The 214,807-nt window shown below is 42.5% G+C and overlaps 5 protein-coding genes and 2 long non-coding RNA genes across 16 annotated transcripts in view; 4 read left to right on the top strand and 3 right to left on the bottom strand.

Annotated features, from left to right (window-relative positions):
- Nucleotides 1-10,654: 10,654 nt before the first annotated feature.
- IL17F (interleukin 17F) lies at nt 10,655-23,855 on the bottom strand. The gene is made up of 4 exons (XM_025890788.2): nt 23,745-23,855; nt 16,972-17,074; nt 12,418-12,623; nt 10,655-11,224 (listed from the first exon to the last, which is right to left on the bottom strand). The coding sequence occupies exons 1-4, from the start codon at nt 23,786-23,788 to the stop codon at nt 10,984-10,986; spliced, it is 594 nt and encodes a 197-aa protein (XP_025746573.2). The 5' UTR covers nt 23,789-23,855; the 3' UTR covers nt 10,655-10,983.
- Nucleotides 23,856-38,420: 14,565 nt separating this feature from the next.
- On the bottom strand, nt 38,421-56,067 carry MCM3 (minichromosome maintenance complex component 3). Its single transcript, XM_025890336.2, has 17 exons — nt 55,774-56,067; nt 54,561-54,673; nt 53,751-53,959; nt 53,102-53,232; nt 50,899-51,137; nt 50,320-50,428; nt 49,111-49,264; nt 48,634-48,765; nt 47,850-48,058; nt 45,824-45,998; nt 45,349-45,475; nt 44,433-44,583; nt 42,111-42,251; nt 40,681-40,784; nt 39,838-39,923; nt 39,330-39,399; nt 38,421-39,161 (listed from the first exon to the last, which is right to left on the bottom strand). Exons 1-17 carry the CDS (start codon nt 55,849-55,851, stop codon nt 38,963-38,965), a joined length of 2,427 nt encoding a protein of 808 aa, XP_025746121.1. The 5' UTR covers nt 55,852-56,067; the 3' UTR covers nt 38,421-38,962.
- Nucleotides 56,068-56,264: 197 nt separating this feature from the next.
- PAQR8 (progestin and adipoQ receptor family member 8) lies at nt 56,265-170,249 on the top strand. Of its 9 annotated transcripts, XM_073905087.1 has the most exons (5): nt 56,265-56,716; nt 60,400-60,471; nt 134,410-134,579; nt 134,743-134,830; nt 168,953-170,249. In XM_073905087.1, exon 5 carries the CDS (start codon nt 168,983-168,985, stop codon nt 170,045-170,047), a length of 1,065 nt encoding a protein of 354 aa, XP_073761188.1. In that variant the 5' UTR covers nt 56,265-56,716; nt 60,400-60,471; nt 134,410-134,579; nt 134,743-134,830; nt 168,953-168,982; the 3' UTR covers nt 170,048-170,249. The 9 variants fall into 9 exon arrangements, 6 of the variants coding, with proteins under 6 accessions (XP_073761188.1, XP_073761189.1, XP_073761190.1 ...); XM_073905088.1 differs by lacking the exon at nt 134,743-134,830; XM_073905090.1 differs by lacking the exons at nt 56,265-56,716; nt 60,400-60,471 and adding an exon at nt 79,923-80,061.
- LOC141374805 (uncharacterized) lies at nt 64,477-80,386 on the bottom strand. Its single transcript, XR_012381934.1, has 4 exons — nt 80,061-80,386; nt 79,764-79,930; nt 73,187-73,290; nt 64,477-64,691 (listed from the first exon to the last, which is right to left on the bottom strand). It is a non-coding gene; the product is annotated as an uncharacterized lncRNA (long non-coding RNA).
- Nucleotides 142,409-145,512, top strand: LOC141374837 (uncharacterized). The gene is made up of 2 exons (XR_012381978.1): nt 142,409-142,748; nt 143,182-145,512. It is a non-coding gene; the product is annotated as an uncharacterized lncRNA (long non-coding RNA).
- A 4,387-nt stretch (nt 170,250-174,636) lies between the features above and the next one.
- On the top strand, nt 174,637-176,513 carry LOC112837838 (aldehyde dehydrogenase, mitochondrial-like). Its single transcript, XM_025890407.2, has one exon. The coding sequence runs from the start codon at nt 174,637-174,639 to the stop codon at nt 176,200-176,202; it is 1,566 nt and encodes a 521-aa protein (XP_025746192.2). The 3' UTR covers nt 176,203-176,513.
- Nucleotides 176,514-184,694: 8,181 nt separating this feature from the next.
- EFHC1 (EF-hand domain containing 1) overlaps nt 184,695-214,807 on the top strand; it is a 77,069-nt gene continuing 46,956 nt past the window's right edge. For both annotated transcript variants that reach the window (XM_025890351.2, XM_025890350.2), the window contains exons 1-5: nt 184,695-184,855; nt 194,274-194,495; nt 197,766-198,053; nt 202,878-203,027; nt 206,014-206,206. In XM_025890351.2, coding sequence (XP_025746136.1) covers nt 184,793-184,855; nt 194,274-194,495; nt 197,766-198,053; nt 202,878-203,027; nt 206,014-206,206 — 916 coding nt within the window. In that variant the 5' untranslated portion in view covers nt 184,695-184,792. The remainder of the gene's footprint in view (nt 184,856-194,273; nt 194,496-197,765; nt 198,054-202,877; nt 203,028-206,013; nt 206,207-214,807) is intronic.

Here is a 214,807-nt window from a genome sequence, read left to right on the forward strand (position 1 = left end):
GAAGGAAGGAAGGAAGGAAGGAAGGAAGGAAGGAAGGAAGGAAGGAAAGGAAGAACCCATACCCTTTCATACCTTTCCTTATCCAAAAAAAGCTCACATCTATTTTCCTTACCTACTGATCATATATAGTCATTTTCTTTCACCCTTATTATTTCTAGTAGTTTGTTAGAAAAAACAAAAACAAACAAAAACGACTTTAGATCTCTTATGAACCAATTTTGGCAATACCTCTGGAGGTAGGGAAATATCACCAGATGTGACTTACTGATCTTTGATTCCCCAGTAGCTGGCACAATGCTGGACTTTTAAGAGGAGAGTTTGGGGAGTCACAGAAATTTAACCTGCCTTAGCAGCCCAATGTGTCAACCTCCTGGAGGTGTGTATTTAAAAAAAAAAAAAAAAGCCCTCAAAAGCGATGTTTCAAAGAGAGGATTTAAGCAAAACACAAAGATCTATTTTGGAAGCAGAATCCCTTCTCAGTGCCCCCACAAACCACAGCACCTAGAAAATAGTCTGTTTTGCTCAGCCTGAGACCCAGCCATAGCTGACAATCCCACATGAGGACGGAAACAAAGAATGAGAGGTTCTGGAAGTGGAGAAGGCAGGTTTTCCTAAAAAACATCACATCCATAAAGACAAATAGTGACCCACTCAAACTCTTTGGCCCTATCGCCCTTTAATATAACAAATTCAAAGAGTTTGAGAAGCCAAAGAATTTCAAATAATCTTTATATCAAACATGATTGCCATGCAGTGTTTACTTTTCTGTGTTTAACCTTGCTCGGCCACAGTAGAGGAAGGTCATTTTGGAGGATGGAAATGTAGGTCAGACATCTGGGCTTAAGTTCGTGGAAGGAGCACTCCACCGACACTGACTTCCTTCCCCTGAGCTTACTGTAAGAAGTTGCTCGTTTCGGTCAGATGGTGAGAAGCCAACTTTGGGTCCCAGAATGCTCTTCGTGTGTCTCCCACACGGGGTACACAGCAGTCAACCTGAAACAGCATCCTTCTGCCTCCTTTCCAACCCACCACAGGGGTGAGTCAGAGCATTTCCCAGCCTGCAGCTACTGCAGTCACCGAAGACGCTGTTCATCTGGGTTGGCCACGAGATAAAGCAAATTCTCCATAAAAAGCAGTGCAAACGCAATGAAGCTCAATTACTGCTCTGTGGCAAGGACAGTGGCCCAGCGATCACCAATGGGTAAATCATGCCTAATAATTCCTAATGCGTGCCCTTGCAGCCCAGAGATACAATGCTTAGGCTCATCAAACAACCAAGCTGATGAAGAGTTTCCCATGCAAGAACGATTTTCAAACAAGAAATAAACAATCAGATATGCACTCTTATTAGTTTATTACCAGTGCTACAACAAATTACCACTAATTTGGTGGCTTAAAACAGCACATATTTATTCCCTTACAGTTCACTGCACTAAAATCAAGTTGTCAGCAGGGCTGTGCTCCTTCCAGAGGCTTCAGGGAATTTGCCATTTCCAGCTTCCAGAACTACATTCCTTGACCTGTGGCTCCTTCCTCTATCCATCACATTACACTCTTCTGTTGTCAAATAACCCTCTGCTCCCCACCCCCCCCTTATAAAGACATTCATGATTATATTTAGGGTCTACCATAAAAATCTAGGATAATCTCCCCACCTCAAAAGCCTTCATCTGCACAGACCCTTTTGCCATGTAAGGTAACAATCACAGGTTCCAGGGATTCGGACATGGATATCTTTGGGGGTCAATATTTAGCCAACTACCCCACAAAAGATTTTCAAAGAAGAAAATAATCAGAGACACTCTACAGCACCCTAACACAATGGAACATAACAATCTCTTGATTATTTAGAAAACATCACCTAAGAAAGAAAGAAAGCAACACCTAAGATTGTTCTCGTTATGAATATCAATTTACCAGATTCTAAGATCACAAAAGTGCTTGTTAATACAGAATTCTGGCAAATAAATGAAACCAGAGATTCAGCTCTATTTGATTTCAGAATCAACGATGAGGTATGTTTTCCTCCAGTACAAGTCCCCTAAAATCTTTGAAAGCTTAGTGCAAATAGTAGAATTAGGAAATCTGCATTTCCAGGTGGCAAGCAATTTTTTTTTGTCTTGCACAAATATGTCTTGAAACTCCCTATTTTTTTCTAAGAAATGCACACAATTAGGCCTTTTAATTATGCATATATAAAGTGGAACAACTTGAGGAAGCTGTGGTTCCTAGGGATTAAATTGCTCTTTGTAAAAGGTGATTTTGAAGGTCATTGATATTGTCGGCAGAGTTTTACCTCTGCAGACTGTGTCCTTTGTAGAAAAAGTGCCTTTTGAACTATCAATATCCTATGCTGTTGTGCACTCTTGCTTGTTATTATACAAGTGGGCATTTTTAATTAGCATTGTTGAAATAGTAAAAAATGCAGCAAAGATACCAAGGCACAATTTTCAACTCCCGCTGGAGGACAGAACAATAAATAGAATTGGACTATAGGTATAGCCCAGCTCACCTAGATTCACAAATTCAAGGTTAAATGAACTTTTAGAAAGTGTAACAATGCTGGGCTATTAGAGCCTGAAGTAATTGTCCTTAGGGCTGATACGATTACTGTGGCCCCATAATAAATCACCCTGGATTTTCTGGTGTAAAACAACCATTTTATTTTGATTGCAAAACTTTGGGAAGGGCTCTGCGGCGCAGTTCTCGGGTGATCTTGAGAGCAGGCTGGCTTCGTGCATGTACAACCTGTGAAGTTGCATAGGGACGCTGCTCCAAAATAGGCCCCACACTTGGTTTAATGCTCTGCTTAACAGTCTTGGAATTGTGTGCTTTAATTTTTCACTGGGACCCACACATTATGTAGCTCGTCCTACTTAGGCGGTTGGATTCCGATATTGGCTGGGGCTGCAGTGACTTGAAGTCTCGGCTAGGCCGAGTGTCCCCGATGGCTCTTTCACATGCCTGGGAGTTGATGCTGGCTGTCGGCTGGGAGCTCGTCGAGAATTGTCGACCAGAGCATCTATGCATGGCCCTTCCAGCATAGCATTCTCAGGGCAGCTGGACTTCCTGCATGACGATTGGCTTCCACCATAATTAGCATGTTAAGAGAACCAGATGGAAGCTGCATGACCTTTGATAACCTAGCCTTGGAAATTCATAAAGCCTGATAGATTTATGTCAGGCGGTGGGGAGAGGCAGGGATTGGTTCTCCAAAGCCAGCCAGTTGACCAAGGTAGTAACCAACCCTGGAAACATTAGAGGGAAATGAGGGTGTTGCTCAGAGATTCCCAGAAAGCTCTGAGGAAGAAGGCCAGGTAAAGGACTGGAATCTTTATGCACAAAGAAGATGAAGGCCATTACAACTTAAGGTATTTCTGGAAGCTGGTGAAGTCGAGGATCTATTGATTCCATTTCCAGTGAGCATCCCATAAAATTCTATAATTGTATGAGTACACAAATACTGTAATTCACCTGCTCCCACTGAGAAGGACCTCGCAGAGGAGGATCCTCAGAGAAGATTCCATGGTTGAGGCATTTCAGGACAGGCAATTGTTTCCTGGCGGATCTCTCACATAGAGGCAAGGTAGCTTAGGGACAACAGGCAACAGTCTACCACCAGATGACTATTGTAACCTCAAGGAAGGGATGCACTCAGTCTGTGCCTCAGTTTTCTCCTCTGGACAATGACACTAATTAATAGTTTCTATTAATTATAATAACGACGTTATTATAATTGAATAAGCAAATGTATGTAAGTTAGAAGAGAGTCTATTCTATAGTAATAATTCAAGAAGTCTTAGCTTTCATTATAAAGGGTTCTGCTACTAATAAGAACAATTGGGAAGCCCTTGGTATTCACGTTCTGTACAGAAGTAATTCAACCATTTCTTCACCCAGTAAAGTCATTCTCATGTGCCAACTTCAATTCATCTAAATTCTTAAGCCCAAATTATAGTCGTAGATTTCAAAAGCAAAGCAGCATAGATCCAAAGGATGTGTTTTCTTTTATATACTTCATTCTATTTTCTACATGTTTTCAAATACAGGAACCAGAAGTTTGGCATCCCCTATGCAGACACAGTCCAAAGCAAGTGGCAGAAGCAAACCTCGTTTTCTTAATGGATCTCACTTGGGCTTTGGGGTGAGCACCGAAGGCAGTCAGGCATTTGACAAGTGATCGGTGGGAAATCTGTATCTTTTTTTCTCCTAGCTGTTGAAAAGCCCAGGAGTGCGGAATAGGCAGATGCCTGGGACCCCAGGAAAGTTGGAACTTTCCATGAGCAAGGTGTCCCCTCTGAGGGAGCCAGGTGCACTCAGATCCTACTTCACCATCCAGCACACGGGGCCCATCCAGAGCGGTGCCTCCCAGCTCTGGTCTCTGTCAAAGTCACAAGAATGTGGTTGTGGGAAATGGTTACATGGCTTCTGGTGCTGTCACCACTATAAACAAGGTCTGGTCCTTGCCTTCAGGCCATGCAAAGGGCTGTGGTGTATCACCTACAGACAGCATGTAAGGAAACCACAGAGGTAAGCCAGTGGAGTAGGAAGTCTGTACGTTTTGTGACAGCCACAACCCAGAACAAGTCATAAATCCATATTTGTCAAATGCATTGATTTACTTGGCTTTGAAAACAAGAACGAAAAGGTGGGAGTGTGTATGCAGAGGCCCTACGTAAGGTGGTGTGTGAAACCGGTAAGACTAGTAACAGCTAGTTCAAACTCAGAACTGCTATAATGATTTATATTTATTATTTTTTAGTCCACACCACAACTGTAGGAGGCAACTTTTATTGTCATCCTCATTCTATAGTTGAAGAAACCAAGGCTCAAAAAGATCAAGTAACTGGCCCAAGGTAACCTGTAGATAATGAAAACGCACACACATAGAAGTTTAACACGGAAGGCAACTGTACATATATAAAGATATATACTCCTCTGTCCACATTATATAGTTCATAATAAAAAAAAACAACACTAGAACAGCGACAAGCATTATCTAATTTTTGTAAGTGGAAATAAAGGTTTATTTTTTTTTAAGATTTATTTATTTATTCATGAGAGACAGAGAGAGAGAGAGAAGCAGAGGGAGAAGCAGGCTCCCAAGGAGCAGGGAGCCCGATGCGGGACTCGATCCCAGGACCCTGGGATCATGACCCGAGCCGAAGGCAGACACTCAACCATCTGAGTCACCCAGGCGCCCAAAGGTTTAAAAAAAGGAATAACTAAGGGTGCCTGGGTGGCTCAGTTGTTTCAGCGCCTGCCTTTGGTGAGCCAAAGAAAATGTGTGTTCTTTTGTACCCTGAGGGAAGTCCAGGGTCCTGGGATCAAGCCCCGCGTCGGGCTTCGGGCTCCCTGCTCCGCGGGAAGCCTGCTTCTCCCTCTGCCTGCCACTCTGCCTACCTGTGTGCTTGCTCGCTCCCTTTCTCTCTGTCAAATAAATAAATAAATAAAATTTTAAAAAGGAATAACTAAATAAATTCTGGCTTATCAACCTGAAAGTATAGAATGTAGCCACTAAAAATTATTGGGAACATTATATAGAAACATAGAAAATGTGCAAAATGTAACGTGACGTAAAAAATTACCAAATACAGATTGCATCTATATTATGGTTACAGCTATAGAAGGCAGGTGAGACAAGGGAACAGAACAGAAAGCAAAATATGAAAATTCACATGTAATCGGGGTATGCTACTGGATGACTTTTCTCTTTTTTAATAACGTACTGGACAATACATGTCCCACGCCAGGTACTAGTCTTAGCATCTTACTTGTATTATCTTATTCTAGCCTCTCAACAACCCTCTGAAGTAGGGGGTGCTATCATCCCCAGTTTACAGCAGAGAAAAGGGAGGCACAGAGAGGTTAGGTGATTTGCCCAAGATCACGAGTGATGGCACAGCTAGGAGGTGCCGAAGCTGGCATTTTCACCTGGCGTCTGGCCCCGCTGTCCATGTTCTCGGTCATTACTCTGTGATCGCTGATACTGCTACGATGTTTGTACATTTTAAGAGAAGAGATGGCCATTTTGCCGGCAAGAACGTCTTCGTGCTCAAATTGGAGGCTTTCTTTTTAAAACCTTAATCTTCGTTTCAACGTATGTTCTTTTCACTGCTGAGCAAAACTCTCAAAATCAGCACCACTAAGTACTGTGAGACAGCAGCACATCACAGTTTTTAAATTTTTTTTTAGGGTCAGAAGGAGCAGAGGGAGAGAGGGAATCTTAAGCAGGCTCCATACCCTGCGCGGATCTCACAACCCTGAGATTATGAGTCAGAAATCAAGAGTCTGACGTTTAACCCGCTGAGCCACCCAGGCGCCCCAGTACATCACAGTTTTTAAAGCACACACTTCACATAGTCCCTATTATAAAATTACAAGACCAAGTTCATGCATCTGGTACTAGTAAACAGATATGGGTTTCTGGAAAGGCAGTGAGTAGTGGATCTCCAATGTTCTTCGTAAATCAAGAGTTAATCTTGAGCACCTCCAGTGACTTATGTAAGAAACGTAATCATTCTTAATTTTTGACAGAAAAAATCCAGTGAAGAAGTACGTACTTTGTAACTTATCCAACTTTACACAGATGGACCGATGAGATGACCAGGCAATAGGGGGCCTTCAGTCCAAGAGATGGAAGTTTAAACCTTGAGGCTAATATTTACTAGCTCTTGTGACCTTGGGCAAGTAATTAATTCCTCAGTTGCCTCATCTGTAAAATGGGAATAATAATCTTTCCAAATTCATGCTATGTGAAGACTAAGATGCATATAAAATAGCACATTGTCTGACACACATAGCCAACACTCAGTATATATGAACTGCTACTATTATGTTTAATAACCCTCAATGGAACTTTTACTGAGTTTAGCCCCCAGGATCACATTAGTACTCCAGACATGAAAAGGAAGGTTCTGTCAGGGCCCCTAGGTGGCTCAGTCTGTTGAGCATCCAACTCTTGGTTTCAGCTCAGGTCATGATTTCAGGGTCATGAAATCAAGCCTTACATCTGGCTCCATGCTCAGCAGGGAGTCTGCTTGAGATTCTCTTCCCGCTCTCCTTCTGCCCCTCCCCCTGCTCGCACATGTGTGCACGCACTCCCTCTAAATCTTTAAAAAAAAAAAAGAAAACTAAGGTTCTGTTGCGAATGCAATTTAATCCTACGGCGAACATAAGAAGATGCAGAGTTATGACTTGGTAAGTGCAACCTCCCTGATTGCCCTATTCACAAACATAAGAAACAAATGAAGGAAAATCTTCCAGACATAAATGTTTCTCCTCGCTACCATCGGACCAACACCCCACTTCTGATTTCTCTCACTAACTGAAGGAATTCTCTTTTCTTGGGTACTCTGTAAGGAGGAAGGATTGGGTTTTTCTAGTCTTTTATGACACTTAGGTACAAACAAGGTTCAGAAGCTACCACTTTTTCTGCGATTCTCTTGGCACCAAACAGGGTGCCAAAAAGAACATCTCAGTGTTGGAGAAAATGTGTGTTCTTTTGTACCCTGAGGGAAGTCCAGCTGAACCTGTACAACTCCTGGGGCTTACTGGACCAAAAAAAATGCTTTTCTTCCGATTTATATCAGTGGAGTAGACTACAGTGAACATTTGGGGACCCAGGGGAATTTTTTTTAATGTCTTAAATCTATAGCTTCCTCTATTCCTGTCAAATTAATTTAAAATGGATTAAACAAAAGATCTATATAATAATATTAACAATGTATAGATCTTTTGTTTAAACCACCTTGAATTACCTATGTGTGTATATAGAGATTAAATGGAGACCATAAACTTAATAACCATGAGGAACTAATATAGCTGTGGTATTTAAGCAGAAAAGTTGGTTGTGAGTTTCCCGGGGCCAAGCAAACAGGAAATGTAAATCTGTACTTCCTGGGATAAGGACTACCAGGTACTAAGTACCTATCATTTCCTGGGTACTGTACTAAGTCTTTTATGTTTTTTTTTTATTTCGATTACACTCTACTCTTTAAAATAGAGATCATTCCCTATTTAACATATGAAGAAGCTGAGTCTCAGAAGGACTAAACTGCCTAAATTCATATAACCAGAAAATGGTAGAACCAGGATTTGAAGCCAAAAGCTAAGTACTAAATGCATTTTTTCTACCACTTCTTCTATTAGAAAAGAAAAAAAAAAGAAAATTAAAGGAAAACTAATTTTGTAACCATTTTCCTCACTGTAAATTACAAGTGAAATTTCTCCCGTGGAGCATTACAAACATAGACGATTTTTATCTGGATGTGGGAGTAACGGGGGGAGGGGGAGAAAGAGAGGGAAGGAGAGACAGAGAGAGAGAATATCTATTTCCCCTCAGCCAAGCTGTCATATATAAGAACTGGGTATCAAAAGTAAAGACTATATGCTTCAAGTTCCATGTGGAAAGAGAAGTCCGTCTCTCTACACATTATGATGGCAATGCAGTATTTGGAAATCTGGACTGCTCAACATAGGCCGTTTCTCCTGCATTCAAAACAAAGGACCTCTGAGTCCCAGGAAGCCAGGCTCAGCGCTGAAGAACACAGGCTGCTCATTCCGCCTCAGCAGTGTCTCCAGTGGCTGCCAAAGACAGACTCCCCCCTAAGGGAGCCATTGACCCATGGGCGCAGTGTGCCACCTTGTGAGCCAGAGACAGTGTGCAATTTCCTGAATGACAGCCAGCCCTCAGAGGAAGCTGTAACTCAGGCCCCAGGCCCCAGGGGGCACCATGTGCAATGTAGTCGGAGGTGTGCGAGGTGCAGGTACTTCTGTACCTGCTCCCAGGCTGCACAGAGAAATGACTGATACGGGTATTTGCTGGAAACATTATCGAGTGCTGCAAACCCAACAGAAAAAATTATGAACTTGGAGTCACTGAGCCCCTTTCTGCCACTAACTACTTCACGCGACCTTGAGCAAGTCACCTAATTCCTCTGGGCCTCATCTGCCAATGCGAAAGGTTGACCAGGTGATCTGCAGGGGCCCATCCAGCTCTAACAATATGAACCTACCACGGGAGAGGGCGATTATTGCCAACATGAACGGAAAGGATTCACTGTACAAATCTGAGCACCAAAATGAACTTGTGAGATTCATAGCAAACTTACGAAGCTGATAGCTATGACAGAAAATGTTTTCTAGATTTCAAGAGCCTGAATATTTAAATATCAATATTTATACCATAAACAAAAGATTCTGCAGCCAAGAGATGAAGAGCCAGCCTACCCAGCTATTCCATTCCCACTCCCACCTAGGCTAGAAAAAAGTTGCCCACACTAGAGTTAAAAATGGGTGTCAGGCTTCTGCCACCTGCCTATCCTCAAGCCAAGTTTCAGGTGGGAGTGAGAACTTATGCTCCACTTCCTCTCTTGGACCTAGAAAGCAGCGGCAATGCAGAGGTATACTAAGCCTGTGGTAGCATTAAGGAGAAAATGTGCTGTGCCATACAGAAACAAGAGAGTGGCATGAAGACCAGAATCTGGAAGCTCCTGAGCCCCCAAGAAGCATAACAATATTGATAAAACACAACCAGTAACCCTAAAAGTCCCAGGAGTCAGAACAAGGCCAATGCAAAGGGATTGCATGGCCCCAGTGACCAGGGGCTCGTGGATGGCCAGTCCCAACACTGTGGTCCTTCCATATGCATTTCTTACTTGTCTCTGTATCTCTGCTGACAAGCACAGTGGCCAGTAAATGTTCACTTTGTAATATAATGTAGCCAGGGCCATGGAGCAATGAAGAGTTACCAGAGAAACTGAGGTCTGTCGACACCATTTTCCTTAATTCTCCATGTAACCCCCAAGTACCATTAATAATAAAATCACTCTCTACCTCATAGAAACAGAGAGAACAGTAGTTGCCAGAAGCTGTGGGGTGGGGGTGGAGAAATGGGGAGATGTTGGTCAAAGGGTACAAAGTTATTTGTAAGATGAATAAGTCCTGGGGATTTAATGTATAGCATGGTGCTATAGTTACCAATACTGTATTGTATACTTGAAATTTGCTGAGAGTAGATCTTAAATGTTCTCACTACACACACACACACACACACACACACACACACACAGGTAAAAATGTGATGCAAGTGTTAACTACCTTATTGTGGTGATCATTTCACTATATATAGAAAGACAGTCCTCATGCTGTATGCTATAAACTTACATAATATTATTTGCCAATTTATCTCAACAAAGCTGAGGAAACAAGTCCCCAAGATCATACACATACACACACACACACACACACACACACACACAGAGTAATGATGATAATAATAATTGTAAAATAACACTAACAGTAGTCCTCTAATGAGGAGCTTATGAGAAAATATGAAAAACAAATGACAAGTATTTAGAATTTCACAATCTTGAGGGCTCCAAGCTCTGTGAATACAAGCCAAGACTGGAAACAAACACCTGAAGTATTTTTCAATCATTAATACTTTATTATATTAATACTTGATATATTAATTTTTCTCCTAAAAATTTATATAACAATACATCATAAACAGATGGACAGTTTCCTTAAAAATAGGAGCATCAGGCCAACCTCTCTATTGAGTGAATCTTAATAAGGATGTGTACTAGAGCCTTACCCCATCCCTCCCACCCCACCCCACCCCACCTCACCCTTCACCCCCTCCCACACACTCATACTGTGGTTACATTTTCTGCATCTTCATCCACAGGGAACAGAATTTGCAACAGAATTTCCCGGGAATGGCCCCGAATCACAGCGACGGCAGGGCTATGCGCGCCTTCCTTCTCCTCCATCCATTTTCAAGGGTTTGGGACAGTGGAACAGCTCTATGGTCTGGAAGCGCCCCCAGAAAGTTGACACTCTATCTAATACAGAGCTCTGAGAATTCCGCCCAGGTCTTATCAAGAGGCCGATGAAGTGGAGAGAATCAGGACCACAGAGGACTTGCTGCAGAGCGCTGGGAGTGGTATTTCAGGGCTTCTTCAGCCAAGCTGACGTTCAGGCACGCACATAGCGCACGATGGGGGTGACACAGGTGCAGCCCACCGTCACCAGCACTTTCTCCAGCCGGAAGGAGCGAGTGCAGCTCTGGGGCTCCCTCCGCAGGACCAGGAACTCCTGCTGGATGGGAACCGAATTCATGGAGCTGTCTTCCTGCCCCTCGGCATTGATGCAGCCCGAGTACCTGCACTGGGCCTCCGCGATCTCCGAGGGGAACCGGTGGGGGTCCCGGGTGATGCTGCAGGGGGAGCGGACAAAAGCAGATGGTGAGACAAGGGAGAGGGCGGTGGACAAATGTGAGCGCCCCGCGCCACTGGGCACTCACCTGCAGGGAGGCGTTTCCGAGCAACCCAGGGCTGCAGCCAGATGGCCTGGATTCATCCACGGCCCCCCAGGCAGGTGCTTAACTGCCTAAGCCTGTTTCCTCCACTCTAAAATGGGGATTCTCACAGGGCTCTCTCATCGGACTTCTGAGGATATTCAGTGATACAAATGCACACGAAAGGCTACATGTTGGCATTCAATAAATGTCAGCTCTTTTATTTTTCCTTACACAATAAATGTCAGCTCTTTTATTTTTCCTTACACTGTTGTTATTATCATAATTATTATTCATCCTTTGCCTAGATATATGGAATACCACTAGTAGGTCTCCTAAGATAAAATCTACAAAGCCTGTTGCTTGGAAAGGAAAGCCAAAGCCCCAGCAGTCTGTGAATCCAGCACATTTCCTCAGTTTCTCCCTTCAAAGCCCCCTCTGCCAGGAGGTACAAAGGCAGCAAAATCATGCCAGCCAACATGCCACCATACATACTCCCTTCCTCTAGGAAGCCATGCAGGAGCCCCAGAAGCACTTCTAATTGTCCCTGGAATCTGTTCTCAGGCTTCAATCTGGAGCATATAGATGAGTACTTAGTATTCCAAGATCCCACACATCAGACAATATCACAGGACAGTACTCTGAACATCCCATCCCCATCTTGCATCCCCTTTCCCAAACTGGCCTTTCTTGTCTACTCTGTCTACCTCCTCATTCCTTGAAGACTGATGTCTAATCTGAGTGGATCACTCCACACTGACTTTTCTGGTTCCCACTTAACCCCATGCAGAGATCATTATATGGGCTGCTTTAAAGGGCCCTCTCTTCCAACACAGAAAGCTTGTCAATTCCAACCTAGGGCTTCATGAAGCAGGAAAAGGCAGAGAATCAATGAGAAGTTGGAAGCAAAATAGCAGGACCTCTGACCACACAGGAGGACCTAGCCCAAAACAGCAGGAAAAAATGTGAGCTCCTGGGCAAAGTTGGGATTTCTGTTTTTAAGAGTAAATATCAGGGCTTTTATTTTTTTCTGTATTTTCTAAATTTTTTACATTAAAATAAATTAACATATTTTTCAAAAGAATGTGAAGATCATTCTCATTTACACTTACTTATAATCCCAGGGGGAGCTGGAGCGGTTCTGGAAATCATTTGAGATGGAAATACCCTGGTTTTGCCTGAGGATGCGGATGTCAACCCTCACACTGTTACCCTCCAGAGGAGGGCACAAGGCAGCATCCCCTGCTTTTGGGTTTTTTCGAGCTGCCACCTCCCTCAGGAAGGTGAGCCCCAACACCACCAGGAGCAGGGTCTTGACCTGGAAAATAGAGAAGGTTGAGTTGGGTTAGGGACTCTGATGTCATTTGCTGGCAAGAAGCAACCCAGGCTCTAGCTGAACTCAGGATCCCCAGTGTTTTATGGGACCACGGCTTCATTCTGAACCTCAGGTCCTCACCTGGAAATGGGAACAGTCACACATGAAGATATCAGGGTGCCAAAATGCGTAGTAAACTCATTAGCTTGGTGATTGAGCCTCCCACAGTCTGAGAGCTCCTCAACAGTGGGACAGAAAGGTATCAGGATCTGGGACTGGATTTAAATCTTGATGTGGCCTCATCACTGAACCTCTGGTTTCTCTTCTTTCCAGCTGGATTATAATACTTGCTTTATAATAATATTCTCAAGATTAAATGTAATATTCTATTATAAAGCATCCATAAATTTATCTAATAAAAAAGATTAATAAATGATAATTCTTGTTTTTATTTCCAACCTCATATTTCATGAATTCTCCACAAAATCCTTCCTCCCAGCCATCCCTCCACCTAGAATACACTACCTCACCTCTACCTTCATGGAAGCCTACCCTTCCATCAAGGTCCCACCCAGAGGTGGTCTTCTCCAGGAACTGTCTCTAAAGTCATTCAATTAGAAATATGTTCATTTTCCTTAAGTCATAAAGCACTTGCCATCTAGCATTGAAGCCATAGCATTCAAGTGCTATGTCTTTACTGTCTGGAAATGTATTATTTTTGTTCAGGTCAGACACCTATTGGATTATAAGTTCCTGCAGGAGAACGTACCACAGAATAGGTGTTCCACAAATACTTTCTGGATGAATGGAAGTGCAGGTGAGTGAATGAATGAACAAAACAATACAGTTAAATTCAAAGCATTAAGAAAAACACTGTGTAAAACCAACTACAGCAAAGTTCCAATTATCCATGTTCACTGAAAGAAGCAGGGCCACTAATGATGCACAACAACAGAGAATATGAAAACTATTTGTCTTTAGCTCTGGAACATATATTCTTTATACTTACACCGAAATAATCGGTCTATCTGGTGTTACAGGAATGCACAAAGAAAGTGCTCTGTGCAGACCTCCCTAAAAGAAGAGCTAAAAATCTCTCCAGCTTCCCTTTGTCGCAACCACATGCTGCTCACCCCACCATCACCACCGAAACTTACTGGGGATGGACAAGGCCCATCACCAACTCTCAACATAATGTAGAACAAGAGCTGAAGCTGAGTTGCTTTCATTCTCTGGGTTCAGTGTTGTTCAGGCTCACACCTTCCACAGGCTAAGGTAGGGGGGGTGAGTAGACATGTCTGCTTAAAGGACCCCCTTTTTATATTTTGCAGATGCTGGAGGCAAGAAATGACAAGAGTATGCAGAAAGGTCAAGGTGTCAATTTCCTGTATTAAGGTAGCGGATACTAAAAAGAAGTCAAAGCCAGATTGACTCTGATAAGCCTAAAGTAGGCTGATTTGCCTTCAGATAATCAGCACTTGTCTACTTTCATCTACTACAATCATTCATTCATTCAACTCTTTCTTGACTGTGTGGTGACTCGGGACACATGCTCTAGAGTCAAATGTCCTGAGTCCATAACTCAGTTTCAGGACTCTGACCAGCTGTGATTCAATTTCTTCTGCTAGAAAATGTAAAGATTAAATAATCTGATCCACATAAGGCAGGAAAAGCACTGCCAGCACGTGGTAAGGATTCAATACAGGCAGCTAATAGGTCGACCTTGTCTGATGATGCACAGTGGCCAGGAAAGATGTGGAATTTGCCCTCATGCATCTTCTGTCTAGACAAAGTGCTGTGAAATAAGTCCGAAAAAGGTAAAAGATGCCTTCTTAGACCAGAGGGTTCTTAGCTTCCCAAGCCTACGAATCACTTCCTTTGGTTTCTTAAGGAAATTCCTCCTGGGTGTTTCCTCTTTCCTCTTTGGTGTCAAATTCACTGAGTCACTTCTAGTTTTCATTATCAAAGCTTTAAAGTCACTGTATTTTTGGGTTCTATGATTCAGTAATCATTTCCATGCTTCTAACAAATCCTTATATTTGCTTATATTCTTAGAGTATGTTAGAAGACACCTTCACATCTCTTTGAATACTGGATTCTCACAACTCCCTCACAAGGTAGGCAGAGCTAGTACGAATTATCCCAATGAGGCTGGTGAAAGAGTCATGCCTGGAAAGTAACAAAACAACGTGGGTGGGCTCACCAGCCTGTTACTGCCAGTCTGGGGACTCAAACCTAGGTGTCAGTGGTCAGTACTGTTGCTATTGAAGTCCATTATTATTATCAATATATAGCCACTCGTGGTGTTTAATCTTAGCTTTGTCCCACAGGAGGAGCCAAGCATTGTAAGCAATGTGGTAGCTGTGTCAGAATTGCATGAGCATTGGAGGTCACAGAGCTCTTTATCAGGAAATCAGATGATGCCAGCAAATCACTCTAGTTTGCCCCACAAAGCTTTTGATCTGAAACTGTAGATTTTAGTGGTTATGCGCCAGAGGCTTTGATATGGCTCTTGCTGATTCTTAAGAATGACATACACAGCACTTCTTCTCTGAGAGGTTCAGAGCATCTTATAGATTTGAATTCTTATAGGCCACCTCTGAGGCAGATAAACAGATATCACTCCTACTCTGTACAACAGGAAACAGAGGCAGGAGAACACATCAGTGAAGGTGGGCACTGTCAGGATATCGACAGCCCAACTCTACTGCAAGCTCACCTGAGACCATCTGAGTATTTGTCTCCTGAACTTCTCTGTGACGTGTGCTCACCCCTGGGTAGGAATGTGCTCCAGAGCCTGGCCAGTTCCTAGGCCCACAAGAATTTGTCTCAACTGCTTACCGAATGTGTCTTACCTGCCTGTACCTCCCAGTTTCTAATCCTATTCTAATGCCCCTCACACCACCATGTTTCTAGCAGATGGCCCGACAGATTACTTCAAACAAACCAAAAATAGAAATGGCTTTAGAGCATAAAGCTATCCGACAGATTTGTTTAGACACAATGGCTTCAAATTCAGAAATCCTGCCTCTGAACCACTCAAGGAGAACCATACTGTACTTGAGGTTGGTAAACCTAGATTCATATCCCAGTTCTTACGTGTTCAGTACCCAGTGATGTTAAATCACTTGGCTTAATTGAGCTGTTTTTCATATGTATGATGGCGAAAGTAGTCCCAATCTACTTCCCTGGACTGACAAGAGTTTCAGAGGTAAAAATAATAATATTACTAATATTAATATTTAACACATTGAATGCTTTCTCTATCCTTATTGGCTAACATATTAAAATGACCAATTTAAAAACTAAGCCATTTCAGAGGACAGATTTAGTCATTCTCAATGATATCAATTAATCCCCCAAGAAAACCTGTGAGGGAAATGCCACTATTATTCCCCTATACAGTTAAGGGAATAATTCTGCACAGAGCAGCTAAGTAATTTACCCCAAATCCCACATTTAGTAAGTAGTGAAGCCAGGTCTGTCTGACTCCAAAGCTTATACTCCCTAACTACTGCACTTTGCTGCATTTCTGGTATTCTCTAAAACAATACAGAAATATAACATAGTATTATCATCACCATATGCCATGACCTTTTATGAAATCCAAGCTCTTTTAAGTTACATGACTTGTAAATGGAGAAAAAAAAGAGGGCTTATTTAAGCCAATAATATGGCGTATAATTTCCCAAGCCCTGTTTTCAAGCTCCTCTACATTGTATCCTTCCCAGGCTTTACCTGACTAATGCCAGGCAAGATTCTAGACCCAGGAGAGGTAGATTTCCATCATAGTAACATCTCTCTCTCCTCCATGAGGAATGAGACAATGCAAAAATAATCAACTATCTGAGACCTAGCAAATTTCCCCCCTCTGGGAGCTATCCAAAGTTCAATACTGAGTGGGTTCACTTCCTTCACCCTGGGCACTCTTTGTCGACTTGTAGTCTTAAGGGAATCATTAAAGCTTTTGAGGACCCACTTTCCTTGGTGAAAGTACATGTGTACTATCTAAAAGGCTGGAAGTCCCCATGATGAGATGGGAGTTTTAGACCGATCTAACTCTGTAATGGTGGCCACAGGGGAGATCATGTCCAGCTGTCTGTGACACCAGAGTGGAGCAAGCTATCAACCACCTATGCGAAAGCCACCATATGAGGAGCTATATTTTGCACCCCATTATAACTTCTAGTTATTTGTTCTTTTTCTCCACCAGACAGGGGTCAAAATTAAAGTCAGTCTGTCCTTAAGAAATATTCCCAGTAAAGACGCCAATCAGGCCTAATTCCTTAGAAATCTGCTCTCCTGAAATCCTAGGGATGACGGCTACGAAACAGGAATTATTTTTACTCACCATGGCCGTGTTGCGCAGGATGGTCATTGTCATTTTGCTCTGGTTGCCTGCTTTGTGTAGTAAATTCTTCCTGTGTGTGTGCGTCACCCTGTATACGCCTGTGCTGTGTCAATGAGAGTACCTGTTGGTTTTATAGCAATCACTGTCCTTATTTCAACTGACCTCCTTACTGTCTTAGTTGTGGTTACCCCAGAGTTACTGACGAATGCAGGTTTTTTTTTCTATTCCACTTCCTGAAGGGGAATCAGAGAGGGACCCTAGAAGGGGATGACGGAAAAAGGACCAAATCTTCCTTTTCTTCCACCCCCCCTTGCCCTCAAATTACAGCAAAATTCTTAACTAATTTACTACAGAGATGAACCAAATTACAAATTGCTGTCATGATCTTTTATGTTCTTCCCCAAATGGCTAACGACTCTTGTCACGCACCATATGTTCTACTTTCCAGTCATGCGATATGAACCATGATTTAAGTGGGAGATATGTTATCTTTACAGGGTCCTTGGTGTTAAATGACAGGACTATCTTTAGCTCCATTTTATGAATGGGAAAACAAAACCAAAGAAATTAATGACATCAGTAAGAGATTCAGAATTATATCCCCAGGTAGTTTCATAGACTCCCTGAACAAATTCTATTTTAACCCCATGCTTAAAATCCTATTGATGCTTAATAAATAATCATTTTCATAAAGCACATAATTGACCATTATCCTGGCCATCTCTGGCAAGTTTACAAACAAAATGAAAGAGAACAAAGAGTCCAGAAACTCAAAGCCTTAAAAAAAACAACTCTTTCTAGCCTCCAAAAACCAAAGATAGATTGAAAAAGGCTTTGAGGGAGAAATGCCCAGTAAAACCTTTCAACCAAATAAACTTCCTACAGGCAAGAATCAAAATGAAGCATCTAGTAAATGCTTTTAATCAGGTAAAAGGACTCAGAATAAAGACTGTAAGGGTATAGTTCCAGTAATCTACCCCTAAATCAAGAGAGGGAGAGAGACTTACAGGAATGAAAAAGCAAAGAAATAGAGAGTTCTGGGAATTATACCACGAAAAGAACCAACTTAGATAAAAGTTCACTAAGTTTTTGAGAGTTCTAAGTTAGTCACAAACCAGGTCTCAGTCCTATGCCCATCTAGGAGCAGGAAGTAAGGTCCCAAGGAAGGTATATTCGCCAACACTACTTCAGATGCGGCCAGCGATTATGGGGGGGGGGGTGCGTGGAGGGGAGAAAACTCCCGGGAGGTGGAGCCAGGGACCACATGAGTACTTAGGAGGTGGACCCCTCTCAAAAAACAGAATCCGGGTCTAATCAAAGAATATCCCACATGCCCTGGCTATGGGATCCCCACAGGGCCAACCACGTCAATCCTTTTCAAGGTTGCTACAGACCAAAACTTTTATGCACCTCCCGTTCTTTCACTTTCCAAATTGAAGTGTTTTATCCCAGTCTAAACTGACTGATAGAAACATTAAGTAATTTTATAGGCTTTTCTGTTTATTTTCATTTTCTTTATCAGAGCTCTGACTCCTTATCAAAATAGCCAGTTAAATGATATTACCATATACTAGGTCTAAAGAATATTTATAAGGGATTAAATGCAAAAAATAAACTGAGATTATCATTCACTAAACACAAGCTATTAGTATATAATTTATTTTAACCTCAGTCTTATCTCCAAATGTTATTAAAACACTGCTTTCTAATTTCCCTAAGGTACTTATTTATGTTCGTCAGATCTTCCTGAATACAAGTTAAGAACATCAGGTCAGGGGCGCCTGGGTGGCTCAGTCGTTAAGTGTCTGCCTTTGGCTCAGGTCATGATCCCAGGGTCCTGGGATCGAGCCCCGCATCGGGTTCCCTGCTCATTGGGGAGCCTGCTTCTCCCTCTCCCACTCCCCCTGCTTGCATTCCCTCTCTTGCTGTGTCTCTCTCTGTCAAATAAATAAATTAAATTAAAAAAAAAAGAACATTGGGTCAGAATGGCCTCAAAGTAAAAGCCATAATTAATGCCCATCTTCAAGCTTCTTACGGCTCTTCTCCTCCTCAGTCATAAAAATTCTTCCTCTGCCTAGGCTATTCAAACTAATCATATACATGGCTTATTTGCCATTTTAGCCCCTAGATCATTTAGAAAGTCCACGTCCCATTCCCTTTTATAACCTTACCTTTCTGTCCCCTGTTGAAGAAAACCATGTGGTAACATGACCGCATTTCTTACAGATTTAAAGCTACAGACCCTACAAACTCCACATAATCCTTTTTCCTCCTTTTAATGCAAAAGATCATTTCCAGTTCCAGAATTCTTTGTGCCTGTGAATTCGGTTTTACCTATTTTGTTTGAAGCTAAATTCAAACTCATTGTGTGCTTTCCAGAATCTCCAGAAAAATCACACTCCATAGCAACCAACACCCCCTCCCTTTTCTTAAGTTGAACACATTTTCACCGTGAAAAGATTTTCAAGAACAAAACAACTTTACTTTTGATTTAACCACGAGAAAGAGCTTATTATAATGATCATTTGTCAATGAAAATATTGTGTCAGGATTCTCAAATGCTGATGTTTGTGGGCATAAGAATTACATGGGGCTTAGCTCAACAGGGATAAAAAACACAGAAAACCCCTCCTTTCCTTTCTCTCTATAAGTGTCTCAATATCTGTGTGTGTTCCGTCTGTCTGTCTAAAACAGAGTACAATTCCTGATCATCTGACGAGAAAATGAATCTGTGTGAAGAGTTGCAGTGAAGAGATATGAAGGAAGAAGACTGAAGACAAAAGCTGACAAAGAAGAAATGTAAAGGGGAAGATAAAGACTTAGCTAAGGTGTTTCCCCAGGGTGCCATGTGAGAATCCTGGGTGAGACAGGGTTAAGGTCACTGCAGAAAGTTCCAGATCAAATGAGGGACCCCTCAATTCTGAATCTGTTCTCTGAACTGTGGAAACCTTTTGCACCAGAGCTTTATCTCCTTGTTAACAAAAACACCATTTATTAAATGCCCACTCTGTGCCAGTCACTGTGCTGGGCACCTAAACTAACAGGGGTAAGAAGAAAAATAAAAGTACTGTCCAAAAAAAGAAGGAAATCACCAGGACAGTTTCCTCCACGCAGGAGTGCCACGAATCTTATGTCAGACCAGATGGTACCTCTGTTTTGGAGAGAACTTACTGCGGGCCTTTTGGGAAGTGCAATGATAAGAGCCTTTCTCTATCCATGGTAAATACAGAGAGGAAAATGCTGTTCTTCCAGGGTAGAAACTAAGAGGAAGGCGCTACACATACAAATAACAGGAATCTGAGTTATCCCCGGAGGGAAGAGAAATGAGGGATGCCAGTGAGAAAGTGTGGTAGCTGACAGAGCAGGGGAACTTTAAAGAGTCATGAGCCTAGTCTTTAAAGAGTCTCTATGCTGACATTGTGCTTTCATTCTCTTCCATCGATTCCAGGTCTAAAATTGTTTACACACAGAGTCCCAGGATGTCGACATAGCTGCAAAGTGAGGTGGAGGGAGGACACAGCAGCCTCAGAAAGAGAGGCAGCAGGAGTGGAACCAACAAACATTTGCAGTGAGAAAGTAAGCACCGCCCCCACGCCCACACCATCCAGGGGGCCTTGCTGTTCAGTTTGATCCTGGGAACTTGTTGGCTCCATCGGTTGTGCTTCTGACTCTTGGTTTTGGCTCACGTCAGGATCTCAGGATCAAGCTCTGCATCAGGCTCCGCAGTCAGCAGGGAGTCTGCTTGAGATTCTTTCTCTCCCTCTGCCGCTCATCCCTGCGTGCTCTTTCTCTCCCAAATAATAAATAAATCTTAAAAAAAAAAAAAGGTAGACTCTCGGTTGACAGATATTAACTAGACTTACTGTGGTAATCATTTTGCAATGTATAAAAATATCAGATCGTACACTTGAATATAATGTCATCTATCAGTTATACCTCAGTTAAAAAGAAAAAGGAAACAGTGGCTACCAAAAGAAATTAAAATAGAAAATATATGAAAAAACAGTTTAACCTCAAGGGTAATCAAAGTAATACAATTTAAACTAAGATAGCATATTTAGCCTATCAAATTGGCATAGATTTTTTTAAAGATTTATTTATTTATTTATTTATTTATCAATCAGAGGGAGCACACAAGCAGGGGGAGCGGCAGGCAGAGGGAGAAGCAGGCTCCCCACTGAGCAGGGAGCCCGACGCAGGGCTCGATCCCAGGACCCTGGGATCATGACCTGAGCCGAAGGCAGACGCTTAACCGACTGAGCCACCCAGGCATCCCAAATAGGCACAGATTTTTAAGCATGCAATATGAATAGGAGAATGGGGAAAGGGGGCACTTTCAGGTATTACAGCTAGGGGTGGTTTGGGTAGAATTTTGTGTAGATCATTTAATAATATGGAACAAAAACCTAAAAAAAAGGTCCACCCCTGGGAATTGTTCTAAAGAAATAGAGATGCACTCAAATATCCATATACAAGGATATTTAGGTGGGAAAATTGAAAATGCCCTAGATTTCCAACAACAGAGTAATGGTTAAGTAAATGGCGGCATACAGAATGATAGAATTTTTATAGCCGTTAGAAATTGTTTTCCAAGAAAATTCAACAACTTTAAAAATACCTCTGTTGTAACACTTGTTGAAAATATCAAGGAACAGTTCATATAATGCATGACCTTACTCTGTATGTATAGATACACACATACTCCGTACACGCACATGGGTATGTACGTGTGTGCGTGTAGATGTGCACTCACAGAAAGTGCCTGAAGATATATGCAAAAATAAATGTAGAATCTCTGGCCCCACCCCAAACCTACTGAATCGGACTCTGCATTTTCACGAGTGTCCCATCACATGAAAGTCTGGGATGCCCTGCTTTACGGAACGTTTAAGACGTACGAGACTTCCTGTAAAATCACAGTGGGGCCCGCTCGGTGCGTTACATTCTCTGAAACAGAAATGGAGAGTCAGGTGCTCTGGAAAAGTGACTGGGACAAGAAAACCTGAGCCTTAAATCTCAACCGTGTCCGCCTCATAGCTAAGAACCGTAAGGTCCCCTGGTGAGGGCAGAGAGAATAGGACAGTCAGTGGGGCTGCTCCGTGTCATAACCCAGCGACAGCCGCTCGGGGAGGCCTAACCAAGCTACCCACAAGCTAGCTGAAGGCAACTCAGGTTTCGTGCAGACTTTCACTTACTCAGCAGCCAAGCTGATTTCCTGCATCAAGGTGGATTGAATTAGTCAACCTAAGACCCGAGTGCCGGTGCCCGGGGAAAGCCCAAGTGAATGTCTTGTCAAATGCTGTCGAATTTTCCTGGCTTCCTCCCACTAAAATTTCTCCTCAGCTTGTTTCTACCGGGGTCATACAGGAACCAGGGATCAGTAACGTCTGCTCCTGGGCTTCCCCCGCTGTTGTCGTACTGACAATCAGCAACGTTCTGGTGACTTGGGATGGCAAGTCTAGCCCCAGAAAGATGACCTTGCACTCCACTCTTGCCTCTAGGTTAAACTGCCAATTCCCTGGACACTGGCCCGAGTCTGATGCATGGCCCCAGCCCACTTCATTAAAGAAAGTCACTTTCCCAAACTTGCCATGTGAGGGAAACTCATTTCTCAGCTTCTGCTCCACAAAATGTTTTATATTTCTGAGCCCTGGCTCTCTCTAGGCCAGTTCCTTTTCCCTGGACTGGCCTTTTCGGTTGTTTCTGCTCATTTAGGTTCACCACAGATTCTTAGCCTCTTGCCTCAAAATCTGTCTCCTCTGACTGGCAACCCACTTACAAGTGGGTTACAAGTCTTTCCCTTTTCTGATCTCTCAACTTACTCTCATGGCATTTCACTCAGCATTTACTTAGAGACAACTTTTCTACTGTCCATTTGAACAGCTATTTGTACGTGCTTTGGCTTTTTAAGTTTTCAAGCGTTTATTCCTAATGTGTTCTCTGGATCTTACACTCTTTAAAGGAGACAACTGTGACTTCTGCTTTATGTTCCCACCATTCCCACACCCCTAGCAAAATATCCTATTCATAGCTAGTACTCTATGAATATTTATCCACTTGATTTAATTTGTTGTTGACACTAGTTTATTGTTTCTTCCACCAAGTTTCTTGCTGATGAAGGGGATCAGAGTATGCCACCATAAAATATGCAGGAAAAGCTCTCTGGCCCCCACCCCGATCTTTCTGTCTAAAAGCATGACATAAATTTCCCTATTTCCCTTTGTAAAGTTGTCTCCCTCTACCACTATTCGGAAGAGGAGGATAACTCTTAATCATGGCAGGCAGCTCTTATCAATGGTGAAGTCCCAACTGGAGTCTGCATAGCAAATCCTACTAAATATCCTTATCTTTTATTAGTTTCCCCATATATCTACCTTCCCACAATTTACTTCCCCCAGAAGTCCAACCCTTTGTCTAGTTACTTCTCCATAGTTTATCACTCTTTGTTAAAATAGAATATGAATCCCCGTGTCTAACTACTTCTTTGGTCCTTCATCTCTCTCCTATGAAGGCCTCCATATGCATACATAACAAACCCTTTCTCCCGTTAATCTTTTTGTCAGTTTAATTTACAGGGCCTGGGTACAGAACCTAAAAGGGTGCAGGAGAAAGTTTTTCCTCCCCTACATTACTTTCAATTCCTAAGAGATCAGATGGGCTGCCCAAAAAATTATTAGAGAGGGTTATTTTGAACAAGAGAAAACTTATAGACACATAATATTGTTTTCAAGTATTTGGAAGTTTTGTAAAATGGAGAGAGATTAGACTGTCACCAGAAGGTCACACCAAGATGTTGGGGAATATCAGGTAGTGACATCCCAGAAGGCAATCATGTATCAGGGGGCTCTTTAGACCGGACCTCCTTCAAGGTCTCTTCAACTTTGGGATCCTATGAAAAACAAACAAACAAACAAAAGTATTGATATTTTAATTAAACATACCCGCAATCTCAGTCTTGGGAGTAGGGGTATTTATGAGTGTGCACATGTGGGTGGATACAGTTATGTATCTTCTGCCCTTTTCTTCAGTTTTTTCCTCTTTCTACGGAAAACAATTACATGACTCCAAATGCTAAAAATTCTAAGTATGTTTCCCACAAAGATCCAGGCTAAGAAGAGAATAACTTGGGGGTGGGGGGAAGGCCAGAGAAAGAGCACCAGAACAACCACCCTTCTGAGAAATGTGTTACTTTCACTCCTGCCATGGGACTGATTCACAATGATGACTCTCGGGGCTCCCCTCATTTGCGTAGCAACACTGTAGAGTAGCAGGATGAAATGGGTTTCCTGCAAGGGGTGGTTCATCGTTGCAGAGAGGAGGGACTGCAGGGGACACAAGGGAGAAGGTTGGAGGAGGAGGAAAGCAGAGGGGAAGAGACGTGGGAACGAAAAGCAGAGCCCGTGGGAGCAGAGAGCAAGTGCTCCCCAGTTAGCAGGCTTGTTCTGCCGCTTCCTCTGCTGCATCTGACCCGAGAGGAGATCAGAAGATAGTGGATGGGGAAAGATATCAGGGAAAAAACATAGACGCTGAGAAGGTTCTTGGACATGCAGACAGGTGTACTTATTTAAGCTGGAGAGAAAGCTTCCAGTAGATTGCATGTTTATGTCCATTACCCAGGTTTTATGCTAAGCAAATAACGCAGAGAACACCACTGCTGACTTTCTTACTCCATGACACCTCTCATACCTTACAAATGCATCTGTCCAGAGCACCCCTTCACCTGCCCCCCCCCAACTCACAATAGCCATTAAGGCAGGGAGGCTCCTCTTTACCTTTGCCGTTGGCCTCCATCACAGATTTCAGGAGCTGCACAGGTCTTCAGAAGTAACCCACTAGCTGATGATGGAGGTTGGATGGCTTTCCCACAGACCACCTCTGGGGGAGGAGCCCGGCTTGGACCGAGGCCTCCTACTCCCTCCAATATCCATCTTCAAATAAAGGGGCCCTTCTCTCCAACTCTTCCAGGGCCATTTTTCTCTTTAACAAAGTGCTATCAAGGAAGGAAAGTGATTCTAATATTAATAGCCTTACATGGTAGGGAAAGCCATACAGCTTACAAAGCATTTTCATATACTTGATTTTGCCTCTCAAGACAATTGCATGAGAAAGATGATAAATCTCTCCGTTTCACAAGTTGAGAAATTGAGACCTAAAAAGTATGTGGCAACTGTCCAAAGCCACGCAGCTACCAAATAATAGAGTTTGCAGTTCAAAACAGGGCTTCTGACCCCAAGCCCAGAGAGGTAATGCAGATGCAAGCTGGAGAAAAATTTACAACAAAGATACCCAGGGCATGGTGGAAAGGAGAGCAGTTGTCGGAGGATCAGACTTGAAGAGTGAGCAGCATTTTCTCAGTGATGTCTGGACTGGGGTCAGGACACCTGAGTGACTCTGCCTGTTCTCTGAAGATGAGGAGAAATAAAACCAGCCTTGACTTGTTTTACTCTGAACCCTTTCTAGGCTTTACATATTGTCTTACACACATTTATCTGGCTGTGAACCAGATAAATGGAAACAAGAGCAGGCCAGATGGTTTCAGTGACAGCTCTTAAGATGCCTTGCTCTACTGACTTTTCATCTCCAGTTCTCAAAGATTATATAGCTGTGGGAAGTTGCCTTCTCCACACTTGGTGTTTGTAATGATAGAATTTTTAAAGCAATTCCGTAAGTCTGAATTGCAACTACTACGGAAGGTATTATATGGGAAGTACATAGTATGAGATCAAAAAATTAATTTCTAGGGCGCCTGGGTGGCTCAGATGGTTAAGCGTCTGCCTTCAGCTCAGGTCATGATCCCAGGGTCCTGGGATCGAGTCCCGCATCGGGCTCCCTGCTCCTTGGGAGCCTGCTTCTCCCTCTGCCTCTCTCTCTCTCTCTCATGAATAAATAAATAAAATCTTTAAAAAAATTAATTTCAAATCCAAACCAGAGTAAATTTGGCAATTTAAAAAAGGTGTGGGTGGGGCTGAGCAAGACATCCAATGTCAGCAAGGATGTCAGACAGAGGGCATCCCTCATACATATGTGTGGGGACATAAATTGGTAACTTAGTGAAACATATCTAAAACTTTAATAATGTTCATATTTTGACCCAACAATTACACTTCTAGGAAATCATCCTAAGGAAGTAAATAAGTATGGACATAAAAATTTGGCAACAGGGCTGCTCAACATAGTATTATTTATAATCATGAAAAATTAATAACAATAAATGCCCAACTATATAGGGATATATAGAGACTTACCTGGAAAAAAAGAAATCCAAGGTATATTTTCTCTGGGTGACTAGATTACAGGTGCTCCTATTTACTTCTTATGGCTATTTTCTAGGGTTTCTCTCATGAAAAGATTCTGTTTTTATACTAAGAAAAAATTATACTTGTTTTAGTTAAAAAAATTTTAAACAGGTTCCAGAATGGTAGTTTCCTGGTAACCGTAGGGCCCACCCTAGCACAAACTTTGTGAGATGGTATGAAATAGCAAATACCAGTCATTGCCAAACTGGTCCGAGGGCAAATTGCCGAGAGCATCACTGATGGTGGAAGGTCTTCAATTTCATCTCTGCACCCTGGTGCCCAGGCTGTCACACCAGCTCCACTCAGACATAGTTGTGACCGACTCCAGCTCCCTAGAGCAGTCTCGGCCCTTTGAAGGCAGCAACATGAAATCATGGTTAGACTATAGTAGTTAAGAACCAAGATGGCCCTGAGTTTGAATCTGGACTCTACTGGCTACGAGCTAGGAGGCCCTGAGCTAATTCTCTGACCTCTCCAAGCCTACTCCCTCTTCAGAAAAATTGTGAGAGTAAAACGCATTTCAGAGGACGGTAGGGAAGATTTAATGAGATGATTTACATGGCACTTAGTATATATATATATATTATAAGCTCTTAAGAAATGATCACTATTAGTAGGGCCAGCTCTTCTCCCCTGCCCCAGTCACTAAGTACATGGAGTCACTGTCTCTGGGAGTTAGTTTGCTTGGGAGCTTGGAACCTGTATACAGCATCCCTCTGTTAATTCTAATTTGTTAAGTGTTTTATTATCCATTCGAGTTAAATGTGACATGTAATTTCACTACTTCTGCAGGATTTTCAGAACTCTGACTTTCAATTCAAAGTTTCAAAACATTCTTACTCCCTAAATCCCTACAATTATTTGTTAATCTCACTCTCAAGTGCCTCATCTGTAACTTGCTGGTACCACTGGGTATATTGTGAGGTGTCACTTTCAAAACTGGTTTTAAAGTTCATCAAGAATAAATTATAATAGGGAGCAAGATGGCGGAGGAGCAGGAGACCTGGATTTCGTCTGGTCTCAGGAATTCAGCTAAATAGGGATCAAACCATTCCGAACACCTACGAACTCAACAGGAGACCGAAGAAGAGAGTAGCAACAACTCTCTGAACAGAGAAGCGACCACTTACTGGAAGGTAGGACGTGCGGAGAAGTGAATCCGAGGCGATATTCGGGAGGATAGACGGCGGGGGAGGGGGCCTCCGTCGGCTGCTTCTGGCAAGTGATAGAGCCACGGAGCACAGAATCGGACCTTTTACAAGTCGGCTCCGCTGAGGGACGTCGCTGCAGTGGCTAAGCTGGGGGTGGAACCCTCACAGGACAGTGTGGTCTCAGGACCCTTGGGGTCACAGAAAGACCGGGGGTGCCTGAGTGCAGCAGAGCTCCCAGGTATCGGAGCGGGGAAGCCGGCTGCAGAGACAGAGCCGAGGCGCGGGCTCTCAGCTCGGGGTTGCCATAAACTGTGATCCGCGGCCCAGTCGGGCCACTGCGCCTCCAGCAGGGACCCAACAAGCGGCAGATCCGGGGAGACTGCCCTCCCTCCCCCAGGAGGAGTGGCGCGGGAGCGCACCGCAGGGATCTGCTGGGTTTGGAGACTCCACACGGGGTCGGGAGCTAGAGACAGAAACACTCGGTCACAGGCCAGGTGAGCATGGAGTGCGGCCGGAGACCGGGGAGACGGGAGTGACTGCTTTTCTCTGGGGGCGCACTGAGGAGCGGGGCCCTGAGTTCTCGGCTCCTCCGGGTGGAGATTGGGAGGCCACCATTTTCACTCTGGTCCTCCAAGGCTGTACCGAGAGCTTGCAGGGAACAAAAGCTCCCGAGAGCAAACCCGAACAGATTGCTTAGCCTGGACCGACAAGGGTGGGGCAATTCTGCCTCCGGCAAAGACATTTGGGAACCACGGCAACAGTCCCCTCCCCCAGAAGATCAGCACGAACAGCCAGCAAGCCAAGACCAGGTTTACCGGTCAAGGAGAACGGGAGAACTCCAGCGCTAGGGGAATACTGCACATAGAATTCATGGCTTTTTTACCATGATTCATTAGTTTTTCAAAGTTAATTTTTTTAACTGTTTTTTTTTTTGAATTTTTCTTTTTCCCTTTTTCAACCAACATCGTATCAATCCCTTTTTAAAAAAACATTTTTATTTTTCATTTTTAGAGTCATATTTTATCCCTTCATAGTAGTTACCCTTATTTTTGGCATATATATATAAGTTGTTCTCTCTTTAAAATTTTGAGATACAGTTTCTTCTAACAGATCAAAATATACCCTAAATCACTAGTGTATGGCTTTGTTCTAGTCTCCTGCCTGATCACATTCTCTCCCTCTTTTTTTTTTAATCTTCTTCTTTCTTTTTTCAAACAACTTATCAATGCCTTTTATAAAATCTTTTATAATTTTCATCTTTACAGTCATCTTCCATCCCTTCATTGTATCAACCCTTATATTGTACATACATAAATCTTTCTTCCTTTAAAATTTTAGGAGGCACTTTCTTCTAACAGACCAAAATATGCCCAAAATCTAGTGTGTGGCACTGATCTATGCACTAGCCTGATCATAATTGATCATATTGGTTTTTTGTTTTGTTCTGTTTTTGTTTGTTTTTATCTTTTTCTCTTTTTTTTTCTCCTCTTTCTTTTTTCTTTCCTTCCCTTTCTTTTACCCTGATTTCAGGCCTTTTCTGATTTGTATAGAGTACATTTGCTGGGGACGTTGTTAACCTGTTAGCATTTTGTTTTCTCATTCATCTATTCTCCTCTGGACAAAATGACAAGACGAAAAAAATCACCTCAGCAAAAAGAACAAGAGGTAGTACTGTCTGCCAGGGACCTACTCAATATGGATATTAGTACGATGTCGGACCTCGAGTTCAGAATCATGACTTTAAAGATACTAGCTGGGCTTGAAAAAAGCGTGGAAGTTATTAGAGAAACGCTTTCTGGAGAAATAAAAGAACTAAAATCTAACCAAGTCGAAATCAAAAAGGCTATTAATGAGGTGCAATCAAAAATGGGGGCACTAACTGCTAGGATAAATGAGGCAGAAGAGAGAATCAGTGATATAGAAGACCAAATGGTGGAAAATAAAGAGGCTGAGAAAAAGAGGGAGAAACAACTACAGGATCACGAGGGCAGAATTCGAGAGATAAGTGATACGATAAGACGAAACAACATTAGAATAATTGGGATCCCAGAAGAAGAAGAAAGAGAGAGAGGGGCAGAAGGTATATTGGAGCAAATTATAGCAGAGAACTTCCCTAATGTGGGGAAGGAAACAGGCATCAAAATCCAGGAGGCACAGAGAACCCCTCTCAAAATCAATAAAAATAGGTCAACACCCCGACATCTAATAGTAAAACTTATGAGTCTCAGAGACAAAGAGAAAATCCTGAAAGCAGCTCAGGAGAAGAGATATGTAACCTACAATGGAAGAAATATTAGATTGGCAACAGACCTATCCACAGAGACCTGGCAGGCCAGAAAGGACTGGCATGGTATCTTCAGAGCACTAAACAAGAAAAATGTGCAGCCAAGAATACTAAATCCAGCTAGGCTGTCATTGAAAATAGGAGAGATAAAAAGCTTCTAGGACAAACAAAAACTAAAGGAATTTACAAACACGAAACCGGCCCTACAAGAAATATTGAAAGGGGTCCTCTAAGCAAAGAGAGAGCCTAAAAGCAGCATAGATCAGAAAGGAACACAGACGATATACAGTAACAGTCACCTTACAAGCAATACAATGGCACTAAATTCATATCTTTCCATAGTTACCCTGAATGTAAATGGGCTCAATGCCCCAATCAAAAGACACAGGCTATCAGATTGGATTAAAAAGCAAGACCCATCAATATGCTGTCTGCAAGAGACTCATTTTAGACCCAAAGACACCCCCAGATTGAAAGTGAGGGGGTGGAAAACCATTTACCATGCTAATGGACACCAAAAGAAAGCTGGGGTGGCAATCCTTATATCAGACAAATTAGACTTTAAAACAAAGACTGTAATAACGGATGAAGAAGGACACTATATCCTACTTAAAGGGTCTATCCAACAAGAAGATCTAACAACTGCAAATATCTATGCCCCTAACATGGGAGCAGCCAATTATATAAGGCAATTAATAACAAAAGCAAAGAAACACATTGACAACAATACAATAATAGTGGGGAACTTTAACACCCCCCTGACTGAAATGGACAGATCATCAAAGCAAAAGATCAACAAGGAAATAAAGACTTTAAATGAAACATTGGACCAAATGGACTTCACAGACACATTCAGAACATTCCATCCCAAAGCAACGGAATACACATTCTTCTCTAGTGCCCATGGAACATTCTGCAGAATTGATCACATCCTAGGTCACAAATCAGGTCTCAACCGGTACCAAAAGATTGGGATCATTCCCTGCATATTTTCGGACCACAATGCCTTGAAACTAGAACTCAATCACAAGAGGAAAGTCGAAAAGAACTCAAATACATGGAGGCTAAAGAGCATCCTACTAAAGAATGAATGGGTCAACCAGGAAATTAAAGAAGAATTTAAAAAATTCATGGAAACCAATGAAAATGAAAACACAACTGTTCAAAATCTTTGGGATACAGCAAAGGCAGTCCTAAGAGGAAAGTATATAGCAATACAAGCCTTTCTCAAGAAACAAGAAAGGTCTCAAATACACAACCGAAACCTACACCTAAAGGAGCTAGAGAAAAAACAGCAAATAAAGCCTAAACCCAGCAGGAGAAGATAAATAAGAAAGATCAGAGCAGAAATCAATGAAATAGAAACCAAAAGAACAGTAGAACAGATCAACGAAACTAGGAGCTGGTTCTTTGAAAGAATTAACAAGATTGATAAACCCCTGGCCAGACTTATCAAAAAGAAAAGAGAAATGACTCAAATCAACAAAATTATGAATGAAAGAGGAGCAATCACAACCAACACCAAAGAAATACAAACAATTATAAGAACACATTATGAGCAACTCTATGCCAGCAAATTAGATAACCTGGAAGAAATGGATGCATTCCTAGAAATGTATCAACTACCAAAACTGAACCAGGAAGAAATAGAAAACCTGAACAGACCTATAACCACTAAGGAAATTGAAGCAGTCATCAAAAATCTCCCAAGAAACAAAAGCCCGGGGCCAGATGGCTTCCCAGGGGAATTCTATCAAACATTTAAAGAAGAATTAATACCTATTCTCCTGAAACTGTTCCAAAAAATAGAAATGGAAGAAAAACTTCCAAACTCATTTTATGAGGCCACCATTACTTTGATCCCAAAACCAGACAAAGACCCCATCAAAAAGGAGAATTACAGACCAATATCCTTGATGAACATGGATGCAAAAATTCTCACCAAAATACTAGCCAATAGGATCCAACAGTACATTAAAAGGATTATTCACCATGACCAAGTGGGATTTATCCCTGGGCTGCAAGGTTGGTTCAACATCCGCAAGTAAATCAACGTGACACAATACATTAACAAAAAAAAGAACAAGAATCATATGATCCTCTCAATAGATGCAGAAAAAGCATTTGACAAAGTACAGCATCCTTTCTTGATCAAAACTCTTCAGAGTATGGGGATAGAGGGTACATACCTCAATATCATAAAAGCCATCTATGAAAAACCTACAGCGAATATCATTCTCAATGGGGAAAAGCTGAGAGCTTTTCCCCTAAGGTCAGGAACGTGGCAGGGATGTCCACTATCACCACTGCTATTCGACATAGTATTAGAAGTCCTAGCCACAGCAATCAGACAACAAAAAGAAATCAAAGGCATCCAAATCGGCAAAGAGGAAGTCAAACCCTCACTCTTTGCAGATGATATGATACTGTATGTGGAAAACCCAAAAGACTCCACCCCAAAACTGCTAGAACTCATATAGGAATTCAGTAAAGTAGCAGGATATAAAATCAATGCACAGAAATCAGTGGCATTCCTATACACCAACAACAAGACAGAAGAGAGACAAATCAAGGAGTTGATCCCATTTACAATTGCACCCAGAACCATAAGATACCTAGGAATAAATTTAACTAAAGAGGCAAAGGATCTGTACTCAAAAAATTATAAAATACTCATGAAAGAAATTGAAGAAGACACAAAGAAATGGAAAAACGTTCCATGCTCATGGATTGGAAGAACAAACATTGTGAAGATGTCAATGCTACCTAGAGCAATCTACACATTCAGTGCAATCCCCAACAAAATACCATCCACTTTTTTCAAAGAAATGGAACAAATAATCCTAAAATTTGTATGGAACCAGAAGAGACCCCGAATAGCCAGAGGAATGTTGAAAAAGAAAAGCAAAGCTGGCGGCATCACAATTCCGGACTTCCAGCTCTATTACAAAGCTGTCATCATCAAGACAGTATGGTACTGGCACAAAAACAGACACATAGATCAATGGAACAGAATCGAGAGCCCAGAAATGGACCCTCAACTCTATGGTCAACTAATCTTTGACAAAGCAGGAAAGAATGTCCAATGGCAAAAAGACAGTCTCTTCAACAAATGGTGTTGGGAAAATTGGACAGCCACATGCAGAAGAATGAAACTGGACCATTTCCTTACACCACACACAAAAATAGACTCCAAATGGTTGAAAGACCTAAACGTGAGACAGGAGTCCATCAAAATCCTAAAGGAGAACACAGGTAGCAACCTCTTCGACCTCAGCCGCAGCAACTTCTTCCTAGAAACATCGCCAAAGGCAAGGGAAGCAAGGGCAAAAATGAACTATTGGGATTTCATCAAGATAAAAACTTTTGCACAGCAAAAGAAACAGTCCACAAAACCAAAAGACAACCGACAGAATGGGAGAAAATATTTGCAAATGACATATCAGATAAAGGGCTAGTATCCAAAATCTATAAAGAACTCATCAAACTCAACACCCAAAGAACAAATAATCCAATCAAGAAATGGGCAGAAGACATGAACAGACATTTTTCCAAAGAAGACATCCAAATGGCCAACAGACACATGAAAAAGTGCTCAACATCGCTCGGCATCAGGGTAATCCAAATCAAAACCTCAATGAGATACCACCTCACACCAGTCAGAATGGCTAAAATTAACAAGTCAGGAAACGACAGATGTTGGCAGGGATGCGGAGAAAGGGGAACCCTCCTACACTGTTGGTGGGAATGCAAGCTGGTGCAGCCACTCTGGAAAACAGTATGGAGGTTCCTCAACCAGTTGAAAATAGAGCTACCATACGATGCAGCAATTGCACTACTGGGTATTTACCCCAAAGATACAAATGTAGGGATCTGAAGGGGTACGTGCACCCCAATGTTTATAGCAGCAATGTCCACAATAGCCAAACTGTGGAAAGAGCCAAGATGTCCATCGACAGATGAGTGGATAAAGAAGATGTGGTATATATACACAATGGAATATTATGCAGCCATCAAAAAGAACGAGATCTTGCCATTTGCAATGACGTGGATGGAACTGGAGGGTGTTATGCTGAGTGAAATAAGTCAATCAGAGAAAGACATGTATTATATGACCTCACTGATATCAGGAATTCTTAATCTCAGGAAACAAACTGAGGGTTGCTTGAGTGGTGGGGGGTGGGAGGGAGGGGGTGGCTGGATGATAGACATTGGGGAGGGTATGTGCTATGGTGAGCAGTGTGAATTGTGCAAGACTGTTGAATCACAGATCTGTACCTCTGAAACAAATAATGCAATATATGTTAAGAAAAAAAAAAAGAAGATAGCAGGAGGGGAAGAATGAAGGGGAGTAAGTCGGAGGGGGAGACGAACCATGAGAGACGATGGACTCTGAGAAACAAACTGAGGGTTCTAGAGGGGAGGGGGGTGGGGGGTGGGTTAGCCTGGTGATGGGTATTAAAGAGGGCACATTCTGCATGGAGCACTGGGTGTTACGCACAAACAATGAATCATGGAACACTACATCAAAAGCTAATGATGTAATGTATGGTGATTAACATAACAATAAAAAAATTTTTAAAAAAGGATAAATTATAAGTTATAGTAAGGTGGTAAAATAATTTTTGTTCTCTATTTTGTCCATTATGTTTTATTAGTCACAGTAACATTTAAAAAAAAATAGAACTACGGGGTCACCTGGGTGGCTCAGTCGTTAAGTGTCTGCCTTCGGCTCGCGTCATGATCCCTGGGTCCTGGGATCGAGTCCCACATTGGGCTCCCTGCTCAGCGGGAAGTCTGCTTCTCCCTCCCCACTCCCCCTGCTTGTGTTCCCTCTCTCACTGTCTCTGTCAAATAAATCAAATCTTTAAAAAAAAAAAATAGAAATATGCACATAGTTCAACTCCAACTTTAGGCTACATTTTGGAGATCTTATCAAACTTTATTATAGCTCTCATTCAGGACTCCATTCACTTATATTAATAGAATAGTAGCACACATACGTAAGATGGCATGAGCCGACCTTTCTATATCAAGGTTAAATGTTGGTACTTAAAGGTAGGAAGGCTTAGCTTGCTAGCAAAAGTACCTGCTGGGAGAACGATTATCAGAACAGTAGATCTCAGCAGAGGTTAATATCCTCCTACAGGCTGTGGGAACATACTCAGGGTTTAATAGTAAAAATATTTCAAAAAAGAATTTAGAATCTTAATTGTCTCCCTTGAGGAAAGACTGAAGAGAATGAGCTAGGATTACATGCTGGTTAATAACGGACCAGAGAGAAACCAGCATTCAATCCTGAGGCATCAGACCTGACAAAGAAAGTGAACTAGGTTTATATTTCAGCAAACTAAAATGAAGTTAAACAAAAACACATTTTATTCTAAAATTTTTCTAGGGATTAAATAAAACCCCTTGAGATAAATGGAAACATCCCAGAGTTCTACCCACAAAATACAGAAGCCCCAAAATCACTACCCTCAAAAAGGATATTTAACAAGATGCTGGGAGACTCATTCCAACCTGCCTCCAAGTGGTGCCAGGGCCTATAACGTGTCTTGTGGGTAGAACTGACACTGGGTGCTAAGAGTCATATGCATTACCAGAAGGGACCTCAGATCACCTATTTCAACCACCTCCCTTCCCAGATAAAGAAACCAAGTTATGGGCGCCTGGGTGGCTCAGATGGTTAAGCGTCTGCCTTCGGCTCAGGTCATGATCCCAGGGTCCTGGGATCGAGTCCCGCATCGGGCTCCCTGCTCCTTGGGAGCCTGCTTCTCCCTCTGCTTCTCCCTCTCTCTCTCTCTCCTCCTCTGTCTCTCATGAATAAATAAATAAAATCTTAAAAAAAAAACAAAACAAAAAAAAAGAAACCAAGTTATTTCCCTCTAAGGAAGTGACTTGCCCAGTTTGGCTCACTAACTCAGCCACAGTATGTCAGAAAAGGAGCTCGAAGGCAGCACCCTTGCTTCCCAGTGCAGGGCTCATTTCCTCTGCCAACTCTGGGCTCTCTGCAGAGATTTCCTGTGCGACCCGTGCGCAGCACTCCACCTCCCTTCTTCCCTACTCTGAAGCTCAAGCAGTGAGACCTGGCTCCTGGGAGAGGGGAGCAACCATGGCAGGGGAGGCAGAGAACTCCCACAGAGCTCAGGTGGCCAGCACACAGGTGACTCACACCTGCCTCATTCCACTGAGCAAACCCTTTGGGGAACCCTGACCTCGGGAAGTCTGGAAACATTAAGACCAGTTTGAAAACTCAGGAAAAATGAGAAGGGCATAACCTATTTGGTTTCTATGAGGCTTTCTCCTCGTGACCTTCGTCCTGTTTTCCTAATGATCATACCTCACAGGGCTGTTGTGAGGACAGAGGTAACACTGCCCACGCCGGGCAGGTCCCAGTCCCTGGAAGAAGGCTGAGGAACCCAGTGCCACGAGCTAGAGTAAGGGTCATCCCTGTGAGAAGCACTTGAGTCAGAGCCACACTGACCAGAAGACAGGAACCATCAGGAAGTGGAAAGGCAGGGAAAAGAACAAAATTCAGGAACTCAGCAAGGGGGAAATTGTTTTAAATGGCTTTGACCAAAGGATGTTTTTTGTAACACATCAAAATGAAAGTTTGTTTTTGTGAAACTTGGAATTTGCAGTAATAATGGAAGTATCATGGAGTATTTCCGTGCTGGCAGGCACTTAACATTTGCTCTCAGTTATGTCTCACAAGCCTCCCTCCAGGCAGTGAGTACTCCCATTTTACAGATCAAATAACAAGCAGGTCAACACTTACCCTGTTATTTGCTAAGTGGCAGAGGAGAGACCCCATTCCAGCAACTCTTATCAAATTGTCTTTTTTGACAACTACCTTTTCATGTTGATACTTCATTTATCCAGGAGAGATAAGGAATAAGGTAGCATAAAATTTTCCAAGATAGGACATAGTTCTCTAAGGTTTACAAACTATCTTAATTATTTCAATGGCAAAATTAAATGTAAACAGACTTCTCCTTTTGAGTGAAGTATATAGATAACGGTGGTGTTTTTTTTTTTTTTTTTTTTGTCCTGGTGAATCTGGGCCATCACGGATCTCAGCACTGTGTGTGGCAGTGACACCCTCAGGGGAGAATGACCTGCAGAGAGGTCACCCCTACATGAGCGGCTGGTCAATGCCTGCGGCAGGAAGAGAAACATAAGGACACTGAGTAGTAGACTAAATCCTTTAAATGCTTACCAACTTCTTTAAACGTTACTCTAAGTTGGGAAACTACACACACACACACACACACGTTTTTAAAATCCTGATATAAAGAGTCACTGAGTTCCTAACAGTCAATTCAATCCAATTAGCATTTATTGTGGCTACAGAATACACGGTCTTCTCCCTTCCATTCTTTTGGTTAGCTTGTAGAGCGCTGAAAAGTCAGCAAGGTAAACGGCTTTACAGCTACTACAGACTGCTAGATCTGCCTACTCTCCTTCTCTGCCTCAAGTTTCTCCAGGTGTGAAGGATAGAGAGCAAGAGTTCTACTGACAAAATGTTGGACCTTTCTGGAAATGATCATTTGAGACCCCCCTTCTCTTCGTATCAGTACCCCATGGTAGCCCAGACCCTTTTGATACATTCATGCCCCCTCCCTCCATTCCTACAGTTCTTATTGTGTATGCCCCCACTGGATTTTAAAATTTCTCATTGACACATTAGATATAAATCCCTAACCAGTACCTCAAGAGCATGCAGTCCTATATTTACACTCACTGCTGAGTAGAGCACAATATAGGACTCATTGCCAGGGCTCAATTCATGTCAGATTCTACCCCTGCCCTCTCCTGACTCTCTAGATTACTTCCAATAGGACTTGGATTTCACATTTGGGGAAAAAAAAAAATCAAAGTTGAAACTAGAACTCCCCATCTTCTGCCCCATGGTTTCAGGGTAAGGTGTTCCCCCCTCATCAAAAAGGAAGAAGGAAGGGGGTGGGGGGGATGGGTTAGCCTGGTAATGGGTATTAAAGAGGGCACATATTGAATGGAGCACTGGGTGTTATATGCAAACAATGAATCATGGAACATGACATCAAAAAAAATTAATTTAAAAAAAAATAAAAAGGAAGAAGGAGGTACTTCACCAATCTTAGAACCAACACAACCTCCTTTACAGAGCAGCTTCCAGTTCATGTGATGCAGGTCCCCATAAAGTCACACTTTTTTTTAAGTTCTTTGGAAGCTACTCAGAGCATTACAGCAGGAAAGGAACCACCCAGGCCCCTCCACAAACTTCTGCGCAAAAAGATGAAGAGCTGAACATCCAAGTGCAAGTAGTTTCACGAGGATCCTGTAAGGGGATCTCTTTATGGGCCAGAACTCATAATATTGAGATGTCTGATATAGCAGATATTAACTTCTCTATGAATGGGCTTTGATTCAGGCTCCAAAAAGGCAGGCAAAGGGTCAACTCTCCTGATTTTCACTTGCTGGCCTCCTGTGGCCATTTAGCTATTCCAAATTGGCAAAGTTTGGCTTGCATAACTTTAACTGATAAATAAATGCTGGCGTCACTGAGGAAGAAAACTGCCTCTAGACCTAAGCCCCAAGGACAGCACAGCAGCCTGCTGCCACCGTGTGGTGACTTGGTGCAAATGTGGAAGCAGAAAATCCTGCAGGGCTGAGCTTTCAAGGAAAACAAAATTAAAGGTGTCGACAAAAGCAACACAGTATTAAGGCCATGTATATAATATAAAAATAGGTTAAGTTTATTCAATGTGTTGGACACTTAAGCCAGAAATATGTATTAGTTTTAACTGGTGCTACAGAAAAGAAAGCTTTCTTGCCTTCATGACTTGCTTCAGAGCTTCACTCCCACCAGCACAGAACAACCCAAAGACTATTCCAGACCAATGTGCTCAGGAAAGAAAAAACAGCCAACAAACAAGGAAAGGATAAGCAGAAACCAGCTGTGCCCCCCCCATATCCTCAGCGGTTATATGTTATTTACCACGAACAATGGTTTGGTTTGTTCTGGGTGGGAGAGAAGGAGAATGAATGAATGAATGAAGATACAACAGTCTTAGTCCTTGCCCACTTTCTTCTCTTCACCCCACAGCAGCTTTCATTACCCATTCCCAAAGCTCAGGTTTGTCACATGTCCCTCAACTTCGGTTCAATTAACACTGTTATTCAGGAAATGAAGGCAAAGACTGGCAGGAGCAGGGAGAGAAAATATGGAAGAAACATTCTTGGCACAGCTCCCAAAGTTCAGAGATGAGTTATCCTCAGATGAGGAAGATGATGCCCTCAGAGACCATGACCTGGTTGTCATCCTGCATCTTGCTCAGCGCAGCCTGGATCTCTGCTGAAGAGAAGGGCTCTTCTCTGTCCTGGTTGATGGATTCTGTGAGGCGATTCATGCCCACTGACTGTGCGTGAGCTTCCCGGAACACATCCAAGAGGGCCACCTTGAACTCCTTCAACCTGTCCAAGTCAGGAGAAGATGGATAAAGGAGAAGTATACAAACCCAAAAGCTCTCAGGCAAGATCGATTTAAGTGTTAATACAGTATAGGTATCCCCCAACAGTCAAATTTAGAGCTTCCTGCACATTGAGAAATAATACCATTTTAAAAACCACCTTTCTACTCACCTGGATTCACTCAATTCCACCTTCTGGGACTCCTTGGTCTCCTGTGAGTCGGCTGTCTTTGGGGTGTGCACTTCAGAGGATAAATGGTTGCAGATAATGGGAAGACAACACGGTGAAGCCACTTCCATTTCCACAGACACCAGGAAAATAATCTCCACTCCCCACACCTCACTGAGCCTACTGAACACCCACTTCCTAGGGTTCTTCTGGAACCAGCCAGGGTGAAGAAAATGAGTCGGGCAAGAGACCCGCAACATATGTTATCTGAGATGCTTATGCCAGGCTTGGCAAAGAGTGCAGTTCCTCAGGAAGGAAGCAGCAACTGAGCAAAGCCCAGTTTCCAAAGTTTTGACTGGGTTTCCCAAGGTTCTCTTGGGACAAACCTCTTGGGACACAGGGCCCTGAGCAGGACACCAAATGGCAACGCACCAGAAAATGTAGTACACAGAGCAACTAAAGTTAGCAGTCAAAGGAACCACCTCTTTATTAACAGGAGACAGTCACTCACCTTGAGGCATTTCCTCCTCTGTGTCACTGAAGTCATAGGGGTCATAGGAGTCCCCATCTTTGGCATCAGAGTGACGAGTCCTCCTCCTAAAATACCCATAGCAGTTAAGAGAAAGGCTTTGGAGAAATCCATCCTGGGCCTCTGACCAGAGAAAAAGAACTAGAACAATCTACAATCAAAGCAAAATGCTAGGCCCAGGCCTACATAAATTGTTACTTTTTCTTGAAAGAGACCAAAAGTCTCTGGACTAGAACACAAACAGGCCCTGCTTCCCAATGCTCTTTTTCTCTACCAGCCACCTTAGACATTCAATCACAAGCATGAATACCATGAGGAAAGGATTCTGCAAAATACACTCAAAAACCTGTTTGAGTCAGTGTGCTCCTGCTACTTAGCATTTCTTTAGCAGGAAAGAGGTCAAAAGCATCCTACCAGGGGCGCCTGAGGGGCACAGGCGGTTAGGCATCCAAGACTCTTAAGTTTCTGCTCAGGCCCTGATCTCAGGGTTAGGGGATCAAGCCCTGCATCAGGCTCCATGCTCAGCATGGAAGTCTACTAAAGTTTCTCTCTCTGCCCTCACCCCCCTACCCCGCCATGTGCACACAAGGTCGCTCTCTCGCTCTAAAATAAATAAATCTTAAACAACAACAAAAAAGGCAGCATATGAAAGAACAGAGGGGCTAGCTAAGCTCTCTACTTTGCCTAGGTTGTCAGTGGCCTCCAACCCTACAGACCTAGGCACCCTTTCCCAACAACAACTTGATGTCAACCAGCAGTACTGATCCACCTCCCTCCCCTCCCCCAACTTATGTCTTTGTCTCCTTTCTCTTCGCTCAGCCTTACCTCTTGCTCCTCTGCTCTTGGTCCTCCTGGCTTTTCTCCTCTTCATCCTCTGTCTCTGATTCACCCTCATTTCGCTTCTTTCGTTTCTTCTCCTTCTCTAGAACCTAAGACCAAGCCAAGCATGGGTGGGTGGGAAGGGTCACTGATGCTGGGAAACTGAATGAAAAACTCTGAGTAAGAGTCCCTTCTACACCATCAGCAGAAATAACTTCATGGGTCTAATGACTGAGCGAGCTTCTTTCGTCCCTGAGTCCCAGAACTGGGGGCAGAGGAATAGGCTGCTGCCCATCTTTAAAAATGCTGAGAGGTGGGGCGCCTGGCTGGCTCAGTCGGTTAAACGTCCAACTCTTGGTGTCAGCTCAGGTCATGATCTCAGCGTCATGGGACTAAGCCCCGTATCGACTCCTTGTTCAGCAGGGAGTCTGCTTGTGATTCTCTCTCCCTGTCCCTCTGCCCCTCCTCCTGGGCTTTCTCTAAAATAAATAAGTTAAGTCTTTAAAAAAAAAAATGCTGAGAGGTATGTTCAATTCCTTTGACATAGTAGATACTTAATGAGTATTTAAGGAACAAAGAAGTGAATGAAAAAAAAGTCCAGCCCATAACGGTTAAGTGGAAAACAATCCATTTCTTTATAGATCAGGTGGTTAATTTAAATTTAAGATAACTCCCACCCTAGCAAAAAGAGTAAGCCAGAAAAAGCCTATCAGACCCACAACTAAACCCCAGAGGGCTACGGTTCACTGAACTGGAGAGGAGGTGGGCAACAAGGAAAAGACAGTGAAGGCTTCAAGGCTTGGTGTCTAAAATGAAAGAAACAATGTTACAAGCAGAAGCAAAAACAGAGTAACAGGTCCAAGTTTGAGAGTTCAACTTTTTTTTTTTTTAAGATTGTTTTATCTATTTATTTGTGTGTGAGAGAGAGACAGTGAGAACGCACAAGCAGGGGAGTGGCAGGCAGAGGGAGAAGCAGCTCCCCACTGAGCAAGGAGCCAGATGTGGGACTCGATCCCAGGACCCTGGGATCATGACCTGAGCCGAAGGCAGACGCTTAGCCAACTAAGCCACCCAGGCGTCCCGAGAGTTCAACTTTTGATGTGAGTTTTGAGATGCCAATGGGATACTTGAAGAGACTGGCAAAGGAAAAGGTACAGAGGGAAGAGGAAGATCACCCAGGTTAATCCTTTGGAAACATCTACTTTTTTAGGAGACAAAGGAAGTATGAATAGGCAAAGAAGCAGTCGACTGATGGTGCAGCACACCAATGAAACCAGAATCTCTGGGGCCTCTGGCATCAGTATTTTAAAGCTTCCCAGCTAGATGCTGCTTTCCACTGATGACCTAAATGCAGGTGTCACCATGGAGGGCTGGGCAGCCCAAGCACGAACATTTACTCAGAAGGAGCTCTCAGGCCCAACCATGTGAACCCTCACCTTCTTGAAGTAAGCATACTGGACCAACTCCACAGCTTCCTCTGCATCCTGCAGGTCCACGGTCTTGCTCATGCGCGCCTTGGCATGGGCTGTGGCCAATCGAATCAGAGTCTCCAGTGTCCGGGCTGTAACTGGTGATGTCTGGGGAACAAAACAAGGGAGGATTACTTGTCCAGAATTCCTTAGGCTTGCCTATCATTCCCACTGTACAAAAAAGGACAAAGATACTACCAGAATGACTCTAGGAAGTAAAAGCAAAGGATTCAGAGCTCTGTATTCTGTATAAACACCACATAAAATTCACAAAAATAAAAACAGCCAAGGAAATATGAGTGTTGAGGGAGAAAAGGGTAGGTGAACAAGGAAGAAGAAAATGAGGCATCTTACAGCTGGAAAGAAAAAAGGCTAGAAAGACTACAATAGTGAAGGAGGAAAAATAATCCTTTACTGCCAATCTGCAATGCTCCAGGAACTTTGCTTTTGTATCAACTGCATTGTTTAACACTCTCGATAACTTCTCCAAATTTTATAGTTGAGGAAATAGGACTCAGCGTTTCAAGTGACCTTGGGCAAGGTCACACTAAAGGAAGGGCGTGAAAGAGGTCATCTGAGGACAAATTTTTAAAGTTGGATAAATTCAAGTCCAGAGGATGAACAGAATTCTGGCATGTTCTCATCAAGTGGTTCTCATGGGGGTGGGTGCATACCAAACTGGTGTGCTTCTATCTTTTTTAAATGCTATTGGCTGAATGGCATCTCTGACCTAATGAATCAGAATGTCTATGTTTAGGACTGGATGTGTATTCTCTTTAAGTTTCAGGTGATTATGATGTGCCCACCTAGTTAAGCAACCCTGACATTATCCAACCTTCTCATTTCATGGATAAAAAAAACTGTGAGCTGAGATGTGAAGAAATCTGTGCAGGCCCAAAAATTAGCTGAAGACCTGGGATCAGAACAGAGGGCTAGTTCCTTCTGTCATACCCCCACATCTCCCATTGTATAATCCTTGATCTGGTCACTTCTACTTTCCAGTTTCCCAAATTATCATGGGATGGGGTATTATTTATACCCCATGGAATGGTATAAACAATACCCCATCCCACATTCAAAAACAAATATATTCACTTTTAAATAAATTCACCCAATCTTTTAAAATGATTTAAAAGCTACCAGAGTATGGCAGTTACACACTCCATTATAAGGTCCAATTCCCGGATAACCTAAAAAGCAAGTGAAATCCCAGCTTGCATTAGCAGAACTACAGAATCCAAAGTGAGAGATTTACCAGACCCACTAAGACCACAACTAAAACAGTGTTTTGTTCAATGAGAAGGCTTCTGACACACTGGAACATGTTCACATGGTGAGGGAAACAATTAAAAAGAAAAGGGGCTGCTTAATCTGAAGAAGACAAGTCATACACAATCCCCAGAAAACAAAATTAAGCCCCATGGGTTTAAGCCCAATAAATAGAAGAATATTCTAACATTTCAATGCAGTGATGTGCCGGACATGCTGCCACTGGAGATGTCAAGGAAGTCTTTGCAGAAATTCCAGAAGATGGAATGCCTGTCTGGGTGTGAGGCTGGAATAGGTGACCTGGGATCATGTCTAAATCCAAGAGTCTATGTCTACAGCACGTAACAACGGTCTTGGACTTGGGTCTTTCTGCCATGAAATCCTGTATGAACTCTACTGCCCCAAAGAGTTTAGATAAATTCACAGGCAGATTTCTAGAAACAGCTTTGGCTAACCATTATGGTTACCCAACTAATCATTTGTCAAAGTCCAGCTCAAATACCACACACTCTTCCCTCAAATTCATACCCCTTCTATAAAGTCTAAAGGAAAAACTAATAGCTTCTTCATCTAAACTCACTCTAATCATCTTTCACATTCATTTCCTTTTAGGTACCACACTGTGGTAGATATTTATAAACAGGCATATATGATCTTTCCATCTACCTTCCTGCCTCCTAAGTTCCAGATCTGAGTTCTCTGAGGAGAGCTCTTCCTATTTTAACCCTGCATGTAAGAACAGACACCAGTTCAGTTTCCAGTAGTGGCTCCTTATGTTTGCTGAATGGAATCACAGCTTCTGGAAGCCGATGTCCTCTGAACTAATGAGATAAAGGTGTTCTCACTTCATTTTCCTTTGTAGAAGGAAATGATTAGAATTGGGAGAACAGGAAGCCCTTCAGACCAGAAAAAAGGTGAGGAATCCCTAAGCTGAAATGCTTCCAGAGCACCCAGATAACAGGAACTCCCCAGCCTTCGACTTCAAGAATTCCCAGGTCCATCTTCCCTGTGGGGACTCACCCTGGCAGTGTCTGAGCTCATGCTGTCTTGGCTGCGCAGGCGTGAGTACTCTTCGGCAATGTAGGCAGCCGAGTCCGGAGTTAGGATGGGCTTGATGATTTTGGCCACGTGGATGTACTTCCTCATGAACGCTGCACTCACCATCTTCTCCCTGCAGGCACACACAGTGTATTCTTCTTCTCTGCCACACCTCGGCATCTGACTAGGCTGGGGGCTTGGCCTCTCCTCAGAGAAGTCAAGGTCAAGTGGCAGAGATACAATCTAAAATACGTTATCATAAATCCCACTTATATAGAACGTGTACGAGACCCTTTCACGTATATCGATTGAATTCTGTAGCTATTACTTAGGTATTTGTGAGGTAAAAGTTTAGGTATTATTTGCCCTATTTAATAGGTTAAAAACTACAGCTCAGAGGAGACTTAAATTCAGTTTTCTGACTCTAAATTCCACGTTCTTAAATGACACGTTTGAATCTATTTGCTTCCTACTGCACCACAGCCCTAAATAAGGTATAAGATCTCCCATTTTGTGACTCGAACCTTAGTCTCCCTTATCCAAATCCACCTGCACAGCACCCAGGGCATGCCATCTACTGTCCCTTTAACAGCAGCTTGTCACAAACGGCTAAAGGACTTGTGCAGTACTTCACATACAAGGATAACATAATATACCCACCATCAGTTGAGCATGTTGTCAAAGCCTTCCTTTTAGGAAGATGAGAACCTAAACCCATTCGCCACAAACACAAGGCAACTGGCCAGGAAAAGAAGTATCTAAGTGTGGGATCCAGAAAAGAAAACAGGGCCACATGGCTACGAATCCAAGCATGATCTTGCCTGGGCAGCACATAAAAACATGCTAATATGACAGAAATCTCAGGTTCCCTCAAGGGAGAAGTATGAAGAATGCTCACTTTTTCTTCTTAGTCCCATGCAGAAGGTTGTCATGCTTCTCATAAATCTGGGTGTCCTGCTGGTCTTCCTGGTTAAAATCGGGATCGTCTGTGGCCAGGATATCCACGGCACTACCCAAAGGCATAGCTGGAAAACCCAAGTTGGGAGAAAGGAGAGTAAGAAATTGCTTCTTCTTAAGAGAGAAAATACTAATAAAGCAAAGACACATAAACACGTGGAGCCCACAAATAAGAAAGGTGGAACCACCTAGCTCCCAGAAGATGCTCAAAGGTGTTCCTAGACCCAGAAATGGACAAAAGACACACCTTACAATAACTCCCAGAGAGCAAGAAGGGAGTGGTCACGCAGGCAAAGGCACCTTCAACATCAACCCAGAAACGGAAACACCCACCACGACCTGGGCCAGGTCTGAGAATAACCGCATCTGTTTAGGTGCCCCTCCATTCATCAGTCTGACTCTTCCCTCGGCCTCACCATCGCCGTCCTGTTCCCCGGGGGCCCTGTAACGGTGCATCCTAAGGACATGGTCCGAGATCTCCCGATCCTGCTCAGGGTCCATCTGATCCAGCATGATGAAGAGCAAGTCAAACCGGGATAGCAGTGAGTCCTGCAGCCCAATGTTCTCCATGGGGGTCTTATACTGATCATACTGTGCAACGGAAGGAAAAAGGAAAGTGGAGGCGACATCAATGGGAAGGGAGGACAAGGAGGCTATTTAAAGCGATTAAAATACTTACTCAGTTCGTCTGTCTGCAACCCTTCCTCACTGAAGCTTCGGGAGACCTGAGCGAACTCAGAGCCCCCCTCCTAGATGAGGTGCCGCTAATAAGCTTATCGTAGGTCTCGAAACCAGCGTCCTCCTTCCCAAGTTTTATCTGCTCCCGCCATTCCCAGAGCAGGACTAACCCTGACAGATGAATCCTTCTCCCCTGCCTGTTACTGACAAGCTGGCTAAGCCAAAAACACTTGGAAACTTTGGCGTCCCTTACTCAGAAGGTAATGAGTAAAATCGCAACGAAAATGGTCGATGATCTATAAATCATAAAGTCTTAAAGATCAAGGGAGATCTTCCCTGGGACTCAAGAACCGCTATACTTTTTTATCTTTCAATTCTGGGCCTCTGAGGCTACCGAGCCGCAGACACTTCACAGTCAGGGGTCTAACATCCTTGTGGGTAACATTAATAATGATTCTGACCACGTTCCCATTTCAGGACCAGCCACTTTCTCCCTACATTTCCCAATATAATTCTTCAGGATGACATAAACATATGTTACCATTAATCTAAAAACCAAGGATCTCAACCCAAGCTATGCACTATCACCAACCTATGGAGCCTTTCTAAACCACAGCTACCAAAAGCCCCAACCCAAAGATTTGAATTCAGAAACCCTGGACTGGGGACCAGGCACCTGCATGTTTAAAAAACTCCACGAAAACAGGTAACCCCATACACTGTGGAATTGTAAATTGCCAGAGCACAGTATGGGCTCTGGGTTCAAATCCTGACTCTGCCGTTTTCTAGTTTGCGACTCTTGAGTAAGTTACTTAATTTTTTATGTCTCCATTTTCTCACCTGTAAGATAAGGATAATAACTACCTACCCACAAGGTTATCGTGAGGATAAAAGCAAATTACTTGTAAATCTTAGTTAATAGTAGTATTATGGTACAATCTTTAAAGAGGGCAATTTGGCAATCTCTACCAAAATGAAAATGCATATAACTCTTTAATCCAGCGATTCTGTTACTAAGCATTTATCATACAGATATGTGTAACAAAATACATATAAAGGGATATTCACTGCAACTTCATTTCATAATAGCAAGGGGGAAAAGGGAAAATGCCAAATGCCCATCAAAGAAACTAAACAAATTACTATAAAGCCATACAATGGAATATAAGACAGCTGCCCCCCCCCAAAAAAAAAGAAAAAAGAAAAGCAAAATTCGGCAAACTCCAAACTGGATAAATATAAAAGACACACCTTAGCACATCATCATCATAGCGAAAAACAAAGATAAACAGACGAATTTGGTAACAAGGAGCCATTATGGTTGTTGGTACACACTTAAGTTTTTGTTTCCCCACTCAAGAGTTGTTAGTGGTTCTCTCTCAGAGAAGGGACAGGAGAGCAAAGGAAGGCTTTTAATGCCCATACTGCACTCCCTGTTCTGTTTATACATCTAACCATCTGCATATGGTACTTTTGTTGTAATGGCAATACGGGTTACTGGGTTTTGAGTGCAGGTCACTTTTGTTTTCTTCTTTGTATTTTTAAAGTTATTTTAAATAAATAACTTTCCAGGGGATTCTGATGTGGATGAAAAAGTGACAAACCACTGCCCTAAATCAAGGACAACAGCCAAACCAGGGATGAGCTTAACTTAATCTTTGGCCTATTATTCCTCCGGGACACCAAGAATCAACTTCATGGCCCAGCTACTCAGCAAAACCAAACAAAGGTGAGGACAACGGTAAAGTGCCTGATTCCACTCACCCTGCCATAGACGGGGTTGGCAGCTGCCAAAACACTGCAGCGGGCATTCAACCGAGCATGGATGCCAGCCTTGGCGATGGTGACTCGACCCTGCTCCATCACTTCATGGATGGCCGTGCGGTCCATATCGGACATCTTGTCAAATTCATCGATGCAAACCACACCACGGTCAGCAAGGACCATGGCCCCTGCTTCCAGCCGGCGCTCCCCTACGAAAGGAGGTAAAGATACGTTTTACTATCCAGGTTGTAGAAGACGAGGGGAGAGATTTCAATCTCCTTCCTAAGCACTCAATGTTGTTCACGAGAATACAGTGAGGAGCAGTCAGTTCCTAGAGACTCAGAGAAAAACCCTCATGGGTCAACCTCTTTACCTCCAATCTGAATGATCCCTAAGTAGCCAGCCTCCAACAAACTTCTTTCATCGATTCTCTATCTTCATCCTCAAGTGATTCCCCAACTAGATCTCTGCTCTCTTTTCACTAGTCTTCAAATCCCTTTCTCCAACTTATAAAATAGCACAATCTCCATTTTTATTTCCCTTCCAATTTGCAAAGGTTTCTCCTTCAAAAACTGTCTTCTAGGAGACATTCTTATCCATAGAGGGCCACCCAAAGACTTAAATAATTCACCCCCTATTGCCAGAGGATACTCAGTCTTCTACAGCCTGGCTCAAACTAACCTTTCTAGTGTATCTTCCCAGTACAAGCTTCCCAAGAGCAAACTCAAGGAAACTATGCTTGATCTCACTGCTGGACTTTTGCCAAAGACCCTTAGACCCTTACCGGTTTCCTGGTCTGTAGTGACAGCAGCCGTCAGACCCACTCCAGAGGAGCCCCGGCCAGTGGTGGGGATAGCCCGGGGAGCAGTGCACAGAACATAGCGTAGAAGCTGAGACTTGGCAACCGATGGGTCCCCTGTAATTGGATGGGGCAGTGGTGACTTGCTAGGAAACTCCTCCCCCCGACCCCCAGCAAGTTCTACTTTTCTAGTACAGCTCTTGGCATAACAGAAATTCACAGTAACTGGTTGTAAATAATATTCCTTTCACTTGTAATGGCAAGTTACAGGAAGAATATATTTCAGACATTATAAATCAGGAAATACAAAAATGAGAATAGTAAGAAAAGGTTCATTTTAGTCTTCTGCCCTTTGATGGAAATGAAATACACCAGGTAGAGAATACACAATCTTACAGATTATAGATTCCCACAAGCACACTCCACAAGGGAAGACCAAGAATCTGATCCCCAATGCCATACCGATCAGGAGAATATTGATGTCCCCACGGATGTGGCTGCCATTTTCAAGGTCTCGTTCCACCCCTCCCAAGAGCAAGCAGAGAATTGCCTTCTTAACATAGTCGTGCCCATGGATGCTAGGGGCCAATGACCTGGCCAGCTGGTCAAAGATATCCTACAGGAGGAATAACCAAAGATGTGAAAAGCCTAGTGAGATTCAGTGGGGTTTTGCTGAGCTCTGCTTTATACTTTAGCTTATAAAAATGCTTGAAGAACTCCACAAATGTAGACACTGTTTTTAACTGTACACTGAACAGACCATTGTCAGAACAGATAAAGAGAAAGCCTGTATTCCAAAACCTGCTTAGAGGTTTAATATTTAAGAAAAAAGTATTTCCAGGTTCAAAACACTTTAAGTTTAATAAGAATGTATAATGCGATTCCAGTAACCTTTTGTTTTGGTTTGGCTTGGTTTGTTTTTTCAGTAACCTTAATCACACAGGCATACACAGATGACCCTTGAACAATGCAGAAGTTAGGGGTGCCAACCCCCCGTGCAGTCCCAAATCTACATATAACTTTTGATCCCCTCAAAACTTTACCAATACCCCACCGCTGACCTCACTTTACCAATAACAAAAGCAGTCAATTAACATATTTTTGTGTTTGATATGTACTATATGCTGTACTCTTACAATAAGTAAGCTACAGAAAGGAAAATGTCATGAAGAAAATCATAAGGAAGAGAAACATATTTATAGTACCATACTGTATTTATCAGAAAAAAACCCACAAGCAAGCAAACCCACAGAGCTCAAACTCGTGTTGTACAAGGGTCAACTGTATTTTCTTCAATTCTACCTATGGACATTTTGTCTTTAAAATGAAAAACAAGTTGGAGAACTAAAACAAAAACAACCTATCTTAAACTAAAGTAACAACGCAGCACCACTGTCTTCCATATGGACTTACTGGTACATTGATATTCTCTTATTCTAGTACTTGTATTAGGTTCACTTAGCAGCCCAGCAGGTAACAAAACAGAAATATTAAACGGCAAAAACATCCTTTTACTTGCTGACTGGGTCAAAGTAAAAGCCAACACCACATCCTTTAGAGAAAAAACCTTGACCCTCCTCCTGATCCAGTACAAAGACGAAAGGCGGCCCATGCAAAACACAACCCGAACAAATCCATCCCCACCCTCAAATCCCTAAAAGATGCTCGGACCTTAGAACGAGTTTTACTGAACTTCTTGATCTTGGCTATATCCTCAGCAGAGAATGAAGGCTGAACGTCCTTGCTCATTTGCTTCACGTTACAGGCAATCAGGATAGTCCTGGGACAAAGAGGGGAATAAGAAGCCTGAGGTTTTCAATTCCTAACATCAGAGCCAACAGCAAATCAGAAAACAATAAAGAGAAAAAAGCCAAGTTGTTCTGAATTCAACAAATGATTCTCTCTTAGTCTGCGACACAAATATGATGATGATTCTTCACCTCAGGAATTTATCCTCTGCTGCCCCACAGATCTTCCTTCAGACAGAAGTGTGGATGAGGAGGAGGGGAGAATACGTGAGAAACTCACATAAGCCAAGAGGCTATAATCATGTTACCGGTAACTCCCACTTTTAGCATAAGATAGTACTACCAGTTTTATCTGATGGAAAAGATGCATCCCATCTCCCAGGCAGCTAGACTGCTCCACCTGTCTGATGTATGCTCCAGAATATGGCAAACTAGAGCAAGAATACTATCAGAAATGCAAGCTGCTAGCAGCATGCCAAATACCTCACAACTGCCCCTTTACCTGAAGGTCCCTGAGGTGTAGCCTCCCTTCTTTCCAGGAAGGCAACGGTAGGTCCCCACCACCTGGACTCGGTCACCAGGCTTCACTTTATCTACCAAGTCATCATCCAGAATGACGTCCACAGAGCGGGGAAGTTGACCAGCTGGGGCCTTCTCCGGCATCTCCTGGATAGTTATGGTCTGGTGGTCCTTATAGACAGAAAGGCCATATTCGGTCTCGAGGGGATTGTTTTCCTCGTCCTGAAAAAGACACACAGAAAAGCATTGCTATCTCATCCTGGTGTTAGAAATGCCACACTCATTTTTTGTAGGAAATAAATATGATTTGGAAATGACCTCATGAGATTTTAGTATCTAGGAACAAAAAAAGCCAAATGTCTTCTCCAGTTTTTTCCATTCCCATCTGTACTAGTAACAAATCATCTAATGGAAGGGACAACTATAGTCTGAGGGAACCATGGCTATATTAACATCTAAATTAAGATTATTTCCCCTGTACTATGACATAATATTTCCACTCCTAGGTAATATCCGACAGAAACATTCTTCCAAAGCCACATATTACAATGTTCACAGCAGCATTATTCCCAAGAGCCAAAAATTAGAAAATATCCAAATGCTATCAACAGAATGGTCAAATAAATGTGGTATATCAACCCAAATGAACACTATACCGCAATGAAAATGTATAAAATACACCTATACACAACATGGATGAATCTCAAAAACATCTGTTGAACAAAGGAAGCCCAATATTTAGATAAAATATAAAAACCAGGCAAAAGTACTGTATGTTGCTAGATATCAGGATAGGGTTAACCTTGGGGAGTGTTGGCCCTCAAACATTTCTGAGTGCTAGGAAGGTTCTGTTTCCTGGTTTGGAGGCTGACTTTACAGGTATTTTCAGCTTGTGAAATTTCAGTGAGCTGCATACTTATATCAACTTTCCTGTATGTATACTGAACTTTAGTAAAAATATTTTAAACTTTTACTTCCTTGCCATTTGAATTTTCTAAAAACACAAGAGCTGCCACTTATTGAGTGCTTACTACGTACAAGGTATTGTGCTATTATCTTATGAGATTATCTCATGTAATCATCCTAACAACTCAGTAAAGCAGGTACCTTTCACATGTAACAAATAAGGAAACCGAGGCTGGAGAGGTTAAATAAGTTCCCCAAGTCACACAGGAAATTGCAGAGCCAGGACTTCAGGCAAGTATTAACTCCAAAGCCATGTTCCTCAGTACCACACTAGATGACCTCCAGGAGTTCAGTGTATTTCAGGTCTTGAGCAAAGAAGCTTGGCCCCAATAATCAGCAGAAGACTACTCCCTGGGTAGTTACTGAAGACATTCTAGAAGGAGGGATCTTACTGAAGAAGAGAGCAGGGTGACTTAGAAAATGCAACTGGCCTGAAACTAAAAGGACTTGGGTCCTAGCCCTGAGGGTCATCACTAAGGACTGGACCATGTGCAAGTCACCTAACCTCGCCAAATCTCAGCATTTCACCTGGAGACAGACTAAATGATTCTAAAGTATGCTTCAGTTATAATTCTAAGGTACTCACTCTTGTTTTAAGATTCCTGCATCAATTGCGTTGAAAGTAAGAACTGGGTCTCACTCATATCTGTATCCTCCACAGTGCTTAGCAATTCTTTGGATACAGTGGCCCTCAATTAAAAATTTGATGGCAGGGGCAAGTATTCTTTGATAGAATGAATTCAGACATCAAGTAACCAACATTAATCCTCTTCTGTTTCATTAAGAGAGCCTCACACTGTCCTCAGTTCAGATCAATCTGAACACTATAAAGCCATTTCCAATGCCATTCTTCTCCCAACCCAAAGTAAAATATTCGCAAATATTTCATGGTAACATTATAGCGTAAGTATTCTCCCATATTACTTCAAGTAGATCATAAAGTTATATATAACTTTGCTAAAAGATCTATGTAGATTAATGACTTTTTCAATCCTTCCATAATCTGCCAAATTTTATAGAGTATTTATTCTTTTTAAAAAAATAAGAATTGAAGACTTTCGTATTAAACTCTGGTTAGCAATTAATCTTTCCTTTAGATTAATCCTTACTGTTCATCTGATTTACTTCAGAAGACTTCAGGTATCACTCAATTATTTGCATTAAAACAGACATCTTTGATTCCAACCTCCCAAGAAGCCCAATTAATTCCTTCCCCTCACCTTGGTGGGATAGACAGAGCTGGAAGGAAAAGCCACCAGGGTGGTGAGATCAGAATAACGTCGCTCTATAGTCTTCTTGGTAGCAGGGCAGTAGTGGACACTGCGGACGACTTTGGGACGGACTAGAGAGCCTAGCAATGGAAAACATGCGTATGAAGTCATGCAAACTAGACAGTGACAGAATCTGACCCAGGCAAGTCTATCATGACTCTAACACTGTGCTCTTCTGACTAGTTTAAGCTGTTTCAATAACAGTTGTCATTTATTCATTTTTATATTTATATTTAGAACATCAACATGTCTATATAAGACTTCAAGTACAACTGATCCTGGCCAAGAAATGACAGGAGTTCAGAGTTAGAATGAGGAGACCGCCAAGAGCAAGACCCCCCTACGCTCAGCAGAATTCAGCATTCTGGACCCCTAATCATTGTGCGCACTACAGCTCCTTCCAGCTTCACCCTGTTAAGTTCGATAGAATTCAGCATTCTGGACCCCTAATCATTGTGCGCACTACAGCTCCTTCCAGCTCCACCCTGTTAAGTTCGATGCTATATGCTACCCAACTCTACTCGCCCTCTCCCGCTTCCCCAGCCCCTTAGGGGCTATCCCACCTCCATTCCCTTAGCCCCGACTTGACGCCACTCACACTTAGTGACGATGCCCTCCACGCAGACCACACAGCTGAGGAAGCAGGAGGTAAGAGTCCGGGGAGAGACATGCTTGGAGCCAAAGCTGCCCTCCAATCCTATGTAGAACTCCTCATACTGCTTGGCATAGGTAGCATCAATGGAGGCCACAAAATCCTTTAAAGCCCGCTGGAAGGCAACCAGCTCCTCAAAGGCATTGCTCAGGAGGCTGGACATGGACGAGAGAGAAAATAATTAGGCAGAGCGAGAAAAACTCGAAAAAAATCGACCCTCAAAAATAAAAGTAGTGTGAAAATCTAGTGCCTTTCTCCTGCTGTCCTAGAAGACTCAGTAAAACACATAACTGACAGCTAACTTGAACTTCTCAAAGACGCAGAAATGGTAACTCAGTTAAAACATGGAAGGAGAAGCTCTTAAGAGGAAAACACCAGGGATGTCTGGGTGGCTCAGTCGATTAAGCAGCTGCCTTCAGCCCAGGTCATGATCCCAGGGTCCTGGGATCCACTCCCGTATTGGGCTCCTTGCCCAGAGGGAAGCCTGCTTCTCCCTCTCCCTCTGCCTCACGCTCCCCTGCTTGTACGCTCTCTTTCTCTCCGAGAAATAAATAAATAAAATCTTAAAAAAAAAAGAGGAAAACACCCACCACCTACTTTGGGAAGAAGAGAAAAACAGAAGCGGGTGAGGCAATGAGGGCCAAAAACATGTCATCCAGGTCCTCTCCTGGGAAGCCTGTTCCAATCCGGGGAAAAGAAAGGGGAGCCATTGTCACCCAGAGCCAGGATAACCTCTTGGGAACCCTTACCACTTACCGGTTAGCCCTCTTCTCATTTTTCCTGCGTAAGTCATTTACATTGACAATCAACCGGTACTGGTTGTCACTGATCAGCTCCCGAACTTTGCTCTGATAAATTCCCTGGTCTTCCTGCAAAATAACCACCACATATCACAATAGCCACAAATTCAAAAATAGGGCTGTATTTAAACAGAGGCAGTTCTCACAGCAAGATAAATCAATCTCTGCAGCAGAACTGACCTCAAATTTCTCCACATTTTCACTCACTAGCATGAGATTCCAAATACACCCTAAGAGGCTGTTGCAGGAGTTATAACGATCTCCTCAACGTCCCTGCTATTATTCCTATTACCATCTGCAGCTTTTCTGTATGCAGTCATTTCTGAACTTCTAATGGGGAATTAAAACAAGCTCATAATAAGTCTAAAAGGACAAGTAAAAATCATGTCAAAATGTAAATTAGCATATTAAAATGAGTTTTCATTTAAGAATTACGTAGGGAATTAAAATATTCTATTTCCCAATCTGCTGTATAACAGGGAAAGAGTTCTCTCATATCCGGACCTAAAGTAATAGGGAGCCTTACTATTTGTTTACAGACCCAGCATTATCAACCCTTTCAAGATGCTTTACCAATATTCTATGGCTTCCAATCCTGGGTGGCATACAAAACCCCCTTTGCCAGCATAGCAAACACTTCTCTTCTGCATCTCCTTTGGCATTGAAAAAGAATGCGGCCAAGTTAGGAAGTCTTTTCCGCCCGGTTGGGAAGTCAGTCCTTAAAATCTGCAGGTCTAAGGTAGCGGGTCACTACGTTCTACAGCATTCGCCCTGCCCCGCACCCCCACCCCGACTCCTTCCAAATTCAGAGAGCGGGGAGTGATTTCCGAAAGCCATTTTGTGCGCACTTGAAAGAAACCCGTCGCCTTTCGCGAGACCCCGCCACCATCTGCACTTCAGAGAGTTACAGGATCGCTCTCTCAAGGCTGCACGTACAGGAGACCAACCAACTACGGAATCCACCGCGAGAAACGTTCCGAGATCCGGAATGGAAGACTCCTGAGGGCGCCGGCCCGGCCGCAACAGTCCGGAAGCTCGGCGGACCTCCCGGGAGCTCCGGGCCCTGCCCCGGCCCCGCGTGGAGCAGCATCTGCCGCGGCCTCCCTCGGCCCGTCAGCGTCCCCAGGGACTCCAAGCGCCAGAGCCTCGCGCCCCCGCGCCTCCCTCACCTCGTCATCCAAGAAGTCCAGGTAATCTCTCTGCGCCTCTCGCAGCTCTATGTCGTCCAGTACCACTGTCCCCGCCATGCTCGCCGCTAGGGAACCGTTTCCCCCAGATCCGCGCGGAGGGTCGTCAGATGACCCCGCCCCGGCGCGAAAACTTCCGAACTTTTCCCGCCACCAAAGGCTACGTCGAGAGGGGGCGGGGTTTTCCGGGAGGATATACACATTCTGATTGGCTGATTCCTCTTACGCGAGAATAGCGAGCATCCAATCGAGAACTTCTTCCACTTCGGCTTTCCCGAGCGGCGCCTCGCGGTGGCGGGAAATATGACATCCCGAGCCTTCTGTTTCTCTCCTCACTGACAGGCAAGCTGACCAACGGGGCCGAGAGGAGGCTCGCGGAGTCTGATCATTGGGCCGCCGGGCAAGACGAGGACGCGCTGCATTCTGGGAGTCGTAGTCTTCCCCCCTTTTACCGGATGTTTTGTAGGGTTTTGTTTTGTTTTGTTTTTTCAAACTGCGGTGCCCTGACTTGTCGCAGAGTGAGAGGTTGTACTAAAAGTAGCCTAAATGTCAGACTGGGAGTTTATACGCAGGGAGATATAAAAACATAAAGCAAATTTTTTTTTTAAATGTATACAAATCAGGTGTACTGGGTATATTTCTCAAGCAACTGCCCTCAAGTGGCATTCCGAGAAAAAAAAAAGTGAATTTTGACAATCTGTGGGATGGAAATAGAATAATAGCATCTTTGGGAAAGGTTCTTTAGTTCAGCGACCCATTTGTTCTCTCAATACCATTGCCAGAAGTACCCCGTAAAAATAGGCGGCGGAAGAGGGCGAAGTGAAAGAAACGTTTTCAGTATTGTATCCCGCCCCATAGAGATGGCATCGTGTGTTACTCTACAAAATTCTACACATAATTACTACTCCATCTTACTTGCAAATGGGTAAGTTAAAACCTTTTTCGCCTTATAAGGAGATCACAAGATCTTTTAAAATAACTTAGTTTACTGAAAGATAATTAAACAGAAGAAACAAAAAAGTGTTTCAAGCCACTCAAGTATGGTAATTAAGATATAGCAAATCTGAAGTTACAAAGAACTAAAAGATCAATTGCATGTTTGCAACCTTTGCGAAAAGGTGGGGTTTTTTGCTTGTCTCTAGTCTTTTGTGGTTTATATTTTTTAGTTTTATTCTTGAGGTATAACATATACAGTAAAATGCACAAATCTTAAGTGTACAGCTCAATGAATTTTTATTATTTGTATACCCATGTAACCACCCAGTGCAGTCAAGAACAGTCCCATTGCCCCAGCATGTGTTTTTTATTTTACTCAACAGGACTAGACACCTGTTAATTCTATATCTGAAAGTTCAGCCAATTAATCATTAGCTTATGTTCAAGGGTCTCCAGGACTCACTGTGCCCTAATAAGTATTCTAAGTATAACCTGCCTAAACAAAATATATATGCTATCTATTTGTATGTGAATATGTATTTTTAGGTACTATACAGTTCATAGTTTCTATGTGTTTGGTGTCATCCTTGTGGGTAGATACATTGATCCTTAGTCAAGGAAAAAAGGTGGTCATCTGACTGCTTCCTTTTGTTTATATTAACAGGCAAAATTTTTTTTAAAAAAATGGAAATTCTAGATCAGGATTGTGTTTGCAATTATATAGTAAGAGATAATTACTTACTGGCTTAAGAGTGCCTTTATCCCTTGATCATAACTATCATTTTATGAACATATTGAAGGCAGTATTGACATATTCTCAGCTCTGAAAACAAGTTGAAACTGATACTAAAAGAACCAGGAAGCTTAGTTCAAGCAAGCAAATTAAGCAAGTAATTTCATTTGCAAAGGAAAAGTCCAAAGGAGCAAGAGTATGAAAACCAAATCCTTGACTCTAACGCACTTTTCTGTGGGCTTAATTTTCCTCATATAAAAGATGAGGAAATTAGAAAATTCATAATGATTTATCCCATTCTAACATCCCATGAGCCCATGGCAAATTTGGGAACTGTGTAAAGACAATTCCATTTAAAATTAATCATGCTGTGGTTCTTTATAAAGACTTAATTTGCCTTAATGTCATAATCTTCAGTCATGAAGGGCATGTGGATATTTAATCGGGTTTCTCCCTTTCATTAGGGCATGAGATCTTTGAGCAAAGAAAGTGTTTCATTTGTTATTCCCTACTCCTCCAAACCGCTCAGAAAGAAAATTCAATCAGGTTGTTCCTAAAAGAAAAAAAAAAAAAATGTTAGGGGTATTTGTATACATCTCATATAGAGTCTGTATAGAGTCTGCCTGAGCTTAACCAATGGCCTTCTTCTACTTCTTGCTCAGAATGAAGAAGCACGTGTAACCTGATGAAGTAGTGGATCGTGGTTTCTATTGTTGCTCACATTCTTGCTTCCCCTCTGTATCCATTTTCTCTCCACCTATGCCCTGATGGACCTAAGCCAGTCTCCAAGGCTAAGGAAACACTAGGGGGCTCCTTGGAGAGCAGAAGCATGTAGGAAGATGGTGGAAAACAAGACTGCAAAGTTTATGTAGTACTTCCATTTAACATGTCGTTAGGGACCAAAGGGTACCCAAAGGCATCATAATAAAAATGATTTATTCTCACTAAATGATACATCTCTCTCTTCAAACCAGTGAAAAATATTATGTGTTACAAAACTTGAAACAATACTCAGTGATTAAGAATGAGCTTTAGGCGCTCAGGAAAATGCCATATGCCATTATACACCTTTGGCACTCACTCAGAGGCCACAAAAGATTGGAGGTCAAAAACTCTACACCTCTAGGTGCCAGAGCAGCCTGAGGAATAACTTACAGGACCAGGCTTGCCCTGGCTAAGCCGATCTGTTCTCTTATGTTCTGTAGACTAGTCAAAATCTTCTCAGGATGCTATAGTCTGGGGTTTTGAGCACCAAGAGCAGCAGGCTAACTTCTCTTTCTGGCTGCTCTAATTATTAGTTCAGCGACTGTGGGCAACTTAACTAACCTGTACCTCAGTTTCCTCATCTTGAAAATTAGGAGTGGTATCTAGTTTAAAGAATGGTTCAAGTATTCAGTGAGGTAATAACATAAAAAATATTGAGAAAAGTGCCTGGCATGTAGTAAGCACTAAATAAATGTTAACCACTGGTGGTGGTAGTGAGATGGTGGTGGAGGTATTAGTGGTTGGAGAAGAGTCTATAGATGTTGGGGAAAAAGGGGAGGAAGCACCCTGGTGCATTCTGGAACAATTCAATCATATTCAAGCCCCCTTCCCACTCCCACCAAAAGCTTAGGATAGAACCAATCCAGACATTTCTTTCAGTGAGATCTTGTTTGCTGCAAATCCAACTGGCTAAAGGAGTAATACATTCAGAGAGTATTATCTGGCTCCAGTTCTGCCTGTGTTGAAAACCATCAGAGACATTTGCTCCATGCTTATGGAACATTATGGAAGAAGACCAAATGGTCTCTGGAGTTAGCCAGCATGTCTTGTACTGACAGGAGAGTGTCATAGCAAATGCCCCCACCATTTGCTTCCTGGAATCCTTCCAGTTAGATATGCTATAAAGATCAGGAAAATGCAGGAGCCAGAGGGCATCAGTGATCCTGATTTGCCCATTAGATGTGACAACATAGCTGGCCTGCAGACAATTTGTGATTCATTGTCATTTGCCAAAGTTAATTTCAGCAATTGGATTTCTTAGTTCCGGAAAGGTCATCTCCGTTCTTTTTTGAGTTTTGTTTTGTTTTTTGTTTTGTTTTGTTTTGTTTCAGCTTTACTAAGGTATTATTGACAAATAAAAGGTCATTCCCATTCTTAACTGCACAAATTTCACTAAAGCTCTCTTTGAAGAGTTTTGCTTCAGTGCTTAAAGATTTGCAGGAGAAAATCACCAAAAACTTACTGAGTAAATAACTCATTTACACATGAGATTCTCTAATAATAACCACTCTGTAAATCTGTCTTGATTTGTGGGCACTTGAAAAAACACAGTCTCTTATGCTTTTAATTTTGCCAATGTAATGAAATGATGAAGAGATTTAGCCATATCAACCAACCAGTCAAGTATTAGTGGAACATCTGTATACCTAATTCCGTCCTTGACTGGGGACTTTAGCTTTGTGCTGCCCAATAGAAATATAATGCAAGACTCATATGTAATATAGTTTTTTAGTACCAACATTTTAAAAAGTAAAAACAGTTTTTACTTTTGAGAGGTGAAAATTAATTTGGCGATATATTTTATTTAACCCAATTTATCTAAAATATCAGTTCAATGTGTAATTGACATAAAAGAAGTATTTATGTGATATTTTACTTTTTTTATACTCTTTAAAAATCCAGTGTGATTTTTATACCTACCTACATCCCAATTGAGACTAGCCACATTTCAATTGCTCAGTTACCACATATGGGTAGTGTCTACCATTAGACTGCACAACTTTTGAATACAAAAATCTGTCTCTTGAAATAGGTTATGATTTAACTTGAAAAAATAGCAACCATTTATTGAACGCGTACTATATGCCAGACACTGTGCTAAGCACTTTACCATATAATCTCATTTAATCTTTAAAATACTTTGTGATGTGGTATTTTTGATCCTCATTTTACAGATGAGAAGACTACAGCTTGAAAGATCCCAAAATCCCATACCAGTAAGGGACAGAGGCAGGATATGAACCCAGGTCTGTACAGCTATATATTATACACTCATTTAAGAACAGCTGAGTATGTTAAGATCCAAATGCAGAATCTGACCCAACAGATTCAGTAGAATTTAGTTAAATATTAAGCAAACAGATATTTTATATTTTAAAATACTTTACTTGAGGGATGCCTGGGTGGCTCAGTCAGTTAAGCGTCTGCCTTCGGCTCAGGTCATGATCCTAGGGTCCTGGGATTGAGTCCCACATCGGGCTCTCTGCTCAGCGGGGAGCCTGCTTCTCCCTCTGCCTAACGCTCCCCCTGCTTGTGCTCTCTCTCTCTCTTTCTCTGATAAAAAAAATCCTTAAAAAAAAAAAAAAACTTTACTTGAGTTAAAAAGACAGTGTATTGTAATTTTACCTTAGTGCATTGCAGTTTTTCTTATTCATTTTACGCTTAAAGTATAAAGAGACTTTTTCTCTGGACATGATGAACACCTTCTGCTAGTTTACAGATGGGCTAGTGTCTGTATGTGTCCTGTAACATTTGTTTATTCATTCATTTAATCAATTATGTGTGAGTTATGTACGTGTGAGTTATGAGTATGTAAATTAGATATTATTTGTCATCAGTTTTTTTTTTTCTAAAGATTTTATTTATTTATTTGAGAGAGAGAGAGAGAGAGAAACAGCATGAGAGGGGAGAAGGTCAGAGGGAGAAGCAGGCTCCCCGCTGAGCCAGGAGCCCGATGCGGGACTCGATTCCGGGACTCCGGGATCATGACCTGAGCCGAAGGCAGTCGCTTAACCAACTGAGCCACCCAGGCGCCCCTTGTCATCAGTTTTTATTCTATCTTATCCTTCAAGTAAACTGTGTATCATAATTTTGAAGTTTCAGAATCATTTAAGTGCCTGTTTTTATTCAGCCAACAGAGATTTGAGATGTGAATATTTATTCATACTACAGATAATACTACCAGTATTTTATTTTATTGTATTATATGCAAGGTATTTAGGAGGATACCAAGATGAATAAGATGAAAAGTTACAATCTGGCATGGAACTTAAGGCACAAACATAAATTGCCATAAGAAAAGGCAACATGTGTTCTAGGCATGGTACAAAGTGCCCACAGGAGTTTAAAAATGGCAGATATAAATTTGCATAGGAATGATGATAGAAAGCTAGAGAAAGGGGATAGTATTTGATTTGAAGATCAACAGGTGGGCAGTATTTCCTGCAGGGAGATGTGACAGTAATGACATTCTAAGCAAAATATGAAGGCAGGTGAGTACACGGTAGGACTAGAAGCAGGGATGCATTAGGCCTGACTGTAGAGGACACTGACCAGCAGAGTAAGGCTGTGCTTGATTTAGTAGGCAGAAGAGAGCCATTGATAGTCTTTGAGCAAAGGAGAGACAGTATGAAGGCTTTAGGAAGATTAATCTGGCTAGAGAATATGTAGAATGGATTGTTTTCATCAGATAAAAGAAATGAGGCTTGGAAAGGGTGTTCAAAGAAGGAAAAAAATGAAAAAGATGAGAGTGAAACATTTCAGAGGAAAAATGGACAGATCTAAAAGCTATTTAGATGGAAGTAGAAATGAAGGAGAGAGACATAAAAATTACGAATAAACGCATATGCCTCACACACAATGCCTCAAGGGCTTACAAAAAGCATCTCATTACTAATGATCTTTATTTAGATCTCTGTTTAGAATGAAAAATTGTTTTGCAGTTACGACACAGAGGAAAAGAAATTTAAGAGGCAACCACATCTTTCAAAACAGTAGTCAGGAGAGCTGTACAGCTTTGACATTTAGTTCCAAAACTTTGTCTAGGACAGCATGGAAAAGGAAGGAAAATTATATTTTATTGAATTTTAAAACAAAGTATATATAAACTACACCTCAATAAAGCAAAGTGTACATAAATTATGCCTCAGTCAACTTTATTCTAAAAATCTAAGCAAAAGAAATAAATCATAAAAGCGGCATGACTGTATCTGGTCAGGTGGGGGAGGATGCTGGGGAAAGCCAGTGCCCTTTGAAGTAAGCTGAATATCAGTTTTAATTGGCTCCATGCCATTTGCCGAAGAACCTACAGGCCCTGTCCACAGCGTTCACAGTCAGTTTGATAGACTAGAAGCCAGGGTTTGGGAAGACTGAGTCTCATTGCATCCTCTACTCACTGAACATTTGACATCATAGGAGCAGAATTTGAAAGATGCTTGTGAAGCACTTTGGGATACAAGCTGCAGAGATGGTTGTATTGATCACTCACTTTCCTTTTATAGAAATATATTAAAATCATGTCCTACATTCTTCACCCCACAGTTCACTTCCAGCACCTTCTTATATTCTTCTAGCTCAACTCTGATAGTCTTTAGATAAAAAGAAATACAGGACTTCATTATCCTTCTTTTAGCCCTCCAATATTCCAGAGAGTGTAGAGAAACCATTATCACTCTGATTTTATATTTTAAGTGCTACAACAGTCAATCCAAAAATCTCTGAAAAGCTGAGAGGTTTAGTGTTTACCTTTTCTCCCCAGCCTTTCAACTGGATTCTTGGATGAGCCTCCAAAAAATATCTCTGATCTGAAACCAAACCCAGATGGATATTTTTCCTGGCCTGTTTTCGTCTGGTTAGCCACCTGTTTCTCTCTGTGCTAATACAGGAAGGGGAGATGAGAAAATGGAAGATGTTGGCTCAGAGCCCTAGAGGTCTGGTGAAGGTGGCTTTTAAAATAATCATTCTTGGGCGCCTGGGTGGCTCAGTTGGTTAAGCGACTGCCTTCGGCTCAGGTCATGATCTTGGAGTCCCAGGATCGAGTCCCACATCGGGCTCCCCGCTCAGCAGGGAGTCTGCTTCTCCCTCTGACCCTCTTCCCTCTCGTGCTCTCTCTTTCTCTCTCTCTCAAATGAATAAATAAAATCTTAAAAATAAATAAATAAATAAATAAATAAAATAAAATAATCATTCTTTAGTCACTGCCAGGCTCCAATGCCACCTTCATTGATTGGAAATGCAAAGTATGCCAGCAGTGTTTATAAAAAAAATAAATGGGGCACCTCGGTGGCTCAGTCGTTAAGTGCCTGCCTTCAGCTCAGGTCATGATCTGAGGGTCCTGTGATCGAGCCCCACATCAGGCTCCCTGCTCCAGGGGTAGGCTGCTTCTCCCTCTCCCACTCCCCCTGCTTGTGTTCCTTCTCTCTCTGTTGAAAAATAAAATCTTTTAAAAATATATATAAATAAATGAATGAATGAATATCAGAGTGCATACTAGAATTTCAGAGGTGGAAGTCACTGCAGAGGCCATTTAATTTAATGCCACAGTTCATAATCTAGACAACTGAAGTCCAGAGAAATTCAATTAGATTCTAAAATCAATATATTTACAATAAATAGGTAAAGAAACATTTGGTACACAACAAGACCCCAAAAGAAAGATACGTTTGAGCAAATCAAACTCTTAGAATTGCAAAATATAGTTATTGAAGGAATAAAGTAATGGACTGGTTAAAAGCAGAATAGACACATTTGAAAAGAGAATTAGGAAACTAGAAGGCAGAGCTGAGAAAATTGCCATATGCAGCAGAGTAGAGGAACTGAAAAATACAAAGAGGAGTTAAGGGAAATGAATGATAGAATGAAAAGTTTCAATATATTAATGGGAATTCTAGATGGAGAAAAATTAAGGAAATAAATAGTAAGTAAACATTTTTCCAGAACTGGTGAAAGACAAGAATCCTCAGATTAAAGAATCACAATGAACCTGAAGCAAGGAATATGAAATCACACCTTCACTTAGACACACTGTAACAAAACCCAGAAAATTGGGGGAAATATTAAAAGCAATCCAAAAAAAGAACAACATTTTAGACTGGCCACAAATTTCTCAATTATAACAACAAAGGCTAAAAACCAATGGAATAATATTTTCAATTCCCAAGGACAATAACTTACAGCCTAGAATCCTATACCTTGCTAAACTATTATTAAAGAGTTAGGGCAAAATAAAGACTTTCAGAATAATACTTGAGACCTTTGTTGAACAGACTCTATATTTGTGTTTTAGGGCTGCCATAACAAAATACCACAGACTAGATGGGTGAAACAATAGAAACTTATTTCTCCCAGTTCTGGAGGCTGGAAGTCCCAGATCAAGGTCTAGCAGGGTTCGGTTTCTGGTGAGAGCTCTCTTTCTGGCTTTCAGATGTCCACCTTCTTGCTGAGTCCTCACGTGACCTTTCCTATGAGCCTATTCAGAGAGAGAGAGCAAGAGATTGAGAGAGAGAGGGAAAGAAGGGTCTCTCTTCCTCTTCTGTTCTAAACAAAAGATTCACAACAGCCATATTTTGGTTTCAAAAAGGAAAGAAAACTTTATTATTATAGAAACCTAGTAGAAACAGAAGAAGAAGGGAATCTACACATAGATAAAGGTAATAGCAGGCAAGAAATGAGAATAAGGCAAAATTACATCAAATCGGGTACTTAACAACATCCAACCTCATTAGCTGGGGAAGCCCCATGGAAACAGCCAGGCTGGAGTCCTGATTGAGAGGCCTGGGCAGAGCATCCTCCCCTCAGGTGAGACTTCCAACTGATCATCCCCATAAGGGTCATATTTATATGGCAAATAATAGGGTTTGAAATTAAACCATTTGTTCCTACGTGCAGTTTGGAGCAAGCTGTATTTTCTATGTTATCATGTTTCTATATTTTCAAGGAACCTGGGCTATGTGTATCTGCCTCCCCTCCCGGATTCCATTCCAGCAGCCCAACACAGCCTGGAGCAGGAGGGGATGGGAGACAAGATTTATAGCTCTCAGCATCTAGAACGGAAGGGCCAGTTCTGACCTGGAGGCCAGATCACATATTTCAAACAACTAAGCTCCCAAGGTTATTCACACAGCACAAGTCTCACAAACCACATTCCTTAGCCTGCCTGTGTATATGCAGGTCCAGGTGGTCAGTTATGCGGGACAAATCACAAAAACTTCTATCCCTACAGAACATCTTCTAATAAGGCCACCAGTCCTATTGGATTAGAGCCCCACCCCATAACTTCATTTAACCTTAATTATCTCCTAAAGACCTTATCCCCACATACAATCACACTGGGGTTGGGCTTCAGCATATGAATTGTGGGGAGGACACAATTCAGTCTATAGCAGACTCCTACAGGATAATTTCAGAAGGAAGGAAGTTAAATACAAAAGTAAGGAAAAAACAAAGGTGAGCAAAGAAATTGGTAAACACAAAGGTAAATCTAAAGAAATACTGACTCTAAAAATCATTACTACTAATAAGAACTAATTTGGAGAGGGTTAAAAGTAGATATAAATAACTAGATTGTCCAATACTACTTTCTATGATGATGGGAATGTTCTATATCTGCTCCGTCCAATATGGTAGCCATTAGCCACATGTGGCTATGAAGCACTTAAAATGTGGCTATGCAACCAAGAAAAAATTTCATTATATTTAATACTAATTTCAACTTAAGTACCTACATATGGGTAATGGCTACCACGTTAGACAGCACAGTAATACAGTAGTAACATGGCAAGTGGCTAGAGCAGATCAAAGTTAAATAGTCTAAGGTCTTTGTTTGGAAAGAGAAGGGACATTTTGGAGGCAGTTATATTAAAAATTTAAGGATAGAAGCTAGAAAAACTGAAATAGAATGTATCATTTCCAAAGTATTAGAAGGAAAGAAGAATAAAGAAAACACTGTTGATACACAGAAGGTAGGAAAAAGAGATGGAAAAAAGAAATCAAAGAAAAGCATGATAAATAGAAAGCATAACAAATACGATAGAAATAAATAAGAAATATACCAGTTTCTTCTTACAATGAGAATACAGAATTTTAATAGAACCTCATATATCAAGGGCATATTGAGTAAAAAAAAAAATCAGGTACCAGAAGATATGTACAGTATTAAACCTTTTATGTAAAGTTTCAAAACATATAAACTATTAGTATTTATTTTTATTAACACACAAATATGTCAACTATAACAACATGCATGGGAATGAATGACACAACCCAACTTCAGGAGAGTGATTTCTTCAGGAGGAGGGGCAAAGGAAAGGGAGTAGATCTTTAGTTGAATCTAAATATTTTTAAGAAAAGATCTGAAGCAAATATGATAGTATCAACCTATAAAATGTGGGTGGTGAGTACCTGGGTTTCAGACTATATTGTTTGAAACTGGATAATAGTTTTAAACTCTTATTTTTTCATAAATAAAAACTCAAGTTCTAAAGAAACACATCCATCCAGATACTTTCCTCTTTGCTCTGTATTGGATTGTTTCTATCTGACTGGTTTAGATCTTAGGACGCAAACTTGATTTTTGTCACTTAGGAAATTTAATCCACAAAATAATCATCTAACATAATGAGCCCTCCTCACACCAGAGGACTAAGGAGCTAGATAACCCAATTCCACTGGAAAGTTCTGTTTCCTTAGGACAGGGGTCAGCAACTTATTTAACATTGTTTCTGTTAGTGGGATGAGTGAGTACTCTTGGGTGCCACTGGATGCTGTGTGGAAGGAAGAAAGAAGAGAAAGAAGAAAAGGAAAAGAATGGAAGAGGGAGTGGGGAAGGAGAAAGAGTTATGGTAGAGGGCTACTGATCCACTTTGCTCACATGGGAGCCACCCCCCACATATCCCTATAGAAGAAAGCAGGATGGAGGCACCTGGGTGGCTCAGTCACGTTAAGTGTCTGACTTTGGTTCAGGTCCTGATCTCAGGGTCCTAGGATCAAGTCCCACGTTGAGCTCCCTGCTCAGCGGGGAGTCTGCTTCTCCCTTTCTCCACTCATGCTCTCTCTGTGTCTCTCTCAAATAAATAAATAAATAAAATCTTAAAAATGAAAAGAAAGAAAGCAGGATGGAATGCCCTCACCTCATTGCTCTGGCATTTTTCTATTAGTGCTCCTTTAATTGTATTGCAATTACTGTTTACATAGCTATCTCCCCCATTGGACCATGTCTTATTCCACTTCTTAAGTTGAGTGCTTAGCACATGTCTGACAGAGTCGGTCTTAATGAATGACTTAACGGTGAATACACAACTTCAGATCTTAAGTGATTCCCTGGCTTCCAAGCCTTTCTCTTTTGCCTTACCGTCTTCCTGGGTCCTCTTTCAGGCTCTCAGAATTTAAAACCTTTAAACCTCTGTCCAGCTCTAAGCTGGGACACTCAAAACAACTTCTAGGTGGCGCACAGAGTGCTTTCTCAGGAAGACAAGGGAGATAGACTGGGAGCAATGTCTAGAAATGGAGATGTTCTGGGGGTGTCCCAGGAGTGCCACAGAGTCCTGAACCTGACTTTTTTCCTTTGTGGGAACCGTGACAGGGAGCCACAGTCAAGAGGTTAAAGGAGAGGGATGTGGCGGTTCCTGACACCTAGTGTTCATGTCCTTCCTCCCCTGTGTCCCAGGTGGAAGTGTGGGTCCCCCAACCACCTTCTCACTCCCAACCCTGGCTTCCCAAAGGCAGCCCTGGTCTTCATGATAACAGTCTCTCTTTTCAAGACAAATCAGCTGTTCCTTACAGCTGTGGGTGGTACTATCTTTTTTTTTTTTTTTTAAAGATTTTATTTGAGAGAGAGAGAATGAGAGACAGAGAGCACGAGAGGGAAGAGGGTCAGAGGGAGAAGCAAACTCCCCGCTGAGCGGGGACCCCGATGCGGGACTCGATCCCAGGACTCCAGGATCATGACCTGAGCCGAAGGCAGTCGCCCAACCAACTGAGCCACCCAGGCGCCTGGTGGTACTATCTTAACAGAGACAGCAGTCTGGCCGGCAAGATATTTCTGTCATCCGTGCTGTGGGAACAGGTCTGTTCTCCTTGGTTGCCATCGAAGGGCTTTTCCTACAAAGATGTTTGTGCAAACAGTCTGTTGGAGGGTAACTGGCCCTGCCTCGGGCCTGCTTGCTTATTGGCCAGCCAGTGTCTTTCAGCAGTGAGCCGTTCGGGAGCCAGGGTGAAGCGGAGGCCAATAAGAAGGCTGAATGTAGCTCAGATAATTGCACACTGCAGTGAGACAGACACTGGGCAGTGTAGCCGTGGCTTATTTAGAGGAAGCCTACTGTTTGCTTCAAGAGGGCCCAAGACAGTAGTTGCATACTTACCTTTCCCCTTCAACAGCCTGGGGTTGCTGTGGCTGGCCAAGGAAACTCCTTACCTCACATCCAGTCTTGTTGGTTCCTGGGCAGGTCTGGGGTCTCTGGTTCATCTGGGTGAGTGAACGCTCTCTGTAGGTTCTGTCCCTCTCTGCCATAGGCTCTAACCTGAGCAAAGCCGGGCAGAGTACAAGGGCCTACAACATTAGCAAGCTCCTGTCTTGAAACCTCCACAGCATCATCTGTTGAACTGGGCACATCCCTGATAATCTCCCTGGAGATTATCAGCTAAAGGAACACAAAAGGCAGCAGCTGTAGCAAATTCTACAGCAGTGGGGGCTTCTCTGGGAGTTCTTTCCTCGATAACATTGTACCTCACCTATTGCCATTCCAGCATATTTGCAAGAGAGGTAGAAACAGAGTACAGGGCCTTTCATGTTAGCTGGCCTCAGTGTGGTCCACGCTGACTATCCCATCATCCACTGGGGGTTGTAAAGAAAGGAGAGGGATTCATTCCAGCCTACTTCCCCCATGATATGAGACTGGGTGGAGAAGGAAGTCATAAATGATAAAAGTTGGGATCCCCTCAAGGGAGCGCCTAAAAATTTAAGAAAGCATGGTGTCACTAGAGGTGATAGATTCAGCATGTTAAGGCTGTAAGGGATGGCTGGAGACTGTCTTCAACCCTAGCATTTTACAGATGAGGACACCTAGCTGGAGGAAAGTAATTTGCAGAAGGTGCCACTGCCAGTCAATGTTAAGGCTGACACTAGAACTCGAGCCCAGTGATCCCTCCACTGGCTTTTAACTGGCTCTTGCCTTAAATGTAGTTGATAATTGGTCATCATGGTCATCTTTTACAGTCTTAAAGCTGGGGCCTGGAAAGAATGGGATGAAGAGAGCAGCTGTAATTTCTCTCTTTCTCCATCAGAATTCCAGAGGAGGCCAGAGTCTCCAGACAGAAACCAGCCTCCCAGAAAGACTCCCATCAGCAGCCCCAAATATTCCAAGGGTGTCCACAGAATACCCTGGAGCAGAGGTGGCCCAAACACACAAGCTCCAGCACAGCCAGGACCCTCAGGCGCCATCAGACTGCTGTTGCCACCATTGCAGCTGAAATGATAGTGCACAGGTGCCTGGTCAGAGAACTGGCCTAGGAGTCAGTTGCTCAACTAGAACAGCATGATACCCACAGGGCAGCCCTGGTCCAGCTGGCCCAGAGAGAGTCACACCTAGCAACAAGAGAGTCACACTAGCACACCTAGTCCATAAGAGAGTGGCCCTCCTAAGGTCCCGTCTAGGCCACTTGGGCCAGGAAGGAGACCCACAGACCACAGCTTCTGCCATACCCAGGTACTCAGGACTTTGGGAAGATTTCTCCATTGGGACTTGGATTCTTCCTTCTTTCTTCTCCTTTTCCTTTTAGAAGAAATTTAAAAATTAAGTGGAGGAAAGGAGTAGATAAAAAGATGAATAAGAAGCAAAGAAAGGAGTAGGCAACAAGGTGAATAAGAAGCAAAGAAACTTGGGATTTTAATAAAAAGATCTTGATTCGAAAGCAGGTAGTGTTTTAGGTTTTCTCCTTATGTTTCATTCTGTCTCAGCCCCATAGCAAAGGGTAGACAAGCCTCTGGATCAGGGCTTCTAATGATTATAATCAGGCCTCAGCCGGGAGGGGCCATGGTGGTGAGGCTTAGGTCTGTTTTCTTGTTAACCCCATGTCCCTTTTGTTATCATTCATACATTCAAGAGACGTTTGAAGGTCTACTTTATGCCTAGGCATTATCTTAAGTACAGGGTATGGTATTCATTAGTGATAAAAATGTACATCATCTTGGGAAAACAGTATGGCAGTTTTAAAAATTAAGACTGGAACTACCATATGATGTAGCAATCCTACTTCTAGGTATAGATCCAAAAGAATTGAAAGCAGGATGTCAAAGAGATATTTGCATACCCATGTTCATTGCAGCATTATTCACAGTAGCCCAGAGGTTGGAACAAAATAAATGTCCATCAGTGGATGAATAGATAAACAATATGTGGTTTATAACTGCAATGGAATACAATGCAGCCTTAAAAAGGAGGACATCCTGTCACATGCTATATAGCATGGATGAATCTGGAGGACATTGTGCTAAGTGAAATAAGCCAATTACCAAAGGACCAATGTTATCTGATTTTGCTTATATGAGGTATCTGAAATAGATTCATACATACAGAAAGCAGAATGGTGGTGACCAGGGGCTGAGGTGAGGGGAAGGGGAGTTCTTGATGGCTGGGTATAGTGTTTCAGTTCTGCCAGATGAAAAGGTTCTGGAGATCTATTTCACAACAATGTAGATATACTTAACACTACTGAACTGTATGTACACTTATAATAGTGAAGATGGGAGGTTTTATGATTTTTTTTACCACAATAAAAAAGATTACAGGGGCGCCTGGGTGGCTCAGTCATTAAGCGTCTGCCTTCTGCTCAGGTGGTGACCCCAGGGTCCTGGGATCAAGCCCTGCATCGGGCTCCCTGCTCGGCAGAAAGCCTGCTTCTCCCTCTCCCACTCCCCCTGCTTGTGTTCCCTCTCTCGCTGAGTCTCTCTCTGTTAAATAAATAAAATCTTAAAAAAAAAAAAAGAATACACATCATCCTTGCATTCATGGACCTTATTTAAAGGGGAAGATAGTCATTAGATAAAACTACAAATGAATAATTACCACTAGAAAGAAAACGAACAGGAAGAGTAATCAGGTGAGGCTAGAGATCACCTCGATGTGATCCAGTAAGGCCTCTGTGATTCTGGCGCAAATTAGGTATCAGTAGGCTCTGCAGAGAAAGCCATGCTCCCCATTCCCTTGTCCAAATGTAGAATAGTCCTGGAAATGAGTCTCTGCCAACCCAACTGCAGCCCCCTGCCTTGGGCATGGCAGGTGACATATGGTGGTGGTAGCGAGAATCTCCCACCAGCAAACACAGGCCAACTCCTCTTCCTCCCTAAAGCACAGAGTGGGCTGAGGGGGACAGTTGCCTGAGACTATCCTAGAACATTCTTTTTTTGTGTGGTATTGTGGTAAGCCTTTTGTATTTGACTTTTTTTTTTTTTTAGTCTTCGTAAGCAGGAATACTGCCTATTTTAGGCCTTAGTGTCTCAAAGCATCTTTAGTATCTCATTTACATTTACTGTGCAGAGAGTAGGAGCTCCACACACACACTTACCTCATAAATGCTCCTCTCCAGCCATCTCCAACTAATCCTTGGAAGTGGGTGTTTTAGTGGATCTTTTCAAACTCCCTGAAAAGACTTGCCCTTTTTTCTGGAGGTAAGAGAGTTACCTTTGATGCTTTTTTACCAAATGATGGTAAAACCATTGGTGAAACGTCTCTCCTTCTGTATCTTTGATGATCTCAACCTCTGCTCAATTGCTCAACTCCCTCCTCTGCCCAGGGCCATGCTGTCACCATGACCCAGGCCTCTGGGTAGGTACCTGCCTTCCTTGGTTCCAGAAAGTTAAGAATGGCAGGGGACAGGAAAGCAGGCCCCCTTTCCTCTTCCTTTCCTGCCACCTAGCTGGAAAGTCTCCACCCAGGAACTGGGACCAACTCTGATCGTCATAAACTTTTTGAGGCCTCAGAGAATGCCACTGGGTCTACAATGAGCAAGAACGATGGCATTTTCACACCAGAAGTGATACAATGCTAGAGCTACAAGCAGACTTGCTAATTTTAGTGCGGCTCTCTCATGTTGCAGAGAAAGAAGTTGAGACCTGAAGAGGTTCCAAGACCATGGAGTCCCAGGAGATGGACTTCCCAGTCCAGAACTTTTCCAAGTTTAGGCTTCACCCAAAGCTTACCTTGATCTCAACAGACCCCCAGCTACTATCTTCCCAGCGGTAATCTCTTGGTAGAGTGCAGGGGCAAGTGAAAGATGGGCCTGAGGTGTGGTTTACTCTTCTCGTCCAATGTTTGAATGCCACCCCCTCTCCACTGGTCACTGGTTCCAGTTGCTTAGGATTCTTGGGGCCCTGAGACTAGCCTTCCTCTCATCTCAAGCCTGAAAACAGCTCAGGAACAAGTCATTCCTCTTCTCACCCCCCAAATTAGCAAATAATTAAACTTCTGCCCTATCTCCTCATGTCCCGCAACCAAAACAAAGGCTTCCTTTTACAAATTACCTATCACCTCCCCGCAAGGTGACCCGTAAATCTTGAAAGAGATTTTTTAAAAGACTATTCAAAACTTTGTTTTAAATTACACTTTTTAACTAGTAGAGCTTTCTCATATACTCATGATATACTCATGGTCCACCCTAAAATCCCCCCCCCACCACCACCCCACCCTCCACACAGACAACTGTGAGGTTTTTCACTTCCAGGAAATTATGTGAGGGAAGGAGAGAAAAATGGAGAAGGGGGGGCGGTACAGGATAAACACAAGCAAAATCACAGCTGGGTTTGGGATTGTCTGGCTACATTTCTAAAGCTGGAGGAGCCAAGGCTCCTCCTCCAGCTCTACAGAATTCCAGTCCGCAGTTTGCCTGCCTCTCTTGCCAGCTCCAGCCTCTGTGGGTGGGTGAGCCTCAGAGGGTAGAAGAGGACTCTGGGAGGGGAGGGAAGATACTTGCCTGTAGAAAACTGCTGAAAGGTCAGGGCAGCTGCAGAAATTACATCTCCGGAGTCCCTCGATTTAACCCAACCCAGAGAATGGACAGCTCCATCATCCAGTAAGCTACAATGGCCAATCACAAGTAGAAAAAGGTGGATGCTAAACAAAGCAGAACTTTCTGGGTAATCTGATAGAGTGCCCTCCACCCACCCCCACACACAGGCATGTACACACACACACACACACACACACACACACACACAGAGCGGTACAGTTCAGCCTCCAGCTTTCAGATAATACACACACACACACACACACACACACACACACACACACGCACAGAGCGGTACAGTTCAGCCTCCAGCTTTCAGATATTCCCCACTGATTTCCTAGCTGATTCTCCTGCCCCCTTTCTTCCCCCTCTAATTCATCCCTCTGTGCTACTAAGGATTAACTTTTTTTTAAGATCACATAATTGAATTTTTTTAATTTAAATTCAATTAGCCAAGGTATAGTACATCATTAGTTTTTGATAATGTTCAATGATTCATTAGTTAAGTATAACTAAGGATTATCTTTTTAAAAGGCTAAACTGAGGGGGGCCTGGGTAGCTCAGTTAGTTAAGCATGATTTTGGCTCAGGTCAGGAGATCAGGCCCCAGCTGGGCTCCTTGCTTAGCAGAGTCTGCTTGAGAGTCTCTCTCCCTCTCCCTCTGCCCCTTCTCCCACTCTGTTTCTCTTTCTCTAAAATAAATAAATAGGGATGCCTGGGTAGCTCAGGTGGTCTGCTTTCTGCTCAGGTCATGATCCCAGGGTCCTGGGATAGAGTCCCACATCAGGCTCCTTGCTTAGTGGGGAGCCTATTTCTCCCTCTACCTGCTACTCCCCCTGCTTGTATGCTCCCTCCTCTCTGTCTCTCTCTCCCTGACAAATAAATAAAATCTTTAATAAGTAAATAAATAAATAACATCTTAAAAAAAAAAAGATAGGGACGCCTGGGTGGCTCAGTCGTTAAGCGTCTGCCTTCGGCTCAGGTCATGATCCCAGGGTCCTGGGATCGAGTCCCACATCGGGCTCCTTGCTCAGTGAGGAGCCTGCTTCTCCCTCTCCCTCTACTGCTCCCCCTGCTTGTGCTCTCTCTCTCTCTCTCTCTCTCTCTGACAGATAAATAAATAAAAATCTTTAATAATAAATAAATAAATAAATAAATAAAAAGATAAACTGATCATGTCACCCTTTGCTTAATTCCATCAGTGATTCCTTTTGGCTCACCGGAAGTTCAACCTCCTTAGCATGGCATGCACCCCCTCCACCTCTGCCGCCCCACACTTCCACCTTACTCTGGACTCTAGCTTGCAGAACTACCTGCAACTCTTCTGGAGCACCACACTGCTTTCACTCCTGTGCCTTCTGCAGGCCCCACTTCTTGGAGCTCCTTCTAGCCATGCTTGTCCTTTACCACCCAGCTCAAGGGCAAACTCATATTGGTCTACTCAGTTTGCTGCCCCTCTTCTACAGCCATATGCCCAGGTCTTATCTCCTCATGACAGCTCACTTACTTTGTGTTAACTGTCCAGTTGCTTGGCTTTTTATCCCACTAGAATTCTTGAAGACAAGGACTGGATCTTTTTCCCTTTTGTAGACCTACTGCCCAGTACATAGTAGGCACATAAAACTTTTAGTGAACGAATGATCTCAACAGTACATGCACTGCCCAGCAGAGAGTGGTTGGGAGATGACTTCATGCCTTAAAGGATCCCTGGGCAACTTCAGCACACCTCTGTCCTCTCCTAGTTGTAAGCACTTTCTAGGAGTTGGGGAACATGGAATCATTGATTGTTAGACATGGAATCATTGATTGTTAGACATGGAAGGGACGTCAGAGCGCAAGAGAAGCAGGGTGGAGATGGAGATGTGACAACAGAAGCAGAGGTTAGAAAGGAGAGAAGATGCTCTGCGGCTGGTTTTGAAGATGGAGAAAGGGGCCACGAGCCAAGGAATCCAGGTGGTTTCCAGAAGCTGCAAAAGGCAAGGAACAAACTCTCCCCCAGAGCCTTCAGAAGGAGCATAGCCCTGCCTACACCTTGACTTTAGCACACTGAGGCTAATTTTAGACTTCTCACCTCCAGAACTACAAGATGATAAATTTGTTGTAAGCCACCAAGATTGTGGCAATTTGTTGCAGGAGCAATAGGAAATCAATACAGATTATTATTTGAACAGGATTGGTTTATTATTATTTGAACAGCATAGGTGTGTGTATATAACTGTAAATGTATATGAAAATGCATTATGCCTTTATGGATGACAAAAGCAGCACTAAGGAAATTTTAAGCAGGACCAGCCGGTGAGCAGGTCTGCCACTATAAACTACTCAGACTGTAAGTCAGCCACACACCTGAAACAAGTTTCTTTGACAGTGCAGGCAATTTGTTCTTCTTCTCTGGTGATGACCAGCCTGCATGCCCTTTCCAGGCACTTTATAGAAAGATACAGCACCTTTGGAGGTTTACAGACATTAATGGCAGTGCTTTATCCTCTGGGAGAGGGGAAGCTTAATGGGGAAAGAAGAAAGAGGGTCTAAAGGAGAAATTCAAGTGAAAAGGCAGGGTGGATAGTCATCACCCTGAATTGGCCGGGTTTGGACTACCGGGTGCCAACTGATGACCTGACCCACCTGGAACTCCAGCTGCCTTAGGGCCTTATTGTTTTCATAGCAGGCTCCATGCCACAGCAAGGGTGGAGGCTCTGGTCCCACTCCAGGCAGAAGACCTCACCTCAGTGGATACCCAGATTATGGAGCCAGCACCAGCCAGCACCACATCATAGACACGCTGGGCCTGACATAATGCCTTACCCTAGAGACACTGTCACCAGCCTCCCAACTGCCTGAAGGCTTGCTCCACAGTGCCTCAGAAAGCCAAGAGCTGCTCACTGAAACACAGTTCCTAGAGAGTGATGATTTGGTGTTAAATGTGGCTGTCAGCCACTGATGGTTGGAGAAAGTATTCTATTCACCTATAAGGATGAGCTTTATGGCCTTAAGGTTTTTGCCATTTCTTTTTGGTTGGGGGGTAAGAGAGTGCCTGCGTCTCCCCAGGGCAAAAATGACTTGCCTGAAATACATGTGAATTATGGCAGGATCCTGGGCAGCCAACAAACACTTGGCTGAAATGAAGATCAAGACCAACCACAGCTTGAAGAATTACTGAAAAGTACTATACCGGTGCCTGTTTGGATAGTTTGGATAATCCAGTTACTTGGCTTTTTATCACCTCGAAATGTGTGCCTCCAATAGCCCCAGGACACATCACAAAGTCATACTTGGTCCAGAACCTCTCCATGACCTCCTCCAAGTCAGGCTGGTTTTCCTGGAGGTGTCGAAAGGTAGCACAGAAGGCATCTACAACCTTGTGGCCGGCACACCCAGCACTAGATCTGCCCACTTCAAAGAGCTCAGCCACACAGCCTGGAGGCATCAGGGAGGCCAGCAGATACATTTCAATGGCTACTTTCTGACGCACAGAGGAAGGCAGCTTCCTATGGGTGGCTTCCCTTTGAAGATTCAGGGCCAGCTTTTTGCAGATACAGTAAAATGTCTCCCGAGACATTCGGAAGGCTTGCCTCCATCTGCGAGGGCTAAGTCTGTCTGCTTGGAGTTCCTGCCAAAGAGGAGATTGTGTAGGGAGAGCCCCAGTCCTGTGTGCGCATCTTCCAAGGGACTGGGCTTTCTGAGCAGAAAGTGGATGACTGCGTGGGTTCTCTAGGTATGGAGGACAGCCTCATTCAGGTGGACCTGCATGGCCTCGGCCAGGGCCGCCTCCTTGTCAGCCTCTTCACTCTCAGCCACAAGCATGGCAACAATGGCTCCCATTTGCAGGGTGGCTCGTGTAACAAGCTGCGGCACTCATGGAGTATGCTTTGGGCATTGTGGGTGCCATTGAGCTGAGTTAGGCAGAGTGATGTGTAGGTGTGTATGCCTTTCCTAATGATGGTCAATGAAATTCTTATCCCCCAGGTAGGTATGGGCACCAGGAAGCTCAGGGTTGAGTTAGCTGATGAATATCAGGCCTGCCATTATGAACTGGATGTAACAAATGTAATTTCATCTGTGTAACCACACATTAGCAACTTCCGTTCATTTTCTTGCAGATTGAGTCAGCAATACAAGAGCCAGGATAAAAGAGCTCAGAGCAAATGAGACTAGGCTCTTAGTGTGGCTATCAGTTTGCCCTCTCTTCTTCACAGACTTCTTAATGACTGCTAGAGGACTTTTCCTTTCTCCTGGCCTTCTGAATCTCTTCACAAAGCAAACGCATTGGTGAAATTCTACAGGAAGTCCCCTCCCACACACTAAAATCAAAGGTTACCCTGAAAATACAAAGAACTTCACCAGCCAGTTTTACTTGCCCTGATCATCTGGTGCTCCCACAAGGAAGTACCTGAAGAGCTAATTAGTTAATATTTTGGAGGGCAAGATGATAAGATCCATTTCAATCTCAGGTACCTGGCTTTTAGTTAAAAATTTCACCCTGATTTTCAACTTCTTTATTATGAAGAAGGACCTGCTTCACAGAAGCACAAAAAGAGATCAAGTATCCCTTAGAGTTTTCAGAATGAACAACCACAAGGCAGAATAGGCTTTAATGTTAGCACTTATAGTTCTAGATCTGAGAGTTACACGTTGCCAAATCACTTATAATGACCCTCTGAGAACTGAGAGGCTGCTAAGGACTTCACACACCACTGCAATGCCTTTCCTGATGTTTTTTTTCCTAATGAAAATCTACTTCCATGACATCATGCGTCCTTTGGGCTGATCTTTTTCTAAGAGCTGGTGTCCATCCTAGGCAGGACTAGGAGCGCTCGTGTCCTAGCTCCATAGGCTGTGTGAGCCTAGGAAAGCTACAACCTCTCAGTGTGTTTCAGGTGTTCTCCTTGTAAAGCAAATAGGGTGGACTCACCTAACCCTAAAGTCCCTTGCTGCTCTAACATCCTTTGGGCTAATTTAAAAGGCCAGATCCTGTAAGATGTCAGCTAAGATGGCTGAAACTGCATCTCAGAGCTTGTTTCTAAGAAAGTCTAATAAATATAATGTAGTAAACACTGTGAATTCAGCAATGCATTCCACAAATATTTATTGAGCCTTATTATGTGCTAGGAATTCCAACAGGCATAGAGGATTACATTTCACCTTGGTTATTAGATCAGCAGCTTAGAGAAAGAAAATGCAACGATTACTCATCCCTTTCTAGGTGGCTATCTGTAAATGGAAAGTCTCTGCTTGCTATTGGTGCCTAATCCTTGACTTGGGCAAGACTGAACATTCTGGCACTTGGGCCTTTTATGACTTAGATGAATTCTTCCATGTAGTAATTAAACCTATCTCCTATCTGGATGGTTTATTGGTTACTGTCACAACCTTGGGGCTCACTGTAATCTCATTTTAATAGTATATTCCCTGTCCACCTGTCTGGAAAATTGCTCTCTTACTAAACTTTCTGGCATCTTCCACTTGGAAATGACAGCTTAGCCAACCCCCATTGATCAAGAAGAAATGTCAGTTTCTATTCTGTGCTCTCTGCCTTACTATTTCCTTTGATGTAAGACATCTCCACCATCAGTCTTTAGTAATACCTCCTCCTAACATGTTAAAAACTGAGCGTCTAGTGAGTTTGCTTCCTCCTTAGTTAGAGGTCAGGTCTTTTCACAAACCATTTAAAGTTCCCCCTAGCAGTCACAGACTGGTCCCATTGGATCCCACGAGGAGAGACGGAGGCAAGAGGAGTTTCCAGCTGATTTTCTCCACATCCCATTGCCTACCTTTGAGCAAGTCCTTCTGTTGCTAATAAGTTGCTTTTAATTGGTTGGTGGGAAGTGTAAAGGAAGAAAAATGAATGCTCACAACGCCCCTGCCCCCCCCCGCAACACACCCCTTAAAAGGGGGGGGCGGTACATGGATGAGGATAGCTTAGGAACTTTATTTTTCCCATTCCGGTTTGAAGCTTTTATCAAGACACTGCCCCCAGATCACCTTTACTAATAGCTCTACTTCATCCCTTCTCCCAAGGTTTGCTCTCCCTCTTCGCCAGCACTGCCCACGTTACGACCTCCGGGCAGTCCCTAGAGGAAAGGGGGTTTGTTAAATTTGAAAACCTGCACTACGTCCTTGCAGCGCAGATGCAATGAACCGAGGACTGACCTGACTCCCTGGTTGGCCTCGGAGCAGGGCGCTGTTCACCTAACTTGAACTTCGGCTTCCGGGCGGAGGCAGGTGAGAACCCGCCGACCCCAGCCCTGGCCAAAGGCACGGGCCACTGGGGGCCGGCGAGCCGTCCAGCCCCAGCCCGCGCTCATCCTTCAGCCCTGCTGGCCGGACAGCCGGGAGGACCTATGCGCCGCAGGGACCCGGCGCCCGCGGGAGGCGGAGCCCGGACCCCGATCCCCGGAGCCGGGCGCGTCTAAGTGTTGCCGCTGCGCGCTCCCCCTCCGCCCGCCATCCGCCCCACCTCCCTCGCTCTTCTCGGCCTCTCCCTTCTCCTCGCTTCCTCCACGCCGCCTCTACTTGCTTTTTTAAAGTGTATATAGCCAACTTACGGAAAAGTTTCAAAAATAGTTGGAGGGACTCCTGTCTGCCATTTACTGAAAATCCCCGATTGTCTTTTTCCGGGTTGGCGACGCTTTAACTTCAGTGGGAAGACCATTCTCTCACTCCCCAGGCCTCCGAAAAGGATCTCTCTCAGCCATCTGTCGAGGGGTCTGCCCTTACAGGGATAGAAAACTGACTTTGAAGTTAAAGAGTATTAAAGGCAAAAACCCTCCAGAAGAGATAACAGGTGGCTGCTGGGTGTTACTCTTATCAGATACCTGGACCTTGCTGCTATCAACACTTACGGTGAGTGAATTTATCAGACTTCTTCCAAGCAGACTCTTAGCTGGAAGCAGATCCTTGCAACAAAGGAGAGTTGGTAAGCCGGGACAGGTCCACCGCATGGGTGACTACCTGAATTGGATTCTGCAGTTTGGTAACTTGGCTCTCAGAATGAAAAAGGCAAGAGAGAAAAAAATTTAAAAACCCTCAAAATAAAAACAAAAATTCAAAACCTTGAAGTTCTGGCTTCCCATTTCCTCTCTGCAGTAGAGACGCCCTCCAGTGATTACAAAACAAGGTTCACAGAAGCTTGGTTCTTTGGTGCAAGAAGGTGACCACCAGAGGATTTTGACTGATAAGAGAAATAAATGCTTAAATTAACCTGTAACAAGAGGTTACTCTGGCTCTGTAAGCATGGTTCTAGTCCCCTAGCTTCTACAACCAGCTGTGTGGCTTCCAGAGTGTCTTTCCTCCTCTGTAGGGGAGGGTGTCGACCTGACTGGGGAGGCTGTTTGCACCTGGAACGCTGAACACTCTCAGAAGCCAAGCTTATGACCAGTGGGCTGAATCCTGCTTCTCAGACTGGTTTGGTTTTATTTTTAAATTAGTTGCTAACATTAAAATACTAGGAGATTTCTGGGGCGCCTGGGTGGCTCAGTCGTTAAGCGTCTGCCTTCGGCTCAGGTCATGATCCCAGGGTCCTGGGATCGAGCCCCACATCGAGCCCCACATCGAGCCCCACATCGAGCCCCACATCGGGCTCCCTGCTCCGCAGGAGGCCTGCTTCTCCCTCTCCCTCTGCCTCTCCCCCTGCTTGTGTTCCCTCTCTCGCTGTGTCGCTCTCTATCAAATAAATAAAATCTTTAAAAAAAATAAAAAATACTAGGAGATTTCTTATAAAAATCTGGATTTCCATCTTTTTGGAAAAAAAAATTCATACATACATGCCATCAACACTGGACCTATATTTTGCACATATCAACAAAAGGCAATTACTAGATACAGTCTTTACCAAGCCAGAGTCACACACTGCTACCTGCCAGGTGACCGTTGGTATTTGAGTGTGGGCCTCTGCTCTACTCCAGATCTAACCCCAGGTTACACTCCTTCCCAGGAGACCAACCCTCATTTCTCCACTTAGTCTACTCTTATACTTTATCGGCCACTCCGGGGCCTTGGTCTACCTCCCCCAAGCATGAGAGAATATTCTGGGAAGCCAAGTAGAAACCCTCAATTGATACAAAACCTATGGAAACTGACCAGAAAGGGAAGTGAGTTTGGCCTGCAAAATTAAACAAATTACTTCAAAAGGGGGAGCTGATAAAAGACTATCAGAAGACTTAGGAAAGGATGTGGTCATGATTAACACTGGGACCCTGTGCTTCTTGCTTTCCCTTTAAGTGCCATAACTTATAACAGTTTATTGAAAATAATAACAGCTATATTTATTGAATGCTTACTGTTCACAAGGCAACCCAATGAGGTTAGTACTGTTATTATCCCCATTTTGCAAATGAGGAAGCTGAGGCTTACAAAGGTCAAGTTATTCCCACAGGTCATAAAGCTAGTGAGCTCGTGGAGGTGGGATTTGAGCCCAGCATTTAAATCAAGAGGGGGAACCCTAGGTGTCTTGGAACACCTTGAGGTTAGGGAACTGAGTTTGCCTTTTTGTAGCTCTCCAGATAGATAAATGCCAGAAATTAAGAAGAAAAGAAAGAAGAGAGGAGAGGAGAAGAAAGGAAAGGAGAAAGAAAAAAAATGAATAGCCCAAAATTTATATTTTTTATATTTTTCATGGAAACAATGAAATTGAAAAAAATGGATTTGAACTTGTTATGAATCCATTTGTCTATCCTCCAGTCTATACATCTCAAACTTGCTCATTAGAATGAGCAAAATGCATTCATCGTCTAAATAAAAACATGGCAGTCTTTTACCTTATCACAAAGGGGAGCAAGGTTTATCTAGAATAATTTCTTCTCACTGAAAATTCACTGGCACCTAGTAATTATTTCCTTCCTTTTCGTTATGGTCCCAACTTGCCCTTCCAAGAACTTTGCCCAGGACTGGCATCTACGGTTTGCAGAATCAACTCTCTTCCCTTTTTCACAGATTGGAACAGTGTGTACCCATCCACAGCCTTTGGCACCCCTCCCTGGCTCCACAGTCCCTGAACAGCTGCCAACAGTCTTCTCATACATAACTTCTCTTGGTCCCCCAAACGGAATTTGTTCAACCTTTGGAGACATAAGCTCTTTCGAAGCTAGGCGCTGTCTTACAATATCCCACTCATTTTGTGCTCCAGCGTCTTCCTACTGACATTTGTATGACGAATATTCAATTTTACAAAGGTCAGAGCAGGAAAGCTGGTGTTCTGAGATGGAAACCAGGAAGTCCTACATGCAAATCCAGGTTCTGTTACTCTCCAGCAGTCTGAGCCTGGGCTAAGTTATCCAATTCTTTGAGCTTCAGTTTGTACCTCTGTAAAATAGGAATAATAGCTACTATTATTAGATGGTCAGACCTTAAGGAAGATTGGAAGAGATCTTTGTAAGAGTGCTGAGACGAACTGACTGAGAGTCACAACAACGGAGAGGAGACGAATAGATCTGCTTCCTCGCAGATATGTGGATTTATGGGACTTCGGAGTTGGAAGGTACTAGAGAAGCGGCGCAGTCCTGCCTCCCACTCACTAGAACTGGTACTCATGAACAGTGCCTTTCAGCATTCCATGGTTTCCCTCTGTCCCACATTACCACCACAACTTCCGCTCCTGAGCCACGCACCTGTGCCTTCCATGCTCCATCCAGAGCTTCACAAGGCCTTTTCTCTGTGCCAGGCACTTACCACAACCCTACATCATATGCATTTTTTATCTTCACTTTACAGCTGTGGAAACTAAGATGTTAAGTAATTGGTCCACGGCTACGTAGTTAATAAATGGGATTCAGCCAGATCTGTCTGGATCTGAAGCCCCTGCTCTTTTCTGCATGATTACACTGCCTTTTAAAAGAAAAGAACTGTGCTTATTTTTCCTCAAGTCTCAGCTCATCCCCTTGCTCCTCTTGTAGGTGTACCCCCTTCTGTTATGGACTGAATTACGTCGCTCAAAATTCACATGTTGAAGCCCTACCCCTCAGTGTGGTCCTATATGGGGATGGGGCCCTTGGGAGATACTCAGGGTTCGATGAGGTTGTGAGAGCGGAGCGCTCATGATGGGATTAGTGCCCTAATAAGAAGAGGCCCCAGAGGGTTTACTCTCCACCCCCTCCTTACCCACATGCCCACAAAGAGGAGGTCATGTGAGCACACCTCTCAGGGTCAAAGGAGAGGCCTCAGAACCACACTTACCTCTCAGGCACCTTCATCCTGAACTTCCAGCCTCCAGAACTGTGAGAAATAAATGTCTGTTGTGTAAGCCACCCAGTCAATGGTGTTATGTTCTGGCAGTCTGAACAAAGACACTGTCTTTGCGGCTATGCTTTCCCTTTCCCAGTTGGTCTTTTCCAAATCTGACCTCAAAGAGCTTGCATTTCAACCTGCAGCGTCTCCCGCTCTCAGCTTCCTGCCGCCCCCATTGTTCATTGTATCCTCAGTGTTGGAGTTTTGACGGCTCTCTCACCTTCTGGAGACATCTTTCTGTTCAGTGTCTCAGGCCAGGTAATCAGACCTGAATGGTTTGACGTTTGCCTTCATAAAATCTTACTGTGTCTGTCCTTGGGTACTCCAAATTTTTAAAAAAGGCATGGTTACTTCTTACCAACACTCCTAGTGCTTTCAATTGACTCACTAGTGTCTGCTCTGGGGTCCAAGTTAGGCCCAGACTAGCAGTGTCCTCTTACTTCCTGTTCCCTAGGAGCTGCGCTATTGGCCAGGCAAATCAGCAGGTTGCCAGATGCAGTGTATGAGCCTTCCTGCTGTGCTAGCATCTCCTTTCCCTCGGCTTTCCCATCTCAAATCCCTGGGTGTTTGTTGTTTTTCTACCCAGTTCGGCCCTTGATTACAGGCTGTACCTTGCATAATCAAAATTAATATATGTATCTTTAAATGTCCACACACTTAACGTCATGAAAAAAAATTAGCTACGACTCAACTCTAAGGTGGTAACCTATAAACAATATTTGATGTAAACTGTGGGTTCATTTGAACCTGTTTGGAATAATGTGGGGGTAGTAGGGCCTCTGCAAAAGAGAGTACCTGGAACCTAGCCAAGCCTTAAAACAGCTCTGCTTGATTATGCATTATTTCAAATTTATTCTAATTCCCTCTGTAAACTCTTTTTTTTTTTTTAAGATTTTATTTATTCATTTGAGACACAGAGATACAGAGAAAGAAAGCACGAGCAGGGAGAGAGGCAGAGGGAGAAGCAGGCTCCTCGCTGAGCCAGGAGCCCGATGTGGGGCTCGATCCCATGACCCCGGGATCATGACCTGAGCCGAAGGCAGACGCTTAACCATCTGAGCCACCCAGGCGCCCCACCTCTGTAAACTCTTGATATCTTAGTAAGTCAAATCCATCAATGTATTGATATATCTACTATGTGCTAAATACTGTGCCCGGTATTCACGGTGGGAGTGAAGAGTAATATATAAAAGACAAAATGGGGTCCCTGGGCTTAAGGAGTTCAAGGTCTAGGTGGCAAGAAGGGGCTTCATCTTTCCCAACTTTCCTTTGCCTCTCCTGGCTTCTTTCACTTCCTCAAATTCACTGAGCTCCTTCCTTCCTACCTCAGGGCCTTTGCAGATATCTGCTCTTGAGAATACTCTTCCTGCCACCCTTCTTGCTGCCTAATCCATCCTTCAGGGTCTGTTTAAATGTTGCTTCCTTGGAGACCTTCCCTGACCACACCCTGCCCCCACCCTCTACCCCCTCTAATTTAGGCCCCTCTGTTATTCATAATTTTCCAGCGTTTTTTGTTGTTGTTTTTGTTTTGCCTTTGCAGTGCTTATCACTTGAAATTGTTTTCTTTAGTTAGTTATTTACTTACAGTCTATTTTGCCTCATTCATTTATAGGTTCCAGGAGGGTAGAAACCAGGTCTGTTTTGTTCACAGCTACATATCCAGTGTCAATCACATTGTTTGGCAGACAACAGTGTTCATTGAGTATTTGCTTAATAACTGAGAGAAGAGCACACACTCCTAAAGTCGTTAAATAGCAATGTGCAAATGCCTAGAATTAAAAGGAAATCACAATACTCTGTATGATACAGCAGTGGTGGATACATGTCATTATACATTTGTACAACCCATGGAATGAATGTACAGCCGCAAGAGTGAACCCTAATGTAAATTATGGACTTCGGGTGATTATGATGTGTCAACATAGGTTCATCAATTGTCACAAATGTACCACTCTGGTGGGGGATGTTGTAATGAGGGCAGCTATGCCTGTGTGAGGGCAGAGGGTATATGGGAAATTCCCGTACCTTCTGCTCAGGTGTTCTGTGAACCTAAAACTGCCCTCAAAAAAAATGAAATCTTCCCCATAAAAGGGAAATTGGAAAAAAGATATGGACCTATAAGGAAGCGGTTGAGGAGAGAGAAGAGGGTTAGACAGGATTTGATTACATGGAGAAGGGGACTGAGCGCTGAGTTGGGAGAGCTGCATGAAGAGGAGCCTGGTCTCAGAACAATTGAAAATCTAGCTTGACTGCCTGATTCCCACTTGAAAATGGTGGAAGACCAAATTAGACAGTAGGTTCAGACCATATTGTAGAGGGCCTTGAAAGCTGTTCTAAGAGTCATAGTAGTGGTGAGACATGATGGAAGCGTTGGAGGTGAACTGCGGGATAGATGGTCAACTGGGCAAAGAACAGAGACAGGGTTCAGGAAGATGGACCAGCAGACCCTTGCAGTTATCCATGGATGAGATTCTAAAGGCTCTTTGAAAGCAGGTATCCTATTTTTCATTCTTTTTATATACCTCACTACGCCCTATTAAATTCTAAATATTCAAGTTTGAATCATAGATGAGAAAACAGAGATAATCTGACATGAATACACTAAATAATCTTTAATTGGAAGAAAAAAAACCTGTGAAAACAAAAGCATACATTTCCTTCAAAACTTCAAGTTGAGCCATGAGTTTATTTTGTTCTATTTTTTAACATTGAGTATCTGGGGTAATTAGAGCATGAGTTTGCATTTTTTTCTCTCTAAATTATTCAATCTCCATGCATGGATGGAGAACGGAGGCACAGAGGGAGAGTACCAGGCCTGTATTTTGTGTTTCTTGCCCAGACAGCACTGTCACTTGCCTCGTGCTCCCTGATACAGCCCCATGTGCCTACAGAGCACTGATCACTAATTATAGAGGCTCTGATTGCCACTGGATTTACCCCTGGCCTCTGTGACTGGGCATCTCCATGTATTGCCTCATCCTGTCTAGTTCCTTAAAAGTTTCTCTTTGAAATGGAACTCCTATGAGGTGAGAAAAACGCTTACTCTGTGTGAAACATAAACATAACACTGCTATGAAAATGACCTTGAGTTAAAAGAGAATGTGAAATATAAATGTCTGTGCATTGTTAAAAATAACAGTGTCTGTATTTTTTGACATGGAAGAAACCCTTGTAGCAGAGAGCCACATGTCCGTTCTCCCCTTCGTCCATACTGTACACCCCTCAGTGATCAGCTGGTCGCAAGGCCTCTCGGAACCAAGAATCCATTTCCTGCCATCCCTTCCAGCGAGGTGTCCCTGTGTGTCTAAGTCCTTTATATGCCTACTGTAATAGCTTTTAATGAGGCTATCTTATATTTTATAGCATCTTTTTGCTAGAAGATCGGAAGTTTTTTCTACATTTTCAAAAATATTATCTTTTTCATTAATTAAAATTTTAATATCCATAGTGTTCAAGGTATTATAATATTTTTATTACCAAAGGATGTTAACAGCTGTTTTAAGAAACAATAACTTTCCAACTTACCCAAGGACACTTTTTTTTCCTTTTTTTTTTTAAGATTTATTTATTTACTTGAGAGAGAGAGTGCATGTGTGCAAGGGGGGGAGGGGAGAAGGGAAGGGGGGTGGAGCAGAGGGAGAGGGAGAGAATCTCAAGCTGATGACCCTGTGATGAGCGAGCACTGAGCCTGTGGGGCTCAATCTCACAACCCTGAGATCATGACCTAAACTGAAACCAAGAGTTGGACACTCAACCGACTGAGCCACCCAGGCGCCCAGACATTTTTTTTTTCTTATTTTAATACATGTAAGTTTCTTTGGAAAAAAAAATAGAATAATGGAGAAAGAAGCAAGCAGTCTAATTTCATTTTTAAATGTGAAATAATTTTCCTGGTAGTTATTTGCAGGAAAGTTATTTAGATTACTTATTTAACATTTAAATCTAATTTAGGGTTAATAACGTGTAATTAACACCACTCACATTTTACAAGAGATAACTGATGTATGAGAAGTATGTATCAGTCAGGGCTCTCTATAGTGAAGCAAAAGGAAACCAACTGTGGCTGATTTAAATACAAAATAAATTTATTTGTTTATTTTAATTTTAATTTTTTATTTTTTTATTTGAGTACAGTTGACACACAATGTTCCAATAGTTTCAGGCATACAACATAGTGATTTAACATCCCTATCCATTATGCTGTGCTCACCACAAGTGTAGCTGCCATTTGTCACCATACAACACTATTGCAATATCATTGACTCTATCCCTGTGCTGTGTCTTTCATTCCATAACTGGGAGCCTGTATCTCCCACTCACCTTCACCCATTTTGCCCATGCCCCCACAACCCTCTAAATGGATTTTTTTTTAAGATTTTACTTATTTGAGAGAGAGAGAGAGAGCACGAGCAGTGGAGAGGGGCAGAGGGTGAGGGAGAAGCAGGCTCCCCGCTGAGCAGGGGGCCTGATGCAGGGCTCAACGTGGGGATTGATCCCAGGACCCCGAGATCATGACATGAGCTGAAGACAGATGCTTAACTGACTGAGCCACCCAGGCGCCAGTGGATTTATTTTTAAAGTATTGGGAAGGTCATAGAATCTTCCAGGGTGTGAAAACTGGACTTGGAGGCCACATTGCAGAACTGACATCCCTGATAAAGTTCAGATTCAGTTGCCTTCTAAGTGAAACCAGCTAGAAGAGATGAAATGTCCTGGCTGGGCAAGGGAACAATTTGGTGCCCTTGGCATGATTTTGAGAGATAAAGGCATACTTGGCTATAAAAATGGGATACTATGGCCTTAAGGTTTAAATTAAGTTTACATGATACAGATGATGACTGCTATTCCTTTTTTTTTAAAGATTTTTATTTATTTATTGAGAGAGAGAATGATAGAGAGCACGAGAGGGGGAGAGTCAGAGGGAGAAGGAGGCTCCCTGCCGAGCAGGGAGCGCGATGCGGGACTCGATCCTGGGACACCAGGATCATGACCTGAGCCGAAGGCAGTCGCTTAAACAACTGAGCCCCCCAGGTGCCCGATGACTGCTATTCCTAACTTAACGCAAGCATGAAAACATCCACCATCTCATAAATCTTACAAAATTGAGTCCACAAGACATTGTAAATAATGCATATATTCTATCTGTTGTGTTACAAATACAGATTAACATGCTCAATATTAAACAGTCACCTGATTTATTTGTGCATATTTAAGGCTCAAAAAGTTGCCCCCCAAACTCTCACAGTTATTGAAGCTGCCATTAAGAACTTAAGAGGGGTCAAAATGGGTTATTGGCAACAGTTCAGGCATAAGGCGAGGAGCCAGTCCTGGCAGTCTGATTAAGGAGTTTGCAATACAAAACAGCTCATGAATTCTTCCTCTGACCGGAACAGAAAGCACCTTTGTCCCCTTTGCAGATGGTTGTTATAATCAGCAAGATGCCTTCACTTTGAATGGTTTTAGGGTTAGAGAGACAGGGTGAGAAATAGACGGGGTCTTTGGTATACCCACCGGGAACGTCAACCCCACCCAGAAGTGTGCTTTGACTGTTATTTGCTGTTTGTGAAAGAGGAGACGCCTCACTGATGCATGATCTCACTACCCCCTTTATTATTACTATTTTTTTTTTTTTGCTTAAAAAATAAATATTTGTTATCTCAAAGTGTCTGTGGGTCGGGAACTCAGAAGAAGCTTAGCTGGATGGTTCTGGTTTAAAGTTTCTCATGGGGTTGACGTCAAGCTATTGGCTAGAGCTGTTGCCATCGGAAGACTTGAGTTGGGCTGAAAGATCTGCTCTCAAGGTGGCCTGCTCATCTGGATAGCAAATGGGTGCTGGCTATAGACAAGGGGTGTCAGCTTCTCACCACATGGGCCTCTTCATAACACTGCTTTTTTTTAAATTGAGGTATAACTGACATACATAACATTCTATTAGTTTCAGGTGTACAACATAATGATTCAATATTTGTATACATTGCCAGACGATCACCACAGTAAGTCTAGTTAACACCCATCACCACACATAGTGACAGATTTTTTTCTTATGATGAGGACTTTTAAGATCCACTCTCTTAGCAACTTTGAAATATGGATACAGGATTACTACAGTCACCCCACTCAGTGCTTTTAAGACAAGAAGAGAGAAGAGTAATAATAATACAACTTTCTAGCACTTAATGAGCAGCCACTATGTGCCTGGGATTGTGCCAAGCATGTAGATGCTTTACATCCTTTCATCCCTGTGAGAATTCTGGGTGGAAGGCACTGCCATGTCTCCATTTCACAAGTGAGGAAGCTGAAGATCTGAAACTTTGTGCAACTTCTTCAAGGACATGCACATAATAGTGGGAGGTAGCCTGGTCCAGAATCCAATCTGTGATGGCAAAGCCAGGGTACCCAATTTCCATGCCACACATTGTGCCCTTTCTATGGGGTCCTGGCCTTTCTTTCCTTCTTAGCATTTTTCTTAATGTCTCTCAACATCCTCCACTCCCCTTCACATCTCTCTCTTACCTGCCACTTGGTTCCATGGCAGTGCCCTGGGAGTGTAATTATTAGAATGACTCACTGTTGAGCCTCTGTGTTCTTACTGGAACCTCACAGAATCAGCCACAGAATAATGAAATTATCAAACTAAAGAGAACTCTATACATCTTCTGCTCCAGCCACTCTGAATTTGTGTCTCATAAGTGGCATATATCATTAGTAGAGCTGCCTAGTGCAGCATTACCTCTGCAGGCTCGGGACCAGAGCTGCTCCCTCCACCACACCAAAGGGAGACCCATCCAGGCTGGAAACTTCACCAAGCCCAAGCTGTATCAGGAATCCATTTCCTTGCTTATCTGGCAGAGTGTTCCCATCTGGCCTCAGCTTGGGTTTACACTTCCCTATGGGCCCTCAGTCCCTGCATACATTGCTCCAGCCCTGAGTTCTGGCTAAGAAAGGGTCTTCCTTCTGATGCTCCTGAGGTTCCCTATCCAGGCTCAGGAGATTTTGCACTAACCCTGTCCTTTCCTATTTTCTCCTTTGGGAAGCAGGAGAGTCTCCAACAGTCCAGAGAAGGCCCACCCTCTTCCCTGACCTTTTCTAGGGATCCACCAGTCCTGTTCAGGCTGATCCTAGCTGGCAAAAAGCAAGCCACAATGCAGGAGAGTAAGGAAAGGGCCTCAACTGAGCCTCCTTGCTCTAGAGGTATGCAAGTCACCTGAGGGGACACCATCTTCCACTGGAATTTTTTCAAAATAATTTAAATGAGGCATTTTGCATGTTAAGAGTACAATCTGGTGATTTTTAAAATAAACGTATCGAAAAGTGCAATCCATCAGGATAAACCCACTTTGGAACATTTTCATCACCCCAATAAGATTCTTTATGCACATTTGCTGTTAATTCCCTGCTCCCCACCCTAGGGAACCACATAGATAATTTCTGTCTCTATTGCTAGGTTCTTTACAGAATTTCATATAAATGGAATCATATATCATGTGGTTGCTTGTATCTGGCTTCTTTCACTGAGCTTAAGTTTTTTGAGATTCATCTGTAATTTGATCCTTTTTAATGCTGAGTAGTTTTTTCGTTGTATGGCTATACCATGGTTTATCCATTCACAAACTTTGGTGAACATTTAGGTGGTTTCTAATTTGGGGCTATTATGAGTAATGCTGCTATAAACATTTGTGTGCAAGTCTTTGTTCTTTGTGTGGACCCTGGAGCTCTTTACAGACTTAATAGGCCAGTCTTTGTGGTTTTTTTCCCCCAATCCTAACCATCAGATTCCTATATTTCTTTTGGAAACACTCCTCTAGCCATTGGCTCATTTGGAAAGCAGAAAAGACTCAAACTACCTGTGCCAACCGGTGATCACATCAATCATAGTTCAGATTATTACCTTCATCTATTTACCCAAATATTGTCTGGAGCTTCTTAGAGACTCACTTACCCACCTGGAGAAGGTGGAACCCTTCACAAATCCCCTGACACATATTTCTTCAGTGGATTGCTTTCCTTTTTAAAAAAGTTTTAACAAATTTTCTATTGATGGGTTTTCAGATTGCTTTCAAACTTTTATTATTACAAAAAAACACTACAATGCGTCATCTTGTAATCTAGTACAATAAGAGTTGTAAGTACAGTATGTCTTTTTTTTTTTAAGATTTTATTTATTTATTTGACAGAGAGAGAGACAGCGAGAGCAGGAACACAAACAGGGGGAGTGGGAGAGGGAGAAGCAGGCTCCCCGCAGAGCAGGGGGCCCGATGCGGAACTCGATCCCAGGACCCTGGGATCATGACCTGAGCCGAAGGCAGACGCTTAACGACTGAGCCACCCAGGCGCCCAAGTACAGTATGTCTGTGGAATAAATTTCTGGGAGTGGAATTTCTGAGTATATGGTTTTATAATTCGGATCATTATTGCCAATCTTCCATTCTATGGGGTGGCAATACATGCATATTTCCTCATACACTCATTGGCTCTTGGAATCCCAACCATTTTTTTTTTCACTGTTTAAGGAATTTTTATTAAAGCAAGAATTTTATAATCCAAATTACGTTTCCTTGCTCAGTTATCAGTTCTGTTATTTAAAACAGAAGTGATATTCTGAGCTATTCCACAGTAAAGAATTACAAAATTAAAGAAAGGAATGCTTTAAATTTTTGAACTTTGCTGAAAATTCTTTTTCCCAGGGTCTATAAAACATTAATTTGTTTTTATATTTTACTATTTTTGTGGGGTTTTTTGTTGTTTTTAAATCAATAAGTAATCTAGGACTAGCATTATGTTTGCTAGACCTGGCATTTGCTCGGTACATAAGGTTCAAAGTTTCCTTTCCTTTTTTTATTTATTTTATATTTTGCAATGTTTTTTTCCCATAATGTTTAAGTTTTTCGATGTTTAGATATTTTTCTTCGGTGAAGCACGAGTTTCTTTTTGGAATCCCAACTATTTTTTAATCTTAGCTAACCTAACATGTATAAGGTAGTATCTCAATGTGATTTGAATTGAATTTCTCTTTTTAGGAGTGAAGTTGAGCATATTTTTGTGTATCTAAAAGCCAGCTTTGTTTCTTTTGTGAATTCTCTGCTCCTGTTATTTTCCCCATTTTTCTATTGTACTTCGGGTCTTTTCCTTATTACTTCTTAGGACAATTAACCCTTTGTTCTGATAAAAGTTGCAAATACTTTGTTTCTTTTCACTTTGGTGGGTTTTGCCAAACAGAATTTTATTTATTTTTGTGGTAAAATATATGGAACATAAAATATTTATCATTTTAACCACTTTTCAGTGTACAATTCAGTGACATCAGGTACATGCACCATGTTGTACAACCATCACCATTATCCATTTCCAGAACTGAAATCCAAAATAGAAACACTGTACCCATTTAATAACAAATCCCCTTTCCTCCCTCCCCGCTTGCCTCACCCCGCTCCCTGATAAGCACTATTTCCACTTTATGTTTCTGTGAATTTAACTACTCTAGGGATCTCATATAAGTGGAATCAGACAGTATTTGTCCTTTTGTGACTGGCTTATTTCATTTAGCATAATGTCTTCAAAGTTCATCTATGTTGTAGCATGGGGCAGAACTTCCTTTTTAAAGCTGAATGATGTTCCATTGCATATGCCACATTTTGTTTACCCATTCATTAGAATTTTATTTTAATGTGGAAAAAATCTATCTTTTTTAAATGGGTTCTAATATTTAGGCTAATCAAGGTATAAAAATTCTTCTCTAGTTTCTTCTACTACATTGATAGTTTAATTTTTTTTTTAATTTTACATTTGAAGCTTTGATTCAGCTGAAATTTATTCTAGTTGAATTTGTGAGGTTTGCATCCAACAAAGAAGAAGGTCGTTTTGAAGATCAGCCTCCCCAAGAGACAGATTTTGGGACAGAGATTTGAATACAAGAAGTTTGTTGAGGAGCACTCTCAGGAATGATACCTATAAGGAATGAAGGAAGTGAAATTGGGCAGAGGGAGAAGTTGAATTGTGATGCAGCGGCAACAAAGCTTTATCCAATTGCATGAGCTTTGGACCTGGAGTGGCTTTCCAGAATTGTCTTAAATTGAGCGAAGAGGTCCAGGCATTTGTATTCCTGCATCAGCCAGTCCTTGGATATTACTTACCCTAAGGGTATGCTTTTAGATGTGACAGCTCCCTTCGGCTGAGAGTAATTCCTGCGGAGGGACTCAGCCAGGAGCTTCAGTGAACAGCACTCCCAGCAGCTGGGGGAATTGGTGCGTTGGTCCTGAAAGCAGGGGTATGGATGGCACACGACAGCATCCACTACACTGCCTTCCTAACACCGTGTAGTAACTAATGCATTTCTTTGCTAATTTTATTATATACAAAATCCCATATGTGTTTGGGTCCATTCCTGGACTTCTCTATTCTGCTCCATTGATCTGTTTTTTCATATATCAGTAGTATACTGTTTTAAAAATTATAGTTTTATAGTATGTTTTAATATATGCTACAGCTAGTCCCTTCTCATTAACTTCAAAATTTTCCTGGATATTCTTGCTTGTTTATCTTTCTATATAAACTTTAGATCAGCTTGCTAATTAAATTTGGGTGGGGAGAGGATGACTGGATTAAATTAATAGATTAATTTAGAGAAAACAGACATACCTATGAAGTTGAGTCATCATCCCCTCCAAGAATATGTCTTGACTTTCCATTTGTTCAAATTATCTTTTGTCTTCCTTACTGGTGTGCTAAAATTTTCTTCCTATAGGTATTATGCATCTATTACTGTTTAATTTATACGTACGTGGCTATTTTATCCTTGATTTCTTTTTATAAATGGGGTCTTTTCTGTGTATTCCTGACTAGTTGTTTTTCTATGTAAGATTATTTCTGTATATTAATTTTGAATGCAACTACCTTGCTATATTCTTTTACTGCTTATGCTAATTTTTAGCTGATATTCTTTTTTTCTTAAGATTTTTATTTATTTATTTGAGAGAGAGGGTGAGCACAGAGGGAGAGTGAGAGGAGAAGCAGACTCCCCGCTGAGCAAGGAGTGCAATGCGGGGGGCTTGATCGTAGGACCCTAGGATCATGACCTGAGCCGAAGGCAGACGCCTAACACACTGAGCCACCCAGGCGCCCTTTAGCTGATATTCTTGGGGTTTTCAGATATGCAGTTTTATCACTTTCAAATAATGACATTTTTGCTTCCTCTTTTCTAATTTTTCAGCCTCTAATCTCTTTATTCTACTTAATAAGCAAAAGTACAAGATATTTTAAAACACTAAGACTCTGAAACACATCATTCACAACAGGAGAAGAAAGCCGTTGTGTATGCTTTTCCGGCTGTGATTACCACACTCTTACAGTTATAATTACATATTGTAGTTATAATCTTGTAAGTTTCTGTCTCCATTGTAAACTATGATCTTCCTTGAGGGCAAGGACTGTGTTATTCACTTTTATATCCCTGGCACTTAGCTTAGTGCCTCAAAAAATGTCTGTTGAAAAATGAAAGAAAAACCAATAATCCAATGACCACAAACCAAAAACCAATAATCCTAAACAAGTAAAAATAACTGTGATTTACAAAGTATCTGTTAACGTCAACTAGCCCTATTTCTCTTAAACTTTTTTAAACCATGGAACATGAAATAATGTTTTTTAGGTCTGAACACCTTCTCTCATTGGCCTAGTTCTCTGTTCTGCCAACCAAGTGTCTGCTTCAGAAGCCTGATAACCTCTCTATCACCAAACATCAACTGCCTAAGACTAAGTGAGCCATGCTGGTCAGCTCCAATACCCTGGACAACCTGGGAGTTGAAGACTCCAACCTCCAGGTGTAGGGCCCGTGTAATGTGGGTAATTCTGGAGAGCATAAACTGGAGACTGAAATCCTTCTGATCAGTTTCTATATTTGGTATCTATAATTTTTAAACATCTTTGCAAAAAAAATCAAAATAGGATCTGGTCTACTCCGAGGTCTCTCAAATTTTTTGGTGGTCTAAAATATTTTCTTTCTTTTTTTTTTTTATTAAAGATTTTATCCATTCATTTGACAGAGAGATAGAGAGGGAACACAAGCAGGGGGAGTGGGAGAGGAAGAAGCAGGCTTCTCGCCGAGCAGGGAGCCCGATGCGGGGCTCGATCATGACCTGAGCCGAAGGCAGACGCTTAACTGACTGAGCCACCCAGGCGCCCCTAAAATATTTTCAAAATAACACAAGTACTAACAGACTCAGCCAGAACTTGAGGTTACATGCACTGATTCCAAGTCCAGTGCTCTTTCCAGCAGATTACCATGTTGCTTCTGCTTGAATTTTACTCATCAGGAACTCTCAGTTCTCTTCCATTTTGGTGATGGTGGTGAGTGCCTTCTAGTTTACAAAAAATGTTGTCAGTATTCCTAGGAACCTTAACACACAAAGGGTGATTACAGTAACAATGAACAATAAAATCTCAGCCAGAATTTGCAGGAAAGATACAAGGTAATACAATAATGAAGTACTATTTTACATTTATTAAACTACCAACAAATTCTGTGGTAAAAATTTCTAGTGACAGAAGATTGTGCTGAAATGCTCCTTGATGCAGGAGTATAAATGCTGTAATTTTTTTTGGAGAGCAATTTGGTAACAGATACAAGGAGACCTAAAAATAGATATTCACCCCCTTTTACTCCATCATCCTACTATTCAGGACTTATGTAAGGAGTTAATTCAATTGAAGAAGACAGTCATCTGAAAGAAGATATTAATTTTATGTAAGATGTGCTCTATAATAAAAATAAGTCTAAATAGCCAACAATAGAAGGATGGTTTTTAAAAATTATGCTACATCAACTGAAGGGAATGTTATATTGACATTAAAGTCAGATTTATGAAGACTGTGTAATAATATGGGGAAAGAGTGCTTTATGACAATGTTAATAAACACAAAAGTACATGTACACAAAAATAATAATCAAGGTCCCACCCACCCTGCAAAAATATGCATCCACTAGGGAGAAACACAGAAAAAAATAAAATAGATGTATTAGGAACTCATAAAATTAAAAATTGCCACAAGTTGAGTTCCCCAGAAAGCAGAGTCTGAGATGGAGATTTGAATTCAAGAGGTTTCTAACCCCTTAATCCCTTGTGATCAGCACCTGGGAGGGAGTGATGGTAGCAGGAGTGGGTGGAGAAAAAGTTGGATTTGTTGGAATCCCAGGAGAAATTCTGAAGCTGGACTGGCTGGCCTTGGGAAGGAGTGATTTTGGATGAGCCTTGTGAGCCTCTTTCCCTGAAGGAAACTTAGAGGAAGATTAATGGAAAAAAAACTTGTCTCCTCCACTGCACCTGGTCTCAGCATCCCACCTAGTACTCATTAACTCCATCTTCTACTGTCCAGGATGAATTTCACTCACCCTTAGCTAGCAGTTTTTCTGGGTTAGGTGGTTTTTCTAAGTGGCATGACCCAGACTCTTACACCTTAGGGGCTTGATCTCCTGGTCACCTTGCCCTTCTCAGGCTAAGGCTGATGCAAGAGTGTACCAAGTGGTCACCAATATATTGGGGTCAAATATACTATTCCATGCCCCCCCATCTCCTCCAGATGTTTAGGGTCAATTTCCCCCTAAGACATTCTTTCTATGCCTGTTGATTTCTTGGCATGAGGAACCTGAAGTGACTAGACAGCAGACAAACTTGAACTTGAATAGGATTCTTGCTGTGCACCCTGGTGGAACATCCTCTTCCTGGGAGCCAAGCTCTCTAAATTCACAGAGCCCAGAGTTGCAGGAATAAGAGCTCTCCCAGTGGATCTCTTGGAGTGTGGGTAATCAGAGACACTTCTATTTCTACCCCTTGGTTCTTAGACCCATGTACTCTAACCATTAGGGACACCACACTGTATAATGGCTATTGATTTAGGGTATATACTGTAAAGTATCACTTCCAGGCTGATCTCTCAGTTGCTCCTCAACAAGTCATTCCATTGCTTTATCTGTGTGGTGCAGTATGGGATGAGATAAGGCCAGTGGATCCTATGATCATATACTTACTACTGTACCTCACCTTATTCCAGTGTGATCTTTTGTAGAACCCCCTATTAGTGTATCAAATACTCCATGAGCCCTTGGATAATGGTGTTGTCCAGGAGCCTGTAAACAGAAAAGACAAACTAATAGCTGGAATATTTGTTGAATTCAGTCAAGATAAATTATTGCCCCTTCCAGGGTGGAAGGAGTCCAGTGAAGTCAGCTTGACACCAAAAGCCTGGTTGATCTCTTCTAAGTGATGGCACTGTATTAGGAAAATAGGATTGGTCTCTATTGCTGGAAGATTGAAAATTTGGTGGTGGCAGTAGCCTCAGCAGTCTTAGTGGGTGGGGGCCCATACTGTTGAACCCATATGTATCTCCCATTCCTGCCACCATGGCTACTTTTTTGTGCCAACACTGAGCTACAACACAAAGCCTAGCTGATGTCAACTGGCTGAGCCATTCTGTCTACTTAGCTTAGTGTGTTCTGTGGTTCAGTTAAGAGTTCTGGGTGTGTAAAATAACCCAGGTATGGAAGCTCACAAAGGATCATGAGTTTTTGTTGTTGTTTTTTTTTAAAGATTTTTATTTATTTGAGAGAGAGAGAAACAGCATGAGAGGGGAGAGGATCAGAGGGAGAAGCAGGCTCCCCGCCGAGCTGGGAGCCCGATGCGGGACTCGATCCCAGGACTCTGGGATCATGACCTGAGCCGAAAGCAGTTGGCTCCACCAACTGAGCCACCCAGGCGCCCAGGATCATGAGTTTTTATTGGTATTGCTGCCCTCAGCCTTTTGGTCATTCGTCCTTGATCATTTTGATTAGGTAGATTGAACAATACTCTTGTCGGCTGTATATCTATCTTGCCCATAAAGATACACTCTGTTCTGTTAACAAACTCCATAGCTTTCTATGGATCAGGCTCCTCTTGCTACCTCTCTAACTTTGCTTCTCACTATAACAATTGAACTCATTTTGCTTCTAAAGGTTAAGCACTGGGTGCCTGGGTGGCTCAGTCAGTTGAGCATCTGCCTTCAGCTCAGGTCATGATCTCTGGGTCCTGGGATCGAGGCCCATGTTGGGCTCTCTGCTCAGCAGGGAGCCTGCTTCTACCGCTCTGCCTGCTTGTGTGTGTATGCTCCCTCTGTGAAATAAATAATTAAATAAATAATAAAAATAAGTAAATAAAGGTTAAGCACTGCCACTGCCTCTAATATTTCAGGGTATTGTCATCCCCATCATTATCAAAGAGCCCAGTTCTGTAATGACACCTCTAACCACAAGCTCTGGACTATAAAGGAGAGCCACCAGTGAGTTCCTCGGTGAATCTGATGTCCCTCTTACCAGGGAATGTTATGGAAAATAGTCATCTAGTGGAGTTTTCAGCCTCACATAATAAATCCACTCAAGCATGCTTCCTTCTATGGGACATTTAGTTCTTTTTTCCACAGTCTACAAGAAAGGTTCTGGCATTTACTCCTCATTGACTGTGGGCATCACTTTCTCCAAGTATCTAAGAGCTGTCCTAGCAGTATATGCTGGGGTCCCTGCCAACGCTATATAGCCCAGGAGAATGCTCCCATACCAAATGACATGCCCTTAGCCAACTTTATATTCTACTTCCCCTTGATTCCACACCCTCAGAATCCAATCCTGTACATCCTCTCTTAGCTCTGCTGGTACATATTGGCTAGATCCTACAGCTTCTTCAGGGTATAGTTCCTTTCCTCCTCTTGTAGACCCAGTGTATCCATGACTGCATTTGCTATGACTTAATGGGTTATGTTATTGACTATAATGGGTTATGATGGGTCTAGTGGCAAGAAGGGAAATGGTGGCAGATTCTGATGGGAACACATGTCTTGCAAGTCAGAGGCCTAAGTACCTCCTTAAGTGGGGGATGAGTACCAGCCTTTGACAGGGAGGAGTAGGTCCTTTTTGCACACCTAGAGGCTTCAGGGGAACATGCAGATTCAAGATTTCCATCACATCAACCCAAATATCCACCTCCCATTTACCAGGGTCCCACTCTTTCCCCATTAGAGCTTGGACCTCAGTGTAGCAAAACTGCCACTGAGAATTTAAGGTTTTCTGGAGCTCTGCTAAGTTTATGCCTAGATCTGAGCCCGATCTTCAGTTTTATCTGCCCTCCAGCTATTGGAGATGAGAGTCTCATTGTACTTTGCAAGGAGGCCCTCTGGCTTTTATGTTTAGCCTATAATTGCTGGTTTCCTTGTCTTTCTCCAGAGCATTTTTTGCCCTTATAATTACCAATTTCCTCATGCTTCTCAAATACTGGTTCCATTGCCCCAGCCAATGCATTCCCTTCCAAAAATATGCCATTCCAGAAAACTGTCAACAATCACACTACTACTGTGGGCCTGGCTTTATCCATGCTCTACCAACCACTTGTGATGGGGTCCTTGTTTCCAGATAACTGATGGGTGAGCCAGATTTAACATCTGCTTTCTTGCACCACTACCCCCATCAACTGTCACAAGTTGGGTTTCCAGGAAGGCAGAATCTGCAGTGGAGGGCAGCATGCAGAAAGCTTATTGGAAGGCACTCTTGGATCAACATCTGTGGGCGTGTAAAGAAGTAAGATTGAGCAGAGAAGTTTGGCTGTGAAGCTGTCACAATGTAGGCCTTTGCAAATTCTAAGAGTCTCTAGAACTGGGATGGCCCTCAAGAGCTGCTCTCACCTTGGGTACGTTGACCAGTCATTGGGTGTGGGCTGCCCCTGAGAAAGGGACATAATTGTGGATGAAACTTCATTTCAGCAGAGGATAATCTCAGGGCAGAGGTTAGCTGGGATCTGACAGCCATCCATCCTCCTTGCAGCTAGCTAAAGGAAAATAGGCCTGAAAGAAGGGTCTGGATTAGGGCAGCACAATACCATGTCCACTGTAATGTTTTTTATACATTTTATACATATACATTTTCATTATACGTTGTTATAATGAATTATATTTTAACAGCAGAAAAAAAAAAAATCAAGTCATTTAAAAAATGCCCAGGAGAAAATAGTACCGTCTTTTCTGTGCTTTCCTCCAGAAAGCTGGTGATTTGTCCTAGGGCAGATTTCCCCTCCTGAAGAATGGCCCAGACATCCCACAAAACAAATAGAAACTTGGGAGCAGCTTGGTCAGTGAAACTACTGATAGGGGGTCAATTAGCCTCTCGTGACTCACCATCCCCCAACTTACCCAACGCAGACCCAAAAGAGGCGTGTCAGGTGTAGACTTAAGGCTGCTTCACGGCAGAACAGGCAGGCAAACCTGTGTAACCTGAACAAATAAATCGAGGCTTGCTTGGAGGCCTGTTGCCATGTGGCACCCACGCTAAAAGCAAGCATAAATCTGATGCCTAAGACCTTGAAAAACAGTTTACGTCTTTACTGAAGCCTGGTGAAAATGTGGCAAGGACACACTTCCTAAAAAAATTTATACTTCCTAAAAACCCTATGGCGACAGCTCATTCCTAGGTTTCATATCTTCAAGCTGCTGCTTTCTGACCCCTCCTTTCTCCTGCTGGCAAAACTCCAGAAGACCCTTGCCTCCACCTCTGGATTTAGTCCTTTCTTTCATGGGTATATATACAAATCGATTTTATGTGTGTAAATCAATTTTGTCTTTCTCTGCACATACCAATTCTCCTGTCCTCATTACCTTCAACAGCATGCAAAGGACAGACACAGATTCATGAGCGGAGGTGGTGGGGGGGATGTAAAATTTGACCTGTCCCACTGGAATTGGTAAATATACTATATTTTTAATGCTATATTTGATGGTAAAACACTTCACCTGATGAGAGCCCAATCATAAATTAAAATGTACGAATCACCCCTTCTTTGGAGCTGCCATCTCATTATTCTTATGATGGCCTATCCCCTCCTCATCTCCTCATTGCCCATCAGAGTGTTTCCATGGTGCTTTGTCTGGAATAGACCTGGCTGCTTTCCACTTGTCCTTTCAGAGCAACTGATCGACCTGCCTGATAGGGGAGAATGCATAAATGTGAGTGCAGACTTGTGCATAGACACATGAACACAATTTTGCATATTATTTCATTTAATTCATGGACTCCTCAATAAGTCCGTCAATAACCACTTAATTGGTTTCCTTCCCTAACTCTCAGTTCCTAAAATTCTGACCCCCAAATTTTAGCTAAACCAGTAATACACTTAGATGTCCATGACAGGATACAAACTCCATTTTTTTATATTGGCAAATGATTCATCCTTATAAATTACATAGAGCATACATAAATTGTATACTAGGGAAGCCAACATTTTTATTCATCCTTCTTTCCTCAGTTAGTCACTCATTCATTTAACAAGCATTTGTTTGCTAGACACTTACTATTTTGGAATAATGTATTTATTTAAAATCAATTTCCAACTTTAAGAAGGAAATCAGTTCATGGGGACAACTGCTATGTAATTAGACAATTACAATAGTGCACTAGGACAGAGCGTGCTATAGGAGCCTCGGAAGAAAGGGAAAGGGAGGGCGGGGAGGGCACCTGATTCAGCCTGAGAGTTCGGTATGGCTGAGAGTGATTTCAGGGAGAGCTTTTTTGGAGACAGTGGTACATAAACTGCATATTGGGGAATTCTTAGAGTTTTCAGAAGACAAGAGTGGGTGAAAGATGTTCCCTCCTGAAAGGATAGCATTTGCAAAGACGGAGAGGCAGGAGGAAGCATGGTGGGTTGGTGTACTAGGGCTGGGGTGGAGGGTAGATAAGGAGACAGTTTCAAGAGGTGAAACAAGGGCCAGTTCGCAGAGGGCCTGGGGTGCTGGCTGAGGAATTTACTCCTTATCCCCAGTAGGACGTGGAGCCTCTGAAGGCTATTTAGCAGTCACGACATAATCAGATTTGCGTGTAGCATGGTGAGGTGTGAGAGTTCTCACACCCACGCATGGAGATTGCTTCTATGTCAGTTGCATTTACAATTTGGAAATAATAATAAAGAATTGAAATTATAGATGACTTGCTTTTAATTAAATAGGTACTTGGCTATATGTTTAGGTAACAGCACTCTGAGCCACTTGCTTTTATTTTTTTATTTAATGTTTTTAATTATGTTATGCTAGTCACCATACATCATTAGTTTTTGATGGAGTGTTCCATGATTCATTGTTTGCTTATAACACCCAGTGCTCCACGCAGAACGTGCCCTCTTTAATACCCATCACCAGGCTAACCCATCCCCCCACCCCCCTCCCCTCTAGAACCCTCAGTTTGTTTCTCAGAGTCCATAGTCTCTCATGGTTTGTCTCCCCCTCCGATTTCCCCCCTTCATTTTTCCCTTCCTGCTATCTTCTTTTTTTTTTTTAACATATAATGTATTATTTGTTTAGCCACTTGTTTTTAAATATTATTTTGAATGGAGTTATCTCCAGAGCTGTGGGAATAGCATGCGTAACTCCCATACCAGCTTATCCCTGTTCCAGCCTTCACAGAGGCTCCTGATATAACCTCTAATACCAGTGTAATTTAAATAGTTTGTTTATAATCTTATATTTATTTCCACTTTATTTTTATTTTCCAATTATTATATTTTTAGTTTTAAAAGGAGAGAAAATGGGGGCGCCTGTGTGGCTCAGTCAGGTTTCTGACCCTTGATCTCAGCTCAGGTCTTGATCTCAGGGTTGTGAATTCAAGCCCTGAAAGCCTACTTTAAAGAAAAAAAAAGGAGAGAAAATGAAAATGAAGAGAACATGCATAGAACATCAGTATCATTAAGGGGATATTCCACTTACATAGTTAGAATATGCTTCTATTAATATAATACCTCTTCCCTGAGTAGTCTGTGGTCTATTTGCTTTACTTTCTAGTTAAATTTGCGTCAGAACTTAGATCAACTCAAGGGAGAGGGTATGCACATGAATGTCATTTGTCGTGGTATGTGGCAACGGGAAAAAAAATGTCTAAACCCAATTAACTGGGGAAGTGAAAAGAACGCAAAGTTTGGTAACACACAATCTGGGTTCAAATCCCAATTCTGTTACTTAATGAGATAGGTAACATTGTGCAAGATATTTATCTTCTCTAAATCTTAGTTCCCTTTGTATAAAATAGAGCTAATAATAATTTTCTTGTAGGATTGCTGTGATGAGTGAAAGAGCATGTATTCAGTGCTTGTACAGTGTTTAAAAAGTCGTGGTTAACAGTAGAAAGATCACCATGAAGGTAGTGGTTTCTGAAGCTGGGTTGCTTACCACAACCAGGCACAGAAGACTCACCAGGGAAGATGAGCAGTTAGCTCAGGAGGCCTAAACGAACACAGTTGCGAAGAGGAAAGAGACTAACTTTTAGAAATATTCAAAACTCAGGGCGCCTGGGTGGCTCAGTCATTAAGCTTCTGCCTTCGGCTCAGGTCATGATCTCAGGGTCCTGGGATCGAGCCCTGCATCAGGCTCTCTGCTCCGTGGGAAGCCTGCTTCTCCCTCTCCCACTCCCCCTGTTTGTGTTCCGTCTCTCACTGTGTCTCTCTGTCAAATAAATAAATAAAATCTTAAAAAAAAAAAAACAGAAAGAAATACTCAGAACTCGATGGTTAACTGGAATATGCTAACTACTGTAGCAACCCCCAAATCTCTATGGTATGATACGATAAAGGTTAATTTTTCCCCTGTGTTAGTTCAGGGCTGCTGAGAAGCAGATGCCCGGATGAGATTAGTCATGCAAGAGGTTGAATGGGGGAAACACCTGTGAAGGATAAATAAAAAGATGCCAAGGGAGGAGAGGAGAGCTTTCAGACCCCAGTACAGACCTGACACCACGGAAGGAGAGCCACAGGGAAGGAAGATTGGGTAGGGAGATTCCTGGACTTCACTGTAATTCTAAGAAAAATTCATGCAGGCCAGTGGAGACTCCAGGAGTCAGAGTCACCTTCTAGAGGAACCCCTTGTCTTGCAGGAATGGGTCTGAATTTCTACACTCACCATGGTCAGTCCTTTGCTGGTAGCAGCCCGTGGGAAATGTAGCCTTGGCACAAACACAGTGATAGGCCCAGTGTGGCAGCTGCTGGGGTCATAGTAAATCTTGTCCCCCTCTCCCTGCAGTAGATCTGAATGGCACACTTCCGTGACCCCACCCCCAACACCTCCCCCCCACACACACACACACATCATAGTACAATGCACTATGGAGTTGCAGAGCTCCATTGAGTCATTCAGGGACCCAGGCTCCTTATATCTATGGTTCAACCCTCCTGTAGGTTCCCGAAGTTTTCTCCATTCAGTTGGCAGATGTGGAAAGAGAACACAAATAACGTATGAAAAGTTTCCACAGGTTTCACCCAGACTTTGCTCACATCACCTATGTTCAGATTATATTGGCCAGGACACAGTCATATGGCCCCATCTCATTGCAGGAAGACTGGAAAATATAGGCCAATTGCATACCTCAGCAACCATTTGCACAGGGCAGATGAGAGACAGAACAATGTCCCCAATTTCTGGCTTGGATTACCGGATAGATGGTGATGCCATTCATTGATACAGAAGATACAGGAGAGGATGTGACTTAGAGGAGGTGGAGCTGTCCAGCACCCAGCTGGCCATTCAAGTCTGGAACTTGGGGTTAGTCAGACAACCCACGTAGTGGTTGAAGCCATGAGTTGCTGAGAGATAGTCTTAGCACCAGAAAAGAAAAGGGCTAAGAACACAACTCTGAAGAACACTGAAATTTAAGGGACTGCGTGACTCAATATCTATTTCAATCTCCTTTCAGTGAGCCTTCCTGTGCTGCAAAGTTAGAAAGCTAAAAACGTTTCCGAGACTCCCTGCAGCTAGGGTTTCCAAGGATGTGATTTGGGTTCTGCCAGTTGGATGCACTCACATAAGACTCCAGTTTCAGAGCGGAATACGTGGGGGGCCAGGCAGGACAGGTGGCATCCCTTTTGCTGGTGTGGAGTGTAGCAACTCTGGCCCTCAGGCGGGCCGCTGCAGCTGCGATTTCCCAGCTCAGCAGCCACTTCCAATTGTGGCGGAAGCAGCAGCTTCCTTGGCCACCCAGTCCTGAGTGTGGCTTTGTTCCTAGTAACTCAGCCTGGAGCCTACTTCTTCAACTCTCCCACTGATTCTGTAAGCCAATTAATACCTTGTAATTATCCCTTTCTACTTAAACTAGCCAGGGTGGGTTCCGCCCTTTGTACCTAAACCAGGACAAGATAAAGTCAGAGAAATCTGAGCCATTGATCGAGAAAGAAGAGGAGCGGCTAGAGAATTGGGATGAAAACCAGGAAGGACTGCTGCCCCCAAATCCAGGGAAGGGAGTGGTTCAACCAGTGGTCAGCAGTTAAAGGCTGCAGAGCAGCCAAGATGGATACAGGTGTAAAGTGAAATAATTCAGCCAGGAGGTCACAGGAAATCTTGACAGGACCAATTTCAGTGCAATAGTTGGGGAGGAAGCCAGGTTCTAAAAGATTTAGGAGATTCTTCCATTTTTTTTGGACTCAGTTTATGGAGTTAGAGTCAGGTGTTATTGTCAGGTATTTGGAAGATTATTTCATGCTTACTACTGTGCCTGAAAATCCAGCATGGCAGTCAAATCCCTCCAGATGTAGGAATTTGTCTTCTGACATCATTTATTCAAGAAGGCTGTAATCCCAGCTCTGTTAGTTCTGTAAAATAGTTCTCTGTGAGAGAACTAAAAAGATCCTTTAGCAAATGGACATACTGAATCTTCTTGCCTTCTGCACAGTACATGGAGATAAACCGCCTGCTTGTACAAATAGTAAGCCCAGAAATCCCTGGAGATGGGCGGGTGAGTTCCTCTTGCTTCCCTGCCTTGCCCAGCCCTACTCTTGGCTCTCCACTACTGCAAAGAGGTGGAATTACACGCCATTCTCCGCAGCACCCTTTCTTTGTTCCTCCCCACAGGAATCCAGCCATAAAGGTGCCTACGGGTGGCCAAGGAACCGCCTGATACACCCACCCCACCCTATCCATTTTATTTTTTTCTATTCACTGTTGTTCTAATTGTCAATCATCCATTCTCCCTGTTAACTCATTCTGTAAGGTGAAGAATTAAAGCTGTGTTAGAGTTCAAGGTCAGGCTACCTTCTGCAACTGGAGGCCCCCCTGGCAGCCCTTGGCTTTACTTGCTTGACTGCTATTCTAGACCCTTCAGGAGTGGGCAGCAGGGGCATGTGGGCAGAGACAGGGTGGCGTGCTGAACAGGTGTCAGTGCTGGCTGAGTCAGTCCACTAAGAGCGATGGCTGGTGCTGGCCCATAGGAGGCTTAGGAAATCACTCCCGACTGCTAAGCCTCTGAGACTTCACGTCTTATAATTTCCCCAAACAGACCTGTGATTATAAATGCTCAACCTAGTCATCACTGCCCAAGCCCAGATGTTCTGAGGAAGTGGGGCGTAAGCTTGTATTTAAAAGGAAAACGATAAGGAGGTATTTACCCAGCAAATACATTCTGTAGAGCACATCACACGTACACATTGTACTGCCTTCCTCCATGTTGCCACAGCACCCTACGAAGCCCTCCACAAGCCACGAAATCAGGATTATATTGTGGCTGTCCTTTCTGTAGGCCGTGCTCAAATTCTTATAAAAGATTATTTAATTTTATTCAATTCCACCCAAGTTTATGCATTTATTTTAGTTCCTATTCTATGCCTGGCACTCTGGGGTGAGACATGAATTAAAACACTGGGACTAAATCTAAAAAAAAAAAAAAAAAAAAAAAGCGTGCGTGGGTGGCTCAGTCGGTTAAGCATCTCCCTTCGGCTCAGGTCATGATCCCAGGGTCCTGGGATTGAGCCCCGCATTGGGCTCCCTGCTCAGTGGAGTCTGCTTCTCCCTCTGCCCCTCCCCACCCCCTCCTGCTTGTATTCTCTCTCTTGCAAAAATAAATAAATAAAATCTATAAAAAAAAAATAAAACACTGGGACTGCCTTGAAGGTACATTCAATAGAGTTAGAGAGATAAGCACCTTGACTATTTCACAGTGAACACTGAGGGAAGTAGATAAAAGTGCTCTTGGTTTTTCTCCTCTCTACCCTAGACTTTCCGAAGATCATAGCCTATACTTTCCTCCCTCTCTCTTGCCTTGGGGAAAGAAAAATTGAAACCTTTATGTAAGGCTTATTCCTCCATGGGATTTGAACCACACAGGGACTTTGCCTCATTCATCAACTTTTTCTCTCATTGTCAACCTCTTTGCACTTGCCCTAGAAACACGTTCAAATCTATCTTTACATTTCTTTCTCTATCTTCCTTTCCTCTTGGGATATAGTTTTTTTTTTTCTTCCCATTCATGCAGTCATTTACTCATTAATTTCCCAAAGGCTTAGTGATGGACAGTGTGGGCAAGGCCTCTCCTAGGTTGGAGACATAAAAACAAATAAAGTCTTGGCTTTTGAGGAGCGCATTTTGTGGCTGGGGAGACACATTTAAACAGGTATATATTAGTGCCCCCTTTCTCCCTCTTCTCATTGTTCAACCTCCTGGAAGAGGAGCCACCGCTTTGTTTCTCAATCCCTGTGGCCCTCACAGCTCTTCTGAAATAGACATCATGAGTCTGCTGGAACTTCCTATTTCCAAATATCCAGTCCTCATCATGGCGCTCACTCATCTCGGCCCTTTTGCTGGATTTGACATCTTGCTGAACTCCTGTTACAACCTGGTTTTCTGGAGATAGAGAGTTCCTGTTCCAGCTACACCACTTACTAGCTGGATGGCCTGGGTGAGTCACATATCCTTTCAGACTCAGTTTATCCAGAGAGTCTGTCAACCAAGAATTTTAAAAGTCTATGTAGCAGGGTTATTGTGAGGATTAGGTGGAGATATTGCATGAAAAGTTTCTCTCATGTGATTGGTGTTAAACAACTATTTGTCTCCTTTCCTTTGATGACACTAAACATTCTTTTTAGTTCTTTGCCAATGTCTCTTACTTGGTATTTCTTTCCCAGATAGGTATCCTCCCTATACCTTGAATGATAGGCATTGCTTTCATGGAAATTTGTTTTTGTGGGGGGGGTCTCCTCTGCAAAATTCCAGGGCAAGTCCAATATTTCTGTCTGGAGAGTCTACACCTTCCCAACTTCCAGCTCCAGCAGATCTGAGCATTGCATGTTACCCAGGCGTGACCAAGTAGAGACTTTCATTCTCCTGGACAAACAGTGATTGGTTCAGGAGTGGGCAGAACACTTCCTCTCAGAATCACTAAGATTCCAGGAGATTTCTGCTAAGGCTTCTGGGAGTGAGGCACTTTTTCCTACTGGGCTTGAAAGTATGAAGATATAACACCCGCTGCAAATACAGCCATCCTGCTACTACAACAGAGACACAGCTTATGAATAGAGCTAAGCCAGAGGAAAGAAAGCCAAAGGATAGAGAAAGAAAAGTAGTCCTGGTGATATCATTTGGACCTCTGTACCAAATCACACCTAAAAACAATATAACATCAGGACTTCTCTACTTATTCATTAAGTCCCCCTTTTGCTTAAGCATTAATCCCTTTTTGGATTGAGTTTTCTGATACTTATAAGTAAATAAATTTTAACCAAGAGATAAATATGTTAACATTCATTCCTCATTTATTCAACAAGTGCTCATCGAGCATCTTCTGTGTACCAAGGACTGTACTAGGAACTGGAGATACAATTGTGAGTGAAACCCATCTCTGCCTTCAGTAAGCTATTAAGAGACAAGGAAGGAAGAAAAGACAATATAGTGCCATTAGAACTACAGAAAGGGGCTTTATAGCCTGCTCTGGAAGCACAAAGAGGGGAGACCTACACTGTCTCAGGGAATGATGGAAGACTTTCCAGGGAGCATAATCTACATGGAAACCCAAAGGATACATAGCCAGGCAATGATGTAGAGAGGGATGAAGAAATGGTAAGAAAGGGCTCAGAGAAAATACAGAGCACAGGACATTTTGAAGACCTGTAAAAAGTAAAATAGTGCTCTAAGGAAAGAGTCTATCAAGAGTCTAGAGAGGTAAGCAAGAATAAAACTATGAAGGACCTTGCAAGCTTGAGGAGTTTGTTTGGAAATGTGAAAAGCTTTCAACAGGAGAGTGTGTGGCCATGATCACCTACTGTTACACACACAAAAGTACCATCCGTTCCCACAGCTGTCAATGTCATCTACTCCTAGGCTGATGATATCCAAATCTATGCCTCAAGCTTCTGTCCTGAGCTCCAGGTGCACGTCCTATGGGAACCTCAAATAAATCTCTTCTTTTTCCTCCCTTCTCTGTCATTCTGCTTGAGTCCCCACTGACTCTAAAACCCTGAGTCATGCTTCTCTCTTCCATTTCCTGTACCATACTCAATGGTTGCTATATCACAGCAATCTATTTTCAGAATGTCTCTTTCATTTTTATGTGAACTAGAAGCTCTATCTTTAATTTTCCAGAAAGCTTTCCTGTCCCGCATCTTCTGGTAACTGAGCTGGTATATGACCAAAGCCTGGCTATTCATGGAATCCTGCAGATAGATACTAGGGTGACCCTTCGTGATTCCCACTTCCTAGTGTTCATGCCTCTGTGTGATCCCCTCTCTTTGAGTGTAGGTAGGATTTGTGATTTGCTTTTACCCAAAAGACTATGGCAAAGGTGATGGAGTGTCACTCCCATGTTTATGTTATATTATATAAGACCCATCTTGCTAGAAGACTTACTCTGCTGGTTTGATGAAGTAAGTGGCTATGTTGGGGAAGCCCACTTGGTAGGGAACGGGGGTAGCCTCTAGTTGCCAAAGGCAGTCACCGACCAACAAGTCAGGGACCTTAGTCCTACAACAGCAATAAAATAAATTCTGCCAACAACCTGGGTGAGCTTAGAAGTTTTGCCTCCAGATGAAAACCTAGTGCTGTCTGACCTTGACTGCAGCCTTGCAGGGAAACTGGTTATACTGTCCTCAAACCACTGACCTATAGAAACTGTAAGATAAGAAGGCTGTCGTGTTTTAATCTAAGTTGCTGGCAAATTTTTATGCAGCCATAGAAAACTAATACAGTGTTTCCTTCTCATTGCTTGGTAGATATGCTAGTTGTTTGTCTGCTAACCATTGTTCTGTCAGAATACTAATTGTGTTTTAGAGGTTGGGCATTTGTGTGCTCCATGGGTACCTCTCCAACTCTAGGGGGTATCGGTTGATTGGTCTTAACCAATCTTGTTTATCCCATTTGCCTCACCACTGATGGGCTAAACATGCATACATAGGACACAATCACAACCAATGAAACTTAAGAGGATATTTCCTGGAAAGCTTTCCTCACTCTAAATATGGATGCAAGTCAAAGACTTGCTTCTTTTTGCCCAGGACTTTGTTATGTGACAAGATGATTCTGGAAAATGCAGCAACCATCTTGCCTTTGAAGGGAAAATCAAAAGAAGAGCAGAGAAGCCGCCTGAGACCCCAACTAACATCATTGAACCACTATCTTAACTAACTCGGAACCTCTTGTAATCTAAATATTAGATTATCCTGATTATTTAAACTACTTTAAGGGCGCCTGGGTGCCTCAGTTGGTTAAGCGTCTGCCTTCGGCTCAGGTCATGATCTTGGAGTCCCAGGATCGAGTCCCACATCGGGCTCCCTGCTTAGCGGGGAGTCTGCTTCTCCCTCTGACCCTCACCCCTCTCATTCTCTCTCTCTCTCTGTCATTCTCTCTCTCTCAAAAATAAATAAATTTTAAAAAAATTTTAAAAAACTACTTTTAAATGGGTATTCCATAGCTCCCAGCTAAGAGCACTATCACTGAAATCTTGTAAAAGGTTCAGAACAAGGAATGGGAACAGGGTCTCTTAGAATCATTCACTGGGATTGATGTCCAGGTTCTGGACAAAGCCCGGCAGGCTTGCTAAGTTGGAGAAGGAAATGGATCCCAGGCTGCTAGAGGGGATCCATTATCCCACCACTTTCAGAGGGGCTCTGTGCGGCAAAGGGCAAGGCCAAACTCATGGAGAGAGGGAGAGGCAGAGCAGTAGAGAGTCCCATGCTGCCCCCAAGCTCTGGTTTCCTGTAGCTCGTATCATTTGGTTCTATAAAATAACCTCACATTCTTCTTACTTTTGCCAACCAAGAATAAACTCTTGTTTACTCAAGTTTAAGTTGAATTGCTATCACCTGCCCTGTAAGAATCCCAGCTAATACACTCTTCTGCCCTTCTAGTACCTGCCTAATTTACTGCCTGCCAGTTGGTCTCTCTCACCTCTGTTCTTTCTCTGTATCTGATTATGCCATTTCCCTCCTGAAAACCCCCCAGAGCACCTCCTGGAAGGCAGCTTTAAGCCAGAATTCCTCAGACCAACATTCATAATCTAGCCCCGGCCTGCCTTTCACCATCTTTTGTTACGGGTTTCTTGAACTTTCTACTTCTACCATCACCTGCAATAAATATTATATACTTTAAAAAGAACTATTATACAGAATATAATTTTACAATATATAATGATATAAATTATGTATTTTATAATAAATAATTACATGTTATAAATTACATATAAAATATATACTATATAAAAGAAAAAAGCATATTGTACATGGTAAGAGTAAGTATTGTTTTGTAAAATGTTTTAGTTGTATGTATTTATGTATTTAGATAGGGTCAAATGTAAAAAATGCTTATATTATACATATATAACAATATAGTATATATAAGATTGTATACTGTACACACTATAATACTATATATACTATAGCACATATTATAGTATAAACAATACTAAAATTATATACTATATATAGTATATATGTAATATATGTATGTGTGTTTTATATTAAGACCTAACATATGTATACACAAATATAACTAAAACAAACATTTTTTTTTAAAGATTTTATTTATTTATTTGACAGAGAGAGACACAGCAAGAGAAGGAACACAAGCAGGGGGAGTGGGAGAGGGAGAAGCAGGCTTCCCACTGAGCAGGGAGCCCAATGCGGGGCTCGATCCCAGGACCCTGGGATCGTGACCTGAGCCAAAGGCAGACGTTTAATGACTGAGCCACCCAGGTCCCCCTAAAACAAACCTTTTACAAAACAATTCTTATCCTGACTGTCCACAATACACTGTCTTTCCTTCTTTTCTATTCTGTTGATTCTTTTTTAAAATGCTGCCTGCAGCCCATGTGCTTCTCTTCTCACCAGAGTGAGAAACACAGTTGCTTTGTGCTCTGGGCTGCAGTCACTATGGCTATAGGGGATTCGAGATGTTCTATGCCATGATGAGGAGCCCCAAGACCAGGGCTTTTTCTTATAGGGAGCAAATCTAGAACCCAGTTTCCTGCCTCCAGATTTAGGAAGTTTGCTGCTGGGGATGAGGCTGAGCCTTTGGCAGGAACTGTAAACCCTGATGGCTCAGAAATGGATTACAAGGAGCAGGGGATGATTTCAATCAGCTTCTCTTGGACCGACCCCCGGGGCACGCTGAGATGCTCAAACATTGAATAACTGCTCCTCACAGACCTCCTAACAATCCACATGAAAATAATCCATCGAGAAGGAGAAGTCTAGGAATCTCCCTGTGAAGACCAGTTTCCAAAGCGGCAGAGAACCAGACCTCATCTCGTAGGCATCTACCCCACCCTCCCTCGTCTGTTCCCCGGCAGCATTTTAAGGAAGTTCTGATGGAACAGTGTACTTTCCACGACCTGAGTAGAAAACCCATTTGAAGTAGAGAGCAAGATTGGAAAGCAAAGAAAGATAAACAAGTACAATAATCACAAGTGAGAGCAAACAAGAGACTTGGTGACTTGTTGGACAACGAGATGAAGGTGAAAAGGCAGAACCTTTGTAAAGCATGTAAAACAGAACATAGTACATTGCATTAGTGAAGACAGCATTTTATGTATTATGTACTGCTACACTATATCACTCTGGGATTCTTTTGTTTTCAAGCTAATAATCATGAAAATATATCTTTATACACAAACATGTCCCCCACTCTCTTCATGGGGAAAATTTTAGCTGATATTTAATGTCCTCTAAAATCACTACTTTGTAGTTAACTGTGGTGTAGTAGAATAATTGAAAATTTTGGAAGTTCATAGGAAAGCCATTATATAGACCACAAGTAAGAACTATTGTCATCTTAAAAAATGCCAGTATTCCCTCTGCAGACAGTATTTTAGGTATTTTAAGGTAGAAAAAACACAAAAACTTGAGCTTCTTCAAGCAAGAAAGGCCCTGAGATAGGGCTACTTTTTATGACTGATTTATGACAGTATTTTAAACTTTTATATTCAACTGATGCAAAAATGTTAAGAGAACATACCTTACCTTAAGAAACATTATGGTAATGGGGGTTCCCTTTTGTCTTTAATTTCAAGAATCACTTGTTTAGTGACAGACATTGAATATTTTTAGAAAAGTTTCTTTTTTGTCTTCTACATACATGAGCAGGAAATAAAGTAAGTAGCATATTCAGTATAAATCAGTGTACTTGTGTGTTAAACGTTTTCCCCAAGAAGAGCTCATTTTGTCATTTAATTCAAGGGAAGCCAGTAGAAAATGTTCTATCAAGTTGCCTGAAATATAACAGGTCCTCAAAGACTTGAAATAGAGTTAAGTGAATATGAATGAAGTTTGCAGTAGTGTTGATACAACAAGTTCCATTTGAAATAAGTTGGCTTGCCATGTATCCAGATTCTCAGCACTCCCAACTTCTGTTATGAACACATTCTTCCATCCTTCCTCAACATCTTGTCCTGTTTTCTCATAGGCCCTGCCAAGCTAAAGCTACCATCTCTTTTCCATGTATTTTTTAACTTGTTATTTTGCGATATTTGTAGATTCACATAAATTGTAAGAAATATCACAGAGGAATCTCATATACCCTTTATCCAGTTTCCCCCAATGGTAACCTCTTGCATAACTAGAGTGCAACATCACATTCAGGATATTGACACGAATGAATGCAATCCACCCACGTGTTCAAACTTAACCAGTTTTATTTGCACCTGTTTGCATGTGTGTGCATTTAGTTCTATACAGTTTATCACAGGTGTAGACTCGTGTGTCCACCACCATAGTCAAGATAAGGAACATTCCACCGTGGGGATTCCTTGTGCCACCCTTTTATAGCTACAACCAGCTCTTGCCCTTCCCCTATGCCCTAACCTGTGGCACCTACAAATCTTTTCTCCATCTCTATAATTTTGTCATTTCAATACTGTCATATAAATTGAACCATTCAGTGTATAACCTTTTGAGATTGTGATTTTTTTTAATTAACATAATTCCCTTGAGATCCATTCACGCTGTTGCCTGCATCCATGATTCATTCTGTATTATTGCTGAGTGGTACTCCATAATGTAGATGTATGACAGTTTATTTAACCATTCCCTGGTGAAGGACATTTGGGTTTTTTCCAGCTTTTAGCTATTATGAATAAAGCTGCTAAGAACACTTGGTAAAAAATAAAACCAAATTAAACAAATGCTGTTTGCAGTCCACAAATTGATGTCATGATCCACTAATGGGTTGGCGCACAATTTTAAAAGATGTCTTCAGTTCCTTGGCCCTACTACTAACCTTGTTCTCGAGCCACACTAGAGGTCTTGCTTTCCTCACACATGGCTAATGAGCTCCTATTTCTCTAACCTTGCTTAGGCTATCATTTATGCCCCAAATACTCTACTTAGAACATCTTTGTCTAGTGAAGTCCTAATTACTAGAATAAGTTAGGCATGCATTTGGCCACAAATCACAAGAAACTTGACTACAGGATTTTTTTTTCTCTCTGTCATAACAGGTATTGCCTAGAGCAATAGAAAAAAAAACTATTAATATTATGGAAAAAGTTGGCAAACTTTTTCCATAATATTAATAATAAATATTTTAGACTTTGTGGGCCAAAAAATAAATGGTAAACATTTTAGACTCTGTAAAAGTAAAAAAGTAAAATCAAGGATATTATGTAGGCCCTTCTATAACAGGAGAGAAAACTCCTGCCCTGCCCCATTTGTTTGGTGTGGGCCGTGTGGGTGGTGGGCATGCTTTGCACCCAGTTGTCTTCTGCTGCAGACATTCTTGGGAAAGAGAGCTTACCGGCTTAAGTGGGAGGGGCCTGGTCAGGTAGGTAGTAGAAATGGCTACCTCATTGGTTAATTTCACTCTGCCCCAGTGATATCCAGGGTCCTGTGCATCGTATACTCCTGTGAGCCCAGCATATCAACTTGGGCAGCTGGCCAGAGACAAGGGGACTCACATGGTCACCAAACCCCGGACTGAGAGTCTACTACTCAGTGCCCATCTGTTGCCAACGGTGGAGTCCCTAATATCTTGGTGGTGGTCAGCTGGACCCTAGACACTGGTGATGCATAGCTGCCTGTTGGCCAGGGAGCCAAGTACCAAGAGCAGAGAGGGGAAGTAGGGGCAGAGGAGGATACCCTGACTTGGTTCCTCGGCTTACCATGCTGGCCTGCTTAGACAGTGCCCCTGAAGCGTACAAACACAAATTTGGTTTGAGGGCTGTAGTTTGCCAATGGTTGGCCAGAGTAAGGTAATTGCTAGTTATTGTATGGGGGATTCAAAGATGTCAGGATTGACATCTTTGTGATTCTCTTTGCCTTTCCCTCATGGTCTTAAGATGGCTGCTTCAGCTCCAGCCATGACATATGCATTCAGTTCAGAAGGGAGGAAAATAAAAGGGACCATGCCTATCTCATTCACTAACAGAAGTTTTTGCAGAGCCAAGTCCAGCAGGTTTTCTTTTAAGTTGCATAGGCCAGAACTAGGTCTATGATTTCATTCTCAGGCGGAGTCTCTCAAGTACTGGGTTTGAATGGTCCTCCCTAAGCAGATGTGTGTCTCTTTACCAATGATTCCTGCCAGGCCTTAGGAAACTCTGATCGGCCACCCTGGGTCCATTCTTGACCCACAGGCCAGGGAAGGGGGGCAATGTGATTGTCAGCACTGCCATATGAGGGAGGGTGAGTTCCCAAAGGAAAAGATGCAGGCAGAAACAGATGTCACTACAGAAGAGAGTCATTACATTGCTGCTAAATTGAATTGAAGTATCATTATGAAGTAGTTATACTCAAGGTTTTAATGGATTTGTAAATGCTGCTCTCCTGGCAATATACAAAACAATTGACAGTATTCGCCTTCAAGAAATTTACAGCCTGGGGTAGACATTGGTTATTTGGCTACATGTGATTCTTTTGCTAACAAATGAAAGAACATTTAACAACAACAACAACAAAATAGCATGGACAAAGCCATGAGATTCTGAATAACAGAGACTCTGAAGTAAGTCAGTGGTATACTTTTACATAAACAAACAGAAATGGAGAAGACTTAAATGATATATCTGCAGCTGTACTGAAAATAGTGACCAAAGTGGGGTCAAAACACAGGATTGTTACCGTGGGAGCAGGGACTGAACGTCGTGAGTCCATCCAGCTTGGTGTTTTATGCCCTAACATGAGAGGTACTCCGTCCCGGCAGACGTGCAGAGTGTCTACAGACTGTGATCATGTTTCCCATGGGCGTGCTCAAAGCATCTGGCTAGCCATGAGGCATTTTGCTGTGCCAGACAGCACACAGGCTACCTGCAGCCCAGCTGGGCCTTGGCCAATCAAAGAACCATTTCACAACCAGTGATACAGGACATCCTTGATGATGTGAGAGATTCTAGGTTTCCTCACTTTCCTTTGCCAAATGTAGACTAGGACAGAGGATGCAGAACATGGAAGTGGCAGTCCTAAGGAGAAGAGGGTGTGTTATGCTATGGTGGTGCCATCAGGTGGGGATGGTCAGAGAGCTTGGCAGTAGCAAAGCAAAGAGCAGAAAATCCTCTTAATGTGTGTGAGGCAGCTCAGTGCTGTCTTTATTTGGTAATTACTGAATTAAACCACCATACGGTGTGCATCAATTCCTGCTTGTCAGCCATAGCCAAGATCTAACAATTCAACAAGGATTGTTGATAGATTCAAAGTGGCCCACACCCCCTAAAATGCAGTTGTAGTCTCCTTATCAGTGATAGTTATCAGGGCAAGTAATACAAGCACTGATTAATTTCCTCTGCCGTTCAATGATGCAAGCACCTTCCATATTTGCATGATTCCAGGGGTATGAGGCAGAGAAGGAGAGGCAGTGTTGAAGGGGAAGACAACCAGAGTGAATACAAGGAGACCTACAGCCTCCAATCTCACATTATCTGTGTGATGCCAGACAAGCTCTCTGGCTTTCTGGATCTGCTTTCTCATCTGTCAAATGATGGAGTGATTTCTAAAGTCTTTCCTAACTCCATCAAAAAAAAGATGTTAATGTTTACATTAAAACCATTCTCAATTGCGGCGCCTGGGTGGCTCAGTCGGTTAAGCCTTACTCTTGATATCGGCTCAGGTTATGATCTCAGGGTCATGGGATCAAGCCCTATAGTGGCAGTCTCCTTGAGGATTCTCTCCATCCCCCTTCCCCCCCCCCACCTCTTGCGTGTGGGCATGTGCTCTCTCTCTCTCTCATTCTGTCTAAAATAAATAAATCTTTTTTAAAAATAAAAAAATAAATAAAAGCATTCTCAATTAGAACTCTTTTGATTATCAATAACAGAAACTCACCGGAGCTAGTAAGGCTAAAAAGGGATATTTGTTGGAAACTCTAGTGTGCAAGGAATGGCACATTAGTGTATTTCCTTTGACTCAGACAAAACCTGATTCTGATCCTTCATCCCGTTGTGACCTCAGGAACATGCAGGATAGGGTGTGTGAGAGTGCAGGGGTGAGGGTTTGAGGGGCAAGATGATGCACAAATATTTAATACCCACTACAGCCACAGCCACAAAGATGCATACCAGCAGAACATGAGCCTGGGTGGATGGGGTTGGGAGCTGGTGAAATGGGAGAGCGAGGGGAAAAGAATATTAGACAAAAGTAGCTCTTCTCTTTTCCAGTTCTTTTCCTCTAAAACATGAATATTGGGACCTTAATAAATTAACTCAACACATAAAAATACATAAGCTTTTAACAGAATTCAAGGGTAGAGAAAGAGACAGCCTACAAGGATGAATTAGAATCAAGGGTTTGGATGACCTTAAGACTCTAGATCCATCTCTTGCAGGCTCCTCTCTGTAGGAAGGACTCCCTCCCTGTTTTCTTTTTTTTTTTAATTTTATTTATTTATTTGAGAGAGAATGAGAGATAGCACAAGAGGGAAGAGGGTCAGAGGCAGAAGCAGACTCCCCGCTGAGCAGGGAGCCCAATGTGGGACTCGATCCCGGGCCTCCAGGATCATGACCTGAGCCGAAGGCAGTCGCCCAACCAACTGAGCCACCCAGGCACCCCATCCCTCACTGTTTTCTTTCTCTCATTTGCTCCAGCTGGCTTTGTCTGGTTTTCCACTTTGCATGTTGCCAGTGTCTCCTGAATTTACTTTTTTATTGTTCAAAACATCACATAGATTAAGGATGAACCAAACCCAAATTTTTCATGAAAGGGGACTAATTGGCAAAGCTTGGGTCAAGTGCCTTTTCCTGGGCCACCTAGCTGTGACCAGCGTGGCATAGGCATATTGGAAACAAACAAGCAAACAAACAAACAAACAACCCTGCTGTATGCTATTGTGGCTACAATGTAAATGGTAGCACAGGAGTGGTATTGAAAATATTTAACAGTTGCTATGGGATGAGCATCAACCACTGAGAATGAACACCAGCCATGAAGAACCAGTACAGTTGGATAAGGGCATTCTAGCTGGCTATCAGCCTGGGATAGGGACAGAAGAGGACCAGTTTCTAGAAAATGGGAAATAATCATGAACTAGGCAATTATCCAGGAGCGGTCTATTAAAGAGTCTGAGAAAAAATAGTCAAATCCATTTTAAAAATGAATAGTGTCCCTGGAAACTTTTTCACAATTAGAGAGATAATTTAGGTGCCGTTTTGGTTTCTATTTGATTGTAGCAATAATTCCATAAGATGCTGTGTTAAGTGTTGCAAACAATAGAAGAAAAATATAGCAGGGGACACTCCCTACCATCAGCCCCCAGGAGCTTTCACTCTGATTTGAGGAGGAAGACAGGGGAAATGTATAGAAGCAGGCATTTAATTGCATAGTGCCCAGTGTGTGCCCTGAGAGTCAGAAAAAGAAGACATCCTTGTGGGCTAGAGAAGTCAGGGACACCTTCAGGGAGTAGCTGAGGATGCTTTTTGTGGCTCCTTTCAGCAAATTCTATAGATTAATGAAGGGACCCACCATCTCGACTTTGAGGGATGTACTCAAAAGGTCCAGAAGAGCCTTATAAATCAAAGATGAGAGTGCAAGAAACTTTGCTAAAGATTAAACACCAGCCTTCTGAGTGAAGTGCTGATACATGCTATAACATAGAGGAACCTTGAAAACATTATGCTCACTGAAAGAAGCCAGACATGAAAGCCACATATTAGATGACTCCATTTACAGAAAATATCCAGAATAAGCAAATCCATGGAAGCAGAAAGATAATCTGTGGTTGCCAGAGGCTGGAGGGGACAGGGAATAGGGACTGACGGCTAATGAGTATGGGTTTCTTCTGAGAATGATGAAAATGTTGTGGAATTAGATAGTGGTGATGGTTGTACAACATTGTGAATACACTAAAAGCCACTTAACTGCACACTTTAAAATGGTAAACTGTATGGTATGTGAATGATATCTTTTTACATTTAAGATTTTATTTATAAAAAAAGAGACGCCTGGGTGGCTCAGTCAGTTAAGCATCTGCTTTAGGCTCAGGTCATGATCCCAGGTCCCGAGATTGAGTCTCACATCGGGCTCCTTGCTCAGTGGGGAGCCTGCTCCTCCATCTGCCTCCCGCCCCCCCGATTGTGCTTTCTCTCCCTCTCTCTCTGACAGAAAAATAAATAAAATATTTTGTTAAACAAAAAATGATTTTATTTATTTGTTTGTTTATTTGAGAGAGAGAGAGAGAGCGCGCGCGCGCACGAGTGGGAGGAGGGGCAGAAGAAGAGAATCTCTAGCAGACTCCTCGCTGAGCACGGAGCCGGAAGCAGGGCTCGATCTCACAGCCCTGAGATCATGACCTGAGCCGTAACTGAGATTCGGACACTTAACTGACTGAGCCACCCAGGTGCCCTGTGAATTATATCTTAATAAAAACACAAACAATAAGAAAAACAAAAAACCACCAGCCTTCCGGTTAGAAGTAACTTCTTTGTTCTTAGCCCTCTTTGCTTCCCTCTATATATTTGTCCTCCTAATACCTATGCTGTGAATGTCTCTCTGTTCACTGACAAGTACCTAATTTATAATGCCAGACTAGAACCCTCCCCTGGGCTCCCACTGCAGCTGAACATCTTCCCCGAAGATCCCACAGGCATCTCAAACCTAACATAAGGAAAATAAAATTGCAGTTTTGGACCTGGCCCTCCTTTTCCTCCTGTACTTCATCCCTTAGATGATAGCTCCCCGACCACCCAGTCATTTAAGCCATTCCTGTGTGGGTCATTCTTTATGTCATTCATTCATTCATTTGTTTATCCTTTAAGTTAATGTTTTTTAAAGACCTGCTATGTATCAGGTAGGTGCTATGTGCTGGGAACAAGATGTACATGGTTTTAGCCTCTGCAGAGGACTCTGGGAAGACTATTTAATCAAGAATTCCAACACAGTGAGGTGAGAGCTATGACCTGGGAAACACAGGGACGTACATCTGTATGTAAGCACACAGCTACGGGGATCCAACCTCCTACCTCCGATTAGCCACCAAATGCTTTTGATTTTACCTTTTAAATACTTCTTGAGCCTGGTGTTTGCTCTTCATTCACAGTATACCCTTGCCTTCTTTCAAGCCTTCAACAGCTCATGCCATCATGACTGCAACTGCTTCCTAACCGGTCTCCTTGTCCCAGTTTCTCAGGCCTCCAGCCTCACTAGTCTCACTTCCTTCCCCCATTGCCTCCAGAAAGATCTTTCAAAAACAAAAATATCTCACGTAATTTCCTTGTTTACAATTGTTCACCTCCTGTAGTGTCCCAGCATACCTGGGGGGTGTGCCATGCTCCCAACAGACCAGGAGCCCACGACAGCAGAGATTGATGACATGAAGGGGGTTTGCCCTCCCCCCCCATCTCCAACTCTGGCAGAGAATCGTGTAGTTCAAGTTCCTTCCTGGGGCATGCATAGTCCTTTATTATGTGACCCCCCGCTTCCTTCTCCAATCTCTCCTTGCCATGGCTCCTCTCATGTGGTAGGATGGATTTTCTTTCTCCAACTTTCCCATCCCCATGGTCTACACATCACCAAGCTGAGACTGCTCCCCAAGGCAGAGAAGTTGAAAGACTAAATATAACAATTCATAAATGCTTTGCTAGCAAACGGATAAATGAGGCCATATGAAAGGTCTGAAGATCTTTCAGGTATTTGACCCTAAGGCCAGCTCCTGGGCTCTATCCCCCACCCACTTGATTTGAAGCCCTGACCCAGTCCAGCAGTAGAGGTGGATGGAGTGACTGACAGCCTCCCAAGACTGATCACAAGAGGTGGGATGCTGGGCAGAGCAGGGAGTGGAGGGAATGAAACAGCTTAAAAGTACCAAAGAAAAAAGGCAGAAGAAAGAAGACAGAGAGAGAGCTCAAAGGGGAGAGATGACTCTCCTGTCCTGGCTTACTCAGGGTACATATCACATGGCCACTGCGAATGTTGATGCTCAGTCTTGGTGCTAGTTAGAGGAACCTGTGGGGTAAAAGGAGCTGCCCCTGAGTATCTCTCCCCCTGAGGTTTTTATATGAGTTGGAACATGCCACTTGAACCCAAAGTAAAGGACTGCTTTTACTTTCTTTAGTATTGCATGTGTGTGATTAAGTCTCTTCCTTCCTTGTTGAGGGCTGTAAGCAGCAGTTGCATCCATATGTGCCCTACACACTAGCCGTTGTCATTCCCTGCTAGTGTGGTACTGTTGTGTGCTTCTCAGCTTCTGTACCTGCTCTTCCCTCAGGCCAGAATGCTTCTCTCTTCTCCTGTCTGCTCATTAGTCCTCATCCTTCATGACTTACCTTAAGCTTTTCCTGACCCTCCCAACTCAATAGCCAGGTGACTAAGGAGCTAGGTGAGGCTCCTTCCCTGTTTTTCCATACAGGGAAAAACATCCAGTGTCCATCTCTTATAGCCCTTGCCAGAGTGTATCATAATTATTTGTATAAACATCTTCTCCACTAGTTGGGAGAATGGGGATTGCAAATGTATCTCTTAATCCTTAGGTCTTAGCAGAGTGCTCTTAGCACCTAGCTGGTCTTCAATAAATATTTTCTGAATAGATGAAAGAATTAATAACAGACTACTGCATATTGAATAATAGGCACATGTCCCTTTGTCTCCAGACTAAATCTTATTTAGTGTCCTCACAGCATCCAAGTAAGCCATTTCTCTCCCGACCTAAATGATTTGTTGAACCCCTTGTCAAAAATGTAGAGAGATCAGGGCTAATTGGATTTGTCCAAAGAGGAAGAGAGAAGAGAGAGAGAGACTTAAAGCAGTCAGGCCTCATCTTGTTGCAAAGTTTACTGGACTCAGTCTCAGTAAAACTGGATCAGCCAGCACAGTTCTCTTGCAGCCCTGATTTAATAGAGGGGACAAGAGATGTCAAATGCACCATTAAAGAGGAGTACAGCAGGAAGGGAAACTGTTTAGATCCAAAGGAGCTGGCCGAAGGAGCCAGTCATGCCCATTAGTGGCTGTTAAGAGAAGGGCACATTGCCTATTGCACTCAGTGTCCCCTCCAAGAACCTCTGGTTCTTGGAATCTAAGCATGCTGATTTTGACCTTCCTGCCACCCGCTTCCCCAGTACCACTGATGATGGAGTGACTCTGACACAGTTTATGGTTGCCTTGAGCTAGTTACCTCTTCTAACATCTATTTTAAAAAGAGAATAAAGATACTTGTTTATTGTTGTTATGAGCTCAGAAGCACCAACACATCACAAATGCTATAATTAACTTCATTATATTTTTATCCTATGGTGATCTACAAGTAATTATAGTCCATTAGAATTATACTTAGGTGCAGAACAATGAGCAACAGCCGTTTGTTTATGTATTTATTTTATTAAGGATTTTTTGAAAAATGTTACAAATTATTTTAAAAAATTAAGTTCTTCTGAAATATCACCATCTAGAAATAACCATTATGTGTGTACAACTTTCTTTCTTTTCCTTCTTTCCTTTTTTTTTTTCTTGTGGTGCATAGATGTCTCTCTCTCTCTTTTTCTTTTTTTTCAGATTTTAGTTTTAAGTAATCTCTACACCCAATGAGGGGCTCAAACTCACAACCCTGAGATCCACCAACTGAGCCAGCCAGGTGCCCCCCTCTATGTCTTTTTTAAAAAATTGGATCATACTGCATAACCTGCTGTTTTACTAAACCACAGAACTACAGACTGCAAGTTTCTCTATGCCACATGATCTGCACTATTTTTGAAGACTATACAGTATTCCATCTCATGCATGGACCCTAGTTAATTTGGTCAGGACTCTGTCATCATATTTTACCCCAAAGACTATTTGCCCTGTGAGCTTCCTGTTGAAACTCCCTGTAACAGGCATCGCCAGGATTCTAAGATTCTGGTCAAAATACCCAGGCTATTAGGTAATTAGCTAATTAGAATTAGGTAATTCTTGGAAGTCCTCAGGAACATTTGGGGAGAAAGACCCAATAAAATTGGATCTCTATGCATAGAGTGGTTTCCAGGTTCCTCCCTGGGTGTCTTCAGGGCTGGAGAATCGTGGTCTAGTGGGAAGAGTAACCGGAGAAATTTAATTTAATTGAGAGGGAGAATAAAGGAGGGGGAGAATTTTACTTTAGTTTGAACTCTTCAGGATGCCCCCTGCATAGGCTGAATTCCTGCAACTCAGTTTAATTCAGTTCAGTTTAGTTTGACTTTAAAAAAAATGGAGTGGTCTATTTCTGCAGCATGTCCCGCTGGGGACCCAGAATTACCCTTGCTCATTCTTTTTTCTTCTCTCTCCCCCTCTCCCAAATGGGAAAACATGCTTATCCTCAGTTGCTTTTCCTTGTCCTCATTGTTTCCACCCCGGGGGCATAGTCTTTTCTAGTCCATTTCTAAGATCATTCTACCATCCTCTAAGGGATCTGGAGTAGATGATCATGAACTCCTGGGCTCACTGGATTCCAAATATGCAGAGCATTCACATTATTTGTTCACTTAATCAGTAATATTTTTTCCAGCACATACTATGTGCTAGGTCATATGGGTGTGGCAATGAATGGCATGTACACAAACCTTGCTACCTAGAAGCTTACAGTCGAGTAGAGCATGTGGAATTACAAAATGATGTCATGATGTAAGAGAGGCCAGCTCAAGATGCTTTATCTCATTAGACCAAAGGTCACTTTTGACCAAACTTACAACTTTAAACTTGGCTCAACATTTAGGTCACTGGGCTCATTCAGGGAGGTATATAAATGAACTAGAGAAGACTCCAATTTATCTACTCCACTCCTGAGGTCTGGGCTGGGGTAGCCCTAGACCTCCCCTCTTCTTCCTCATACTCTTCCTTGGCTATAGCTCTAGATCTCCAGATGGCTACATGGACGGGCCAGTTCTGGCTCCCTAGCTTACCACTATGCAGTAAAAACAGACTCCGTGAACGTGAGCTGGCTTAAAAACCGATCAATTGTTGCATTGATTTTTTTTCTTTTTAAAATCATTAAAACACTGAAACCAAGCCAGAATCAAGCATGAATAATGCAGTTGTTAGTCATGTTGTCCAAGATTGCCATTTTCATCTTTCCATGCTCTTTAAAAGAACTGAGAGCCAAGATAAGTCTCTTTCAGACAGACATCAACTAAAAGGCAATGGATGGAACATTCTGCCACTGTAGGGGATTCTGGCCCTACCCCATGACTGTTTAACAAAGGATGGTCTGTGCCTTTGCTCATCAACTTGACTTAGATGATAGATGATAGACAGAAATGAGCTAGAAGGGGTTGTATACTGCCGCCTGCAACACACCAGTGGGGGCTTGGCAAAGGCCAGAGGTTCAAACGCCTCAGTTTTCCATCCTGGGTGACTTCACATGACTCTTTTTCTCTAGTCCTAAAGCTGAGAAAGGTCCCTCCTAAATTTCCCTTTAGAACACAGTCCAAACAATAAAAAAAATTAAAAAAAAAAAAAAAAAAGAACACAGTCCAGATTGAATTGGAATTGGGCAGACTAAAAAATGTTTACTTCCCCAAATTTTTGACCTCAGTCTTGGAAGTTCAGTTCCTCTGATTTTCCCCAGGATCAGGGATTGCCCATCCTCCTCCCTCCCCCAGGATATAATGACTAAGAATCGGGAGCAAAGTGAAGGGAAGAAACTTAATTGTTAGCACCTTTCAAGAGGAGGGCAACCCCATTATTTACTCTGAGGCGTTTCCTTCTTCTAAAGAATAAGTGAAGGCCTCATATTTTAATAGCCACACTTCTATTTGCCATTCAATTATTACGACCCAATTATAAACTGTATCTTCTAAACTTAAGTCTTGTTTAGAACAAATGTTAAAATTAACACTTATATACATCACATGTCGTTGGAATGTAGGAATTTATATTGTTTTATTGATTATATAAAGGGCAACTGGTTGCTCATTTTATCATTCATCCTTATAGTTTCCCATCTGAAGCTCTTGGACCAGGCATGAGTTGCAAAAGAGTGGGAGGTCAAATGCAAGGCCACACAACCTCACACATGCCCAGGAGCAATTGCTGTATTTTGTCTCTCTTGTCTACATGTGTTAATTGGTTTGCTTCCTGAATTGTTAGTTAATTGTTATCATTAAGAAATAAAATGGGGGAAAAAAGGAATAAACTTCTCCAGATGAAATCAAATTAATGAACCCCTACCATTCCACTATTAAATAAGATAATGGAGATACACAATACAAGAAAACCATTATTCTTATTTTTATTTTTAATTTATTCAACCACAACTCATTAGAATCCTGTGTGTGAAATTGGTATCATGGTTGTTTCCCCACTTGGCCAGCTGGCAGTTTAGAAAATAGAAAAGCTGAGTGTGGGGGCGCCTGGGTGGCTCAGTCCGCTAAGCATCCAACTCTTGATCTCAGCTCAGGTCTTGATCTCAGAGTCGTGAGTTCAAGCCCTGTGTTGGGCTCCATGCTGGGTGTGGTGCCTACTTAAGAAAGAAAGAAAGAAAGATGGAAAGAGAGAAAGAGAAGGGGGGTGGGGGGAGGAAGGAAGAGAGAAAGAGTTAAGTGTGCATGTCTGATGATGGAATGTTAAGGAATGGATAGATTTGACTTCAGGGTTACAAAAACATATATTCAAGTTTCTCCAAATTACTCTGATGCAGTCAACTGGAATAAGTATATCTTCTCTTCAAGTAGAAAGTATTAGAACAAGGATCCTATAAGCAACCATTTACATGAAGCCATTGCTTTTTTACCCACATTTATCAAGCTCTCATTATGTGATAAACACAATGCTAAGTGCTTAATATGTTATTTCATTTAATCCTAGCAATAAATACATGAAGCGGGTATAATTATTATTTCCATTTCACAGATATGGAGCCTGAAGTACAGTACCAAAGGCTCTAAGTGATGGTAATAGGTCTCAGACTCAAGATGGCCTGACTTTCAAGCCCAAACTTTTTTTTTTTAAGATTTTATTTATTTATTCATGAGAAACAGACAGAGAGAGAGAGAGAGAGAGGCAGAGGGAGAAGCAGGCTCCCTAGGAGCAGGGAGCCCGATGCAGGACTCGATCCCAGGACCCTGGGATCATGACCTGAGCCGAAGGCAGACACCCAACCATCTGAGCCACCCAGGCGCCCCCAAACTTTTTTTTATTAAAGTATAATTGATGTATAACACTATATTACTTTCAGGTGTTCAACATAATGATTTGATATCTGTGTAGATTGCAAAATTATCACCACAATAAGTCTAGTTTCCTCTGTTACCATATAGAGTTATATAATATGCAATACAATATTATTGACTATAGTCACCATGCTGTAAATTACATCCCCATGACTTATTTATTTTATGATTGGAAAATTGCACCTCTTGACTCCATTCTCCCATTTCACCTACTTCCAAACCCCTCTCCCCTTTGGCAACCACCAAACTGTTCTCTGCACCTATGAGTTTCTGCTTGTTTTTGTTTGTTCATTTGTTTTGTTTTCTAGATTCCACATATATGTGAGATAATACACTATTGGTCTTTCTCTGCCTGACTTATCTCACTTAGCATAATACCCTCAGGATCCATCCATGTTGTCACAAATGGCAAGAGTTCATTCTTTTTTATGGCTGAGTAGTATTCCGTGCGTGTGTGTGTGTGTGTGTGCGCGTGTGTGTGTGTGTGTGTGTGTGTGTGTGTATCTCACATCTTCTTTATACAGTCATCCACTGATGGACACTTTGGTTGTTTCTATATCTTGGCTATTGTGAATAACACTGCAATGAATGTAGGAGTGCATATGTCTTTCCTAATTAGTGTTTTCATTTTCTTTGGAGAAATACCCAGAAGTGGAATTGCTAGACCATAGGATAATTATGTTTTTCGTTTTCTGAGGAACCTCCATACTGTTTTCCATATTGGCTGCACCAATTTGCATTCCCACTAACAACGCATGAGCGTTCCCTTTTCTCTACATCCTTGCCAATACTTCTTACTTCTTGTCTTTTTGATAATAGCCATTCTGACAGGTGTGACATGGTATCTCATTGTGAATTGAATTTGCATTTCCCCGATGATTGGTGAATCTTTTCATGTGCCTGTTGGCCATCTACATGTCTTCTTTGGAAAAATGCCTATTCAGATCTTCTCATTTTAAATCCCATTTTTAAATTGGATTATCTGGGGTTTGGATATTGTTGTTGTTGTTACTGAGTTGTATGAGTTTTCTATGTAGTTTGGATATTAACCCCTTATTGGATATATCATTTGCATATATCTTCTCCCATTCAGTAGGCTGCTTTTCTTTTTTGTTGATGGTTTCCTTTGCTTTGCAGAAGCTTTTTAGCTTGATGTAGTCCCATTGGTTTATTTTTGCTTTTGTTGCCATTGCCTTTGAAGTCAGATCCAAAAAACATGGCCGAGAGCCATGTTAGGGAGCTTACCACCTATGTTTTCTTTTAGTACTTTTATGGTTTCTGGTCTTATTCAAGTTTTAATCCATTTTGAGTTAATTTTTGTGTATGGTATAAGTTAGTGGTGCAAAGTGCTTCTCCTTTTCTCTGCCATGATAGTGAAAAAACTCACAGCCCTCAGTTTGTCTATGAGATGTAAAAAGAAAACAAAAATAGCTAGTGGGTTTTTTTTTGTTTTTTTTAAAGATTTTATTTATTTATTTGACAGAGAGAGACACAGCGAGAGAGGGAACGCAAGCAGGGGGAGTGGAAGAGGGAGAAGCAGGCTTCTGGCAGAGCAGGGAGCCTTATACGGGGCTCGATCCCAGGACCCTGGGATCATGACCTGAGCCGAAGGCAGACGCCCAAGGACTGAGCCACCCAGGCGCCCCAAAAATAACTAGTGTTTTTAAATAACACTATTTCTTGTATGAGTTTTCAGGAGTAGGTCTTTTAGGATAGACCAGTATAAACCAGTATAGATGTTCCAGCAGATGATGTAACTATAGCACACTTCAATTTCTCCATGTCACTGTAAAGCTAACAGTTCCTATCTCCTTCCTACTTCACATAAAATATAAGAAGCTTAAGGATACAGTGTCATTGCATGCACTTTGAGCCTCTTGGAAAACAATGCTATGTAAACACACTGTGAAAGCAATAGAAAAACAATGTCAGTGTGGTATGTATACAACATAAAATGGACCAAATTGTTTTGTTAGAGTTTGGGACAAAAATAGCTCCTTAATCTTGCATATCTAGTTTTTAATTATGCCATATATTGGCTATGTCTGTGGGTCTCAAGGGCAATCTGAACGGGGAATGAGTCTGATAGAATGTTGATTGGGTTAGCAGTTTAACATTCTCTTTTTTGAGGAAATTCTTTAATATCCCACATCTTGCCTGTTTCCAGCTTTTGGAAAAAACACAAGTCAAAATTTGTTGCCAGATGAAAGTGTTACATGGAGGGAGGTTGGCCGTGAATTTCTATATACTAAAGGCCACCCTCACTATCCTTTATGAAAGATCCAGGAGGCTTTTATTAATTCAAAAATAGTAAGGTCACTTTAGGACTCTTTTTTCCAGAATTACCAAAATGTCACTTGTACTGCCCAAACTGAAATGGGCCATCACCTCCAAGTAAAACAATGGAAGAAGCTAGGGTGAGATCCACGTAGTTTTAAAGGGCATGAAGGATGTGAATGTACTTAGCACTAATGAACTGTACATTTAAAAAATGGTTAAGGTGGCAAATTTTATATTATGTTTACCACAATTAAAAGTTTTTTCCAAAAGCTTAAGATGGTAACATTTATGTTATGAGTATTTTACCACACTTAAAAGAAAAAAAGGCGAGATGAATGAGAAACCACCTCCCTTATCTCGTGGCTCTGGACGCACCACTTGTAAACAGAACTCTCTGCCCCCAGACGAAAATGCCTGACGCCCGTTACACTTTCGGCTGTGCTTTCATGCCTGCCCCCTAGATAGAGCTTCATAGGAAAGGAACATTTACCATTTTCTTTTCTCTTCTTTTTTCTTTTCTAAGAGTTTATTTATTTGCCAGAGAGAGAAAGAGCACAAGCAGGGGGAGTGGGAGCGGGAAAAGCAGACTCCCCGCTGAGAGGGAGCCCTACTGAGGGCTCTATCCCGATCCCAGGACCCTGAGATCCTGGCCTGAGCTGAAGGCAGACGCTTAACCGACTGAGCCACCCAGGTGTCCCCTCTTACCATTTTCTTACTGTGACGCTGAGAAAGCCTTAAAGGACTCGTAGGTCTTCTTTCAAGACAAGAGAACCCTTCTGCATGCTCCAGGTGGAGGGACTCTCAGGGGAAAAGAAAAGCTGCAAACATAATCCACATGCATTTCACAGGCGTCCTCAGCTCTCACCGACAGCCTGCTTCAGTTGGACTGAGGCCGTGGTTGGGCCTTCATATTTGCTGACCTGTAATTTTGTTTCTAGAGTGGCAGAGAGAGGAAAAAAAGGGACTTTTTATCCCCTGTCAGTCAGCTCTGCTGTACATTTATGATCTCTGGCCAAAAAATAAATGCCTGTTAATATTGAGGGCTTAGGTTTTTGTGACTACAGGAGAATTCCCTGACATCTTTGGGGTGAAGCAGAGACAGAGAGGGCAAATCTGCCAAAGGCCTACCGTGACATTTCCGCTAGTATCTATGTGTGCTGGGCCCATGATTCTGTGGGAAGACCAATGGCCCTGAAGACCAGGCCCTTAACTCTTTCCTAATCCTGACTTGCTTCAATCCTGGCCCTTGAACTGCTGGATCTAAAAGTAAAAGTCTTCATTTATGAACTTCAAAGAACCCCTGTTGGAAAACCTACTATCTTTGCTTCATGCTGTTTTGCTTAAGATGAAGACAATAATAGATTTTTAAATGTTTTGAAAAGTGAAAACAGTGCAAATGTGAGGTGTTGTTGAACATGTCGTGGGAGCAGGGGTGGTCTAATGGCAAAGTGCCAGGTTTCAACAAACCAGAGCTAGGCCCGAGGGTCTCAGAAAAGTAATGACATGAATCAAATATTCTTCCTCCAGGAGCATTGGTTCAGGCCATCTTTTCAGGATTTGATCCGTTTTTCTTCTTTTTCCAGATAATGGAGACTGCTTTTTAATAGCAAAGCCGATTTGATTTGTTAATTGATGCTCCTACATCTAAAGTGTATTTTTGACCTGGTAAAATACAGACATTGCGGGCGAGGAGAGCTAGTCTGGGACCAGATGTGGAATCTCCTCTCCTGCCCTGTCCCCCTGTAAGTGGAGATCATTGATTTTGCGGACTGGCTAGGGAACTGTGGATTGAGGATATAGGGGAAGAGACGTCTGTTCCTCGCTTGTCAGTGTAAGAGGTGTGTTTGTGTGGTGCATAGTCACAGGAGAGTACTTCACGGGTGTATCTCAGGGGTGTGGAAATGTGTGTCTGCAAGGGCCCTCTTTGGTGTGTAGGATCTCGCAGGCAGAATAGACCCTGAGTGTGCAGAGGGCGGGGGGCTGGGGGGGGGAGAGGCCAGAATGTGAATCGGTCTTGAGATCCAAGATGAAGTTTGTTGTTGTTGCCGTTTCTCTCCTCCAAAAACACCTCCAAAAAAAACCAAAAAGCAAAAAACCCTCGGAAACGGCCCCCTGGAGTGGGTTCTTCGAACCGACAGGACAGTAATTAACGTGTCTCTCTCTCAAGCCCTCGGGCCTCCCCAGCTGAAAGGGGGCTGAGTGGGTCTGACCCGGGGTGGAAGGAAGAGGTGTCAGTCAACTTCCTCGGTGAGGCTGCACCCCGGCCGCGGTGGGCGCACGGGTCTGCGCATCCCGCCTCCAGCCGGGATGGGGCGGAGTCGGGCGGTGCCCGCCCCCCGGCGGTCCCCTCCCCCGGACCGCTCCCCTGTGCTGCGCCCGCTGCAGTCACAGCCGCCTGCGGGAAGCGGGTAGCCGGGAACCCGTGCCGGAGTGCGGGCCGGGCTGGGCTGGGCTCGCTCGCGGGCTCAGCCGCCGCCCCTGCCAGTGAGTCGGGGGCTCCGAGCCGGGCGGGCAGGGAGGGAGGTGGTCAGGACCTCGCCTTTGGGGAGCCCTCGGGCTCGAGCACTGGGGTGGGGGGGAGGAATGTCAGCACAGCGAGGTTGGAGAGCCCCAGACCCCGAGCCCCGAGGGGTGTCCAGAATCGCGACGTTGAGGAACCCGAGCCCGGGGACCGGGGGTCAGTGCGCCGGTGCTGGGAAGTCTCAGAGCCCGAGCCCTGAGAGTGAGGCGGCAGGTCAGGATCCAGACGTTGGGGACTCCCGGAGCCCGAGCCTGGAGGACTGAGGGGTCAGGACCGCGACGTTGGAGAGCTTCGCTGCCAGAACGAGGGTGTCCTGTCGGCATTCTTGGGGCGCCCTCCGCAGGGCGGAGGGGAACTGAAGACGGGAGGGGAGTGCGGCGGGGCGGAAGCCGGAGGCGGGCGGGGCGGGAGGGGAGCCCCGGAAAGGGTCGGAGGGTGGCAAGGCTTGTGGCTTCTTGGGGGAAGGAGGGAGGGGACATCTCCTAGAGGGGGCGCGGGAAGCGGGGGATACGTTGTGGAGCATAGGGAGTCGGAGGGATGGAACGCGGCGGTGGAGGATCTGGGGTGGCTGGGGGCGGGGGTGAGGGGGCAGGGACTCGCGGAACGTCTCGACCTAGGGGACGTACTCTCTCCGTGGAATGGGGCCATGGAAACCTGGAGAGGGCATTCACTCCGGAAAGCAAGACCAGGCCACCACAGACGGGGGGCGGGAGGGACTAGGGAGGGGCGCAGCTCGCTAACTGGCGCGGGGACCTGAAGGCAGCGGGGGCACCGCAGCTTCCAGTGCATCTGTGGGCCGTGGAGCACAGACCGACGAGGGCAGATCCGCGGGCTCGGAGGGGATCTTTGCTGCATCTCCTATTTCTAAGCTGGGTTAGAAGTGATTTTGCCTAGGGACCCATTGAGAACAGTCTGGGCTTAAAAGAGTAGTTAAGGAGTGAGATCTCAAATGTGCAGAGCTCTACCTGTGTGTGTGCGTTAGGCATAACTCATCATAAAGGTGTGTTTAATTCTTAGATCCACTTGTGTTACTTGCTCCCCACTCTCCTATACTCTCTGAGAAGCTGTTTCTGAGTGAAAACTGGAGGAAAATCAGCAAAGGGGTGGGGCGTGCAGGCACGCACACACACGGACACACACCACCCACATATGCACTGCATTCCACAGTCCAGTAAACAGGAGAAATATTGTACAGTTTGGATTGTTTGTGTTGGTATGGACTTCCTTTACTGAAGTCAATAGGAAGTTACCCGCATGGAAGGTGGACGGCCTTTGACTACCCTCTTAAGATATTCACAGCCGGTACCCACCCCTGTGGTGCTACACCCTCGACCAGGTCACTGGCAGGACACTAGGCTGCTTAGTGCCTCAGTGAATGGGTAGCCAAATGTGTGCCAAAGATAAACAAATGACCAGTACATTTTCTGGTTGTTTTTTTTTCCTGTTGTTAATTTTGGGTATCCAGCTTCCTTCAATTAGTTAAATAATATTGACATTGTGTATTAACTTATCCATATGGTTGATTTTGTATGGTAATTAGTTTAATTATTTCATATAACAGTTAATTCAGGACTACCCAGGGCCCCAGGAATCCTACTGAGTGGATTTCTCCCCGGGAAGTTTCCTGGGCTTTGAGGGGCAGGGGGAGAGAGATGATCCTCACTCCTTTCCTTCTCTGCTGTAGATATAGGTCCATATTCTGACACACACTGAGATTTAAGCTTCCTGGGAGGACCAAGGACTATTTTGGCAACAAGTTTATGTTGGGCCTCTTTTTTTCTTCATGAAAAGAAAGCTCTTCAATAATTATTCAAGTTAACGGAAAAACTATTTACTCATTTTGCAACTATCATTTCAGGACATGCTTTTTTTTCGTTAAGGGGGTGGTCAGAACATTGCACCAAAATCTGCATTATCATTATTGCACAGCATATTTATTTACTTGGACGTAGCTAGCTGATTCTTTCAATTCTTTATCCAAATGTTAAAATAAATATGCCTGTATTTATACATTCAAATGAGTACTTCTCTCCCCTTCGGGAGACTTATCTTGGTAAGCTGTGGACTGATTCTACTGATGCTGTCATTGCTGAGCATAATTTTGGAGCTCCTGCCTTGGAGTTACCTTCAGAGTTTGTAACACATTTACTGAATTGCCTCCGTGATGGCAAACCTTCCTCAGTTGGGAAACAGCCAAATACCAAGTGGGATCAACTCTGGTTTCTGAGGTGAGGAACTGAGGTTGTAATAGGAAGTATGCCTGTTAAAGTAATGAAAGTCCTCTTGAAGGACTGGCAGTTTTATTTATTTTTATTTTTTTCAAAGATTTTATTTATTTATTTGACAGAGAGAGACAGCAAGAACAGGAACACAAGCAGGGGGAGAGGGAGAGGGAGAAGCAGGCTCCCCACCAAGCAGGGACCCTGGGATCACGACGCGAGCTGAAGGTAGATGCCCAACGACTGAGCCACCCAGGCGCCCCAGGACTGGCAGTTTTAAAAGGGGCATCCAGTACAGGTATGCAAATGTGTTTAGGATTGGAAAGTAATTGCTTTGAAGCAACCTTTACTTGGGTGTATATGCTCTCATGTGCATGTAAAAAGAATTGGTACCATCACCTATTGTTATACCTTATGGCCTATTGGGCTGGAGAAAATAAGCCTTTCTTTTCTCTTTCAAGGTACTCTTTACCAGGCAGATTCCATCACTGCATTTTTACAGAAGACAAAACAAACAAACAAAAAGACTTGTTTTCTCACCAAAAAAAGGTACCCAGAAATGCCTGGTACTTGAGTTTTTATGTGAAAGGATCCATATAGAAATAAGGAGAAGAGAGTGAGTTCTGCAAATGTGTTTCAGTTTTGGGACTCCATGGCACACAGTGTGAAAAATTAACATATCCTTTTTCCATTTTTTCCCTAAATTACCAATATTTTTTTTTAAGGTTATATAACGTGAAGCTTCATACACCCAGGGCTTGAATGTTGATCTGTGATCTTGGGCAAGTGATTTCATCTCTTTCAGACTCAGTTTTCTTATCTTAAAATGAAGATGCTAATGAGTGTGCACTCCACGAGGCTGTGATGAGATTTCTGCATGTAAAACACTGAATCCAGTGCCTGACACATAAGTGCTCAAGAGAGTCTCGCTAATTTTGTTATTAATACTGTTTATTGATAGTTTTACATTAAAATTCCTTTGACACCATGTATAAATTTACCATTTCCAAGATAATGATATTCCCTCTGCTGGGCTTTGCAAATGAATATGTGAATGGGAACATTTTGTTTTTACTCTCCTAGCTTCTCAGGAATTTTTAAAGTGACCTTAAAAAGCAACCATTGCTAGCTGCTTTATTTTGAATTCAGATTTTTTTAAAATGAACATTCTTATTTTTATTGTATATTAGGTGTAACACTTCGGTGAAAATCCGAAGCTCCTCCTATAATTCTCTATAAATCGGTTGAATACTATTCTAATGCAGTAGCTACCGTTCTCTTGGCATGTATTGAAAGGGATGATTCTGGCGCACATTTGTTTTAGTTAAACTAAAATTTCGATCTGCTATGTTGAATGACAGGGAAGAATAACTTGGCACTAAGCTCTCGGCTCTTTCATAAATATTGACATTAATTTTTTTTCCGATTCTATGATTTTTGTTGTAATATAAATTAGGAAGATGTAAAAATATGGGAAAAGAATTTTATCTTAGTTTTAATCAAATAACTAGAGGTTGCTGTGAAATAGATGTTTCATGAAATCTTCAACATTTAGTGAGAGTTCTCTGTTTTAGGCAGGTGTGTGCAGGAGACAGGGGTAGAAACAGACTTGTCCTCCAAGAGTTCACATAAGGTGCTCCCTTAGGACCATGCAGTGCAAAAGTTTTTTCTCCTAATGGCTTATGGGACTAAGAATTCATGTGGATTTCACTACATGTTCTTTTCCCTCAATTTCTTGGAGAAGGCTAAATATACGGATCTCTTAATAATGTTCATATTTTTGAGGTGGATTAACTCTTGGAATTAGATCCTGCTGTGCAGTCATATGCCATGAAAGGAGGTAATGACTATAAAAGTACTTAGTGAATTGTAAGTGATATATAACCATAGCATAAGGTGGTATTATTGTTGTACAGTACTTTCCTAGAGTCTTCTGATTATCATATCCATAGTAGTGTTTTGTTCCAGCTCTGTCTCTCTTCTGAGGAGCTGTTTATGTACTTACAAAGTACCAGCAAACAAGACAGCGTGGTGGTGGTTTAGACTAGAGTAGTAATCCCCTCCCCTCCTGATAATGTCTGGAGACATTTTTTATTATCACAGCTGGAGAGGAGAGGGATGTTAAGGCTGGTAGTAAGTAGAGGCCAGAGATGCTCCTAAGCCTAATGTAATGCAAAGGACAGCCCCCAAAACAAAGAATGACCAACTGAAATGTCAGTAGTGCTAAGAAACTCTGGACTGGAGCATGGGATCTGGAATGGGCATCAACCTGCATTAGCATGGTAGCATGTCCCTGGGTAAGTTCCTTAAACCTGAGATTTTGTATAACTCATGTCTGAAGAGATATTGTGGAATTAAATGAGATAATGAATATAAAGTGCTTTGTGCACAGAAGGTGCCCAGTAAATGGCAACTCTTAGTCTCTTAGTGTTATGTCTGGTTAGTAAATCCGGGGACTAGGCTTCAAACAGACAGCTTTGGTTATTTAATTCACTGTGTACAGAACCAATCGAGGCTTCCTGATCCCATCTGTGTGTCTGATAGTAGGGCAGAGACACCTCTGCCCCCGTGGTTCCTTCTGCATTCTGGCCCAGGTTTTGCCCTGGTTCTGCTAGGCAGCCAAATATAGGCTGAAGATGACTCCAGCCAGGTGAACAGGACAGTCAGTCCCCCACATCTCTCTTGTGTGGAGCAAGGGTGAGCTGGGGGTGGAGCTTTCTGTTTCATCTGGGCTAAACTGGGAAGGAGATAGCCAGGCTGGGAAAGCCCCCTCCAACTGAGCTAATCTCCAGAATCTACTGAGACCCTTGTCTATGCCAGGGTCAGAGCTTTCTCTGCTATGTTAGCAAGGTCTGGCAGTTTACCTTTTTTTTCCTTAGCCCTTCCTACTCAAGCAACAAGTTCTTTAGGGGTCCCTTTACTTTTTAAAGAATCATCCAGATCCACTCCGGTTTTTGCTGTGCATGGGGTTATCAGCCATCTGTGCGGAGATAGGAGACCTCCCAAAAAGCCCAGGCTCTGCTTTGGTCTTGCCTTTCTGTGTTTACCTCCTGCACCCCAGAGCCACTGAGTGAGTAATGCACTCCCTCACTGTCAGCAGCAGAGCTTCGGCGCCGTGGGGGTGGGGCATCCCTTCTGGGTGCAGAGAGTATTTAGCAGACCGGGATGTAAATAAGTAACACAGTGGTTTTTTTTTTAGCTGTGAGCTAGAAACCATTAGTTGTGTTGTACAATAAAATCAACTGGGGCTCTCTTAAGAATGCACCTCAGCCCCACCACAAACCATTGATTCAGAATTTCAATGGGTAGGGCGTGGGCATCAGTTTTTTAAAATTATTCTGATGCCTAGTGAGAGTTGAAAGTTAGGACCAAGCCTTGTGCAATTAATGACCTGCATTGAAAGAAAGAAAGAGAGAGAGAGAAAGAAAGAAAGAAGGAAGGAAGGAGGGAAGGAGGGAAAGATTCTAATTAAAAATAAACATAAGAATTATTTTGTTAAGGGGCACCTGGGTGGCTCAGTCGGTTAAGTGTCTGCCTTCAGCTCAGGCCATGATCTCAGGGTCCCGGGATCAAGCCCCACATTGGCCTCCCTGCTCAACGGGGAGCCTGCTTCTCCCTCTCCCTCTGCCTGCTGTTCCCCTTGCTTGTGCTCTCTCTCTTTCTCTCTGTCAAATAAATAAATAAAATCTTAAAAAAAAAAAAGAAGTATTTTGTTAAGCTTTTGCTTTAGTGATCAATGTGTGCCTGTTTGCAATGTAAAATATGTTTCTTTTAATGGGTTACAATCAAAAAGTTTGAAAACATTGTTTTAGAACCTTAGAGGTATTTAATTAATATTGACAAATTCACCTCTTCCAGTATTCCTGCGTGAGCATCTGCTGGACAGATTTCAAAGTGCTTTTATTTTCCTTATCAACTACAACTTTTGCAACCATCCTATGGAGGCCTAGAGAACAGATATCATCATATTTTGTTTTGTTTTGTTTTGTTTTTTACAGATGAAGGGAACTTGGGGTTGGTGAGGGTAAGGCATTTGTCAAAGTCACAATGAGAAAATGTCAAAAACAGGGACTCAAACTTCCAGGGCTTCTGATTACTGCTACATGGCTCCATCTACCACATCTTTCTGCTTCTTCTGATTAGCAGACCCTAAGAGAAAGAATTACAACTAGAGCATGTGTCTGGCTTCAGCATTGTAAAAATAATAACTGTTGACCAAGCACTTGCTAGCGTCAGGAAGTATGTTTGTGTTACTTAATTCTCAGAACAATCCTATGAGGTAGGTACTATTATTAGCCCCATTGCACAGATGAGGAAACAGGTTGTGACTTGCCCAAGGAGCAGAGCTGGGCCCTGACAGCAAGCCCACATTCTTTATGGGTGCTCTTTATTGCCCCAGTACTGGTTTGTTGCCATTTCTCTTGATTCCTTGTTTAAATAACAGGGAAATGGCCCTATGTCTTAATCTGCTTAGGTTGCCATAACAAAATACCATAGGCTAGGTGGCTTAAACAAAAGTTTATTTTTCACATTTCTGGAAACTAGGAAGTCCAAGAGCAAGGTGCCAGCAGATTCAGTTCCTGGTGAAGGCCTTCTTCCTGGTTCACAGATGGCCGCCTTCTTGTTGTGTCCTCCCATGGCGGGGGGTGGGGGGAGAGCAAGAGCGCAAGAGCTCTTTTCTTCTATGTATAAGGACACTAATCTCATCATGGAGACCCAGTCCTGATGACCTCCTCTAAACCTAATTGCTTCCCAAAGGCCCCACATTCAAATATCAGTCATCACACGAGAGGTTAGGGCTTCCACGTAAGAATTAAGGGGGGGAACACAAACACTCCGTCTAGTACTTGAAGCTTCCACTCAGCTTTCCTTGTGTATGTGGCTAGAAGCCCACACCCCACAGTGATAAAGTGAGGAAAGCCCTCTCAGCTGCCTGATCTACTTTATGCATCCTTGTTCAGGCTGTTTATGATGCTCAGTGCCATGAATTGCTGAAATTCATGATGGGGCTTTGGTAGTCCTGGCAGAGAAGGAACCTGAACACTAACCCTGTGGAGTGAGATCTTGATGGACTTCTCAGTGGTGTGGAAACCAAAAGATACCTTGTTCATGCATGCACTCATTCGTTCATTCATTCATTATTCATTCATCAAATATTACAGACTCATTCATTCATTCATCACATATTATGGAGGATACAGTTTGCAAGTAAGTTTTAGAGATGACGCTTCCCTTTATTAAAGACTGGGGGGAGGGAATGTTTATCATGGCTTTCTAATACCTGTACACAGGGCTAAAATGACCAGACCAAAGCAAAGTTCAGGCCAAGTGTAAATAGGAGGGGGCTGGTTGGTTACCTACTGACAAGTTTTGAGTAGAAGATTAGACTTCACGTTATCCCACATGACATTCAGAAACCACACTTCCGCAAAAGTGGGGAACTACTGCTCTCTGTTGTAAATCAACTGGGTTGGATGATCAGGTTGAGTTAAGCCTGGGGCTTGGGGTGCCTGGGTGGTGCAGTCGGTTAAGCGGCTGCCTTTGGCTCAAGTCCAGGGATCGAGCCCCTGCATCAAGCCCCCGCATCGGGCTCCCTGTTCGGTGGGGTCTGCTTCTCCCTCTCGCTCTGCTCCTCCCCTGCTCGTGCTCTCTCGCTCAGTCTCTCAAATAAATAAATAAAATGTTAAAAAAAAAAAAAAAAGCCTAGGACTTAAGGAAGACTTTTCTTGTCTGCACATCTGGGAGGGTATAAGCTTCCAAGCCATCTAGATAGTCAATAAACTATTAGTATTTTTTATGTGAAGAGGATTCAGTACTTTATCAGAATAGTATTTGTTGAATGAGTGAATTAATAATAATTATGATGAATGTTAATATACAATAGAAGCAATTGGAGACTTCAAAATTTTTAATACACCCAGAGAAGTACCAAGGCTAGCCCTCCCGCCTTGGGAGAGTTGGAGAGTTCAGCCCCCAGGCTGAGCTGACATCTGACTTCAACCAATTCCCAGTCCTAGGATTTGAAGATCAAAGCAAAGGTTACTGATTTGAAGAGTTTTTGTTGGTCTTGAGATGTAGCTAGTATTAAGGGCAGTGACATTTATCTTTCTAGGGTGATGTAGTCCAAGATTAAGAAGAGCAAAGAAGAAAACATGTTTCTATTCTCAAGGAATAAAGAATTTGTTGCTTTTCATCAGTAGCTTGAAACTGCATTTGTCTTATCCTTGACACCTGCTCTTTGGAGTCTAAGAGAATACCTGAAAGGTTAAAGATAAGTCTACAGGTGGGAAACTGGAGGAGGGCTACACCTACCCCAGCCAATTGAAGATGGACTTAAAACACACATATTTTGCTGAATATGGCTTCTAGATCATATTTTGTGAGATATAAAACTTTTGTTGTTGAAAACTACCTTCTCATTTCTCTTTTAGACTCTGCAGAGGATTGGTAAAGAATTAAAAAATGGACGAAAAGGGAGGATGATGTAAAATCAATGTTGAAGTGTAATGGCTCTTGAATTAGAAAATTTATATTCTCCATGGTATATTTAAGTCTGTCCAAAGAATTCATTTCAAGAGTTCCATCTTAGCTTTTTTATTCCTGCACTTAAGCAAAATAAAGGCATTGATGCTATTCTCTTGAGCTGCCAGGAACCCTGAGCACTTCAGAATGTGGAGTTAGTTTCCTGCATATGCTGATGCTGAGCTTGGAATGGGCTGCGGTACTAGAACATCACCCAGCCAGGTTCAGGTAAAGCTGCAGGAATGTCGTTGAAATTGGGCAGCATTCAGGTAGAAACTGACTCATCAGATCTCAGCTTGGTGAAGGGTTCAGTTTCATTCACGAGGTGCTGTGGGTATTTCTTAGGTTTTGTGGCCTTTTTTTTTTCTTCTTGAAAACATTCTGAATGACGACTTGTTCAGGGCTTACATCTCTGGACTGTAATGTCACCTTCTGAGTTGCTGCTGTCAGGGACCTTGACAATTTTTTGTCTCATCTGAGATGGTCATATTTTAGATCTTTGCAGCTGGAGAGTCCTTCTAATAGAGAGCAGTTGGAAGGATGAAGGAGAAAAAAGAGACAGACATTCTTGGGGGAGTAAATGGCATCTTGCCAGAGCAGCAGAGGTGAGATTCGGATGGGAAATCTGTTAGTTCATGTGCGGGGATTTTTTTTGACTACACAGTAAGTGCCTAACACTGTGCTAGTTACTTTGAGGAATTCAAAAGAAACATAAAGCATTATTTTGTGCTTAAGGAGCCTATAATACATTTGGAGCATCAAATTTTTCTCATATGAAAAAGAAAACTTTAAACTGCTTATGGTTACATGCAGGGCTGTAAAGCACTGGTGGGGGGGTGTTCCCCTCAGTTTAGCAAAGGGCAGGAGAAATAGCCTGAGTGAGATCTGGAAGGGGGGTAACATGTAGGTAGAGACGTGGGTATTTCTGATGGGAGAAACGGCTTAAGCAATAGCACAGGGGCAAAAATCAGAATGGTACCTGTATCTGGCGCGTGTAAGGCCGTGAGGAAATCACTTCCTTCTGCTTCATTTTTCTTCACCTCTCATGGCGCCACTTGATGACACTGTCTCCTGCACCGGGTCCCGGGGTTCAGCCATGTGAGGAGTACACAGGCCAGGATTGCAGATCTAGATGCCTTTTTGTCGTTGGGTGTTTGGAGAAAGGAAAAGATAATGTTCAAGGGCCTACTCCGTGCTTGGCACTCATTCTCCTGTGTTGTTAGAGATACAGACGTGATCAAGATTCCTGCTTTCAAGTAACATGTATTCTCTCGGGGGGAGACAGACAATAAACAAGTAAATCAGAAAATACATACTCTGAGGTAGTGAAAAATGTTATGAAGAAAAATAACTCAAGGGGAAAGAGTGCTGGTTTTAGGTGAGGTTAAGGACAAGATAAAGATTTCCGATTAGCCCTAAACTCCCCTAGAGAAGCCTGAAGTCTTTGCTAATGGAATTTAGGCTTTATTGTTTCTATTCATCTCATCCATTGACTCTCCACTATATATATATTATACCTATATTATATATATATATATATGATGGGCATTCAGCAAGCATTGCACAATAGTAATAAGAATGGCCTTGCCAGACTTGAAATGGACCACATTTTTCTCCTTTTTACTTTTTGTGATTTTTTTTTTTTTTAATTAAAAGATACGGTCACAAGATATTTACGGAAGGAGAAAAGGGAATCACGCAGGAGAGGACATGGAGGTATTGATGACAGTAACATAGTTACTTATACATCAGCTCTGTGGAGGAGACTGAATGCAGCTGCATCAAAATTTTGTCAAATGAAAGAGAAAGAAAATATTAAACTATAATTATGTGGTCTTGGTACGTCTCATGGCCTGGGGAACCACTGGGTCTAAATATTAACCAAATTCCAAAGGAGGTAATAACAATACACCCATGTATACACACAGGCGTAGAGAGACATGAAGTAGCTCCTGTGCACCGAGGAATTCCCACGTGCCAGGCATTGTGCAGTGCGGTTTATTTACATTATCTCTAATCCCTAAAACAACCTTGGAAGGGAGATAATCCCAGTTTACAAAGGAGAAGACAAAGATGAAATGGCTGGCCCCAGGCCTTTACAGTTAGTAAGTGTCAGAGCTGGGGAGGCTGATGCCTTGTTTGCGACAGGGCATGGAGCAGATGAGTGGGAGTTTAATTAAGGACTCCCTTAGAGTGGTGAAATGAAAATCCAGGGTGGATTTTCCTGTCCATCCAGTTCATCACCCTATCGAAGGGATTCCAGGAGCTGGGAGTTTCTGGAACTGACTCTGAATGTATATATGCAGTTTCCTGAACCTATTGGAGGCTTAGACTCTGGTGGCAGGGGGTGGGAGGTGGTGGTGGAGGCGTACACTGAGCATTTTTTCATTACTCCCATGCCTGCCGAACTGCATATATGTGTGCTGCTCGGGCCATTAAAGCGTGGAAGTGCTTTGCTGTGGGCTGGGGTGACGGCAGCTCAGGTCAGAGCCAATCACCAGTTCATCTAAAGCTGACTCAAACCCTGACTTGTGTATCTAACTAAAAGATATGGGATAATGAGTATTTATTGGATGGGGTTGATTTGGTAAACTTTCAAAGCATAGGGAACGAACAGTAATCAATTTAAAACAGGTTTGATGATAAAAAGGTGGGGCAATAATGGATGAGTGACAGTGAAGCTCAGGGCTTGTCTGACTTCCCCCTCCCTCTTACCCCAGGACCCAACCACGTCTCTAGACAGGCAGGCTAGAGTGGGCCTCTTTGACCTAGCAAGAGTGCCTTCAAGACCCCGTCTGATCTATAACAGATCACATTTATTGAGCACATGTTGTGTGCTAGCAGTTTTACACGTATTATCTTCTCTCTTTCTCTCTCTCAGACTTCCTTTTATAGAAATCTTTCAAAAAGACAGAGGTGCACAGAATAGTATAATAAACCCCCATGTACCCATCCCCCAACATCAACAATTACCAACTCATGGCCAACTTCTTTGTATATATACCTTACCTCCAAATGATTTTGAAGCAAATCCCAGAATTCGTATTATTATTTGTGAGCATTTTAGAATGCATCTCTAAAAGATAAGGACTCCTTTATTATAATTCTTTAAAATTCCCAACAACCCTATTTATTAGTCGGGTACTATTATGTCCTTATAGATGAAGACAGTGAGATACAAGGAGATTAAATTACTTGCCCAAGGTCACCCAACTTGTAAGTGGCACTCTTACAACTTACCTAACTCCAGGGCCTGACCTGTTAACCGCCATGCTAGGTGGTTACCACTAGACCTTTCTGCTGTAGCTAATCCTACACAACAACTGGATCTGTTGGAAGAACAGACGTCCAGGGATGTGACTATGATTTCTGTGAATTCTACCACCTGACCACAGCTGCAAATTGAGTCATTTTAGGTACAGAGGGACAGAACGGCTCTGAAAGGCTTGGACTTGTCATCTCCATGAATAACATGACTGGCCTGAAACATTAGTGGGTTCTGTCTGATCAGCAAACCTGGTAAAGCACCATCATTGCCATAGTATTTGAGATGTTAGAGAAACCCACAAGTAAAAGGACTTGACAGAAAATATGACTGTCACTGGCCCATGGCTGCCAAGGGAAGTAAAAGCTTTCTTTTAAAATGAATTTCCCTTTGGTTTTCTCTCTTGGCAGAGGGACTCAGTCTTCCCACTGAGGCTTTTCAGTTTGTTTCTAGCACAGCTAATTGTGTTTATTTGTCTCCAGAATCACATGCCTGCCTCCTCTCCCTTCCTTTTCTTAAGGTCTCTTGCCTGCTTTGTACTACAGTTACTGCCAAAAATGTTCTCCTCACCTGGGAGCCAGTTGGCTGACAACACAGAGTAGATGTTGGGAGGCCAACTCTGTCTCCCCAGAGGGCTAACTTGGCTTCTGGCATACAAGCTCACCTCAGGAGAGAGGGAGAGAGATTATATAAGCTGGCTATGAAAAGAACCATGTCGTTTGCCTTGTCTGCACCCACTTGGTCCATCAGTGTTAAGAGCAGAAGAGAAAGCAAGTAAATACTATTGATTGAGTGAAGATGAGAGCTTTGCTGGTTCAAGTTCAAGAAATGGATTCTCCATTTTTCCTATCAAAACAAGCATCGCATTGACTTTTCTCTTAATTCTCTCCTTTGTCTTCGGGATCACTGACATTTACTTGACTCTCAAACCTCAGTGTTTTTTTTTCTTCCTCCTTCCCCATGCAGTCCTATCACGGAAGCTACATAACCGCTGGAGAACTACTCATCTCCTACTTAACCCTCTCTCATGGAGCTCTAAAAGGTGGCACCTGTCAGGGTGCAGGTGAGCAAGAACTTAGAAATTCCACCTTTGGGGACACCTGGGTGGCTCAGTTGGTTGAGCGTTGACTCTTGGTTTCAGCTCAGGTCATGATCTCAGGATCGGCTCTCAGTGCAGAGTCTGCTTGAGATTCTCCCTCTCTCTCTCTCAAATAAATAAAAATCTTTAAAAAATAAAAAATAGGGCGCCTGGGTGGCTCAGTCTGTTGGGCGTGTGCCTTTGGCTCAGGTCATGATCCCAAAGTCCTGGGATCGAGTCCCACATCGGACTCCCTGCTCAGCGGGGAGTCTGCTTCTCCCTCTGCCTTTCACCCTGCTCATGCTCTCTCTCTTGCTCTTGTAAGTAAGTAAGTAAATAAATAAATAAATAAATAAATAAATAAATTCCGCCTTTGGCTTTCTCTGGGACATGCCAGCAAGGACCTTGGCTGGGGTCCTTTTCAGGGAGCATGGATTTTCTTTAAATACTTATTGTCGTGAATATTTCAAAATAGTTTTTTATGATTGCTGCGACTTCTACTTTTTTAAACAGTCAAGTGGGGAAAACAGTGGACTGCAGGTCTCTTAGCTCTCTATTGTAGAATCAACTCAGGAATAGCAAATACATGGCTCTGTGCCAGGCTCCCTCCTGAGCCTGGTGTTCCTCAAGAGCCCGTGGCAGTAAATCAATCACAGCACCTTTCCCTCTGAGTTTGGCCCACACCTAGAATGCCTCTCAGCACAGGACTCTAGAAAGCCCTTACCAAAGAGGTTGGCATGAGGGTTGAAATCTATTTGCTGTTTCCAAAGTAAATGGTCTTTAAAGCTCTTCCCACACTAAAATCCCTTGAGCCTTTCTGCCTGTAGTCACATTAGGTCCTTAAGAGCTAGGGACCAGCTCTCCTCTTTCAGCCAGAATCAGATCAAAGGTTGGGAAGAGAGAAATGTTACCACCATCTGGAAAACAGATGGGAGAGGAAAATGTTTTAAATGTTGATGGTTCATGGAGGATTTAGAGGCGGTGACCGACTGTCCTTTTTCAACACATAGTAGGTCGTGTGGATTTACATAGCACAAACCCGTAGTAGGTTGTGTTTGTAGATTGTTGGTTAGTCAGTAAGACTAATTAAAGTCGTTCTTTTCGTGGGAGAAATGGAATGTTTAATGCTCAAGGGGTATAGAAACTAAATGGCAGCCCAGAACTTGTCTTTAAGAGTTCCTAATCTGGGGGGTGCCTGGGTGGCTCGGTTGGGCGTCTGCCTTCGGCTCGGGTCGTGATCCCGGTGTCCTGGGATCCAGCCCCGCGTCAGGCTCCCTGCTCAGTGGGGAGTTTGCTTCCCCCTCTGTTCCTCTCCCCGCTTGTGCTCTCTCTCTCACTCTGTCTTTCTCTCTCAAATAAAGAAAAAAATAAAATGTTTTTTAAAAAAAAAAGAGTTCCTAATCTAGTCTAGCAGTTGTATTAAGCTGAATTTAGATTCAGTGTAGTTGAATGAGAAGTGAAAACAAGAAACTTAGTGCTTAGTTGTAATTAACTTACTCTCAGCCGACTCACAATTCTTTTTACTTTTGAAGAAATTTGGAGGTTGTTAAGTTAATGCCTGTGAAGCAACAGGACTTCCTTGACAGAAGATGTTTTAAGTACTCAGTACCATATTATAGATAATGTACTAGACTATAGGAATGGCCTGGGCCGGTCTGTAGTCACCAGAAAAAATCACCGTCTGATAAACTGTGTGGGCAGAGGCTGTGAGGGCTGCTCCAGGCCTGGGCGTCTCCAGGAAGATTGACAGATTGACAATCTGTCAATTTTGACCCAGGCTTGCACTCTGGGTGGTCAAGATCAGGCTGTGCATTCTCAAGTGTGGTTTTCTCTTGTTGTTTTAACCGACAGTACATTCTTTTGCAAGCAAAAGTCAAACCAGGGATCTTTTTGGAATGCTCTGATTTACTAGCAAGGACCTGCAGAGGCCCTTTTCCAGTTCAGAAGTCTCAACTGGATATGGGGGCTGGGGGGAAAGGGCAGGGAAGGGAAAAACCACATCGGTCAACAAAGCATTAGTTTGGCCAAGTATTTTAAAGGTATTTTTAAAAATCAGGTTAGGTTTAGAGCCCTGCTTCCTACTTTTATCTAGCTATGCTTATCTAAAAAAAAATCATACTTCAGTTGCAGTCACTTCTGGTTTACGACATTCTTTGCCTTCTCCACTTTTTTGGATGTCGTAGAGAAAAAGGGCCCCCAAACATCATTTGCTGCTGTTATTTGGGGAAGTAGTTGAATTCTCTGGCAGGGATGAATGGCTGGTGAGGCTGAAATAGCGAGCTGGGGAATAATTGCAACTTTTCAGTAGATACTACTGTCCTTTGTGGAAGCAAGCGCTGGGGTGGTGGAAATGGAACTGTAAGTACTGACCTTGAGTTTTCTGGTAACAATCAGTGCTTGTCTCTTCCCAAGACCATATGATCTGTGCAACTTGCCTGAAGAGCTTCTGGCTGGTACTGCATCTTTTGTTTTCCAAAGGCACTCTGGGGATGTTAAAGTGCATCCTTTTTGGTTAAAATCATTGGATCTAAAAGCATCTCATTTGAATGTTAAATGGATGATGCACTTACATAATGTGGGCTGTTACACACGAAATCGGCTTAAAACTTGGAAGTGACACTTTCTGGACCTGCAATCATCTTGTCTTAGGCTTATAATTACATTCTTTTTTTTATTTTTTCAACTTTAATTCAGAAATCACAAGTTGTTGGCCTTTATTATTCTCCCTTTACAGATGGCACTATTGGTGCCAGAAGGATTGTGGTTTATTTTTAAGTATGTGATTCATTTGATTTGAGTAGGATTTGGGCCTTCTGCCTTCTGGCTCCCTTGGCCTCCAAGATCAATACAACCTCAAAGTAGAAAAAGTTGTCCATTTTTTAATAGTGTTTATATAATGGGTAGGCCTTGTTTACATTAATGACAATGCATCTACTACAGTATAGCTTTGACTAATCAAAGTCTTCAGTTAAGCTAATTGCTAGTGACACATTCCACTTTGGAAAAAAAAACCATCAAAGCAGGAAAATAAAGTCCTATTAGAACTTTTATTTAAGAGGGACACCTGGGTGGCTCAGACGGTTAAGCGTCTGTCTTCAGCTCAGGTCATAATCCCAGGGTCCTGGAATCAAGTCCCATATTGGGCTCCTTGCCTGCTTCTCCCTCTGCTTGTCGCTCCCCCTGCTTGTGCTTGCTTTCTCTCTCTCTGACAAATAAATAAATAAAATCTTAAAAAAAAAAAAAAAGAACTTTTATTTAAGAGCAACTTCCCAGTAAGGCGCTAGGCTCACCAGAGATAACTGTCCACTATCTTTCTGACCATTGGTAGCTCTGTTATTCAAGCTGCCTAATGATCACTGATATCCAGAAGGAGCTGAAGAACTTGCACAGTTCTTTATTATCCAAAATATTTTCACTTACACTTTTAGGAACGTGAACGAATACATTTTAGAATGATTTTCAATAAATGAGGTTGAAACAGCACTTCCTGAGAAGGAAGTAGAAGTTCAGGGCATAGGCTCTGGCACAAGACTACCTGGGTATGGATTCTGGCTCTCCCACTTCCCAGATGCGTGGTCCCTTCCTTGGGCAAGAGACTTGACCTGTACTCCATTTCACAGAGTTGTGAGGAATAAATAAGTTAATGACATGCAAAGAACTTAGAAGTGTTCCTCGCACAGAGTAAGAGCTCAATATATGTCAGTTATTATAACAGTTATTATTGGCAACTGGATAAGGAGGAGTACCAGGTTAGGCTGAGGGAAAATATATATCTCTGGTTTCTGGGAGCCATTTACTGAGATAGGAGCAAGGAGCATGGGACAGAAGCAAGGTCAATGGAGGAAGAAGCACTGCTCTGTTCGGTTGCGTTCATTGTGAGGTACTGTGTTACAAATGAGCAGAGATCTCAAATGGACATCGATAATAAATGGACATGACAGATAAGAACTAAGTTTTCTGTGTACTACAGATTCTCTCCTTGGCTTTCTTAGGGATTTCTTGTGAGCTCTCCAAAAACAACTGAATTCCATGTGCTTCAGAATTTCCATCTGAACAGTATTGAACATAATAATGGCACATAGTAGACACCCAGCAAATATTTGTTCAAAGAATAGTTGCTTTCATAAGGTGCTAAGTAGCTTGCATTAAGGTAATGTGTGGATGTATGGATAGACAGATAGCCAGATAGCCAGATTGAGATTTTGATATAGAAACAAGGGAATTAAAGACCAGTATACTGTCAGTGTCTTTCTTTCACCAATTCATTTATTTACTCTTACAGTGTATATTTACTGAGCACTTACTATATGCCAAGTCCTATTCTAGGTGCAGGGATACATTAGTGAACAAGATAGACAAAGATCCCTCTGGTAATAGAGCTTATATTCTGGGCTAGCAGCAGGGCCAGGAAGGACAGACAATAAACATAATTAATAAAAATAATATATTAACATCATACCCATTAAGATGACTCCAAAAAAAAAAAAAAATCCAAAACAAAACAGCCAGATAATAACAAGTGTTGCCAAAGATGCTGAAAAATTAGAGCCCTTGTGCACTATTGGTGGGATTGTAAAATAGTGTAGGCAGTATGGAAAATAGTATGGCAGGTCCTCAACAAATTAAAAAATAGAATTACCGGGGTGCTTGGGTGTCTCAGTCAGCTAAATGTCTGACTCTTGATTTTGGCTCACGTTATGATCTCAGCGTCATGAGATCGAGCCCCACAAAGGGCTCCCGATTCAGTGGGGAGTCTGCTTGAGATTCTCTCCTCCCTCTGCTCCTCCCCCCCACCTCTCTCTCTCTCTCTCAAATAAATAATTAAATCTTTAAAAAAATAGAATTATCAACGATGGAGCAATTCCCCTTCTGAGTATATGGTAGTGTCCCCCTCATCTGTAGTGGCTACATTCCAAGACCCCCAGTAGATGCCTGAAACTGCAGGGAGTAGTAAACTCTCTATATATTCTATACATACATACTTATGATAAAGTTTAATATAAATTAGGCACAGTGAGAGATTAACAATAACTAATAATAAAATAGAACAATTATAACAATATACTATAACAAAGTTATGTGAATGTGTTCTCTCAAAATACCTTGTTGTGCCGTACTCACCCTTCTTGTGATGTGAGTGGATAACATGCCCACATGAGGAGATGAAGTGAGGGGAATGATGCAGGCATTGGGATGTAGCGTTAGGCTCCTACTGACCTCCTAAGGATGCATCAGAAGGAGGATCATCTGGTTCTGAACGCTTGTTGACCGCTTCTGAACCACAGTTGACTGCAGGAAACTGAAGCTGCAGAAGGCGAAACTCCAGATAAGGGAGGACTACTCTATACCCCTAAGAACTGAAAGCAGGGTCTCGAGGAGATACTTGCACACCCATGTTCATAGCCACATTATTCACACTACTGAATGTAGTGTGGAAGCACCCAAATGTCCATTGACAGATGAGCGCATAACCAAAATACAGTATATACATACAATGAAATATTACTCGGTTTTAAAAAGGAAGGACATTCTGACACATGCTACAACATGGATGAATCCAGGGGACATCACGCTAAGTGAAATAAGCCAGTCACAAATGATTCCACTTATCTGAGGTACCTGGAGTAGTCAAATTCATAGAGACAGAAAGTAGAAGGGTGTTTGCCAGGAGCTGGAGGAAAGGGGGAATGGGGAGCTGCTGTTGAATGGCTATAGGGTTTCAGTTTCGCAAGCTGAAAAGAGTTCTGGATATTGGTTGTACAACAATGTGAATGTACTCAATGCTACTGAACTGCACACCTAGAAAGGGTTAAAATGGAAAATTTCATTAGGTATATTTTACCACAATTAAAAAAAACTTACGAGAAAGAAAGTAATGTATTAAGGCACAGAAAACAAGAAATAGAGCAGAGGAAGGGGCCCCAGAAGGCTGGGGAGGGTACAAATGATATTAAATGAGTAGGGTGGTGGGTGGGGACGCCTCCTTGAGGAGGGGCCATTTGAGCGAGGACTGGAGGAATTGTTCATCTCTTGGCTGCTATTACAGAAGATGGAGGAGTCTCCATCTTCCAGGGCCCGCAGGTGGTGTGCAGCTATGCCAAGGCAATGACCAAGTGGTGCGTAGTTGGAAAGCTTATGTTGGTGGGCAGCTGATGCAGAAACAGTGGCCGTGGGCATTTCAACTCAATTGGAAAAACAATCCAGGCACTCAGGTGGCATTTGCACAGATTATAATCAGATGTCATCTGAGACTCGCGGTCATGTTACAGTAAAGAGAAATGGTTGTTCTCATACTTGGCCCTTTCTAAAATCAAACTCCATAACCTAGAAACAGCAATCAGGAGTTGGATTTTTTTAGTGCCTCCTAAGTTTGCGTCTTGTTGTTTAGCCCATTTCCAACATGAGTTTTAAGCTCCTTCATAGGACTAGGATTTTTAGGGCTTCAGCTGACCTTTCTGTCAACCCATAACTGGGGGGGTAGGGGGTGGGCAGCTCAAGAGTATTTATTTTAGTTACTGTCTCTCTGGTAGGTCATATGGCTTGGAATGGTGAGCTGCTTATAAAAATCCCATGACCTGGACATGTTTTATTACTAATTTATGAGGCTGATATAAACAGGTATCAGCTTGCCATCATTTAAGCCAATACTTTGTACCGATGAGTAAAATGGAAAGAGGTTTGCAGCATTGGGTTCTTGAACTGATTTTCCCACATCTCATCTGTTAACCTTTTCCATGTCTAGTAAAAACAAAAGAAGTATAATGAGAATGTATCGCTGCTTTGGAGTCAGGAAGTCCCTCATGATGCCCTCATTGCCACACCACTGAACTTGGAGGGGAGATGAACATCCATGCGTGGACAGGCACCTTGCCTCTCCACAATCCTGTCCCTGGTCAAGGATTCTGAAGCTACACTGGCAACCATTGGAAACACACACACTGTCTGTGCCTCTCCCCCCAAGGCTGGAGTCATGCAGTGATTGCTGAGGTCTAGGGACTATTAGGGGCTAGGTAGAAGGAGGAGAAATGGATTCCCTCTTAAGTCCTGCCTACACTGGGGGCACTAAGCATTGGTTGACTGATTTGTCACATGCTTATCTGCTCCATGTTTGATTTCTTTTACATCTGAATATATTTGCTTTGATCTTTATACATAGACACTGCCTGTGGTCATTAGGCCCAGAAAGTTATCAAGCTCAAGATATCCCCTGTACCTCCAGTTCCCCCAATATACAGTGTTGATGGTAGTGATGGGCTTCTCTTTCCCCTCATGGTGAAATGGTAGCGCACAGGAATGCAGCAACCATTAAGTGTATACTGTTGTCATGAGATATGTGTCATTAGATGGTGATAGCAGTGCTTGGTAGCCAAAGAAGGAAAGCTCAATGGCTTCTACAGGCATTCCCCATGGATCTGCTCTGGGCAAATATCTGCACTTGGCTCTAAGTCACAAAACTAGGTACATCAGTAGTTGGTTTTAAACACACAAATGCTTAACATGGAATACCCAGATGTATATTGTAAAGTGTTGGTGGAGGTTAAAAGGCAAGGATTCATCATGATCTCATAACATTTCATGAGTGTCTCTAGCAGTACACAGTAGCTGGTAAGGAAAGAGAGAAATTGGGTGTAATCAAGGTGGGGCTATGCAGGCTGACCCAGCGTGGAGGGTGAAGGATGCTGGCCAAGGTAGAAATGAAATGGCTGGCAGTGGGACCAAATGAGGTGGGTGGGCTAAGAGAGAAGAAAGGTTGGGGGACCAGAGATTCGGAGGAGCGTGTTAGAGGGTGAGGCAGTAACACAGGTGGGCATCGGGAGTATTATGGTTGGGAAGGAGGAGCTTCAAATCTGAGATCTTGGAGCTAAAGCCATCCTGAGTGATAAACAGTCACTACCTTGGTAGAGAAATTGCAGTCTAGGGGCAAGTGGGCAGTTGTCATGTAATGGAGAGGAAAACTGGAACTACCACATAGTTTATAGTTACTGATCTGAACTTTGTTCAGACTTTTTTTTTTTTTTTAAGATTTTATTTATTTATTTGACAGAGAGAGACACAGCGAGAGAGGGAACACAAGCAGGGGGAGTGGGAGAGGGAGAAGCAGGCTTCCCGCAGAGCAGGGAGCCCGATGCGGGCCTCGATCCCAGGACCTTGGGATCATGACCTGAGCCGAAGGCAGATGCTTAACCGACTGAGCCACCCAGGTGCCCCATGAACTTTTCAGACTTTTCAAACAGAAGCTCCTCTCTGGAATGACTAATGATTTTTAACTGCACTGGCTACTGATTATGAATTATTACTCCATGTTGTAGAAAAGGTTACAATGGGAAGTGGAGAGGGGTCTTCAAGGATACCCTTCAGAGAGTCCTCCTGGAAAGTCCTAGGAGAGGAGGCTCTGGATAACACACCTAGGATGTTACAGGGAGCCAGGATTCCTCATCTGTTATCAGGTCGGAGACACACAGACACTCAGCGTCTCATCCAGCTCTTCTTTTTCCATTCATGTTTGCACGACTTTCTTTTTCTGAGACACAGGTAGCTGGCTCTTGGGACACAGAACTCAGAAGCAATAGGGCCTGCCCCTACTTTAAGGGCTGATTTGGTTTAGGGCTTTGAATAGATCACTTAAATTCTTTGTGCCTGTTACTCTTACAATCAAGTAACAGAAACTTAAATAAATAAATAAAATTAATGTCTTGAATAACGTCCTTGTGCAATTTAATGAATTTCACCATTTAATGTAAAGGAAGACGTATGTACAACCAGTTACAACATAATGCTGAGGGGGTATAACAGGACATGACTAATTCTGCTCGAGGCTGTTGCTAAACTGCACAGAAGAGGTTATATCTGAGCCAGAATGTGGCTTTGCCAGGCATAGAGAGGGGTGCAATTAACACTGGCGAAGTGTGTGGCTTGTTCAGGGAACCAGGACAGTCTGTTCTGACTTCTATACAACAAGGATTAAAAAACAAACAAACAAAACTAGGTCTCCTAATCTGTGAACTCCTGTTCCAATGTTATTTTACTTTATCTTTTTTTCTGCCTGGCCTCTCTCTTTCCTGCATCTTTGCTTAGGCATTCATTTTTTTTTTTAATTTTATTTTATTATGTTAGTCACCATACAATACATCATTAGTTTTTGATGTAGTGATCCACGATTCATTGTTTTCATATAACACCCAGTGCTCCATGCAGTACGTGCCCTCCTTAATACCCATTACCGGGCTAACCCATCCCCCCCACCCCCCTCCCCTCTAAAACCCTCAGTTTGTTTCTCAGAGTCCATAGTCTCTCATGGTTCATCTCTCCCTCCGATTTCCACCCCCCTTCATTTTTCCCTTCCTTCTCCTGATGTCCTCCATGTTATTCCTTATGTTCCACAAGTAAGTGAAACCATATGATAATTGACTTTCTCTGCTTGACTTATTTCACTTAGCATAATCTCCTCCAATCCCATCCATGTTGATGTAAAAGTTTGATATTCATCCTTTCTGGTGGCTGAGTAATATTCCATTGTATTTATGGACCACATCTTCTTTATCCATTCATCTGTTGAAGGGCATCTCAGCTCTTTCCACAGTTTGGCTATTGCGGACATTGCTGCTATGAACATTAGGGTGCATATGGCCCTTCTTTTCACTACATCTGTGTCTTTGGGGTAAATACCCAGGAGTGCAATTGCTGGGTCATAGGGTAGCTCTATTTTTTAATTTTCTGAGGCACCTCCACACTGTTTTCCAAAGTGGCTGTACCAACTTGCATTCCCACCAATAGTGTAAGAGGGTTCCCCTTTCTCCACAACCTCTCCAACATGTGTTGTTTCTTGCCTTGTCAATTTTTGCCATTCTAACTGGTGTAAGGTGGTATCTCAGTGTGGTTTTGATTTGAATTTCCCTGATGGCTAATGATGATGAACATTTTTTCATGTGTCTGTTAGCCATTTATATTGCTTAGGCATTCTTGAGCAAAAAGTACCAATGGTAAGAGGAGATAGACCAAAAGTGAGCTGGTGGCTGGAAATCAGTTAACAGGTAGATGAACCACACACAGATAAACAACATCCAACTCAAATGTTGTTTCCTTTTGAAATACCTCACATTTTCATTATCGAAGATCTCACTGGTTTTACCTTTAGAAGCAAAAAGGGCCAAAAGGGGAATCTTATTTCACTTTGTCTTAAACAATTATCTATTGACACATGCTGGGCACCTTTACTCAGATAGTTGCTGATAGGAGAGAGAAAGGATAAATCAGTCAGTGTTTCATGTCTCAAGGAGCTTGCAACCCAATACATAGGAAAGACAAGGCTTTCTACACACACAGCAGTGAAATAGTGCTTGAGCCTGGATGTTCTGCTTACCAAACTTGTGGAATAGGTAGGTAAGTGTTCACGGAGAAAAGAAATCAAGGTGGCCTGGAGAAGGCTTCATGGTCAATGTGGAATTGAATTAAGGCCTTGAGGATATCAAAAGAGAAACTGAGAATTGAACCAACTTGCTTGATTCTTGGGAGCAAATAAGAAGTCCGGGCCTTGGGACTACCAACAGAGTGGACTGCATCAGCTGCAAAAGGGTTAACTTTTCATTGCTAGGGAAACTGCATTCCTTACAACCTGCTCCAACCTGGACTTAATTTGTTATCAGATTCTTCTATGGAAAGTGCATTTCCCAGGTTGACTTCCTGCCAGTGGAATCTGTGGTGCTCTTCAGGGTTCACCTGGGTTGGCCCCAGTCCCAGCAGGACTGCGGGTGGGTGATGAAGCTTCCTGCAGGCGAGAGGCTGGACCAAGCCGAGAGGCTGCGTTACTGTGCCAGACCGTACCTAACGAAGCCGGTAGTTACACTCTTAGGGAAAGTCTGGGGGGACTCCTGTCCCTAGGCATTAATTAAAAGGCATTTCAGACGGCAGAGCTTACCTCTACCCAAACAAGAAGTCTCTGAAGAAAAGCGAGCATCACACCCAGCTAACCTGTTGATGGACTTGGACTGTTCAATGTGTTCTAAACTGTTCCCAGCTCCCCGGAATCCTCCCACTAGAATTAAACACAGATACTATTTATTGCCTGTGGAAGGGGTGTTCTGTGCCTGTAATGATGCATTTGGAAAACAGTACCTGTTCAAGTGAGATGACCTGAGATGTGGGAAGTACAGAAGTAGCAATAAAGAAAATGCAGGAATCCCAGCCAGAGGGCTCCAGCTGCCTAGGGAGAAAGTCACTAGGAGGAAATACGCTCTGTTCATCTTCCCCAGAGCACAGCAGCAAGTTAATGTGGTCTTTTCTTTCTCCTGTCAATATTATGGGGATGCACAGAGGAAGAGATTCAGAGGTGGAAAGGTCCCTGAACCCAGAAGGTGACATGTGTTTCTGGCATATCTGTAGCACACAGGAGCACCTCATCTTTTTTACAGGCAGGGTTCAGCCATGTCAGGTTCCCACGTGGTCGGGGACTGACTGGCGTATTAAGGCCATGTGGGTTTGTGTGCGATGACTAAGTCTTTAGACAATATTGCATATTATTGCCTTTTCCAATCTAAGAGAACATGATTGCCACCTTAACGTTAGATGTTACATACATTTTTTCCCCTTCAAACCCTCCATGACCATTAGCTTACATTACAGATAGGTTGCTTCTAATAATAATTTTATTAGTATGGAATCCTAACTAGTCAAGCTCAAAATCCACAGAATAATGCAAGTAAGTGTTTTATTTCTTTGTAATGCTGGGGTATTTTTTGGGGGGGATGGGATTAGGGAGAGTGTCTTAAAATCATTGTACTAATTAATCATGTTTTACCAAGTTTTACATACTTATGTCAAATATTCCTATTTGTAGAATAGCAATAAACATTTCTCCAATTACAAAAGTAGTAAATGTTCATTGTTAAAAAGTACTGTAGTGAGGGGCGCCTGGTGGCTCAGTCGGTTAAGCATCCGACTCTTGATTTCGGCTCAGGTCATGATCTCAGGGCCTGGGATTGAGCCCCCACCTAAGGCTCTGTACTCGGTGTAGAGTCTGCTTGAGGATTTCTCTCTCCCTCTGCCCTTCCCCACTCACGCATGCGCGTGCACGCTCTCTTTCTCTCAAAAATAAATCTTAAAAAAAAAAAACAACCTTCTGTAATGATAGTATCTACCTAGAAGAAAAGTAAAATTTTTCATAAACCCACCACTTAACAATGTCTGTATTAATGTTTTGATTATATGCAATCTCATACTTAACTCTGTGCTACATGTGTATGTTCACAAAAATGGGACATATTCTTTTAATTTGCTTCTTCCTTGTAACAATGTCTTTCATTCATTTTATTTATTCAGTAAATACCTGTTGAGCACCAACTATGTGCTAGTCAGTCCCTGTTCTAAGTGCAGGGGAGAATGCAGTGAAAAAAAACAAGGGAAAACACACATTTCACATGCATCTTTCTAGAACAATAATGTTAAATATCTACATAATTATTTTAACAGTTGCATAGTATTCTATTATATAGATTTATCAGAATTTATGAAATCATCTCCCATTTTGGGATATTGAGATGTTATTTATGATTGTTAGGTTTTCTTAAATATGGAGAGACTATGCATTGACCATTTGTGAATCTGAATTCATGTCAAAATTATCTCTGCTAATAACAGGGTTCTGCTGGTAGTGCCACTTTAAAATGATTTTATAAACACTGATATGCTACGTGGCAGATGTGGCCACAAAGACCAATGTGGGCCCAGCAGCCTCTCATTTGAAGGGTGCCTGGAGATATTGGAGGTGTTTCAGGCTGTTTGCAACTTCATATCTGTCTCCGTTAGGCCAAAGGCTGCTCAAAAGCAAGGTTCCAGTCCTTATAAGTGGACCCTAACTTAACATTTTGGCTGTTGTTTCTTCTCAACCCTTTATAGTTGTGCAGTGATGTGTGATGCTGGGCTTCTATGGATTCTGGAAGCATTTCTTCTGCTCTCTTTGATGGAAATTGCCACTCTCTTGTTCTCTGTCCAACAACCAGCAGGCCACCTTCCTGCCATCTGTGTGAGCCCCCCACACAGTGACATGAGATGATGTCATAGGATCTGTTTGTTGGTGGTTTCAGCACACTGCTTGATCTTCCATACAAAGCAAAACATAGCCCAGATGAAGTGCAGAATTTTATAGCTTCTAGAGATTACAACCCTATTTTATGAACAAGGACACCAAGTATAGAGAGGTTGCGTGATTGGCCGAAAGTCCCATAGTTAGTGATAGAGCTGGAACAAGCAGTTGGGATTTCATTCATTCATTCATTCATTCATCCATTCATTAATTCATTTGAAAGAGAAAGAGCGAGCACATGCACGAGTGGGGGGAGGGGCAAAGTGAGGGAGAGAGAATCTCAAGCAGACTCCATGCTAAGCACGGAGCTCATCACAGGGCTCTATCCCATAACCCTGAGATCATGACCTGAGCAAAAATAAAAAATCAGACGCTTGACCAACTGAGCAACCCAGGCACCCCTAGAAGTTGGGATTTCTACATCCTCATTTGGTGCTTTTCTAGGGAGTCAGCTATTCCAAGATTGTGTTCCATTAAAGTAGGTAATAGACCAGGGAACACCATTGCTTTGAAGCACTTCTATTTGGCCTCCAGATACAATATCATCAGTACCAAACTCTATCTGTTTGCCAAACATGGAGCTTTTCATTTAATTCTCTACTTTGTTAATCAGGGAAGGACTTTTTAAGTAGCATGCTACAGACAGAGCAGAATTCAGTGACTATTCTCAATCTTGGTGTGCTTTCCTCCAACAGGCTGGTAAATGACCTTGGTCTTTAGGTTTATGATTGGAATGTCTCACCACACCAGTTCTGCAAAGCCAGCCATAACAAATGGTATGTTTCTAAGATGAAACAGGCGCACTGGGTTTATGATCACTTTACTTGGGTCATAGACCCACTTGGATTGTCTGATCGATTTCAGTCAGATTTTTCTGGAAGTCACATTTTCTTCTCTTGGAGTCTGATTTACAAATAAACTCAGTGGCAAAGAAATAAGCTTTGTGATACTGATGGCTTTTGTAAGGCCAACTGCAAATTATCTTTGTTAATAGAGCAGAGCAGTTTTATAGCAGTATATCTGAAGTTGCATATCATCATTTTTGGATTTGGACTTAGAGCGCAGTTTTTGAGGACATAATGGTTAAGAGCCCCAGACTCTAGGGCCAACTGCTTTGGGTTACCTGCTGGCTCTGGGACTTATTGTGTAGCCTTAGGGAAGTTACTTAACCTCTCTGTGCTTCTATTTCCTCAACTGCAAAATGGGAATAATGACAATAGTACTAATGCCAGATAGTTGTTAGGAAGTTTAAATGAGCTAATATTTGCAAGGTACCTAGAATACTGTTGGGCATGTGATAAACACCATGTAAGTGTTTGTTATTATTATTATTCTGACATTTTCATTCCATTCAGTCATTTATTCAACAATTTATTGGAACATCTCCTATGTGCTAGGCACAGTGGTAGATGATAAAAGATTCTCAAGCCCTCAAAGGATCTCAATAGTTTAGTGGGCAGAGAATATAACAGGCTCACCTCAAAGATACTGTAGGTTTGGTTCCACACAACCAGGTAAAGTGAATACTGCAATCAGGTGAGTCAAATGACTTCTTTTGTTTCCTAGCACATATAAAAGTTGTATTTATATTATACTGTAGTCTGCTAAGTATACAATAGCATTATGTCTTTAAAAAAATAAAGTATATACCTTTATTTAAAAAAAAATCTTTTTTGCTAAAAAACGCTAATCGTCATCTGAGCTTTCAGTGAGTCGTAATCTCTTTGCTGGTGGAGGGTCTTGCCTCCGTGTTGGTGGCTGCTGACTGATCAGGGTGGTGGTTCCTGAAGGCTGGGGTTTCTTAAAGGCAGTTTCTTTTTTTTTTTTTTTTAAGATTTTATTTATTTATTTGAGAGAGAGAGAGTGAGAGATAGAGAGCACAAGAGGGAAGAGGGTCAGAGGGAGAAGCAGACTCCCCGCTGAGCGGGGAGCCCGATGCGGGACTCGATCCCGGGACTCCAGGATCATGACCTGAGCCGAAGGCAGTCGCTTAACCAACTGAGCCACCCAGGTGCCCTTAAAGGCAGTTTCTTAAAATAAGATAACAGTGAAGTCTGCCTCATCGATGGACTCTTCTATTCGTGAAGGATTTCTCTGTAGTGTGTGATTCTGTTTGAAAGTGTTGATATTTGGACCTCTTCCCATGAATGTTCTTAATGACATCTAGAATCATGAATCCTTTCCAGGAGGTTTTCAGTTTACTTTGCCCAGAGCCATCAGAGGAATCACTATCTATGGCCTTGTGAAATGTGAATTAAATAACATCTAATTTAATTTATGTTATAAATTTTATAATTTAATTTATAAATTATGGAATTTATTTATTTAAGATTTTTTACTTGTTCATTTGAGAGAGGCAGAGACAGAGCACAAGCAGGGGGAGAGTCAGAGGGAGAGGAAGAAGCAGACTCCCCGCTGAGTTGGGAGCCTGACATGGGGCTCAATCCCAGGACCTGGAGATCATGACCTGAGCCGAAGGCAGACGCCCAACGATCTGAGCCACCCAGGTGCCCCTAAATTATGGAATTTAATTAAGAATTAAATAATAAGACTTGAGAGTTGAAATTACTCCTGGGTGATCAGGTGCACTGTCAATGAGCAGTAATATTTTGAAAGGAATCCTTTTTTTTTTTTTGAGTAGTAGGTCTCAATAGTGGGGTTAAAATATTCAGTAAACCATGTTATAAACAGATGTGCTATCATCCAGGCTTTGCTATTCCATTTATAGAGTACAGGGAAAGTAGACTGAGCATAATTCTTAAGGGACCTAGGTTTTTCAGAGTGGTCAATGCGCACTGGCTTCAACTTAAAATCACCAGCTGCATTAGCTTCTAACAAGAGAGTCAGATTGTCCTTTGAAGCTTTGGAGCCAGGCACTAACTTCTCTGTAGCTACGAAAGTCCTAAATGACATTTCCTTCCAAGAGAAGGCTGTGTCATCTACATTGAAAATTTATTTAGTTATTTAGTGTAGCCACCTTCATTAATTCTCTCAGCTAGACCTTCTGTGTAACCTGCTGCAGCTTCTACATCAGCACCTGCTGCTTCACCTTTTACTTTTATGTTATGGAGATGGCTTCTTTCCTGAAACCTCAAAACCAGCCTCTTCTCTTCCAAACTTTTCTTCTCCAGCTTCCTTACCTCTCTCAGCTTTCACAGAACTGAAGAGAGTTAAGGTGTTGCTCTGGATTAGGCTTTGGCTTAAGGAAATGTTGTGGCTGGTTTGATCTCTCCAGACCGCTGAAACTTTCTCTACATTGGCAATAAAGCTGTTTCACTTTCTTTTCATTTGTGTGTTCACTGAAGTAGCACTTTTGATTTCCTTTAAGAACTTCTCCTCTGCATTCACAACTTGGCTGTCTGGTGCAGGAGGCCTAGCTCTGGGCCCGTCTTGGCTTTCAACATGCCTTCTGCATAAAGCTTAATTATTTCTAGCTTTTGATTTAAAGTGAGAGTTGTGTGACTCCTCCTTTCACCTGAATACTCAGGGGCCATTGCAGATTTATTAATTGGCCTAATTTCAATATTGTCATGTCTCAGGGGACAGGGAGGCCTAAAGAGGGGAAGAGAGACCTGGAACTGGCCAGTCTGTGGAGCAATCAACAGACACATTTATTGATTAAGTTTGCAGTCTTATATGGGCACAGTACATGGTACCAAAACAAATACCATAGTAACAGCAAAGATCACTGATCAAAGATCACCATAACAAATGTGATAATAATGAAAAAGTTGGAAATATTACAAGAATTACCAAAATGTGACACAAAGTGAGCCAACGCTGTTGGAAAAATGGCACTGATAGACTTGCTAGATAGAGTGCTGCCACAAACCTTCATTTGTCAAAAATGCAGTATCTGGGGTGCCTGGCTGGCCCAGTTGGTAGAGCATGCAACTCTTGATCTTGGGGTTGTGAGTTTGAGTCCCACATTGGGTGAAGAGTTTACTTAAAAATAAAATCTTTTAAAAAATGCAGTATCTGCAAAGCACAATAAAGCAAAACACAGTAAAACAAGGTATGCCTGTAACGCAAACCAGGACACTGTAATTATACAGAAAGGAGAGTGCTATGGTGGGGGGTAGTGCAGTGGTGGTATAGGCAAAGAAGCACCTGAAAGGAAAGACTCCCCAGGGGAAATCTGAACTGGGGCATGAAGGATGAAGAGGAGTTGGCCAGTGGGCATCAGTGGTGGGCATTCCAGGCATGTACACAAGCACAAAGGCCTGAAAGAATGGCAGAATTAATGGAATACATAAAAAGTGTAGGCGATGGTTGGGAATAGTCATGGAGACACACAGGTAGGGACCAGAGAAAAGGCCTCCTATATCCTACAAAGGTGGCTGTAGGAGATAATCAGCACCCAAAGTAGGAAGTGGCCAGACCACTTCTGAGCCCCCACAGAGAGGGAACCCAGCAGGTGGAGGAGGTTGCAAGGAGCAGGAAGGGCAGTGGGCATACCTGGTATAAGCAGTTACATCTGTTACTAGGAGACTGGAGACTGGCCCAGGTGCCGCGCTGCTCATCCATCCATACAGCTCCTCTCCGAAAGTGAAATGGTTATTTATGGACACTTGACATTGTTTGCAGTATGCTTCCAGGGGACCACAACACTCACAGAAACAGGTCATTTCGTTGTTTTATTTAACGTTACTGAAAAGGAGATGCATTCTGGGTAGTTTTCACCCATCAAAACTAGGTAAACAAAACCAAACCTTAAAAATGCATACTTTGGTTGTGATTTCTTTTTAAGAAGAAAACGTAAATATATTTTTTTTACTAAAATGTCAAATTATTGCTATGAACATAGGTTTTACCTGTTCTTCTCTTTCTATTTTTTCTTACAGTAATTATCTTTAATTTTTCTAAATCATCTTAAAGGAGCATCTGAAATAAAACTTTAAGCTTGAACCCCTAAATAGTCCAAAACACAATGTAACATTTTTAACACTTTCTTATATAAACATTACCTGAATTCATGGTACAGATATCATACTCATATTATTAAAATAGAGTTAAATAATAGTTCATATTAAGATAGAACTTTAAATTCCAATTCCATTATAATCTGAGTCTAATGAAAGCTTTATAAAGCAGTTGGGGAAGGTATTATGAGGATTCGCAGAAATGAACCAAAAATTTTAAATTCCGTTTCAAAATCTGCATTAAAATCAAATACAAGACAGAAAAAATATATATTACTAAGTTAGAATCTTTTTGTGAGTTTTTAAAATATTTTACTAGTACTTTAATGTGCATGTTTTGTCTCTTCAAAGCGCTGTCCAACTACTGTCCATTTTTGTATTTATCCTCTTTTTATATTGAGAGATGGAAAGTCAGGAAATCACCTCCCACCCACCTTTATTCATGAAGAAAATTACAATGAGTAGTTTAATGTCTTGGGCATGATGGGGTTTTGGGATATAGGTGAGGTTCAATGGGGTGGAGTCCGGAGCCGAGGACTCCTGGTGTCGATTCTGCGCAGAGCAATGGAGCTGCCCTACGTGTGCCACTCACGACAGAAGCCCTATTCTTGAGACGTCTTTGGTGCAAAATGGTGGTTTATTAAAGCATGGGGACAGGACCCGTGGGCAGAAAGAGCTGCTGGCCCAGGGTCATAGGGGTGGCTGATTATATACCATGGGGTTGGGGAAGGTTAGGAAAAGGGAGGTTTCAAAAGGATTTTTGTATATTAAAGAACACTCACAGGATACTAGAGGCCTTGCCATTGTCAAGGTTGTTTACACCTCTAGTAAGGCATTAACATTAAGATAGTTGGGAACTCCCTGGAAGAATGTCACACATGTCCCACCCAGGAGTGGGGGGTGGGGGGAGGTTGCAGGCTGTCGGCTGACGCTTTGTCTTCAGCCAGCCTTCTGTTCCCTCATCAGACATGGCCACACAGCTAACTGAGGAGAGCAAATATGGAACAGCCAGACCCCCTGACTCCCAGACCATTATTTCTCTTTTCCCTTAACCTTGCTGAACAGAAGGAAATTGGTGCCATCTGTGTGGGCCTAAAGAACTGCTCATTCAGTAAATAATGAGCAGGTGTATAAATATTTTATATGCTGCATATCATTTTAGACACGGGAACTTGTACACTACACAGAACGGAGCTGGCCACGAACGGGGGAGTGAGTGGAGTAAACCAACGATCAGGACCCCGGGACAGAAGTGTGCTGGGGGAGGAAGGCCAGGGCAGATGGATGCTGGGGAGAGTCTTAAACCTGGCCTGGGGGTTAGGAAAAACTTCCTGGCAGAGCTCCTGGGCAGAACGTTGACGAGCTGGGGCTGCTGGACTGGAGGGCTGTCACTGTGTGCAGAAGCAGGCACTGGAGATAAAGAGTGTGGCACTTTTGGAAAAACTCCAAGTATTATCATCCAGGCCACCAACTGTGGCCTGGGGGTGTGGATCCTCTCCTGGGAGATGAAGCTGGGAGTGGAAGGAGGTCAACAGAAGTAGGCCTGTTAAGGGCTTAGAGTTTGTGCTGTAAACAAGCAATGGTGAGCTGCTAGGGGTAGGTGGGGGGAGTGGTGATCAGACTTCCATTTTTAAACCATCACCCTGAAGTGCTTTGGAGAAGAGAGGGTCTGGGGGACATGAGGCAGGGGAACTTGAGGAGAAAAGGTGAGTTATGACACTGCTGTTATCCTCTGCCTAAGTTCATTGTGAAGGCCTGAATAGAGAGCAGTAGAAATAGAAAGAATGAATGGATTCCAGAAATGTTCCTATAAAATCAACCGACCCTAAATGACTGATTAGATGTAGGCGAAGGGTCAGATCTGGGTTGAAGAAGTTGAAGATGTTGAATTTGAAGTGCCTGTGGAATATTCAGTTGGAAATCCAGAGCCACTGGATAATTGAATCCAGATTTCAGGGAAGATCTGGCTGCAGATGTATGTGTGGGAATCATCTGATACAGGTGCTAGCTGAAGCCAGGGCTGTGGGAGAAGTACCCGCATGAGAGGGACTGTGGATGTGGAAAAGGGAGCAGATGGTGGACCCCTGGGAACACCACAGTTGACAGGGGTGGTGGGACAAAAAAAAAAAAAACAAACAGGCAAGACCAGAGAATATTGTATCACTTAAGCCAAGGAGGGGGCATTGGTCAGCAGTATGAATCCCCACAGCTCAGGTGAGACAAGGATTGAGCAAGCTAGCAGCTTTCTGCAACATCAAATCTAAACTTCCCCTAATGCCATGGCACCCCACTCGTGGCCTTATTACGCCCCAACAGCCCCTCTGCTTATGGACCCACAAAGAAGCCACTGCATTCCCTCACTCATATTCACCCCTCTCCCAGAATGCCCTGCTCCTCACCCCTTCACGTGTCTTAGCCCCAGCATGCCCCAAATGCTCTGCTCTGGAGACTTGTTTGTATTTCACTCTACTTAACACCCAATTATATGCAGTCTGGTGGTATTGGCTATAGATTCATGAAGTGTGAATCTTCTTGTAGGCTCTTTGAGGTAAGGGTCTTATTTTTTTTCTTCCTTCGTGGCCTTTGTAGTCTGCGGTATCGTTGAGCAGACTGTCTTTGCTCTGGAAGAGCTCTCTGGTTGATCCAAATAGGACTTGAGCTTAGCCAGTTCATGAGAATTCTTCAAGAAGATGACCTTTTGGCTGTCTCAGCAGAAGAGCTGGAGCATACCCTGTGCACAAGACATCATTCTAAGGTAACATCTTGGTTGACTGATGGCCACATCAGCTCAGGGAGGAGTGCATGGGGACAGAGGCCAGGAATGAAGGGGAGACCCTTACTCAGAGCCAGCACCAGGATGGTTGGAGATGTGTGCCTGCACCAACATCATGAGGCCAATATGTAGTTTCCTCCCAGACAGGCTCTCAAACTTGACAGCTGGCCCTTTGAAGCCTATTTCTAGAAGCACAGCACACTCTGGCCCAGTGAAAGTAGTGCTGTCTATGGGGGTGACCACTGGACAGTAGTTTCTGAAGTTAATGATACAAAAATTACACCCTATCACCACTGCTGTGGCTGTGGTGGCTGCTCTCAGATGAAGGGAAGATTTTATGGCAGGGGAAGGGGCAGTTGCTAAGCACAGGACAAAAAAAGAATCCCTTCTCTTTCTGAGCATTAGTTTAGAATTTTTCATGACCTGCCCTTCCAAAGAGGAATTTAGATCCTTTTCACCCACAGATAGATGACCTAGATCTTGGTAGCATTCTCATCACTGACAGAGATGAGGGATTGTATCTTGAGTCAGAGGCCATTATGGTAGTGCCGCAGCAACAACCAGGTCTCTCTGTGGGTATGGGGCTGCACACTCCAGAGGATGGAGTTATTAAGGAGACCCTGAGGCTGGTGTGGCGGCATTTTAAAGATCCTTGGAAAAGAAATCCTCATTTGCAGGAGAAATAATGATTCTGCCAATTTTTTTTCCTGTGCATCCTTTCCTTTGAAGCAACCTCTCCTTGTTTATTTTCTGTAAGTATGAGAGACGTAGAAATAATTTTCTGAAAAGAACTTGTCCCCATAAAGCCATGAGGTGAGGCTGGTAATATGAAGACTGGAGGAACTCTTGGGGTCAGAGCTCTGCAGACGGGGCTTTCTGGAAAATGACAATAAAGCAGCATCATGATCTGTCCTTTCTCCCTCAGAACAGACAGATGCCAGTTGCTTCCCAGGTCTGCATCGTGCTCGGTTCCAACCATTAGGCAACCAAAACCCAAGTTTTCAGTCCTTAGAAATTCGCTTGTGTTACTGGTTTGTAAGAACTTGCTATTGTCCTAGACACCCTATTTTGAGGAGACAAACATGAGCAGAAATCGTGCAGTCATGTGTTATTTAACTTTGGATGTGGAATTGTCTCTAACTGGTTTGGTCACCCAGAGATGATGGAAACACCCTTGATCTTAGATGGCAATGCTATGGTGGGGCCTACCCGGGAGTATCATTAGGGATTCTTTCCTCTACAGTTCATATCCCCCAGTGACTCACCTCTGTTTCTCCCAACCACAAAATCACACCAATATTTCTGTCTGATTTCCTCTCCACTTCACAAGAGATGTGCCTATATCTAAAGAATAGAGCTCTTTAATTCCCCAGAGCTCCAACAAAGCCCAGCTCCCCCAAGCCACATGCTTCTCGGCCAGTAGCCACAGGACAACTTGAAACATTGTCCCGTGTCCCAGGCCCAGTCATGCAGTGGGTCCACTTGATTCTGGGGCCAGCATATTCTACCTGTTCCCACCTTCCCGTCCCTTTCCCTTACCCCTGCTGTGCTCTGTCACTAACAACCACAGGAGGTCAATTGGAGGAGTCTCCATCTAGAACTCAACTCCCAGGCTCTTGGATTCCCCCTGCTGGCTGACAGCGGAAGCACTGCTTAACTTTTTCTCTTTTTCTGTTTTAAAAAATTAAGGTATTCTGATGACTGTTTTCTTTCTCTCAACCCCCCCCTTTTTGCCCTTCTGACTCCATAATCCTTAGTAAGCATTTTATACTTTAGAGTCTCGCATTTAACTATCACAACCACTCATACAGTATGTAGAATTATTACTCCCATTTTACAGATGAAGAAACTGAAGCCTAGATAGCTCTGTAACTTGCCCAAGGTTACCCAGGAAGTGGTCCTAAACCAAGGACTGAGTCCACATCTCCCTGAACTTTTTTTCCCATCTTATTAATTTTCATGCCCTGCATTTTAGACCTGATATTTTTTCCTTTTCAATATTAAGAAATGTGAGTAGGAAGATTAAATTTTCTTCACTAAAATTAGTAATGCCTTGAGAAGCACTTGCTGTATCTCTCCCAGCAGAAGGGCTCTGAAGCGAGGGGGCCATTTAGATAAAACAATCAAGTTTTGAACTTTTCTGAAGAAAAGAGGCTGGGAAATACGAAGTACAGAAGGTAGCTGTATATATGCTGAAAATCCATTTCTTTACCCAAGAAATTCACATGAAAATTTGCAGCAGCTATCTTGTGAAATTTTTTATGAAATAACTGCTGTGCTCATCTGGCTCATCTGTATCATGTAAAAATTCCAAGTGTAGGGTAAGTAAGCATTTTTGAGGTCTGAAATTTATTGAGTACTGATTTAGGTACCCAGGAGAGACAAATCCAAAACTACTTACCTTCCAGAGCATAATTTAAAAAGAAAATAAAACCAATCTTTACAATTAGATTTTATGTTAAGTTTAGGCCATGTGTTAATTTTAACTGTTAAAGTATTTCTCAGAATATGTATTGGTCTTTACCAACCAAATTCATGACTCATTTGCCTGTCTTTCCTTTGAAGTTCAAGTTAACTATTGCTTATCTCAGAATTTCAAGTTACTGGTGAACTTAGTGGCTATTTTAAGATTAGGTGCTCAAGAAATGTAGGCTATCGTTAGTACCATCAATATAATTTTTATATTTCCATATAATATCTCATACTACTAGAGCCTGATGACTACATTGTAATAACATCTAGGAAACTTCAAAGCCTCTAAAGGCACCGTTACTTACCCTGTGGCTGTCATTACATCTTACTAGATAGGACTTTGCTTCACACCGCCCTGGGTAGCAGAGACGAAACCAGAACCTTCAGGTGGGAAGGGATCTTGGTCCAACAATTGAGTACCGATGAGACAAAGATGAGGCTCAGAGAAGCTGTCTGCGGCTCCCGGGCTCCCACTAGAAGCACCAAGCAGCCCCACAGCCCTTGCCGCCGCGCCTCCGAGCGCCTGCCCGCGGTGTGCCGATTCTCCTGTGTTCTCTGCAGGTCGCCCCGCCGTCCGCCGCGCCGGCAGGCATGACGACCGCCATCTTGGAGCGCCTGAGCACGCTGTCGGTGAGCGGGCAGCAGCTGCGCCGCCTGCCCAAGCTCCTGGAGGACGGCCTTCCCAAGATGCCCTGCACCGTCCCCGAGACCGACGTGCCCCAGCTCTTCCGGGAGCCCTACATCCACACCGGCTACCGCCCCACGGGCCACGAGTGGCGCTACTACTTCTTCAGCCTCTTTCAGAAGCACAACGAGGTGGTCAACGTGTGGACCCACTTGCTGGCCGCCCTGGCCGTGCTCCTGCGATTCTGGGCCTTCGCCGAGGCCGAGGCCTTGCCGTGGGCCTCCACGCGCTCGCTGCCCCTGCTCCTCTTCATCCTGTCGTCGATCACTTACCTCACGTGCAGCCTTCTGGCCCACCTGCTGCAGTCCAAGTCGGAGCTCTCGCACTACACCTTCTACTTTGTGGACTACGTGGGCGTGAGCGTCTACCAGTACGGCAGTGCCTTGGCGCACTTCTTCTACAGCTCCGACCAGGCCTGGTACGAGCTGTTCTGGCTCTTCTTCTTGCCGGCAGCTGCCTTCTGCGGCTGGTTGTCTTGCGCTGGCTGTTGCTATGCCAAGTACCGCTACCGCAGGCCTTACCCGGTCATGAGGAAGATCTGTCAAGTGGTGCCGGCGGGGCTGGCCTTCGTCCTAGACATCAGCCCCGTGGCACACCGCGTGGCCCTGTGCCACCTGGCTGGGTGCCAGGAGCAGGCGGCCTGGTACCACACCCTCCAGATCCTCTTCTTCTTGGTCAGCGCCTACTTCTTCTCCTGCCCGGTTCCTGAGAAGTACTTCCCGGGTTCCTGTGACATTGTGGGCCATGGGCATCAGATCTTCCACGCCTTTCTGTCTGTCTGTACGCTCTCCCAGCTGGAGGCCATCCTTCTGGACTACCAAGGGCGGCAGGAGATCTTTCTGCAGCGCCATGGCCCCCTGTCTGTCTACATGGCCTGTCTTTCTTTCTTCTTCTTGGCGGCCTGCAGCGCTGCCACTGCAGCCCTTCTGAGACACAAAGTCAAGGCCAGACTGACAAAGAAAGATTCCTGAGACTGGCAGGTGGGGTGAGGTGTGGAGGCAGGCTGTCGTGATTTGGGGAAAACTCAGTACAACAATGGGAGTTGACTTTTTGTTTTTAAGAGTTGCTTTTAAATTAACACGTTTCCAAGGGTATGCTATGGAATTGGAAAGCCAAAGGATTCAAGAATTTTGTTGTTAATAGTTGTTGCTAATAAAAGGAGTATTACTTTTCCCTCTGTGTCATAGCCTTACAAGATACAGGAAAGGAAGGGACATTGGCTAGGATTCAAAGGACACTGAACTAAGGACGATCTTTCTGCCTGAAAATTTAGTGGAATTCTGACTTTGGCCTGCAGGGGCAAGTCCTGGAGCTAAAGGGATAACAAAGTTGGACTGGAAAGTAAGTACGTGGCTAGTCCACACCGTATTGGAATGACCATCCTACTATATTGGTTTTTGGTAATTGAGTAAACTGACCCAAGAACTTGATTTCATTTGGATTTCAGATGATCCAGGGTGGAGAAGTCAGAATCTTCAAGATGATTCAGTGAAACCCTTAGACATAATGAATTACTCGGTTCATCTGAGTTCTGGTCCCTTCTGTCTTGCCCACTCTGACACTGACCCTTTTCTCGGGATGACGTCTGCCTGGCTGTTTTCTCTACTCCCATCTGTACCTTGCATGGTAATATAGAGGACTATGAAGTCGTCATATTTCCAGGAAATGCTTGGATCTATGTGGACATTCAGGAAGCTTATTTTCACATACTACTACATGGTACTAGAAAGTACAGTGCCAAGAGCCATCAGGAGGCCCAGCCAACAAGTGTGGATACTGTTTTGTGTCATGAGACCCTTCTGTTTTATACCTGTGGACTGCAGTACTTGAGATCAATCAGGGCTGCCTTACAGGCCAGAAAATCTGGGGCTTGTGCTAGGGAGTTTTCTCCAGATTCGGAGGAGCATGTTTAAAAACAAACAAAACAAACAAACAAAAAAACCCTAATAGAGTGAATTGGTTCTGGTCCTTCTAGGGATCTGATTATTTCAAGAGGATCCCAAGGTCCAGCCTCTTAACTAGATGCTGCCATGTAAAGGACCCACATAATTACCCTAGTTCGGGCTCCTCAGGCAGGAGGTTATGCCCCAACTTAGAGCTGAATCCTTAAAATAATCAAGCCCCAGAACAGATGAGCATGTGTGATCATTGTGGGTTGGTCCCTGAAGGCTCCTTTGGGTAAGAATGGTGAACCAGATACCCTGTAGCTAGAATTTTCTGTTGCCCAGTAGCTTGTGTGGGATAAGTGGTACTTGTGATTGATGTGTTCTGGTCACACAGCCCTCTCTCAGGACCGATTTTATGTACTAATCCAGTGAAGGGGGCTGTGTTGATGGAGGAGCCATGGAAGTCTTCTCAGAGGCTATGTTTCCTATCAGTATAAGATCCCTTTTACTACAAAGAGAAGTACTTTGTTTTCACTCCAATTTGATGAATTTCTTCTATTAATAGGTTATTTTATCTTCAGGTCTTTGTTTTCTTCCTTTCTCTGAGCGATTTGTGGATTTTGTGCCTTATAAATGGAAACATACGAACACTTAATAGATGGCCATGTGGAATTTTCAGTTTTGGGTTATTGGGATAAGAAAAAAAAGAATGCATTGCTTTTGAACCAGTGGGTGAAAGAAACTTCAGAAAACCAGAATTACTTATAAATCAAAGGCACTGTCAACCAAAACAAACAAACAAACAAAGACGCTATCAGTTTGCATTTGGCAAAACAAAATAAAACAAAAAAAACAGAGCCTCAACTGAAGCTTTCCTATAATCTTCATGTCAAGAAAGCATATGTCTTGTCTGCTACATGGATTTCCTAGATGGATTTCTCTGTTAATCCTTAAATACCTGAACTTCTGTGCTACCCAAGTGTCTTACATAAGCTTCTGGTGTCTAGGCCAAAATCGTCACAAATAAAGTTGGCAAAACTGAAGCCAGTTGAACTAAACAAGGGAATGGGGGAGTTGTACAAACACATTGCAAGAAGAGGGTCAGTTTAAAACGGGGACTAGAAAATGTTTGAAATGTTCATTTTTATGGATTCAAAGACCGTATTCTTCTAAAAGTTGGGAGGAAAGTGTAAGTCAGGCTTTTGAATATGGTGGTGGTCCTGCTGGACGGAGATCTTCAGGCCAAATGCAGGTATTTTTTAGAAAATAAGAAATAGGGCAGCAACAGCGATCTTTAAATGTAGTCAACAGACCATGGTCAGCTGACCCACTCTAAACGGTCTGTGACAAGTTCAGATAGGTGAAACTCTTTAAGATATTGCCATGAAATTATTACTCTAATTTACACCATGTATTGGTCCCTCAAGTGATAGGAAATTTTTAAAAAATAGTTTTTCACCAGAGATATTTGAGAGCACTGGGGACTAGGTATCGAATTAAAATACTGGTGTCATAAAAAACAAACAAACAAAATAATCAGTGTCTCATTAGAAATATATAAGCATAGGAAATGCAAATGTTTTAAGTTACTCAGACTTTTGAGGGACTAAATACTCCTTTTAGAACATTTTCATTAAAATGAGTGTATCAGCAAGGAACAGACCTAGTTTATTTAAAAGAAATAAGTATTTGATAAAGGAGATGATTGTTTTACTCCCCCATAGCCTCCCCTACAGTTGACATCTGGAAATTCTGCCAGTTCTCTCTCTATATTAAAACGTAAATGCCTCTGGAAAACCTAAACTATCAGTCATTTACATCTTGTGAATAAAAATTCTGATTGAGTTGTATGAGGCCCTACTCAGGGTAAGGGGATGGGGCATCAGGACGCAGCCGACTGGGGACATATTTGCCTATTTCCCTCTTGCCTAGTAATTTCTGACTTATATTTACTAATGAGCTAATGTCAGTACTCCTCAGGTGTTAAAGTTTCATTTCCCACCTCGGCTAAAAGCACTTCACTGAATAACAATATTCTCAGTCCTCTATTGGAAGCCTGAAATAGTAGGAGCTGAGTTTGTGGAATGAAGGTAGCTCATTCCTGACTCCTATCCACAAATGGTACCTTAATACTTAGCAGGTTCTTCAGATGCTGCACTGTAGGTTCAAGTGGACCCTCCAGATGGCGCTCACGTCTTACTCAGCGTGGCTATTGTAGCCAAGTCTTTGGGCTATTAATTGTATGGGTCCTAGTGTTTTGCTTGATTGCTTGGCAAAGAAAAAATGGAACTATTTTAATATAAATCTACTTACACGAATGACCATTAAACAGATTTTGTATATATGGATTGTTGTACCGTCAACAACTATCTTGTTTCTTTGACAAGGCCTACCTTAAAAGGTTTTATCTAGACAAACATTGCCAGGAGGAGGAGGTCAGGACACTTTATATCCACCTAGAAGTAGGAAAGTAGAAAATCTTTAAAAATCTCCATACCCCAGCACCCCAAATATACACACACACCCTAAATCCCCACTTGTGAAAGGATCATATTGCCACCCCCACCCCACAAAAAGTATGGAGTTGATTTCTCTGAGGATTTCCATCTAATTGAATAAATACTTCTAGTTTCATGGGAAATAGTGTTAAATGTTTTCAAAATTTTGAATTGATGTACTACATTTTTAAAATACAAAACTTATGAATTATAATTGCACTATAATAGCTACCATAATGAATGTGTTGTGATATGTGGCACCTATCTACCAAAGGATTTTGTAGCCTGTTATATTTAATAGCTGTGAAGAAAAAAGTCATTCTCCAGACTGCTCCAGCTTCAAGCCATAGTACTGTCACAAGAGTGAGAAGACAACATTTGTCTGGCTTGAGGCACCACTGATAGAATTATGGATATCCCTCTTGCCCTAACCCTTTTTATGACCCACGGAGGCCATAGGCAGCTTGCAAATGCTTCTGTTGTCACTATTAATAGTTTAACCACTCTTCAGTTACTGATCCATCAAGTATTTATGAGCACCTATTGGTGGCAGGTACCCATGTTGGCTCTGGATATCCCACAGTGAGGAAAAGAAAGCAGGGACCCTTGCACAGAGAGTTTTCAGACTGCTGGGAACGAGCATCTTCCCATGTTGGGCCATCACAGCATCTCCCTCTAGGTCTTGGTCTCCTAGGGACAACCTGAGGGCCAGATGGCCAGCCAAACCCAGGGGAGGCTGGGACTTGCTCTGTACCAGAACATTTTTAAAAGGACTGAGATCTCTACCTTTGCCCCCCAGAGACTAGAAATATCTCTCCCACCAGTAAGGCTGTCACCTATGGTCAGACCTCAACACTTCTTGTTACTCCTGTTGCTTCTCTAGCCCTTTACGCTGTCCTCTAGTGTTTAATTCAGTCTCAGACACACTTTACACATCTGGACACAGAGTAGCCCTATATTTCCACAGGCAGTAAAGTCCCAGGTAATTAAAGCCCCATCCTTCAGAGAATGTAGGGTTCCAACCTGAGTACAAGTTCCTGATTTACTAAATTGGAAACAGCATGTTACGCTCTAGCTGTCTCCTTTAACAAAAAATAACCATCTTATCCCTTAAGGAACTTTTATTAAAATAATATGGAAGGACACACCGTCCTGCACGCCCGCGCCCTCTGCAACATGTTATGCGCCGCTGCGCTTGCCGCCGCTGGCCTCGGGCCCCGCCTGGGCCGCCGTCTCCTGTCGGCCACCACCACCCAGGTGGTGCCGGCCCCCAACCAGCAGCCTAAAGTCTTCTACAACCAGATCTTCATAAACAATGAGTGGCATGATGCTGTCAGCAAGAAAACATTCCCCACCATCAATCCATCCACCGGAGAAGTCATCTGTCAGGTAGCGGAAGGAGACAAGGAAGACGTGGACAGGGCAGTAAAGGCTGCCCGGGCCGCCTTCCAGCTGGGCTCACCCTGGCGCCGCATGGATGCGTCTGACAGGGGCCGCCTGCTGAACCGCCTGGCTGATCTGATTGAGCGGGACCGGACCTACCTAGCAGCCTTGGAGACCCTGGATAACGGCAAGGCCTATGTCATCTCCTACCTGGTGGATCTGGACATGGTTCTCAAATGCTTCCGTTATTACGCTGGCTGGGCTGATAAGTACCACGGGAAAACTATTCCCATCGATGGGGACTTCTTCAGCTATACCCGACATGAACCCGTCGGGATGTGTGGGCAGATCATTCCGTGGAACTTCCCGCTCCTGATGCAAGCCTGGAAACTCGGCCCAGCCCTGGCGACCGGAAATGTGGTTGTGATGAAGGTAGCTGAGCAGACTCCACTGACTGCCCTCTATGTGGCCAACCTGATTAAGGAGGCTGGCTTTCCCCCTGGCGTGGTCAATATTATTCCTGGATTTGGCCCCACAGCTGGGGCCGCCATCACCTCCCATGAGGATGTGGACAAAGTGGCCTTCACAGGCTCCACCGAGGTTGGCCGCCTAGTCCAGGTTGCCGCAGGGAGCAGTAACCTCAAGAGAGTGACCCTGGAGCTGGGGGGAAAGAGCCCCAATATCATCATGTCAGATGCAGATATGAACTGGGCTGTGGAGCAGGCCCACTTCGCCCTGTTCTTCAACCAGGGCCAGTGCTGCTGTGCGGGCTCCCGGACCTTTGTGCAAGAAGATGTGTACGCCGAGTTTGTGGAGAGGAGCGTTCCCCGGGCCAAGTCTCGTGTGGTCGGGAACCCCTTTGACAGCCAGACTGAGCAGGGGCCGCAGGTGGATGAAACTCAGTTTAAGAAGATCCTTGGTTATATCAAATCTGGGAAGGAGGAGGGGGCGAAGCTGCTGTGTGGTGGAGGGGCGGCTGCTGACCGTGGCTACTTCATCCAGCCCACCGTGTTCGGAGATGTGCAAGACAGCATGACTATCGCCAGGGAGGAGATCTTTGGGCCAGTGATGCAGATCCTGAAGTTCAAGACCATAGAGGAAGTCATTGGGAGAGCCAACAATTCCAACTATGGGCTGGCTGCAGCTGTCTTCACCAAGGACTTGGACAAGGCCAATTATCTGTCCCAAGCCCTCCAGGCTGGCACTGTGTGGGTCAACTGCTATGATGTGTTTGGGGCCCAGTCCCCATTCGGTGGCTACAAAATGTCCGGGAGCGGCCGGGAGCTAGGAGAGTATGGGCTGCAGGCATACACCGAAGTGAAAACCGTCACGGTCAAAGTGCCTCAGAAGAACTCCTGAAGAACTGTGCCGACTCCTGGCGGAGGTTGACATCAGCAGCAAAACCAAGAAAAATGACACTTGTACACTAGAAGTCTCGAAAGAGAAATTCTCTCACAAAATCTCTTGATCAAGAAAGTCTCAGGGGCTCCTGGGTGGCTCAGTTGGTTAAGCGACTGCCTTCGGCTCAGGTCATGATCCCGGAGTCCCGGGATCGAGTCCTGCATCGGGCTCCCTGCTCAGCGGGGAGTCTGCTTCTCCCTCTGACCCTCTTCCCTCTCGTGCTCTCTCTCTACCATTCTCTCTCTCTCTCAATAAATAAATAAATAAATAAAATCTTTTTAAAAAAATAATATGGAAGGAAATGCTTTGCAATAAAAGGAAAATTCATTTAAACATTAATTTTGAGAGCATATCTATCTAAGGTAAGGGCTTTTCTTACCTAACAGGATCTCATAGGAAGAGGTATGCACTGTATTTTAGATTCCAAGAGGCCTTGACCAACTCAAAGGCTACAGAGTAACACCTCAGATCTTATCGTGCATTATGCTTTCCAAAACATTTCCACATCCATTTAAGCTTCTAAATAATCATGTGAAGCAAGGCCAAAAAAATCTCCACTAAACTAGGAAACACCCTAGGAAAGTGGAATGATTGGTTCAAAGTCACATAACTCGTTGTAATGTTTAAACTCAAACACATTTTTCCTTCAGATAAATCCAAGGCTCAGCTAATCAGAAACATCAACACCCAAATATTTGCAGAGCCCTTTACAGTGTGTGAAGCACTTTTACTATTGTGCATACTTTAACCTAATCTCATTTTAACTTTTGTTCCTAAATACCTCATGAATAGCGAGGGTTGTATTGTTTCTTTGCAGGTTGAAGTGACTTACTTCACACTGTGTCCTTGGATGCCAAATAAAGCATTCTTTGCACCTCACAGTTTTCTTAGAGCCCAAAGGCAACAGGCCCAATTGGCGACAGGCCCTTGCTGGCCTAGAGTATAACATCAAATCTCACTCTCCAGTCACAGATTCTTGAAAATACTTTGATTCCTTGGATAAGAAATTCATCTGGGGGGCGCCTGGGTGGCTCAGTTGGTTAAGCGACTGCCTTCGGCTCAGGTCATGATCCTGGAGTCCCGGGATCGAGTCCCACATCGGACTCCCTGCTCGGCGGGGAGTCTGCTTCTCCCTCTGACCCTCTTCCCTCTCGTGCTCTCTATCTCTCATTCTCTCTCTCTCTCAAATAAATAAATAAAATCTTTAAAAAAAAAAAAAAAAAAAAAGAAATTCATCTGGTATTGATAATCTTGCCAGGGTTATGCAAACCCTCCCTCTCCTCTTTCACTAGGGATCGTCAGTTCTTCAAACAATCAGTTCTCCCAGGGATTTTGACATGTTGTATGACTTTGAATATGGGATTTAAAAAAAATTCTTCTCTGCCTTATAAGAGAGTTATAGACTTAGCAGAAAGTCCCCCAAGAGTCCTTATTTCTCATTTTCAAGTAATATATGCTAATTAAAGAAAATGCAGAAAAATAGGGAAAAAAAGATAATCCACGGGCCCATCACGAAAATAAACCTCTCCAGGGGAAAAATAAAGCTATAGTGAAATGTTATCAGTGATAGGTAAATTAGCTAGTGTCACATAAAATTATGCTTCCTGAAAAAAAAAAAAACAGAAATTGGGAACGAGAAATATTAAGCAATCTAATACTTTCATTCTATAAAGTACAAAATCAACGGTCTCTGGCTCGATTTACGGAAATACCAAGATAGTTACATTACACCCCCTTCTGACATTACACTACGTCGGTAATTTGATGATGCTATGGCTGAGATACTGGCTCATACGACAAAGCCGATGATACGTTATCTTGTGTTGAAAGAATTCTTTGAAATGCTTCTCCTGACTCAAGCCCTCTGAGAGTGCCCTGCTAGAAAGACCTTCACTGGAGGGGAGGCCTTGCCTGCTGAACGGGTGAGTATCCGGATTCACTGGCAGCCACTCCACAAACTCTGACCACCACTCGGTGCCAAGCCCTATTCTAGGAATACAGCAATGAACAAAACACACAAATCCTTGCCCTTGGGGGGCTTATATTCAGGGGCTGGAGGTAGGGGTAAGACAGACAATGAACCAAATAAGTAAGTTATATAGAATGTTAGAAGGTGATGGTGCCAAGAAGAAACAGAAAGCAAGGAAGAACAGGCCAGAGGGGCGGGGTGGGTGTGCAGTTTTAAACAGGATCAGGGAAGACTCCAGAAAGAGGTGAGGGAGTTGGCTCTGTTTCTCTCCCAGGCAGAGGGAAGAAGTGCAAGGGCCCTGAGGCCAGAGCACACTAGGAATAGCAGGAGGCCAGCATGAACAGAGAGAGGGAGGGCAGTAGGAGATGCAGACTGTGAGAGCCTTGTAAGCACTTCAGCTCTTACTGTGACTTTAGGACAGGGTATGCTGGGGAAGAATTCTGTTCGAGAAAATTCAGGGTCATTGTTTTCCTACATGGACTAATTACTAATTACACATTACCTTGCCCATAGAAAACGGTAAATCCTGTCCCTTTCAATCTACACAAAACCAGGTTATCATTAAGTGATTCCATCTATGGGCCTGGCCACAGGGACTCGGTTCCCGTGGACACACTCTGGTGCCTGGAGGATTCTTCCCAGATTCTTCTTAGCGTTTTTTTTTTTTAAGTGCTCAGAACACTGACCTCCACTTCCCAGATAGGCTTTGAGTGTTTCCTTGTTCTCCTGACACTGGTTTGTACTCTGGGTAATCCTCTGGGCAAAAATGCAATGAAACACCCAGGGCAGAGTCTATAAACTAGGAATAATAATAACATTAACAGTTTACATTAGCTAGTGCTCACTCCTTGCCAAGTCCTTAGCCGAGCTGTTTTCTTAGATTCTTTCATTTAACCCTTCATATAACCCTATGAGATAGATGTTATTGTTGCCTCCATGTTACAAATGAGGAAACTGACAGATTAGGTAAGTTTGTCCCGGGCTACCTGGCTAGTAAGTAATGCAATCTCACAGAGACTCGGGACTTTGAATCCAGAGTCCGTATTCTTAACAACCAAAACAAAAGTGACTGTAGAAGGTCTTTTTGGTCTAACTTCCCCACTGCCAATTATGTGAACTAGAAGTGTAGAATTGGGAAGGAAGGGTAATATGGATTTGTGTGTGTGTGTGTGTGCCCTCAAATGAAATAAACCTAAAGATGCAGTTCTTGTTTCATTTCTAGACACTTGAGCCAAGCATAATTCCTCAGGCTGTTACTGCTGAAGCAGGACCGATAGTGAAATTCTTAAATGTATTTTTGTGCTAGAATCCAATGCAGACCTAGTCACATGACAAATGTCAATCTCAGAAGCCATCTGTGACATCTGGAAGAGCTTCGAGGACTCAAACCAGCTTTAAGAACCACTGACTATCCTCGATTATTTCCCTACACTTCTCTAGTGAATCCTTCCTTATCTTCAGGACCTGTTAAATATATCCTATTATTCATTAAAGTGAACTTGAGCACTATTCTGGGCTAACGCAATTTCTTTTTCTCAAAGACAACTATGGAAACATGCAAAGCATCTCCACTCAGTGTTTTGTTTTGTTTTGTTTTTTTCCAGCAAGAACAAATCATTTTGGAATCTGATTAATTTTATTGTGGTAAAAATACCTTAGCACAAAGTTCATATTCAATAAGTACTAGTGGCTATCATTGTCATAATTATTTCTATCACTTTATGCAGAGCAGGGTGCTGTGGGTTCTATACAGAAGTGTTCACCCTTTCCATGGGCTCTCGGAGGTATCTCCCAGAGTGGGAGCTCTCTGTCCTCGGGAAGGATTTCTCCCTACTCATAACAAATTAATACATGTTTTATTTTCCTAGGGTTCTGCATATTTTTCATCCATAGCTTTCACTTGGTTTTCAAGATGACCCCATGACTCCCAAACAATTAGTGATCATTAATTCTGGTTCAGGCTTCTCATTTTAGAGATGAAAAAACCAGAATCACAGGTAGGTAAGTTGTTTGAGCTCACACAAATATTCATAACACAGTGAGGACACGACTATGGTTCTTAAGACCCCAACCTGGTGTTTCATTTTCTGTTCTATGCTGCATATATAAAAGGAGAAAAGGAAGACTGCTTGAGGTGTGCAATGGGAGAGGGGGTATCAAAGGCATTTCCCCATTGTTTCAAGGTTACCATTTACCTGAATTAATGGACTCCACCTGCCTGCCCACATTTGGAATCCACAACTATAGTAGATATTACTGCCACATCACTCTCATATTTCTCTTTGTCCATACTATTAATAGCCTTCTTAAATCAGAGATGACTGACAAGCAGGATTGCAAAGTCAATGATCCCTCACGTGCTGAAGGAGGAGTATCTTTTCCATCTGAGAGAAGATGAGGTGGAGTGTAAGAAATATTCAGCTGGGAACCAGTCATTAGCTGATGGTTTCTTAATGTCTTTTGGTCTGGGGATTTCTCATCAGTAAAATGAGTGGGCTGGATAGTGTCGATCGATTTCCCAAGTGCTTTGATTGTGACCATGAAAAAAAATACCTGGAATATGAATGTGTATGTACATATTTTGAAAACTTTTTCAGTAAATTATTCTTACCCATATAATATGGGATACATCCTGATAATTTAGATCCTATTTCTTCCTTTTTTTAATGAAAAATTCTGACTGTTGTCACAATCCATTAAGTTGATTTTACCACCTCCTAATGGAGACCGGCAGTTAAAAATACTGGATGATCTCCAAGTCATTCACTCACTTAGTTGGTCAATCATTGTACAACTGTTTATTGAGTATCCCAACTGTGTTGGGATCCGGGAAAATGGCAGTGACCAAAACAAATAACCTATCTTTATGATGCTTATATCCTGTGAAATCTCTGATTCTGTGAGGTGATGTTTGATAGGCTTTTTCAGAGAGAAGGGAATGCCATCTGAATCAACTAAAGTTATAGAATGTGTCTGACTTAAGGAAGAAAAAAGCAGCAGAAACACAAGTTTTTTGGAACCCCTGGCAGGAAACCACTGCAAGGCCAAAACTAAACCCAAATTGCATGAGTTTGTGTCAAATGAAGATTTCCTGTGGGTCCTAAATCTGCCCCTATAACTACTTGGAAATCCCTGATGGTGTTTCTCTCTCCTTCTACCATACTTTGCAAAGATTGAAGTGGCTTGACTCTGGGCACTCTTCTAAGATAAGAGATTCCAGAAACTAAGGAGTGAGCGGTGGAAAGGAATGCTGGGTAGCACTCTGACTGAGGGACACTCCCCTGCAAGGTCTTACCACTATGGCCACACACTAGCCACACCCCCAGCACTTTCAAACTTAAGGTGTAGAATTGAGTTTTTTCAGAAACCATGTTGTACCGTTTTTATCCAGCAGAGGGAAGTAGAGCACCCAAAATCATTGCATAAATACCTACCGGGCGCGCGCGCGCGCGCGCACACACACACACACACACACACACACACACACACACACACACACACCTGCTTGATATATGTCCTGTGACTTTAGGTACTGAAGAATAATATCACAGGATTGCAAACAAATTCTGGATAAAGCCAGCATTCTGGGCAAAATCCTGAAAAAGGAGATGCCTAATTTTTACAACTGCTTTATTTTAACCTCTGCCAGTCTGCTATCTCCCATCAGTTCCTGGGATCATCATCCAGCATGAGGCCCTCTTTCGGGTTTGGTCTGCTGGCAGACTGATCTTTCCATATCTTCCTTTCCCCACGTTGTGAAACACCTGCTAAAGTCATGCGATATTTCTGTGGTCTTCTGAGTCCAGGCTTTATGCACAGCCTTCAGACCGTGGCACTTTTTACTCGAGCTGTCAGGGATGGTCAGTTTCCTGCTCCCTCCTGTATATTGCACCAAGTGGAAAATGGTGAGTGCAAACTGAAGCCTGATCCATGCTAAGTAGTCATGTTTGGGAGAAACGGGATATAAACTCTTTTTTTTTTTTAAGATTTTTATTTATTTGTCAGAGAGAGAGAGAGAGAGCAAAAGCAGGGGGAGCAGTAGAGGGAGAGGGAGAAGCAGGCTCCTCACTGAGCTAGGAGCCTTATGTGGGACTCGATCCCAGGACCCTGGGATCATCACCTGAGCCGAAGGCAGACGCTTAACGACTGAGCCACCCAGGCGTCCCCGGGATATAAACTCTTTTAAAAAAGATTTTATTTACTTATTTGAGAGAGTGAGCAAGAGAAAGAGCACAAGCCGGGCGGTGGGGGGAGAGGGAGAGGGAGAAGCAGGCTTCCCGCTGGGCAGAGAGCCCGATGCGGGTCTTGATCCCAGGACCCTGGGATCATGACCTGAGCCAAAGGCAGCAGCTTAACTGACTGAGCCACCCAGACGCCCTGTGATATAAACTCTTAATCATACCAAACCTCAGGGTTCAAGCAGTTTTCCGAAGCCCTACCTTTATTTTTTTATTTCCCCCCCCTTCTTTACACACTTGTCCCTGTGCTTTTTAGCATCAATGCAACACGGCCCAGCTTCCTCTCCTCAGGGGTGATGGCATTTTTAGGAGAATATAGACCAAGAAAAGTTTTTGTCACCATGCACTTCTAGGGTCTGAAAGTATTAAAACACACTTGGTTAGCCATTTAACTAGTGTGTTCTTCTGGAACAGAAAGGCATTTGAGCAGAGGCCACTCTTCAAATAGAAACAGATGACACAATGGACAATAGACTTAGGCATGACTTACCCTTTCCAGCCCCCATGGACTTCTTCCCTACCCAATCTAGGGAATATAGACCCAAGTGCGACCAAGCAGTTAGTCCAGAAGGGCTCTTTCAAGTGTATCCTAATGCCATGGATTTACTTTTATTAAGATGGAGAGGAGGGCAGGATCGTATAACTGGTAAGAGTTAAAGGTTATTATCCAAGAGTCAGCAAGGATTATAGCTACCAGTGTTTCTGGATACTCAGCATCAGTGAGGTGGAGAGAAGTGAGAGAGGCATCTTCAACCTCTTTAAAGGTTGAACTTGCCATTTTGAAGTATTCTTCCAGTAGCTGGCTTGTATCCTAGGTCAGTGGCTAAGATATAATGCAGTGGACAGATGCTTTTAAAGTTTTCAGTAGATTCAACAATGGTAATTCATCGATTTTTAAAGCATTAAATGCCTGCATTAAAGTAATATACTAATAGAAAATTTTTAAAAATTTAAAGGTAAAAAAAGAGGAGGGGACAAGAACAGGAAAACAGAAGTAGTGAGGAGAGAGGAGGGGTTAGTGGAAAATAAACTAAGCAGGATGTGGTAGACAGCCACCAATAACTGCTTCAGGTGCCATCAGTGGATTCATGTCCTTCACCCCCTGAGCTTCATGCCCATTAGTGAAGCCCAACAGGGGGATTTGCTCTGACAAGCGGCAATAAAACTAAAGCTGCTGTCTGCATTAGCACTCAACTACCCATGACGTGGAGCTATGCTTTCTGTGGCAGGCTTGCTACTCTATCATGTTCCTAAACTGGCTCATTATCAGGAACAGCTCTTATAAAAATCAGATTCCTGAACTCTATTTCAGACCTAATGAATCCCATGTCTGGGCACCAGGGTTTTGTTTGCTTTTTGTTTTTATTTTTAAACTCCTCGGTGCTGATGGATAGGGTTTTCTTTCTTTCCTGAAGATGCTTCAGGAACGAGATTATATTTCTTTAAAGGCATAATAATTTAAACAAGTTTTATAAAAATCACCAAAGGCGAGAATACCTACGATCCTGACACTATCTCACCCCACTTGTTTGCGTCTTTATGACTTAGTTTTCTCTTCGAAGGAGATGCATTTCCCCCTGTGGGTCGGATCTTTGCATTGCAGCGGCAGAGAGGTATAGAGATCAAGAGAATTGAGATAAGCACCCTATAGCTCTACAGTCAACGAATATTGAGTGTCCTGGGGTGAATAGGCAAGGCCCAGCCTTCAAAAATTGAGAGGCTGCAGAGCGGCAGGTATTGACCCGTAGAATAAAGAGAGGCGAAGATGGAAAATAATGCAGCAATGGGAGGATGAGGGACGATCGGTTGCATTAGTTCCCTGAACATCCTTGAGCAAGAGATACAACCATGAGTAATCCGCAGCCCCTGCCCCCAACAAGCACGGGGTGCCACTTTCAACCGGAACCAACCATTTACACTTCAGTGTGAACCGGGACAAGAGCCCTATTCCCAAGGCTGGGAGAAGACAGGACCCGAGCTCACGGCGCGGGCGGGGAGCTGTGAGGACTGGGTGGACGAAAGGAAGCACCTTCCCCTCCACTGTAACCCCTCTAAAGGCCGGCCCCCACCCCTGCACCTCAAGGTGACGAGGGGAGCCTCCTCGCAGTCACCTCCTCCCACCACGCCCACCAGCTCCCACCTCAGTCAGAACGCCGGGCCCGCGGGCGGCGCACGCGCAGACCCGTCGCGCCCGCGCCTCAGGCCCCGCCCCCGCGCGCGGCGCTCCGGATGTTTGGCATTACCATGGAGCTTCGCGAGGCCGGCGGACGCGGCTCGTCGCCCCGGCAACCCGGGAGGCCAACACCGGACTCAGGTGGCGGCGGCGGCGAAAGCGGCGGCGATGGTGTCCAACCCTGTGCATGGCCTGCCCTTTCTCCCGGGCACGTCCTTTAAGGACGCCACGGTGAGGACTTCTCTGCCCCACCCCCACCCGGCCCCACCCCCGGCGGCCTCGGAGAGCTCGCCCCTTGGTGCACCTGCCTCCTCCACCCAAGATTGCCCTTTCCCTTCAGACCCCGTCCTCTGTCCCCACCTTTTCTCAGTCCGCCACCACAATTCCTGCGTCCTCCCCCTCCAGCCTCACCCTCTCTCCCCCAGCCTTTGCCCTCCGCTCCATCCTCTAGTTTTTTCACTCCATCCTGGCAGTCTATTGACCTCCTTCGTTCTCGTCGGCCTAGCTGCGTTCTTCCTCCTGCCCTGCTCCTTTAGCCCCTGCCTCTCCTCCCCCAAGATCTCTGTTTTCCCCCACTTTCCTCCCCAGCTCTGGCTAGGTCCTCTCCTAGCTCATTCTCCCACACCGTACCCCTCTCTGCCCAGCTCCCTTCTTGACCGCCCTCAGTCCCCCAGGCTAGCCCCTTCTCCCGCTCAGCCTCCTTACATCTTCGTCCTCCTTCCCACAGCCGCATCCTGCCCATCTCCCCAGGCCTATCATTCCCGCTCGCCTCCTTCCTCTTCCTTATCCTGGACCCACTAGTCTTGCCCCCTTCAGCTCCGTCTCCAGTCTTATATAAATCATTTCCACTCATTCTCCTCTTTCCACCAGGTTCTTTTACGCAGTCTCCGCCCTCCTCATTTATGCTTCTACCTAGCCCCATCCCCTTTCCGTTCAGCACTTCTGACTTGTCTACAGCCTAGTCCCAGCTTCTCCCCAGTCCTGTTTTATCTTCTTTCTCAATTGCTCTTTCTCCAAAAGTTAGACTTTCAACACTTGCCTATCTTCCTCCTAAACCATCCCTCCCTGCTTTGTAGGAGATAATTCCATTCCAGTCCTTTCAACCACATTTGATTAGCTGTTTTTTTTTCTTCCCCAGTCCTATTCTTTTCTAACATTTTAATGAAAGATGCCTGATTAGATGATTTTGCTCCTTTGCTACTTTTAACTGTTTTTAGTTGTATTCTGTAGACCAAAAAAAAAAAAAAAAGCTTGTTTTCTTTTTCCTCCTGACATAGCTTAGCCCTTGACGGAATTATTTAGTATTTGTTTTAATTTTAACCTGGTTACTGAAATATATGTTTGAAGATCAATGTTGAGATTCAGTAAACTGTCATAGATGAGACAATAATAAGTTGTATAGCTTAATAATTTAAGCTGTAAGCTCCTTTCCATGTATATAAAGGTAAGATAAAATATGTAGTCCATTTATTTTCTTTGGGAGAATGAACTGAAATTGAAATTTTGGTGAGGGAGTGTGGATTCTGAGCCTCTTCTTCATAATTATCCCTGCATTAAGACACAGCATCACAGAGCTTTTCCTTCAGTGGGCTTTTTCGTTCTTGTAAGTTAGAAATTGTAGGCACATTCCTGTCCCGTGCAGGAGCAAGCCTAAGCGTTTGGTGTTGGTGAGTGTGGGTTAGGCAGGGTTGAGTCGATTTGGGGGATTACAAATGTACAGACTGTAGGTCCCAGGCACTGAGAATATACATTGCTGTCCTTCATATAAGAATAACTGTGCATTGGACATATTTTCTATTTTAAAAACACGGTCCAAGTGTCAACCTATTTGCCTATTTGGTCACTATCTTTACTCAGCACTGAAGAACTAGGTGTGTATAACACTCAAAGCATTCAGAAGGTGAACCATAATGACTAAGAGGGGTGGGGAGGCTACCCAGTCTCTGGTATTTTGTTAGACTAGCCTGAACAGACTAAGACAGTTTGTAAGTATTTTCTCCCATTCCCTAGGTTGCCTTGTCATTTTGTTGATTATTTCCTTTGCTGTACAGAAGCTTTTTAATTTTATGTAGTTCCACTTCTTTATTTTTGCTTCCGCTGACTGTGCTTTTGTTATTATATCTAAAAGTCATTGTCGGAACGCCTGGGTGGCTCAGTCGTTAGGCGTCTGCCTTGGGCTCAGGTCATGATCCCAGGGTCCTGGGATCAAGTCCCACATCATCGGGCTCCTTGCTCAGTGAGGAGCCTGCTTCTCCCTCTCCCTCTGCTGCTCCCCCTGCTTGTGCTCTCTCTCTCTGACAAATAAATAAAAATATTTTAAAAAATAAATAAATAAAAGTCATTGTCAAAACTAATGTCAGGGAGCTTTTTCCCTTTTTTTCTTCAAGGAGTTTTATAGTTCCAGGTCTTATGTTTAAGTCTTCAATCATTTTGAGTTAATTTTTGTGAGTTCTATAAAATAGGGATCCATTTTCATTCTTTTGCCTGGATACCCAGTTTTCCTGGCACCATTTGTTGAAGAGACTGTCCTTTCCCTATTGTGTATTCTTGGCACCCTTGTCAAAGACAGTTGACCATATATGCATGAGCTTATTTCTGGGCTCTATTCTGTTCCATTGGCTTATGTGTCTCTTTTTATGCCAGTACCATGTAGTTTTGATTACTACTGTAGCTTTGTAATGATAGTTTGAAATCAGGAAGTGTGACGCCTCCAGCTTTGTTCTTTTTTTTTGTTATGTTAATCACCATACATTACATCATTAGTTTTTGATGTAGTGTTCCATGATTCATTGTTTGTGCATAACACCCAGTGCTCCACGCAGAATGTGCCCTCCTTAATACCCATCACCAGGCTAACCCATCCCCCCACCCCCCTCCCCTCTAGAACCCCCAGTCCGTTTCTCAGAGTCCATCGTCTCTCATGGTTCGTCTCCCCCTCCGATTTACCCCCCTTCATTCTTCCCCTCCTGCTATCCTTTTTTTTTTTCTTAACATATATTGCATTATTTGGTTCAGAGGTACAGATCTGTGATTCAACAGTCCTGCACAATTCACAGCGCTCACCATAGCACATACCCTCCCCAATGTCTATCACCCAGCCACCCCATCTCTCCCACCCCCCCACCACTCCACCACTCCAGCAACCCTCAGTTTGTTTCCTGAGATTATAGCTTTGTTCTTCTTTCTCAAGACTGCTTTGGCTATTTGGGGTTTTTGTGGTTCCATGCAAATTTTAGGATTGTTTTTTCTATTTCTGTGAAACATGCCATTGGAATTTTGATAAGGATTGCACTGAATTTGTAGATCACTTTGGATAGTGTGGACATTTAAGCAGTATTAATTCTTCCAATCCAGGAACACAAGATACCTTTCCGTTTGTTTGTGCCTTCTTTAATTTCTTTCATCAGTGTCTTATAGTTTTCAGTGTATAGGTTTTTCATGTACTTAAATTTATTCCTAAGTATTTTATTGTTTTTATGCTATTGTAAACAGAATTGTTTTCTTAATTTCAATTTCAGATAGTTCATTGTTAGTGTATAGAAACAGTTTTTCTCTGTATGTTGATTTTGTATCCTGCAACTTTACTGAATTCATTGATTAGTTCTAACAGTTCTTTGGTGGAGTCTTTAGGGTTTTCTGAATTTAAGATCATGTCATCTGCATACAAAGAGGGTTTTACTTCTTCCTTTCCTATTTGGATGCCTCTTCTTTTTGTTGCCTGATTGCTCTGGCCAAGACTTCTAGTTCTATGGTGAATAGGAATGGTAAGAGTAGACACCCTTGTCTTGTTCCTGATTTTAGAGGAAAAGTTTTCAACCCTTCACCATAGAGTTTGATGTTAGCTATGGACTTGTCACATATGGTCTTTACTGTGTTAAGGTATGTTCCCTCTATACTCAGTTTGTCAAATTTTTATTATGAATGGATATTTTGTCTTTTTCTTCATCTCTTGAGATGATCATATGATTTTTATCTTTCATTCTGTTAATGTGTTGTATAACAAGTACTGATGTGTGTATGATGAACCATCCTTGCATCTCAGGGATAAATCCCACTTGGTCATGATGTATGATCCTTTTAATGAGCTGTTGAATTTGGTTCGCTAATATTTTTTGATAATTTTTGCATCTATATTCATCAAGGATATTGGTCTGTAACTTTCTTTTTTTTATAGTACCCTTATCTGGTGTTGATATCAGGGTGATCTTTTTTGTTTCTTAATGCACGCATTTATCACTATAAAATCCTCTATTGGGGCACCTGGGTGGCTCAGTTGGGTATCTGACTTTTGGTTTTGGTTCAGGTCATAATCTCAGGGTTGTGGGATCGAGCTCCATGTTGGGCGCTGCCCTGAACGGGGAGCCTGCTTGGGATTCTCTCTCTCCCTCAGCACCCCCATCCCTACCCCCACTGCTCTCTCTCTCTTGCTGTCTAAAAACAAAACAAAACAAAACAAAACCCTATTAAACTGCTTTTGCAGGTTCCCAAAGGTTTACATATGTTGTGCTTCTATTTTCATTTGTTTCAAGATACTTTTTGATTTCCCTTTTGATTTCTTCTTTGACCCACTGGTTGTACAAGGGTGTGTTGCTTAATTTCCACATATTTGGGAGTTTTTCAGTTTTCTTCCTGTTATTGATTTCTAGTTTCATACTGTTGTGGTGCAAAAGCATACTAGGTATGATTTCAATCTGCTAAGACTTATTTTGTCACCTATCATATAACCTGTCCTGGAGAATGTTGGTATACTTTAGAAGAATGTGTATTTTGCTGTTGTTAGATGGATTATTCTTTTTATGTCTGTTAGGTCTGTTTGGTCTAAAGTATGGTTCAAATCCAACCTTTCCTTGTTCATTTCCTATCTGATTTAGTCATCTATTGAAATCCCTTACATTATTGTCTTGTTGTCTATTTCTCCTTTCACATCTGTTAGTATCTGCTTTGATGTGGGGTGCATGTATATTTATGATCATATCTTTTTCCCCCTCTGTTTTATTTTAATTCCAGCATAATTAACAGTGTTATATTAGTTTCAGGTGGTTGTTATATCTTCTTGATTAATTGATCCCTTTACCGTTATATAATGACCATCTGTGTTTCTTGTTACCATTTTTGGCTTAAAGTCTATTTTGTTTGTTGTAAGTATACTTACCCATGTCTCTTTTGGTTTCCGCTTGCATGGATTATCTTTTCCATCCCTTCACTTTCAGCTTATGTATGTGCTTCAAGCCAAAGCAAGTCTCTTATAGTCTCTTATAGTATAGGCAGCATATAGTTGATCTTGTGGGTTTTTTTTTTTTAAATCATTCAGCTTTTTGTCTTTTGATTAGAAAATTCAGTTCATTTATGTTTAGAGTAACTATTGATAGGTAAGGATTTATTAATGCCATTTAATGTTTTCTGGCTGTTTTGTAGTTCCCTTGTTCCTGTCTTGTTGTCTTCCTTTGTGTATTGATGATTGGTCATAGTATCTTTGATTTTTTTCTCTTTATTTTTTGTGAAGCTGCTGTAGGTTTTTGCTTTGTGGTTACCATGAAACTCACATGAAACATATCTGTAGCGGTCTATTTTACACTGATAGCAGCTCAACTTTGATCACATATAAACACCCTATCCTTATTTACCCTCCTCACTTTAGGTTTTTTGATGTCACCATTTATATCTTTTTATATTTTGTATCCACTAACAAATTGTTGGAGCTACAGAGGTTTTCAGTACTTTAGTCCTTTAATCTTTATACTAGAATTAAGAAGTGAATACATCACCATGTTGCAGTTTTAGGGTATTCTAAATCCGACTATATGCTCACTTTATCCATGTGTTGTGTATTTTCATGTTACTAATTAATGCCTTTTTATTTCAGCTTGAACTTCTTTCAGCATTCCTCATAAGGCAGGTTTAGTGGTAATAAATCTTCTCATCTTTGTTTATTAGGGAAGGTCTTTATCTTGCCTTCCTTTCTGAAGCACATTTTTTCTGGATAAAGTATCCTGTGTTGGCAGTTTCTTTTTTTTAACACTGAATGATCCCATTCTCTCCTGGCCTGTAAGATCTCTGCTGAAAAATGTGCTGATCGTTTATGGAAGTTACCTTGTATGAGAGAGTTTTTTTTTCTTTTACTGCTCTTAAAATTCTTTCTTTGTCTTTGATTTTATTATTATGTGTCTTGGAGAAGATTATTTTTTTTTTAAAGATTTTATTTATTAGAGAATGAGAGATAGAGAGCATGAGAGGGAAGAGGGTCAGAGGGAGAAGCAGACTCCCTGCTGAGCAGGGAGCTCGATGCGGGACTCGATCCCGGGACTCCAGGATCATGACCTGAGCCGAAGGCAGTCGCTTAACCAACTGAGCCACCCAGGCGCCCTTGGAGAAGATTATTTTAGATTGAAATTTTGAGTACCAATAGCTTCATGAACTTGAATGTCCAAATCTATCCCCAGGTTTGAGTAATTCTCAGCCATTATTTCTTTAAATAAGCTGTCTACCCCTTTCTGTATTCTCCTTCTAGAGAAGGATCCAGTGATACATACATGATTTTTCTTGTTGGTATTTCATAAGTTCCATGGGCTTTCTTCATTCCTTTTCATTCTTTTTTCTTTTTGCTCCTCTGTGGGTTAGCTTCAAGTTATTTGTCTTCTAGCTTACAGATTCTTTCTTCTGCTTGTTCAGATCTTCTTTTGAAGCTATAGTTGAATTCTTCAGTTCAGTCATTGTGTTCTTCAGCTCCAAAATTTGTTTGGTTCTTTTTTATGTTTTCTAAGTCTTTATTGAACTTCTCACTTTGTTCCTTTGTTGTTTTCCTGATATCATTAAATTGCCCATCTCTGTTCTTTTGTAGGTCTCCTGAGCATCTTTAGGACAATTCTGAATTTTTTTCATTAGGCAATTCCTGGTTCTCCATTTCTTTGGGGCCAGTTACTATAGGTGGTGGAATCATGTTTCCCTGATTCTTCATGATCCCTATATCTTGCATAGGTGTCTTCACATGAAGAAGCACTACCTCTTGCAGACTTTATGGGCTGACTTTGGTAAGGGATGACTTTGACCTGTGGTGGAGGTATGCTGCAGCTTGCTGTGATCCTGGGCCTAGTGGTGTAGGGCACCGAGTGCAGGGCTTTGTGGCAACACTGGGTTTAGGTTTAGGGGACATGATGTCTCTTTGCCCAGGCCACTGGGGTCTATGGCACTGACAACTGTGTAGTCCTTGACAGGTGCTACAGGGGGTCCATAGTGGCTGCAAGGGCTTTGGGGGGTCTTTAGCGACCTCCAGGTCCAGCAGCTAGGGAACAGGGTAAGCAGCAGTGGTGACTGGAGCTGGGACACATAATTGGCGGTCGGGTGCCAGCTGTGGATGCCTGTGTAGTGGCAGGGGCCATTTGCAGACACACACATGGTGGTGGGAAGCAGAGAAGGCAAGGGCCAGGGCCAGCTATGGGCTCACTGGCAGCTGCACAAGGCCCTGGTTGTTGGTGTGTCCTCCTGTGGCTGCACACTCTCCCCCCAGCATGCACACTGCAGTGGAGGCCTGTGATGAGGGTTGGGCCATGTGCAGATGCACAGCTGGAGGGGCTAGTTCCAACTGCATGAACGGGGAGGGGTCAGCCAGAGGGTGTCTGTGCTGGCATCTTGCACTCCAGCAGCTGCAGAGTTCTGAGCTGGCTGCCGGCGTGGTTCCCAGGCTCTGGCAGGGACGTGGGGAGGGGAGGCTGGGCAAGGGGCTCTGATGCTTGGCATCATGAATGCCTGTGGGATGAACACTGATGAAATCTGCAGGGGGTACCCAGTGGCCACAGCCATCCTGGCCCTTGGCTTTGGCTCAGTGGTAAGATCTGCCAGGTTTGTCTGCAGAGCAGGTGTCTACACACCACAGTCACTCCGACTGTAGCCCCTACTTTGCTTCCGTGTTCCTAGCTGGCCTTATACACTTCAGCTTTGCCAGTCTGGGTGGGAGGAAACTGAAGTGGGACCTTTGTGGACTGCCCCAAAAGACTGGAGAAGCTGGTTGCTCTTCCTTCCTGGCCAGGGGATTTCTTTCTGGCCAAGAAGTTCCCTCTTGACACTGAGCAGTGCTGGCTTGGGGGATGAGATGATGCAGCAAAATGAAGTCTTCCTTCTTCTTGTGTAGTTATTCTTGGGTTTTTTGTTCCACTGTGTTCCTAAAACCTCCTAACTGGACTCCAAAGCTCTTCCAGAGCTGTTTTTGTCCATAGATAACTGTCTAATTGTTGATCTTTGTGGAGGGGTAGGGAGGCTGGGGTGTCCTATGTTACCATTTTGGTCTCTCCTCTGCCTTCAAAAATATTTCCTTTCCACTTTTTTCTTTTTTTATTTAATCTTTTGTTTTTTTCAATTTCCAGAAAAAAAATATGTTCCTTATAAAAAAAAAATCAACTTAATTCAGAAAGAATACAGAGAACATTATCCAAATCCAGTTTCTTTTTGTGCATGTGTTTGCATGCTTCTAATTATAGTACCCATATATTTTTTTTTAATTTTTTTTAAGTTTTTGTTTATTTGAGACAGAGAGCACAAGTGGGGAGGAGGATCAGAGGGAGAGGGAGAAGCAGACTCCCAACTGAGCAGGAAGCCCAATGTGGGGCTCGATCCCAGGACTCTGAGATTATGACCTGAGCCGAAGGCAGACACTTAACCAACTAAGCCACCCAGGTGCCCTATGGTATACATATAATTTTATATACTGCTTTTTGTGCTTATTGAATCATAAACATTTTTTGCAGATTGCCACATGGTCTTTAAAACCAATATTTTAACGGCTGCGTCATAGTCCGTTAAGTGAGTTTTCCATCATTAACTCATGTTTGTCTTTTATATTGTTTCCAATGTTTTACTATTGTAATTAACATTACAGTGGTCAGCTTTAGGCATATTATTCTTTCTCATAATTTTGGGTTATATTTTTAAAATAAAGGATCGAGGGTAGAATTTATTGAGTTCAAGACTTTAAACGTATAATACTCACTTGCTTCCAAAGAGTTGTATGAATGTATCAGTATTATTATAACAAGAAAAGCCTTTTATTTTAGGCAAAAATTCATTTCTCAGAGTCAGATCTTCTAGGTTCCATGGTTTATGAACACTAGATAAGATTAAAAACACAGAGGGGCACCTGGGTGGCTCAGATGGTTAAGCATCTGCTTTCGGCTCAGGTCATGATCCCAGGGTCCTGGGATCGAGTCCCACATCGGGCTCCCTGCTCCTTGGGAGCCTGCTTCTCCCTCTGCTTCTCTCTCTCTCTCTCTCTCTCCCTCTCTCTCCCTCTGTCTCTCATGAATAAATAAATAAAATCTTTAAAAAAAAATTAAAAACAGAGAAAGAATTAAGTGAAAGATTGAGTATAGATAAGATAATATCTTAGTTTCTCATGAAAAGTGAGCTGGTAATTATATTGGGCATTCTGGAGCAGGGCTTTAAGTTTTATTTTAAGCTCAGACTGCTGCTTTTCTCCCTGTTCCTGACCAGGTGTTTTAGCTTAAAATATAAGAACCTTCTAATATAGGTAAGCATTTTGTTACAAGGTTTGTGATGTTTTTAAGTGAAGGTTTAAGTTATGATGTTTTTGAAAGTTAGCTCTTTTACCTAACAAATATTTATAAAATATTATTAACGAAACACTTCTTTTGTTCTTCAGAAAGCAGCATTTCATAGAAGCCAGACACTGGGCTACAGGAACGGCTATGCAGTTGTTCGACATCCAACAGTTGGTATAGGCGGGGAGCGGCTCCAGGTCAACCAGCTGTCCCAGGCTGAGCTGGATGAGTTGGCCAACAAGGCACCAGTTTTAACTTATGGCCAACCTAAGCAGGCCCCACCTGCAGAATTTATTCCTGCACATGTGGCTTTTGACAAAAAGGTATCATCTGGGATTTCCGGGTACCCCTTGAATTCAGATTTCTGAGAGCCAACTGTTTGCAGAAAAGTCAACAGCAAACCACAGGTTTTCCAGAGGGCTCTGAGGAGAAAATTGTTCAAATGCCTCAACCTTTAGTCATAGACAGCTGAACTCAGGATTGAAAAAGGCTTTCTTTAGTCAGGAAGCTTATTACAGAAAATAATTCCCTGTAGACTTCAGTGAAATGTTTTCCAAATACAGTTAGAGAAAAGTTGGATGAATTCTGAATTCTTGAGTTCACATTGCTCCATGTTTACCTGCTCTGTGCTGTCTACTTTTTGGAAGTCTTATCTGTACTGATGGCAAACCCTTAGTCTTTGTGAAATGCATCACGACAACTCCATCTTTTGTCAGTTTTAATCAGTCTGTCTTCCTAAGTTTTTATTTTTCAGGGAACGTTTCAGGTTTGCATAATATAACCAAAGGATAGTCTAACATTTTCATTTCTGTCTCATTTACCCTTATGCTTTTGTAATGTGAGCTATTTTAGTTCCATCTGTTGACATTTCCATATCATCCTTGATTCTCCTTGTCAGTGGGCCTCCTCTTTAAGGTGAGGTAGTCCTAACTCTGGCCATGCAACAGAATCCCTAGTGGGACTTTTAAGAAACTGAGATGTCACCCTAACCCTCATCGATCTTAATTTCCAGATAATTTTTATGTATAACTGAGTCTGAGAACTACTGACCAGTTTTTACAAGTTAGCTTTCCTAATTTACTCCTAGCCTATTTTCCTTCTGTCTTTTTTTTGGTCTTTCTTTTCATTTTTTCTTTTTGTTAAATGTCTATAGTGTTCATCTAGCTAGTCAACTTTAATTGAGTACCTATTTTTTTTTAAGATTTTATTTATTTATTTGACAGAGAGAAACACAGTGACAGAGGGAACAGAAGCAGGGGGAGTGGGAGAGGGAGAAGCAGGCTTCCCACGGAGCAGGGAGCTTGATGCAGGGCTTGATCCCAGGACCCTGGGATCATGACCTGAGCCGAAGGCAGATGCTTAACCATCTGAGCCACCCAGGTGCCCCTAATTGAGTACCTATTGAAACTAGTGGCTGAAAAATAGAAAATAACCTGGTGGTGGAATTATGCCATTTACATTCATTAATCACTTAGTTTAAAAATTTTTTTAAATGTCTCGGCCATAATCCATACCATCCTCCTGTCCCCATCTCAGTGAACTCATCCAATAGGAACATGTTCATATATCCGTTCAGAAGCTGAACCTAAACAGTATCAGTTACATGGTTGGGTATTTCTCTACCTTTTTCTTGTTTCTTTGTGAGTCTACAGATAGTTTCAGCCCCAGCTGTGCCCCTAACCCTGAGTTTGGCCTCGGGCAAGTCACTCTACCACCCTGAGTCTCCATTTGTAAAATGAGGGAGGTTCAATTAGCTGATTATTTCTGGCTCTCACATTTGTGTATTTATATATCTGTGGCTCATATTACAGACCATTTCATGCATGAATTAGTGATCATGCCCCCACTTATAGTGATCATGTCTCCATTTCAGTTCTTTGTACTGGATCTACAGTGTTACTTGAAAACGATCTTTTGTCTTTTGTTTTTACTGTATTATCTTTCTCCTTTAAACATTCTATTCCATTCATGTATTTCATCTTTTTATTAAGAGTTTTAAGGTTTTATTCTATTATATGCTTATTTCACATAAGCAATTGCCTGATCTCTTTGGCTTTTAATCTTGTTTTTCCACAGTAGACACTACACCTTTTTAGCAACAGCACTCATGTATAAAATTATGCATCTTCCCATTCATCAAGCCATATTTGTGTCTTCACTAAACGGTCTTCTTGGTTTGTTCCTCTAGTTCCAGTGGAGGTTTAGGTTCACACTCTTGTCTACCTATAACACCATTCTAGTATTTTCTCTTCATGGGAGGAAATATTAAAAATAAAGACAGGATAAAAGAAAGTTTTAAAGTTAATCCCAAAGCTTGTCAACACAAGCTTTTAATATTTTTAAATGTGCAAGAGAACGTGCCATTTTGGATTCCCGCTGATACTCCCCAGAGGACCTAAGGTTTCCTCCATCTGTCATGTATGTTTCTGAGTACAGTGAGGGTGTGTTTACATGCCACTCAAAGATTCTGTGCTGAATTGATGATTTGAGTCTCATTCATATGAATTCTCTAAGGATGAATATGTCATTAATATGCATTTACAGGCCACTTTCCTTCTAAAGAAATGGACTTGAGGCTTCGTTTTCATTTTGAAACCAAAGGTTATAGTCTTGCCCAAATTTTTGACTCTTTGCAGAAATTCTAAGAGATTTTTGACACGGAAGTGAAGCTAGTACAGTTAAGGTCTTTAAGCCATCTCATCAAGAACCACATTACTAAGTAGTCTATGTGTAGTTTGAGTATCTAGAGCAAAGATCAGCAAACGTTTTCTGTAAAGGGCCAAATAGTAAATATTTGGGGCTTTGCAGGTGTCTTAGTCTACTTGAGCTGCCATCACAAGATACCATATACTGGTGCCTTACATAATAGAAATTAATTTTCTCACTGTTCTGGAGGCTGGAAGTCTAAGATCAAGGGTCCTGCTGATTCAGTTTCTTGTGAGGGCTCTCTTCCTGGCTTTAGATAGCTGCCTTTTTGCTATGTCCTCACGTGGCCTTTCCTCAGGGTAGGTTTGCTGAGAGAGAGGTCTTCCTCTCCTTACACAGTCACTAATTCAGTTGGATCAGGGCCCCACTGTTGGGACCTCACTTAAGCTTAATTACTTCCTAAAGACTCTGTCTCCAAATACAGTCATATTAAGGGTTAGGGCTTTTACATACAAATTTTTTTGGGGGGGCAAAGACAAAATTCAGTCCATAGTAGCAGCCCACGTGGTCTCTATCACAGCTACTCAATCCTGCCCTTATAATTGGAAAGCAGCCATTGACAAATACCTGCTAATTATTTACATAATTATTTGTGGATACTGAAATTTGCATTTTGTATCATTTCCATGTGTTGTGAGATTTTATCCTTTTGATTTTTTTAACCATTTAAATATGTAAATAAAACATTCTTAGCTTGGAGGTGATACAAAATCAGCTGGCAGGAATAGATGGGTCCCATGGACCGTAGTTTAGCAGCCTTTGATTTAGAAAATAGGAGTGATGAGTATTTAGTTCTCCCCGAGTGGCTCTCTTTAGAGGAGGATACTGGATGTTTTTTGGATGAGAGACTAATACAATGCCATTTCTCTCTGCCTTGTGTGTTATAGGTGCTGAAATTTGATGCCTATTTCCAAGAAGATGTTCCTATGTCAACTGAGGAACATTATCGGATTCGTCAAGTGAACATTTACTACTACCTGGAAGATGACAGCATGTCTGTCGTGGAGCCTGTTGTGGAAAACTCTGGGATCCTTCAAGGCAAGTTAATCAAACGCCAGCGGCTAACCAAGAATGACCAGGGAGACCATTACCATTGGAAAGACCTAAATCGAGGAATAAACATTACAATTTATGGCAAAACCTTCCGCATTGTTGACTGCGACCGATTCACGCAGGTATAGTATATATTTCTGGAAATTGTGGTGTCTGAGGCATCATTCTAATTTATGGAAGGATACATTTCATTTATAAGGGCAAGAGGAGGGGCGTCCGGGTGGCTCAGTCAGTTAAGCATCTGCCTTTGGCTCGGGTCATGATCTTGGGGTCCTGGGATCCAGCCCCGTGTGGGACTCCCTGCTTGGCGAGGAGTCTGCTTGTCCCTCTCCTTCTGCCTCTCCCCGCCACCCCTGCTCTTGCTCTCTCCCTCTCAAATAAATAAATAAAATCTTTAAAAAGAAAAATATAAGGGTAAGAGGAGGACACTGGTACTCTGTCCTGAATGGATTATTATGTAGGTTGATTAGGTATTTGTGTGTGTGTTGATAACTGTCAACACTGTGTAGTGATATCACTTTTTTCACAATGATATGGATACATGTCCATTCAAATAAAATTAAACTTGCATTATAGCTGAATCATTTGATAAGGAACCAGTTCCCATGCCGGTTCAAGTGGTAGCACCCTTGATGGGATAGAAATATGAAAGAGGCATTGGACGATTTATCTGAAGTTTGAGTTACAAAAGTAGTATTACCTTTATTAGCAGATATGAGCCTCACATTTTTTGTGCAGTTCATATTTTTCCTGTAAATCATACTTGCTATATTCTGGAGAAACTGGCTATCTAAAGAATTCCTGAGGGCGCCTGGGTGGCTCAGTCATTAAGCGTCTGCCTTCAGCTCAGGTCATGATCTCAGGGTCCTGGGATCGAGCCCCGCATCGGGCTCTCTGCTCAGCGGGAAGTCTGCTTCTCCCTCTCCCACTCTCCCTGCTTGTGTTCCCTCTCTCGCTGTGTCTCTCTCTCTCAAATAAATAAAATCTTAAAAAAAAAAAAAAAAGAATTCCTGAAATAAAGACAATTTATTGTCAGGAGAATGCTTGTTTATATCGAGAAGAATCCTCCGTTCCCTCTATTTCATAAGTATGGATTTTTGACAACTTAAAGTTATGTGTACGTACATAGACACAGAGTCCTTTCTTGAGCACAAAATGTAGGTATTAGGAAGTCAGTTCTAAATTTCTTAGTTTAAAAAATTTCTAGAAGCAAAGATACAGTTTCTGAATTCTTTTGTGCCTTTAATCCTATGTTACCAAATGCCACATGTGATTGATCTTTACCACGCACTGAGTTCCTGTGAATCCACTCATTTCTGTTTTGCATTTAGTAATTTATTTAGCAAATACTTACTAAGTGCCTGCTCTGTGCCAAGCCTAGTGGTTCTAGGTGCCACATATATAGGCTTGTCCTTATAAAGGCTATTACACTGGGCACCTGGGTGGCTCAGTTGGTTAAGCGACTGCCTTCGGCTCAGGTCATGATCCTGGAGTCCTGGGATCGAGTCCCGCATCGGGCTCCCTGCTCAGTGGGGAGTCCACTTCTCCCTCTGACCCTCCCCCCTCTCGTTCTCTCTCTCATTCTCTCTCTCAAATAAATAAATAAAATCTTAAAAAAATAAAAAAATAAAGGCTATTACATTCTGGCTGGAGGAGGCAAAAATAAGCATGCAAGTATATAACCTGTCAGATGCTGCTTAGAGCTGCAGAAGGGACTAGAGCTGAGGAAAAGGGAGGGGAGGGTGAGGAGGGTGTATAGAGGCTGGCCAAGGGAGGCCTCACCCTGAACAGAGACCCCAAGGAAGTGAAGGAAGGAGCCCTGGCATCCGTGCCATCCCACAGCAACAGTGAAAAACAGTGCAGAAGGTAGAGGTGCTAGACCATATTTGGGAAAACAGGTTTTGATCGCTCATTGTTTAGGTTTTCGAGGTCCTTTTTATCATAGGCAGTTTCAGAACTGTACCTATAATGAGGAATTATAAAATGTTATGTAAATTTCAGGTATTGTGGCTATTTTTACAGTTGTCTCTTTATGAACAATCTGAATATCAGCAGTTCATTCCTGAGCGGTGAGTCAACTCTCATAAAGAGAGACGCTTAAACGACTGAGCCACCCAGGGGCCCCAACTCTCATTGTTGACGGTAGTTCTGTTCTAGGAAGTCACCACAAGCCCTTAATTAGCAACTATGGATCCATCGCTCCTGGGAGAAATACGAGGTTAGGTTTCTATAAGCTTGTTTTATGTGTGTTTCTGTTTAAAGTTGCCATGTTGAAAATACTTTGTTGATTCATGAACATCGAACTTATGGCCAGCAGCACTGGAGCTCATGCCTGAAGGAAGCATATCTCACACATGTACTTTCTCCTGAAGGCATGTCACAGCCTTGTGTGTGTGTGTGTGTGTGTGTGTGTGTGTGTGTGTGTGTGTGAGAGAGAGAGAGAGAGAGAGAGATAAAAAGTACATAACATAAACGTGACCACCTTAACCACTTTTCTTCGATGTGCAGTTTAGTGACACTAAGTGCTTATCCCAGCCTCCTTGCACTTAGAACACGCGACAGCACTTTAGCACTAAGGTTGGGGGCCATTTTAAATAGCAAAAGCAACAAAAGCACAAAAGTGTGAAAAAGTGGCACTAAACAGACATCTAAATGGACACTTTTTCAGTATGGAAGCTGAAATAAGAAGGCAGAATGTCATCTCATTTGACCTCAGCTAGGAATGTACCTTATCAGACAACTCAAAATTTTTACCACTCTGTGTGTGTCTGCAAAGGACCACAGAAGCACCATGACTATTGATTTGGAGGTTACTAATAAATTTTTGCAAGTAGGCAAAAGTGCAAATATAGGATCAACTCTATTTTGATGACTGCTAATGACTAGAGTTGCATATTTTAGGTACCAATGACTAGATTAAATTATGTTTTCAGTAGTTGATCTGTTAGAAATTGGCTCCTGTAACAGTTTAAAATTTATACACATCTTATCTAATTTGATGGTTTTCATTAGGGCTGGACCTATGAGTGGATAAAGAAGATAGTTGTCTTTATGGTGTGGACTTGAACAAGGAGCCACCTCTAATCAAATATATCACCACCACCACCCCTTCTGAGCCCCTCCTCACTGCTCCAAATAAACATTGGTCCTAGAGACAGAATTAACACAGTAAAAAAAATTAACTCCAGAAATCAGAGATCTAGAATTTATTATCTTCATTAGAGTATGACCAGTAGTATAGCGGGTGTGAATCCTGCTCTGCATATGCAAGTGTGCAGGAAATATTGTTTTGTGTTTTAAAGATAACTTAAAATCTACTTGAACCCACATCCAACTGGGCTGCTATTTCTATTCACCCTCAGCTTTGCCAAAAATTCCAGGCCCTCAGAACAACAAGGCACACCCAGGCCTAATGGGGTCATACAGGCAGGGTCCATAGGCTGTCAGTGCCCAAGGGCACCTCCTGGATGCTTTGGTGCGAGGTCAGATACTGAGACCCCGAGTGCCTGTGACCGATGTGCCTGACTGGGCTACACGTGTGCTTCGAGCATCCCTAAGAGCACATGTGGAGTCTTGCTCTTCTGAGACCCATCAACTTGTGTCTATTTTCCAGTCTGGGAGAATTTCCCCCTTTTTCTCTCCTTGCCTTCAAAGACATTTCCTTCTCTCCCCTCCTTCTGGGATACTTTAGAATAATCTCTTCAAAGAGTTTAGGCTTTTTCTAAGAGACAGGAAGAATAGTCAAACTTCAGGAAGCTTCTGCATTCCTGCCCAAATCCCTAAGATAAGGTTAACAAAGGGCCTGGTTATCCGTTGAAAGCAACAGAAAGGAGTAAAACCCCCATGAAATACCTCAATCAATAATCCTGCTACATTAATATATCATCTCAAGGGAGAGGAGAATATTGTTAGTCATTATCTCCAGCTCAGTACTTTTAATAGACATTGAGATCCCAGTATTTTAGTATTGAAAGATACTGGAGACTGCTTAATGAAACTTTAAGTATTAAGATTACAAGTTAGTTAGCAGCAGAGCTAATATTAGAACCCAAATATTTTGGCTCTGAGTCCTGCATATTTTCTATTGAATTGTCCAAAAGCAAATCACACAATTCCCAAAAGAAACCCAGATTTCAGATTAATTTCAAGTTCTAGAATGTAAACAGATCCCATGACATTGTTCTTTTCTGATTACTAAAAAAAAAAAAAAAAAAAATACAGCTTATTGTGGTGCTTTTATGAAGAAGAAATGCCAAGTTGTATTAAAAGATGTAGTTACTGAAAATGTTGTATTTACTTATAATTAGCAAATTAAACAAGATCATATCAAGTTCAGATGCTTTCCTTAACTTTATCTGGTGAGATTTGAGTACTTGGTTTGTCTCTCCTATGTTGCTAAAATATTTTCTGGTCTAAAATAACCAGTGATTCTTTTCCTTTTTGGAGGGGGGTGGAGATGGGGACTTAATCAGATACTTGTTTTTGGTGAGTTGAAAGTTGGGAATTTGATTTCAGCTTAACTTTGCCATTATGTAGCTTGCCCCCATCCCTGATATGAATTACATATTGTTTGAAACCGTGGTTGGGTTTCAGATGTGTGTATGTAAGCAATCCTAAGACTTACTCTGTTCTTGGGCACCTAACTAAATTTCATTGATCTAAATTCATATATGGAGCCAGTTACCTTACTATCATGTCTTCCAGTTAGCTCAGCATATTGCCTAGCAAGTTTATAATATAGAATACTTATGGTAATTATCAGTTGTTACCTGCATTATAGCATTGGGTCAATTGGAGGCTTAATGCTGCTAAGATGTGCTTCAAACTGCAAGCTAACGATTAATTTGGACACTGGCATAGAAATTATTATTACACTTATCTTTACACCATCAGTTAATACTCCTGGAAGCTTCAAGAAAGATGATCATTACTTTTGCGTGATTTAGGTATTTTTGGAAAGTCAGGGAATTGAATTAAATCCACCAGAGAAGATGGCTCTTGATCCTTACACTGAACTCCGGAAACAGCCTCTTCGTAAGTATGTCACCCCATCAGACTTTGACCAACTGAAGCAGTTTCTCACCTTCGACAAACAAGTAAGTGACGTAAGCACCTCAGTGGATTTGCTCATCTCCACATGTGATGCATGTTTATTAGCAAGCTGTTCTGGTAGATGTGTGTTTTAAAACATTACATCTGTAATTTAGCCATTTGGAGACAGTGCGATTTTTCTGGTTTCATCTAGAGTTAGAGGTACAAGAATGCCCAAGTTTTGTATTAAGAGACCCAGAGGAGGCTGTGGAGTTAAGTTTTAGGAGTTCCACCAAACTTTTCAATCTTAAAGCAATTCCTGAGCTATGTCTGCTTCCCACTTTACGTTTCCAACTACTTCTTTTCCCAAATAGGAGTTCATTTCATAGCCTTCTTTGGGAAACCCTAAGTGATTTATTGGGAAATTTCGAAGCTATTGCATATAGGTAGTTTTCTAATGTTAAAATAGTAATTTCACAGAAATCCCATCACAGATGCTTCCTTGTTATATTTTATATGAATTTTGAGTATAGAATATTCTAGGTATTTTCCAGCTCTGTTCTAACCGTCCTATCCTACCCACTGTGAGTTGGTGTGTGGGAGGAGATTTGGTCTTCTCCTTTCTGTAGAAAAGAAGATGGGGAGATCATCCTCAGTGCTTCTTTGCTGCTGGTGTTCTCTCAGAAATGTAATTCCTTTTAGTTCAGAAAAATTTGCCTAGCACTAGTATCGCCTTTTAAGGACATTCTTTATATCAATCATATATCTGTTATTCTTTTGTCTTTAAAGATTGTGTTGTTGATACTGTTACTAGAAGAGGTATGTTGATGGATAAAAAAAGACATTAATAAATAAAAATTCTTTCCATACTAATTACATATAAGCAGTACCTATATGTAATATACCTTTCTTAATACATATGAGCCCCTGTATAAAACACAATGCTCTTTTTTCTTTCTTTTTTTCTTTTTGTTTATTGAGGTATAATTGATGTATTATATTAACTTCAGGTGTACAACATAGTGATTCAACAATTGAATACATTGCAAAATTGTCACCACAATAAGTCTAGTTACCATCTGTCATATTACAAAGTTAATATAATATTATTGACTATAATCCCTATGCTATACATTACATTCCCATGACTTATTTATTTTATAACTGGAAGTTTGTGCTTCTTGATCCCCTTCACCTATTTCATCTATTCCCCTACCACCTGCACCCCAAGCTCCCTACCCTCTGGCAACACCAATCTGTTCTCCATGTCTATGAGCTGGGTTTGGTTTTGTTTGTTTTGTTTTTTAGATTCCACATATAAGTGACATTATGCAATATTTGTCTTTCTCTGTCTGATTTGTTTCACTTAGCATAATACCCTCAAAGTCCATCCATGTTGTTGCAAAGGGCAAGATTTCTCTTTTATATGGCTGAGTAATATTCCACTGTATATATAAACTACATCTTCTTTCTCCATTCATCCATTGGTGGACAGGTTATTTTCAAATCTTGACTATTGTAAATAATGCTACAAGGAACATGGGGTTGCTTATATCTTTTTGAATTAGTGTTTCGTTTTCTTTGGAGGCTACCCCGTAGTGGAATTGCTGGATCATATGGTATTTCTATTTTTAATTTTCTGAGGCACCTCATACTGTTTTCCATAGTGGTCACACCAATTTACATTCCCACCAGCAGTGTGCGAGGGTTCCTTTTTCTCCAACCAACACTTATTTCTTGTCTTTTTGATGATAGCTATTCTGACAAGTGTAAGGTGATATCTCATTGGTGTTTTGGTTTGCCTTTCTCTGATGATTAATGATGTTGAGCATCTTTTCATGTACCTGTTGGCCATTTGTATGTCTTCTTTGGAAAAATATCTATTCAGATCCTCTGCCAACTTTTTTTTAATCAGAATTTGTGGTGTTTTGTTATTGAGTTGTAGGAGTTCTTTATATATTTTAGATGTTAATTCCTTCCTTATCAGATATGATTTGCAAATATCTTCTCCCCTTCAGTAGGCTGCCTTTTCATGTTGTTGATAGTTTTCTTCATTGTATAGAAGCTTTTTAGTTTGATGTAGTCTCATTTGTTTATTTTTGCTTTTGTTTCCCTTGCCTTTGGAGTCACATCCAAAGAAACATGGCTCAGATCAATGTCAACAAGCTTACTGCCTATGTTTCTCCTAGAAGTTTTATGTTTCAGATCTTTAATCCATTTGGAGTTTATTTTTGTGTATGGTGTGAGAAAGTGGTCTAGTTTCATTCTTTTGCATGTAGCTGTCCACAGTTTTCCCAGCACCGTTTATTGAGGAGACTCTTTCCCCATTGTATATTCTTGCCTCATTTTTCATAAATTAATTGACCATAGAAGTGTGAGTTTGTTTCTGGGCTCTCATTTCTGTTCTGCTGGTCTGTGTGTCTATCTTTATGCCAGTACCATACTGTTTTGATTGCTATAGTGTTGTAGTATGGTTTGAAATCAGGGAGCATGGTACCTCTGCCTTTGTTCTTTCTCAAGAGTTTCTTGGCTATTCAGGGTCTTTTGTGGTTCCATACAAATTTTAGAATTATTTGTTCTAGTTCTGTGAAAAATGCCATTGGAATTTTGATAGGGATTGCATTAAATCTGTAGATTGCTTTGGGTAGCATGGACATTTTAACAATATTAATTCTTTTACTGTGAGCACAAAATATCTCTTCACTTATCTTCTTCTTCTTCAATTTCTCTCATCAGTTTCTTATAGTTTCCATTGCTCTTTTAATTCGGCTTCTGTTTCACTGACTAATATTTTGGATCAAAGTGAATTCTGCTTTCTCAGTACAAACTTATAAGCCTGTTATTTAATATTTTACAGTTGTTGACATCTGGTATATAATTTTTGTATGTTTTTGTATCTTTGGTGAATTTTTTTTTTACCATCTGTGATTACTTCATAGTCTTTGTAGCTAATCTTTCCATCATTGTCTGATATATGAATGCCAAAATAGTTAAGTTAATCTCTCCACTTGTAGAATTCTTACTTAAGTCACTACTTTGGATTCCTCAAAGGTTCTTCGATTCTATGCAATCTGGGATGATACGGACAGCATGTTTGGTGAATGTCGGACCTACATCATTCATTACTATCTTATGGATGATACAGTGGAAATTCGAGAAGTCCATGAGCGGAACGATGGGCGAGATCCTTTCCCACTCCTGATGAACCGCCAGCGCATGCCAAAGGTTTTGGTGGAGAATGCAAGTATGTTTGATTCAGTTTATCCTCCGTAATTGGGACATCTTTTGGATCTCGAAGGAGTGACTTAATCAGTATGGTCATTCCCTTTACACTTGGGAGGCTCTTGCTGTGTTGTAGGTACTCAAAAAATAGCTTTCCCGTAACTCCCCTCCTTGCTTGCCCCACAGTCCAGGCTTGCCTCCAAAATGGTCTGGTGGAGATCACTGATACCCAAATCAAGGAAACAACCAAAACAGCAGTGGGAGATTCATTTAAAGTGCAGAAGAGCAAGGCTTCTGAAGTAAAGCAATTTAATATCAGATTTTTAATGCAGTTTTAGAACAAGCTTGCTTTCATATAGCTTACCATTTCCTTATGTTCTTTCCTGACTTTGCCCCTCACCTCAATACTTCCTAAACAGGAAGTTTGTATGTAGGATAACTTAAGATTGGAAAAGGCATGTCTGTGACTCAGAGGTGGGGCCCCATTGTGTCAGCTCCTGCTCTCTTTGCTGTGTAAAATAACCTAGTGACTGGAGAGGGAGAATGCAACAAAGTGCAGCTGACACCCTCTGCCCATCAGTCTTTCTCTGGAATAAGTACACTTACTTTGGTTATTGACTTAGTGGTTTAAGAATTTTCTCTTGCGAAAATGTCATCTTTTGGTCACATGTGATGACATCTCTCATGCTTGGATGGCTGACAGAACTCTGTAAATACTATTGTTGGTTTTCTTTATACTCTATTTTTTTGGAACTAGGAGATAAGAAATTTCAGGTATTGAGCAAGAGGTTTATCGTAGAGGTTATAAACAAGTTGAGGTTAGAGGTTATATACAAATTGGCAGTCTGAAGCCTAAAGGCAATCTACCTACATGTATTGATTTGCCTATATAGTATTTTTTTTTTTTAAGCAGTGTTACTTGGGGGCAAGGAGGTGGAGACTCCCATCACTGGGATAGTAGATAAACAAAATGTGGTGAAGGTATATCTTAATATAATAGTAGTAATTACAAGCAATGACTAAATGTAAAGAAAGCAAATGGATGCACTTAAAAGCGAAGTGCTGTGTAGAAGAAAGAAAAGAGATGTACAATGCAATAATATTTATGTAAAGTGAAGTCCAAACAAAACGATATGCATAGTACACACATAAAAAGCTGCACGTTAGAACGGTTGCATGTAAAGTAGAGGAGAATGAGATTGGGGAAATAGTCCTCATTTTAAAACTAAAAGAATTAGTGGTAAAAATCTCTCTTAGAGAGATGAAAATAATTGCTAATATAGCTTGCATTCTCAGATAGCAGCAACTGGATTTGAGCCCTAGTTCAACCTAGTCCAGTTGCTGCTGATCATATTCTTATACTTGCCCTCCTGTAGAACCCTCTTAGGTTCTAGGACACTGAGATTAATGTAAAAGTTAGGCCTTCCAGAATGCTTACATGAGCCTGAAATTCCTGCCCTCTAGAGCTAACAAATGTTAGATTTATGGTAGATTAAGAGAAAGAATGGGAATTTATTCAGGCATGAAAACAGTATCACTGAAACTGAACCCCTTGAAATCTCGAGTTCTGTGTTTGTCGCTGCCATATCAACATGGCCTATGTTTAAAATTTTGAATATGTGATCATCCTCTTTTATAACTTCCCCAGTTTTTTTTAAGTAATCTCTACAACCAACATGGGGCTCGAACTCACGACCCAAAGATCAAGAGTCACACACTCTCCCAACCGAGCCAGCCAGGTGCCTCTACAACTTCTCAAATTTTAACCAAAATTTTCATCAAAGTTATGTGGAGACGCAGCCTGGTGACATATGTAGGGTCCTTTTAAGAGATAGAAAACATATCTTTTTGTGAAAGTTAGTCATGCAGTAGCAGGACAGAAAAGGCTAAGCTTCCATCAGCTGAGTAATTCCTTTAACTAGAACTGTGATGTTGAAGAAGTAGCATCTAATTGACTCTCAAAGTCATTTATCCAGTGGATGATTTCAATTACATTCAATTAAACAAGAGTTAAATATCTGCTAAGGGAACTATTTCATGTCGTAAGTGCTGTGGAGGATAAAATGAAGGCATAACTTCCAGACCTAGAATCTGTGTCCTTCAATCACTTCTAGTGACTGTGGAGACAAGTCATATAAATACACAAAGCTGTTTAACAATAACACAAGTGGGGCGCCTGGGTGGCTCAGTTGGTTAAGCAACTGCCTTCGGCTCAGGTCATGATCCTGGAGTCCCGGGATCGAGTCCCACATCGGGCTCCCTGCTCAGCAGGGAGTCTGCTTCTCCCTCTGACCCTCTTCCCTCTCATGCTGTCTCTCATTCTTTCTCTCAAATAAATAAATAAAATCTTTAAAAAAAAAAAAAAAAAAAAAACAATAACACAAGTGTACCAGATCATCTGATTATGTAATTAGTTATGTCATGTAGACAGAGCTCAGAAGAAGAGATGTGACCTAGAAAGACTAAGGAAGGCTTTGTGGGAGACCTGAGGTTGGACCCAGATTTAGAGTGGCAGAGAACAAAGGGAAAGTGCATGTTAGAGAAGAACAAGAGCAAGTGTTGGGCATTAAGAACAAGTATGTTATGTTTGGGGGCATCCAAGAGACAGTGGCTAGGCAGAGTTTGTGTTGGACAGTAATAGGCAGTTACGGGAGTATCTTTCAGAAGTTCTCTTTGCCAGGGCCTTCATTTAAGTAGTTAAGATGAATAAAAATTGTATTTTTATAATGGATAGAGTTAAAGTTTCAGGAATTATAAAAGTTCTTTCTTGGTTGAACGTAATTGCAGTTTACCACTACGTGGTAAGTAATGTCAAAAGAAGGTCACCAGAAGCTTTCTACTCAGCTGTTGAACCTAAGGTTCTAGGTTCTTAAAGTCTGTTAACTGTCCTTTAGACTGGCTTTCATCCTTTGACCTTGCCTTTCCCTTGGTAAATACAAATGTTAAACAACATCAAAATTGTACACTCTAAATATGTACAACTTCTTGTAGTCGATTATACCTCAGTAACGTTGTAAAAATATAAATCCGTACTTAGATATGTTATAGTCAAACTTAAGAACACCAAATTCAAAAAGATCATAAAAGCAGCCCGAAGAACAAGGTTATCCATACAGAATGGCAGCTACAATGACAACTGACCTCTCAATAGCAACACTAGTTACCAGAAGACAGCGTACTAAAATCTTCAGAGTGCTGAGAAGGAAACAGAATTTAATACCTAGAGAAACTATCTTTCAAGAAGAAAGTGAAATACATTTCTAGGCAAACAAAACAGATTTTACTAACAAAAGACCCTACTAGGAAAATTCTAGAGTGTACCTTTAGTAGAAAGAAAATTATTCCAGAAGTTAGGTCTGGGATATAAGAAGCGATTTTAAAAAAAGAAGAAGAAAATGGCAGAGTGTGGGTATATCTAAATAAACATTGACTATACAAACTAAAAAAACAATGTTGAATTTGTGGGAGTTAAAAAATATCAAGGTAGAATTGAAATATATTACAACAAAGACTTAGGAGAAGTGATAGGATTAAAAAACAATAAACTTTGAAAAATATTTTAAGAACATACTTAAGATACAGAGACATAAAAAGGTCAAAAAAGATGTACAATCAAGTAGCAAAAGAAACTTTTAAGGCTATATTACTAAAATACCAATAGACATTAAGGCAGAAAGCATTGCTAGAGATAAAGAAGATCATACATATTGCAAGAATTGGGGGGGCGGAGCAAGATGGCGGAGGAGTAGGAGACCTAGATTTCGTCTGGTCTCAGGAATTCAGCTGAATAGGGATCAAACCATTCTGAACACCTACGAACTCAACAGGAGATCGAACAGGAGAGTAGCAACAACTCTCTGAACAGAGAAGCGACCACTTACTGGAAGGTAGGGCGTGCGGAGAAGTGAATCCGAGGCGATATTCGGGAGGATAGACGGTGGGGGAGGGGCCTCTGCCGGCCACTTCTGGCAAGTGCTAGAGCCGCGGAGCACAAAATCGGACCTTTTAGAAGTTGGCTCGGCGGAGGGACGTCGCTGCAGTGGCTAAGCGGGGGGTGGAATCCTCCCAGGACAGTGTGGTCTCAGGACCCTTGGGGTCACAGAGAGACCGGGGGTGCCTGAGTGCGCCAGAGCTCCCAGGTATCGGAGCGGGGAAGCCAGCTGCAGAGACGGAGCAGAGTCGCGGGCTCTCAGCTCGGGGTTGCCATAAACTGTGATCTGCGGCCCAGTCGGGGCACGGCTCCTCCAGCAGGGACCCAGCAGGCGGCAGATCCAGGGAGACTCCCCTTCCTTCCCGGGGAGGAGCCGTGCGGGAACGCACTGCAGGGATCTGCTGGGTTTGGAGACTCCGCGCGGGGTCGGGTGCCAGAGATAGCAACGCTCGATCACAGGCCGGGTGAGCACAGAGTGCGGCCGGAGACCGGGGACACGGAAGTGACTGCTTTTCTCTGGGGGCACACTGAGAAGCGGGGCCCCGAGTTCTCAGCTCCTCCGGGTGGAGATTGGGAGGCCACCATTTCTGCCCTGGTCCTCCAAGGCTGTACCGAGAGCTTGCAGGGAACAAAAGCTCCTGAGAACAAACCGGAGCAGCTTCCTTAGCCCGGACCGACAAGGGCGGGGCAATTCCGCCTCCGGCAAAGATATTTGGAAACCACAGCAACAGGCCCCTCCCCCAGAAGATCAGCACAAACAGCCAGCAAGCCAAGACCAAGTTGATCGATCAAGGAGAATGGGAGAACTCCAGCGCTAGGGGAATACTGCACATAGATTCATGGCTTTTTTTTTTTTTTTTTTAACCATGATTCATTGTTTCATCAAAGTTAATTTTTGTTGACTGTTTTTTTTATTTTTCTTTTTCCCTTTTTCAACCAACATCTTATCAATCCCTTTTAAAAAAAAAACATTTTTTATTTTTCATTTTTAGAGTCATATTTTATCCCTTCATAGTAGTTACCCTTATTTTTGGCATATATATATAAGTTGTTCTCTCTTTAAAATTTTGAGGTACAGTTTCTTCTAACAGATCAAAATATACCCTAAATCACTAGTGTTTGGCTTTGTTCTAGTCTCCTGCCTGATCACAGTCTCTCCCTTTTTCCTTTTTTTTTTTTCTTAAATCTTCTTTCTTTTTTCAACTTATCTTACCAAGTCCTTTTATAAAATCTTTTATAATTTTCATCTTTACAGTCATCTTCCATCCCTTCATTGTATCAACCCTTATTTTGTACATATATGTCTTTCTTCCTTTAAAATTTTAGGAGGCACTTTTTTCTAACAGACCAAAATACGCCCAAAATCTAGTGTGTGGCATTGATCTATGCACTAGCCTGATCATATTTGATCATATTCTGCTTTTTTTGTATTGTTTTGTTTTTGTTTTTATCTTTTTTTTTCTTTTTTTTTTTCTTTCTTTCCCTTTCTTTTCCCCTGGTTTCAGGTCTTTTCTGATTTGTATACAGTATATTTGCTGGGGACGTTGTAAACCTGTTAGCATTTTGTTCTCTCATTCATCTATTCTCCTCTGGACAAAATGACAAGATGAAAGAAATCACCTCAGCAAAAAGAACAAGAGGTAGTACCGTCAGCCAGGGACCTACTCAATACGGACATTAGTACGATGTCGGACCTAGAGTTCAGAATCATGACTTTAAAGATACTAGCTGGGCTTGAAAAAAGCGTGGAAGTTATTAGAGAAACCCTTTCTGGAGAAATAAAAGAACTAAAATCTAACCAAATCGAAATCAAAAAGGCTATTGATGAGGTGCAATCAAAAATGGGGGCACTAAATGCTAGGATAAATGAGGCAGAAGAGAGAATCAGTGATATAGAAGACCAAATGATGGAAAATAAAGAGGCTGAGAAAAAGAGAGAGAAACAACTACAGGATCACAAGGGCAGAATTCGAGAGATAAGTGATACGATAAGACGAAACAACATTAGAATAATTGGGATCCCAGAAGAAGAAGAGAGAGAGAGAGGGGCAGAAGGTATATTGGAGCAAATTATAGCAGAGAACTTCCCTAATGTGAGGAAGGAAACAGGCATTAAAATCCAGGAGGCACAGAGAACCCCTCTCAAAATCAATAATAATAGGTCAACACCCCGACATCTAATAGTAAAACTTACGAGTCTCAGAGACAAAGAGAAAATCCTGAAAGCAGCTCCGGAGAAGAGATATGTAACCTACAATGGTAGAAACATTAGATTGGCAACAGACCTATCCACAGAGACCTGGCAGGCCAGAAAGGACTGGCAAGATATCCTCAGAGCACTAAACGAGAAAGATATGCAGCCAAGAATACTATATCCAGCTAGGCTATCATTGAAAAATAGAAGGAGAGATAAAAAGCTTCCAGAACAAACAAAAACTAAAGGAATTTGCAAACACGAAACCAGCCCTCCAAGAAATATTGAGAAGGGTCCTCTAAGCAAAGAGAGAACCTAAAAGCAGCAAAGAGCAGAAACGAACACAGACAACAGACAGTTAACAGTCACCTTACAGGTAATAAAATGGCACTAAATTCATACCTTTCAATAGTTACCCTGAATGTAAATGGGCTCAATGCCCCAATCAAAAGACACAGGCTATCAGATTGGATTAAAAAACAAGACCCATCAATATGCTGTCTGCAAGAGACTCATTTTAGACCCAAAGACACCCCCAGATTGAAAGTGAGGGGGTGGAAAACCATTTACCATGCTAATGGACACCAAAAGAAAGCTGGGGTGGCAATCCTTATATCAGACAAACTAGATTTTAAAACAAAGACTGTAATAAGAGATGAGGAAGGACACTATATCCTACTGAAAGGGTCTATCCAACAAGAAGATCTAACAGTTGTAAATATCTATGCCCCTAACATGGGAGCAGCCAATTATATAAGGCAATTAATAACAAAAGCAAAGAAACACATTGACAACAATACAATAATAGTGGGGGACTTTAACACCCCCCTGACTGAAATGGACAGATCATCTAAACAAAAGATCAACAAGGAAATAAAGACTTTAAATGACACACTGGACCAAATGGACTTCACAGACATATTCAGAATATTCCATCCCAAAGCAACGGAATATACATTCTTCTCTAGTGCCCATGGAACATTCTCCAGAATTGATCACATCCTAGGTCACAAATCAGGTCTCAATCGGTACCAAAAGATTGGGATCATTCCCTGCATATTTTCAGACCACAATGCTTTGAAACTAGAACTCAACCACAAGAGGAAAGTCGGAAAGAACTCAAATACATGGAGGCTAAAGAGCATCCTACTAAAGAATGAATGGGTCAACCAAGAAATTAAAGAAGAATTAAAAAAATTCATGGAAACCAATGAAAATGAAAACACAACTGTTCAAAATCTTTGGGATACAGCAAAGGCAGTCCTGAGAGGAAAGTATATAGCAATACAAGCCTTTCTCAAGAAACAAGAAAGGTCTCAAATACACAACCTAACCCTACACCTAAAGGAGCTGGAGAAAGAACAGCAAATAAAGCCTAAACCCAGCAGGAGAAGATAAATAAGAAAGATCAGAGCAGAAATCAATGAACTAGAAACCAAAAGAACAGTAGAACAGATCAACAAAACTAGGAGCTGGTTCTTTGAAAGAATTAACAAGATTGATAAACCCCTGGCCAGACTGATCAAAAAGAAAAGAGAAAGGACCCAAATCAACAAAATCATGAATGAAAGAGGAGAGATCACAACCAACACCAAAGAAATACAAACAATTATAAGAACATATTATGAGCAACTCTATGCCAGCAAATTAGATAACCTGGAAGAAATGGGTGCATTCCTAGAGATGTATCAACTACCAGAATTGAACCAGGAAGAAATAGAAAACCTGAACAGACCGATAACCACTAAGGAAATTGAAACAGTCATCAAAAATCTCCCAAGAAACAAAAGCCCAGGGCCAGATGGCTTCCCAGGGGAATTCTATCAGACATTTCAAGAAGAATTAATACCTATTCTCCTGAAACTGTTCCAAAAAATAGAAATGGAAGGGAAACTTCCAAACTCATTTTATGAGGCCAGCATTACCTTGATTCCAAAACCAGACAAAGATCCCATCAAAAAAGAGAATTACAGACCAATATCCTTGATGAACATGGATGCAAAAATTCTCACCAAAATACTAGCCAATAGGATCCAACAGTACATTAAAAGGATTATTCACCATGACCAAGTGGGATTTATTCCTGGGCTGCAAGGCTGGTTCAACATCCGCAAATCAATCAACGTAATACAATACATTAACAAAAGAAAGAACAAGAATCATATGATCCTCTCAATAGATGCAGAAAAAGCATTTGACAAAGTACAACATCCTTTCTTGATCAAAACTCTTCAGAGTATAGGGATAGAGGGTACATACCTCAATATCATAAAAGCCATCTATGAAAAACCTACAGCGAATACCATTCTCAATGGGGAAAGGCTGAGAGCCTTTCCCCTAAGGTCAGGAACGCGGCAGGGATGTCCACTCTCACCACTGCTATTCAACATAGTATTAGAAGTCCTAGCCACAGCAATCAGACAACAAAAAGAAATCAAAGGCATCCAAATCGGCAAAGAGGAAGTCAAACTCTCACTCTTTGCAGATGATATGATACT

The sequence above is a fragment of the Callorhinus ursinus genome, unplaced genomic scaffold (assembly GCF_003265705.2).
Source record: "Callorhinus ursinus isolate GAN/ISIS: 27379988/994484 unplaced genomic scaffold, GSC_fseal_2.0 scaffold22, whole genome shotgun sequence".
Taxonomy (NCBI): domain Eukaryota; kingdom Metazoa; phylum Chordata; class Mammalia; order Carnivora; family Otariidae; genus Callorhinus; species Callorhinus ursinus.

Excerpts from the sequence above, each read along its gene's own strand:
- IL17F (XM_025890788.2), bottom strand. The coding sequence starts at position 23,788 with ATGTCACTACCTGATATTCCCCAACATCTTGGTGTGACCTTCTG. Across the intron at positions 17,075-23,744 it reads CATCTTGGTGTGACCTTCTG|CACAGGCGTATACAGGGTGA; the intron begins GTGACAGTCTAA and ends TCATTGACACAG. Across the intron at positions 12,624-16,971 it reads TCCTGCGCAACACGGCCATG|GTCAAGACCCTGCTCCTGGT; the intron begins GTGAGTAAAAAT and ends TCTATTTTCCAG.
- MCM3 (XM_025890336.2), bottom strand. The coding sequence starts at position 55,851 with ATGGCGGGGACAGTGGTACTGGACGACATAGAGCTGCGAGAGGCGCAG. Across the intron at positions 54,674-55,773 it reads TGGACTTCTTGGATGACGAG|GAAGACCAGGGAATTTATCA; the intron begins GTGAGGGAGGCG and ends GTTATTTTGCAG. Across the intron at positions 48,059-48,633 it reads CACTACAGACCAGGAAACCG|GGGAGCGCCGGCTGGAAGCA; the intron begins GTAAGGGTCTAA and ends CTCCTTTCGTAG.
- PAQR8 (XM_073905086.1), top strand. The coding sequence starts at position 165,818 with ATGAGAATTCTTCAAGAAGATGACCTTTTGGCTGTCTCAGCAGAAGAG. Across the intron at positions 165,902-168,952 it reads GCACAAGACATCATTCTAAG|GTCGCCCCGCCGTCCGCCGC; the intron begins GTAACATCTTGG and ends TGTTCTCTGCAG.
- LOC112837838 (XM_025890407.2), top strand. The coding sequence starts at position 174,637 with ATGTTATGCGCCGCTGCGCTTGCCGCCGCTGGCCTCGGGCCCCGCCTG.